The sequence below is a fragment of the Salvelinus namaycush genome, chromosome 3, assembly GCF_016432855.1.
Source record: "Salvelinus namaycush isolate Seneca chromosome 3, SaNama_1.0, whole genome shotgun sequence".
NCBI classification, from domain to species: Eukaryota; Metazoa; Chordata; class Actinopteri; order Salmoniformes; family Salmonidae; genus Salvelinus; species Salvelinus namaycush.
The window spans coordinates 7,300,475-7,588,832 of NC_052309.1; the positions used below are offsets into that span (position 1 = coordinate 7,300,475).

The 288,358-nt window shown below is 44.6% G+C and overlaps 7 protein-coding genes and 1 pseudogene across 15 annotated transcripts in view; 5 read left to right on the forward strand and 3 right to left on the reverse strand.

Annotated features, from left to right (window-relative positions):
- The first annotated feature begins 15,483 nt into the window (after positions 1-15,483).
- Positions 15,484-32,386, forward strand: LOC120044889 (uncharacterized protein KIAA2026-like). The gene is made up of 8 exons (XM_038989611.1): positions 15,484-17,287; positions 18,892-19,092; positions 19,331-20,880; positions 23,927-23,997; positions 24,096-24,185; positions 26,857-26,972; positions 27,100-27,263; positions 27,430-32,386. The coding sequence occupies exons 1-8, from the start codon at positions 16,572-16,574 to the stop codon at positions 30,969-30,971; spliced, it is 6,450 nt and encodes a 2,149-aa protein (XP_038845539.1). The 5' UTR covers positions 15,484-16,571; the 3' UTR covers positions 30,972-32,386.
- Positions 32,387-42,812: 10,426 nt separating this feature from the next.
- LOC120044194 (endoplasmic reticulum metallopeptidase 1-like) lies at positions 42,813-45,678 on the forward strand. The gene is made up of 2 exons (XM_038988788.1): positions 42,813-43,143; positions 44,756-45,678. Exons 1-2 carry the CDS (start codon positions 42,869-42,871, stop codon positions 45,099-45,101), a joined length of 621 nt encoding a protein of 206 aa, XP_038844716.1. The 5' UTR covers positions 42,813-42,868; the 3' UTR covers positions 45,102-45,678.
- A 9,841-nt stretch (positions 45,679-55,519) lies between these two features.
- On the forward strand, positions 55,520-115,023 carry LOC120044891 (endoplasmic reticulum metallopeptidase 1-like). The gene is made up of 16 exons (XM_038989614.1): positions 55,520-55,850; positions 57,463-57,767; positions 70,699-70,826; positions 71,905-72,010; positions 78,742-78,888; positions 79,119-79,211; positions 87,720-87,932; positions 88,510-88,633; positions 88,935-89,031; positions 97,349-97,523; positions 101,131-101,321; positions 101,804-101,956; positions 102,488-102,690; positions 104,495-104,610; positions 109,234-109,397; positions 111,252-115,023. The coding sequence occupies exons 1-16, from the start codon at positions 55,576-55,578 to the stop codon at positions 111,426-111,428; spliced, it is 2,667 nt and encodes an 888-aa protein (XP_038845542.1). The 5' UTR covers positions 55,520-55,575; the 3' UTR covers positions 111,429-115,023.
- A 107-nt stretch (positions 115,024-115,130) lies between these two features.
- LOC120044890 (guanine nucleotide exchange factor subunit RIC1-like) lies at positions 115,131-214,030 on the reverse strand. 9 transcript variants are annotated; one of them, XR_005476585.1, is made up of 28 exons: positions 212,786-214,030; positions 198,491-198,598; positions 171,358-171,437; positions 169,576-169,683; positions 167,094-167,236; positions 165,945-166,081; positions 165,536-165,627; positions 164,869-164,957; positions 156,092-156,236; positions 154,026-154,230; positions 152,130-152,342; positions 151,279-151,317; positions 146,424-146,624; positions 143,497-143,657; positions 142,891-143,029; positions 142,235-142,324; positions 141,243-141,371; positions 140,912-141,076; positions 137,505-137,795; positions 135,808-135,951; positions 134,392-134,550; positions 133,927-134,063; positions 131,841-132,136; positions 131,334-131,552; positions 123,885-124,062; positions 120,578-120,766; positions 117,644-119,961; positions 115,131-117,539 (listed from the first exon to the last, which is right to left on the reverse strand). XR_005476585.1 is itself a non-coding variant. In XM_038989612.1 (27 exons), exons 1-27 carry the CDS (start codon positions 212,924-212,926, stop codon positions 119,670-119,672), a joined length of 4,290 nt encoding a protein of 1,429 aa, XP_038845540.1. In that variant the 5' UTR covers positions 212,927-214,030; the 3' UTR covers positions 115,131-119,669. The 9 variants fall into 9 exon arrangements, 1 of the variants encoding a protein (XP_038845540.1); XR_005476591.1 differs by having other exon boundaries at positions 115,131-117,143; positions 117,385-119,961; XR_005476586.1 differs by having other exon boundaries at positions 115,131-117,247; positions 117,290-119,961.
- A 12,971-nt stretch (positions 214,031-227,001) lies between these two features.
- Positions 227,002-232,031, reverse strand: LOC120044195 (programmed cell death 1 ligand 1-like). The gene is made up of 6 exons (XM_038988789.1): positions 231,961-232,031; positions 230,849-230,908; positions 230,302-230,652; positions 229,784-230,062; positions 229,043-229,156; positions 227,002-227,913 (listed from the first exon to the last, which is right to left on the reverse strand). The coding sequence occupies exons 2-6, from the start codon at positions 230,901-230,903 to the stop codon at positions 227,888-227,890; spliced, it is 825 nt and encodes a 274-aa protein (XP_038844717.1). The 5' UTR covers positions 230,904-230,908; positions 231,961-232,031; the 3' UTR covers positions 227,002-227,887.
- Positions 232,032-252,426: 20,395 nt separating this feature from the next.
- On the forward strand, positions 252,427-256,393 carry LOC120044771 (annotated as a pseudogene).
- A 2,686-nt stretch (positions 256,394-259,079) lies between these two features.
- Positions 259,080-260,440, forward strand: LOC120044196 (relaxin-3-like). Its single transcript, XM_038988790.1, has 2 exons — positions 259,080-259,257; positions 260,071-260,440. Exons 1-2 carry the CDS (start codon positions 259,080-259,082, stop codon positions 260,415-260,417), a joined length of 525 nt encoding a protein of 174 aa, XP_038844718.1. The 3' UTR covers positions 260,418-260,440.
- Positions 260,441-268,695: 8,255 nt separating this feature from the next.
- The window catches only part of LOC120044197 (tyrosine-protein kinase JAK2-like), a 22,276-nt gene continuing 2,613 nt past the window's right edge, over positions 268,696-288,358 (reverse strand). The window contains exons 3-22 of the mRNA XM_038988791.1: positions 287,726-287,871; positions 286,040-286,343; positions 285,649-285,768; positions 285,227-285,384; positions 282,958-283,069; positions 282,552-282,738; positions 280,987-281,108; positions 280,440-280,574; positions 280,124-280,211; positions 276,917-277,038; positions 276,231-276,369; positions 275,789-275,940; positions 275,128-275,278; positions 274,725-274,858; positions 273,152-273,341; positions 271,717-271,841; positions 270,582-270,754; positions 270,277-270,388; positions 269,312-269,425; positions 268,696-269,243 (exon numbers count right to left, since the gene is read on the reverse strand). Of these exons, the coding sequence (XP_038844719.1) occupies positions 269,136-269,243; positions 269,312-269,425; positions 270,277-270,388; positions 270,582-270,754; positions 271,717-271,841; positions 273,152-273,341; positions 274,725-274,858; positions 275,128-275,278; positions 275,789-275,940; positions 276,231-276,369; positions 276,917-277,038; positions 280,124-280,211; positions 280,440-280,574; positions 280,987-281,108; positions 282,552-282,738; positions 282,958-283,069; positions 285,227-285,384; positions 285,649-285,768; positions 286,040-286,343; positions 287,726-287,871 (2,892 nt within the window). The 3' untranslated portion in view covers positions 268,696-269,135. The remainder of the gene's footprint in view (positions 269,244-269,311; positions 269,426-270,276; positions 270,389-270,581; positions 270,755-271,716; positions 271,842-273,151; positions 273,342-274,724; positions 274,859-275,127; positions 275,279-275,788; positions 275,941-276,230; positions 276,370-276,916; positions 277,039-280,123; positions 280,212-280,439; positions 280,575-280,986; positions 281,109-282,551; positions 282,739-282,957; positions 283,070-285,226; positions 285,385-285,648; positions 285,769-286,039; positions 286,344-287,725; positions 287,872-288,358) is intronic.

The following is a 288,358-nucleotide window of genomic DNA, read 5'->3' on the forward strand; positions in this document are numbered from 1 at the left end:
CGGGCGGTGCATTTGCCGTACCAGGCGGTGATACAACCCGACAGGATGCTCTCAATTGTGCATCTGTAAAAGTTTGTGAAGGTTTTAGGTGCCAAGCCAAATTTCTTCAGCCTCCTGAGGTTGAAGAGGCGATGTTGCGCCTTCTTCACCACACTGTCTGTGTGGGTGGACCGTTTCAGTTTCTCCACAGCATCGTTCGGGTTTGGCCGGGGTAGGCTGTCATTGTAAATAAGAATTTGTTCTTAACTGACTTGCCTAGTTAAATAAAGGTTAAATAAAAAAATAATTAAACAAATGATGAGCTTGGATGGTACTATGGTGTTGAATTCTGAGCTGATTCAGGGCGGTTGGGTTAAATGCAGAAGACACATTTCAGTTGAATACATTCAGTTAGACAACTGACCAGGTACCCCCCTTTCCCTATAGTCAATGAACAGCATTCTTACATAGGTATTCCTCTTGTCCTGATGGGATAGGACAGGGTGTAGTGCAATGGCGATTGCATCGTCTGCATCTATTGGGGCGGTAAGCAAATTGAAATGGGTCTAGGGTGTCAGGTAAGGTAGATATGATCCTTGACAAGTCTCTCAAAGCACTTCATGATGACAGAAGTGAGTGCTACATTTAGTTAGTTCAGTTACCTTTGCTTTCTTGGGTACAGGAACAATGGTGGCCATTTTCAAGCATGTGGGGACAGCAGACTGGCATAGGAAGAGATTGAATATGTCTGTAAACACTCCAGCCAGCTGGTCTGCGCATGCTCTGAGGACGCGGCTAGGGATGCCGTATAGGGGCCGGCAGCTCTGCGAGGGTTAACGCTTAAATGTCTTACTCACGTCAGCCACGGAGATAGAGAGCCCACAGTCCTTGGTAGTGGTCCATGTCGGTGGCACTGTGTTATCCTTAAAGCGGGCAAAGAAGGTGTTTAGCTTGTCTGGAAGCAAGACGTCGGTGTCTGTGACTTGGCTGGTTTTCCTTTTGTAGTCCGTGATTGTCTGTAGACCCCGCTACGTACGTCTCATGTCTGAGCCGTTGAATTGCGACTCCACTTTGTCTCTATACTGACTTTTTGCCTGTTTGATTGCCTTACGGAGGGAATAACTACACTGTTTGTATTCGGCCATATTCCCAGTCACCTTGCCATGGTTAAATGCGGTAGTTCGGCCTTTCAGTTTTGTGTGAATGCTGCCATCTATCCACAGTTTCTGGTTAGGGTAGGTTTTAATAGTCACAGTGGGTACAACATCTCCTATACACTTCCTGATAAACTCAGTCACCGTATCAGTGCATTCGTTGATGTTATTCTCAGAGGCTACTCGGAACATATCCCAGTCCGCGTGATCAAAACCTTCACCCCAGTCTGAGGTCCTGAGTGCTCTAGAGCAGGTTTTCATCAAGGATCTCTCTGTACTTTGCTTCATTCATCTTTGCCTTGATCCTGACTAGTCTCCCAGTTCCTACCGCTGAAAAACATCCCCACAGCATGATGCTGCCACCACCATTCTTCACTGTAGGGATGGTGCCAGTTTTCCTCCAGACGTGATGCTTGGCATTCAGGCCAAAGAGTTCAATCTTGGTTTCATGTTTAAGCATCTACCTGATGAGGTCATGCACGTTCTTCTGGGATTCTTTAATAGGATTTGGAGTGAGGGGGTTATACCTTCTGGCTGGAAACGTGCAGTAATATTACCTTTTGTAAATCCTGGTAAGGACCCTTCATGTGCTGATAGTTACATTCCAATGGCACTGACCTCAGACTTATGTAAACTGATGGAAAAGGTGATAGTCAACAGATTGTCATATTTCCTGGAACATAGCTAGATCTGCATTGGATGCATTGGTAAAGGTGAGCAATGAAGTTGAAAAAAAAAATTTGACATTGAAAAGGCCCACGACACTATGTGGAGAGGAGGCTTACTGATTAAGATGGAAACACTTGGTATTGGTGGGAGATTGTATAACTGAGTTTTGGCCTTCTTATTTAATAATAATTTTCGAGTTAAAATATGGTCGATTTTATCTGATTCTTATCGAGTTGACAATGGTATTCCTCAAGGCAGTGCTATCAGTCCTATTTTGTTCAATATTATGATTAACGATGTGTTTTTGAATGTATGTAGGGATATTGGGGCTTTCCTATATGCTGAGGATGGAGCTGTTTGGAAGAGGGGAAGGAATGTCTCTCATGTGACCAAATCTATTCAACAAGCTATATTGGATGTTGAAAGATGGTCGATTGACTGGGGTTTTAAATTGTCAGTGGTGAAGTCTTGCTGTATGTTCTTCTCGAAGAAGAAGGTTGCTGATAATATACATTTTTTTTCTGTATGGACAGCTTATGTGGAGCGTTTCTAAGTACACATATTTGGTTATATGGTTCAATGAGCAATATACATGGAAATATTATGTAATAAACGTTGAAACAAAGTGTAAGAAGGTGGTGAATCTTTTTGCTGACATTCAATCGTTGCTGGATATTTATAGAGCTCTGATCAGGATGACAATTGATTACGGTGTATCGTTTATGGAACAGTGGCAAGACTTGGCTTCAGAAGCAGGACAGAATCTAGTATATAGCTTTAAGGATATGTATTGGTGCATTTAAATCAACATCTGTATGTGCCATACTAGTGGATGCAGGTGAGATGCCTTTGGATATATGGCATAAAAAATTGTCATTAGCTTATTGGTGTCACGCCCTGGCCATAGAGAGGCTTTTATTCTCTATTTTGGTTAGGCCAGGGTGTGACTAGGGTGGGCATTCTAGTTTCTTTATTTCTATGTTTTCTGTTTCTATGTTTTGGCCGGGTATGGTTCTCAATCAGGGACAGCTGTCTATCGTTGTCTCTGATTGGGAATCATACTTAGGCAGCCTGTTTTTCCACCTTAGTTGTGGGTAGTTGTCTGTGTTAGTGGCCTGTATAGCCCTAGTCAGTTTCACGTTCGTTTTTGTTGTTTCTTGTTTTTGTTGGCGACATTTAAAATAAAGTAGAAATGTACGCTAACCACGCTGCACCTTGGTCCGGTCATTTCCCTGACGACGTTCGTGACAGAACTACCCACCACAAACGAACCAAGCAGCGTGGTAAGGTGGACTGGACATGGGAGGACATCCTGAATGGGAAAGGATCCTGGACGTGGGAGGAGATCCTGGCGGGAAAGGATCGCCTGCCGTGGGAGCAGGTGGAAGCAGCGAGGAAGGCGGAGGCAGCCAGTAAAAGGGCCAAGGATTACACAGGGTCATGGCTGGCACGAAAGACCGGGAGGCCACTCCCCAACATTTTTTTTGGGGGGGGGGGGCACACGAGGAGATTGGCTGAGTCAGGTTGGAGACCTGAGCCAACTCCTAGTGCTTACCGTAGGGAGCGTGGTACTGGTCAGGCACCGTGTTATGCGGTGGAGCGCACGGTGTCTCCAGTGCGCATTCACAGCCCGGTGCGCTACATTCCAGCTCCCTGCATCGGCCGGGCTAGAGTGGGCATCCAGCCAGGACGGATGGTGCCGGCTCAGCGCATCTGGCCGCCAGTGCATCTCTACGGCCCAGGATATCCTGCACCGGCTCTGCGCACTGTGTCTCTGGTGCGTCTGCACAGCCCAGTGCGTCCTGTGCCAGCGCCCCGCCTTTGCCGGGCGAAGGTAACCATCCAGGCAGGACGGGTTGTGCAGGCTCTACGCTCGAGACCTCCCCGGCCCAGTGTATCCGGTGCCTGCTCCAAGAACCAGGCCTCCAGTATGTTTCCCCAGCCTGGTGAGTCCTGTGCCTGCTCCCAGAACCAGGCCTCCTATGTCTCCCCAGCCGGGTGAGTCCTGTGCCGGCTCCCAGAACCAGGCCTCCTGTATGTCTCCCCAGCCTGGTGAGTCCTGTGCCTGCTCCCAGAACCAGGCCTCCTGTATGTCTCCCCAGCCTGGTAAGCCCTGTGGCAGCTCCACGCACCAGGCTGTCCATACGTCCCCTCCAGTGATGATCCATGGCACGAAGCCTCCAGTGATGATCCATGGCACGAAGCCTCCAGTGGTGATCCATGGCACGAAGCCTCCAGTGATGATCCATTGCACGAAGCCTCCAGTGGTGATCCATGGCACGAAGCCTCCAGTGGTGATCCATTGCACGAAGCCTCCAGTGGTGATCCATGGCACAAAGCCTCCAGTGATGATCCTTGGCACGAAGCCTCCAGTGATGATCCATGGCACGAAGCCTCCAGTGATGATCCATGGCACGAAGCCTCCAGTGATGATTCATGGCACGAAGCCTCCAGTGATGATTCATGGCACGAAGCCTCCAGTGATGGTCCATGGCCCGGAGCCTGCAATAAGGATCCATGGCACGAAGCCTCCAGTATTGATCCGCGGTCCGGAGCCTCCAGCGACGGCCTCCAGTCCGGAGCCTCCAGCGACGGTCTCCAGTCCGGAGCCTCCAGCGACGGCCTCCAGTCCGGAGCCTCCAGCGACGGTCCCCAGTCCGGAGCCTCCAGCGACGGTCCCCAGTCCGGAGCCTCCAGCGACGGTCCCCAGTCCGGGGCCTGCAGCGAGGGTCCCCAGTCCAGAGGCGCCACCAAAGTGGGGGGAGCCAGAGGTGGAGCGGGGTCTGCGTCCCGCACCGGAGCCGCCACCGAAGTAGATGCCCACCCGGACCCTCCCCTATAGAGTCAGGTTTTGCGGCCGGAGTCCGCACCTTTGGGGGGGTACTGTCACGCCCTGGCCATAGAGGCTTTTATTCTCTATTTTGGTTAGGCCAGGGTGTGACTAGGGTGGGCATTCTAGTTTCTTTATTTCTATGTTTTCTGTTTCTATGTTTTGGCCGGGTATGGTTCTCAATCAGGGACAGCTGTTTTATCGTTGTCTCTGATTGGGAATCATACTTAGGCAGCCTGTTTGTCCACCTTAGTTATGGGTAGTTGTCTGTGTTAGTGGCCTGTATAGCCCTAGTCAGCTTCATGTTCGTTTTGTTGTTTCTTGTTTTTGTTGGCGACATTTAAAATAAAGTAGAAATGTACGCTCACCACGCTGCACCTTGAAACGGTCATTTCCCTGACGACGTTCGTGACAATTGGGTTAGGCTGAAAAGCTGTGAGATTGACCTTCCCATTGCTGCAGTTCTAGATGACTGTTGGGAATATACTAGTAGACATGGCAGTGGTTTTGGTTGGACAGTTGGAAAGCTTGCTGATGAGAGTGGTTTGGGGGAGTTGGAAGTTGGCCCTTCTGTGGTGATAGGGAATGTTCCTCCGTGGTTACTACCAGATCCTGTTGTTGATCTAACCTTGGTAGAGAAAATAAAATATTGGTAGTTGCCCTCCAGTGGGTGGAGGACATACAACCTGTCAGAATTATAGTATGCTCAGATTCTCTGTCTGTATTGAATAGTTTATCATCTGGAAAATCTAATAGGAGTGACCTGCTATTGGAGGTGTTCTGTTCTTATGGAGAATTGAGAGACTGGGTGTAGTAGTGAGATTGTGCTGGGTCCCAGCCTATTCGGGTGTGGAAGGGAATGAAATTGTAGACCAGATAGCCAAAAGAGCTTTAAAACACGATATAATTAATATTATTGTTCCACTGGGTAGAGGTGAGACCAAATGTAAGATCAGAGACATATTGATAGATGTGTGGCAGAAGAGATGGTGTTACGCACGCCTCTGAGAAGAGGGAACGCAACACCCTGCTACAACTCAACTCCCCGTGAAGCGAAAGAGGTATGGACTGTAGGTGCGAGTAAGGATGACAAAAGTCAGAATTTACCATTTACTAGGATTTATTTCCTACACGGTAATATGGGGAAAAGGGGCTGGATGGAACCAAAGCAAAGAAAGTAAATATCAAAGCTCCCCCTCTCCTATCTAACCTGCCTACCCACTACTTAACTAACTTAGCACCACCTGGTGCCCTAACCAAAATACAGGGGGTGGTCCGCCCAGGTCTTACCTAGTGTGCCTAGACATTGAATATACTACGGGTATATGTATGCCCTCGGGCCTCTTGCCTAAGCACTCCCTAAGTGCCTTCCCCTTCCCCCCTGGGAACAAATGAAACAGAATAATTATTAACAATTTCACAAACACTTTACAACAAAACTGAGTAAACTAACTCAGGCCACTAAAGAAGCTTTGACAAAACAACAAACACAGAACATATCAAAGCTGCTACCAACAACAACACATTACATACCACACTTTCTGTTAAACAACCAACACTATATCACAATCTAATTCTCCAGCAAAAAAAATCTCTAATCTTTCTCATGATCTCATTTCTCTCCTGAACAGAACACTGGCTTTATCTTCTTCAGGTGGCAATGGTGATTAGAGTCAGCTGCTTCTTGACGAGGGGGCGGGGTCAGCTCCAATCATCAATTAGCCTGGGGTCGACCAATCAGCTGCTTGGGGAGTTACAGGAATTTCTCCTGAAACACACACACTCAATTACAAACCAGAACACAGAAACTGGGGAACGTAACACGCCCACCACAAAAATTGCAAACATAGTTTGTAATAACAAAACCCAACGCTTCCCCAGTTAGTAAACCCGTGATAGAGCGTCAGCAACCACATTCGCTGAGCCCTTCACATAGGCTATCTGTACATTATATCCTTGTACAATCAGAGCCCACCGCATAAGGCGGCGGTTCTGATTGTACATTTGTTTCAAGAACACTAAAGGATTATGGTCTGTGAAGACCATAACAGGCAAGGCACTGGATCCCACATATACTTCAAAGAACTGTAAGGCTAGCAATAAAGCTAGCGTCTCTTGTTCAATTGTGGAGTACCTTGACTGACACGAGTTGAACTTACGGGAAAAGAAACTGACGGGCCGATCCACTCCATCTTCATCTTCCTGTAAGAGAACCGCACCCACCCCCACTATACTAGCGTCAACCTCCAACTTAAAAGGTTTGTCAAAGTTGGGGGCGGCAAGCACTGGGGCACTACAAAGTAGCGCTTTAGCGGACTCAAAAGCATGGTTACAATCCTTGGACCACCTAAATGGTACCTTGGGACTAAGCAGAGATGAAAGGGGAGCTACTACCGTCGAGAAATTCTTACAGAATGTACGATAGTACCCTACCATCCCTAGGAATCTGCGCAACTGGCGTCGAGTCGTGGGAGCAGGAAAAGCAACAATTGCCTCCACCTTGCCAGATACTGGGCGCACTTGACCTTGTCCCACTTGTTTCCCTAAGTAAGTCACCGTAGCCTTCCCAAATTCACACTTGGCCAAATTGAGGGTTAAAGAAGCATTCTCTAACCGCTGAAACACACTTTTCAAAGTGGAGAGATGATCAGACCAAGTAGACGAATGTATCACCACATCATCAAGGTATGCAGTACAATTTGGCACATCTGCAAACACAATGTTAACTAGACGCTGAAATGTAGCAGGTGCATTACACATGCCAAAGGGCATCACAGTGTATTGTACAAAGTTATCAGGCGTAACAAAAGCCGATATGTCAGAAGCTCGAGAGGTCAGAGGCACCTGCCAATAACCTTTTAACAAATCTAACTTACTAACGTAAGCAGCAGAGCCAATTCTATCAATGCAGTCATCTAATCGAGGTAGAGGAAAAGAATCAGCCTTTGTAACTGCATTTACACGACGATAGTCCGTGCATAAGCGGGACGTACCGTCAGGCTTAGGAACAAGAATACATGGGGAACTCCAGGAGCTGTTACTGGGTTTTGCCATGTCATTCTGTAATAAATAAGCTACCTCACTTTTCATTACCTCCCTTTTCTTTGCATTAACCCGGTACGGATGCTGACGTATAGGAGCAGCGTTGCCCACATCCACGTCATGTTCCAAGATGGACGTGCGACTTGGAACGTCCTGAAACACACTGAGAAAACTGTTTATCAATAGGATAAGGTCCTTAGTTTGAACGTTATCCAAATGTTCCATTTGAGAGGGTAACTTCTTCAGCATCTCTGAATTACATAGGCGTTCACACTGCTGTAACGTATGGCGTAACTCCAACCCATCCTCCTCATCATCCTCTAGGTCCCAGCCAGGCTTCAGCACCACCGCAGCCACACTGGAGACGGCGGGCTGGACCGGCTTACTTGAGGAGCTGTCTGGAGAGTCACGTACATAATATTCTTTTAGCATGTTAACATGACACACACGGGAAGAACGCCTTCGATCTGGAGTCTTTATCACATAATTGGTGTCACTGAGTTTCTTTTCCACCAGATATGGTCCAGAAAAACGTGCTGACAGATGAGCCAGGAATTGGCAACAAAACTAAAACTTGATCCCCTGGTGCAAAAGAACGGCCAACAGCCTTCTTGTCATAATGCAACTTCATACGTTTTTGCGAAGAGGAGAGAGACTTTTGGGCTAACGCACATGCGGCGTGCAGTCTCTCCCGCATCTTACTGACATAATCCAACACATTTTTAGGGGCGCTACTGGGTGTAGGAGATAAGATATGCTCCTTCAACACTTTCAGCGGGCCCCTTGGGGTATGTCCAAACACAAGGTCAGCAGGGCTGAACCCTAAAGACTCTTGTATCGTTTCCCTTATAGCAAATAGGACAAAGGGCACCCCCTCATCCCAATCAGTACTGGTATCCATACAATACTTGCGTAGCATTGCCTTCAGCGTCTGATGCCAGCGTTCGAGAGCCCCTTGACTCTCTGGATGATACGGACTTGAGACCTGATGGGAAATACACAATGTCTTTAACACATTTGAAAACAGCTTTGACATGAAGTTGGATCCCTGGTCAGTTTGGATTACTTTAGGGAGTCCAAACGTAGAGAAGAACTTCACTAGTGCCTTCACCACAGTCTTAGACGTAATAGTACGGAGAGGAATAGCCTCTGGGTATCGAGTAGCACTGCACATTATTGTTAGTAAGAACTGGTTACCTGACCTGGTTTTCGGCAATGGACCTACACAATCAACTATCACTCTTTCAAACGGTTCCCCCACCACAGGAATCGGGCAGAGCGGTGCTCGAGGAACTGTTTGATTCGCTTTCCCAGTGAGTTGACATACGTGACATGTTTTACAAAATTGGACCACATCAGACTTCAAACCTGGCCAGAAAAAATTACGAAGGACCCGGTTATAAGTCTTTGTGATCCCCAAATGTCCAGACCACGCCTGGTCATGGGCGAGTGACAGCACCTGCGGTCGGAACGGTGTAGGAACAACCACTTGACACACTTCACTCCAGTCATTAACGGTGTCATGAGCTGCCCATTTACGCATCAAAACTCCTGCTTCCATAAAGTAGGCAGTCTCTCTAGTTTTAGCTTCTTCAATGGAAATTACCGAAGCAAAACACTTACGAAGACTGGTGTCTCCTTTTTGACATTCAATCACCTTCTCAGGGGTGACAGACAAAAGAATGTCATGTAATTGGGGCGCGATTTCGCAGTCCCCTGCCTTAGTTTTTACTCCTGTAAAAACTGTCGGACTTGCAGAAGGAATACTCGATGCATTGTCTTCTACTTTAACATTCTCAAAAATGGAACTAGCCAAATCCACCACATCTCCAAACTTGCGAGTTTGTGCCCTCGTTAAGCCACAAGCAGGAAAAACATGTGGAAATGCTTGAACCAATTTCTCATCTGCAATTCTGATTTCTGGGATTTCTACTACCTCTAACACAGGAGTAACGTTACCACCAGCAATATCATTCCCTAGTAGCAATGTGACTCCTTTTACTGGCAGTGTAGACACTACACCAACACGGAAACGTCCTGATACCAAGTCTGACACTAAGTGGACCCAGTGTAATGGTACAGGTACTGTTTTTGTCTCTATCCCCTGTAATATAACATGTGAGCCACAATACGTTTCAGGAGACCAGGGTAAAGCATCAGTAATGATTACTGACTGCGCCGCCCCGGTGTCTCGTAAGATTTTAATGGGCTTTTGATCAGCTTGTTCTCCAGTTAAGGAAACACAACCGGCAGAGATAAACGGAGCATAGACAGGATCCGGTTTCTCAAATGCCGAATCAATACCTCGGACCAACGGACGAGCCAAAGACTTGACTAAACCCAAACTTTTCCTTTTTGGGGACGGTGACTGGGACTGTTTCGGTTTATTTTTCAAAACTGGGCAGTCCGCAATCACGTGACCCTTTTGGTGACAGTAAAAACATTCACGGATCTCATGAAAAGACTTGTCAGAGGAAAAGCGACCTGAACGAGGCACTGACGACATAATCAGTCTACCTTCAAAACGAGGTGCACCAAAGACAGTCTTGTGTGTCAAAGCGTACTCATCTGCCAACACTGCTGCCTGGGCCAAAGTCACCACTTTCTGTTCATTTAAATGAACTACAATTCTATCAGGGAGGTTGCTTTTAAAATCCTCCAACAGCATCAACTCCCGAATATCAGCAAAGGTGTTAGCTTTGCTGGCTGAACACCATCGATTAAACAGAGACTCTTTGTCCCTAGCAAACTCAACAAAAGTACGGTGAGAGGGTTTCTTGTGGTTCCTGAAGCGCTGTCTATAAGCTTCAGGCACCAACTCATAAGCCCGCAACACGGTAGTTTTAACTGTATCGTAGTGTAAACTGTCTTTCAGGGAGAGAGCAGCTACTACTTCCTGGGCTTTCCCAGACAATTTACATTGTAACAGGAGCGGCCAAACCTCAAGTGGCCAATGTAGCGCAGCGGCCACACGCTCAAACGCAGAGAAATAGGAATCAACTTCCGACTCTCGGAATGGAGGAACTAAAGCGATATTTTTACTCACATCAAAGTGGGCTTGATGATGAGCAGCTTGTGGAGTCGCACTGGAGCCAGCTTCTAGCTCCAGTTGTCGGATCCTCACCTCCTTGTCGGCTTCTATTTTCCTAATTTCAAGATCAAAATGCATCTGTCTCTCCTTATCTTGTTGCTCCATTTTTAACCGGGCCAGCCTCACCTTCAGCCTAGCGGTCCCGTCTGAACGACCTGAAGCAGAAGATAAAGGATCGAATCGAGGCAATGCAAAGGGGGTACGAGCAACCCCTTCCTTCGCCCTGTCCTCCGACTTGACATCGGAAGGTCTACCCGTCTCCTCTCCTTGCAATGAGAGAACTCGGTCTCTCATTAAACCCTCCCTGACTAGCACCAAAAGCTCAGCCTTTAGGACTTTCTCAGGGATAACAAATCCATAATGGTCAGCTATAGCTAAAAGGTCTACTTTTCGAAACCTCACCAAACAATCAATAGAGGGCGCTTCAATGAACTTGGAGATGGCTGAGGCAGCCATCTTGTACACAACAATCTACTGAACACACAAACTAAATAAGTCATCCAAACTCACAACCTACCATTACACCTCAATCACTAACCACAGAGCTCAGTGCAGCAGGGTCCGGTGGGTTTAATGGAATCCCGGATGAGCCCCCATTATGTTACGCACGCCTCTGAGAAGAGGGAACGCAACACCCTGCTACAACTCAACTCCCCGTGAAGCGAAAGAGGTATGGACTGTAGGTGCGAGTAAGGATGACAAAAGTCAGAATTTACCATTTACTAGGATTTATTTCCTACACGGTAATATGGGGAAAAGGGGCTGGATGGAACCAAAGCAAAGAAAGTAAATATCAAAGCTCCCCCTCTCCTATCTAACCTGCCTACCCACTACTTAACTAACTTAGCACCACCTGGTGCCCTAACCAAAATACAGGGGGTGGTCCGCCCAGGTCTTACCTAGTGTGCCTAGACATTGAATATACTACGGGTATATGTATGCCCTCGGGCCTCTTGCCTAAGCACTCCCTAAGTGCCTTCCCCTTCCCCCCTGGGAACAAATGAAACAGAATAATTATTAACAATTTCACAAACACTTTACAACAAAACTGAGTAAACTAACTCAGGCCACTAAAGAAGCTTTGACAAAACAACAAACACAGAACATATCAAAGCTGCTACCAACAACAACACATTACATACCACACTTTCTGTTAAACAACCAACACTATATCACAATCTAATTCTCCAGCAAAAAAAAATCTCTCTCTAATCTTTCTCATGATCTCATTTCTCTCCTGAACAGAACACTGGCTTTATCTTCTTCAGGTGGCAATGGTGATTAGAGTCAGCTGCTTCTTGACGAGGGGGCGGGGTCAGCTCCAATCATCAATTAGCCTGGGGTCGACCAATCAGCTGCTTGGGGAGTTACAGGAATTTCTCCTGAAACACACACACTCAATTACAAACCAGAACACAGAAACTGGGGAACGTAACACGCCCACCACAAAAATTGCAAACATAGTTTGTAATAACAAAACCCAACGCTTCCCCAGTTAGTAAACCCGTGATAGAGCGTCAGCAACCACATTCGCTGAGCCCTTCACATAGGCTATCTGTACATTATATCCTTGTACAATCAGAGCCCACCGCATAAGGCGGCGGTTCTGATTGTACATTTGTTTCAAGAACACTAAAGGATTATGGTCTGTGAAGACCATAACAGGCAAGGCACTGGATCCCACATATACTTCAAAGAACTGTAAGGCTAGCAATAAAGCTAGCGTCTCTTGTTCAATTGTGGAGTACCTTGACTGACACGAGTTGAACTTACGGGAAAAGAAACTGACGGGCCGATCCACTCCATCTTCATCTTCCTGTAAGAGAACCGCACCCACCCCCACTATACTAGCGTCAACCTCCAACTTAAAAGGTTTGTCAAAGTTGGGGGCGGCAAGCACTGGGGCACTACAAAGTAGCGCTTTAGCGGACTCAAAAGCATGGTTACAATCCTTGGACCACCTAAATGGTACCTTGGGACTAAGCAGAGATGAAAGGGGAGCTACTACCGTCGAGAAATTCTTACAGAATGTACGATAGTACCCTACCATCCCTAGGAATCTGCGCAACTGGCGTCGAGTCGTGGGAGCAGGAAAAGCAACAATTGCCTCCACCTTGCCAGATACTGGGCGCACTTGACCTTGTCCCACTTGTTTCCCTAAGTAAGTCACCGTAGCCTTCCCAAATTCACACTTGGCCAAATTGAGGGTTAAAGAAGCATTCTCTAACCGCTGAAACACACTTTTCAAAGTGGAGAGATGATCAGACCAAGTAGACGAATGTATCACCACATCATCAAGGTATGCAGTACAATTTGGCACATCTGCAAACACAATGTTAACTAGACGCTGAAATGTAGCAGGTGCATTACACATGCCAAAGGGCATCACAGTGTATTGTACAAAGTTATCAGGCGTAACAAAAGCCGATATGTCAGAAGCTCGAGAGGTCAGAGGCACCTGCCAATAACCTTTTAACAAATCTAACTTACTAACGTAAGCAGCAGAGCCAATTCTATCAATGCAGTCATCTAATCGAGGTAGAGGAAAAGAATCAGCCTTTGTAACTGCATTTACACGACGATAGTCCGTGCATAAGCGGGACGTACCGTCAGGCTTAGGAACAAGAATACATGGGGAACTCCAGGAGCTGTTACTGGGTTTTGCCATGTCATTCTGTAATAAATAAGCTACCTCACTTTTCATTACCTCTCTTTTCTTTGCATTAACCCGGTACGGATGCTGACGTATAGGAGCAGCGTTGCCCACATCCACGTCATGTTCCAAGATGGACGTGCGACTTGGAACGTCCTGAAACACACTGAGAAAACTGTTTATCAATAGGATAAGGTCCTTAGTTTGAACGTTATCCAAATGTTCCATTTGAGAGGGTAACTTCTTCAGCATCTCTGAATTACATAGGCGTTCACACTGCTGTAACGTATGGCGTAACTCCAACCCATCCTCCTCATCATCCTCTAGGTCCCAGCCAGGCTTCAGCACCACCGCAGCCACACTGGAGACGGCGGGCTGGACCGGCTTACTTGAGGAGCTGTCTGGAGAGTCACGTACATAATATTCTTTTAGCATGTTAACATGACACACACCGGAAGAACGCCTTCGATCTGGAGTCTTTATCACATAATTGGTGTCACTGAGTTTCTTTTCCACCAGATATGGTCCAGAAAAACGTGCTGACAGATGAGCCAGGAATTGGCAACAAAACTAAAACTTGATCCCCTGGTGCAAAAGAACGGCCAACAGCCTTCTTGTCATAATGCAACTTCATACGTTTTTGCGAAGAGGAGAGAGACTTTTGGGCTAACGCACATGCGGCGTGCAGTCTCTCCCGCATCTTACTGACATAATCCAACACATTTTTAGGGGCGCTACTGGGTGTAGGAGATAAGATATGCTCCTTCAACACTTTCAGCGGGCCCCTTGGGGTATGTCCAAACACAAGGTCAGCAGGGCTGAACCCTAAAGACTCTTGTATCGTTTCCCTTATAGCAAATAGGACAAAGGGCACCCCCTCATCCCAATCAGTACTGGTATCCATACAATACTTGCGTAGCATTGCCTTCAGCGTCTGATGCCAGCGTTCGAGAGCCCCTTGACTCTCTGGATGATACGGACTTGAGACCTGATGGGAAATACACAATGTCTTTAACACATTTGAAAACAGCTTTGACATGAAGTTGGATCCCTGGTCAGTTTGGATTACTTTAGGGAGTCCAAACGTAGAGAAGAACTTCACTAGTGCCTTCACCACAGTCTTAGACGTAATAGTACGGAGAGGAATAGCCTCTGGGTATCGAGTAGCACTGCACATTATTGTTAGTAAGAACTGGTTACCTGACCTGGTTTTCGGCAATGGACCTACACAATCAACTATCACTCTTTCAAACGGTTCCCCCACCACAGGAATCGGGCAGAGGAACAGTGGAACATGTGTTGTTATATTGTTATAAGTATGTTGAAGAGACGGAAAGTTTGAAGTGTAGGGTCATTGAGGTTGGATGGGATTGGGGGGGGGTTTGGGGGATGTGGGAGGGTCTATTAAAAGTTAGTAGGGCTCTTTTTTATTTTCTCAGAATTACTGAGTTAGGGAGGAGGATTTAGAAATGTGGCCTTAATGTTGTAAACCGTGATTGACCACACACTCCAGCACAGTAAGTGGCAGCATGCAACTTTAACGTTTGTTTGCAGACCGCCATTCTAGCATAGAAGAATATATATATGTAGCCAGTGATTAACTTTTTAATTTTTGTTTAATTTATTTTACTTTTATTTAACTAGGCAAGTCAGTTAAGAACACATTCTTATTTTCAATGAAGGCCTAGGAACAGTGGGATAACTGCCTTGTTCAACTTGCCATCCGTCTCACATTAATTGCCAGTGGTAAAATTGACATCTGACATGCTTTTCACCTGTACCTGCTGAAAAAGGCAGGTAATAACTTGAAGAGGACAGGTTAGAATTACAAAGTGTGCTTGCTAAGGCTCATCATCTCTCCTTGTAATCTTAGGGTATACAAATGTGCCCAAAATTCATCAACATTTTATCTGAACAATTCGTTAACATTGGTAAAGTAATTATATTGCCAGAGGGAAATAAGTGAAACCCCAATAAAAAAAATCTGTGCCACGCGACTACGTCAGGGTGTACACTTGCACGCACCCAGGACGATGCAAAGAAACGTCGTTCGGGGAATATTTTGTTAGCTAGCTAGTTAGCATAGCCTCTGGTGTAACGGACTCGATACCTGGCTAACTTTGTAGACTGTTCAGTTGAGTTAGAAAGTTCTCTAGCTAGATTTATGCTAGTTAGTTTAATTTGAGAAAATGTTGAAGTTAGATAACTTACATTAATTGTTAGCTAACCGGCTAACTATGGCTAGCTAGCTTCCCAGCAAGCTTGCTGAATCTTCTCATGTAGCTATCTACCTTTCTAGCTAAACTGGTTTCGTTGGCTCATCATAGCAAGGATTCATCGCTGTGTTGCCTAAAATGTTCCCTGATAACGTTGTATCGGACACTGCAGACGCAGGCCTCTGACTGGAAACAATGAGCTCAATGATAGGCTGTGAAGGAGACACAGCCACACTGCCTGTACAACACCGGCTAACTAGCTGCTAGCTAACAAGTTGGCTAGCTAACTAGCAGTTTGTACCGCTTGTATCGGACGCGACCCTAAAGCGCTGATGTGAGGTATGAGTAATGGCCTTGTCAATTGACCTAGCTATATTTGTCGAATCTAGACTACCAGTCCCATCAGATAATTTATCAAAGAAAAGTTAGACTAGGTAATAGCTATATGGCAAATGTTGTACTTCACTTTGTTTCTTGTCAACTAATGTTTATTCGTTTGTGGTGGATTACCTAAATAAGCCCAACCTAATAATTTTATGAACATAACAATGTTCGCTGTCAAACGAACGTTCATAACATATCTCACAATGCTGTCTAGTTAACTAAATCAAAAGTAGCTAGCTAGTACTAGCTACTGTTTAACTAGGTAGGTGGATAGCTAGATAGCACTGTAACGTCAACTCATTCTTGCACGTGCCGGTGAATGTTTTGAAGATTCAAAACGAGGAAGGACTAGCCAAGTTATGTATGTGACCGTAATTGGCAGGATATAATATATCCACTGCCAATTGTGCATGATAATTGTTAAAAAAAGATGGCAACAAAGCTTACTAATGTTAGGTTGCGGTCAGCTGGTTAGCTAACAAGGTTAGCCAATAAAAGAGTCAGGTTTTTTGTAGTTAGTTACCTCCTATTGAAATACAGGGCAGCCAGCAACATGAAAGTGCAAGCTGAAACCTTTAACCCACCCAAGGTGCCACAAAACGACACAGGGGAGCAGCAAGACTTGTCTGACAAGAAGGACGGCCACAATAGTCATTTATTTTTTATCAACCGAGACTGTCAGAATGAACTGGGTTCAGGATCTCAGAATCAGAATGTTCACATTGTATCTTCATTAGACTCCAAATGGCACAGCACTGAACGCAGCAGCCTAGTCACCAAAGGAGGACTCTGCAACGGAACCTCCCTGGAGAATGTTAATGTTCTTTCCCACAGTAGTTCTACTAGTAATCCTGTGCTAAGACATGATGGGGTGCCTGAAATCTCAAACGAACTGTCATTGTCAGAGGTCTGCATACCTACCACAGTTACAGTTGAAGAAGACCTTAGCTATGAGTTACAGCAGGCTTATAGGATATTTAATGGCTTTCTTCTGGAAAAGCACAAAGGCATTATGACTCCCTTCTTGCACCCCATTGGCCTTGAAAAACACACTGACTGGGTCAGGGGTCACCTCAAGAAGTCCATGTGTTTCAGAAGGATGGAGGAGAAGTTTGTTCGCCGGGAGTATGAAACAATCACAGAGTTTGTAGCAGACTTCAGGCTAATGCTAGAGAACTGCTATAGGGACCATGGGGTCGACCACTGGATTTCTAAACAGGCACAGAAATTGGAAATAATGCTTGAGCAGAAGTTGACACTGCTGTCAAGGTAAGCAAGTGTAAGCCTTACATACCTACAGTGCATTCAGAAACTATTCAGACACCTTAACTTTTTCCACATTTTGTTATGTTAGTCTTATTTTAAAATTAATTAAATTGTTCTCCCCCTTCAATCTACACAGGCTTTTAGAATTTTTTGCAAATATACAGTCTAAAAATAAAACATAAATTGAAATATCACGTTTACATAAATATTCAGACCCTTTACTCAGTACTTTGTTGAAGCACCTTTGGCAGCGATTACAGCCTCGAGTCTTCTTGGGTATGGCGCTACAAGTTTGGCACACCTGTATTTGGTGAGTTTCTCCCATTTCTTCTCTGCAGATCCGCTCAAACTCTGTCTGGTTGCTGCACAGCTATTTTCAGGTCTCTCCAGAGATGTTTGATCGGGTTCAAGTCCGGGCTCTGGCTGGGCCACTCAAGGACATTCAGAGACTTGTCCCGTAACCACTCCTGTGTTGTCTTGGCTGTGTGCTTAGGGTCGTTGTCCTGTTGGAAGGTGATTCTTTGCCCTAGCCTGAAATCCTGAGTGCTCTGGAGCAGGTTTTCATCAAGGATCCTGACTAGTCTCCCTGCTGCTGAAAAACATCCCCATAGCGTGATGCTGCCACCACCATGCTTCACCATAGGGATGGTGCCAAGTTTCCTCCAGGTGTGACGCTTGGCATTCAGTCCAAATAATTGGTTTCATCAGACCAAATAATCTTTTTTCTCATGGTCCGAGAGTCCTTTAGGTGCCTTACTGAGGAGAGGTTTCCATCTGGCCACTACCGTAAAGGCCTGATTGGTTTAGTGCTGCAGAGATGGTTGTCCTTCTGGAAGGTTCTCCCATCTCCACAGAGGAACTCAGGAGCTCTGTCAGAGTGACTATCGGGTTCTTGGTCACCTGCCTGACGAGGCCCTTCTCCCCCGATTGCTCAGTTTGGCCGGGCGGCCAGCTCTAGGAAGAATCTTGGTGGTTCCAAGCTTCATCCAGTTAAGAATGATGGAGGCCACTGTGTTCATCGGGACCTTTAATGCTGCTGAAATGTTTTGGTACCCTTCCCCAGATCTGTGCCTCGATACAATCCTGGCTCGGAGCTCTACGGACAATTCCTTCGACCTCATGGCTTGGTTTTTGCTCTGACGTGCACTGTCAACTGTGGGACCTTATATAGACAGGTGTGTGCCTTTCCAAATCATGTCCAATCAATTGAATTTACCACAGGTGGACTCCAATCAAGTTGTAGAAACATCTTAAGGATGATCTGTAGAAACCGGATGCACTGGAGGTCAATTTCGAGTCTCATAGCAAAGGGTCTGAATACAAAATGTGGGAAATAGTCAAGGGATCTAAATACTTTCTGAATGCACGGTACATATATACGTTCAAGTATTCATGACACAGCCTACATATTGTACATACATTCATCCACATTTAAAATACACACATTCAATGGTATGGATTCTTTCTTCAGTTGCTGCTGTAGTAGTAACTAAAAGTAAAACATTTTCAAACATCAGTAGTGTCTGTTTCATTCAGGACCCTTGATGAAATGACTGGGACCCTAACTAGCCCTATGATGCTGTGTCTGTATCCACCTACCCAACCAGGACGCTGCGAGAGAAGACCACTCTGGCAGTGACCTCCAAGGGTCGTTTGGGGACCGAGGATGAGAGGGGGCCCGTAGGCACCTCTACCAGACGGAGGACAGTGCCTCGCAGCCTGGCTACAATCACAGTGGGGGGAAATGAGTCCATCATGGTCCAGGCACTCAGGCTGGAGGAGCAGCAGAGAGTCAAGGAAGAGAAGAGGTAAGATATGGATGGAATGTTCCAGTGCGTGAGGGTTTTCTATGTTCCCACTCCCTCCATGGTCAGAATAAAACTTGAAATACCATAGACTACTTAATCCTGACAACTGTGACAATATAATTTACATTAAACATTTTAAATAATAATATTTCATTCTGTGTGTATGACTTATGGCTGTGATTGTTTGTGTTTAGTAGGACATCTGGTTCATAAACTCATCCTTCATTTCTGATTGTAGGCAGCGGGAGCTAGATAAGAAGGAGGCGGAGGAGACCTCAGCCAAGGAGGTGGAGGAGTGGGAGCGCAGTCTTCTCTCCCAGGCCCCCTTGAAGACCATGTGGGAACTCCCTGCCATCGGCCACTTCCTCTGCCTGGCCCAGGCAGCTCTCAACCTCCCAGAGATAGTGTTCTTTGAGCTGGAGCGGTGCCTCCTCATGCCTCGCTGCAGCATCTTCCTCTCCAAGATCATGAGTTCACTTCTTTGCCCGCCCCAGAGGAGGGGGACGCTCCACCGTCGCCCAGCCCTCACCTACTGCCGCTGGGAGTCTGAGCTCCGCCAGAGGGTGCAAGGCTGGTACTTAGCTATGGGTACGGCGGAGGACCAGAGGTGGATGGCTGAGCAGCTGGGCCTATCCCATCAGTTCTTCAGGACAGTCGGGGTGGTTAGCCCCCTGGAGGAGAACCCCTTCCATCTCTTACCCTTCATCCAGCGCGTGTGGCTGCTCAAAGGCCTGTGTGACAACGTATACGAGACCCAGAAGGACGTGCAGGACGCTGTGCTGGGCCAGCCCATCCACGAGTGCCGAGAGTCCATCCTGGGCTACGACGGGAACGAGAACGTCTACATACACTTTCCGCATTTCTGCGGGGCCGACCTACGCATCTACTGCCAGAGTGTCAGCATGCCCTCTGACTTCTCCTTACCAGCTGTCTGGGTGAAGAGGGTGGAGCCTGACGAGGGGCTGTCAGAGGACTCTGACAAGCAGAAGTACTCTGAGCACCTGGTTTCAATGGAGGAGGAGTCAGAGGAGAAACCTGGTTCTGACAGACGGAGTGGTGGGAGGGTTAAAGGGGACATGTGCAGGGGTGGAACTGGGCAATTTCACACATGGGGGGTGGAGGATGAGGAGGACTGTAAGCCTACTAATCAGAACAGATTCACTGGCTCAACTGGGCCCTCTTCACCTATCAAGGAGTTTGTGGGCAGAGGGAGTGTGAAGGAAGAGCCACAGGAATTGGAATATAGGCCTAATAGACTTCAGGTGAAGCAGGAAGAGGGATCGGACGTATCATCAGGGTCATGTGAGCCGCGTCTCAGTGTGGGGGAACACTGCTATACAGGGAAGTTCCCTGCTTGCCCTGCTAGGGCAACATATACCAGCAGGCCTGGTGTCACTGTACCCATGAGACTGACTGATGTCCATGTTAAAGTGGACGGGAACAAACTCTCTGAGGGACAAAGATGTTGTCCAAAATGTTTCTCCGAAATGGGGACAAAGTCACAGGACAATCATCGCTGCCATTGTGCCACGGACAAGAAATCAACAACGTCACCTTCTGGTGCTGGCCACCCACGCAAGGTGAACGTGACAGAGAATAGGATGGACAGGATTCGGGCTAAGAAAACGAAAAGGAAAAAAGCGAGGGAATTGGGGGAACGACGTGCAGCAGGTGGGCAGCGCAGATCAGACAGGAGCCCACTCTGTAAGGCCAAGGCAGCTAAATCCACTGTCAGGAGAGCTGCGACCACCGTCAAGAAAAAGGACAAGAGGAAAAAACGAAAAATGGGTAAGAAAAAGGAATACCTGTCTTGTAAATCAATATTTTACATTTTGTTAGGCTAAATTAGGCCTATGTAAAATCACAGCTGAGAGACTTGGCACTTGTTCAATGATGATGTATGGCTGTCCCCAACAACAACAACAAAAAATCTTGGTCGACCAAGTCATCTGTTCTTACGAGCAATCGATTTTTTAAATGTGTATTTTTCCATATAGACACATCCTATGTGTGTTAATCAAATCAACTATATTCACTGAGCTTGTCTGATGCTTTATGCACACTGTTTGATTAAATAATTAAGACGCACAAATGACAAGAGGGAGTCCGACCAGCAATTGATTAGATTGTGCCTGGCCGGGCTCAGACTTGCTGTGGTAAAAAAAATGACAGCGAGTGACTGTGTGACTAGTGACTGTGTGACTAGTGACTGTGTGACTAGCACCTGTTTCTCTCCTCCATGCTGCAGTGACCACCACAGAACATCAACAGTGTTTATTATGCTGTCCGTGTTGCTGAAGCTGTAACATAATTACAGCCATTTCTGTTTAGGAAAAACATTCCATATTCCCTCAACCCTTGCTCTCTTTACGTGACACATGTATGCATCACATGGACATGACCAATAGGGCCTGACCTATAGCATATCATAATCGCATCAATAAATTGGTTATAACAAACTCTGAACACCGTAACAGCAAAATGGATGCAGAGGACGTGACAAACTCGAAATGGGGGAATGTGTACTGGTTTCTCAGGAAGTAAAGGGGAAGTCAGATGTGTGGAATAAATGTGACTAGTTGTTAAATACTGGAGATGAAGGAAAAGAAGTTAAGGAACAAGCTCTGCCTGCATATTATGTTTCCAAACAGATGGTGTTAGATTACAATAAACTTTTTCTGACTGTTTGGAACAGTTTAAACAACACTAAATAAATTATAAGCATACCAGAGTCTGTTGTAATGTTTTTTTTGTCAAGCATTTTTTACAGCAAAGACTAAAAACAGTCGCATTCATTCGTGAATGCAATTTCCCGAAATGGAATGGTGTATTTATTATTTAAGCAAATTATTCAAGGCTCGCTTTATTTTATTTTAAAACTAAAATGCTTGATTACATTTCAAATCATGAATGACTCGTATGCTGTGTGATGACCTGAACAAATGAATGAATGATCGATTGATACAGTAGCCTACAGTATATAAGCACGTTTTAGTGATGCACTGTTCCATCCCCACGGCCTCCACAATGGATTAGGCCACTTAGATAGGCGCAAATCAGACAGCTGTCTTGTACACCATTTTTATAAATCAAATCAAATTTTATGTCAGATGCGCTGAATACAGTGAAATGCTTACTTACAAGCCCTTAACCAACAATGCAGTTAAGAAAATACCTAAAAAAAAGTAACAGCTAAGAATAACAAATATTTAAAGAGCAGCAGTAAATAACAATAGCAGGGCTATATACAGAGGTACCGGTATTGAGGTAATCTGTACAACTAGGTAGAGTTATTAAAGTGACTATGCATAGATAATAACAGAGTAGCAGCAGTGTAGAAGGGGGGGGGGGGGTTAATGCAAATAGTCTGGGTAGCCATTTGATTAGATGTTCAGGAGTCTTATGGCTTGGGGGTAGAAGCTGTTTAGAATCCTCTTGGACCAAGACTTGGCGCTCCTGTACCGCTTGCCGTGCGGTAGCAAAGAGAAAAGTCTGTGACTAGGGTGGCTGGAGTCTGACAATTTTTAGGGCCTTCCTCTGACACCGCCTGGTATAGAGGTCCGGGATGGCAGGAGGCGTGGCCCCAGTGATGTACTGGGCCGTACGCTCAACCCTCTGTAGTGCCTTGCGGTTGGAGGCCGAGCAGTGGTATGGCAGTGATGCAACCCGTCAGGATGCTCTCGATGGTGCAGCTGTAAATCCTTTTGAGGATCTGAGGACCCTTGCCAAATATTTTCAGTTTCCTGAGGGGGAATAGGTTTTGTTGTACCCTCGTCACGACTGTCTTGGTGTGCTTGGACCATGTTAGTTTGTTGGTGATGTGGACGCCAAGGAACTTGAAGCTCTCAACCTGCTCCTCTCCAGCCCCATCGATGAGAATAGGGGTCTGCTCGGTCCTCCTTTTCCTGTTGTCCACAATCATCTCCTTTGTCTTGATCACGTTGAGGGAAAGGTGTCCAAATTTCAGATTTTTGCTTCCAACCGCTATGTCTTTGTGAGACGCGGTGTGGGTGAACAGATGATATCTGCATGTGTATTTCCCACCGTAAAGCATGGAGGAGGTGTTAAGGTGTGGGGGTTCTTTGCTGTTAACACTGTCTGTAATTTATTTAGAATTCAAAGGCACACTTAACCAGCATGGCTACCACAGCATTCTGCAGCAATACACCATCCCATCTGGTTTGGGCTTAGTGGGACTATCATTTGTTTTTCAACGTGACAATGACCCAACACACCTCCAGGCTGTGTAAGGGCTATTTGACCAAGAAGGAGAGTGATGGAGTGCTGCATCAGATGACCTGGCCTCCACAATCACCCGACCTCAACCCAATTGAGATGGTTTGGGATGACTTGGACTGCAGAGTGAAGGAGAAGCAGCCAACAAGTGCTCAGCATATGTGGGAACTCCAAGACTGTTGGGAAAGCATTCCAGGTCAAGCTGGTTGAGAGAATGCCAAGAGTGTGCAAAGCTGTCATCAAGGCAAAGGATGGCTATTTGAAGAATCTCAAATATAAAATATCTTTTGATTTGTTGAACACTTTTTTTTTTTGGTTACTACATGTGTTATTTCATAGTTTTGATGTCTTCGCTATTATTCTACAATGTAGAAAATAGTAAAAAATAAAGGCTCTTGATTGAGTAGGTGTCAACTTTTGACTGGTACTATATGTATGTTATGTATGTGTGCAACTGCTCGACCAAACAATCTCGGTCGACCAAACAATCCACCAGTCGACTAAACTGGGTCAGCCCTAATGAGGTGTAATCTTGGTTATAATGCTTTGCCCCACTTATGTCTGAATTACTCAATAGAATAATCTTCTTCCTTCACAGGAAGGAAGCTTAAGTCCAGGAAGCTGGCTTCAAAAAAGAAACCTCAACTCCCAGTTCAACCTGCATTCAGGGTAAACCCCACAGTTTGTTTGTTTTTGATGCAAAATATGGAATATGAATTGATATGCAATTTGAATCCATGAGTGCTGATTTGTCCCTCGCTCTTCAGTTGGTGTGCACCAGTCTAGAGGAGCTGAAGGAACTCATCAGTAGGACGGAGGATGAGCTGGATGAGCTGGAGAGTACCAAAAAGAGATCTGTTAGTAAAGTAATAAAATACATTTTATTTTGGAATTTTGATTGTGCTGTATCAAAAATACATTATAAACAGAAATAACTATTACGTACAGTATGGAAGGATTACATCGATACAGGTAAAAAAAATGATTGCAGGAGCACGTATGTGGTGTGTGTCTATATATATATAATGTATATACAGTTGAAGTCAGAAGTTCAATACAACTTAGCCAAATACATTTTACATTTACATTTTAGTCATTTAGCAGACGCTCTTATCCAGAGCGACTTACAGTAGAGTGCATACATTTTATTATTACATTTTTACATACTGAGACAAGGATATCCCTACCGGCCAAACCCTCCCTAACCCGGACGACGCTATGCCAATTGTGCGTCGCCCCACGGACCTCCCGGTTGCGGCCGGCTGCGACAGAGCCTGGGCGCGAACCCAGCCCAGCCTGGGCGCGAACCCAGAGACTCTGGTGGCGCAGCTAGCACTGCGATGCAGTGCCCTAGACCACTGCGCCACCCGGGAGGCCGCAAATAGATTTGAACTTGGTTTTTCACAATACCTGACATTTAATCCGAGTAAAAATTCCCTGTCTTAGGTCAGTTAGGATCACCACTTTATTGTAAGAATGTGAAATGTCAGAATAATAGTAGAGTGATTTATTTCAGCTTTTATTTCTTTCATCACATTCCCAGTGGGTCAGACGTTTACATATACTCAATTAGTATTTGGTAGCATTGCCTTTAAATTGTTTAACTTGGGTCAAACATTCCGGGTAGCCTTCCACAAGCTTCCCACAATAAGTTGGGTGAATTTTGGTCCAATTCTCCTGACAGAGCTGGTGTAACTGAGTCAGGTTTGTAGGCCTCCTTGCTCGCACACGCTTTTTCAGTTCTGCCCACAAATCTTCTATAGGATTAAGGTCAGGGCTTTGTGATGGCCACTCCAATACCTTGACTTTGTTGTCCTTAAGCCATTTTGCCACAACTTTGGAAGTATGCTTGGTGTCATTGTCCATTTGGAAGACCCATTTGCGACCAAGCTTTAACTTCCTGACTGATGTCTTAAGATGTTGTTTCAATATATCCACATAATTTTCCTACCTCATGATGCCATCTATTTTGTGAAGTGCACCAGTTCCTCCTGCAGCAAAGCACCCCCACAATATGATGCTGCCACCCCCATGCTTTGCGGTTGGGATGGTGGTCTTCGGCTTGCAAGCTTCCCCCTTTTTCCTCCAAATATAACGATGGTCATTATGGCCAAACAGTTCTATTTTTGTTTCATGAGACCAGAGGACATTTCTCCAAAAAGTACAATCTTTGTCCCCATGTGCAATTGCAAACCTTAGTCTGGCTTTTTTTATGGCGGTTTTGGAGCAGTGGCTTCTTCCTTGTTTATCGGCCTTTTAGGTTATGTCGATTATAGGACTCATTTTACTGTGGATATAGATACTTTTGTACCCGTTTCCTCCAGCATCTTCACGTCCTTTGCTGTTGTTCTGGGATTGATTTGCACTTTTCGCACCAAAGTACGTTCATCTCTAGGAGACAGTACGTGTCTCCTTCCTGAGCGGTATGATGGCTGCGTGGTCCCATGGTGTTTATACTTGCATACTATTGTTTGTACAGATGAACGTGGTACCTTCAGGCGGTTGGAAATTGCTCCTAAGGATGAACCAGACTTGTGGAGATCTACAATTATTTTCTGAGGTCTTGGCTGATTTCTTTTGATTTTCCCATGATGTCAAAGAGAGGCACTGAGTTTGAAGGTAGGCCTTGAAATACATCCACAGGTACACCTCCAATTGACAAAAATTATGTCAATTAGCCTACCAGATGCTTCTAAAGCCATGACATAATTTTCTGGAATTTTCCAAGCTGTTTAAAGGCACAGTCAACTTAGTGTATGTAATCTTCTGACCCACTGGAATTGCGATACAGTGAATTATAAGTGAAATAATCTGTCTGTAAACAGTTGTTGGAAAAATGACTTGTCATGCACAAAGTAGATGTCCTAACCGACTTGCCAAAACTATAGTTTGTTAACAAGAAATTTGTGGAGTGTTTGAAAAAATAGTTTTAATGACTCCAACCTCAGTGTATGTAAACTTCAAAAATTTGGGGTCACTTAGAAATGTCCTTGTTTTTCAATAAAAGCACACTTTTTTTGTCCATTAAAATAACTTCAGAAATGATTAGAAACAGATGCCTCACAAGTCCTCAACTGGCAGCTTCATTAAATAGTACCCGTAAAACACCAGTCTCAACGTCAACAGTGAAGAGGTGACTCTTAGTTTTATTGCCGCACAGTTTTCAGCTGTGCTAACATAATTGCAAAAGAGTTTAATGATCAATTCGCTTTTTAAAATGATAAACTTGGATTAGCTAACACAATGTGCCATTGGAACACAGAAGTGATGTTTGCTGATAATGGGCCTCTTTATTCCATAAAAAATCTGCCGTTTACAGCTACAATAGTCATTTATAACATTATCAAGGTCTACGCTGTATTTCTGATCAATTTTATGTTATTTTAATGGACAAAAACAAACATATATATATATATATATATATGGATTGTCTACTATGAGAGGGAGAATGCAGAATACAGCGGTATGTGCTCTCAACCATTGGGCTTTTTTATTCTTGATGTTGTGAGTTTTTGTTTGTTTTTACAGGGAAGGTGGTGCTTCAGGAAAGAAGCCGTGAAAGATCTGCACATCACTCTCATAAGGCTACTCAACGAGCTCTCCCCATGGGAACCCAAACTGGTCAAGGCTTTCCATAGGAACAGGTATCACCACTCGCCTGAAGGCGGTTATAATATCAGAAAACTATGTTTACAAAGCATGTCTAGCATAACACATCATTGACTCCTCGATGGCTTTTATTTTTCATTTTGATGTAATCTTTCCCCACAGGCTACGTTTGAAAAAGGATTTTGACGACTTCAAAAAGCACCCTGACTATGACAACTTTGTCAGAGAGGATGTGGATAGAAGCACTTCGTTCACTGAAAACACCAGACTGACTGAAGCGGAGGAACAGCAGGATCAGACTGTTCAGAGGATCCTGTGGGCGGAAGGTAACTTGTGATTTATTTGTGGGTGAAGTGCAGTAAGACATTATGGAAAAGCATATAACGTATAGGCTATTTATTATACATTGCATTGAAATCACATATCGATTTGTATCAGTAAAATCATTGGTATTGCAAGTTGAAATACATTGAATGTGTCTCTTTTTTTCAGAGGACTCAGGGCAGTTTGGAACAGAGGCATTGAGAGGCAGCTTCACTGTGGTAACCAGACAAGAGATGTTGACCTTGAACGAGCACAGGCCTTCCACTCGGGGCTTGAAGCGTCTGCAGAGTGATTTAGATGAGAACTCAAGCCTCATTAAGAGAGGCAGGATCAACAGTGACGAACTGACGACTTCCCCTGAAGCTGAAGTGGAAAACAGATCCAGGGAAGCGAATCCAGCAGCACAGCAGGTTGGAGAAACAAGCCCAGTGGTTATAACTACTCCGATGGCTGGTGTCCAAAGGACTCACAAACCCATTCAGCTATATACCCTGCTGGCTAAGAGTGTTGGTAATAAAGTTACTTTAATTCATCATCAGCCAGGTGTTATCAGCCATGATGGTCAGGCTCATAGCTTAGCCTGTGCTTCTTCCCTGCAAGCTACCAAACTTAAACATTCTTTACCACAAAGCTCTCAACAGTTACCGCAACCAACAACACCCACACCTAAACACACACAGATGTCCCATACCACGCCCATACCAAAGACCCCCGTACAGGTTGTCTACAAGATGCCCGAGGGCATGGGTCTGGTCAGGAAAGCTGGAAGCCCTATGAAAATGGCAGTGCAGCCAATCCTGGACCAGAAAACGGGGGATAAGCTAATGCAGCAAGTGGTCATCCTACCTTCGAACTTGCTCATTCAAAAGTCAGAGGGTCAGAGTCACCCCCAGCAACCAAGGACAATCCAGGTCCCAGCCTCCAAAGCGACCACTCCACTGTCACAAAGCTCTGGATTCACCACACCGCAAAGTCATGACAACCGGATCCCCATACAACAAGTGGCACCGCTAAAGGGAGGTACACCCTCTCCTACCAACTCCCCTAGGTTGCAGACAACCTCTCTTACAACAGGCTACAAGGTTGTCCAACTCCCTGGTCCGAAAGTGAGTAGCACTACCCAAAATGTTATACCAAATAGATCACCATCCAACCCCACAGCTTTTACTGATCCCAGTAAACCTCCGGACCCTAAACAAGAGCTGAAGACCGTGTGTATAAGGGACTCGCAGTCCATCCTAGTCACCACTAGGGGGGGCAACACTGGAGTAGTCAAGGTGCAGACGTCCGATCAGAGTACATCTGGTTTGTTACCTGCCAGTCCCGTCATCATCTCTCCACAGTTCAAAGCCTTCCTGGTGTCCAAGACCTCTCCACCTGCTGCCCCCACGGTCCCAGTGGTCACAAGCGCGACTGTAGCCCGGGCGCAATTAGGACCGTCACCATTACGGTCTTCAACTGTCACGAGTTCAACAACTGCACGCCAGTCTTCGATCACTGCTGGCATTCAGGCCACAGGTCAGACAGCGGGCTCTGCTGTTACCGTTGCTGTAAACCAGGGCTGCAACATCTCATCTACAGTTGCTGTGAACTCACAGCTACCTAAAAGCATCATCACTGTACCTGGTAACCCAGCAGGCGCCACCCAGATGTCTCTTGTCCAGGTTGTCACTAAACCTGTTTTGAAAAGGGTATGTCCAGATGAGAGGTCCCCATTCACAAAGTTCATCCTGGTCTCTCCCTCGTCCAACATCACATCTATGGCTGCAACCAAAGTCACTTCCACTACAGCTCCCTCCGCTCTTCCAGGGCAAAGGTTGATGTTCATCAGCCAATCACCAGCCCAGGCATCCCACGCAACAAGTAGCATTCCAAGACAGTTTTCAGTGTCTGGGGCACAATCCCTGACCACGTCAATACCCAATGAAGCAATGAAGATCGGACTCAACTTTGGTCAAGCTATCAGCAGTGCAAACTTCGGAGCCTTGAATAAGGTCCAGCGCATCAATCTGCTTCCAGGATCTCCAATAAGGCTACCACAACAGGCAAGTGCACTTGCACAATCTACTTTAAAAAGCACATCTGTGTCTGGCACACAGGCAGCACTTGTTACAACCACGTCGTCTCACCTTATCACTAGCACTGCACATTTGCCCTCTTCCACACGCCTGTCTGGATCTCAACTACAAGGCATCCCTTCGTCCTCTGTGATCCCCAATCTAAGCAAGGTAACTGGGCAACCACGGTCTTCGATAATCAGAGGTTTAATCACCAGCAACCCACAACTACCAGTGCCGGTCACGACACCGTTAAGCTTTGTCAAAACATCCCCTCTCACACCACCGGCCCAGGTTTCTCAGTCTCACCACTCTCACTGTGTAAGCGGGGTCACCACACCTCCTCAAATAAGTACTCCACAGTCTCCAATTGCCACTAGATCCACTCAGCAGTCCACTCCAGTGCGGCCGGCTGGTAATACCACCACCACAACTGTGCAACAGAAGATTGTCATTAACACCCCTGCACCGCTTGCAGGCGGCACACAGATTCTGCTCAACAACACCCGTTTTGTTGTTCCCCCTCAAGGCCTTGGGCCTGGCCAGCATGTCCTCATAATATCCAGCCCTGCAGTGCCTGTGGCAGCTCCTAGTCCCAGGGGAGCGAGCCCAACGACCAGTGTCCCACGGGGGCCAACGTTACCTGGGCTAGCCACACCTGCACAAGGCCCCAGAATGGAAACACAACCAAGGACGCACCAGCCTCAACAAGCAGCACTTAGATCACTAACCCTGGCAGCGCCGTCCGCTGAGAAAGTTGGACCCTCTCTCCCGGTTTCTTTCACTGTCCCTCGCCAGACAATGGAGATTCGAGCTCCACTATTGGTCACCAGCACCACCACCAACGGTTCTCCTCCAGTTTTACACCGGCTCCCTGCTCCGGCCACCATACTCACTGGCTTAGCTAATATGGTGGCAGCTCCACCTTTAACTCAACTGGAAGGGATGGGCGGCTTGTCACTCTCCTCCGTGCCAGCAAGTCCCAGCGCAGCTCAAACAGCAGAAGCTCTACAGAGCCCAACAAAGCAGCTCCCTTTGAACACGGGACTTGGCATCAACTACGCACCACTCACAACACAGCAGATAACGTCATTCGTGCAACCTATGGGAGCGGTCTCCACACGGACGCAGGTCCTACCGACGGTAGCTGTTCCGCCGATCGGGAGCACCTTCTCCAGGATGCAGTCTCTACCTGTGGTGACTGTACCGCCCCTTGGGGGTGCCTTCGGTAGCAAAACATCTCCTGTGGCAACTGTGCCTCCATCCAACAGCACTGTAATCATGACACCGGCTCAACCTGTCAGGACGGTGATGTCGGCAGAGACTATCCGCATGCCCATTGTTTTATCCAATCCTTGGCAGCAGCAGATACTGGGCCTAGGCAAGCGCCCTTTGCAGGCTTCACAGGTGCCTGCATCAGCAGTGCAAACAACCAGCCCCACCACCAAGCTACTAGTGAATCCTGATGGGGCTGTTTTAAACACAGTTAGAGGCCCTACCGCCAACACAGGCCTGCCAGAGATAGCTAACAAGCCTTTGGCTACGTTGATTGTAACTCCGAAATCCACTGGGAGAGTGTTGCCCCTGCCTCCTGTAAATACTGACAATCCTTGGATGCCTATCCAGGCTGACAGAAGTGGCCCTATCAACTGAAAGCCAGTAGCATTGTCTGTGATGAAGAAGACACATATTCCAGCAAACTTTGTGTTCTGGACTGCATCTAGAATATCTATAACATTCTAGAATATTTTTGGTAGAAGGTGGGAGTCGGTTGAGAAACTGCCTGGTTGAGCTGTATTTTTACTTTGCATATCTAAGTGTGTTTAAAGATGCACTATGCAGAAATGGCTCTGCCATTTCCTGGTTGCTAAATTTCTAATAGTTCCCCTAGTTTGAGTTTGTGGCAAAACAAGCAAGTATAGTGTAGAGAATCATTGTACCATCTAAACTGCTGTGAAATATCTTTTCCATAACTAAAAATATTGTATTTTCAGCTGTTTGACGCAAAAACAAAACTTATGAACGGGAAGCATAGAGAGAGCGCACATGGAACAGATCTACCGCTTCTTAGACTTGCTTTCAATAAGAATGACAGATCTATAATGCATTTCTATGTGAATTTGGTCAGGTCACCCAAAAAGTGACATATTGCAGCTTTAAGCGACGCTAGATAAACCTCTATAGCTGACTCAAACAGTTTGCTCAAGAAATGTAGGTGGCAATGTATTTGTGATGGGTTTTCTATTTCTTAAAGCAAACAGCATTTTAGGGTTTCCTTTTCACAAAGTTTGAAGATCAATTTGGACATTTTTTTTTATAAAAATAAAAAAAACTACCTTTTTCTTGGCCAGTAATAAATGTTGTAAATTGCTTGGTTTGAAGGGTAGACAAATGGATTTGAATGTGATTGTAATACGTTTCATTGACATTAATTATAATTTTGAAATTATATCAATATAATTTGTTAGATTGGAACAACACTTGTTTTTATTCTGTCTACCACACTCTTAGGTCTTTCCCTCTGACCTGTTGTATACGTTCTGCCGATGTGTTGCCTACTCAAGAGGCATGTCGGTGTCTACATTTTATTACATTGGTGTCTACATTGGTTCAGTCTTATTTCCATCAACTATTTGGAAAATAAACTGGTCTTTCACATGATTGAAATGCAACTTCTAAATGATTTATTGAAATGTTAAAGCCCGTATATATATTTATATATATTTTTCCTACCATATAGATTTTTCTAAGTATTTAGTTGGTCCATTTTCATTGCATAACTGTGGACATTTCTGCTTGGAAGTAACTGGTGTAACTGTCCTCCATAGAGGGTTTTGTGGTGTTCATTTGAATTAGACCCTTGGTAAACTTTATATTTTTATTGAAATGTGTCTGCAGAATTTTATAGGGGATAACCATTCCATCATTTTCAAATCCTTTCATAAGTACATGTTGAAATACTTAGCCAACGATCAAGCCGACATTATTGTCTTTAAATTACTATGGATTCTCAATTGCAGATATACTTTTTTTTTAACGTTGGTTATCTTAAATGAACAAGCAATTTCCTAAGTACGACTTTGTTGTAATCGATTAATATACTGTTATTCAAGTATTGATAGAAGGGTCTTGTTTGCTGAACCTTCAGAAATATAACCTTGAGGAACACATAACACACACAACAAGTTTTGGAGAAATACACATAAAAAAAAATACAAGATAGGAAAAAAAACAAAATATGGTAAAATATAGTAAATCGTGTAATTGTAAATATAGAGTGCTAATAGTATTTTCATCAAAAGCTTTTTCTTCATTGATATAGAGTTTAAATAAGACAACACATTAAGTTAATAGTTTTCATCTTTTTGGTTATCCACAGAAGACTGTTGTTATTAGGGGGAGTAGGGAGGAGGTAGGGGTCCTGATGATATCGTCTCATATGCAGGAGGGGCATTGGGAACCTGAAACACATCAAGTCAAACACACATCATTTAGAAAACAAGCAGGATAAGCCACTCTTTGATGATTGAAATACTATTTCCATTTTTACACTATTGGGCCGGGCCAAACCAAACTGAGATCGCTTACGTTATGACATTTAGTTTTACAGGTACAGTGCACAGTAGTCAACATTACTGTAAAAATTACAGTTTTAGCCAGTTGGCTAGTTTTCAACTGCAGTCTCTGAATATGTTCTTAGTTTCTTTTCACATCGTCCTTTCCGGAATGATTTCAGCAACTATGATGGATGCATCGGACAGCCCAGTACAGCTTGGTTCGTCTCAGTCGTGGAAAAAGCCCTGAAGTCAAAATGTTTTCCTCCGAACAAAGAAAGGTTAACCTTTTCCAGTAGAATATCACACACACCACCCCTCCCCCACCACTCTGATCCAAACCTCCCCTTCCTAACACCCCTATGAATTCCAGATCATAATCCCCTCCTGACGGGTCTGCTGACATAATCTCAGACTGAACCTCCACCAGTCATATTGCATCAGGCAGCTCACATGACCTTTGGCTTTATTGCCCTTTCATTCTCAGAAGAGTAATGGAGATTTGAACAAAAGGTCCTTCCTTCATGGTTGTGTTGTTGTCTGTATAGTCAGAGGAAAGCAGTATCCTATGACAAAATAACGATTGTGGCCTGGGGTTGGTCACACCATTGCCTTCCAGCGCATAACTGCCCATGTCTGCATCATGGGATCGGTTCCACCACTACTTTGGTATAAACAAATTCTCTCCTCACTTATCTAAGTTTGTATAGAGATTTAAACCTCACAAAAACACCTTCATTCAATAAAACTTATCAAATACTCTGAAAAAAGAGAGCTCTGGGCCCATATTCATAAAGCGCCTTAGAGGAGTGCTGATCTAGGATCAGGGCCCCTCTGTCCATGTAATCTTATTCAGTATGATCTACTAGGCAAAAACTGATCCTAGAGCAGCAGTCCTACTCTGAGATGCTTTATTAATACGGGCCCTGACCACCGTTGCTTCCCCCCCAGTACATCCAGTGTTTTACCAAAGGTCGGAGGTCACTGAGGCCCATCTTGTTTTCTGCTGTGGCTCCTCCCTCGTTGAACTGTCCTCCAATGAATCCTGGCAGGGACCCTGATCTTGGGCTCTGTGGGGAGAATAACACGAGAGGAAAAGAAAACAGGAGAACAGGAGGTATAAGCCCTGTCGAAAACCTATGAGCACAACACATGAAAATATTGTCTTTTTCGTTGAAAAGACATTAAAAATAAGTATTTTCAACATCTTGTGTTCACTGGGAAAGCAACCCATACATACACTTTTCTTCTGAGTTTTCAGATCTGTTCTAAAGGAACCAGTGTGGTGGGAGCTCCCCTAAACCCATTGCCAAGTTGATGTACATCAATGCAGCTATCCCTCTTTGTATCCTCCTTTATCTTAACTGAGGAGAATCATAGACATAGAATCATCGGAAATAACTCCAGGTGAAAGCCTAAGCCCATTCTCTTCAGATCACCACAGATTAAGGAAAGTAGAGAGGAAGCCATTTATTAAGACTATTGAAATATGCACCCTTGGCCATGCAAGTGCTGGACTAATCTTACCCTAATCATTTTGTACCCGCATCTCCTCCTAAAATACCAGCATCCGAGGATGAGAAGAGCTGCAAGTATGAAGACCAACAGAACTATGCCTGCTGCCCTGTGGCACACAAAGAAAATAAAACACTAAATTAATAATACTTTCTTCACCAAATGATCCATTAAGATTGAGATGCAGCATAACAAAAAACAAAAGCTTTTAAAAAAAATCGAATAAAGTTCTGAATTTCTATCAGGCCTGCCCATAAATAGAGTCAATAGTCTGATATTGTCATCGTAAAAAAAAAAAGAATAATCCACTAACTCTTCGGTCCTGACATGGGGTCCTCCTCTGCTTGCAAAATAAACATTGAAGTTACCGCGAGGCATCTCTTTGAACCATCCAGTGACTATACCGTTGGGCTATAAACTGTAGGATATGGTTATTACATGTTAATAGCAACATCAATTACATACTGTGAACCATTGGTCAAGTATGAGACTGGTAGATTCAGCATTTGTTCCTGAAATGTGCACATGTATTTCACACTCCATTTCAAAGCAATTTTTAACACATCAGATGAGATCATTTATGTGATTTCTGTAGGCCTATGCATATACTGTATGTATATATACACTGTAGTGTTTATTTTTGTAGCAATTTTTGAATTGGGATCAATATCTTAGTCCATCAAGCATAATATATGCCATAGGCTCTGTAAATCCAGAGACAATTGATAATTTAGAAAATGCCATAATTTAAAAAATTAAATTATATAGTTGAATAGAATATCTGAATGGCCTGTGCATCAAGGCTGTCAGTGTTTGGTCTGCGTTTTTTTTTTTTAAAGAAGCATCGTCTTACCTAAAGTGGATAGTTAGATTGTGAAAGGGTCCGGTCCGTCTAAATTGCTTCCCAACACTGTTTCCCAAAGTTCTCAGTCTCACTTTTTTAAACGTAAATCTCTGACTTGAGAAAGGGTTAGAACTATGAGGGGAGGAAAATAATTCTTATGACCGTCACGAGTTCAACCGCTCATGCTTAAGGCCATTGAACTGGACTAATTAGCGTGAAACACAATTCTAACTACTAACCCTCCCAGCTCTAGAGCCAGAACACATCTAACTACTAACCCTCCCAGCTCTAGAGCCAGAACACATCTAACTACTAACCCTCCCAGCCCTAGAGCCAGAACACATCTAACTACTAACCCTCCCAGATCTAGAGCCAGAACACATCTAACTACTAACCCTCCCAGCTCTAGAGCCAGAACACATCTAACTACTAACCCTCCCAGCTCTAGAGTCAGAACACATCTAACTACTAACCCTCCCAGCTCTAGAGCCAGAACACATCTAACTACTAACCCTCCCAGCTCTAGAGCCAGAACACATCTAACTACTAACCCTCCCAGCCCTAGAGTCAGAACACATCTAACTACTAACCCTCCCAGCTCTAGAGCCAGAACACATCTAACTACTAACCCTCCCAGCTCTAGAGCCAGAACACATCTAACTACTAACCCTCCCAGCTCTAGAGTCAGAACACATCTAACTACTAACCCTCCCAGCTCTAGAGCCAGAACACATCTAACTACTAACCCTCCCAGCTCTAGAGCCAGAACACATCTAACTACTAACCCTCCCAGCTCTAGAGCCAGAACACATCTAACTACTAACCCTCCCAGCCCTAGAGCCAGAACACATCTAACTACTAACCCTCCCAGCTCTAGAGCCAGAACACATCTAACTACTAACCCTCCCAGCTCTAGAGCCAGAACACATCTAACTACTAACCCTCCCAGCTCTAGAACACATCTAACTACTAACCCTCCCAGCCCTAGAGCCAGAACACATCTAACTACTAACCCTCCCAGCTCTAGAGCCAGAACACATCTAACTACTAACCCTCCCAGCTTTAGAACACATCTAACTACTAACCCTCCCAGCTCTAGAGCCAGAACACATCTAACTACTAACCCTCCCAGCTCTAGAGCCAGAACACATCTAACTACTAACCCTCCCAGCTCTAGAGCCAGAACACATCTAACTACTAACCCTCCCAGCCCTAGAGCCAGAACACATCTAACTACTAACCCTCCCAGCCCTAGAGCCAGAACACATCTAACTACTAACCCTCCCAGCCCTAGAGCCAGGACACATCTAACTACTAACCCTCCCAGCTCTAGAGCCAGAACACATCTAACTACTAACCCTCCCAGCCCTAGAGTCAGAACACATCTAACTACTAACCCTCCCAGATCTAGAGCCAGAACACATCTAACTACTAACCCTCCCAGCTCTAGAGCCAGAACACATCTAACTACTAACCCTCCCAGCCCTAGAGCCAGAACACATCTAACTACTAACCCTCCCAGCTCTAGATCCAGAACACATCTAACTACTAACCCTCCCAGCCCTAGAGTCAGAACACATCTAACTACTAACCCTCCCAGCTCTAGAACACATCTAACTACTAACCCTCCCAGCTCTAGAGCCAGAACACATCTAACTACTAACCCTCCCAGCTCTAGAGCCAGAACACATCTAACTACTAACCCTCCCAGCTCTAGAACACATCTAACTACTAACCCTCCCAGCTCTAGAGCCAGAACACATCTAACTACTAACCCTCCCAGCCCTAGAGTCAGAACACATCTAACTACTAACCCTCCCAGCCCTAGAGTCAGAACACATCTAACTACTAACCCTCCCAGCTCTAGAGCCAGAACACATCTAACTACTAACCCTCCCAGCCCTAGAGTCAGAACACATCTAACTACTAACCCTCCCAGATCTAGAGCCAGAACACATCTAACTACTAACCCTCCCAGCTCTAGAGCCAGAACACATCTAACTACTAACCCTCCCAGCCCTAGAGTCAGAACACATCTAACTACTAACCCTCCCAGATCTAGAGCCAGAACACATCTAACTACTAACCCTCCCAGCTCTAGAGCCAGAACACATCTAACTACTAACCCTCCCAGCCCTAGAACACATCTAACTACTAACCCTCCCAGCTCTAGAGCCAGAACACATCTAACTACTAACCCTCCCAGCCCTAGAGCCAGAACACATCTAACTACTAACCCTCCCAGCTCTAGAGCCAGAACACATCTAACTACTAACCCTCCCAGCTCTAGAGCCAGAACACATCTAACTAATAACCCTCCCAGCCCTAGAGCCAGAACACATCTAACTACTAACCCTCCCAGCTCTAGAGCCAGAACACATCTTAACTACTAACCCTCCCAGCTCTAGAGCCAGGACACATCTAACTACTAACCCTCCCAGCCCTAGAGCCAGGACACATCTATTATGGACTCGTGGAGCTTTGTCTGCTAATTCTTTCTGTCTGACTGTGACTCAGGTGACCTCAATATTCATATTAATAACGGAAACTTGATAAACACCTATTCAAGTAGGCTAATATAAAGGATGCTAACATTTCATATAATTAGTTTAGAGTACATTCACTTCAGTTCATAATAATAACTTTATGTAATAGGCTAACATTCATTACACACAACTGATATCCTATCTTGAACATTAGCCTGTACACTCAAGCCACGTGTCGGTCAGCCCAATGATAATATTGTATTTCTGGAAATGAATGTTATATTTTAATGGTCAATATCATAATCATTTCATAGTACGAAATTATATTTGGATTATTACCAAAATATGCTTTATAAATAAAAGAGAGAGCACAAAAAGAGATCCATATTTTAACACAAAGTAGGTTTTCTTCTCCATGTGTTGTCTCCTCATTGCTTTGTCATTCTAATCGATGACAATTCCTGTGAATAAGATAACATGTTTTATTATATAGTGGTGGAAATGCAGTATGATGCTCCTGATAGTGTAATAATATAATTGTCATTTGTTGCCTGTTTTGGACAGTACTGTAGATGATCACGCAGTATCAAGAAATGGTCTGTAGGGTGCACAATATCACTACCTTCTGCTTCACAGGCAGTTCACATACTGGAACACTACAGGTAACTGACAAAATAAAGGAAACACTAAATGAGGGATACAAAGTATAGTGAATACAGGTACTTCCACACAGGTGTGGTTCCTGAGTTAATTAAGCAATTAAAATAAGTTTAGGGTCATGTATAGAAATGCCCAGTTGACCATTATGTTGGCTACCGTGGCTAGAAGAGATCTCAATGACTTTGAAAGATGGGTCGCAAAGGAGCATTGTGTGTGTGTGTGTGTGTGTGTGTGTGTGTGTGTGTGTGTGTGTGTGTGTGTGTGTGTGTGTGTGTGTGTGTGTGTGTGTGTGTGTGTGTGTGTGTGTGTGTGTGTGTGTGTGTGTGTGTGTGTGTGTGTGTGTGTGTATCTCAGTCATCAGATCTCAACCCAACTGAAGACGTATGAGAGATTCTGGAGCAGCGCGTGTTTTCCACCACCAACAAAACACTCAATTATGGTATTTCTCGTGGAAGAATAGTGTCAGATGCCTCCTATAGTTTTCCAGACACTTGTAGAATCTATGCCGAGGAGCATTGAAGCTGTTCTGGTGGCTCGTGTTGGCCCAACAGCCTATTAAAACGCGCAATATTGATGTTTCCTTTCTTTTGGTAGTTTCCTGTATTAGTGAAATTAAATAGTAAACCATTGCAATGAGCACAACAAGTTTAATAAAAAAAGAAGAAATTAGGTAGGAAAGTTTAAACATTTCAACCTATCCCACAGATAGCGATATTGAGTCGTTTCATTTTACCGTCCGAAGGGAATGTATGCAGCCGGCTTTACACACATACCCCTGTTGACCGATTCGCACATAAAACATTAATTCTCCACTTAGGCAGCAAAGCTGTCGATTTCCTCCTTAATTCAATATTCCTCCTTAACTCGACTTCTTAATTTATTGGCGAGAATTTTTTATTTTTTTTACTCACTATTAAATCAAGTTAAGGAGGAAATCGACACCTCTGCAGGCTGAATGGACAATGTTTTTTATACGAACCGGTTCACGGTGGATACGAGTGTATAGAGTACCACAGTATGAGTCATAATACCCATAAAACCTAGCGGTCAAAGAAGGAAATGTTTCCAATTGTTTTTCCATCATTCATTTTTCCCATAGTGAATTTTAGAATCTTAAAATAAGTTCTGTTTTTTTTTGTGTTGGTTTACCCTGGAGTGATGTTTTGATAACTGTGTGAATCTCTCTAAGACAAGGTGACTTTTATCAATATATTCGCCTGTATTTAACCCCCCAATATGAAATGCTATTTAGCTGCTAATGTGCCTATCATAAAGAACTACAAATGCCATCCATGGTGATCTGGACTAGACTGCCGAATCGGTAAGAATCTCTGTATTAACTATCTAATGTTAGCTAAATTTTGTAATGAATAAATTGGCAAAAAATAAATACATTTACAATTCTGTGAACTGTCTTGTGCAAGTTCTAAATTGACACAATACCTGTTAGCAAAGGTGTCAGCTAGAGGTGACTTGCAGGAGCTTGCAGGGATCTGTGGTCTTGCATGATGTCTACATTGATACTAATTTACATGTTCGAATCTGAGTAAATACAGATGAATATATTGATAAAAGTCACCTTGTCCAAGAGAGATTTACATGGTTATCAAAACATCACGCCAGGGTAAGCCTACACAAACACAGCCCTTTTTTAAGTGTTTCTTATTCCCTATGGGAAAAATAAATGGTGGAAAAACGATTGGAACCATTTCCCTGTTTGACCGCTAGGGTTTATGGGTATCCACTGTGGTGCTCTATAGCCGGCTGTATACATTCACTTTAGACGGTAAGATGAAACGACTCAATATCGCCATCTTTGGGGCTAATTTCAACCCAATATAACAGCACATTGCCATATTGTATGAATTAAAGAATATGATACGTCAAAATCATTGTGTTTCATACAGTATTCTCCACATAATCAAGATACGTAGTAGATGTTGAATTGATAAGACAAGAAAACTGATTATAGGAATTTATTATTGACTGGGAACTGATGCAACATCGAGGCAACTTGGAATTTCATTTTACTACTGTCCATTTCCTCGTAGCACAGATGCATACAGTGCATTCAGAAACTATTCAAACCCATTGACTTTTTCCACATTTTGTTAAGTTACAGCCTTATTTGAGAATGTATTAAATCGTTTTTTCCCCCTCATCAATCTACACACAATACCCTATAATGACAAAGCAAAAACAGTTTTTTAGAAATGTTTGCAAGTGTATTATTTTTTATTTTTTTAAATATCACATTTACATAATTATTCACACCCTTTACTCAGTGCTTTGTTGAAGCACCTTTGGCAGCGATTACAGCCTTGAGTCTTCTTGGGTATGATGCTTCAAGCTTGGCACCTGTATTTAGGGAGTTTCTCCCATTCTTCTCTGCAGATCTCCGCAAGCTCTGTCAGGTTGGATGGGGAGCGTCGCTGCACAGCTATCTTCAGGTCTCTCCAGAGATGTTCAATCGGGTACATGTCTGGGCTCTGGCATTCAGGCCAAAGACTTCAATCATGGATTCATCAGACCAGAGAATCTTGTTTCTCATGGTCTGAGAGTACTTTAGGTGCCTTTTGGCAAACTCTAAGTGGGCTGTCATGTGCCTTTTACTGAGGGAGTGGCTTACATCTGGCTACTCCACCATAAAGGCCTGATTGGAGTGCTGCAGAGATGGTTGTCCTTCTGGAAGATTCTCCCATCTCCACAGAGGAAGCTCTGGAGCTCTGTCAGAGTGACCATCGGATTCTTGGTCACCTCCCTGAACAAGGACCTTCTCCCCCGATCGCTCAGTTTGGGTGGGCGGACAGCTTTAAGATGAGTCTTGGTGGTTCCAAACTTCTTCCATTTCAGAATGATGGAGGCCACTGTGTTCTTGGGGATCTTCAATGCTTCCGAAATGTTTTGGTACCGTTCCCCAGAGCTGTGCCTCAACATTCTCCTGTCTCGGCGTTCTATGAACAATTCCTTCGACCTCATGGCTTAGTTTTTGATCTGACATGCACTGTCAACTGTGGGCCCTTTTATGAACAGGTGTGTGCCTTTCCAAATCATGTCCAATCAATTATATTTACCAGAGGTGGAATCCAATCAAGTTGTAGAAACATGATCAATGGAAACAGGATTCACCTGACCTCAATTTCAAATCTCATAGCAAAGGGTCTGAATACTTATGTAAATAAGGTATTTCTGTTTTTTATTTTTAATAAATGAGAAAAAAAATGTCTAAAAACCTGTTTTCACTTTGTCATTATGGGGTATTGGGAGTAGATTGATGCGGGAAAAAATGCATTTAATACATTTTAGAAGAAGGCTGTAACGTAACAAAAATGGGTCTGAATGCTTTCCGAATTGTTACCTTTCCTGCCTAGCCTCCAGACCGTAGTCGGAGCGGTTCAGGGGAGCCTTCACTTGATAGCTCCAGAGCCAGAGAAATTTACGGATGCTCTGGACCATAGAGAGGAGGAGGAAGAGGCACGATCTGTTGCGACCATTCTAGCCAATGAGAAGGCAGACACGCGTGTGAATAACAGACACCGACTAGTTAGTTATCTCAGTCACAAAGTCAAAATTGGCTATATGGTAAAAATTCATGAAAACAAACATTTGGTTTTTGGTCTTAATTTAAGTTTAGCGTTAGGTACAAAATTAGCAGTGTGGTTAAGGTTAGGTTTACAATAACATTTGTGTTTGATGTAACTAGTGACGACCAGGCACAACTCCGATAGGCGCATTCTTAAATTCACTCTAGTTATCTACTCCGATTTCAGAGCACTCTTGTCTGAGTGTGGCAGAGCACAGAGTAACTGTTGAATTTACGAACACGCAACACCCATTGAATATGATCGGCATCAGTAAAAATGTAATTGTTGCCAGCAGCACAGTTACAGTCACTAAAACTCTAGATGAAAACAGCCTAATCTGCTCTGCTGGGCCTAGTAAAATGGCCAGAGTGAGGTGTTCTCTCATTTGTGTTGGGAAGTAGCTTGCAAGCTAGTCAATTTTAGCCAATTAGTTTGGGTGCTTGACTGCTATTGTGTGGTCAGAACGCTCGGATCATCCCTACTCCTTTACCAACAGACAATTTTACAACTCTCTGAATTTAGGAACGACCCAGAGCACACTGGAGGCAATTTACGAACGCACCCAGTGGTTTTTCTCAAAGTAGCCGGGGTGTAACGTGTCCTACTTATATCAGTACACTCATAACAACCCAATCATTAGGAACTTATATTCGAACAAATAAGTCATAAAATGTTTTGTTAACCAAATTCGACACTCATTGAGCTCCATACAAAACTCGTTAGGCGAGCGAAAAAACGCCACCTGCTGGAGATGACAGATTTTGGCCCCAGTTATCTCTCTCGCTTCGCCTTTTCCCCTCTGCTTGTAGTGAGAGAAGTTTGTCCCTCTTCGTGATCTGTCCGGTGTTCCAGAAGCGACGGTTGCTGGTGTATTGGACGTTCATATATATGTGTACTAGTGGCAAAGATGGAGAGGGACACCACAATTAGGAGAATAAAATCCTTATACGGGACGCAAAACAATGTATCGGAAAATAAGAATGACTCTCAGGATCAACGTGGAATCAACGGCTGCAGTGAAGTAAAAAAGAAGCCTGAAGTGAGCTTGTACCTGCTACACGAAGGCGTCGGAGTGGCACTGGTGACTGTATTTATTCTGGTGCTGTGGGGAGTTGTTCATTTATCATTACAGCAGCTAGTCATTGGAAAATCTACTGGCGAGTTCAATGCTATCAGGGCAAGGTAAATCTTGATACTGTTGTCAATTGAATTGTAGATAGCTATATTCTCAACAAGTTGCATATATAGAATCTCTGATATTAGCCGAACGTTAACGTTACTTATTCCATTGCGATCACTTCCAGTTTGCAATACGGCGTTAACGACCCCGGTGTGTGAGATAAACAACTAGAGGAAAGGTTATCTCAGAGTTGGTTCCACCTAGCTACGCTACAAGCCACTGGTACTAGTTGTCATTCTAGGTAACCCATGTCAGGTGTCGCTAGGGTGTAGCTAACGGTCGGTTCATAATAGGAGGGAGTGGCGGTGGAAGTATAAAATAATCCTTCTCCATTGTTTCTTGACAGTTTGTGGCGCTGACATAGTCTGTCTGAACATGTCAATAGTGAAGAAATATCAGACACAAATAGACCAATTATGCTCTACATTTGAATAATTGTAGCATAACACCATTTTCTAAAGGAACTACTTATTTTATTTCCTACATTCCTGTAATAAATATATACAAGGCTGCTTTTCAGGTAATCAGAGAGCAGTTGGATGCTTATTTGATAAAATCCTGCTTTATGACACTACTAGGTAGAGAGATGTAGACACATAAGCCTGATGAATGTGTCAGATGGGACACATACAGTAGGTGATATAATCTGAGGGCAACCCTAAAGCTAACATACAGGAAAGGAAACCACCTGGAGTCATTAAGGACACTACAGTCTACCTAGACCTAGCCACACCCACACAGTCCATGTCGAGTTCTCTTTAGTGGAGGAAGGGAATTGAAGGGGTGGGGACAATATATATTAGCCTTATGAAAGTGTCAAATAATGTGACACCTACGTAATCTGAGGGCAAACCTGTCAGACATAGGCTACAGGTAAGGAATTCACCTGGAGTCATTTGGATTTTACAGTCTAGTTGACCTAGCCAAAGCCAAACAGTCCATGGGGAATTCTTCCTGTTTTTAGTGGCATAAGGGAAGTGGTAGTCTGGTTCCAGATCTGTTTGTGCTGTATTGCCAACTCCTGTGGTGACTAAACTGTTTGGCTCCTTGACAATGACCATATGTGTTGGCATGACAGCTGAAACAGATTTGGGACCAGGGAAGGGGTGGGGGTGAGGGTCTACATAGGCTACCTCAATGTAAACTACCACATAGGCCCTGTGGAGTGTCAAATGACCTACAGCCTTATTGGTGTGGATCTTATTGTAGCTGCCAGAATTTTTGCAAACCGAAAAAGCAGAAAGGAAACAGGAAAGGCTTTGTCTCTAAAAAAACGACTAAACAGGCTCTACAGTAGGCTATTTACAGTACTGATATGACTAGGCCAACAGTACGGGATGACAGAAGACATATCCCACTTCAAAACATTGCCATGATGCCTCACAATGTTTTAACTCTTCTAATATTATTATGCACAACAAAACGTAACATACGTCAGGTCAAAAGGGATGATAATATTAGGCCTAGCCTACATTTGGAAGTTATTATTAAAATTACTTTATCAAAATGATTGAAATGAAACTTGATAGAAACTGCAGATGTAGTAGGCCTTTACTGAACATGTGTCACCTGATTTGCTGACTCACACCCTGCATGCCTTTCCCTTTCTACCAGGAAGCACCTGGAGCGTATCACCAGCGTCGGTCCCCGTCCCACGGGCAGCCCGGAGAATGAGGTCTTAACGGTTAACTTCCTGCTAGAGCAGATTGAGCACATCAAGGCCGACAGCGCCTCAGGACCCCACTCTGTCACTGTGGACGTCCAGCGACCCACAGGCTCCTTCAGCATTGACTTCCTGGGAGGGTTCACCTCCTACTACGACCGGGTCAGCAACATCGCTGTCCGCCTGGAGCCCAAGGCTGGGGCTCAGCACCTCATGCTGGCCAACTGCCACTTTGACTCTGTGGCCAACAGTCCAGGTACAATACAACACAACCAATTAGTCTTTATTATATCTTAGGGTTTATTATTCACCACTCCTGGGACACCATACACACCATACACACCATACACACACACACGATAACACAACCATGGTTTTCACACACAACAGGCCGAATACAATCACTATCTCTAGCTATGACCAGGCCTGGGTCTGCTTCCCTTACATTTCATTTAGTGCATACAATCTTGTCTGTGTGACTAGTGTTGTTAGTTACAGTTACATTACTGAAGAGAATAGCTAAAAGACATGTTATGTAAGGCACAAATGGTTGAGTGTATGACTGATTGACAGAGATGTTTGTTATTTAGGTCAAGACAGTCAGCAACAGTAGTAGTGGTGGTGTACTGTAGTTTAACCACAGTTGGGTGGGGAGGTCCTATTAGTTCATACAGTAACGTGAACGCAAAATCATCATATTAAAAAACAGAAACATCTTCTCTACATATGTATAACCCCTAAGGCGTCCCAGCCTAAACAGCTCAGTAGAGTTGGCGCACATATTATGACAACCTTTTGGACTTCGGTGAGATTTTATTTCCGGCTGTTTGGCCACTCAACGTTTTTTCTGGAGGCAAGCTGAATTTCAGAGCTGAAGTCTACGCCCCTTAGACGGTGATTGGTCAACAGTAGGGATTCTTGAATAAAGTATTTTCTGTCATTCAACGAGGTGACGACTCATTTTCATGCACCTTTTTTCATTGAGAAATACTGCACCGAACATCTTAGTTAGATATAAAAATTGTGCGACTAAGATCTCTTCTGGCAAAAATGTCAAAGTTAATGACAAATTGCTTGAGTTATCTTAGATTCATTCTGACTATTTTGAAGAAGTGTATAGAGGCTAGAGGTCGACCGACTAATCGGAATGGCCGATTAATTAGGGCCGATTTCAAGTTTTCATAACAATCGGAAATCGGTATTTTTGGACACCGATTTGGCTGATTTTACACCTTTATTTAACTAGGCAAGTCAGTTATGAACACATTCTTATTTTCAATGACGGCTTAGGAAAGGTGGGTTAACTGCCTTGTTCAGGGGCAGAACGACATATTTTTACCTTGTCGGCTCGGGAATTCGTTTATGCAACCTTCCGGTTACTAGTCCAACGATCTAACCACCTGCCTTACATTGCACTCCACGTGGAGCCTGCGTGGCAGGCTGACTACCTGTTACGCGAGGGCAGCAAGAAGCCAAGGTAAATTGCTAGCTAGCATAAAACCTGCATATTTAGTTAATATTGCCTGCTAACATGAATTTCTTATAACTAGGGAAATTGTGTCACTTCTCTTCCGTTCCGTGAAAGCAGTCAGGGTATATGCAGCAGTTTGGGGCCGCCTGGCTCGTTGCGAACTGTGTGAAGTCCATTTCTTCCTAACAAAGACCGTAATTAATTTGCCAGAATTGTACATAATTATGACATAACATTGAAGGTTGTACAATGTAACAGCAATATTTAGACTTAGGGATGCCACCCGTTAGATAAAATACGGAACGGTTCCGTATTTCACTGAAAGAATAAACGTTTTGTTTTCGAAATGATAGTTTCCGGATTCGACCATATTAATGACCAAAGGCTCGTATTTCTGTGTGTTATTATGTTATAATTAAGTCTATGATTTGGTATTTGATAGAGCAGTCTGACTGAGCGATGGTAGGCAGCAGCAGTCTCGTACACATTCATTCAAACAGCACTTTCCTGCGTTTTGCCAGCATTCTGCTGTTTATGACTTCAAGCCTATCAACTCCCGAGATTAGGCTGGTGTAACCGATGTGAAATGGCTAGCTAGTTAGCGGGGTGCGCGCTAATAGCATTTCAATCGGTGACGTCACTCGCTCTGAGACTTGGAGTAGTTGTTCCCCTTGCGGCGGCTTTTGTGGTGCGAAGGGTAACGATGCTTCGAGGGTGGCTGTTGTCGATGTGTTCCTGGTTCGAGCCCAGGTAGGGGCGAGGAGAGGGCCGGAAGCTATACTGTTACACTGGCAATACTAAAGTGCCTATAAGAACATCCAATAGTCAAAGGTATATGAAATACAAATGGTATAGAGAGAAATAGTCCTATAATTCCTATAATAACTACAACCTAAAACTTCTTACCTGGGAATATTGAAGACTCATGTTAAAAGGAACCACCATCATGTTCTGAGCAAGGAACTTAAACGTTAGCTTTTTTACATGGCACATATTGCACTTTTACTTTCTTCTCCAACACTTTGTTTTTGCATTATTTAAACCAAATTGAACATGCTTCATTATTTATTTGAGGCTAAATTGATTTTATTGATGTATTATATTAAGTTAAAATAAGTGTTCATTCAGTATTGTTGTAATTGTCATTATTACAAATATATTGAAAAATCGTCCGATTAATCGGCATCGGCTTTTTTGGCCCTCTAATAATCGGTATCGGTATCAGCGTTGAAAAATCATAATCGGTCGACCTCTAATAGAGGCTGCGGTGTCTCAAATTGGACAAACGATACCATTGCCGCTTTCTTTTCTCGTTTTTCAAGTGACGGTCTTTTAAGGGATTACGGCTATGCGCCAGCCGAATTGAAGCATGCTGACGCCTTTACTCTCCATTAAATGTAATTACACCATCATTATATCCCTGAAAACCGAGAGGACAAAACAGGCTACAACTTACAGTCCAACATGGTGCAAACCAAGAATAGTTTCAGACTGAATCTCAGATTAAGCCTACATACAGTTCTCCAACTATAATTCATTCCCCATAACCCCTGAAGATAAATTAATGTTCTCTAAAGTCTGAACATGAAGTTCTGTACCTTAAACCAGGAGATTGATACCAGAAGAGGTGGTTAAATACATTGGATGGGGAGCAAGAAAATAAACACAACCCAGGCATTGGCATGTTTCCTTCCTCCCTGGCTTCCACATACTCTCAGAAAGAGGAAGCTGGATTCAGGAATTCAAAACATGCACATTGTGGGGGAAAAAAAACAGAAGAAAGAATTAGCACATGCATTGTCCCATGTGATGCTTGTTCTCTGTGCAAGCAAGGCCCAATGGGGAAGTGTGTGTGAACAGGGAGGAAGCAACGGTCACCTGTTGGCTTTGTTTAACACACAGACACACACACACATGAGCCCGTGCACTCACATAGACATACGCTGTCGATATAACACACTACACATACTACACGCGCACACACACACACACACACATTTCTGAGGGTAACAAGACTACTGTGTTTTGACAACATTAGTTGTGGCACGGCACTCGAGTCAAAGGTCGGAGGTCACTGAGGCCCATCTTGTTTTCTGCTGTGGCTCCTCCCTCGTTGAACTGTCCTCCAATGAATCCTGGCAGGGACCCTGATCTTGGGCTCTGTGGGGAGAATAACACGAGAGGAAAAGAAAACAGGAGAACAGGAGGTATAAGCCCTGTCGAAAACCTATGAGCACAACACATGAAAATATTGTCTTTTTCGTTGAAAAGACATTAAAAATAAGTATTTTCAACATCTTGTGTTCACTGGGAAAGCAACCCATACATACACTTTTCTTCTGAGTTTTCAGATCTGTTCTAAAGGAACCAGTGTGGTGGGAGCTCCCCTAAACCCATTGCCAAGTTGATGTACATCAATGCAGCTATCCCTCTTTGTATCCTCCTTTATCTTAACTGAGGAGAATCATAGACATAGAATCATCGGAAATAACTCCAGGTGAAAGCCTAAGCCCATTCTCTTCAGATCACCACAGATTAAGGAAAGTAGAGAGGAAGCCATTTATTAAGACTATTGAAATATGCACCCTTGGCCATGCAAGTGCTGGACTAATCTTACCCTAATCATTTTGTACCCGCATCTCCTCCTAAAATACCAGCATCCGAGGATGAGAAGAGCTGCAAGTATGAAGACCAACAGAACTATGCCTGCTGCCCTGTGGCACACAAAGAAAATAAAACACTAAATTAATAATACTTTCTTCACCAAATGATCCATTAAGATTGAGATGCAGCATAACAAAAAACAAAAGCTTTTAAAAAAAATCGAATAAAGTTCTGAATTTCTATCAGGCCTGCCCATAAATAGAGTCAATAGTCTGATATTGTCATCGTAAAAAAAAAAAGAATAATCCACTAACTCTTCGGTCCTGACATGGGGTCCTCCTCTGCTTGCAAAATAAACATTGAAGTTACCGCGAGGCATCTCTTTGAACCATCCAGTGACTATACCGTTGGGCTATAAACTGTAGGATATGGTTATTACATGTTAATAGCAACATCAATTACATACTGTGAACCATTGGTCAAGTATGAGACTGGTAGATTCAGCATTTGTTCCTGAAATGTGCACATGTATTTCACACTCCATTTCAAAGCAATTTTTAACACATCAGATGAGATCATTTATGTGATTTCTGTAGGCCTATGCATATACTGTATGTATATATACACTGTAGTGTTTATTTTTGTAGCAATTTTTGAATTGGGATCAATATCTTAGTCCATCAAGCATAATATATGCCATAGGCTCTGTAAATCCAGAGACAATTGATAATTTAGAAAATGCCATAATTTAAAAAATTAAATTATATAGTTGAATAGAATATCTGAATGGCCTGTGCATCAAGGCTGTCAGTGTTTGGTCTGCGTTTTTTTTTTTTAAAGAAGCATCGTCTTACCTAAAGTGGATAGTTAGATTGTGAAAGGGTCCGGTCCGTCTAAATTGCTTCCCAACACTGTTTCCCAAAGTTCTCAGTCTCACTTTTTTAAACGTAAATCTCTGACTTGAGAAAGGGTTAGAACTATGAGGGGAGGAAAATAATTCTTATGACCGTCACGAGTTCAACCGCTCATGCTTAAGGCCATTGAACTGGACTAATTAGCGTGAAACACAATTCTAACTACTAACCCTCCCAGCTCTAGAGCCAGAACACATCTAACTACTAACCCTCCCAGCTCTAGAGCCAGAACACATCTAACTACTAACCCTCCCAGCCCTAGAGCCAGAACACATCTAACTACTAACCCTCCCAGATCTAGAGCCAGAACACATCTAACTACTAACCCTCCCAGCTCTAGAGCCAGAACACATCTAACTACTAACCCTCCCAGCTCTAGAGTCAGAACACATCTAACTACTAACCCTCCCAGCTCTAGAGCCAGAACACATCTAACTACTAACCCTCCCAGCTCTAGAGCCAGAACACATCTAACTACTAACCCTCCCAGCCCTAGAGTCAGAACACATCTAACTACTAACCCTCCCAGCTCTAGAGCCAGAACACATCTAACTACTAACCCTCCCAGCTCTAGAGCCAGAACACATCTAACTACTAACCCTCCCAGCTCTAGAGTCAGAACACATCTAACTACTAACCCTCCCAGCTCTAGAGCCAGAACACATCTAACTACTAACCCTCCCAGCTCTAGAGCCAGAACACATCTAACTACTAACCCTCCCAGCTCTAGAGCCAGAACACATCTAACTACTAACCCTCCCAGCCCTAGAGCCAGAACACATCTAACTACTAACCCTCCCAGCTCTAGAGCCAGAACACATCTAACTACTAACCCTCCCAGCTCTAGAGCCAGAACACATCTAACTACTAACCCTCCCAGCTCTAGAACACATCTAACTACTAACCCTCCCAGCCCTAGAGCCAGAACACATCTAACTACTAACCCTCCCAGCTCTAGAGCCAGAACACATCTAACTACTAACCCTCCCAGCTTTAGAACACATCTAACTACTAACCCTCCCAGCTCTAGAGCCAGAACACATCTAACTACTAACCCTCCCAGCTCTAGAGCCAGAACACATCTAACTACTAACCCTCCCAGCTCTAGAGCCAGAACACATCTAACTACTAACCCTCCCAGCCCTAGAGCCAGAACACATCTAACTACTAACCCTCCCAGCCCTAGAGCCAGAACACATCTAACTACTAACCCTCCCAGCCCTAGAGCCAGGACACATCTAACTACTAACCCTCCCAGCTCTAGAGCCAGAACACATCTAACTACTAACCCTCCCAGCCCTAGAGTCAGAACACATCTAACTACTAACCCTCCCAGATCTAGAGCCAGAACACATCTAACTACTAACCCTCCCAGCTCTAGAGCCAGAACACATCTAACTACTAACCCTCCCAGCCCTAGAGCCAGAACACATCTAACTACTAACCCTCCCAGCTCTAGATCCAGAACACATCTAACTACTAACCCTCCCAGCCCTAGAGTCAGAACACATCTAACTACTAACCCTCCCAGCTCTAGAACACATCTAACTACTAACCCTCCCAGCTCTAGAGCCAGAACACATCTAACTACTAACCCTCCCAGCTCTAGAGCCAGAACACATCTAACTACTAACCCTCCCAGCTCTAGAACACATCTAACTACTAACCCTCCCAGCTCTAGAGCCAGAACACATCTAACTACTAACCCTCCCAGCCCTAGAGTCAGAACACATCTAACTACTAACCCTCCCAGCCCTAGAGTCAGAACACATCTAACTACTAACCCTCCCAGCTCTAGAGCCAGAACACATCTAACTACTAACCCTCCCAGCCCTAGAGTCAGAACACATCTAACTACTAACCCTCCCAGATCTAGAGCCAGAACACATCTAACTACTAACCCTCCCAGCTCTAGAGCCAGAACACATCTAACTACTAACCCTCCCAGCCCTAGAGTCAGAACACATCTAACTACTAACCCTCCCAGATCTAGAGCCAGAACACATCTAACTACTAACCCTCCCAGCTCTAGAGCCAGAACACATCTAACTACTAACCCTCCCAGCCCTAGAACACATCTAACTACTAACCCTCCCAGCTCTAGAGCCAGAACACATCTAACTACTAACCCTCCCAGCCCTAGAGCCTCCTTAACTCGACTTCTTAATTTATTGGCGAGAATTTTTTATTTTTTTTACTCACTATTAAATCAAGTTAAGGAGGAAATCGACACCTCTGCAGGCTGAATGGACAATGTTTTTTATACGAACCGGTTCACGGTGGATACGAGTGTATAGAGTACCACAGTATGAGTCATAATACCCATAAAACCTAGCGGTCAAAGAAGGAAATGTTTCCAATTGTTTTTCCATCATTCATTTTTCCCATAGTGAATTTTAGAATCTTAAAATAAGTTCTGTTTTTTTTTGTGTTGGTTTACCCTGGAGTGATGTTTTGATAACTGTGTGAATCTCTCTAAGACAAGGTGACTTTTATCAATATATTCGCCTGTATTTAACCCCCCAATATGAAATGCTATTTAGCTGCTAATGTGCCTATCATAAAGAACTACAAATGCCATCCATGGTGATCTGGACTAGACTGCCGAATCGGTAAGAATCTCTGTATTAACTATCTAATGTTAGCTAAATTTTGTAATGAATAAATTGGCAAAAAATAAATACATTTACAATTCTGTGAACTGTCTTGTGCAAGTTCTAAATTGACACAATACCTGTTAGCAAAGGTGTCAGCTAGAGGTGACTTGCAGGAGCTTGCAGGGATCTGTGGTCTTGCATGATGTCTACATTGATACTAATTTACATGTTCGAATCTGAGTAAATACAGATGAATATATTGATAAAAGTCACCTTGTCCAAGAGAGATTTACATGGTTATCAAAACATCACGCCAGGGTAAGCCTACACAAACACAGCCCTTTTTTAAGTGTTTCTTATTCCCTATGGGAAAAATAAATGGTGGAAAAACGATTGGAACCATTTCCCTGTTTGACCGCTAGGGTTTATGGGTATCCACTGTGGTGCTCTATAGCCGGCTGTATACATTCACTTTAGACGGTAAGATGAAACGACTCAATATCGCCATCTTTGGGGCTAATTTCAACCCAATATAACAGCACATTGCCATATTGTATGAATTAAAGAATATGATACGTCAAAATCATTGTGTTTCATACAGTATTCTCCACATAATCAAGATACGTAGTAGATGTTGAATTGATAAGACAAGAAAACTGATTATAGGAATTTATTATTGACTGGGAACTGATGCAACATCGAGGCAACTTGGAATTTCATTTTACTACTGTCCATTTCCTCGTAGCACAGATGCATACAGTGCATTCAGAAACTATTCAAACCCATTGACTTTTTCCACATTTTGTTAAGTTACAGCCTTATTTGAGAATGTATTAAATCGTTTTTTCCCCCTCATCAATCTACACACAATACCCTATAATGACAAAGCAAAAACAGTTTTTTAGAAATGTTTGCAAGTGTATTATTTTTTATTTTTTTAAATATCACATTTACATAATTATTCACACCCTTTACTCAGTGCTTTGTTGAAGCACCTTTGGCAGCGATTACAGCCTTGAGTCTTCTTGGGTATGATGCTTCAAGCTTGGCACCTGTATTTAGGGAGTTTCTCCCATTCTTCTCTGCAGATCTCCGCAAGCTCTGTCAGGTTGGATGGGGAGCGTCGCTGCACAGCTATCTTCAGGTCTCTCCAGAGATGTTCAATCGGGTACATGTCTGGGCTCTGGCATTCAGGCCAAAGACTTCAATCATGGATTCATCAGACCAGAGAATCTTGTTTCTCATGGTCTGAGAGTACTTTAGGTGCCTTTTGGCAAACTCTAAGTGGGCTGTCATGTGCCTTTTACTGAGGGAGTGGCTTACATCTGGCTACTCCACCATAAAGGCCTGATTGGAGTGCTGCAGAGATGGTTGTCCTTCTGGAAGATTCTCCCATCTCCACAGAGGAAGCTCTGGAGCTCTGTCAGAGTGACCATCGGATTCTTGGTCACCTCCCTGAACAAGGACCTTCTCCCCCGATCGCTCAGTTTGGGTGGGCGGACAGCTTTAAGATGAGTCTTGGTGGTTCCAAACTTCTTCCATTTCAGAATGATGGAGGCCACTGTGTTCTTGGGGATCTTCAATGCTTCCGAAATGTTTTGGTACCGTTCCCCAGAGCTGTGCCTCAACATTCTCCTGTCTCGGCGTTCTATGAACAATTCCTTCGACCTCATGGCTTAGTTTTTGATCTGACATGCACTGTCAACTGTGGGCCCTTTTATGAACAGGTGTGTGCCTTTCCAAATCATGTCCAATCAATTATATTTACCAGAGGTGGAATCCAATCAAGTTGTAGAAACATGATCAATGGAAACAGGATTCACCTGACCTCAATTTCAAATCTCATAGCAAAGGGTCTGAATACTTATGTAAATAAGGTATTTCTGTTTTTTATTTTTAATAAATGAGAAAAAAAATGTCTAAAAACCTGTTTTCACTTTGTCATTATGGGGTATTGGGAGTAGATTGATGCGGGAAAAAATGCATTTAATACATTTTAGAAGAAGGCTGTAACGTAACAAAAATGGGTCTGAATGCTTTCCGAATTGTTACCTTTCCTGCCTAGCCTCCAGACCGTAGTCGGAGCGGTTCAGGGGAGCCTTCACTTGATAGCTCCAGAGCCAGAGAAATTTACGGATGCTCTGGACCATAGAGAGGAGGAGGAAGAGGCACGATCTGTTGCGACCATTCTAGCCAATGAGAAGGCAGACACGCGTGTGAATAACAGACACCGACTAGTTAGTTATCTCAGTCACAAAGTCAAAATTGGCTATATGGTAAAAATTCATGAAAACAAACATTTGGTTTTTGGTCTTAATTTAAGTTTAGCGTTAGGTACAAAATTAGCAGTGTGGTTAAGGTTAGGTTTACAATAACATTTGTGTTTGATGTAACTAGTGACGACCAGGCACAACTCCGATAGGCGCATTCTTAAATTCACTCTAGTTATCTACTCCGATTTCAGAGCACTCTTGTCTGAGTGTGGCAGAGCACAGAGTAACTGTTGAATTTACGAACACGCAACACCCATTGAATATGATCGGCATCAGTAAAAATGTAATTGTTGCCAGCAGCACAGTTACAGTCACTAAAACTCTAGATGAAAACAGCCTAATCTGCTCTGCTGGGCCTAGTAAAATGGCCAGAGTGAGGTGTTCTCTCATTTGTGTTGGGAAGTAGCTTGCAAGCTAGTCAATTTTAGCCAATTAGTTTGGGTGCTTGACTGCTATTGTGTGGTCAGAACGCTCGGATCATCCCTACTCCTTTACCAACAGACAATTTTACAACTCTCTGAATTTAGGAACGACCCAGAGCACACTGGAGGCAATTTACGAACGCACCCAGTGGTTTTTCTCAAAGTAGCCGGGGTGTAACGTGTCCTACTTATATCAGTACACTCATAACAACCCAATCATTAGGAACTTATATTCGAACAAATAAGTCATAAAATGTTTTGTTAACCAAATTCGACACTCATTGAGCTCCATACAAAACTCGTTAGGCGAGCGAAAAAACGCCACCTGCTGGAGATGACAGATTTTGGCCCCAGTTATCTCTCTCGCTTCGCCTTTTCCCCTCTGCTTGTAGTGAGAGAAGTTTGTCCCTCTTCGTGATCTGTCCGGTGTTCCAGAAGCGACGGTTGCTGGTGTATTGGACGTTCATATATATGTGTACTAGTGGCAAAGATGGAGAGGGACACCACAATTAGGAGAATAAAATCCTTATACGGGACGCAAAACAATGTATCGGAAAATAAGAATGACTCTCAGGATCAACGTGGAATCAACGGCTGCAGTGAAGTAAAAAAGAAGCCTGAAGTGAGCTTGTACCTGCTACACGAAGGCGTCGGAGTGGCACTGGTGACTGTATTTATTCTGGTGCTGTGGGGAGTTGTTCATTTATCATTACAGCAGCTAGTCATTGGAAAATCTACTGGCGAGTTCAATGCTATCAGGGCAAGGTAAATCTTGATACTGTTGTCAATTGAATTGTAGATAGCTATATTCTCAACAAGTTGCATATATAGAATCTCTGATATTAGCCGAACGTTAACGTTACTTATTCCATTGCGATCACTTCCAGTTTGCAATACGGCGTTAACGACCCCGGTGTGTGAGATAAACAACTAGAGGAAAGGTTATCTCAGAGTTGGTTCCACCTAGCTACGCTACAAGCCACTGGTACTAGTTGTCATTCTAGGTAACCCATGTCAGGTGTCGCTAGGGTGTAGCTAACGGTCGGTTCATAATAGGAGGGAGTGGCGGTGGAAGTATAAAATAATCCTTCTCCATTGTTTCTTGACAGTTTGTGGCGCTGACATAGTCTGTCTGAACATGTCAATAGTGAAGAAATATCAGACACAAATAGACCAATTATGCTCTACATTTGAATAATTGTAGCATAACACCATTTTCTAAAGGAACTACTTATTTTATTTCCTACATTCCTGTAATAAATATATACAAGGCTGCTTTTCAGGTAATCAGAGAGCAGTTGGATGCTTATTTGATAAAATCCTGCTTTATGACACTACTAGGTAGAGAGATGTAGACACATAAGCCTGATGAATGTGTCAGATGGGACACATACAGTAGGTGATATAATCTGAGGGCAACCCTAAAGCTAACATACAGGAAAGGAAACCACCTGGAGTCATTAAGGACACTACAGTCTACCTAGACCTAGCCACACCCACACAGTCCATGTCGAGTTCTCTTTAGTGGAGGAAGGGAATTGAAGGGGTGGGGACAATATATATTAGCCTTATGAAAGTGTCAAATAATGTGACACCTACGTAATCTGAGGGCAAACCTGTCAGACATAGGCTACAGGTAAGGAATTCACCTGGAGTCATTTGGATTTTACAGTCTAGTTGACCTAGCCAAAGCCAAACAGTCCATGGGGAATTCTTCCTGTTTTTAGTGGCATAAGGGAAGTGGTAGTCTGGTTCCAGATCTGTTTGTGCTGTATTGCCAACTCCTGTGGTGACTAAACTGTTTGGCTCCTTGACAATGACCATATGTGTTGGCATGACAGCTGAAACAGATTTGGGACCAGGGAAGGGGTGGGGGTGAGGGTCTACATAGGCTACCTCAATGTAAACTACCACATAGGCCCTGTGGAGTGTCAAATGACCTACAGCCTTATTGGTGTGGATCTTATTGTAGCTGCCAGAATTTTTGCAAACCGAAAAAGCAGAAAGGAAACAGGAAAGGCTTTGTCTCTAAAAAAACGACTAAACAGGCTCTACAGTAGGCTATTTACAGTACTGATATGACTAGGCCAACAGTACGGGATGACAGAAGACATATCCCACTTCAAAACATTGCCATGATGCCTCACAATGTTTTAACTCTTCTAATATTATTATGCACAACAAAACGTAACATACGTCAGGTCAAAAGGGATGATAATATTAGGCCTAGCCTACATTTGGAAGTTATTATTAAAATTACTTTATCAAAATGATTGAAATGAAACTTGATAGAAACTGCAGATGTAGTAGGCCTTTACTGAACATGTGTCACCTGATTTGCTGACTCACACCCTGCATGCCTTTCCCTTTCTACCAGGAAGCACCTGGAGCGTATCACCAGCGTCGGTCCCCGTCCCACGGGCAGCCCGGAGAATGAGGTCTTAACGGTTAACTTCCTGCTAGAGCAGATTGAGCACATCAAGGCCGACAGCGCCTCAGGACCCCACTCTGTCACTGTGGACGTCCAGCGACCCACAGGCTCCTTCAGCATTGACTTCCTGGGAGGGTTCACCTCCTACTACGACCGGGTCAGCAACATCGCTGTCCGCCTGGAGCCCAAGGCTGGGGCTCAGCACCTCATGCTGGCCAACTGCCACTTTGACTCTGTGGCCAACAGTCCAGGTACAATACAACACAACCAATTAGTCTTTATTATATCTTAGGGTTTATTATTCACCACTCCTGGGACACCATACACACCATACACACCATACACACACACACGATAACACAACCATGGTTTTCACACACAACAGGCCGAATACAATCACTATCTCTAGCTATGACCAGGCCTGGGTCTGCTTCCCTTACATTTCATTTAGTGCATACAATCTTGTCTGTGTGACTAGTGTTGTTAGTTACAGTTACATTACTGAAGAGAATAGCTAAAAGACATGTTATGTAAGGCACAAATGGTTGAGTGTATGACTGATTGACAGAGATGTTTGTTATTTAGGTCAAGACAGTCAGCAACAGTAGTAGTGGTGGTGTACTGTAGTTTAACCACAGTTGGGTGGGGAGGTCCTATTAGTTCATACAGTAACGTGAACGCAAAATCATCATATTAAAAAACAGAAACATCTTCTCTACATATGTATAACCCCTAAGGCGTCCCAGCCTAAACAGCTCAGTAGAGTTGGCGCACATATTATGACAACCTTTTGGACTTCGGTGAGATTTTATTTCCGGCTGTTTGGCCACTCAACGTTTTTTCTGGAGGCAAGCTGAATTTCAGAGCTGAAGTCTACGCCCCTTAGACGGTGATTGGTCAACAGTAGGGATTCTTGAATAAAGTATTTTCTGTCATTCAACGAGGTGACGACTCATTTTCATGCACCTTTTTTCATTGAGAAATACTGCACCGAACATCTTAGTTAGATATAAAAATTGTGCGACTAAGATCTCTTCTGGCAAAAATGTCAAAGTTAATGACAAATTGCTTGAGTTATCTTAGATTCATTCTGACTATTTTGAAGAAGTGTATAGAGGCTAGAGGTCGACCGACTAATCGGAATGGCCGATTAATTAGGGCCGATTTCAAGTTTTCATAACAATCGGAAATCGGTATTTTTGGACACCGATTTGGCTGATTTTACACCTTTATTTAACTAGGCAAGTCAGTTATGAACACATTCTTATTTTCAATGACGGCTTAGGAAAGGTGGGTTAACTGCCTTGTTCAGGGGCAGAACGACATATTTTTACCTTGTCGGCTCGGGAATTCGTTTATGCAACCTTCCGGTTACTAGTCCAACGATCTAACCACCTGCCTTACATTGCACTCCACGTGGAGCCTGCGTGGCAGGCTGACTACCTGTTACGCGAGGGCAGCAAGAAGCCAAGGTAAATTGCTAGCTAGCATAAAACCTGCATATTTAGTTAATATTGCCTGCTAACATGAATTTCTTATAACTAGGGAAATTGTGTCACTTCTCTTCCGTTCCGTGAAAGCAGTCAGGGTATATGCAGCAGTTTGGGGCCGCCTGGCTCGTTGCGAACTGTGTGAAGTCCATTTCTTCCTAACAAAGACCGTAATTAATTTGCCAGAATTGTACATAATTATGACATAACATTGAAGGTTGTACAATGTAACAGCAATATTTAGACTTAGGGATGCCACCCGTTAGATAAAATACGGAACGGTTCCGTATTTCACTGAAAGAATAAACGTTTTGTTTTCGAAATGATAGTTTCCGGATTCGACCATATTAATGACCAAAGGCTCGTATTTCTGTGTGTTATTATGTTATAATTAAGTCTATGATTTGGTATTTGATAGAGCAGTCTGACTGAGCGATGGTAGGCAGCAGCAGTCTCGTACACATTCATTCAAACAGCACTTTCCTGCGTTTTGCCAGCATTCTGCTGTTTATGACTTCAAGCCTATCAACTCCCGAGATTAGGCTGGTGTAACCGATGTGAAATGGCTAGCTAGTTAGCGGGGTGCGCGCTAATAGCATTTCAATCGGTGACGTCACTCGCTCTGAGACTTGGAGTAGTTGTTCCCCTTGCGGCGGCTTTTGTGGTGCGAAGGGTAACGATGCTTCGAGGGTGGCTGTTGTCGATGTGTTCCTGGTTCGAGCCCAGGTAGGGGCGAGGAGAGGGCCGGAAGCTATACTGTTACACTGGCAATACTAAAGTGCCTATAAGAACATCCAATAGTCAAAGGTATATGAAATACAAATGGTATAGAGAGAAATAGTCCTATAATTCCTATAATAACTACAACCTAAAACTTCTTACCTGGGAATATTGAAGACTCATGTTAAAAGGAACCACCATCATGTTCTGAGCAAGGAACTTAAACGTTAGCTTTTTTACATGGCACATATTGCACTTTTACTTTCTTCTCCAACACTTTGTTTTTGCATTATTTAAACCAAATTGAACATGCTTCATTATTTATTTGAGGCTAAATTGATTTTATTGATGTATTATATTAAGTTAAAATAAGTGTTCATTCAGTATTGTTGTAATTGTCATTATTACAAATATATTGAAAAATCGTCCGATTAATCGGCATCGGCTTTTTTGGCCCTCTAATAATCGGTATCGGTATCAGCGTTGAAAAATCATAATCGGTCGACCTCTAATAGAGGCTGCGGTGTCTCAAATTGGACAAACGATACCATTGCCGCTTTCTTTTCTCGTTTTTCAAGTGACGGTCTTTTAAGGGATTACGGCTATGCGCCAGCCGAATTGAAGCATGCTGACGCCTTTACTCTCCATTAAATGTAATTACACCATCATTATATCCCTGAAAACCGAGAGGACAAAACAGGCTACAACTTACAGTCCAACATGGTGCAAACCAAGAATAGTTTCAGACTGAATCTCAGATTAAGCCTACATACAGTTCTCCAACTATAATTCATTCCCCATAACCCCTGAAGATAAATTAATGTTCTCTAAAGTCTGAACATGAAGTTCTGTACCTTAAACCAGGAGATTGATACCAGAAGAGGTGGTTAAATACATTGGATGGGGAGCAAGAAAATAAACACAACCCAGGCATTGGCATGTTTCCTTCCTCCCTGGCTTCCACATACTCTCAGAAAGAGGAAGCTGGATTCAGGAATTCAAAACATGCACATTGTGGGGGAAAAAAAACAGAAGAAAGAATTAGCACATGCATTGTCCCATGTGATGCTTGTTCTCTGTGCAAGCAAGGCCCAATGGGGAAGTGTGTGTGAACAGGGAGGAAGCAACGGTCACCTGTTGGCTTTGTTTAACACACAGACACACACACACATGAGCCCGTGCACTCACATAGACATACGCTGTCGATATAACACACTACACATACTACACGCGCACACACACACACACACACATTTCTGAGGGTAACAAGACTACTGTGTTTTGACAACATTAGTTGTGGCACGGCACTCGAGTCTATCTGGTTCAGACTGAACAGGCCACCATGTCTCTGGCTCTTCCCCTGACCGGCCTGCCCGCTACGCAGGGCTGGATCATACGATTCTCTTTCTGCCTCTCCCTCTTACTCTCTCTCTTATTCTGTCTTTTTACTCTCCCTTTCGCTCCCTCCCTTCTTACTCAATGTGTCGATGTGAGTCATTTGAAGATATACTGTAGCAGCCTATATATCACATACCATTGAGTATAAATATTCCCATACTAAGTATAGCCTAGGCTCCAAGTCAATAGCGTTCCTAGGCCTACAATAAATATCATCCTCCCCAGTCCCTGATTAGCTGCTGTAGTTGTTGGGTGTTTCAGTAAAAAACATTGGCCTGGTTAGTACTCATTGTTGGCCTTGAGGGCATGTGTTGTTTCTACCTTCATAAGAAAGAGAACCTGCTCGACAGGAAATCTCTAGGCAGGTCTTGACTTCTTGTTTTGGGTTTTCCTCCTTCAATGTTTTTCTTTCCCATATAAACTCAGCAAAAAAGAAACGTCTTCTCACTGTCAACTGCGTTTATTTTCAGCAAACTTAGCGTGTAAATATTTGTATGAACATAACAAGATTCAACAACTGAGACATAAACTGAACAAGTTCCACAGACATGTGACTAACAGAAATGGAATAATGTGTCCCTAGACAAAGGGGGGGTCAAAATCAAAAGTAACAGTCAGTATCTGGTGTGGCCACCAGCTGCATTAAGTACTGCAGCGCATCTCCTCCTCATGGACATGGCAGAACACTGACATTCCTGTCTTGCAGGAAATCACACACAGAACGAGCAGTATAGTTGGTGGCATTGTCATGCTGGAGGGTTATGTCAGGATGAGCCTGCAGGAAGGGTACCACATGAGGGAGGAGGATGTCTTCCCTGTAACGCACAGCGTTGAGATTGCCTGCAATGACAACAAGCTCAGTCCGATGATGCTGTGACACACCGCTCCAGACCATGACGGACCCTCCACCTCCAAATCGATCCCGCTCCAGAGTACAGGTCTCGGTGAAACGCTCTTTCCTTCGACGATAAACGCAAATCCGACCATCACCCCTGGTGAGACAAGACCGCGACTCGTCAGTGAAGAGCACTTTTTGCCAGTCCTGTCTGGTCCAGCGACGGTGGGTTTGTGCCCATAGGCGATGTTGTTGCCGGTGATGTCTGGTGAGGACCTGCCTTACAACAGGCCTACAAGCCCTCAGTCCAGCCTCTCTCAGCCTATTGTGGACAGTCTGAGCACTGATGGAGGGATTGTGCGTTCCTGGTGTAATTCGGGCAGTTGTTGATGCCATCCTGTACCTGTCCCGCAGGTGTGATGTTCAGATGTACCGATGCTGTGCAGGTGTTGTTACACGTGGTCTGCCACTGCGAGGACGATCAGCTGTCCATCCCGTCTCCCTGTAGCGCTGTCTTAGGCGTCTCACAGTACGGACATTGCAATTTATTGCCCTGGCCACATCTGCAGTCCTCATGCCTCCTTGCCACATGCCTGAGGCACGTTCAAGCAGATGAGCAGGGACCCTGGGCATCTTTCTTTTGGTGTTTTTCAGAGTCCGTAGAAATGCCTCTTTAGTGTCCTAAGTTTTCATAACTGTGACCTTAATTGCCTACCATCTGTAAGCTGTTAGTGTCTTAACGACCGTTCCACAGGTGCATGTTCATGAATTCTTTATGGTTCATTGAACAAGCATGGGAAACAGTGTTTAAACTCTTTACAATGCAGATCTGTGAAGTTATTTGGATTTTTATGAATTCTCTTTGAAAGACAGGGTCCTGAAAAAGGGACGTTTCTTTTTTTGCTGAGTTTAGAATACCGGACAGTCAACAACAATAGAATACCGGACAGTCAACAACAATAGAATACCGGACAGTCAACAACAATAGAATACCGGACAGTCAACAACAATAGAATACCGGACAGTCAACAACAATAGAATACCGGACAGTCAACAACAATAGAATACCATTACAGTCAACAACAATATCGCACTGCAGGATGAGACAGTGGCTAACACAACAGCCACAGTTAACCGTGGAGAGATTTCCTACTGATAGTGGTGGAATGGGGTTGGCCAAGTGGGGCAGAAAGTGGAATTCCATCCTCCTTTTGATGTGTCTAGTGAAATTTCACCCTCCTTTTGTGTTTTTTAAAGTTATTAGACGGGGATAGCTTTAGAGTAGAACAGTAGAAGGAGACAGAGAGAGAGTTAGTGGCTAGACCGGCACTGCTGCACCTTGCACCCTGCCGGGTAATATGTGCTCCTGAGTCAACAGCCTGGCATGAGAGGGGCATTTTACCCTCAGTGCAGCAGTATAGGGACACGGGGCTGAAGGAGGCAGTAGATTGTCTGATGAACAGTTTTAAAAGCCTAAGTAGACTTAAAGTGGTTAGGGTACTGTTGATCTCAATGTGTAGCTTGTCTGATGGTTAGGGTACTGTTGATCTCAATGTGTTGCTTGTCTGATGGTTAGGGTACTGTTGCTATCATTGTGTTGCTTGTCTGATGGTTAGGGTACTGTTGATATCAATGTGTAGCTTGTCTGATGGTTAGGGTACTGTTGATCTCAATGTGTTGCTTGTCTGATGGTTAGGGTACTGTTGATCTCAATGTATTGCTTGTCTGATGGTTAGGGTACTGTTGAGCTCAATGTGTAGCTTGTCTGATGGTTAGGGTACTGTTGCTATCATTGTGTTGCTTGTCTGATGGTTAGGGTACTGTTGCTATCATTGTCAATCAATCAATCAAGTTTATTTTATATAGCCCTTCGTACATCAGCTAATATCTCGAAGTGCTGTACAGAAACCCAGCCTAAAACCCCAAACAGCAAGCAATGCAGGTGTAGAAGCACGGTGGCTAGGAAAAACTCCCTAGAAAGGCCAAAACCTAGGAAGAAACCTAGAGAGGAACCAGGCTATGAGGGGTGGCCAGTCCTCTTCTGGCTGTGCCGGGTGGAGATTATAACAGAACATGGCCAAGATGTTCAAAATGTTCATAAATGACAAGCATGGTCAAATAATAATCAGGAATAAATGTCAGTTGGCTTTTCATAGCCGATAATTAAGAGTTGAAAACAGCAGGTCTGGGACAGGTAGGGGTTCCATAACCGCAGGCAGAACAGTTGAAACTGGGACAGCAGCAAGGCCAGGTGGACTGGGGACAGCAAGGAGTCATCATGCCCAGTAGTCCTGACGTATGGTCCTAGGGCTCAGTTCCTCCGAGAGAGAGAGAGAAAGAAAGAGAGAAGGAGAGAATTAGAGAGAGCCAAGATGTTCAAAATGTTCATAAATGACAAGCATGGTCAAATAATAATCAGGAATAAATGTCAGTTGGCTTTTCATAGCCGATCATTAAGAGTTGAAAACAGCAGGTCTGGGATAGGTAGGGGTTCCATAACTGCAGGCAGAACAGTTGAAACTGGAACAGCAGCAAGGCCAGGTGGACTGGGGACAGCAAGGAGTCATCATGCCCAGTAGTCCTGACGTATGGTCCTAGGGCTCAGGTCCTCCGAGAGAGAGAAAGAAAGAGAGAAGGAGAGAATTAGAGAGAGCATACTTAAATTCACACAGGACACTGGATAAGACAGGAGAAGTACTCCAGATATAACCAACTGACCCTAGCCCCCCGACACATAAACTACTGCAGCATAAATACTGGAGGCTGAGACAGGAGGGGTCAGGAGACACTGTGGCCCCATCCGATGATACCCCCGGACAGGGCCAAACAGGCAGAATATAACCCCACCCACTTTGCCAAAGCACAGCCCCCGCACCACTAGAGGGATATCTTCAGCCACCAACTTACAATCCTGAGACAAGGCCGAGTATAGCCCACAAAGATCTCCACCACAGCACAAAACAAGGGGGGGCGCCAACCCAGACAGGAAGATCACGTCAGTAACTCAACCCACTCAAGTGACGCACCCCTCCTAGGGACGGCATGAAAGAGCACCAGTAAGCCAGTGACTCAGCCCCTGTAATAGGGTTAGAGGTAGAGAATCCCAGTGGAGGGGAACCGGCCAGGCAGAGACAGCAAGGGCGGTTCGTTGCTCCAGAGCCTTTCCGTTCACCTTCACACTCCTGGGCCAGACTACACTCAATCATATGACCTACTGAAGAGATAAGTCTTCAGTAAAGACTTAAAGGTTGAGACCGAGTCTGCGTCTCTCACATGGGTAGGCAGACCATTCCATAAAAATGGAGATCTATAGGAGAAAGCCCTGCCTCCAGCTGTTTGCTTAGAAATTCTAGGGACAATTAGGAGGCCTGCGTCTTGTGACCGTAGCGTACGTGTAGGTATGTACGGCAGGACCAACTCGGAAAGATAGGTAGGAGCAAGCCCATGTAACGCTTTATAGGTTAACAGTAAAACCTTGAAATCAGCCCTTGCCTTAACAGGAAGCCAGTGTAGGGAAGCTAGCACTGGAGTAATATGATCAAATTTCTTGGTTCTAGTCAGGATTCTAGCAGCCGTATTTAGCACTAACTGAAGTTTTTTTAGTGCTTTAGCCGGAAAGTAGAGCATTGCAGTAGTCTAGCCTAGAAGTAACGAATGCATGGATTAATTTTTCTGCATCATTTTTGGACAGAAAATTTCTGATTTTTGCAATGTTACGTAGATGGAAAAAAGCTGTCCTTGAAACAGTCTTGATATGTTCGTCAAAAGAGAGATCAGGGTCCAGAGTAACGCCGAGGTCCTTCACAGTTTTATTTGAGACGAATTTACAACCATCAAGATTAATTGTCAGATTTAACAGAAGATCTCTTTGTTTCTTGGGACCTAGAACAAGCATCTCTGTTTTGTCCGAGTTTAAAAGTAGAACGTTTTCAGCCATCCACTTCCTTATGTCTGAAACACAGGCTTCTAGCGAGGGCAATTTTGGGGCTTCACCATGTTTCATTGAAATGTACAGCTGTGTGTCATCCGCATAGCAGTGAAAGTTAACATTATGTTTTCGAATAACATCCCCAAGAGGTAAAATATATAGTGAAAACAATAGTGGTCCTAAAACGGAACCTTGAGGAACACCGAAATGTACAGTTGATTTGTCAGAGGACAAACCATTCACAGAGACAAACTGATATCTTTCCGACAGATAAGATCTAAACCAGGCCAGAACTTGTCCGTGTAGACCAATTTGGGTTTCCAGTCTCTCCAAAAGAATGTGGTGATCGATGGTGTCAAAGGCAGCACTAAGGTCTAGTAGCACGAGGACAGATGCAGAGCCTCGGTCTGACGCCATTAAAAGGTCATTTACCACCTTCACAAGTGCAGTCTCAGTGCTATGATGGGGTCTAAAACCAGACTGAAGCATTTCGTATACATTGTTTGTCTTCGGGAAGGCAGTGAGTTGCTGCGCAACAGCTTTTTCTAAAATTTTTGAGAGGAATGGAAGATTCGATATAGGCCGATAGTTTTTTATATTTTCCGGGTCAAGGTTTGGCTTTTTCAAGAGAGGCTTTATTACTGCCACTTTTAGTGAGTTTGGTACACATCCGGTGGATAGAGAGCCGTTTATTATGTTCAACATAGGAGGGCCAAGCACAGGAAGCAGCTCTTTCAGTAGTTTAGTAGGAATAGGATCCAGTATGCAGCTTGAAGGTTTAGAGGCCATGATTATTTTCATCATTGTGTCAAGAGATATAGTACTAAAACACTTAAGTGTCTCTCCCGATCCCAGGTCCTGGCAGAGCTGTGCAGATCCAGGACAGCTAAGCCCTGGAGGAATACGCAGATTTAAAGAGGAGTCCGTAATTTGCTTTCTAATGATCATGATCTTTTCCTCAAAGAAGTTCATGAATTTATTACTGCTGAAGTGAAAGCCATCCTCTCTTGGGGAATGCTGCTTTTTAGTTAGCTTTGCAACAGTGTCAAAAATAAATTTTGGATTGTTCTTATTTTCCTCAATTAAGTTGGAAAAGTAGGATGATCGAGCAGCAGTGAGGGCTCTTCGATACTGCACGGTACTGTCTTTCCAAGCTAGTCGGAAGACTTCCAGTTTGGTGTAGCGCCATTTCCGTTCCAATTTTCTGGAAGCTTGCTTCAGAGCTCGGGTATTTTCTGTATACCAGGGAGCTAGTTTCTTATGACAAATGTTTTTCGTTTTTAGCGGTGCAACTGCATCTAGGGTATTGCGCAAGGTTAAATTGAGTTCCTCAGTTAGGTGGTTAACTGATTTTTGTCCTCTGACGTCCTTGGGTAGGCAGAAGGAGTCTGGAAGGGCATCAAGGAATTTTTGTGTTGTCTGAGAATTTATAGCACGACTTTTGATGCTCCTTGGTTGGAGTCTGAGCAGATTATTTGTTGCGATTTCAAACGTAATAAAATGGTGGCCCGATAGTCCAGGATTAAGAGGAAAAACATTAAGATCTACAACATTTATTCCATGGGACAAAACTAGGTCCAGAGTATGACTGTGGCAGTGAGTAGGTCCAGAGACATGTTGGACAAAACCCACTGAGTCGATGATGGCTCCGAAAGCCTTTTGGAGTGGGTCTGTGGACTTTTCCATATGAATATTAAAATCACCAAAAATTAGAATATTATCTGCTATGACTACAAGGTCCGATAGGAATTCAGGGAACTCAGAGAGGAACGCTGTATATGGCCCAGGAGGCCTGTAAACAGTAGCTATAAAAAGTGATTGAGTAGGCTGCATAGATTTCATGACTAGAAGCTCAAAAGACGAAAACGTCATTTTCTTTTTTGTAAATTGAAATTTGCTATCGTAAATGTTAGCAACACCTCCGCCTTTGCGGGATGCACGGGGGATATGGTCACTAGTGTAACCAGGAGGTGAGGCCTCATTTAACACAGCAAACTCATCAGGCTTAAGCAATGTTTCAGTCAGGCCAATCACATCAAGATTGTGATCAGTGATTAGTTCATTGACTATAACTGCCTTTGAAGTGAGGGATCTAACATTAAGTAACCCTATTTTGAGATGTGAGGTATCACGATCTCTTTCAATAATGGCAGGAATGGAGGAGGTCTTTATCCTAATGAGATTGCTAAGGCGAACACCGCCATGTTTAGTTTTGCCCAACCTAGGTCGAGGCACAGACACAGTCTCAATGGGGATGGCTGAGCTGACTACACTGACTATGCTAGTGGCAGACTCCACTAAGCTGGCAGGTTGGCTAACAGCCTGCTGCCTGGCCTGCACCCTATTTCATTGTGGAGTTAGAGCCCTGTCTATGTTGGTAGATAAGATGAGAGCACCCCTCCAGCTAGGATGGAGTCCGTCACTCCTCAGCAGGTCAGGCTTGGTCCTGTTTGTGGGTGAGTCCCAGAAAGAGGGCCAATTATCTACAAATTCTATCTTCTGGGAGGGGCAGAAAACAGTTTTCAACCAGCGATTGAGTTGTGAGACTCTGCTGTAGAGCTCGTCACTCCCCCTAACTGGGAGGGGGCCAGAGACAATTACTCGATGCCGACACATCTTTCTAGCTGATTTACACGCTGAAGCTATGTTGCGCTTGGTGACCTCTGACTGTTTCATCCTAACATCGTTGGTGCCGACGTGGATAACAATATCTCTATACTCTCTACACTCGCCAGTTTTAGCTTTAGCCAGCACCATCTTCAGATTAGCCTTAACGTCGGTAGCCCTGCCCCCTGGTAAACAGTGTATGATCGCTGGGTGATTCGTTTTAAGTCTAATACTGCGGGTAATGGAGTCGCCAATGACTAGGGTTTTCAATTTGTCAGAGCTAATGGTGGGAGCCTTCGGCGTCTCAGACCCCGTAACGGGAGGAGTAGAGACAAGAGAAGACTCGGCCTCAGACTCCGACTCGCTACTTAATGGGGAAAACCGGTTGAAAGTTTCTGTCGGCTGAATGAGCGACACCAGTTGAGCATTCCTACAGCATTTTCCTCCAGAAGCCATGAGAAAGTTGTCCGGCTGCGGGGACTGTGCGGGGGGTTTATACTAACGTTACTATCTCTACTTACTGGTGGCACAGACGCTGTTTCATCCTTTCCTACACTGAAATTACCCTTGCCTAATGATTGCGTCTGAAGCTGGGCTTGTAGCACAGCTATCCTCGCCGTAAGGCGATCGTTCTCCTGTATATTATGAGTACAGCGACTGCAATTAAAAGACATCATGTTAATGTTACTACTTAGCTTCGGCTGTTGAAAGTGCTGACGAACCATGTCCAGATAAAGCGTCCGGAGTGAAAAAGTTGAATGAGGGAAAAAAGTTGTGATGGAAAAACTAAAAATATAAACGGTAATTAAAAAGTAAAAAGAAAAAAAAACGTAAAGTTGTCAGCTAGCAAAGTAAGGTTGGCAACAAAACGCACAGCAACAAAACGCACAGCAACACGTCTGCAAATTCAAGAGTGTTGCTTGTCTGATGGTTAGGGGACTGTTGCTATCATTGTGTTGCTTGTCTGATGGTTAGGGAACTGTTGCTATCATTGTGTTGCTTGTCTGATGGTTAGGGAACTGTTGCTATCATTGTGTTGCTTGTCTGATGGTTAGGGAACTGTTGCTATCATTGTGTTGCTTGTCTGATGGTTAGGGAACTGTTGCTATCATTGTGTTGCTTGTCTGATGGTTAGGGAACTGTTGCTATCATTGTGTTGCTTGTCTGATGGTTAGGGGACTGTTGCTATCATTGTGTTGCTTGTCTGATGGTTAGGGAACTGTTGCTATCATTGTGTTGCTTGTCTGATGGTTAGGGAACTGTTGCTATCATTGTGTTGCTTGTCTGATGGTTAGGGAACTGTTGCTATCATTGTGTTGCTTGTCTGATGGTTAGGGAACTGTTGCTATCATTGTGTTGCTTGTCTGATGGTTAGGGAACTGTTGCTATCATTGTGTTGCTTGTCTGATGGTTAGGGTACTGTTGCTATCATTGTGTTGCTTGTCTGATGGTTAGGGAACTGTTGCTATCATTGTGTTGCTTGTCTGATGGTTAGGGAACTGTTGCTATCATTGTGTTGCTTGTCTGATGGTTAGGGAACTGTTGATATCATTGTGTTGCTTGTCTGATGGTTAGGGTACTGTTGATCTCAATGTGTAGCTTGTCTGATGGTTAGGGAACTGTTGCTATCATTGTGTCGCTTGTCTGATGGTTAGGGAACTGTTGCTATCATTGTGTTGCTTGTCTGATGGTTAGGGAACTGTTGATATCATTGTGTTGCTTGTCTGATGGTTAGGGTACTGTTGATCTCAATGTGTAGCTTGTCTGATGGTTAGGGAACTGTTGCTATCATTGAGTTGCTTGTCTGATGGTTAGGGAACTGTTGCTATCATTGTGTTGCTTGTCTGATGGTTAGGGAACTGTTGCTATCACTGTGTTGCTTGTCTGATGGTTAGGGAACTGTTGATATCATTGTGTTGCTTGTCTGATGGTTAGGGAACTGTTGCTATCATTGTGTTGCTTGTCTGATGGTTAGGTAGTAAGTGATTACTGTTGCTCCCACTGTGTGATTATGCAATCAGCCTTCCAGGCAGGAATTTCAGCAGGGCATTAATTGTCACACACACACACACACACACAAACACACTAATCTCGCTCACCAATATTCAGAGACACACACATATAGTTTTATGAGACCACACACACAGTGTTACTGTGCCAGCCTTCCTCAGTCTCTGACCCCATGTAACCTGTGTGTGTGACAGGTGCAAGTGACGATGCAGTGAGCTGTGCGGTGATGTTGGAGGTGCTCCACTCCCTGGCAAACCTCTCCACACCTCTACGACACGGGGTGGTGTTCCTCTTTAATGGAGCTGAGGAGAATGTGCTGCAGGTGAGAGAGACCCTGGAGGACAATAGTGAACACTGGACAGAGAGAGACACTGTGGAACAGTAGTGAACACTGGACAGAGAAAGACACTGGGGGACACTAGTGAACACTGGACAGAGAGGGACACTGGGGGACACTAGTGAACACTGGACAGAGAGGGACACTGGGGGACACTAGTGAACACTGGACAGAGAGGGACACTGGGGGACACTAGTGAACACTGGACAGAGAGGGACACTGGGGGACACTAGTGAACACTGGACAGAGAGGAACACTGGCGGACACTAGTGAACACTGGACAGAGAGGAACAATGGGGGACACTAGTGAACACTGGACAGAGAGGGACACTGGGGGACACTAGTGAACACTGGACAGAGAGGGACACGGGGGGACACTAGTGAACACTGGACAGAGAGAGACACTGGGGGACACTAGTGAACACTGGACAGAGAGAGACACTGGGGGACACTAGTGAACACTGGACAGAGGGACACTGGGGGACACTAGTGAACACTGGACAGAGAGAGACACTGGGGACACCAGTGAACACTGGACAGAGAGGGACACTGGGCGACACTAGTGAACACTGGACAGAGAGGGACACTGGGCGACACTAGTGAACACTGGACAGAGAGAGACACTGGGGGACACTAGTGAACACTGGACAGAGAGGGACACTAGTGAACACTGGACAGAGAGAGACACTGGGGGACACTAGTGAACACTGGACAGAGAGAGACACTGGGGGACACTAGTGAACACGGGACACTGGGGGACACTAGTGAACACTGGACAGAGAGAGACACTGGGGGGCACTAGTGAACACGGGACACTGGGGGACACTAGTGAACACTGGACAGAGAGAGACACTGGGGGACACTAGTGAACACTGGACTGGATGTTAGGAGGTCAACTAAGTTCACACAATCACATTTTGAGTGAACATACATTTTCAGCCAGAATCATAAATGCTATTCCTCTTGTGTAAGGGTTGCTTGTTCTTGTAAAATGATATTAAATTACATAATATGGAATGTGAAGTATATATATATTTTTAAACTCTTCTCCCCACCACCCCAGGCAAGTCATGGCTTCATCACTCAGCATCCCTGGGCCAAGCAGGTCCGAGCCTTCATCAACCTGGAGGCTGCAGGCGTGGGCGGCAAAGAGGTGGTGTTTCAGACAGGTAGGTGGAGACACACACACACACACACAGGTGGTAGGTGGAGGCAGCAGGGGTGGGGGGGACAAAGAATTGGTGTTTCAAAGAATTTGTGTTTTCTAAGTAGAAGGTGCCCCCTACACCACAGATCTAGGATCAGATTAGCCTACTCCCAAACCTAACCTTGAACAGGAGAATAAATAAAGTAGTATCTGATCCTAGATCTGTGGGGTAAGGGTTAGGGGCAACTTCTACCTACTCTGTGTTTTAGACCAGTGATTGGACCTGGATCCAGGCCAATGGGAACATATTTATTTAGGTGTCTGTGTCAGCAGCTGAACAAACCTTCCTGGCCCTCAGGGAACGGAATAGAGCGGTCATACAGGAACACCTGGCAGAATGCAAATGGCCCCCATCAATGTCAGCTTGAGGAGAGAGAGGTGTGTCAGGAAAATCAATTCACTGGCTGCAGAAAGAAACTGGCTGCTGTTGTAAAATATCTTATGCTTGGAATTGACCCCAATTAGTCGACTGGTCGGTTGTTTGGTCGTTAGGCGATTTGTTTTAGTCGAGCAGTAACATATATATATCTCAGTGAACTAATCCATTGCGGAGGCCTAGACTAAAAGACAATTTATACTTGATCTGAAAATGTGGTCGGTGTGGAGTATGGGACGTAATTGCGGAGCCTCCAGAGGGCAAATCCAGCTCTGTACCGCATCGCCACGCTCCTCCCAAATGTTATAACAATGTGGAGGGCTCTGTATAGCTCTGCATTGACCTGATTGGTTGACGGTAGGTGGGGGCGGTACATTCTGTAGAAAACACAAACTCACTTCCTTGACAACAGCTTTGCACTGCTCAGCGAAGCACAAGAAGTGTGAATGCCCTGACTTCTGCAGAGGCAGTATCACCGTAAATGCTGCACCGTCAATGCAGATTGACCATGTAGTACCCAGATGCACAATACACTGCTCTCTCCAGAATGCGCTCTCTCCAGAATGAGCTCTCTCCAGAATGAGCTCTCTCCAGAATGAGCTCTCTCCAGAATGAGCTCTCTCCAGAATGCGCTCTCTCCAGAATGCGCTCTCTCCAGAATGCGCTCTCTCCAGAATGCGCTCTCTCCAGAATGCGCTCTCTCCAGAATGCGCTCTCTCCAGAATGCGCTCTCTCCAGAATGAGCTCTCTCCAGAATGCGCTCTCTCCAGAAGGCGCTCTCTCCAGAATGCGCTCTCTCCAGAATGCGCTCTCTCCAGAATGCGCTCTCTCCAGAATGAGCTCTCTCCAGAATGAGCTCTCTCCAGAATGCGCTCTCTCCAGAATGCGCTCTCTCCAGAATGCGCTCTCTCCAGAATGCGCTCTCTCCAGAATGCGCTCTCTCCAGAATGCGCTCTCTCCAGATGGAGCTCTCTCCAGAATGCGCTCTCTCCAGATGGAGCTCTCTCCAGATGGAGCTCTCTCCAGAATGCGCTCTCTCCAGAATGCGCTCTCTCCAGAATGAGCTCTCTCCAGAATGAGCTCTCTCCAGAATGCGCTCTCTCCAGAATGCGCTCTCTCCAGAATGCGCTCTCTCCAGAATGCGCTCTCTCCAGAATGCGCTCTCTCCAGAATGCGCTCTCTCCAGAATGCGCTCTCTCCAGAATGCGCTCTCTCCAGAATGCGCTCTCTCCAGAATGCGCTCTCTCCAGAATGCGCTCTCTCCAGAATGCGCTCTCTCCAGATGGAGCTCTCTCCAGAATGCGCTCTCTCCAGATGGAGCTCTCTCCAGATGGTGCTCTCTCCAGATGGAGCTCTCTCCAGATGGAGCTCTCTCCAGATGGAGCTCTCTCCAGATGGAGCTCTCTCCAGATGGAGCTCTCTCCAGAATGCGCTCTCTCCAGAATGCGCTCTCTCCAGAATGCGCTCTCTCCAGAATGCGCTCTCTCCAGAATGCGCTCTCTCCAGAATGCGCTCTCTCCAGAATGCGCTCTCTCCAGATGGAGCTCTCTCCAGATGGAGCTCTCTCCAGATGGAGCTCTCTCCAGATGGAGCTCTCTCCAGAATGCGCTCTCTCCAGAATGCGCTCTCTCCAGAATGCGCTCTCTCCAGATGGAGCTCTCTCCAGATGGAGCTCTCTCCAGATGGAGCTCTCTCCAGATGGAGCTCTCTCCAGATGGAGCTCTCTCCAGATGGAGCTCTCTCCTGCCAATTTGTGCACATTCATTGTTTCATGACTTCATTGTGTGAATTTTTTGCGTTTGATTGTTAGTGTCTATCAATTCCCCATTACATATATAACCACTAGTACCTTTACCATTAATTCCTATAATTTCTAATCTACAATGTTTGTTACTTTGTTTATGTTAATTTATTTCAATGCATTGAATATTATTATTCCAGTCTTTTACAGTTCTCATTGTCTGAGTGGGCATGTTGTTTGCTGAGCGCACAACCTATGCTACACTTGTGAGAAACAAGTTTTGGTTTATTTCATTGCATTTACGAGTTTTGTTAGTTTAGTCATAGTCTTTTGTTTGGAGTGCTCCTGCGCAAATGTAGGCATGTAAATGTGCCCATTTGGGGATCTGATAGTATTTCTGATTGGCTTAACGCACCACCACTAATGAGCTGTGGAGCTTCCTAAAGTAATGTTTTCTTCACCTCAAACAGCAAACAAAGTCTGTTTTTACATCCATTGAGAATGACAATAGTTCCTCAATGTACTTGAACAATCTTTCCAGGCCTCTCCCTTTCGATAACAACTCAGCGTGAAAGGGAAAAATGCTATGCTTTAATCCAGTGGAAACATCATAAAATAGGCCTGACTGATTACTTCTCATCAGGGCTTGACTTGGACTGAAATAGGTTCCGGTCCTCATTTTGGGTTCTGGTACTGTTTATATTTAGGTGCAGGAGCTCCTCAACACTTCTGAGCTACTATTCTATAAGAGGAACAGGAGCTCAAGCAGTAGAACATGTGAGGTGTCGGTACTCCGCTCTGGTGAGCTCCTGCCCAAGTCAAACACTGCTTCTTATGCAAATAGCCTACAGCTGTGTCTGTCCTGAGCTCACTGGTGTGGAGAAACTGAGGGCCCAGAGTATTTTATACAATGTTGCAGGTTAGCTAGCTCAAGCTTCAGGCCAGACCCAAGTTAATAGTTGATACAATGTTTCAAGTTGGTTGCAGACAGGACATGTGTAGCCAATGTGATTTATAGGATATTTATATTAAAATCTGGATGTTTTCTACCTGCAGGCTGCAATGTTTTTATTTGTTGCCTTTATGTAGGCTATTTTTATATAATTAGCAAAGGCAATAGAAGTAACTTTTTAGGTTTGTATAATTTTCATTTAGATTTGGATATAATTTTGATTAACCACATGGTTTTGAAATAGGAAGATGTTATTATAAATTAAATATAACTGTTTCACGAGAATATGTATATGAAAACCATAACTGGCAGATCAGTAGAAATTGTAAGATAAATTGGCATTCCACATGAGAAAGGTTGCTGACTCTTCGTGTTGCCTTTTACCGGCTACTTCAGGAGAGTAATGTCAGAATCTATGAAAGCCAGCAGGAGGAAGATGGTCGGGTTAAAGTTGTTTTCTTCCTCTAGATCTCTGACTCCCTCTTGAGTCATTTGTGTGTTATTTCATCCAACAGTGAGTTTAAAGCATCAGACAAGCTCAATGCATATAGTTGATTTTATTAAAACACATATGGTGTGTCTATATATCGAAAAATACACGTTAAAAAAGAACAGACTACTTTCGATCTACCAAGATTTTCTTTAGTCGGGGACTGCCCTAATCCTTTAAAGCAGCCTTTCTTAAAGTATGGGTCGCACCCATAGTGGGTCGCGGACCTGTTAATAGTGCATCGCGAAGTGTCATAGTTAATGTATAATTATTTAATGAATTACTGGAATTGATTTGTTCAAGTGCAACTGTGCTCACTGTTCAATGCGATCTCTGTTTAGCAGCTGTATCTCAGCTCTGTTTAGCAGCTGTATCTCAGCTCTGTTTAGCAGCTGTATCTCAGCTCAGTTTGGCAGCTGTATCTCAGCTCAGTTTGGCAGCTGTATCTCAGCTCAGTTTGGCAGCTGTATCTCAGCTCAGTTTGGCAGCTGTATCTCAGCTCAGTTTGGCAGCTGTATCTCAGATCTGTTTAGCAGCTGTATCTCAGCTCTGTTTAGCAGCTGTATCTCAGCTCTGTTTAGCAGCTGTATCTCAGCTCTGTTTAGCAGCTGTATCTCAGCTCTGTTTAGCAGCTGTATCTCAGCTCTGTTTAGCAGCTGTATCTCAGCTCTGTTTAGCAGCTGTATCTCAGCTCTATTTAGCAGCTGTATCTCAGCTCTGTTTAGCAGCTGTATCTCAGCTCTGTTTAGCAGCTGTATCTCAGCTCTGTTTAGCAGCTGTATCTCAGCTCAGTTTGGCAGCTGTATCTCAGCTCAGTTTGGCAGCTGTATCTCAGCTCAGTTTGGCAGCTGTATCTCAGCTCAGTTTGGCAGCTGTATCTCAGCTCAGTTTGGCAGCTGTATCTCAGCTCTGTTTGGCAGCTGTATCTCAGCTCTGTTTAGCAGCTGTATCTCAGCTCTGTTTAGCAGCTGTATCTCAGCTCTGTTTAGCAGCTGTATCTCAGCTCTGTTTAGCAGCTGTATCTCAGCTCTGTTTAGCAGCTGTATCTCAGCTCTGTTTAGCAGCTGTATCTCAGATCTGTTTGGCAGCTGTATCTCAGATCTGTTTAGCAGCTGTATCTCAGCTCTGTTTAGCACCTGTATCTCAGCTCTGTTTAGCACCTGTATCTCAGCTCTGTTTAGCAGCTGTATCTCAGCTCTGTTTAGCAGCTGTATCTCAGCTCTGTTTAGCAGCTGTATCTCAGATCTGTTTAGCAGCTGTATCTCAGCTCAGTTTGGCAGCTGTATCTCAGCTCAGTTTGGCAGCTGTATCTCAGCTCTGTTTAGCAGCTGTATCTCAGCTCTGTTTAGCAGCTGTATCTCAGCTCTGTTTAGCAGCTGTATCTCAGCTCTGTTTAGCAGCTGTATCTCAGCTCTGTTTAGCAGCTGTATCTCAGCTCTGTTTAGCAGCTGTATCTCAGCTCTGTTTAGCAGCTGTATCTCAGCTCTGTTTGGCAGCTGTATCTCAGCTCTGTTTGGCAGCTGTATCTCAGCTCAGTTTGGCAGCTGTATCTCAGCTCAGTTTGGCAGCTGTATCTCAGCTCAGTTTGGCAGCTGTATCTCAGCTCAGTTTGGCAGCTGTATCTCAGCTCAGTTTGGCAGCTGTATCTCAGCTCAGTTTGGCAGCTGTATCTCAGCTCAGTTTGGCAGCTGTATCTCAGCTCTGTTTGGCAGCTGTATCTCAGCTCTGTTTGGCAGCTGTATCTCAGCTCTGTTTGGCAGCTGTATCTCAGCTCTGTTTGGCAGCTGTATCTCAGCTCTGTTTGGCAGCTGTATCTCAGCTCTGTTTGGCAGCTGTATCTCAGCTCTGTTTGGCAGCTGTATCTCAGCTCTGTTTGGCAGCTGTATCTCAGCTCTGTTTAGCAGCTGTATCTCAGCTCTGTTTAGCAGCTGTATCTCAGCTCTGTTTGGCAGCTGTATCTCAGCTCTGTTTGGCAGCTGTATCTCAGCTCTGTTTGGCAGCTGTATCTCAGCTCTGTTTAGCAGCTGTATCTCAGCTCTGTTTAGCAGCTGTATCTCAGCTCTGTTTAGCAGCTGTATCTCAGCTCTGTTTAGCAGCTGTATCTCAGCTCTGTTTAGCAGCTGTATCTCAGCTCTGTTTAGCAGCTGTATCTCAGCTCTGTTTAGCAGCTGTATCTCAGCTCTGTTTAGCAGCTGCACAAGTGGGAGGAAGATGCGTGTGCTTCGTCGTTCACCAGATCTTTTTCCTGCAGTTTTCTTGAAGATCACTCCGCGACCCACACGCTGCAGCTCTGTCGTTCAGCAGCAGATAATGTGCTGTCAGCCACTGACTTGTCATCCCCACTCTCAATCACTCACCGCTGTCATCAAATGGACTCAAACTAGCCACAAGTTCTGACTGAGCTCAATCGTCATGAAACGCAAATACAGCGATGAGTTTCTCTCTCTTGGTTTTGTACAAACTTTGAGAAATAACGAGTATCACCCGTAATGTGTGTTGTGCAGAATTAGTTGAATGGTATCAAATACATTGTTTCCATGGTTTCCAGGTGTTTGATGCCATTCCGTTCTCTCCGTTCCAGCCATTATTATGAACCTTCCTCCCCTCAGCAGCCTCCTGTGGTTCTGTTATACATCTGTGCGATGTGATCAGGCAGTTTTTTTCCCAGTTCAGAATGAAAATGATTTATGGTATTTCAACAGCTACAGTTCCAACCTTGACAGATAAGAGTGTTTTTAATGGGTAAAATAAACATGAATATATATTTATATGGGTATTTCATTGTTATTTGTTTTTGTCTATATTGCATTTGTTTTAGGCATAACGGCAATGAAATGTACCAATATTTACGTATAGTTGCATATTTTTCTAAGCTTGGGACCCAGGAAAACACAGAATTTCTCATTTGGGTCCCAGGCTGAAAACGTTTAAGAACCCCTGCTTTAAAGGGTGGACTCTATGTACAAGTTTAAAGTGATGGTTTCACATCTTTTACGAGTCCCTCCTGTCTTGGCTCTCCTTCATTGACACACACACACACACACACACACACACACACACACACACACACACACACACACACACACACACACACACACACACACACACACACACACACACACACACACACACAGGTCCTGAGAACCCCTGGTTGGTCCAGGCCTATGTCCATGCTGCCAAACATCCCTTTGCCTCGGTGGTGGGACAGGAAGTCTTCCAGAGCGGTGTGATCCCATCTGACACGGACTTCCGCATCTACAGGGATTTTGGAAACATTCCAGGTAGGGTAAAACTTCTGCCTTCTTCGATCTCCGCTCTGCTGCCATGTCTACTGGCAGACTAGCCGACTGCCTATCCGACTGCCTTCACTTTATTTAATGGTTGTCTGAGTTCATCCTTTAGTGTGTTTCTCATTAGCCTCTAGATGAACAGTTCATTTCCATTCCCCCTAGCTGAGCATTGTTAATCTCACTGACCTGACCCTCTTGTCCCTCTCTCTGTGTCTCTGTAGGAATTGATTTGGCCTTCATTGAGAACGGTTTCCTCTACCACACCAAGTACGACACATCCGACAGAATACTGACTGACTCCATCCAGAGGGCAGGTAAGTTCTATGGGCCCCATAGCGGTGCTTTCTCTGTTATGAACAGAGAATGTTGTCTGTGTGTGGGAAGAGGGCTGTTTCTCCATCTCCAATTTGAGGCTGGAGGTGATGCATGTCTCTCTGGGAGTCTGAGGAGACTTCTACCATGGTGTTTGGCTAGCTCAGCTCAGGTCATTGTTGGTGGGGGTTAAGCAAGAGGAAGTGGGCTATGCCTTCTTCCCAGGGTGAACCAAGCATGTCACTGCAGCACCACACTCTGCTGGCTCACGTGGCGATGTGCCAGACGCTGAGGTGAACAGAGCTGTGTCCTGGACGGTCACTAACGCCCGCCCCCAGATCAGACCAGACAGGCAAGCTATACCTCCCTCCATCAACTTCACTCCGTCTCTCCACGTGCCAATGCTCAGCTCAGGCCAGACGGGCAATCTACACCTCCATAACCTTCTCTTCTTCTCTCCTCTTTGTGCTCCCTGGCTCGGCTCAGCTCAGGCCGCCAGACAGATCTGCTGTAGGCTCGGCTCAGGCTGCCAGACAGACAGATCTGCTGTAGGCTCGGCTCGGCTCAGGCCGCCAGATAGACAGATCTGCTGTAGGCTCGGCTCAGCTCAGGCCGCCAGACAGACAGATCTGCTGTAGGCTCGGCTCGGCTCAGGCCGCCAGACAGACAGATCTGCTGTAGGCTACGCTCAGCTCAGACGGAGACAAAACACTACTTACCTCATTATCACCAATGGAGTTCACTCACTCAAATCATGGTGCCAATACTTTCATACACACCGTCCACTTACTGTTAACACACTGTGATGTGCAACATGATCCTATTTGTTATAATACAGCTTTAATGGCAGCAAGAGTCAATAGTTTTTCAAATGACTCCAAACAACCGGACAATCAGACTTTAGTACAGACAGACAACCTCTTTCTATTCCTCAGAGCCCACCTCAGATGAGCACTCAGACCCATTACAGTGTGTTTTACCCTCCGTTTGCTCCCTCCTTCCCTCTCTCCCTCCCTCCTTCCCTCTCTCTCTCCATATCTCATTTATCAATGACAGCTCTACTGTACCGTAGGCTGTAGCTCACAACCTAGTCCTCAACGCAGCTAGGTAGCCCCTCTCTGCTCCCTACTCTCACTCCACATTCCATCCATTAATGAAAATGACTGCTCAAACAAGCACTTACCTCCCTGGTAGTGTAAACACAATCTGCTGTAGGCTGTAGCACACCTCACATTGCTCAACCTCTACCAACGGTCACTCTCCTCTAACCTTCACGCCAAGGTAGCTTAAACACCCTTCACTGTCTGTAGCACACATACTGCCCAACCAAGCACTCTACTCTAACCTCTAACTACCAGGTAGAATAAACACCACATACTGCTCAACCAAGCACTCTACTCTAACCACCAGGTAGAATAAACACCACATACTGCTCAACCAAGCACTCTACTCTAACCACCAGGTAGAATAAACACCACATACTGCCCAACCAAGCACTCTACTCTAACCACCAGGTAGAATAAACACCACATACTGCTCAACCAAGCGCTCTACTCTAACCACCAGGTAGAATAAACACCACATACTGCTCAACCAAGCACTCTATTCTAACCACCAGGTAGAATAAACACCACATACTGCCCAACCAAGGACTCTACTCTAACCACCAGGTAGAATAAACACCACATACTGCTCAACCAAGCACTCTACTCTAACCACCAGGTAGAATAAACACCACATACTGCTCAACCAAGCACTCTACTCTAACCACCAGGTAGAATAAACACCACATACTGCCCAACCAAGCACTCTACTCTAACCACCAGGTAGAATAAACACCACATACTGCCCAACCAAGCACTCTACTCTAACCACCAGGTAGAATAAACACCACATACTGCCCAACCAAGCACTCTACTCTAACTACCAGGTAGAATAAACACCACATACTGCCCAACCAAGCACTCTACTCTAACCACCAGGTAGAATAAACACCACATACTGCCCAACCAAGCACTCTACTCTAACCACCAGGTAGAATAAACACCACATACTGCCCAACCAAGCACTCTATTCTAACCACCAGGTAGAATAAACACCACATACTACTCAACCAAGCACTCTACTCTAACCACCAGGTAGAACAAACACCACATACTGCTCAACCAAGCACTCTACTCTAACCTCTAACCACCAGGTAGAATAAACACCACATACTGCTCAACCAAGCACTCTACTCTAACCTCTAACCACCAGGTAGAATAAACACCACATACTGCTCAACCAGGCACTCTACTCTAACCACCAGGTAGAATAAACACCACATACTGCTCAACCAGGCACTCTACTCTAACCACCAGGTAGAATAAACACCACATACTGCTCAACCAAGCACTCTACTCTAACCACCAGGTAGAATAAACACCACATACTGCCCAACCAAGCACTCTACTCTAACCTCTAACCACCAGGTAGAATAAACACCACATACTGCTCAACCAGGCACTCTACTCTAACCACCAGGTAGAACAAACACCACATACTGCTCAACCAAGCACTCTACTCTAACCTCTAACCACCAGGTAGAATAAACACCACATACTGCTCAACCAGGCACTCTACTCTAACCACCAGGTAGAATAAACACCACATACTGCTCAACCAGGCACTCTACTCTAACCTCTAACCACCAGGTAGAATAAACACCACATACTGCTCAACCAAGCACTCTACTCTAACCTCTAACCACCAGGTAGAATAAACACCACATACTGCTCAACCAGGCACTCTACTCTAACCACCAGGTAGAATAAACACCACATACTGCTCAACCAGGCACTCTACTCTAACCACCAGGTAGAATAAACACCACATACTGCTCAACCAGGCACTCTACTCTAACCACCAGGTAGAATAAACACCACATACTGCTCAACCAAGCACTCTACTCTAACCACCAGGTAGAATAAACACCACATACTGCTCAACCAGGCACTCTACTCTAACCTCTAACCACCAGGTAGAATAAACACCACATACTGCTCAACCAAGCACTCTACTCTAACCACCAGGTAGAATAAACACCACATACTGCTCAACCAGGCACTCTACTCTAACCACCAGGTAGAATAAACACCACATACTGCTCAACCAAGCACTCTACTCTAACCACCAGGTAGAATAAACACCACATACTGCCCAACCAAGCACTCTACTCTAACCACCAGGTAGAATAAACACCACATACTGCTCAACCAAGCACTCTAACCACCAGGTAGAATAAACACCACATACTGCTCAACCAGGCACTCTACTCTAACCACCAGGTAGAATAAACACCACATACTGCTCAACCAGGCACTCTACTCTAACCACCAGGTAGAATAAACACCACATACTGCTCAACCAAGCACTCTACTCTAACCACCAGGTAGAATAAACACCACATACTGCTCAACCAGGCACTCTACTCTAACCACCAGGTAGAATAAACACCACATACTGCTCAACCAAGCACTCTACTCTAACCACCAGGTAGAATAAACACCACATACTGCCCAACCAAGCACTCTACTCTAACCACCAGGTAGAATAAACACCACATACTGCTCAACCAAGCACTCTAACCACCAGGTAGAATAAACACCACATACTGCTCAACCAGGCACTCTACTCTAACCACCAGGTAGAATAAACACCACATACTGCTCAACCAGGCACTCTACTCTAACCACCAGGTAGAATAAACACCACATACTGCTCAACCAAGCACTCTACTCTAACCACCAGGTAGAATAAACACCACATACTGCTCAACCAAGCACTCTATTCTAACCACCAGGTAGAATAAACACCACATACTGCTCAACCAGGCACTCTACTCTAACCACCAGGTAGAATAAACACCACATACTGCTCAACCAAGCGCTCTACTCTAACCACCAGGTAGAATAAACACCACATACTACTCAACCAAGCACTCTACTCTAACCACCAGGTAGAATAAACACCACATACTGCTCAACCAAGCGCTCTACTCTAACCACCAGGTAGAATAAACACCACATACTACTCAACCAGGCACTCTACTCTAACCACCAGGTAGAATAAACACCACATACTGCTCAACCAAGCACTCTACTCTAACCACCAGGTAGAATAAACACCACATACTGCTCAACCAAGCACTCTATTCTAACCACCAGGTAGAATAAACACCACATACTGCTCAACCAGGCACTCTACTCTAACCACCAGGTAGAATAAACACCACATACTGCTCAACCAGGCACTCTACTCTAACCACCAGGTAGAACAAACACCACATACTGCTCAACCAAGCACTCTACTCTAACCTCTAACCACCAGGTAGAATAAACACCACATACTGCTCAACCAGGCACTCTACTCTAACCTCTAACCACCAGGTAGAATAAACACCACATACTGCTCAACCAGGCACTCTACTCTAACCACCAGGTAGAATAAACACCACATACTGCTCAACCAAGCACTCTACTCTAACCACCAGGTAGAATAAACACCACATACTGCTCAACCAAGCACTCTACTCTAACCACCAGGTAGAATAAACACCACATACTGCTCAACCAAGCACTCTATTCTAACCACCAGGTAGAATAAACACCACATACTACTCAACCAGGCACTCTATTCTAACCACCAGGTAGAATAAACACCACATACTGCTCAACCAGGCACTCTACTCTAACCACCAGGTAGAATAAACACCACATACTGCTCAACCAGGCACTCTACTCTAACCACCAGGTAGAATAAACACCACATACTGCTCAACCAAGCACTCTACTCTAACCTCTAACCACCAGGTAGAATAAACACCACATACTGCTCAACCAGGCACTCTACTCTAACTACCAGGTAGAACAAACACCACATACTGCTCAACCAAGCACTCTACTCTAACCACCAGGTAGAATAAACACCACATACTGCTCAACCAAGCACTCTACTCTAACCACCAGGTAGAATAAACACCACATACTGCTCAACCAAGCACTCTACTCTAACCACCAGGTAGAATAAACACCACATACTGCTCAACCAGGCACTCTACTCTAACCACCAGGTAGAATAAACACCACATACTGCTCAACCAAGCACTCTACTCTAACCACCAGGTAGAATAAACACCACATACTGCTCAACCAAGCACTCTACTCTAACCACCAGGTAGAATAAACACCACATACTGCCCAACCAAGCACTCTACTCTAACCTCTAACTACCAGGTAGAATAAACACCACATACTGCTCAACCAGGCACTCTACTCTAACCACCAGGTAGAACAAACACCACATACTGCTCAACCAAGCACTCTACTCTAACCACCAGGTAGAATAAACACCACATACTGCTCAACCAGGCACTCTACTCTAACCACCAGGTAGAATAAACACCACATACTGCTCAACCAAGCACTCTACTCTAACCACCAGGTAGAATAAACACCACATACTGCTCAACCAAGCACTCTACTCTAACCACCAGGTAGAATAAACACCACATACTGCCCAACCAAGCACTCTACTCTAACCTCTAACTACCAGGTAGAATAAACACCACATACTGCTCAACCAGGCACTCTACTCTAACCACCAGGTAGAATAAACACCACATACTGCTCAACCAAGCACTCTACTCTAACCACCAGGTAGAATAAACACCACATACTGCTCAACCAAGCACTCTACTCTAACCACCAGGTAGAATAAACACCACATACTGCTCAACCAGGCACTCTACTCTAACCTCTAACCACCAGGTAGAATAAACACCACATACTGCTCAACCAGGCACTCTACTCTAACCACCAGGTAGAATAAACACCACAAACTGCTCAACCAGGCACTCTACTCTAACCACCAGGTAGAATAAACACCACATACTGCTCAACCAAGCACTCTACTCTAACCACCAGGTAGAATAAACACCACATACTGCTCAACCAAGCACTCTATTCTAACCACCAGGTAGAATAAACACCACATACTGCTCAACCAAGCACTCTACTCTAACCACCAGGTAGAATAAACACCACATACTGCTCAACCAGGCACTCTACTCTAACCTCTAACTACCAGGTAGAATAAACACCACATACTGCTCAACCAAGCACTCTACTCTAACCACCAGGTAGAATAAACATGTCCACACATAAACAGTAGTGGGGGAAATAAAGTATCTAAAATAGAAGCAGCCCATCAAGACAGTCATGAAATATTACTATCTTGAGGAGCTATTTTGAACAACACAGCAGTCTAACCCAGTATGGTGGAGAAAGAACAGATAAGGAAGGAAGGAAGGAAGGTGTGAGAGTATATCTTAAAGCAGGGTTCCCTAACTGGCGCCCCGCACGATTTATTTGGCTCCCCAAGTTTTCTGAGCAGTTTTTTATTGTTGGACATAAGACTGTAAAAACACCGGCAAATGAACTCCAAGTGATTTTAATTTTGGAAATGTCTCCCAAAGTATTCCCACGCATAAGAGATTCTGTATATGTGATTGTTTACAAATGTAAGCATAATTCTCCTAACCTGCTGCGTTAATTCTCCTAACCTGCTACGTTAAAGCACTTCGGTATTGAAGTGGCGCGAAAAGAGTATTTCCCCATATCTTAGAAGGTATTGGTCTGTCCACTACCACCATGATAAATGGACCAGGATCTGTTTTAGAAGTAATTCATCTTTATCCTCACATCTGGTCCAAAACTATATTCATGCTCTCACTTCTGGTTGTAATCTGGTCCAAAACTATATTCATGCTCTCACTTCTGGTTGTAATCTGGTCTAAAACTAGATACATGCTCTCACTTCTGGATGTAATCTGGTCCAAAACTAGATGCATGCTCTCACTTCTGGTTGTAATCTGGTCTAAAACTAGATACATACTCTCACTTCTGGTTGTAATCTGGTCCAAAACTACTATAGATACATGTTGTTAGTTCTGGTTGTAATCTGGTTCAAAACTACTATAGATAAATGCTGTTAGTTCTGGTTCAAAACTAGATGCAAATCACTTATACCTTCCTCAATTTGTAGTGTAATTCTTAATCTCCGACTGGGTGGAGGGAATTAGTGAAACTCTAAGAACATCAAATAATTTCAGTATGACAAGGCCTAGTTTCCCCCAACCCAGAGGACCAGCCAAGCTAGCCTGCTTAAACCAGACTGAAAGCTGTGGCTCACCACTGTTTCAGTTTAAACACAGCTTAAGTCAGTTTGGATTCCAGGCTACCAGGCAGCCAATGTCCAAATGAAAGCAATGCTTTATGTTTGCGTTCTGGGGGCAGAAGGGACTCCGTGGAGATATCAAACGGAACACTGGAACAATGGAGCTTTGTGCAAGGCTGGCCATTTTACCAGGCTAAGCTGTTGTTTACTTACTTTTGTGTTTTCAAGCGAACAGAGAGGGGGAGATGCACTGGCAGCATACCAATCCTTGGTTCAGTTACTATTGGAAATCTTTCAAATACTTTAAGCATTTGCTCTAGTCTAGTTTACCATGGAGTGCCAGATGTTTGCGATTTGCTGTTTTGGACATTTCTATTGGTCCATTTAAGCCAGGCAAGCTCAATCAAGCACAGACAAAGCTTTTAAATAATTTAGCATATTATTTGAACCCAGCTCTGCAGCATACTGAGATCATTCATAACCCACTGACAGCAGGGGACATCACAGACAGGCAGCACAACTGACCCAGCCCTCAGTCTAATCATAACACACTAACGCTATGCTAGACAAACACAATACGTTTGTGTATTTTTGTGTTGTATTTGTTTAGGGATTGATGTTGTCTTGGCATAGAATGCAGCACATTCATGTATTTCATCCTCCCACTGGTCCCTTTGTCTGTCTGTTGGTTTAATGATTGATATATTGCATTGTTTGTTTAGAAAATGCTTCTATTGAAGACAGTTGCTCTACTCGGTATATCAGTGAATCACTGCAGCTATTCAGGCTAAAGGGCACAACAGCAATATAATCCAGCTGGGATTTGATCAGACAAACCCTCTCATCTAATGGCGTGGTAGGTAGCCTGGTGGTTAGAGCTTTGGACTAGTAACCGACACGTTGCAAGATCGAATCCCCGAGCTGACAAGTTAAAAATCTGTCATTCTGCCCCTAAACAAGACAGTTAACCCACTGTTCCTAGGCCGACATCGAAAATAAGAATTTTTTCTTAACTGACTTGCCTAGTTAAATAAAGATAAAATAAATAATGTCCATGGATATTAATAACTGTTAGGCCAAAGAGCTTTTAGACTGAAGGTCAAATGTAACAGTTTTTTAGAATCATAAACAATCTCATCATAAACAATGTTTTTAGCAGCTAATGGCAATCTCTAATAAATACAAATTCTACCTTAAATCTCATCTGGAAGAGAGGCCTGTTTTGTACCCAATTTACACCAGTGGGTTCAATAAATCAAATTTGACTTCACTTCACCTCCTTCCCGTATCCCTAGGTGACAACATCCTGGCGGTACTGAAGCACCTGGCGATGTCTGAGGAGCTGGCGGACTCGTCCGAGTATCGTCATGGCAACATGGTGTTCTTCGACCTGCTTGGCATTGTGGTGGTGGCGTACCCGGCCCGCGTTGGTACCATCATCAACTACATGACTGCCATGGCAACCTTCCTCTACCTATTTAAGAAGTGCTCCCATCCCAGTAATGTGGGTAAGTGGCATCATGAGCATAGATTGCGACCTGACCCAGATTTGTGTGAAGGCAGGGAGTATTGTCAACTGTTGTTATGAACAAATGCAGCGAAGAGTACAGTAAATGTAAAAGGCACACAAAATCAACTGTGTAATGTTGGGATTCAGTCTTGTCAGGTGTCCTCTACTTTGGTCTAATCATTTTCCCATAATCTCCAAACTGTTCCCTTTTTTAATTGCTACCATGATTATGTGTTTTCATATTTCTTCTGTAAGAAACCTTTCTATTTAGCCCTCTCCATATAGGCCAATCCCCACGAGTGTAAAGGGTTTATGTGTTTGAGCAGAGCAGGTTAGTTTGGTAATGTGGGGGACCTTTATTGGTTGTTTCCCTCTAAAGTGTGTTAAAGGATGAATGACTATCTGTGTACAGCAGAGTTGGGGTAAATTCCATTTCAGTTCAGGAAGTAAACTGAAATTCTAATGTACATTTTCTTCAATGGCTTTCTCCGGGGGAAAATATAATTTCAGTTGACTTCCTGAATTGACCCCATCCCTGACTAGCTGTGTACTGTATCTCCCTCTCTCTTTCCCAGGAGGTCGTTACATAAAGGAGCTGGCCTATGCCACGGCGGTGGTCATCCTCAGCTGGTTGGTCACTCTGCTGACAGTGCTCATCATAGCCTTGGTTGTGTCGCTGACAGGACGATCCATGTTCTGGTATTAACACTTGAAACACACATTTTCTTCAGGAAGTGTACATTTTCTAGTTTATTTAGACAACATTTATTTGACCATTTAGACATAAATAACAAATGTCCAGAGTATAACAAGAGAAGATGTATGGAAGTAGATGTATCCAATCACTCTTTTTTCTGTGTGTTTATATTGGATTGCCCCAACCACACACTTTAGAGGACAACTTTATTATTTTAACAATATAGAATATTGTCATTACTTATAGAAGTATAAGTCATATCATTTTGCATAAATATAGTTTTCTTTCTCCGTTGTCCTCTAGGTACAACGACTTCTATACATGCATCTTTATGTACGGTTCTGCTGCCACTGGGACGATGGTCCTGATCCACACACTGGCCAAGAACCTCTACTACGGGGTGAGCTGTGTGTGTGTGTGTGTGTGTGTGTGTGTGTGTGTGTGTGTGTGTGTGTGTGTGTGTGTGTGTGTTTGTGGTGTATGGGTCAGTTGTTTGTTCACCCGCACTCGCCCACAATTGCTAATAACCCATCCACAACCACCCGACTATATGTAATAATGTGACAATCTGAGGCCCACACCCAACCCTCTAGCTGTAGGCTAGTCCGAGACGGCAGAACCATTTTTCTGAAAGGGGGTGCAGGATTTATTTTGTTGTTGCCTGATTTAGATATGTTTCTGCTTATAATTTCCAACATTTTGGTAGAATATTTGTTAGTCAACTTGTCTATAATTAGATACATGAAGCTTCTCTTCTGTCATACAGTGCATTCGGGAAAGTATTCAGACCGCTTCCCTTTTTCCACATTTTAAGATGCTACAGCCTTATTCCACAGTTGACAGTGCACGTCAGAGCAAAAACCAAGCCATGAGGTTGAAGGAATTGTCAACCTTCCAGAAGAACAACCATCTCTGCAGCACTCTACCATCAGGCCTTTACGGTAGAGTGGCCAGATTGAAGCCACTCCTCAGTAAAAGGCACATGACAGCCCGCTTGGAGTTTGCCAAAAGGCATCTAAAGAAGTCTCAGACCTTCTCTGGTCTGATGAAACCAAGATTGAACTCTTTGGCCTGAATGCCAGCGTCACATCTGGAGGAAACCTGGCACCATCCCTACGGTGAAGCATGGTGGTGACAGCATCATGCTGTGGGGATGTTTTTCATTGGCAGGGACTGGGAAACTAGTCAGGATCGAGGGAAAGATGAACGGAGCAAAGTACAGAGAGATCCTTGATGAAAACCTGCTCCAGAGTGCTCAAGACCTCAGACTGGGCGCGAAGGTTCACCTGCCAACAGGACAACGACCCTAAGCACACAGCCAAGACAATGCAGGAGTGGCTTCGGGACAAGTTTCTGAATGTCCTTGAGTGGCCAAGCCAGAGCCCAGACTTGAACCTGATCAAACATCTCTGGAGACACCTGAAAATAGATATGCAGCGACGCTCCCCATCCAACCTGACAGAGCTTGAGAGGATCTGCAGAGAAAAATAAGAGAAACTCCCCAAATACAGGTGTAGCGTCATACCCAAGAAGACTTGAGGCTGTAATCGCTGCCAAAGGTGCTTCAACAAAGTACTGAGTTAAGGGTCTGAATACTTATGTAAATGTAATATTTCTAAATACCTGTTTTTGCTTTGACGTTATGGGGTATTGTGTGTAGATTGATGAGGGGGGGAAAATGATTTAATCAATTTTAGAATAAGGCTGTAATGTAACAAAATGTGGAAAAAGTCAAGAGGTCTGAATACTTTCCAATTGGACTGAATGTCTATGGATTCAGTATGTTGCCCTAGAACAGCTATTCTCAGACTGGGGTAGGCGCAATGCCGTCGGGGGTACGCCAAATAAAAATGTGATAAACATTTTCAAGCAGTCCATTTAGATTTTCCAACGTGGCTATACATTTGGGTGATGTTTTTTTCTCGCCTGAGTAGCCTCGTTTCACTGCCAAAAATAAAATGAAACCATCTAGTGTTCAGCGAAATAACAACACAATGTCAAATACAGGTAGTCAAATAATTAACATCCAATCACATTAACCGTTACTCTCTCGCGGGAATTCCATTAACGGTCCGTATGTAGCCAAACGTAGCTGCTGCTCGTTCGGTTTCTTCAAAAATTGATGAATGGTTAAAAACAGTTAGGCCCGCGTCCATAGAGACACATACCAGCTCTACTGGTAGTACTGTTACTACCAGCAGTACTATACCTGCACCTGTCGACGACACAAGTTGTTCTGCTTCCACGAGCCCATCCAATGCTAGCATAAGTATTTCTACATTTGTTGCTAGCCCCGGCTAGCATGGACACTGACAGTTGTGAATCTGATGCAGCCGAAGAGCTACTGCCCCCTTACATTGATTTGGGGTTCACTTATATTGAGAATAGTGCCTTTCCTCAGCCACAGTGTGTTATATGTGCAAAAGTATTTTCTCACAACTCAATGAAACCTTCACTCTTGTGCAGACATTTAGAAACAAAACATGCTAATTTGAAAAATAAGCCACTGGAGTTTATTGAGTGAGAATTAAGACAACTTTTGAGTTGTAAGACATGTATAAAAGCAACATATACCATTAATAAGAAGGGGCTAGAAGCGTCTTATATGATGAGCTACCGAGTGGCTAGGACAGGCAAGCCCCATACTATTGTAGAGGACTTAATTCTTCCTGCTGCTGCGGATATGGCTGGGACAATGCTGGGGGAAAAAGCCCCAAAAAACAATATAGACAATGCCTTCATCAAACAACACTGTTTCACGACGCATCAGTGACATGGCAGGAGATGTTTTGAAACAATTACTGCTTTGCATACAAGCCAGTGAATTATATGTGTTACAGCTGGATGAGTCAACAGACGTGGCGGGACTGGCACAGCTCCTGGTATATGTCCGTTATGTTTATGGGGGGTCAATTAAGGAAGACTTCCTCTTCTGGAAACCAGGATAACAGGAGAGGATAAGTACTGGACAGCTTTGTGACATCAAATGGACTTTGGTGGTCAAGATGTGTTGGTATCTGTACTGATGGCGTAAAAGCCATGACAGGGAGACATAGTGGACTGGTAACGCGCGTGCAAGCAGTTGCTCCCGACGCCACTTGGGTACACTGCAGCATCCACCGAGAGGCTCTTGCTGCCAAGGGAATGCCTGACAGCTTGAAATATGTTTTGGACACCGACAGTGAAAATGGTTACCTTTGTTAAAGCTTTAACCTTTGTTAAAGTTTTCTTTACTGACCATAATTTTCACTTGTCTGGCCGCTTGCATGATGACGAGTTTCTCACACGACTGGCCTATCTGGGTGATGTTGAATGATCTGAATCTAGGATTACAGGGACTCTCCGCAACTATATACAATGTACGGGACAAAATTAAGGCTATGATCAAGAAGTTGGAGCTCTTCTCTGTCTGCATTAACAAGGACAATACACAGGTCTTTCCATCATTGTATAATCTTTGGGTGCAAATGAACTCAAGTTTACGGGCAATGTCAAATGTGATATAGCGAAGCACCTGAGTGAGTTGGGTGCACAATTACGCAGGTACTTTCCCGAAGCGGACAACACAAACAACTGGATTCGTTATCCCTTTTCATGCTCTGCCTCCATTCCACTTACCGATATCTGAACAACAGATTCTCATCGAAATTGCAATAAGCGGTTCTGTGAAAAATTGAATTTAATCAGAAGCCACTGCAAGATTTCTGGATTGGGCGGCGCTCAGAGTATCCTGCCGTGGCAAATCGCGCTGTTAAGACACTGATGCCCTTTGCAACCACGTACCTATGTGAGAGTGGATTCTCAGCCCTCACTAGCATGAAAGCTAAATGCAGGTACCGACTGTGTGTGGAAAATTATTTAAGACTGAGACTCTCTCCAATACAACCCAACATTGCAGAGTTATGTGCATCCTTTCAAGCCCACCCTTCTCATTAACCTGTGGTGAGTTATTCACAACTTTTGTTGAACAAATAAGGTTTTGTATGTAAGCTGGTTAAATAAAGAGCACAATGATGTATTATTATTAGTGCCCTGGTCCTATAAGAGCTCTTTGTCACTTCCCACGAGTCGGGTTGTGACAACAACTCACACTCATTCTTATGTTTAATAAATGTATTGTGTGTGTGTGTGTGTGTGTGTGTGTGTGGCAGGTTTACAATGATGGCAAAAAACAACATTTGACAGTGCACTTACCCTGGTGCTATTTGACAGTACGCAGCTGATCGTTGAATGTTTGAAGGGGTAGGGGATTATAAAAAGGTTTGGGAACCACTGCCCTAAAAGACTAAGTAAACCCGTGCTCACCATACATCGATAGAATGAATGCTTCAATCTAGTTGACATTGGTAAAGTTTTCTCTGTCATTTCTGCTTCTTTCTCAGAGCAAATACGTTTAGGGATCGGGGAGGAAATGCAATAGCAAAAAAAAAGGAATGATTTTCTTTACCAAGTTTCTGAAGGACATCAGTTTGACCGGTTGTACGGAAATAGAAAGCTGTGTAAAAGTGCCAACATGTTTCTGATAAGATTTAAGTTCTGCTTGGATGCATATTTAATGTGGTTGAAATACTATCAGCTTTTATGATGCTGATAAATATAGCACCTCTACAGATGGTATCTAACTGCACATTCACATTCTCTCAAGATACTGAAATAAATCATATTTCTCTACTCCTGTTTCTGAGTAAAAATGTAGCCTACATTTGGTGTATCATTTTAGTGCAAGAAATGTTTCATTCTGCAGGAGTTAATGTTAAGGCTCTGTGAGAGGTTATAGACCTACAGTCAGTGTCCAGATTTCAGTTTCCATTTTACTCATCTGAACAGTAGGCTACAGTTCCCTTGACGTGTCATAGGCCTATTTTGAAGTCCGATCTTGTGACTGTTGAATGTGTATAGCGCCTCACAATCACCACACAACACTGTCATCATCCTCTTTTACCACTTCACCTAATCTTTCCCAAACATGACTTTCTGGTCGTCCCTTCTCTTTATTTTCAACTCTACATTTCACAGCTTTTCTCTTATTGAAGTAAACTCCGACATTGTCCTTTTTGCCTTCGTGGATCGACGTTAACCTTTTCTGCCTGTTCCCAGTCGTGTGGCCTATTTGGCGGTAGTACAGTTAGGCCCAAAAGCTTTTGCACTAGTACCAGATAGCCTAAAATAATTAAAGAAAAACCTCAGTGTAGCCCATAGATGCAGTTGACCGGGAAGTTCATGAGCAGATGAGCTCCTGAATCTTTCAGAATTATTCTACAAAAAGATAGATTTAGAGTTGGATAAAGTTTAGATTTTTTTTTTTTTTACAAGGACATATACATGATACTACCCTCCACAACCTAACCTTAATTCCAAATCCAAACTCCAAACACACATCCTAACCTTTAATTCCAAATCCAAACTCCAAACACACATCCTAACCTTTAATTCCAAATCCAAACTCCAAACCCACAGCCTCGTTTTGGACAAAATTCTCACTGCTAATGTTTCTTACTGCTATCCAGCAAACTTTCTGATAACCCAACAACCAGCGATAGAAGCACAACAGAAACCCGAAAAATATAATCCAACCTGGAACTGAGTAAGTAATGTTCCGTCTGTAGCTACTTCTAAAGCCTAGAAGGAAAATAACATTACAATAATCTCTATATATTTTACTTCATAAGGACTGAATGCTAAGTTAAGGCTACCAAGCTTGATAGGAAAGAACAGATCTGTCTGCAACTTCAATTTCCACTGAGGTGTGAAGTGAAAGCCCTTCAGCCCAACTATGGCAGCAGAGTTCCTCCCCCAACCAAATTTTTGCCCCCTGCTCCATGCCTTCCCCCTTTGCAGAGGCCACCACAGTACAGTATCCCTTGGATATAAAAAATGAGAGAGTACAAAGAGAAGCTCCTCATGGACAATCCAGAGACACTTTTTACTGACTGCTACAAAAATAGGAAAGAAAGCAACTTAATCTTCCACACAGACCATCCCTGGGCATTGCACACTGCTATAAGAGCACAGCAGCCTCCAAGAGAGAGGGTATGAAGATGGAAGATCAGAATACTGGAAAACAAGGACCCTGAGACAACCTATTCAATCTGTACAACAATGGAACAGTGGCGGTGGGCAACTTCAAAACACTTTCAGCAGGACTTCCACAGAATCAAAGAGAGAGCACGGCAGGAGAAGCTCTCGCTTGATGACGACTACCCCACTCCAAGCTAGTCTGATCACACCTCTTCAAACTGCCCTGCAGACGAGGAGAGTCACCCCCATAGTCGAGAGGGATACATTCAGAGATGGTGAGCTAGTCCACACACGCCAGACAGCACAGAACCACAAAACAGACCAGCACAACCACACACCCCTCCCCCAGCAGGACCTGAAGGGCTGAAGGTAGAGCTGGCTGCACTCCGGTCTGAGGTGAGAGAACTTGAGGAAAGAGAGGAACACACAGCCCAGCTAACAGCACTGCAGGAAGAGGTGAGAACTGAGATGCGACAATGAACAACTCATGAGAGCTGCTGCCCTCATCAAACAGTGAGCTTAAAGCATCAGACAATCTTAATGCATACCGTGCATCCGGAAAGTATTCAGACCCCTTGACTTTTTCCACATTTTGTTACATTACAGACTTATTCTAAAATGGGCAAAGTAGTTTTTTTTCTTCTCATCAATCTACCCACAATACCCCATAATGACAAAGCAAAAACAGTTTTTTTGAAATTTTAGCACAGAAATACCTTATTTACATAAGTATTCAGAACCTTCGCAATGAGACTCGAAATTGAGCATAGGTGCTTTGATTTCATTAAAACACATAGGGTGTGCCTATGTATGGAAAAATACAAGTACAAAAAATTCTACCAATCAATTAGTCGAAACAACAGATTACTTTGTCAACCAATATTAATTATTTTGTCGGGGACAGCCCTACTCGATACTGCAGCGATTATCACAATGTGAAGCCTTGCCTGTTAGAAAAGTCAAACTCACCTAGTCATATGACTGAAAAAGTTCTACCACCCAGACCAGACGCTTTGAAAAGCTTTTATTCTGAAATTCAGTTCAGCCCTGCAGGTTTAAAACAGCATGCGTATGTTGTGCTTTCAACAGACTTGTGTCAATAGTGCTATAGTCTTATGCCCAGCCTAGCCACGTTTATACAGACTCAGCTTCTGTTATTGACCTCTCTGTTCTGTCTGTAACCACGTTGGGTTATTTTGGTATTGTCCTGGGTGCATTTGTTCCACGGGTGTGGACAATATCTATATTTTAATATGCACACTGGCATACCATACCACTTGGAATGAAGCAATGTATTGGGCATGTATTGTCAGTTCTATATTAGCCTGCATATTGGGATGTAGCCAATGGTTTATGCCAGTGCTCTATGGTAGGTAGTGGTGCTGTAGCAGGCTAGCCTTTGCTTCCTACAGAGACACTGAGTGGCACAGCTCCAGGCCTGGACACTGAGACACTGAGAGGCAGAGCTCCAGGCCTGGACACTGAGACACTGAGTGGCAGAGCTCCAGGCCTGGACACTGAGACACTGAGTGGCAGAGCTCTAGGCCTGGACACAGAGACACTGAGTGGCAGAGCTCCAGGCCTGGACACAGAGACACTGAGTGGCAGAGCTCCAGGCCTGGACACAGAGACACTGAGTGGCAGAGCTCCAGGCCTGGACACAGAGACACTGAGTGGCAGAGCTCCAGGCCTGGACACAGAGACACTGAGTGGCAGAGCTCCAGGCCTGGACACAGAGACACTGAGTGGCAGAGCTCCAGGCCTGGACACAGAGACACTGAGTGGCAGAGCTCCAGGCCTGGACACAGAGACACTGAGTGGCAGAGCTCCAGGCCTGGACACAGAGACACTGAGTGGCAGAGCTCCAGGCCTGGACACAGAGACACTGAGTGGCAGAGCTCCAGGCCTGGACACTGAGACACTGAGTGGCAGAGCTCCAGGCCTGGACACTGAGACACTGAGTGGCAGAGCTCCAGGCCTGGACACTGAGACACTGAGTGGCGCCAGTCTCCACTGTTATGGTTGTAGTTGAAGGCAGTAGTTCATACTTCACTACAGTGCCAGGGTAAACGTACAGATGATATTATTAAGAGGTAGATTAAACAACATTCTCCTCCTGGCAACATGACCAGAGTCAGAATTATGTGTGATTCAGGCACAGTACTGGCGATAATGGAGTGGTTTGAAACTCTGTGAATGAGACCTTTGTTGGAGAGAGAGAGAGAGAGAGAGAGAGACGAGAGCGGGTGGAGTGAGAGCGGGGCGGTGGGACAGAGAGCGACTGAGCGAGATAAACAGAGAAGTAGAGGGAGAGAAACTGAGAGAAGTAGAGGGAGAGCGAAAGGGAGAGTCCTGGCCATTCGCCTGTGGGATGTCAGGGTGGGTCTATCTGGGCTAAAGTTCAGACTCTCCATGGTTCTCACATGGTCTGTGTAAGGCAGCTCAATAAAACATGCATCCAAACAAATCTGACTGATTTTTATGTTGACTATGTAGCCATGAGAGAAAAACATTTTGATAGACCTTGATGTTGATATAACAATTAAATGGATAAGCCTATTTTGGGGTAATGGATGACAGTCTGTGTCTGCCCTTATTGACCCCTGTCTGTCTGAGTGTTCCTCCTGCATACTGTATCAATACACCAGTGACAGGGATTGTTCCTTGCTGACCTGGTCTGTCTGGTCCTCCTCCTGCAGGGTGTGCGCCGTCTGGAGCTGGGGGAGCTCTACTTTGACGTGAGCCTGCTGCTGTGGTGCGGTGCCCTGGTCTACCTCACAGCTAACGGCCTCTGCTCTGCCTACGTCCCCATGCTGATGGTGGCCTTCCCTCTGACCACCAAGCTGCTCCTCGCCAGGGAGTTTAAACTCAGAGGTGAGGAGAGAATAGATGGATGGATTCGGATAGTATTCAGACATCTTGAGTTTTTCCACATTTTGTTACGTTACAGACATTTTTGAAAATGTATTAAATCATTTTTTTGCCTCATCAATCTACACACAATTCCCCATAATGAAAAAGCAAAAACAGGTTTTTAGACATTTTAGCAAATGTATATATTTTTTAAAACTGATACCTTATTTACATAACTATTCAGACCCTTTGCTATGAGACTCAAAATTGAGCTCAGGTGCATCCTGTTTCAATTGATCACCCTTGATGTTTCTACAACTTGATTAGAGCCCACCTGTGGTAAATTCAATTCATTGGACATGATTTGGAAAGGCACACACCTGTCTAAATAAAAGGTGCCACAGTTGACAGTGCATGTCAGAGCAAAAACCAAGCCATGATGTTGAAGGAATTGTCCGTAGAGCTCCGAGACAGGATTGTGTCGAGGCACAGATCTGGGGAAGGGTAACAAAAAATGTCCGCATCATTGAAGGTCCCTAAGAACATAGGTGGCCTCCATCATTCTTAAATGGAAGAAGTTTGGAACCACCAAGACTTCCTAGAGCTGGCTGCCCGGCCAAACTGAGCAATCGGGGGAGAAGGGCCTTGGTCAGGGAGGTGACCAAGAACCTGATGGTCACTGACAGAGCTTCAGAGTTCCTCTGTGGAGATGGATGGACCATCCAGAAGGACAACAATCTCTGCGACACTCCACCAATCAGGCCTTTATGGTAGAGTGGTCAGACGGAAGCCACTCTTCAGTAAAAGGCACATGATTGCAGTTTGCCAAAAGGCGCCTAAAGGACTCTCAGACCATGAGAAAAACTGATGAAAACCAAGATTGAACTCTTTGATCTGAATGCCAAGCTTCACATCTGGAGGAAACCTGGCACCATCCCTATGGTGAAGCATGGTGGTGGCAGCATCATGCTGTGCGGAGGTTTTTCAGTGGCAAGGACTGGGAGACTAGTCAGGATCGAGGCAAAGATGAGCGGAGCAAAATACAGAGAGATCCTTGATGAAAACCTACTTCAGAGCGCTCAGGAGGTTCACCTTCCAACAGGACAACGACCCTAAGCACACAGCCAACACAACGCAGGAGTGGCTTCGGGACAGGTCTCTGAATGTCCTTGAGTGGATCAACCAGAGCCTGAATTTTCAATCCGATCGAACATCTCTGGAGAGACCTGAAAATAGCTGTGCAGCGACGCTCCCCATCCAACCTGACCAAGCTTGAGAGGATCTGCAGAGAAGAATGGGAGAAACTCCCCAAAAACAGGTGTGCCAAGCTTGTAGCGCCATACCCAAGAAGACTCAAGGCTTTAATCCCTGCCAATGGTGCTTCAACAAAGTACTGAGTAAAGGGTCTGAATAAATATGTAAATGTGATATATATATATATTTTTATAAATGTGCAAACATTTCTAAAAATCTGTTTTTGCTTTGTCATTATGGGGTATTATGTGTAGATTGATGAGAGGGAAAAAAATATTTAATCAATTTTAGTATAAGGCTGTAAAATGTGGGAAAAGTCAAGAGGTCTGAACTAGAGGTCGACCGATTATGATTTTTCAACGCCGATACCGATACCGATTATTGGGGGACCAAAAAAAGCCGGTACCGATTAATCGGCAGATTTAAAAAATAAAGAAAAAATAAATGTATTTGTAATAATGACAATTACAACAATACTGAATGAACACTTATTTTAACTTAATATAATACATCAATAAAATCAATTTAGCCTAAAATAAATAATGAAACATGTTCAATTTGGTTTAAATAATGCAAAAACAAAGTGTTGGAGAAGAAAGTAAAAGTGCAATATGTGCCATGTAAGAAACCTAACGTTTAAGTTCCTTGCTCAGAACATGAGAACATATGAAAGCTGGTGGTTCCTTTTAACATGAGTCTTCAATATTCCCAGGTAAGAAGTTTTAGGTTGTAGTTATTATAGGAATTATAGGACTATTTCTCTCTATACCATTTGTATTTCATTAACCTTTGACTATTGGATGTTCTTATAGGCACTTTAGTATTGCCAGTGTAACAGTATAGCTTCCATCCCTCTCCTCGCTCCTACCTGGGCTAAAACCAGGAACACAACGACAACAGCCACCCTCGAAGCAGCGTTACCCATGCAGAGCAAGGGGAATAACTACTCCAAGTCTCAGAGCGAGTGACGTTTGAAACGCTATTAGCCCGCACCCCGCTAACTAGCTAGCCATTTCACATCGGTTACACCAGCCTAATGTCGGAAGTTGATAGGCTTGAAGCACAGCGAAGAGCTTCTGGCAAAACGCAGGAATGTGCTGTTTGAATGAATGCTTACGAGCCTGCTGCTGCCTACCACCGCTCAGTCAGACTGCTCTATCAAATCATAGACTTAGTTATAACATAACACACAGAAATACGAGCATTAGGTCATTAATATGGTCGAATCCGGAAACGATCATCTCGAAAACAAGACGTTTATTCTTTCAGTGAAATACGGAACCGTTCCGTATTTTATCTAACGGGTGGCATCCATAAGTCTAAATATTCCTGTTACATTGCACAACCTTCAATGTTATGTCATAATTACGTAAAATTCTGGAAAATTAGGCAGCCCAAACTGTTGCATATACTCTGACTCTGCGTGCAATTAACGCAAGAGAAGTGACACAATTTCACCTGGTTAATATTGCCTGCTAACATGGATTTCTTTTAGCTAAATATGCAGGTTTAAAAAGATATACTTCTGTGTATTGATTTTAAGAAAGGCATTGATGTTTATGGTTAGGTACACATTGGAGCAACGATACGCACCGCATCGATTATATGCAACGCAGGACACACTAGATAAACTAGTAATATCATCAACCATGTGTAGTTAACTAGTGATTATGATTGATTGATTGTTTTTTATAAGATAAGTTTAATGCTAGCTAGCAACTTACCTTAACTTCTACTGCATTCGTGTAACAGGCAGGCTCCTCGTGGAGTGCAATGTAATCAGGTGGTTAGAGCGTTGGACTAGTTAACTGTAAGGTTGCAAGAATGAATTTCCCGAGCTGACAAGGTAAAAATATGTCGTTCTGCCCCTGAACGAGGCAGTTAACCCACCGTTCCTAGGCCGTCATTGAAAATAAGAATGTGTTCTTAACTGACTTGCCTAGTTAAATAAAGTTTAAATAAAGGTGTAAAAAAATACAGATTTCAGATTTGTTATGAAAACTTGAAATCGGCCCTAATTAATCTGCCATTCCGATTAATCGGTCGACTTCTAGTCTGAACACTTCCCGAATGCACTGTAGATCGATAGATAAGTTGCTTTCCATAAGGAAATTCCTTTTCATGAACAATAAATGGATAGACGTGGATACTGTTCAATGCTCCCATTGTTATTATTAAGTGTGATGTTTCAATCAGAAGGTTGTCAGGTCATTTTCACAGCTCAGCAGCAACAACGATACATTGCTGTATCACATGATTAGTTTTGAATTGAAAGGGTTTTATATTGATCTCTTATTTGTTTGGTGCAGGTGAAGTACTCTGTTATCTACCAGCTGGGTCTGGGTTAGTTAATGTATCTCTCCTGTGTCTCCAGGTGCATCGCTGAAGTACTCTGTTCTCTACCAGCTGGGTCTGGCTCTGCCCTATGTCCACTTCATGTTCCTGATCTGGGTGGTGTTTGAGATCTTCACGCCCATCCTGGGGCGCAGCGGCACAGAGATCCCCCCTGACGTGGTCCTGGCCACCCTCGTCACCCTCACCACACTCTTCCTCTCCTCCTTCTTTGTGAGTAGAGTAGTACCATGGTTAATACTAGCTAGCTTTCCAAAAGAGGGAAGAGGACAGGAACATGTTCCTGACTGTAGTCTTTGTGGAAATAACATTCCCATAGAAACCTTTGGAAGCGACAGCATAGCAATATTTATTACAATACTCTACCAACCAGGTCAGCAGCAACTCCCCTCTCCACCATGCAATGGAGGATATGAGGCAGAAAGATGAAATGTGGATGATGACTAGGAAATATCATATCAGCTGATGACTTTTTATTAAACAGCTTTGAGTGATCTGATGAGTGTTTTTATCCCCCCCCTCTCTCTTTCCATCTTTCCCTCTCCCCTCTCTCCCTCTTCTCTATCTTTCCCTCTCTCCCTCCCTCCCTCCTCCCTCTCTCCATCTTTCCCTCTCCCCCCTCCCACTTCTCTATCTTTCCCTCTCTCTCTCCCTCTCCCCCCCCCCCCCCCTCTCTCTTCTCTCTCTCCCCCCAGCTCCACTTCATCTACTTGGCTAGGTCTACTAAGTGGCTGTTGGCAGGTCTGGGAACAGTGTTCACTGTGTTTCTGGTGCTGGTGTTGTGTGGAATGTTCTTCCCCTATACAGCAGACCCCTCGAGCCCACGCCCCAAACGGGTCTTTCTTCAGGTGAGACCATCTGACACACACACGACCCCTCCGAACCCAAACGGGTCTAGTCCCGAGACCATCTCAGGCACTTTCTGCTTAGATGCACACACACACACACACACACACACACACACACACACACACACACACACACACACACACACACCTGACAACCTTTTAAATTAACCTTTATTTATCCTACCAAGTCAGTTATTGACAGATATAAAAACATTGAATAAACGATCATCTGATGCATTGGGCTTAGTGTGTGTGTAGCTCAATTAATTAAATACAGACCTTATATTACAATGACAACCAGGAGATGTTGACCGTCGGTCTTTCTGCCTGCTCCCCCAAGCACATTTTTATTTATTCAGGACTTAAGTCCAAACACACTCTTATTTCAAATGAACAACTGTGTGTCAATGTTGACTATGTCTTTCTGTCTGCTCCTGCTAAAGATGTTCTTTTGAAACAACTCCCCCCTCAGGTGTTCTACCATGAGTTGCTGAATATCTTTTCACCTTTTCTCTCTTCTCTTCCTGTCAGCACACCACTCGTACCTTCCATGGTCTGGATGGCCAGGTGAAGAGCAAAGACTCAGGTCTGTGGATCAACAGCTTTGACTACACTGGCATGCAGCACATCACGCCTATCATACCAGAGATCAACGACACCATCAGGACCAGCTGTCAGGAGGACAGGCCTTTCTGTGGCTACCCCTGGTTCCTACCTGTCAAGTTCCTTGTCAAGTGAGTCATACACATAGAACTAGGAATTAGAATACGCAGTACACAGTGCATTCAGAAAGTATTCAGACCCCTTGACTTTTTCCACATTTTGTTACGTTACAACCTTATTCTAAAATGGATTAAATAGTTTTTTTCCCCTCATCAATCTACACACAATAGCCCATAATGACAAAATAAACAACTGAAATATCACATTTACATAAGTATTCAGACCCTTTACTCAGTACTTTGTTGAAGCACCTTTGGCAGTGATTACAGCCTTGAGTCTTCTTGGGTATGACGCTACAAGCTTGGCACACCTGTATTTGGGGAGTTTCTCCCATTCTTCTCTGCAGATCCTCTCAACCTCTGTCAGGTTGGATGGGGAGCGTCGCTGTAAAGTTATTTTCAGTTCTCTCCAGAGATGTTCGATCGGGTTCAAGTCCAGGCTCTGGCTGGGCCACTCAAGGACATTCAGAGACCTGTCCCGAAGCCACTCCTGCGTTGTCTTGGCTGTGTGCTTTGGGTTGTTGTCCTGTTGAAAGGTGAACCTGAGCGCTCTGGAGCAGGTTTTCATCAAGGATCTCTCTGTACTTTTTCATCTTTCCCTCGATCCTGACTAGTCTCCCAGTCCCTGCCGCTGAAAAACCTCCCCACAGCATGATGCTGTCACCACCATGCTTCACCGTAGGGATGGTGCCAGGTTTCCTCCAGACGTGAAGCTTGGCATTCAGGCCAAAGAGTTCAATCTTGGTTTCATCAGACCAGAGAATCATGTTTCTCATGGTCTGAGTCCTTTAGGTGACTTTTGGCAAACTCCAAGCATGTGCCTTTTACTGAAGAGTGGCTTCCGTCTGACCACTCTACCGTAAAGGCCTGATTGGTGGAGTGTCGCAGAGATTGTTGTCCTTCTGGATGGTCCACCCATCTCCACAGAGGAACTCTGAAGCTCTGTCAGTGACCATCAGGTTCTTGGTCACCTCCCTGACCAAGGCCCTTCTCCCCTGATTGCTCAGTTTGGCCGGGCAGCCAGCTCTAGGAAGTCTTGGTGGTTCCAAACTTCTTCCATTTAAGAATGATGGAGGCCACCTATGTTCTTAGGGACCTTCAATGATGCGGACATGTTTTGGTAGCCTTCCCCAGATCTGTGCTTCGACACAGTCCTGTCTTGGAGCTCTACAGACAGTTCCTTTGACCTCATGGCTTGGTTTTTGCTTTGACATGCACTGTCAACTGTGGCACCTTTTATATAGACAGGTGTGTGCCTTTTCCAAATCATGACCAATCAATTGAATGTACCACAGGTGGACACCAATCACGTTGTAGAAACATCTTAAGGATGATCAATGGAAATAAGATGCACCTGAGCTCAATTTCGAGTCTCATAGCAAAGTATACTTACGTAAGGTATTTCTGTATTTTATGTTTTATAAATTAGGGAAAAAAGCTATTTAATCCATTTTAGAATAAGGCTGTAACAAAATGTGGAAAAAGTCAAGGGGTCTGAATACTTTCTGAATGCACTGTGTACTAATTTAATAGGATCTCTACGGTCACACATGGCTGAATTAAATAACACTATTATTACTATACTGTAGATATGATCTGTATTATATTGTATCTCAAAGGGGTTAAAAATGTGTTGTCTATGGCAACGAAATGCTGATGTATTTGGTTGTTTTCAAATGTGTTTCATAAAGGAAAAACAATTTTACTGTATCATGCACATACCATATATTTTTTATTACATTTATTAATAAATGGCAGGTATCGACTGGTTTAGCAAAATAACTAAACGGCATTGTGTCAATTTACTTGTTTTTAGGAAGAACTGGTACCTCCCAGCCCCTGAAGTCTTTCCCAAGTCTCCCATCGAGTTTCAGGTTCTTTCTAAAGAACAGACAAAATGGGGCACAGTGAAGATCACATTTGAAGTCACAGGTGAGATTATATGAACATTGAACACATGGTATGTTTTAAATTGAACCTTTATTTAACTAGGCAAGTCGGTTAAGAACAAATTGTTATTTTACAACGCCGACCCTTCATCCTCTACCACTACAGCGCCTTCAGAATGTATTCACACCCTTTGACTTCTTACACATTTTGTTGTTACAGCCTGAATTTAAAATAGATTAAATTGAGATCTTGTGTCACTGGCCCCCATAATGTCAAAGTGGAATTATGTTTACTGAATTATTAAAAATGAAAAGCTAAAATGTCTTGAGTCAATAAGTATTCAACCCCTTTGTTAAGGCAAGCCTAAATAAGCACAGGAGTAAAAAGGTGCTTAACAAGTCATATAATAAGTTGTATGGACTCACTCTGTGTGCAATAATAGTGTTTAAAATGACTACCCCATCTCTGTACCCCCACACATACAATTGTCTGTAAAGTCCCTCAGTCGAGCAGTGTATTTCAACCACAAAGACCAGAGAGGTTTTCCAATGCCTCGCAAAGAAGGGCACCTATTGGTAGAGAGGTAATAAATGTAAAAAGCAGACATTGAATTCCCCTTTGAGCATGGTGAAGTTATTAATTACACTTTGGGTAGTGTATCAATACACCCAGTCATCCTTCTAACTCTGTTCCCGGAGACGAAGGAAACCGCTCAGAGTTTTCACCATGAGGCCAATGGTGACCTTAAAACAGAGTTTAATGTCTGTGATAGGAGAAAACTGAGGATGGATCAACAACACTGTAGTTACTCCACAATACTAACCTAAATGACAGAGTGAAAAGAAGGAAGCCTGTCCAGAATAAAAATATTCCAAAACATACATCCTGTTTGCAACAAGGCACTAAAGTAATACTGCAAGAAATGTGGCAAAGCAATAACTATTTGTCCTGAATACAAAGTGTTATGTTTGGGGCAAATACAACACATTGCTGAGTACCACTCTCCATATTTTCAAGCATAGTGGTGGCTGCATCATGTTATGGGTATGATTGTAATCGTTAAGTACTGGGGAGTTTTTTCAGGATTAAAAAAAAGTACTGAATGGAGCTAAGCACAGGCAAAATCCTAGAGGAAAACCTGGTTCAGTCTGCTTTCCACCAGACACTGAGATTTAATTCACCTTTTAGAAGGACAATAACCTAAAACACAAAGCCAAATCTAGACTTGAGTTGCTTACCAAGAAGACATTGACTGGCCAAGTTACAGTTTTGACTTAAATCTGCTTGAAAATCTATGGTATGACCTGAAAATGATTGTCAAGCAATGATGAACAACCAATTTGACAGAGCCTGAAGAATTTTGAAAAGAATAATGGGCAAATGTTGCACAATCCAGGTGTGTAAAGCTCTTAGAGACTTCCCCAGAAAGACTCAACTGTAATCGCTTCCAAAGGTGATTCTAACATGTATTGACTCACTGGGTTGAGTACATATCTAATCAAGATATATTAGGATTTTAATATATATATGACAGAGCTTGAAGAATTGATATATATATTATTATAATTTTTTTAATTTACAAATGTTAGAATTGTTGTTTTTTCACTTTGACAGTGTTTTGAGTAGATCGTTGACAAAAAATGACAATTAAAATCATTTTAATCCCACTTTGTAAAACAACAAAATGTGGAAAAAGTCAAGGGGTGTGAATACTTTCTGAAGGCTCTGTAGAATCCATTACTCCAATCCTCTATTACTACCTGCTGTAGGATCCATTACTCCAATCCTCTATCACTACCTGCTGTAGGATCCATTACTCCAATCCTCTATCACTACCTGCTGTAGGATCCATTACTCCAATCCTCTATTACTACCTGCTGTAGGATCCATTACTCCAATCCTCTATTACTACCTGCTGTAGGATCCATTACTCCAATCCTCTATTACTACCTGCTGTAGGATCCATTACTCCAATCCTCTATCACTACCTGCTGTAGGATCCATTACTCCAATCCTCTATTACTACCTGCTGTAGGATCCATTACTCCAATCCTCTATCACTACCTGCTGTAGGATCCATTACTCCAATCCTCTATCACTACCTGCTGTAGGATCCATTACTCCAATCCTCTATCACTACCTGCTGTAGGATCCATTACTCCAATCCTCTATCACTACCTGCTGTAGGATCCATTACTCCAATCCTCTATCACTACCTGCTGTAGGATCCATTACTCCAATCCTCTATCACTACCTGCTGTAGGATCCATTACTCCAATCCTCTATTACTACCTGCTGTAGGATCCATTACTCCAATCCTCTATTACTACCTGCTGTAGGATCCATTACTCCAATCCTCTATTACTACATGCTGTAGGATCCATTACTCCAATCCTCTATCACTACCTGCTGTAGGATCCATTACTCCAATCCTCTATCACTACCTGCTGTAGGATCCATTACTCCAATCCTCTATCACTACCTGCTGTAGGATCCATTACTCCAATCCTCTATTACTACCTGCTGTAGGATCCATTACTCCAATCCTCTATCACTACCTGCTGTAGGATCCATTACTCCAATCCTCTATTACTACCTGCTGTAGGATCCATTACTCCAATCCTCTATCACTACCTGCTGTAGGATCCATTACTCCAATCCTCTATTACTACCTGCTGTAGGATCCATTACTCCAATCCTCTATTACTACCTGCTGTAGGATCCATTACTCCAATCCTCGATCACTACCTGCTGTAGGATCCATTACTCCAATCCTCTATTACTACCTGCTGTAGGATCCATTACTCCAATCCTCTATCACTACCTGCTGTAGGATCCATTACTCCAATCCTCGATTACTACCTGCTGTAGGATCCATTACTCCAATCCTCTATCACTACCTGCTGTAGGATCCATTACTCCAATCCTCTATCACTACCTGCTGTAGGATCCATTACTCCAATCCTCTATTACTACCTGCTGTAGGATCCATTACTCCAATCCTCGATCACTACCTGCTGTAGGATCCATTACTCCAATCCTCTATCACTACCTGCTGTAGGATCCATTACTCCAATCCTCTATTACTACCTGCTGTAGGATCCATTACTCCAATCCTCGATCACTACCTGCTGTAGGATCCATTACTCCAATCCTCGATCACTACCTGCTGTAGGATCCATTACTCCAATCCTCGATCACTACCTGCTGTAGGATCCATTACTCCAATCCTCTATCACTACCTGCTGTAGGATCCATTACTCCAATCCTCTATCACTACCTGCTGTAGGATCCATTACTCCAATCCTCTATCACTACCTGCTGTAGGATCCATTACTCCAATCCTCTATTACTACATGCTGTAGGATCCATTACTCCAATCCTCGATCACTACCTGCTGTAGGATCCATTACTCCAATCCTCTATCACTACCTGCTGTAGGATCCATTACTCCAATCCTCTATTACTACCTGCTGTAGGATCCATTACTCCAATCCTCGATCACTACCTGCTGTAGGATCCATTACTCCAATCCTCGATCACTACCTGCTGTAGGAGCCATTACTCCAATCCTCGATCACTACCTGCTGTAGGATCCATTACTCCAATCCTCTATCACTACCTGCTGTAGGATCCATTACTCCAATCCTCTATTACTACCTGCTGTAGGATCCATTACTCCAATCCTCTATCACTACCTGCTGTAGGATCCATTACTCCAATCCTCTATCACTACCTGCTGTAGGATCCATTACTCCAATCCTCGATCACTACCTGCTGTAGGATCCATTACTCCAATCCTCGATCACTACCTGCTGTAGGATCCATTACTCCAATCCTCTATCACTACCTGCTGTAGGATCCATTACTCCAATCCTCTATCACTACCTGCTGTAGGATCCATTACTCCAATCCTCTATCACTACCTGCTGTAGGATCCATTACTCCAATCCTCTATCACTACCTGCTGTAGGATCCATTACTCCAATCCTCTATCACTACCTGCTGTAGGATCCATTACTCCAATCCTCTATCACTACCTGCTGTAGGATCCATTACTCCAATCCTCGATCACTACCTGCTGTAGGATCCATTACTCCAATCCTCTATCACTACCTGCTGTAGGATCCATTACTCCAATCCTCTATTACTACATGCTGTAGGATCCATTACTCCAATCCTCTATTACTACCTGCTGTAGGATCCATTACTCCAATCCTCTATCACTACCTGCTGTAGGATCCATTACTCCAATCCTCTATCACTACCTGCTGTAGGATCCATTACTCCAATCCTCTATCACTACCTGCTGTAGGATCCATTACTCCAATCCTCTATTACTACCTGCTGTAGGATCCATTACTCCAATCCTCTATCACTACCTGCTGTAGGATCCATTACTCCAATCCTCTATTACTACCTGCTGTAGGATCCATTACTCCAATCCTCTATCACTACCTGCTGTAGGATCCATTACTCCAATCCTCTATCACTACCTGCTGTAGGATCCATTACTCCAATCCTCTATTACTACCTGCTGTAGGATCCATTACTCCAATCCTTTTCTCTCTCCAAATGTTGTGTGAGAAAAGGCAGTGTTTAGGAACCATAGTTTGTGACATGCATTGTGTGTGACTATGTATTGACTCTGTGTATGTCCCCCAGGTCCCAGCCACATGTCCCTCTACCTGAGACCCCACCAAGGGGCCTCTCTGTCCAGCTGGTCGTTTGGGGACGGTGTCCCCCAGTACCATCTGGCTGGAGAGTACTTTATATTCTACTCCCACGGCCTGGATGCCCCCGCCTGGAACTTCTGGTTCGAAATACAGGTACAGAATATTAGAGATTTAGGATTCCAAACATGACATCAGTTTTACCTGCTGGGTTAGCGCCTTAATTAACACATTTATTTTTTCATTGCAAGCTTGGATTTAAAGCACAGTGTACTTTCAAAAGCTTCACAAGAATTTGTGCACATGAGCCTTTGGAGGAATGCTTGTCTTTGTGTACAGTGTACTAGGGGTGTGCCGAGTACTCGGACAAAACAAGTATCGTAATAGATATGGAGAATTTTCAGAATACGATTAGTATTTTTTTATAATTATCCATGATTGGAAAAAAGTATTTTTCAGCTGCCAGAATACATCTCTCTTTGACTCAAACAGTGTGAAGCGCTGTGCACTCTGAACAACTATTGGCTAGTTATTTTGTTTGTAAAGAAACAGGCGGGGTATCGGTTGAACCTGCTGCAACGATTGGATTAGATCAAGCCGCTCTCATCTCCCCAGTCACTTGTCTCAGGGCACAAGTCTCCCTTTCTCCAAACATCGTGTATGAATCAGAATCCGTAGTTATTCATTGTTGTTAAATCTAGTCGACTTTGCTGAGGCCATTATGGTTGTTTTAGTCTGTCGACTTGGCGTTGTTTAGTAGGACTACTTGGTCTGTAATGATTCCATTGTTTTACGACGTCTTATGTCGTGATCCAAGCCCACGCTTGCTGTTATTTCTTCTCACCCAGGCATGTTTCCCGAGCGACAGATCATTAGAAAATAAAATGACAAATGTAGATAGTTTATTTTGATTGATTGTACAAATGTTGTGGCATCATTTCCTAGAATTCTACACATATTGCCACGGGGCTGAGAGGAAATGTGCAGTTTAAAATCTAATTTCCTGCAATTTTATTATGCATATGCTTATGCTGTGTTCTTATGCTATCTGAGTGACTCAAACATAACAAAATCAATGGGGGCTCCATACTCCGTCTGTATTCGATAGAATGTTGCAGCCCCGCCCTCTTTGGCTACCCCGAAATTACCTTTTTCAAACAACTTTCTTGTTGGCTGCTTGTTTTAGTCAAATACAAAACTCAATTTAAGAAAAGTACATGTCTAAAGAGGACTTTTCAACATTGCCTGCTCCCGAGCTAATGATATTGTAAGGCAACCCTCATGCCCCATTTCATGACGGTGCTATCCACGTGTGTGCTAGCCTCTAGCTAGCTAGCCAAGACAAACAACACAAACAGATTGTACAGCTACAAGTAGTGCTTACCTGTGATGAAACGTTTTCCACACACATAGCTACGTGTACTTGGACACTGGGTCCCCACAATTCCCTGACTCTCCCACGCCGAATAGCCTGAAGACACAGGGCTCTTCCCACAGGCTCTATTTCCCTATGTGGGAGCATTGCAAACTAGAGTTTTGACCTGGTTTGATGTACATTGTACAACACAGCAGTTTTTCCTGCATGGTTTTTGATTTCTGTATGATTTAAAAATCAACGAAGAAGTTGGCTCTTTTTCAGGGGAATCAATTGGGAATACTGATTGGTGGGCGTGGTCTAGGGGATCTTATGACTTGAATATCGACTGGGAGTATGCATGACATTTTTTATTTCAGATTCTCCCTGACTGTCTAGTTTTTATTTTGGTGGTTGTTAGTTCTCAAAGATGATCTTATTTAAAAAATATTGGTCAATTATATTTTCTACATACTTTATCTGGTTTTAGTCTTAAGTTTACACTGAAAATATTTTACCATCCCGAAAATGATTTAAAAAACATGAAATAAAACATTTGTTGGGAGTGGCGGCAACGATTTGTGAATATAGGGGAAACACTGTCCATATATGATTGTGTTTTAATATGTGTGTGTATATATATTTCTCCTCTCCAGCCTCCCAGAGAAGAGGACCCATCAGGCCCAGAGGGAATGATCTCAGTAGCCATCTCATCTCATTACTTCTTTGGAGAGGACCAGAGGACTGTTCAGCTAGAGGACATGCTGCAGAGGTTCCCTAAATGGGCCTTCCCCTCTTCCTGGGTCTCCACCTATCACATGTACCGATACTGACACCTAGGCCTATCAGATGTAAACATACTGGGAGGCACCTACCACATTTACCCATATTTGAAATACTGGGCCTGTTGTTGGGCCTGCTTCCACACACAGGCCCATTCGAGAGACCCCACCATCACTGTGTCAATAGGTCAGTAGCTAACAGGAGGGACACTAAAGCCAAGCCAGAAGCGACATTATTTATAAACAGTAACAGTTGGACTAGGGCACGGTCAACCAGTGTTCAGTAGAGTTCCTTTATTGTGGGAATGAGGGTAAATAGTTTTTTTTTTTTTTTACACTCTTTCTTCTCGCTCTCTCTGACAAACTGTTTTGCATGCATGGCCTTGCATGTTCCACCTCCCTCCATCTCTGTCAACAAGCACGAGGTCTTCAGCGTCACTCACTATTTCAGTTAAAAGGCTACAGTGTTGTTTCCTTACAAAATTAACCGTTTCATGTTTTTACATTTTAAATAAGAAACAAAAAATAAACGAAGGAAGTCAAAATTCATGAAAACTTCAGTCGTTAAGATGTCAAGGCCAGTACAGTAGTCTGACGGTGAACAGGATTTAATTGTTGCAGTAAAGTGGAAAGCCTTTTGTGTGATTTACTTACGGTGAGCTCGCTAATGTGCAAGGATATTTTGACGACTGATGTCGAAAATAGAAATGCAATTAACTCATCACTGAATTAATAAATCATTTAGCTGAGTGTTGCGATTTCAAACGTATTTTCTTTCCATCAAGAAACACACTGATTTAGTTTGATTATCTTCAACTCAGTCATAAACTAATGGTGCTTTTTACATTATTCTCAAACTCTGAACCACAGTGCTCTAACCTCTAAACAACTGCGGCGCTTTTTACAAAACATTTATTAATGCAACACATAGGGAGGCCATTCCACCAACTCCAACTCATGTTGTCCTACTGATGTCCCTCATCAATGGTACTTCCTGTTAACAGTTGAACAGTAAAATGGGTTTAAAAAAAAATCCTACTTCACATGGTGTGTTTTTGCCCATCATGTGCAAGGTGTATATCAATATTTTACAGTGGGATATTGTTTTATTATAAACTCAGATTATAATACTAGTGGCTGATGTCACAAAACAGACTGACAACACCCTTTCTGGTGTTCTAATAAGTATATTCCGATGGTTGAAGCCTGCGGTGAGAGTGGGTCAGACTGTTGCACATAGTGAATGAGAACGCAAAGCACTGGACTGAACTTGTATTTTATCAGTGGGGAACCCTCCTTTTCTACTCTCCATGTTTTCTGTCTTTCTAGTTTTGTTGCTATAGAACCAGGGTTGGGGGTCAATTTCAGAAAGTAAACCAAATTTAAAAAAAAAAAAAATCTTAATTTAAAGACATTGAAGATAATTGGAATTTCAGTATAGTTCCTGAATTGACCCCCAACCCGGTTTAGAACATCATGGTGTTTGACTGCAGGACAGCAGCTCCTGCTAACACTGAGGTAGCGCAGGGTCTGTGTTCATAAAGAGTCCGAATAAGAGTGCTGCTATAGGATCAGTTTAACCTTTTAGGTCATAACAAATACAATTATATGGATAGAGGGGGACCTGATCCTAGATCAGCACTCCTACTTTATGAATAAAGCCAAGCTGTTTTCTCTGTACCTGCATGGTAAAGTCTTACGTGGGCTGCACAATTAATAGAAGTCGCAATATTTTGAAACAGCACTCAGAACGGTTGTTACACACGGCTAATAGTTTACTGTCGTCTCTCCTCTTGCAGCTGCTTTCCCCACCCTGTTACTCAAGCAGCACTATATTTTATTTGATTACAACAGTTCACCCAAGTGTTTATCGCAATTCCGTTTTTTCCCCCATATTGTGCAGCCCTACTTCATGGTTCTCAGCAATGGCTCGATGTGTTACCTCTGAAGTAGGTATCTGGGGTTTTGTGAAGACTGACCGGTACTTGAGATTTGATAAGGATTGTTGCTAGGCAACCGGGGTGTTGATTTGGGCAGTCTCTTGGACTACACTGCTGTGGCTAGTAGCAGTTTGTTGAATAGTCGCCTTGTTTTGAATCCAGCGATGCGTCCTCTCTCTCTGAGCAGGTGAAAAGGATGGAACCAAGCGTTCTAGGTTCTAGAATGCCACATGGTTGTTGGCGTCATGCTTCTTAAATATATAACGGGTTCTTGCCACATGCACTTACCTGTAAAACAATATGGTCTTAGCAGGATTGTACAGCAACATTTTGTAATGTGGGTTTAAAAAAAACGATTTGTCATATCCATCGCTGTGGTGAAAAACACATCCCAGTATACTCTTAAATATGCAAGATGAACACAAGGTGATGTTTTCTTGAGAGGAAAAGAGAAGGAAACTAACGAGCACACGTCTAAAGACCTTTAGCTAGTGGCATCGTTTAGTGAGGTTGTCCATGCCTGAACTTGCACGCTATTGGCTGCTTTTGACTAGAGCCGTATAAAAGTAGTGCACTATACAGGGAATAGGGTGCCATTTTGGTCACCTTAATCAGAGGTATATCAACAAATATGCAGGTGTAATTTAAACGTTTAATAAAATTAATTAATTCATTTCTATAATCAAGTCTGGTGGGTTCTGTAATTTAAGTAAAGAAATATCCCCTTAGGGCCTGATTCTGTAATTACACAACGATTGGTGACTAATGTTTAGGTTCACTACCCCAAACCTTCCCATTGAATTTAAATAATGACTCAAGCGTACTGTACACTGCCTTCTTAAAAATAACTTAATGTTTTGTATGGATTGCTCATGCTCTGTTGAAATTGTAAAATGTGAAGTGATTTTTGGTTTATGGTAATGACATTTGTCAGTACCGTCACACTTTTCTTATGCAGTCATTTATCATAACATTTGATTTTACAAAAAAAAGTAATGCAGGGAATTAATCCGATCGCACCTTGTCGGCAATGTTCACTCGTTCGTGGTGACCACATTCACGGTAAACGCTGTTGCTTCAATAATACATTTCCATTAAAATGGTGCATTGCTGCCAAAACGCGATCGGATTGAATCATGGCATAAATCCCCACTCAGTTCAAGCAAACTATAATAAACATTGTTCAAAGTCATTTGAAGGGTTACTTATCATATCCCATAAAACATTGTTACTGTAACGATGACATTTCCCAAGCGTTGTCCTTTGTAAATACCAATATTAAGGTGAAACATTTCATTGAAACCGTTTATGGGTCTCAAATTTCAATTTTGTAGAATGATTGTGAGAAAGGATCTACTTTTCTTTAATATGCCTGAATAAAGGAAACAGTACTTCAGTTGGAAAAATGGGAACTGAAATGCATCGTCTTTGGGACATGTTCGATGCAACTCACCTACAGTATCTATGCCTATTTTAACTGCAGTGTACTCTTGGGTCACTGAATAAAGTGCAGTTTTGTATAACATGTTAATTATTTAAAAGCAATCATACTTTTGTAATTTTTTATTTTATTAATTTGTCAACTGGGAGGGTTACGCCTAACCTTTTAAAAATCAGTAATGTAATCCCAGATGGGATTAACATGGTTGATTTGGGGAATTGTGTAACAGGGTATTTTGATTACAAAAATAAACTTGAAATTAACACTTGTGTCCAGTAACTTACCACCATGTACAGCAATAAAGTGCTTAATGCTTTTAGTTGTCGTAAAAAAAAAATTATCAATGGTAATGCAGTTAATACAAATAAAATGTCCTTGGTTTTAAAATATAATTTATTGTTTATGTACAGGAAAAAATAGAAAACCAAAATGAGTAGAAAAGGCAAATTGTACAAGAAACAGTATCTATACTGACCCAGGGAATGTTACTGCGTCAGATATGTCCTTCATACAGATTTTGTATGAAAAGAGTACCACTGTCATCATGTCTGACATTGTCTCTGCTGTTGGGGAAAAGCACAGACACGAAACAATAGACTTCTAGTCCTCAGATGGAAACATGAAACGTGTATAATCATAATATCGATAAACTGTCTTATTAAGTACTAACTGAAAAATTTGTTTGAGCAGCAATGGTTCTTTCATCAGAGGGGTTCATTATACCTCTGCATATACAAGCACTCAAGTCACGTTGACCCAAGGCCTCAGAACATGTCTTTGGTTAGCCAACAACCTTATTACGTTAGGTAAACTTCACAGCTGGGGTTTGAGAGCAGATAGTAAGCTACTGCATATACTGTACTGGCAGCAGAGGACAGATGGTATAGAAGCACATTGATGCTGTGTAGTTAACTTGCGTCCCTGTTCTGTTTGTGCCGTCTTGCCAACTCCATAGCAAACATGACAATGACAGAAATGGAACCGGTCTGGGACTCAGGCTAGTGTACAGTCACGGCCAAAGAGGTTCTCGTAAAAACAATGCTGCAGAACAATAGAATAAGAATACAGGCAAATACAAACTACAAGCAGTGAGCTGCAGCAAAATGTTTAAAAATACAAAACTACAAGCACAGTGAGCTGCAGCAAAATACTGTTTAAAGTACAAACGTTTTGGTTGGTATGAGTGACAGTAAAACGTGGAGCTGAATGTAAATCTAAAGAGAAAAAAACAGCTGAAACAAAGCAACGTTTCAGAATTGCACAGTTTAACAGTGATGTACTGAACCTAGCTAATATAGAAGAAATACACACAGTAAAGAAAACTGCATTGTTCACAGAGCACTAACAATTGTCTGGAGAAACAGCTGATCTAGGACCAGTATTTCCATTTAGAGCTCAATGAATACATGGGGCCCTGTTCCTAGATCAGCGTTCCTACTCAGTTGCGTTGTGGATATGAGCCAGAGTTTTGCAGGCTGTTAAAGATGGCATCTGCAGTAGGGGGGAAACGGCGCCACTGGCCGCCCCACCACCGTTGTTGCTGCTGAACGTCGTGCAGCCTGGTGAAAACAAGGCAGTACATATTAAGCTCTTCTGTCACGCGTGCAATGATGTCAGAGGGGGAAAAGATAGTAACTGTTGTTGTAAAATCACAAATGATGTGGCTGTTTCACCATTGATTCCCGTTTGAAGGTTGAGAGCTCTATGCTGGTCAGGTGGCGGGATATCGACCTGGGCGCTGGGCCTGAGAGCTCTATGCTGGTCAGGTGGCAGGATATCGACCTTGGCGCTGGGCGTGAGAGAGCTCTATGCTGGTCAGGTGGCGGGATATCGACCTTGGCGCTGGGCGTGAGAGAGCTCTATGCTGGTCAGGTGGCGGGATATCGACCTTGGCGCTGGGCGTGAGAGAGCTCTATGCTGGTCAGGTGTCGGGATATTGACCTGGGCCTGAGAGCTCTATGCTGGTCAGGTGGCAGGATATTGACCTGGGCCTGAGAGCTCTATGCTGGTCAGGTGGCGGGATATCGACCTTGGCGCTGGGCGTGAGAGAGCTCTATGCTGGTCAGGTGGCAGGATATCGACCTGGGCGCTGGGCCTGAGAGAGCTCTATGCTGGTCAGGTGGCGGGATATTGACCTGGGCGCTGGGCCTGAGAGCTCTATGCTGGTCAGGTGGCAGGATATCGACCTGGGCGCTGGGCCTGAGAGCTCTATGCTGGTCAGGTGGCGGGATATTGACCTGGGCGCTGGGCCTGACAGCTCTATGCTGGTCAGGTGGCAGGATATCGACCTTGGCGCTGGGCGTGAGAGAGCTCTATGCTGGTCAGGTGGCGGGATATTGACCTGGGCCTGAGAGCTCTATGCTGGTCAGGTGGCAGGATATTGACCTGGGCGCTGGGCCTGAGAGCTCTATGCTGGTCAGGTGGCAGGATATCGACCTTGGCGCTGGGCGTGAGAGAGCTCTATGCTGGTCAGGTGGCGGGATATTGACCTGGGCCTGAGCTCTATGCTGGTCAGGTGGCGGGATATTGACCTGGGCCTGAGAGCTCTATGCTGGTCAGGTGGCAGGATATCGACCTGGGCGCTGGGCCTGAGAGCTCTATGCTGGTCAGGTGGCAGGATATCGACCTGGGCGCTGGGCCTGAGAGCTCTATGCTGGTCAGGTGGCAGGATATCGACCTGGGCGCTAGGCCTGAGAGAGCTCTATGCTGGTCAGGTGGCAGGATATCGACCTGGGCGCTGGGCCTGAGAGCTCTATGCTGGTCAGGTGGCAGGATATCGACCTGGGCGCTAGGCCTGAGAGAGCTCTATGCTGGTCAGGTGGCAGGATATCGACCTGGGCGCTGGGCCTGAGAGCTCTATGCTGGTCAGGTGGCAGGATATCGACCTGGGCGCTGGGCCTAAGAACGACTCAAATGACTACAGTACGAGTTGAGGCAAAAGCAAATAGTTCTTGTTTAGTTGCTTCGATATAGCCGAAATAAAACAATTTGAATGAATAATTAAAGGCTAATATTTTCCCATTAGCAATAACACCACAACCAATAAATAATAATACTGACGATCATAAAAGATTAAGTACAGTATCCTCACATGGAATCAGTCTTTACCGTTCCACATCATGCACACAGGAGCTGCTTCTGAAAGCAGCGTCAGTGTTGGAGATATTCTCAGTCATCGTTTTCAGTTTTACATGATTGAGATTTTGGTATGTTACTGCCATGTTACCACGGTGATAACAACCAAGCCCTTACAGACTTAAATTCTTATGGACACATTGTCAGAATACATTAAATAGTATAGGACCTATTCAACTCCACAGCCATTGCTAAGGAAACACCAAGATCACTGACGGGAGACACACTAACAATCCTACCTTTAGAAAACGATACTGAAATGTGACATTGAATTAACGCCAAAGTGTGGATCAGTTGATGTCTTATCTATTTAAAAAGGGGGCAAATAAAAATGATCTCTGGCATGACATAATATGCCATCAATACAAAGTGAATTATGAATATAGTTTGTCTCAGTTTGGATCCTCCAGCATGACGGAAGCCAACAACAGTAATGCTTTAATTCTAGAGCCAATCCTAAAGCATGTGTGTAAAGACGCAGGTCAGGATCTCCATAATAATTTGGTTTGTCCTCAGAGAACGTTAGATTCTCCCTTCAGGAGTCAGTCATGGTTTGGTTGAGGCCTGGTCAGGCCCTCGTCAACAACATTCACCTCCAATCCAGGTCATCACACACATGTCTTCTCTCTCGACCAACAGAATTCTCACACTAGTCTTTAATATCTTAGTGAGGGGACTGACATCGTCTCATGAAGTAATGTGGTAGAATAATATCACATTATTGACCAAGGCATCTTTAAATCCACGGTACAGTAGGAGGTATACAATATAACACCCACACACACTTCAGTGCATCTCATAAAATGTCCAGCACACATAGTTGATTCCTTGCAAAAAGTTATATCTGAACTCCTTCACAACAAAGTACAAAAGACCGTTGTACAAACTGTGACAAAAATATACAGTTATAGGTGGAACTTTCTGTAATGTGGAATGAGCCAATTAAGCTTAATATGTGACAGGTCTAACAGACAATAACCTGGATGCTTTTTGCCCATCACGGCGATCTGACATTTTTATCTAGACACTATAGCCCAGACGAGCACAATCCAGACAGCATTTCTCTGATCTGAAAAGCATATTTTGGTAAAATACTAACTTGCAACACAAACTGCCTGCTTTAATCCCAGAATAAAGCCTGACAAGCCCAAACTCAGTCTGGTCTGTGAGCAAATTTCTTTAAAAAACATTTTTTTACGCAGAGCAAAATAAATAGATGGTTAGAAGCACGTCATCTGTCATATCTATATTTTAGGTAAGATTTATTTATTTTTTGTTATGAATCGGCTGTGTCCTGACTAACGATGTCTGCAATGACTCAAGTCCATAATCAATTGGACAATACTGACACACTTAAAACACAAGAGCTCACTCACTGACTGACCCTGCTCCAGCACTGGGATGGACGAGTATCCGGACTGGAGAGAAGTCGAGAATGTCCACTTGCGTTTGAGGCTTCCAAATGTTACACACCCAGTGTAGTAATACACACAATACCATGACACACACAGTCTCACACATAATGGAAAATATCAGACTCCTCATCAGTCAACAAACTGGTTCCAGACACACAGAGTTTAGTCTGAGACTTCCAGTGTCTCTCTTCTTCATCCTGTCACACCCGCCCAGCAAGGTCAGAGGTCAGAAAAGGGCTGTATTCATCAGGGCTTACCGTAGCAAAAAAGTTTAAGTCAATATAGTCCAGTCCCTCCCTGTTTCAGTCCATTTCTTCCGTTTGGTGCCTAATGAACATGACTCAGGTCAGGACTGGGCATGTCAGGACAGAGTGCAGTCGTACACCCCCTCGTCCACTGCCTGTTCCTCCTGCTCCTCTGGAACTCTGCCGTCCTCTGTCCCTAACCCCCCAGGGGGCTCCAAAGGAAGGGCCAGACCCAGGAGAGCAGGCCCCCTACTGTCTTCCGCACTGGGGCCTCCGGGCTGGGGCTCAGCCAGCTTCGAGTTGGAAGCCCCTGGCAGGAAGGCTTCAGGCTGGATCTGCTCTACAGAAGTCTCTATGAGCTTCTGTAGCTGGGGCCGGATCATGTTCAGGAAGGGCTTATAGCCCAGGCTACAGGGAATGGAGAGAAGGGGGAGTCAGTATCAAGCTCACAACATTCATGAACTTCACTGTGCCTTTGCTATAGCTGCTATAGAATATGTAACATCCTTTACCCCACAGTTCCACTTGTGGTCTGGATGAATACAAATCAGCTTTAATAATGCAGATATATTGTGGCTTCCATCAATGTAATTGTCTGCATCATTTCCAATCCCCCATATATATATTTTTTGTAAACATATACACTACCGTTCAAAAATTTGGGGTCATTTAGAAAGAAAAGCACATTTTTTGTCCATTAAAATAACATCAAATTGATCAGAAATAGTGTAGACATTGTTAATGTTGTAAATGACTATTGTAGCTGGAAACGGCTGATTTTTATGGAATATTTGATTTGAAATTTGATTTGATTTGAATATCTACATAGGCGTACAGAGGCCCATTATCAGCAACCATCACTCCTGTGTTCCAATGGCATGTTGTGTTAGCTAATCCAAGTTTATCATTTTAAAAAGGCTAATTGATCAATAGAAAACCATTTTGCAATTATGACATTGGGCCTCTGTACGCGAAGACAGAGCGACAGACCGACCGAGCGACAAAGACAAACAGAGACACTGACCAGTCTGTGGAGGCCCATGCGTCGACCCCTAGCAGGCCGGAGCGGACACTCTGGACTGTCTCAGGGGGAACCTCGGGGCTGTCCAGGAAGTTGACCACCTGCTTGATGACTGCGGCCTCTCTCAGGATCAGACCAATCACAACACACCACTCCAGACAGCCAGCCTCCATGAACACATGCAGGAGGTACCTGAGGACAGAGAGAGATAAGCTATAAAAGGCATGATCCATAAGGGACTGGTTTCCCAGACACAGAGGAATTTTAGCCCAACACTAAGAAGCATATGGTGAATGGAGATTCTCCATTTAGTTCATCTGAGTCCAGGGAAACATACCTAAGGATACACAAGCTAAGGCTGACAAATCACACAAGATATACACAAACCTACATATGAAACCAACACACAGACACAAACAAATAGGTCACCGCAGCCATACGTCTAGCTAGGTTGGGAAGTGGGGTGGAGGAGTATTAGTAGCACCTAATACCAGTAGTAGAAAAAAGTACTCGATTGTCATACTTGAGTAAAAGTAAAGATACCTTAATAGAAAAATGACTCAAGTAAAAATCACCCAGTAAAATACTGCTTGAGGAGAAGTTTAAAAGTATTTAGTTTTAAATGTAAGTATCAAAAGTAATTGATAAAATATATTTAAGTATCAAAAGTAAAAAAAATTAATCATTTCAAATTCCTTAAATTAAGCAAACCAGACGGCACCATTTTTTAAAACAAATATTATTTACAGATAGCCAGGGGCACATGTCAACACTCAGACATCATTTACAAATGAAGCATTTGTGTTTAGTAAGTCCACCAGATTCAGAGGCAGTAGGGATGACCAGGGATGTTCTCTTGATAAGTGTGTGAATTTGATCATTCAAGCATTCAAAATGTAATGGGTAGTTTTGGGTGTCAGGGAAAATATATGGAGTAAAAAAGTACATCATTGTCTTTAGGAATGTAGTCAAGTTAAAATTTAAATAAAGTAGAGGTTCTATTTGGTTCTATTTCTTTCAGTATGGATAGAGGTATCACCCTTTCATTCAGTATGGATAGAGGTATCCCCTTTCCCTTTCATTCAGTATGGATAGAGGTATCCCCTTTCATTCAGTATGGATAGAGGTATCCCCTTTCCCTTTCATTCAGTATGGATAGAGGTATCCCCTTTCCCTTTCATTCAGTATGGATAGAGGTATCCCCTTTCCCTTTCATTCAGTATGGATAGAGGTATCCCCTTTCCCTTTCATTCAGTATGGATAGAGGTATCCCCTTTCCCTTTCTTTCAGTATGGATAGAGGTATCACCCTTTCTTTCAGTATGGATAGAGGTATCACCCTTTCTTTCAGTATGGATAGAGGTATCCCCTTTCCCTTTCATTCAGTATGGATAGAGGTATCCTTTCCCTTTCATTCAGTATGGATAGAGGTATCCCCTTTCCCTTTCATTCAGTATGGATAGAGGTATCACCCTTCCCTTTCATTCAGTATGGATAGAGGTATCACCCTTCCCTTTCATTCAGTATGGATAGAGGTATCACCCTTCCCTTTCATTCAGTATGGATAGAGGTATCCCCTTTCCCTTTCATTCAGTATGGATAGAGGTATCCCCTTTCCCTTTCTTTCAGTATGGATAGAGGCATCCCCTTTCCCTTTCATTCAGTATGGATAGAGGTATCCCCTTTCCCTTTCATTCAGTATGGATAGAGGTATCACCTTTCTCTTTCTTTCAGTATGGATAGAGGTATCCCCCTTTCTTTCAGTATGGATAGAGGTATCACCCTACCCTTTCATTCAGTATGGATAGAGGCATCCCCTTTCCCTTTCATTCAGTATGGATAGAGGTATCCCCTTTCTTTCAGTATGGATAGAGGTATCACCTTTCCCTTTCATTCAGTATGGATAGAGGTATCCCCTTTCCCTTTCATTCAGTATGGATAGAGGTATCCCCTTTCCCTTTCATTCAGTATGGATAGAGGTATCCCCTTTCCCTTTCATTCAGTATGGATAGAGGTATCCCCTTTCCCTTTCATTCAGTATGGATAGAGGTATCACCCTTTCTTTCAGTATGGATAGAGGTATCCCCTTTCAGTATGGATAGAGGTATCCCCTTTCCCTTTCTTTCAGTATGGATAGAGGTATCCTCTTTCCCTTTCATTCAGTATGGATAGAGGTATCCCCTTTCCCTTTCATTCAGTATGGATAGAGGTATCCCCTTTCCCTTTCATTCAGTATGGATAGAGGTATCCCCTTTCCCTTTCATTCAGTATGGATAGAGGTATCCCCTTTCCCTTTCATTCAGTATGGATAGAGGTATCACCCTTTCCCTTTCATTCAGTATGGATAGAGGTATCCCCCTTTCATTCAGTATGGATAGAGGTATCCCCCTTTCATTCAGTATGGATAGAGGTATCCCCCTTTCATTCAGTATGGATAGAGGTATCCCCCTTTCATTCAGTATGGAGAGGTATCCCCTTTCCCTTTCTTTCAGTATGGATATAGGTATCCCCCTTTCTTTCAGTATGGATAGAGGTATCCCCCTTTCATTCAGTATGGATAGAGGTATCACCCTTTCTTTCAGTATGGATAGAGGTATCACCCTTTCTTTTAGTATGGATAGAGGTATCACCTTTCCCTTTCTTTCAGTATGGATAGAGGTATCCCCCTTTCATTCAGTATGGATAGAGGTATCCCCTTTCTTTCAGTATGGATAGAGGTATCCCCCTTTCATTCAGTATGGATAGAGGTATCCCCCTTTCATTCAGTATGGATAGAGGTATCACCCTTTCTTTCAGTATGGATATCAATATAAATAATATTTGTGGAGGTGAATGTTGCTTTCCTCTGTCCTGGTTTCAAAGGGGAAACATCCACCAACTAGCTATGTAGCTAATGGAAGGTGCACAATCCATGGCTACAAAGCTACTGTATCTCGTTGGCTAGCTAGCTAGCTACTCTGTCAGTTAGCTGGATGTGCTAGAAAGTAATAGAAACAAGTTGAGAAAACTAAAAGGTGTTTTATCTCCTGAATCAAATTGTTTCTACTGTCTTGAATGTAGAAGTTCTATTATGTGATCTCCCAGAATAAATACTCTCTCTTTGATAAGAGATGTTCATGTCAGTGAATCAGGTTGTCTCCGTGGTAACTTGAGACTCTTTCTGCAGTACATGCCTTCAAGCTACCATAAAAGTCATGAATTATTCCCTTACCAAGGGGAAATTATTCCTTCAGGTAAACCCACTCTGTCGCTCTGATTGGGCTGTCAAATAGAAGTAGAAATCCTGTCTATGAGTGGGAGGACAGGCTTACCGTAGCTGGACCTGGGACTTGTGTGGTCCCTTGTTAGCCAGCTCCATGGAGATGTGTTCCAGCTCAGAGTGGGTCAGACTGAGAGTAGAGAAGTTCTCATCCACCATGGTCCAGTCTCCATCCACCATGCTGCTGGTCTCTGTCAGGTCTGTGGCAGAGCCGATACTGCACTCCTCCGCTAGGGAGAGAAAGATGGAGGGAGAATGAGGAAGGGAGGTAGTTGATGAGGAAGGGTAGAAAGCGAGAGAGATATTAACAACCCATTTTAAAACATTCCACAACACCGTTCAAATTGACACAAACGCAGAACAACGCCAAATTCATGAGAAATTTAATGGATTAGAAAAAGCTATAAAAAGGACAATCAAAATCCACTGGATTCCCCAATTACTGACCAGGAGCTGTATAAGAAACTTCAGGCCCTCAATTGTAAAAAAGCATGCGGACCTGATGGCATCCTAAATGAGATGCTCAAACTCACTAGTGTAACATTTACATTGGCTGTATTAAAACTGTTTCATTTGATCTTGAGTGTAGGTTATTTCCCTGACATCTGGAATCACAACCCCAATCTTTAAGAACAGAGACAACAATTACAGAGGCATTTGTGTGAACAGTAACCTGGGGAAGGCTTTCTGTAGTATTATAAATGTAAGAGTTCTAAACTTCCTTAATAAGCACAGTGTCTTGAGTAAAAGCCAAATTGGATTTATACCAACACATCGCACAACCGATCATATTTACACCCTACACACCCTGATAGATAAACATGTCCACCAAAATAATACCAAAATATACACTTGCTTTATCGACTTCCAAAAAGCATTTGATTCTATTTGGTATACAGGACTGTTCTACAAAGTTATTGAACGTGTTGTAGGGGGTAAAACATGACATAATTAAATCAATGTATACTGGCAATACGTGCAGCATTAAAATTGGCAAAAAAATAACAGAATTCTTAAACCAGGGGCGGGGCCTTCAGAGGCAGGGCCTTCGCCAGGGTTGCAATCTGAGCCCTGCACTCTTCAATATTTACATCAACGAATTGGCCACTATTCTAGAAAAATCCTCAGCCCCTGGTGTTAGTCTCCACAATTTAGAGGTTAAATGCCTGCTCTTCGCAGATGACCTATGCCTGCTGTCACCCACAGCACATGGCCTACAGCAGAGCCTGGACCTGCTGAAGCAGTACTGCCAGACCTGGGCCCTGGTAGTAAGCACCAAAAATACAAAAATAATGATTGATCTCAGGGAATTAGACCAAAGTTGTCAATTGGTACAAAATATAGAGTACTGCACACACTACAATTACATAGGTTTAAAAATAAGCTCAACTGGACACCTTAATGAGGCAGTGAATGAACTGAGAGAGAAAGCACGCAGGGCATTCTACGCCATGAACACATTCAAATTGAAATACCTATTAAAATTTGGCTAAAAACTAATTGAATGAGTCATTGAAACAATTGCACTTCATGGCAGCGAGGTGTGGGGTCCACTTGCAAAACAAGATTTCACCAAATGGGACAAACACCCCATTGAAACCCTGCATGCAGACTTCTGTAAGATTCTCCTACATGTCCAGAGGAAAACTACAAACAACGCATGCAGGGCAGAATTAGGCCAATATCCACTAATAATAACTCAAAAAAGAGCAATTAAGTTTTGGAAACATCTAAAATACACTACCAAGCTCTGCAATGCCAAGAGCTGAGCAAAGAAAAGAGTCCCCTTATCCAGCTGGTCCTGGGGCTGAGTTCACAAACCTGTTCTACTAACACACTGAAGCCTCAGGACCAGAACATCCAATCAATCAGAATATAACAAATTACAACACAGTCCAAACACAACTACATTACTTATTGGGAAACACAAGCACAAAGCAAAATGCAGTGCTATCTGGCCCTAAATCGACAGTATACCGTGGCTAACTATTTCACCATGGTTACTGATTAAAACCTTGATAAAGTACAGGCTGAGTGAGCACAGCCTTGCCATTGAGAAGGGTAGACACAGGAAAACCTGGCTCCCTGTAGAGGAAAGGCTGTGCAACCACTGCACAACAGCAGAACCTGAGACAGAGCTGCATTTCCTTACAAAATGTAAAAAACATAAAACAATTCGAGTAATTTCCCCAAATTTGAAACCCTTATTCAAGGTTCCAGAGCCCTCTCTGATGTGAATAGGCTACCCGTCCTGTTGGGGGAGGACGCAGACAGCTGTGGGTTGGCAGAGCACTACATTACTGCCTGCCATAAGATGAGGGACAGTGTCTGACAGACCAATCAACCTGCACATGTCCTCTACTGTATGCTTATTGTTCAATGTATGGTTATGTTGACCCTTGGCTATTGTTGTCCCGTTGACAATTTTGATTCTTATTATAAATATCCAAAGTAAGCTTTGGCAATACGTACATTGTTATGTCATGCCAATAAAGCTATTTGAATTGAGAGGCACAGCGAGAGCCAGAGCCAGAGAGAGAGAGATTATTATTATTATTGTTATATATAATTTTGACCCTTGGTTATTGTTGTCACTGTTGTCCTGTTGACAATTTTGATTCATTTTATATTGTAAATATCCAAAATAAGCTTTAGCAATATGTACATTGTTACATCATGCCAATAAAGCAAATTGAATTGAGAGAGAGAGAGAGAGAGAGAGAGAGAGAGAGAGAGAGAGACACACAGATAGTAACAGGTCATGATCAGATGAGCTCCTGCATTTTTCAGCATGTTCTTAAAAAAAGATAGATTTATAGTTAGATACACTTGGATTGTTTTGTCAGGAACATATACAGGATGCTACCCTCTACAACATAACCTTCACTCCAAATCAAAACCTACAACCTGATTTTGGTCAGAATTACGGAATCACCTGGAAGGCTTACAACTACCAAGGATTATTATTCCAAAACTACACAGCAAATGCTCTGGAAAACAACAGAAACCTGAAAACACCATCCAACCTGGAACTGAGTGAGTAATGTTTTGTCTGAAGCTATATTTTTTTTCCAAAAGCCAAGAAGAAAAATACATTACATTACTTTATAAGGACTGAATGCTAAATGAAGGCTGCCAAGCTTGATACAACTTCAATTAGCACTGACGTGTCAAGTGAGAGGTGTCAAAGCCCTTTAGCCCAACAATGGCAGGAGAGTCACACAGTCTACTCCAACCAGATGGAGAGGCCTTAGAAGCTGCCTCCCGCTGTTCAGAAGCTGCCTCCCGCTGTTCAGAAGCTGCCTCCCGCTGTTCAGAAGCTGCCTCCCGCTGTTCAGAAGCTGCCTCCCGCTGTTCAGAGGTAATTAAAATACAGTACCCTGTGTATGTAAAGAATGATAAGACACGAAAAGACCACAAAATTAAGCTCCTTATGGAAAATCAAGAGACACTTTTTGCTGACTATTATAAAAATGGGAACATCAGCAACCTTATCTTCCACACAAACCATCCCCTGGCATGGCACAGTGCTATATTAGCACACTACCCCTCTGTTAAGAGAGGGGGGGTTAACGAGGGGTGGAAACTCAGGATACTTGACAACGAGGACTCTGAGTCAGCTAATATAAATCTATATAAGTCTGGAACAATACTGGTACAGGGCAACCCCAAACAGTTTCAGATGGACTGTCACCTAATCAAAGAATTAGCTGAGCAGGAGAAGCTCTACCTTGAGAAAAGATATCCCCACCTCGAGCGGGTCAGACCAGACCTCTTCATTATATAACCCCACAGACGAGCAACCCCAAGTGGAAAGTCAACCTCCCAGCACAGAGTACTACTCCCTCATTGAAATGAAGGATACATTTACCCAGCTGGAGGTAAGGAAAGTGGAGCTGGAACAGCAGGTGATTACACTTCAAGTCAGCACAGACCCAGACAAAAGTCCAGCACAACAACTTAACCAAACCCGGAGAGCTGAAGAGAGATATCTGCAGTCTGGACTGTGGTGAGACAATTTCAACAGGAGAAAAAGCATGAGCAGAAGAAGAACAGAGCACTAGAGGAGAGGACCAGACTGCTGGAGGAGAGGGTGAGGGGGATGGAGGAGAGGATCAGACTGCTGGTGGAGAGGTTGAGGGGGATGGCGTGTGACAGAGAACAACCCACTAGAGAGGTGGCCACCCCCGCAGAGAAGCCAGCAGAACAGCCCACCTCAGCCCCCGACAAAAGTCTCGACACCACAGGAGAACATTCCACACCAGACCCTGACCATAGCCTCGACATCACAGCAGGACAGACAAATGAAGAACCCCAAGCCCAGGGGATTTCATCCCCCCCGTCAGCCACCATGATAGCCCTCCTGACAACCCCCCCACACCCACTGAGGACATACACAAGACAGATTGTAAATTATAAATATATACAAGAAAAAAGACTATTTCCCAAACAGGGAAATAATAATAATAATAATAATGAATAATAATAATACACCCAGCGCCCTAGACCTTCTGTCTGAGGACCAACTAGGTTCACCCAGCCACATAATAATACACCCAGCGCCCCCTAGACCTTCTGTCTGAGGACCAACTAGAATCACCCAGCCACATAATAATACACCCAGCCTGCCCTAGACCTTCTGTCTGAGGACCAACTGGGTTCACCCAGCCACATAATAATACACCCAGCCACATAATACACCCAGCGCCCCCTAGACCTTCTGTCTGAGGACCAACTAGAATCACCCAGCCACATAATAATACACCCAGCGCCCCCTAGACCTTCTGTCTGAGGACCAACTGGGTTCACCCAGCCACATAATAATACACCCAGCCTGCCCTAGACCTTCTGTCTGAGGACCAACTGGGTTCACCCAGCCACATAATAATACACCCAGCGCCCCCTAGACCTTCTGTCTGAGGACCAACTAGGGTCACCCAGACACATAATAATACACACAGGCACAAACGACCTGAGAGCCCAGCAGGAAAGGGTGGCCACAGCACTCAAGGGAGTGATTGAAAAAGCTTCTTCTAACACACAAGTGGTTGTCTCCACCCTGCTACCATACAGCAGGTAAACACAAGTATTTCCCGTGACTGTGCCTCAAAACCAAATGTTTACCTGAACCACCACTCCACCCTGGACTTGAACAGCCTTTATGACCAGGTCCACCTCTACAAGGCACCAGTTCCCACCTTCGCACGAACCCTAAAGGACATTGCTCTCAAACGCAGCTCCAACACTTCACACAGGAGCAACAGATCAATAGACACCCCGCCCAGACCAGATAGACACTCTCCCAAACCTGCGGGTTGCCCTCTAGGTTAAAGAGAGCTGGTAGTCCCATCCACCAAACTACCAAGTGTGAAACAGGGAAGGGACGGGGGTATGCTAATTTGGTATAGATCAGACCTAACTCACTCCATTCAAATAATCAAAACAGGAACATTTTACGTTTGGCTAGAAATTCAAAAGGAAATGGTCTTAACAGAGAAAAATGTCCTCCTGTGTGCTACCTATATCCCCCACTAGAATCCCCATACTTTAATGAAGACAGCTTCTCCATTCTGGAGGAGGAAATCAATTACCAGTCCCAGGGACATGTACCAGTCTGTGGCGACCTAAATGCCAGCACTGGACAAGAACCTGACACCCTCAGCACACAAGGGGACAAACACCTTCCTGGAGGTAACAGCATTCCCTCCCCCATATGCCCCCTAGGCCCTAACTATGACAACATAACCAACAAAAACGGGTCACAACTCCTGCAGCTCTGTCGCACACTGGGTATGTACAGTTGAAGTCGGAAGTTTACATACACCTTAGCCCAATACATTTAAACTCAGTTTTTCACAATTCCTGACATTTAATCCTAGTAAAAATTCCCCGTCTGAGGTCAGTTAAGATCACCACTTTATTTTAAGAATGTAAAATGTCAGAATAATAGTAGAGAGAATGATTTATTTCAGCTTTTATTTCTTTCATCACATTCCCAGTGGGTCAGAAGTTTACACACACTCAATTTGTATTCAGTAGCATTGCCTTTAAATTGTTTAACTTGGGTCAAACATTTCGGGTAGCCTTCCACAAGCTTCCCACAATAAGTTGGGTGAATTTTGGCCCATTCCTCCAGACAGAGCTGGTGTAGGCGAGTCAGGTTTGTAGGGCTCCTGGCTCGCACACGCTTTTTCAGTTCTGAATCTAATACCTTGACTTTGTTGTCCTTAAGCCATTTTGCCACATCTTTGGAAGTATGCTTGGGGTCATTGTTCATTTGGAAGACCCCTTAGCGAACAAGCTTTAACTTTCTGACTGATGTCTTGAGATGCTGCTTCAATACATCCACGTAATTTTCCTACCTCATGATGCCATCTATTTTGTGAAGTGCACCAGTCCCTCCTGCAGCAAAACACCCCCACAATGATGCTGCCACCCCCGTGCTTCACGGTTGAGATGGTGTTCTTCGGCTTGCAAGCATCCCCTTTTTTCCTCCAAACATAAATGGTCATTATGGCCAAACAGTTATACACTGCTCAAAAAAATAAAGGGAACACTTAAACAACACAATGTAACTCCAAGTCAATCACACTTCTGTGAAATCAAACTGTCCACTTAGGAAGCAACACTGATTGACAATAGATTTCACATGCTGTTGTGCAAATGGAATAGACAACAGGTGGAAATTATAGGTAATCGGCTTTTTTTGGTCCTCCAAATCGGTATCGGCGGTGAAAAATCATAATCGGTCGACCTCTAGTACAGACTCAGTGAGCATAGCCTTGCTGTTGAGAAAGGCCACCGTAGGCAGACCTGGTTCTCAAGAGAAGACAGGCTTTGTGCACACTGCCCACAAAATGAGGTGGAAACTGAGCTGCACTCCCTAACCTCCTGCCCAATGTATGACCTTATTAGAGACACATACTTCCCTCATATTACACAGACCCACAAAGAATTTGAAAACAAACCCGATTTTGATAAATGCCCATATCTACTGGGTGAAATAGCACAGTGTGCAATCACAGCAGCAATATGTGTGACCTGTTGCCACAAGAAAAGGTCAACCAGTGAAGAACAACCACCATTGTAAATACAACCCATATTTATGTTTATTTATTTTCCCTTTTGTACTTTAACCATTTGCACATCGTTACAACGCAGTATATATACATAATACGACATTTGTAATGTCTTTATTCTTTTGGAACTTGTTTATTTAACTTTTGTATATTATCTACTTCACTTGCTTTGGCAATGTTAACATATGTTTCCCATGCCAATAAAGCCCCTTGAATTGAGAGAGCGAGAGAGGCGAGAGAGAGGTAGAGCGCGAGCAAGAGAGAGGTAGAGAGCGAGAGGTAGGTAGAGATCGAGAGGTAGGTAGAGCGCGAGAGAGAGGTAGGTAGAGAGCGCGAGAGAGAGGTAGGTAGCGAGAGTTCTTTGAGTTCTCTAAGGGAAAGAGAGTCTCAGCTGTTCCTATCTTCTGATGAAGACTACTTACTTTTGTTGGTTAGTGGAGAGAGGAAGGCCTCCTGTGTCTGTGGCCCCCCGTGGGACAAGGCAGTGTCCATCTCTGTAGGCTCTGTAGGTCCAAGAGCCCCCAGCCCGTCTAGCCAGGTGTGGTTGCTGTTGCGTGCTGCGGCCTGCGGGGGCGCTGTGTCCATGTCACTGTTCAACAGGCTGTCTGCTGACTGGGACTTCAGTAGATGCTGGCTCAGCACTGGAGGAGGGAGGGAGGAACAAACAGGGTCAGAGTTAATTGAATGATAAAATAACACTTAACTAAACAAATGTGACTTGAGAAAAAGATGCACTCAGTCACGAAGTTTGCATCAAACACACCCAATGAGTCAGAGGGTGAGGGGGACACAGTCATTGCTGAGGACAAAAATGCATTGCAAACACAGACGGACAGAGCTCCTGAAGCACCAGCAGTCACACACACACACTTTCAGAAGTATTCCAATTACCTCAATACACACACACACACACAAACTCTGATGCACACCTGTCCTGCGGTGTCCGTTCTTGAAAGGCGAGCTGATGGAGCCGGCTGGGATGACAGGAAACGGCCACAGGAAGTCCTTGTGGAGACACTTCAGCGCCATGACAAAGTCATCAACCCGCGCCACCCGCGTGCGCTCGTGGCACAGCCAGCCAATCAGCTCGAAGCCCAGCTGGGCAGAGAAACAACCCAGCTCTTTTAGTCTGACGTGCTCAAGGAGGTGGCGGGCGTGACGCCTCAACATCATGTCTATGTACATGTTCTCTGCACAGTCACTGTCCTTAGGCCACCTGTCAGACCTAGAGGAGGAGGGAGAGACGTGTTATAGCTATGAGGAGAAAGGCCTGTAGTACATACACTGCTTTACCAGAATTGGGCTCAATTCCATCCGACTTTCAGTCAATCCAGGAACTGATCGAACTCTGAGCCGACAGGAAAAAAATAAATAAATGGAACTGACCAACTCCGTGGGGTCAGTGTACTGAGCCCAGAAATGATTTGGAAGAGGACAATCCCTCTCAGTACACATTAAATCAGTCTTTCTAAAAGTATGGGTCGCGGATCCGTTAATGGTGGGTCGCAACATGTCAGAGTAAATTTATAATTATTTAATTGATTACTGGAATTGATCTGGCCAAGTGCAACAGAGCTCTCTGCTTAGCAGCGGCGTCAGTTTGGAACAGCGGCGTCAGTTTGGAACAGCGGTGCGAGTGGGAGGAAGACGTGTTTCGCTGTTTACAGCATCTATTTTCTGCAGTTGTCTTGAAGATCACTCCGTGACCCACACGCTGCAGCTGTGGCATTCAGCAGCAGATAAGCTGTCATCATTCTCACTCGCCATCACTCACCGCTGTCATCAAATGGACTCAAGCTGGCCACAAGTTCTGATTGAGCTCAATCGTCATGAAACGCAAATACCACGATTAGTTTTTCTCGCTTGGTTTCATACAAACTTTGAGAAATAACGAAGAGCGCCAACAATGTGTTTTGGCGGGGAAGTGCTTAGTAATGAGTCTCAAAACGAACAAATTAAAACAACTAAAAATCCACTGCATGACGGTAAACCCAAGGAGTTCTTTCAGAACAGGGTCAAAAGCTTCAGGAAACAGTGCTTCGACAGTGGAAAAGTCAGTCAGCTAGCAAGACATTGTTGTAATTTAACAGGTGATGAGCATCAATAAGGGAGTACTCTCTCATATAGTAGATGTGAGTCTCATTCAAACAATCCCCTGGCCTTGCACACAGCTAATAGCTAGCTAGCTAACGTTAGCCAAAGCAAGCTAGCTAGTTACTGATAGTTCAACCCTAAGTAACAGTACAGAAAAAGGTATCAAGCCTACTGTACATCTTATTGTAGAAATGATTGTTGAAAACAAGTCTAGGTTGGAACTGTTGCTGTTAAAATACAAGTAATCCGTTTCATTCTGAACTGGAATAAACTGATTGAAGCAAGATGGTTTTTTGAAAGAGTTCTGGCTTGCTCATCTACAGCAGGAAGTGGTCTCCTGCCTGACTGAGAAAGCAGAAGATGTTCTGATCTAGTTTGCAAGTCAGGGTTCCTAAGTCTAGCATACTTAAAAAACAAGTACAGAAACAGACTCCATGCTGGGCATGACTTCACTGTTGCACTGTAAAAAAAAACTCAGCCCAGAATAGACATGCTTGTTGAAAATGTCAACTTGTGTGATTTGGTCAATCAGTTTATTATAAAAAATATTTATTGTATTTTAATAGCTACAGTACCAACCTAGACAGGTATGTAATGGTGTGTTTAATGGGGAAAATAACCATGAATATATATTTATATGGGTATTTCATTATTTGATTTTGTCTATATTGCATTTGTTTTAGGCATAACAGCAATGAAATGTACCAATATTTACGTATAGTTGCATATTTTCATAAGCTTGGGTCCCAGGAAAACACAGAATTTCTCATTTGGGTCCCAGACTGAAAAAGTTTAAGAACCCCTGCATTAGATACTCAACAAACAAAAGCTGCCTTTGAATCATATGATACCTAAAGAGAGGAGATGTCAAAGAAAGTGTGTGTGTGTGTGTGTGTGTGTGTGTGTGTGTGTGTAGCGTACCCCTTAACAGAGGGCCCAGAAGGCATGCTAAAGGTCTTCTGTAGGTTAAACTTCCCAGCAGCGATGCTGTCAGCTGACTGAGACAGACTGATGCTGCGATTCCTGAATAACTCAAAACCTCCTGTCGAACTGGGTTCCTGTTGAGAGGACAGATCATTATCAGGGGGAAACTCATCCAGTAAGCCTCTGACACAGCAGGCTTCTGCACAAATGTAAATGCACCATATAGCCAGTTACGGGTATCTATATCAAGTTATAAAGAGGTGGAGGCAGTAGGCTAATAGCAGTCTCTAATTTATACAGTATTTTTAGACCATCTCAACCATTATCCCCATAGATAACACTAAAGCATTAAGAGGTTTAGCTCTAACATAACATGTCAGAATGTGTGACAAACACAGAAAGAGAGAGAAGAGTAGAGAGGTAGAAGACAGAAAAAGATTATGAATTTGTTCCTTCTTGTACCTGAATGGTTGGTGTTGGGGGTGGGGTCTCCATCTCCCCAGAGCCAATGGCCTTGAGGAATCGGATCATGTGACGACAGAGGTCCCACTTGCCCTGCTCCAGAGCCGTGTTGAAGAGTAGCGTAGCGTGTTGCCTGCTCACCGCTGGAACCTCCATGTTCTGAGGACCACAGTCACATTATCAATACAAGCCTTTTAACTACTTGACCCTTAACCCTAGCTCCATCCCTAACCTTAACCCTGGCTCCATCCCTAACCTTAACCCTGGCTCCATCCCTAACCTTAACCCTGGCTCCAACCCTAACCTTAACCCTGGCTCCATCCCTAACCTTAACCCTGGCTCCATCCCTAACCTTAACCCTGGCTCCATCCCTAACCTTAACCCTGGCTCCATCCCTAACCTTAACCCTGGCTCCATCCCTAACCTTAACCCTGGCTCCATCCCTAACCTTAACCCTGGCTCCAACCCTAACCTTAACCCTGGCTCCAACCCTAACCTTAACCCTGGCTCCAACCCTAACCTTAACCCTGGCTCCATCCCTAACCTTAACCCTGGCTCCATCCCTAACCTTAACCCTGGCTCCATCCCTAACCTTAACCCTGGCTCCATCCCTAACCTTAACCCTGGCTCCATCCCTAACCTTAACCCTGGCTCCAACCCTAACCTTAACCCTGGCTCCAACCCTAACCTTAACCCTGGCTCCAACCCTAACCTTAACCCTGGCTCCAACCCTAACCTTAACCCTGGCTCCAACCCTAACCTTAACCCTGGCTCCATCCCTAACCTTAACCCTGGCTCCATCCCTAACCTTAACCCTGGCTCCATCCCTAACCTTAACCCTGGCTCCATCCCTAACCTTAACCCTGGCTCCAACCCTAACCTTAACCCTGGCCCCATCCCTAACCTTAACCCTGGCCCCATCCCTAACCTTAACCCTGGCTCCATCCCTAACCTTAACCCTGGCTCCATCCCTAACCTTAACCCTGGCTCCATCCCTAACCTTAACCCTGGCTCCAACCCTAACCTTAACCCTGGCTCCAACCCTAACCTTAACCCTGGCTCCAACCCTAACCTTAACCCTGGCTCCAACCCTAACCTTAACCCTGGCTCCAACCCTAACCTTAACCCTGGCTCCATCCCTAACCTTAACCCTGGCTCCATCCCTAACCTTAACCCTGGCTCCAACCCTAACCTTAACCCTGGCTCCATCCCTAACCTTAACCCTGGCTCCATCCCTAACCTTAACCCTGGCTCCATCCCTAACCTTAACCCTGGCTCCATCCCTAACCTTAACCCTGGCTCCATCCCTAACCTTAACCCTGGCTCTATCCCTAACCTTAACCCTGGCTCCACCAGTCACATTTCTAAATAATGTTTGTCTCTGGCTATTAGGATGAGACAGGGGAGTATGTTAACCTGTAGTATAATGAGATAGGATGCAGCGGTGTCCAGGTCCTGAGCCATCAGACATTCCTCAAACAGATCCTTGGGGTTGCCCACGGCAGCAAACAGGTAGTTCCACAGGGCAAACTCTGTCTTCCTGGCGCAGTGCACGATGGTCTGGAGCAGAAACACACAGGCGGAGCTACATTAGACACACAGTCACTATATAGTGCACTACTTTTAACCAGAGCCCTATTGGCCCAGGTCAAAAGTAGTGATAGGAGCAGTAATGTAAAGTACTTAAGTAAAAATACTACTTATGTAGTTTTTTAGGGTATCTGTACTTTACTATTTATATTTTGGCCAACTTTTACTTCACTACATTCCTAAAGAAAATGATGTACTTTTTACTCCATACATTTTCCCTGACACCCAAAAGTACTCTACATTTTGAATGCTTAGCAGGAAAAGAAAATGGTCCAATTTCCGCACTTCTCAAGAGAACATCCCTGGTCATCCCTACTGCCTCTGATCTGGCGGACTCACTAAACACAAACGTATCTTTTATAAATGTCTGAGTGTTGGAGTGTACCCCTGGCTATCTGTAGTAATGTCTGAGTGTTGGAGCGTGCCCCTGGCTATCTGTAGTAATGTCTGAGTGTTGGAGCGTGCCCCTGGCTATCTGTAATGATGTCTGAGTGTTGGAGCGTGCCCCTGGCTATCTGTAATAATGTCTGAGTGTTGGAGCGTGCCCCTGGCTATCTGTAATAATATCTGAGTGTTGGAGCGTGCCCCTGGCTATCTGTAATAATGTCTGAGTGTTGGAGCGTGCCCCTGGCTATCTGTAATAATGTCTGAGTGTTGGAGCGTGCCCCTGGCTATCTGTAATAATGTCTGAGTGTTGGAGCGTGCCCCTGGCTATCTGTAAAAAAAGAAAAGAAAAAAAGAAAATGGTGCCGTCTGCTTTGCTTAATATAAGGAATTCGAAATGATTTATACTTTTACTTTTGATAGTTATATTCACAACCAAATACTTTTACTCAAGTATTATTTTACTGGGTGACTTCCACTTTTACTTGAGTAACTTTCTATTAAAAGGTATCTATACTTTTACTCAAGTATGACAATTGGGTATTTCTTCCACCACTGGATAGGATGCTAATGGGGATCCTGATAAAACACCACGAGCCCAAGTCAAAAGTAGTGACAGGATACGAATTCAGACAAACCAAGACTACTGTACACAAGATCAGTAATTACCATGACCTTGAATGTCCTAGACTAGGCAACAACATTCAGCAGCTCACAGATCATTGCACATAGCCCATCGGTAAATAGCCAATCCAACAACCTCATCCCCATATTGTTAATTATTTATTTATTTTTGCTCCTTTGCACCCCAGTATCACTACTTGCACATTAATCTTCTGCACATCTATCACTCCAGTGTTTATTGCTAAATTGTAATTACTTCGCCACTACGGCATTTTTATTGCCTTACCTCCCTAATCTTACCTCATTTGCACACACTGTATATAGACTTTTCTATTGTGTTATTGACTATGTTTGTTTATTCCATGTGTAACTGTGTCGCACTGCTTTGCTTTATCTTGGCCAGGTTGCAGTTGTAAATGAGAACTTGTTCTCAACTGGCCTACCTGGCTAAATAAAAGGTAAAATATATATTTTATAAATTAACCACTTGATCAAAGTCTCCCTCTCTCTGTTACCTGGAGGAACAGGGGGAACTCGGTGATGAACTTGGCCACGGTGGGCAGCAGCGGGTCAGGGATGGGCTCCCGGGAGGTGGCCTCCTCCTCCAGCACCACGTGAACCATGAGCTCCATGACGTGGGGGAAGTAGGGGAGCTCTGCACAGGACTGGGCCAGGAGAAGGGCCTGCTCCCCCAGGTTACGGACCAGGAGTTGCCTCAGGATGTGGTGGAGGTAGATCTGGGAAGTCCTCTCCACCGTGCAGTAGGGGAACAACCCCTCTAGGGACTCCCGGCCCTCTCTGGGACCCTGCAGAAAAGTCACAAAACATTTGAGTTTTTAATCTTATTTTCTACTCTATCCTTCACAGGCTACTACTATTATTTATCTCTTAACCTCGTCTGCCCACTGACTCACTTTCCCTCAAATAAAGTGAAAATGGCTAGAAAAATTGTTTCAGATCTCTCTGACACAAATGCCTTGATCACTATGCTCCTCCTACACCAAGCTGACAAAATCCACAACAATAGCTAGGAAAGAGCAGATGCTGTGGGGGGGGGGGACTACTGCTGCTGTAGCTGCTACAACAACTACAGTCCTCCCTACCTGCAGGCCGTCATAGAACACAGTCTCATTAGCAGTGTTGTCAACTCATTTTCAGGGGAAGTTGCTAGAGGCAGGTCGATTTGTTGCTAAAAGTCGCTAAATGACGTTGTGATGTCATTGCGTGATGACGTCATTACTTAAAATAAAACTGTCATTACGTAGAATACACAATAACGTTACTCAAATTGACTGGCCATCTCGGCAAAAAATATGATTTGACATTTGTTAGTTTAGATTTGTTTGTTTATTATCACATATTTTTATTTGTAAAAGTAATAAACACATCTTATATGATCAGATATTTTTAAACACATTGAATTATTGAACAATTACACATTGAACAATTACATTTAATTTATTTTCTTTTTAACTAGTAAACCTACACATTCTGAACAATTATAGTTTTAAGCAGTGTATTGGTAGTTAGTTAACATGCTACCTAACTGATCAACAATTATAGGTACAAGCTAATAACAAGGTATATATGCTATCTTATTGAACAAGCAACTTAACTGAAATAATGTCTGCGCTAGGCATCTCTCTCCAGGTTGTTGTGCTGCTTGGCTGGCTAGCTGCTCAATGGTTTCCTCCAGATATTGCCACTGTGTTCTTGCTCACACTGCAGTACACACTGCCACCACCAGCTGTGTGTCTCTGCCAGTTCCAGAAAGTCCACTCCTTGCATACGTATTGTAAATATGATGAATCACAGATTGGCAAGGAAATCCTCTTCATCTTCACTGTCCAACTGCATTGTCACGGAGCTGGAACCAGCAGTAGAGGATGGAGTGTCCTTAAAGCTGTATGCTGCTGTGGTGCCAAACTGCTGCAGAACTTCACTTGGTAGTTTATGCTGGTAACAGGCATCACCAGCGAGCTTCAGTCCATACCGCACCAGGAGTATGGAGTTGAGAGTGTGCAGTGACATTCTATTTCTTAACTTTGACTTGACCACACTCATTTGGCTGAACAGCCGTTCAACCTCCGCATTTGAGTGTGGCAAGGAGAGGGCAGCGAGTGCAGCTTTGCACAGTTCTTCAAATGGATTTGACCCGGAAGAGTCCGTGTAGTTATTCACTTAACTCCAAAACTCGACTGTATTTTCAGTTGAGTCCCACCTAAACAGATGGATGTTTCTCCATTGGGAAACAATTTGATCAATTGTTTGTGGCTGGTATCGCAGTAGCTTTGTGGCTGGTATCTCAGCTACTTTAATAATTTCAGTGGTGCCTTTATTGTGCTTTAGTGTTTCCTTAACACTGAACAAGGCCATGTGTCGCAAGGCTTCTAGGTTGTCTGGGAGCCTTGCTTGCAGCTCCTTGCTTAAAGCAACAATGTAGTTGATGCACCGTCTCCAAATGACCTTTTTGTCCTCTGGCGCAAGACTGAGTTGGGTACACCGTGCTCTCGAAAAGGTACCCAAGGTATGGTGATGGACAGATGCACACTCCTTTGTATGCCTCGTGCCGTTTAGGGGAAATCAAAAACCAGTAGTAGGTTTCCCTGATTAAGTACTCAACACTCCTAGGGATGGTTTCTTTGGATGCTGCACTGACAGCCAATTGTAAAGAATGGCACACACAGCAGATGAGTAGCAAATTGGGCAATGCACATTCTTCCTTTAAAATCTTGTGCACCCCAGTCATCACGGACACATTATCAGTGCCAATACCCTGAAGATGTTCTTTTTTAAGGTTACACTTCTCAAGAAACTCAACTTCTACCTTTGCTATTGATCTGGCATCACCCCCCCCCCCCCCCTCCAATTCAACCAGCCCGAGAAATGTGGACACAACGGTTCTTTTTTAGCACTGAAATACTGAATCACCGCACCCAGGTATTTCGAGACACTGACAGAGGACTCATCCAAAAGGAGACTGAACTTCTCATCCCCCACATCTGATGTTACCCTTTTGAGAAAATAAGGAGCCAGTACTCCCCTAATCATTGCTGTGCACTTGGTGCGGTGCATTTGGAAGTTTGTTGCTGCCACAGAATCTGAAAAGGCAGCTTTGCAAGTCATACCTAAATGGTTGCATGCTAGCAGCGAACAATGCTCTGCAGTGGCCATTGCCATAGTAGCTTCTACGCTTTTGCAGTTATCCACTTTCTTAACCAACTGTGGTAATGTAGACTGTGTTGTGTGGTTGTACGGTTTTGATTTATTTATATGCTTTGCTGTAGCACAATGTTTTTTGATGTCATACATTTTTGCAAGCATATCTGATTTGCAGTACGCACAATATGCCCGTCAATCATCCCCAATTACTGGCTTCAACCACCCTTTAAATTCAGGTACAGACTCCCACTCTTTTCTGTACATCTGGCTGTACAGTTGTGATTGAGACATGTTGATTGATGCTGTACGTTCTGTTCAAGATCAAACATGCGTGACCAACTATATTCATTGGGTTTGTCTCGTCGAACCCATACTACTGCTGCTGCAGTCAGCCAACAATGATTTGCAATTTGCTGAAATTGCTGCTGGCCTGCTGCTGACGTCACTCACAATGCACTGTTGCAGCCAGGCACGTGTGTTGTGACTGAGAAAATCGTTTTTGTGTCATTTAGAGGGAAAAATGCATTTTAGCGTTTGAGTCACTTTTCAAAAGTTGCTAAAACTTCCAAATACATTTTTAAAAGTAGCTACATGTGTTGCTAGGTGCTGTTTGAAAAAAAAGGTTGCCAGGGTACTCTGAAAAGTAGCTAAATCTAGCAACAAAATTGCTAAGTTGGCATCACTGCTCATTAGATGCACCCAGCCCCAGGGAACGCTCCTACTACAATAACTACTATAATAATATGATACTCCTCTCTACCTGCAGGCTGTCATAGAGCACCGTCTCGTTGGAAGCTCCCAGAACCAGAGCATCCTCAAACAGCACAGCCAGGGGGTAGATGTTGATGTGGAAGGGGAGCATGATGCGACGGGACAGGAAGGAGTGGGGCTTACGATGGTCACGAGGGAACAAGGGGAGCCACACCTTCAGATAACAGAACATAAGACAAGGAAACAAGTTTGTCAAATCATTGCAGCCAGCAACAGTCACAAAAGACAACGTTTTAGTTGGGTTAATTTATTTGGCCATTCACAGACAACAGGAGACACTAATCCACAATAGAAGTAGTAAAAACAGATAGCAGGTATACCTTCATCCCAGCCTCTCCACACGACAGCCACAGAGCCTCCAGTAGGTGGCGCTTCTTCCTGTTACTGCGACACGTCGTCCACACATTCTCTACATACTGAGCCAGAACCACTGGAGGACAGAACGGCAGCTGGAGGGAGAGAGAGCGTTAAACACCATAACAACCCCTCTCTCATACACACACACACTATATAATGTACCCTGTATGATACCAATGAATGAATCAATAATGAAGTGACAGGTTGCTGGGTGTAATGATTCCAATGTCAGATAAATTATAACGCATTGTGATATTGTTGTATTGAACAACAATGGATATGTGGATATGTGGTGATGTAGAGATGTTATATGATGTACTGTTTTATCTTTAGCTCATTCAGTACAAACATAGTTCACTGTTTTATCTGCTGTTTTATATGTAATTTGGTGTGTTTGGACCCCAGGAAGAGTAGCAGCTGCCCTGGCAGGAACTAATGGGGATCCATAATAAACCCCAGGAAGAGTAGCAGCTGCCCTGGCAGGAACTAATGGGGATCCATAATAAACCCCAGGAAGAGTAGCTGCTGCCCTGGCAGGAACTAATGGGGATCCATAATAAACCCCAGGAAGAATAGCAGCTGCCCTGGCAGGAACTAATGGGGATCCATAATAAACCCCAGGAAGAGTAGCTGCTGCCCTGGCAGGAACTAATGGGGATCCATAATAAACCCCAGGAAGAATAGCAGCTGCCCTGGCAGGAACTAATGGGGATCCATAATAAACCCCAGGAAGAATAGCAGCTGCCCTGGCAGGAACTAATGGGGATCCATAATAAACCCCAGGAAGAATAGCAGCTGCCCTGGCAGGAACTAATGGGGATCCATAATAAAATACAAATACTAGGGGGAAGGCTTGGGGTCAATTCCATTTCAACTCAGGAAGTACACTTGACTGAATTGAAATGGAATTGACCCCAACCCTGCTAGGAGGTGAATAGGGGATGTGACTGGGAACCTTCTCCTGTATCTGGGGTCCAGAACGGTCTCTCTGTAGCATGATGAGCTGGCCTGCCAGGTTCAGTATGATGCTGTCTGCCATACAGGCCTGTCACGGGCACAGAGGGACACACACACATGAAAACATTTACATTTGAATCCTTTAGCTGTTATCCAGAGCAACTCGGTACATAAACGCAGAAAAACAAAGAAACGTCCCTTTTTCAGGACCCTGAAAAAATTACTTCACAGATCTTCATTGTAAAGGGTTTAAACACTGTTTCCCATGCTTGTTCAATGAACCATAAACAATTAATGGACATGCACCTGTGGAACGGTCGTTAAGACACTAACAGCTTACAGACGGCAGGCAATTAAGGTCACAGTTTTGAAAACTTAGAACACTAGAGGCCTTTCTACTGACTCTGAAAAACAACAAAAGAAAGATGCTCTGAGCGTGATCCCGGTCTCTGGCGGGTACGGAGGTGAGGTTCTGTGTCTGTGTCTGTGTGTGTGTGTGTACCTGCTGTGGGGCTTTGAGCTTGATGCCGGTCTCTGGGGGTACGGAGGTGAGGTTGTGTGTCTGTGTGTGTGTACCTGCTGTGGGGCTTTGAGCTTGATGCCGGTCTCTGGGGGTACGGAGGGGAGGTTGTGTGTCTGTGTGTGTGTGTGTACCTGCTGTGGGGCTTTGAGCGTGATGCCGGTCTCTGTGCGTACGGAGGTGAGGGTGACCGACACCACCAGGGCAGGATGAGGAATGTAGCGAGACATGGACACCTCCTGAAGCAGCTCAACACTGGCTGATGGATTGGGCCTGCAGAGACACACACACACACACAGAGACACACATTCTCTGTATTGGCCAGTTGTAAAAGCTTAACCCCAGTTAAGGCCCCAACCAATGTTATGAAACTTCCTTTTGGACTGTTTAATGTTCTTTAGTAGGTTATGGTGACATCTTGTTAGTTTATCTTACTTCCTTATTTGTGTAAATGGTGTCTGTATTGCTCTTTCCGTATCTACACCGGTCCCATGTTTCATGAACTGAAAGAACAAATCTCATCATGTGATAGGTATTACTGGGTTTTTCCCCACAAAGTTCTCGTGACTTTCTTTTCACAACACTACTGATTACTGTCTGAGACCTTCTGGGTCAGGTGACATTCAGTACCTGTCCTGCCTGCTAGTAATGTTGTGTGTGAGAGTGAGATAAGTTTTCTTGTTGAGTATGAGTTTGTGTGCATGCCTGTGCCTGTCCTAAGCATGTGTGTACCACCCTACCCGTCGTGTCTCCTCTCCATGCTGTAGAGGCAGATGGAGCAGTCTGCTCTGAAGAGGATGATCATGTCTCTGAACACGTTGAGCAGCAGAGTGCCAGAGTGCAGCTTGGTGACGGAGGAGAAGGTGTTATCCAGGTTAGATGACCGCAGGTACAGACGCAGCTAGCCAGGGAGAAACACAATCATTACATCTACTGTATAGATCTGCCAATCATGTAGAGACAGAGCTAGCCAGGAGGACAGGAGAAACATTCAATACTGCTGTTCTTCTCGTCTCTCAATCAATCAGTCGGTCAATCCAATCAAACAATCATTAACTGAATCCATCAGCTGGGGAAAACGCAGCCCCTCCGCGCCCAGCCCCTCTGCGCCCAGCCCCTCCGCGCCTCATCCAAATACAATGAGAATAGTGTGTAGTGAACAAAGAGGGGTATTGTGATCCAGTTATCTATGTCGTGTCGTATTACATCGTGTCATATTGTACTGTCGTATTACGTCGTGTCGTATTGTACTGTCGTATTGCGTCGTGTCGTATTGTACTGTCGTATTACATCGTGTCATATTGTACTGTCGTATTACGTCGTGTCGTATTGTACTGTCGTGTCGCGTCGTATCGCGTCGTATTCTACTGTGCCGTATTGCGTCGTGTCGTATTCTACTGTGCCGTATTGCGTCGTGTCGTATTCTACTGTGCCGTATTGCGTCGTGTCGTATTCTACTGTGCCGTATTGTGTCGTGTCGTATTCTACTGTGCCGTATTGCGTCGTATCGTGTCGTATTCTACTGTGCCGTATTGTGTCGTGTCGTATTCTACTGTGCCGTATTGTGTCGTGTCGTATTCTACTGTGTCGTATTGTGTCGTGTCGTATTCTACTGTGCCGTATTGCGTCGTGTCGTGTCGTATTCTACTGTGCCGTATTGTGTCGTGTCGTATTCTACTGTGTCGTATTGTGTCGTGTCGTATTCTACTGTGCCGTATTGCGTCGTGTCGTATTCTACTGTGCCGTATTGCGTCGTGTCGTATTCTACTGTGCCGTATTGCGTCGTGTCGTATTCTACTGTGCCGTATTGCGTCGTGTCGTATTCTACTGTGCCGTATTGCGTCGTGTCGTATTCTACTGTGCCGTATTGCGTCGTGTCGTATTCTACTGTGCCGTATTGCGTCGTGTCGTATTCTACTGTGCCGTATTGCGTCGTGTCGTATTCTACTGTGCCGTATTGCGTCGTGTCGTATTCTACTGTGCCGTATTGCGTCGTGTCGTATTCTACTGTGCCGTATTGCGTCGTGTCGTATTCTACTGTGCCGTATTGCGTCGTGTCGTATTCTACTGTGCCGTATTGCGTCGTGTCGTATTCTACTGTGCCGTATTGTGTCGTGTCGTATTCTACTGTGCCGTATTGCGTCGTATCGTATTCTACTGTGCCGTATTGCGTCGTATCGTATTCTACTGTGCCGTATTGCGTCGTGTCGTATTCTACTGTGCCGTATTGCGTCGTGTCGTATTCTACTGTGCCGTATTGCGTCGTGTCGTATTCTACTGTGCCGTATTGCGTCGTGTCGTATTCTACTGTGCCGTATTGCGTCGTGTCGTATTCTACTGTGCCGTATTGCGTCGTGTCGTATTCTACTGTGCCGTATTGCGTCGTGTCGTATTCTACTGTGCCGTATTGTGTCGTGTCGTATTCTACTGTGCCGTATTGCGTCGTGTCGTATTCTACTGTGCCGTATTGTGTCGTGTCGTATTCTACTGTGCCGTATTGCGTCGTGTCGTATTCTACTGTGCCGTATTGCGTCGTGTCGTATTCTACTGTGCCGTATTGCGTCGTGTCGTATTCTACTGTGCCGTATTGCGTCGTGTCGTATTCTACTGTGTCGTATTGTGTCGTGTCGTATTCTACTGTGCCGTATTGCGTCGTGTCGTATTCTACTGTGCCGTATTGCGTCGTGTCGTATTCTACTGTGCCGTATTGCGTCGTATCGTGTCGTATTGTACTGTGCCGTATTGCGTCGTGTCGTATTCTACTGTGCCGTATTGTGTCGTGTCGTGTCGTATTCTACTGTGCCGTATTGTGTCGTGTCGTGTCGTATTCTACTGTGCCGTATTGCGTCGTGTCGTATTCTACTGTGCCGTATTGCGTCGTGTCGTGTCGTATTCTACTGTGCCGTATTGCGTCGTATCGTATTCTACTGTGCCGTATTGCGTCGTGTCGTATTCTACTGTGCCGTATTGCGTCGTGTCGTATTCTACTGTGCCGTATTGCGTCGTGTCGTATTCTACTGTGCCGTATTGCGTCGTGTCGTATTCTACTGTGCCGTATTGCGTCGTGTCGTATTCTACTGTGCCGTATTGCGTCGTGTCGTATTCTACTGTGCCGTATTGCGTCGTGTCGTATTCTACTGTGCCGTATTGCGTCGTGTCGTATTGTACTGTCGTATTGCGTCGTGTCGTATTGTACTGTCGTATTGCGTCGTGTCGTATTGTACTGTCGTGTCGCGTCGCATCGCGTCGTATTGTGTTGTGCCGTATTGTATTGTGTCGTATCGCATTGTACTGTGTCGTATTGCGTCGTATCGTGTCGTACTGTGCCGTATTGCGTCGTGTCGTATTCTACTGTGCCGTATTGCGTCGTGTCGTATTGTACTGTGTCGTATCGCATCGTATTGTGTCGTGTCGTGGCGAGGCGTATTGTATTGTGTCGTATCACTTTGTATGTACTGTGTCGTATCGTGGCGAGGCGTATTGTACTGTGTCGTATCACTTTGTATGTACTGTGTCGTATCGCGTCGTATTGCGTCATGTCATATCGTGCCGTATCGCGTCGTATTTTGCCGGGTCGTATTGCGTCGCGTCGTTTGCGTCGGGTCGTATCGTGTTGCGTCGTATCATATTGTGACGTGTTGTATCATATCCTGTCATGTTGTCTCACCTCTTCTTGCCGGTCGATGAAATTGTAACAGGCAACAACAACAAAGCCGTTCCACCAGACCAGCCCCCCTGTCACGGTCATGTTCTGCTCCTGAGTGATGTTCCCAAACAGCTTCCATTTCCTGGTGGACATGGAGTAATGTGCAAATCCACGTCTCCCTGCTACAGCTATACACTGGCCTGCTGTGTCTATGGCTGCAAACTAGACACGCACAAGGACATCAAAAGACCACTTTACCAGGAGCACACCCATCGACACACCCACCCACCGACACCCACAGACCGACAGACACCCACACAGACACCCACAGAGCCTGACAAGACAGACAGACACCCACAGAGCCTGACAAGACAGACAGGACACACCGCCTGACAAGACAGCCTGACAAGACAGCCTGACAAGACAGACAAGACAAGACAGCCTGACAGACAAGACAAGACAGCATGACAGACAGACAAGACAAGACAAGACAGCCTGACAGATAGACAGACAGACAAGACAGCCTGACAGATAGACAGACAGACAAGACAGCCTGACAGACAGACAGACAAGACAGCCTGACAGACAGACAGACAGACAAGACAAGACAGCCTGACAGACAGACAAGACAAGACAGCCTGACAGACAGACAGACAAGACAAGACAGCCTGACAGACAGACAGACAGACAAGACAAGACAGCCTGACAGACAGACAAGACAGCCTGACAGACACAGACAGACAAGACAGCCTGACAGACAAGACAGCCTGACAGACAGACAGACAAGACAGCCTGACAGACAGACAGACAAGACAAGACAGCCTGACAGACACAGACAAGACAGCCTGACAGACAGACAAGACAAGACAGCCTGACAGACAGACAGACAAGACAAGACAGCCTGACAGACAGACAGACAAGACAAGACAGCCTGACAGACAGACAGAGACAAGACAGCCTGACAGACAGACAAGACAGACAGACAGACAAGACAGCCTGACAGACAGACAAGACAGCCTGACAGACAGACAAGACAGCCTGACAGACAGACAAGACAGCCTGACAGACAGACAAGACAGCCTGACAGACAGACAAGACAGCCTGACAGACAGACAAGACAGCCTGACAGACAGACAAGACAGCCTGACAGACAAGACAGACAAGACAAGACAGACAGACAAGACAAGACAGACAGACAAGACAGACAAGACAGACAAGACAAGACAGACAGACAAGACAGACAGACAAGACAAGACAGCCTGACAGACAAGACAAGACAGCCTGACAGACAAGACAAGACAGCCTGACAGACAGACAGACAAGACAAGACAGCCTGACAGACAGACAGACAAGACAAGACAGCCTGACAGACAGACAGACAGACAAGACAGCCTGACAGACAGACAAGACAGCCTGACAGACAGACAAGACAGCCTGACAGACAGACAAGACAGCCTGACAGACAGACAAGACAGCCTGACAGACAGACAAGACAGCCTGACAGACAGACAAGACAGCCTGACAGACAGACAAGACAGCCTGACAGACAGACAAGACAGCCTGACAGACAGACAAGACAGCCTGACAGACAGACAAGACAGCCTGACAGACAGACAAGACAGCCTGACAGACAGACAAGACAGCCTGACAGACAGACAAGACAGCCTGACAGACAGACAAGACAGCCTGACAGACAGACAAGACAGCCTGACAGACAGACAAGACAAGACAGCCTGACAGACAGACAAGACAAGACAGCCTGACAGACAGACAAGACAAGACAAGACAGACAGACAAGACAGACAGACAAGAAAGACAAGACAGACAGACAAGACAAGAAAGACAAACAAGAAAGACAGACAAGACAAGACAGCCTGACAGACAGACAGACAAGACAAGACAGCCTGACAGACAGACAGACAAGACAGCCTGACAGACAGACAGACAAGACAAGACAGCCTGACAGACAAGACAAGACAGCCTGACAGACAGACAAGACAAGACAGCCTGACAGACAGACAAGACAAGACAGCCTGACAGACAGACAAGACAAGACAGCCTGACAGACAGACAAGACAGCCTGACAGACAGACAAGACAGCCTGACAGACAGACAAGACAGCCTGACAGACAGACAAGACAGCCTGACAGACAAGACAAGACAGCCTGACAGACAGACAGACAAGACAAGACAGCCTGACAGACAGACAGACAAGACAAGACAGCCTGACAGACAGACAAGACAAGACAGCCTGACAGACAGACAAGACAAGACAGCCTGACAGACAGACAAGACAAGACAGCCTGACAGACAGACAAGACAAGACAGCCTGACAGACAGACAGACAGACAAGACAAGACAGCCTGACAGACAGACAAGACAAGACAGCCTGACAGACAGACAAGACAAGACAGCCTGACAGACAGACAAGACAAGACAGCCTGACAGACAAGACAAGACAGCCTGACAGACAAGACAGCCTGACAGACAAGACAGACAGACAGACAGACAAGACAGACAAGACAGACAGACAGACAAGACAGCCTGACAGACAGACAGACAAGACAGCCTGACAGACAGACAGACAAGACAGCCTGACAGACAGACAGACAAGACAGCCTGACAGACAAGACAAGACAGCCTGACAGACAGACAAGACAAGACAGCCTGACAGACAGACAAGACAAGACAGCCTGACAGACAAGACAAGACAGCCTGACAGACAAGACAAGACAGCCTGACAGACAAGACAAGACAGCCTGACAGACAGACAGACAAGACAAGACAGCCTGACAGACAGACAGACAAGACAAGACAGCCTGACAGACAGACAGACAAGACAAGACAGCCTGACAGACAGACAAGACAAGACAGCCTGACAGACAGACAAGACAAGACAGCCTGACAGACAGACAAGACAAGACAGCCTGACAGACAGACAGACAGACAAGACAAGACAGCCTGACAGACAGACAAGACAAGACAGCCTGACAGACAGACAAGACAAGACAGCCTGACAGACAGACAAGACAGCCTGACAGACAGACAGACAAGACAAGACAGCCTGACAGACAAGACAGCCTGACAGACAAGACAGACAGACAGACAGACAAGACAGACAGACAGACAAGACAGACAGACAGACAAGACAGCCTGACAGACAGACAGACAAGACAGCCTGACAAGACAGACAGACAAGACAGCCTGACAGACAGACAGACAAGACAAGACAGCCTGACAGACAGACAAGACAAGACAGCCTGACAGACAGACAAGACAAGACAGCCTGACAGACAGACAAGACAAGACAGCCTGACAGACAGACAAGACAAGACAGCCTGACAGACAGACAAGACAAGACAGCCTGACAGACAGACAAGACAAGACAGCCTGACAGACAGACAAGACAAGACAGCCTGACAGACAGACAGACAAGACAGCCTGACAGACAAGACAAGACAGCCTGACAGACAGACAGACAAGACAAGACAGCCTGACAGACAGACAAGACAGCCTGACAGACAGACAAGACAAGACAGCCTGACAGACAGACAAGACAGCCTGACAGACAGACAGACAGACAGACAAGACAGACAGACAAGACAGCCTGACAGACAAGACAGCCAGACAGACAGACAGACAAGACAGCCAGACAGACAGCCTGACAGACAGACAGACAAGACAAGACAGCCTGACAGACAGACAGACAAGACAGCCTGACAGACAGACAGACAGACAAGACAGCCTGACAGACAGACAAGACAGCCTGACAGACAGACAAGACAAGACAGCCTGACAGACAAGACAAGACAGCCTGACAGACAGACAAGACAGCCTGACAGACAGACAAGACAGCCTGACAGACAAGACAAGACAGCCTGACAGACAGACAGACAAGACAGCCTGACAGACAGACAGACAAGACAGCCAGACAGACAAGACAAGACAGCCTGACAGACAGACAGACAAGACAAGACAGCCTGACAGACAGACAAGACAAGACAGCCTGACAGACAGACAAGACAGCCTGACAGACAGACAAGACAGCCTGACAGACAAGACAAGACAGCCTGACAGACAAGACAGCCTGACAGACAGACAAGACAGCCTGACAGACAGACAGACAGACAAGACAAGACAAGACAGCCTGACAGACAAGACAAGACAGCCTGACAGACAAGACAAGACAGCCTGACAGACAGACAGACAGACAGCCAGACAGACAGACAGACAAGACAGCCAGACAGACAGACAAGACAGCCAGACAAGACAAGACAGCCTGACAGACAGACAAGACAGCCTGACAGACAGACAGACAGACAAGACAGCCTGACAGACAGACAGACAAGACAAGACAGCCTGACAGACAGACAGACAAGACAGCCTGACAGACAGACAGACAAGACAGCCTGACAGACAGACAGACAGACAAGACAGCCTGACAGACAGACAGACAAGACAGCCTGACAGACAGACAGACAAGACAGCCTGACAGACAGACAGACAGACAAGACAGCCTGACAGACAGACAGACAAGACAGCCTGACAGACAGACAGACAAGACAGCCTGACAGACAGACAGACAAGACAGCCTGACAGACAGACAAGACAGACAGACAGACAAGACAGCCTGACAGACAGACAAGACAGCCTGACAGACAGACAAGACAGCCTGACAGACAGACAAGACAGCCTGACAGACAGACAAGACAGCCTGACAGACAAGACAGCCTGACAGACAAGACAGCCTGACAGACAAGACAGCCTGACACACACACACACACACACAGAGAGACAGACCCATCGACACAACCACCCACCCACCCTCACCCCGACCGACACACCCCCCTCACACCGACCCCCCCCTCACACTCACCCGTATAGGCCAGTTGCTCTCTAGGTATGTACTGTGAATCTACAAGAGAGACGGTATTACTGACAGGACAATACAACTCTTCTGCAGCTCATATCAGGGCTAAATCTGAAGGGGATTCTCATAACAGACTGTAAATTATACACTGACATAATGTTCAAAAAGGATTAAGCAAGAGATAGATGGCCAACTGAGAAGAGATAGATGGCCAACTGAGAAGAGATAGATGGCCAACTGAGAAGAGATAGATGGCCAACTGAGAAGAGATAGATGGCCAACTGAGAAGAGATAGATAGCCAACTGAGAAGAGATAGATAGCCAACTGAGAAGAGATAGATAGCCAACTGAGAAGAGATAGATAGCCAACTGAGAAGAGATAGATAGCCAACTGAGAAGAGATAGATGGCCAACTAAGAAGAGATAGATGGCCAACTAAGAAGAGATAGATGGCCAACTAAGAAGAGATAGATGGCCAACTAAGAAGAGATAGATGGCCAACTAAGAAGAGATAGATGGCCAACTAAGAAGAGATAGATGGCCAACTAAGAAGAGATAGATGGCCAACTAAGAAGAGATAGATGGCCAACTAAGAAGAGATAGATGGCCAACTAAGAAGAGATAGATAGCCAACTAAGAAGAGATAGATAGCCAACTAAGAAGAGATAGATAGCCAACTAAGAAGAGATAGATAGCCAACTAAGAAGAGATAGATAGCCAACTAAGAAGAGATAGATAGCCAACTAAGAAGAGATAGATAGCCAACTAAGAAGAGATAGATAGCCAACTAAGAAGAGATAGATAGCCAACTAAGAAGAGATAGATAGCCAACTAAGAAGAGTATATGGAGGTTCTACCTGGACCACGTGCCAGTGCTTGTATCCCAGTAAAGTGCTGAGTCCCTGAGAGGTAGAGTTGGGCGATGGGTGGTGGGGGGGGCTGCCCTCTCCGCCGTGGGGGAGGTTATGGGGGTGGGGGCTCTCTGAGCTGCTAGAGGGGAGCTGGGTGGGGTCACCACAGCTTAGGTAGAGACGGTCCTCCCCGTGAAGTAACACCTGCTCCTGGTTACTCTGGAGACAACAGGTACTCATTATTCCTCATATAAAAGACTATGCAGAATACATCACTTTTTCATACACAATCAAACTTATTTTTAAAGCCCTTTTTACATCAGCCGATGTCACAAAGTGCTATACAGGTGCTATACAGGAAGCACCCAGCCTAAAACCCCAAATACACCATCTGTGTATTCATGTGGACGTGCCTTCAGAAAGTATTCACACCCCTGGACTTTTTCCATATTTTGTTGTGATGCAGGCTAAATTTAAAAAAAATGTAAATTTAGATTTTTTTGTCACTGGCCTACACGCACACAATACCCCATAATGTTAAAGTGGAATTATGTTTTTAGAAATGTTTACATACCAATTAAAAATGAATAAGCATTCTAAATAAGTTCAGGAGTAAAAATGTGCTTAACAAGTCACATAATAAGTTGCAGACTCACTCTGTGCAATAAGTGTTTAACATGATTTTTAAACGACTACCCCATCTCTGTACCCCACACATACAGATAATTGTAAGGTCCCTGAGTCGAGCAGTGAAATCACCTCTATCACTTTGAGCATGGTGAAGTAATTATTTACACTTTGGATGGTGTATCAATACACCCAGTTACTACAAAGATACAGGAGCCCTTCCTAACTTAGTTGCCAGAGAGGAAAGAAACAGCTCAGGGAATTCACGATGAGGCCAATGGTATCTTTCAAACAGTTACAGAGTTTAATGGCTGTGATAAGAGAAAACGGAGGATGGATCAACAACATTGTAGTTACTCCACAATACTAACCTAAATGACAGAGTGAAAAGGAAGCTTGTACATAATACAAATATTCCAAAACATGCATCCTGTTTGCAACAAGGCACTAAAGAAATACTGCAAAAAATGTGGCAAATAAATGAACTTTTTGTCCTGAATAGAAAAGTGTTAAATCCAACACATCACTAAGTAACACTTCATATGTTCCAAGCATGGTAGTGGCTGCATCACATTATGGATGAGCTCATCATCAGCAAGGACTGGGGAGTTTTTTAGGATATAAATAAACAGAATGGAGCACAGGCAAAAATCCTAGAGGAAAACCTGGCTCACTCTGCTTTCCACCAGACACTGAGATTAATTCACCTTTCAGAAGGACACAACCTAAAATACAAGGCCAACTCTACACTAGAGTTGCTTACCAGGACAACATTGAATGTTCCTGAGTGGCCTAGTTACAGTTTTGACTTAAAAATCAGCTTGAAAATCTATGGCAAGACTTGAAAATGGCGGCTGTCTAGCAATGATCAATATCCAACTTGACAGAGCTTGAAATATTTTTGAAAGAATAATGGGCAAATATTGTACAATCTAGGTGTGCAAAGCTCTTTGAGAATTATCCATGAAGACTCACAGCTGTAATCACTGCCAAAGGTGATTCTAACATGTATTAACTCAAGGGGTTGAATACTTATATTATTTGTAAAAAAAAAAATATATATATATATATATATATATATATACACACATATTTTTCTTCCACTTTGACATTAAAGTGTTTTGTGTAGATAGTTAACAATTACAAATAAATCCCTTTTAATCCTTGTTTGTAACAACGCCATTTGGTAAAAGTCAAGGGGTGTGCCTACTTTCCGAGGCACTGTAAGTGGGTGACAGGGTGTGTGTGTATATAATGCCACGTCCATATCATTACCGTGCAAGGGTTGACCGTGAGGGCGCTCTTGATGAAGTGGAACTGCAGTATGCCAGCCTGCTGGGTCTGGGGAGGAGCCTCCTCCATGTTCTCTACTAGCTCCGTCTCCTCTCTGCTGGTGATGACCCACAGCTGGTAGCCCTCCGCTCCCCAGCACATTGAGCTGATATTTATAGGTTTCTTTTTAGTGCCGTCTGACCGATACCTGGCGAGAGATGGGAGGGCAGAATAATATACCAAAATGCACCTTAATATGAAGTCAGTAAAAGAGCGCCATCTTCGGTCTGTACCGAGGTGTACAGGTCTTGTTTTTGTTGTATGGAATGTTTACATCTACAGTACATTAGGAAAGTATTCAGACCCCTTCAGTTTTTCCACATTTTGTTACGTTACAGCCTTATTCTAAAATTGATTAAATTGCCCCCCCTCCCCCCCAATCATTCTATATACACAACCCCAAAGTAAAAACAAGTTTACAATTTCTTTGCAAATGTATACAAAATAAAAAAAAACGGAAATATCACATTTATATAAGTATTCAGACCCTTTACTCAGAACTTTGTTGAAGCACCTTTGGCAGCGATTACAGCCTTGAGTCTTCTTGGGTATGACGCTACAAGCTTGGTACACCTGTATTTGGAGAGTTTCTCCCATTCTTCTCTGCAGATCCTCTCAAGCTCTGTCAGGTTGGACGGGGAGTGTCGCTGCACAGCTATTTTCAGGTCTCTCCAGAGATGTTCGATCGTGTTTAAGTCTGGGCTTTGGCTGGGCTACTCAAGGACATTCAGAGACTTCTCCCGAAGCCACTCCTGCATTGTCTTGGCTGTGTGCTTAGGGTCGTTGTCCTGTTGGAAGGTGAACCTTGGCCCCAGTCTGATGTCCTGAGCACTCTGGAGCAGGTTTCATCAAGGATCTCTGTACTTTGCTCCGTTCATCTTTCTCTCAATCCTGACTAGGCTCCCAGTTCCTGCCGCTGAAAAACATCCCCACAACATGATGCTGCCACCACCATGCTTCATCGTAGGGATGGTGCCAGGTTTCCTCCAGACGTGATACTTGGCATTCAGGCCATAGAGTTCAATCTTGGTTTCACCAATTTGTAAGTCGCTCTGGATAAGAGCGTCTGCTAAATGACTTAAATGTAAATGTAAATCAGATCAGAGAATCTTGGTTCTCATGGTCTGAGAATCTTTAGGTGCCTTTTGGCAAACTCCAAGTGGGCTGTTGTGCCTTTTACTGAGGAGTGGCTTCCATCTGGCCACTACCATACAGGCCTGGTTGGTGGAGTGCTGCAGAGATGGTTGTCCTTCTGGAAGGTTCTCCCATCTCCACAGAGGAACTCTTTAGCTCTGTCAGAGTGAGCATCTGGTTCTTGGTCACCTCCCTGACCATGGCCCTTCTCCCCCGATTGCTCAGTTTGGCCGGGCAGCCAGAAGAGTCTTGGTGGTTCTAAACTTCTTCCATTTAACAATGATGGAGGCCACTGTTCTTGGGGACTTTCAATGCTGCAGACATTTTTTGGTAACCTTCCTCAGATGTGTGCCTTGACACAATGGTTTTTGCTTTGACATGCAGTGTCAACTGTGGACCTTACATAGACAGGTGTGTGCCTTTCCAAATCATGTCCAATCAATTGAATTTACCACAGGTGGACTCCAATCAAGTTGTAGAAACATCTCAAGGATGATCAAAGGAAACAGGATGCACCTGAGCTCAATTTCAAGTCTCATCGCAAAGAGTCTGAATACTTATGTAAATGTGATCGTTTTTTATTTTTAATACATTTGCAAAAAAAACTTTGCGCTTTGTCATTATGGGGTATTGTGTGGAGATTGATTATATATAAAAAAATGTTTAATCAATTTTAGAATAAGGCTGTAATTTAACAAAATGTGGAAAAGGTGAAGGGGTCTGAATACTTTCTGAATGCACTATATGTACATCTGTTTTCTACATTACCAAAGCTTTTATATGTGGAAGAAAAATAAAGTTGCAACTGTGCAGCTGACTAAACTGCAGAGGTAATTGTGCTAGAGGCTAGGGTTCTACTTGAAGGCATCACACACGCAAAGTCCTCCCCCAGGGTACAGATGAGGTGGGCTCCGAACACACTCCACAGAGACAGTCCCCCGCACTCCCAGGTCACCATGGCAACACTGTAGTCAGGGGACCAGCGGATCAGCTTCACCGCACCCGTCTTGTTCCACACGTCTGAGGAGGAGGAAGAGGAAAAGGAGGAGGAAGAGGAAGGAGTGGAAGGAGTGGAAGAGGAGGAAGATGAGGAAGAGGAAGAGGAGGAGGAAGAGCAGGAACGGACGACAGGTCAGACAGGAATATTTTCTGTAATAAGGAGGGTTTGTTAAATATCCTTTTAACACAATCCTTCTGAACCAAAACATAACTGTCCTTGGATTTATTATTCTCATGTTTTCCGGCCTAACTTTCCAGCAACAGTCCTAGACCAGCACAGTACAGCGAGGCAGCATGAAAGAGGTATGAGACTACACGGCTTGTTTCACCACTTGTTGACAGAGATAGGTTGCAGGATCTCCCATGATGAAAACAGAGCTCAGGTTTAGGATAGGTCAATAGGATTTCACGCTGTACTCTCATTTTATACCATTCACTTCCACGAGGGGGCAGACACATACCATAACATGTAATCAACTGATTCTGTCTCATACATAGCCTGTGTTGAGGGGAACTAAACACCACCTGCACTTGCCAGTCGAAACCAAAACATGCCACTATTTACAATAAAAACAATATGTGATACTAGAGAGTAGTAGTTTGTATAAAAGGTACATGTGTCAGGTGGTACCAGGGTAGTGCATTTAGGGGGCTGTACGTACCGGGGTAGTGCGTTTAGGGGGTTGTACGTACCGGGGTAGTGCGTTTAGGGGGTTGTACGTACCGGGGTAGTGCGTTTAGGGGGCTGTACGTACCGGGGTAGTGCGTTTAGGGGGTTGTACGTACCGGGGTAGTGCGTTTAGGGGGCTGTAGTACCGGGGTAGTGCGTTTAGGGGGCTGTACGTACCGGGGTAGTGCGTTTAGGGGGTTGTACGTACCGGGGTAGTGCGTTTAGGGGGCTGTACGTACCGGGGTAGCGCGTTTAGGGGGCTGTACGTACCGGGGTAGTGCGTTTAGGGGGCTGTACGTACCAGGGTAGTGCGTTTAGGGGGTTGCGTGTACCGGGGTAGTACGTTTAGGGGGCTGTACGTACCGGGGTAGTGCGTTTAGGGGGCTGTGCGTACCGGGGTAGTGCGTTTAGGGGGTTGTACGTACCGGGGTAGTGCGTTTAGGGGGCTGTACGTACCGGGGTAGCGCGTTTAGGGGGCTGTACGTACCGGGGTAGCGCGTTTAGGGGGCTGTACGTACCGGGGTAGTGCGTTTAGGGGGCTGTACGTACCGGGGTAGCGCGTTTAGGGGGTTGTACGTACCGGGGTAGCGCGTTTAGGGGGCTGTACGTACCGGGGTAGTGCGTTTAGGGGGCTGTACGTACCGGGGTAGTGCGTTTAGGGGGCTGTACGTACCGGGGTAGTGCGTTTAGGGGGCTGTACGTACCGGGGTAGTGCGTTTAGGGGGCTGTACGTACCGGGGTAGTGCGTTTAGGGGGCTGTACGTACCGGGGTAGTGCGTTTAGGGGGCTGTACGTACCGGGGTAGTGCGTTTAGGGGGCTGTACGTACCGGGGTAGCGCGTTTAGGGGGTTGTGCGTACCGGGGTAGCGCGTTTAGGGGGCTGTGCGTACCGGGGTAGCGCGTTTAGGGGGCTGTGCGTACCGGGGTAGCGCGTTTAGGGGGCTGTACGTACCGGGGTAGTGCGTTTAGGGGGTTGCGTGTACCGGGGTAGTACGTTTTGGGGGGCTGTACGTACCGGGGTAGTGCGTTTAGGGGGCTGTACGTACCGGGGTAGTGCGTTTAGGGGGTTGTACGTACCGGGGTAGTGCGTTTAGGGGGCTGTACGTACCGGGGTAGCGCGTTTAGGGGGCTGTACGTACCGGGGTAGCGCGTTTAGGGGGTTGTACGTACCGGGGTAGCGCGTTTAGGGGGCTGTACGTACCGGGGTAGCGCGTTTAGGGGGCTGTACGTACCGGGGTAGCGCGTTTAGGGGGTTGTACGTACCGGGGTAGCGCGTTTAGGGGGCTGTACGTACCGGGGTAGTGCGTTTAGGGGGCTGTACGTACCGGGGTAGTGCGTTTAGGGGGCTGTACGTACCGGGGTAGTGCGTTTAGGGGGTTGTACGTACCGGGGTAGTGCGTTTAGGGGGCTGTACGTACCGGGGTAGTGCGTTTAGGGGGCTGTACGTACCGGGGTAGTGCGTTTAGGGGGCTGTACGTACCGGGGTAGTGCGTTTAGGGGGCTGTACGTACCGGGGTAGTGCGTTTAGGGGGCTGTACGTACCGGGGTAGTGCGTTTAGGGGGCTGTACGTACCGGGGTAGTGCGTTTAGGGGGCTGTACGTACCGGGGTAGTGCGTTTAGGGGGCTGTACGTACCGGGGTAGTGCGTTTAGGGGGCTGTACGTACCGGGGTAGTGCGTTTAGGGGGCTGTACGTACCGGGGTAGTGCGTTTAGGGGGCTGTACGTACCGGGGTAGTGCGTTTAGGGGGCTGTACGTACCGGGGTAGTGCGTTTAGGGGGCTGTACGTACCGGGGTAGTGCGTTTAGGGGGCTGTACGTACCGGGGTAGTGCGTTTAGGGGGTTGTACGTACCGGGGTAGTGCGTTTAGGGGGTTGTACGTACCGGGGAAGTGCGTTTAGGGGGTTGTACGTACCGGGGTAGTGCGTTTAGGGGGCTGTACTTACCGGGGTAGTGCGTTTAGGGGGCTGTACGTACCGGGGTAGTGCGTTTAGGGGGCTGTACGTACCGGGGTAGTGCGTTTAGGGGGCTGTACGTACCGGGGTAGTGCGTTTAGGGGGCTGTACGTACCAGGGTAGTGCGTTTAGGGGGTTGCGTGTACCGGGGTAGTGCGTTTAGGGGGCTGTACGTACCGGGGTAGTGCGTTTAGGGGGCTGTACGTACCGGGGTAGTGCGTTTAGGGGGTTGTACGTACCGGGGTAGTGCGTTTAGGGGGCTGTACGTACCGGGGTAGCGCGTTTAGGGGGCTGTACGTACCAGGGTAGTGCGTTTAGGGGGTTGTACGTACCAGGGTAGTGCGTTTAGGGGGTTGTACGTACCGGGGTAGTGCGTTTAGGGGGCTGTACCTACCGGGGTAGTGCGTTTAGGGGGCTGTACCTACCGGGGTAGTGCGTTTAGGGGGCTGTACCTACCGGGGTAGTGCGTTTAGGGGGCTGTACCTACCGGGGTAGTGCGTTTAGGGGGCTGTACGTACCGGGGTAGCGCGTTTAGGGGGCTGTACGTACCGGGGTAGCGCGTTTAGGGGGCTGTGCGTACCGGGGTAGCGCGTTTAGGGGGCTGTGCGTACCGGGGTAGCGCGTTTAGGGGGCTGTGCGTACCGGGGTAGCGCGTTTAGGGGGCTGTACCTACCGGGGTAGTGCGTTTAGGGGGCTGTACCTACCGGGGTAGTGCGTTTAGGGGGCTGTACCTACCGGGGTAGTGCGTTTAGGGGGCTGTACCTACCGGGGTAGTGCGTTTAGGGGGCTGTACCTACCGGGGTAGTGCGTTTAGGGGGCTGTACCTACCGGGGTAGTGCGTTTAGGGGGCTGTACGTACCGGGGTAGTGCGTTTAGGGGGCTGTACGTACCGGGGTAGTGCGTTTAGGGGGTTGTACGTACCGGGGTAGTGCGTTTAGGGGGTTGTACGTACCGGGGTAGTGCGTTTAGGGGGCTGTACGTACCGGGGTAGTGCGTTTAGGGGGCTGTACCTACCGGGGTAGTGCGTTTAGGGGGTTGTACGTACCGGGGTAGCACGTTTAGGGGGCTGTACGTACCGGGGTAGTGCTTTTAGGGGGTTGTACGTACCGGGGTAGCGCGTTTAGGGGGCTGTACGTACCGGGGTAGTGCGTTTAGGGGGCTGTACGTACCGGGGTAGTGCGTTTAGGGGGCTGACGTACCAGGGTAGTGCGTTTAGGGGGTTGCGTGTACCGGGGTAGTACATTTAGGGGGCTGTACGTACCGGGGTAGTGCGTTTAGGGGGCTGTACGTACCGGGGTAGTGCGTTTAGGGGGTTGCGTGTACCGGGGTAGTACGTTTAGGGGGCTGTACGTACCGGGGTAGTGCGTTTAGGGGGCTGTACGTACCGGGGTAGTGCGTTTAGGGGGTTGTACGTACCGGGGTAGCGCGTTTAGGGGGCTGTACGTACCGGGGTAGCGCGTTTAGGGGGCTGTACGTACCGGGGTAGTGCGTTTAGGGGGTTGTACGTACCGGGGTAGCGCGTTTAGGGGGCTGTACGTACCGGGGTAGTGCGTTTAGGGGGCTGTACGTACCGGGGTAGCGCGTTTAGGGGGTTGTACGTACCGGGGTAGCGCGTTTAGGGGGCTGTACGTACCGGGGTAGTGCGTTTAGGGGGCTGTACGTACCGGGGTAGTGCGTTTAGGGGGCTGTACGTACCGGGGTAGTGCGTTTAGGGGGTTGTACGTACCGGGGTAGTGCGTTTAGGGGGCTGTACGTACCGGGGTAGTGCGTTTAGGGGGTTGTACGTACCGGGGTAGTGCGTTTAGGGGGCTGTACGTACCGGGGTAGTGCGTTTAGGGGGCTGTACGTACCGGGGTAGTGCGTTTAGGGGGCTGTACGTACCGGGGTAGTGCGTTTAGGGGGCTGTACGTACCGGGGTAGTGCGTTTAGGGGGCTGTACGTACCGGGGTAGTGCGTTTAGGGGGCTGTACGTACCGGGGTAGTGCGTTTAGGGGGCTGTACGTACCGGGGTAGTGCGTTTAGGGGGCTGTACGTACCGGGGTAGTGCGTTTAGGGGGCTGTACGTACCGGGGTAGTGCGTTTAGGGGGTTGTACGTACCGGGGTAGTGCGTTTAGGGGGTTGTACGTACCGGGGAAGTGCGTTTAGGGGGTTGTACGTACCGGGGTAGTGCGTTTAGGGGGCTGTACGTACCGGGGTAGTGCGTTTAGGGGGCTGTACGTACCGGGGTAGTGCGTTTAGGGGGCTGTACGTACCGGGGTAGTGCGTTTAGGGGGCTGTACGTACCAGGGTAGTGCGTTTAGGGGGCTTGACGTACCAGGGTAGTGCGTTTAGGGGGCTGTACGTACCGGGGTAGTGCGTTTAGGGGGCTGTACGTACCGGGGTAGTGCGTTTAGGGGGCTGTACGTACCGGGGTAGTGCGTTTAGGGGGCTGTACGTACCGGGGTAGCGCGTTTAGGGGGCTGTACGTACCGGGGTAGTGCGTTTAGGGGGTTGTACGTACCGGGGTAGTGCGTTTAGGGGGTTGTACGTACCGGGGTAGTGCGTTTAGGGGGCTGTACGTACCGGGGTAGTGCGTTTAGGGGGCTGTACGTACCGGGGTAGTGCATTTAGGGGGCTGTACGTACCGGGGTAGTGCATTTAGGGGGTTGTACGTACCGGGGTAGTGCGTTTAGGGGGTTGTACGTACCGGGGTAGTGCGTTTAGGGGGTTGTACCTACCGGGGTAGTGCGTTTAGGGGGCTGTACCTACCGGGGTAGTGCGTTTAGGGGGCTGTACCTACCGGGGTAGCGCGTTTAGGGGGTTGTACGTACCGGGGTAGCGCGTTTAGGGGGCTGTACGTACCGGGGTAGCGCGTTTAGGGGGCTGTACGTACCGGGGTAGCGCGTTTAGGGGGCTGTGTGTACCGGGGTAGTGCGTTTAGGGGGCTGTACGTACCGGGGTAGTGCGTTTAGGGGGTTGTACGTACCGGGGTAGTGCGTTTAGGGGGCTGTACGTACCGGGGTAGTGCGTTTAGGGGGCTGTACGTACCGGGGTAGTGCGTTTAGGGGGCTGTACGTACCGGGGTAGTGCGTTTAGGGGGCTGTACGTACCGGGGTAGTGCGTTTAGGGGGCTGTACGTACCGGGGTAGTGCGTTTAGGGGGCTGTACGTACCGGGGTAGTGCGTTTAGGGGGTTGTACGTACCGGGGTAGTGCGTTTAGGGGGCTGTACCTACCGGGGTAGTGCGTTTAGGGGGCTGTACGTACCGGGGTAGCGCGTTTAGGGGGCTGTACGTACCGGGGAGCGCGTTTAGGGGGCTGTACGTACCGGGGTAGCGCGTTTAGGGGGCTGTACGTACCGGGGTAGCGCGTTTAGGGGGCTGTACGTACCGGGGTAGCGCGTTTAGGGGGCTGTACGTACCGGGGTAGCGCGTTTAGGGGGCTGTACGTACCGGGGTAGCGCGTTTAGGGGGCTGTAGTACGTACCGGGGTAGCGCGTTTAGGGGCTGTACGTACCGGGGTAGCGCGTTTAGGGGGTTGTACGTACCGGGGTAGCTGCGTTTAGGGGGCTGTACGTACCGGGGTAGTGCGTTTAGGGGGCTGTACGTACCGGGGTAGTGCGTTTAGGGGGCTGTACGTACCGGGGTAGTGCGTTTAGGGGGCTGTACGTACCGGGGTAGTGCGTTTAGGGGGCTGTACGTACCGGGGTAGCTGCGTTTAGGGGGCTGTACGTACCGGGTAGCGCGTTTAGGGGGCTGTACGTACCGGGGTAGCGCGTTTAGGGGGCTGTACGTACCGGGGTAGCGCGTTTAGGGGGCTGTACGTACCGGGGTAGCGCGTTAGGGGGCTGTACGTACCGGGGTAGCGCGTTTAGGGGGCTGTACGTACCGGGTAGCGCGTTTAGGGGGGCTGTAGGGGTAGCGCGTTTAGGGGGTTGTACGTACCGGGGTAGTGCGTTTAGGGGGCTGTACGTACCGGGGTAGTGCGTTTAGGGGGCTGTACGTACCGGGGTAGTGCGTTTAGGGGGTTGTACGTACCGGGGTAGTGCGTTTAGGGGGCTGTACGTACCGGGGTAGTGCATTTAGGGGGCTGTACTTACCGGGGTAGTGCGTTTAGGGGGCTGTACGTACCGGGGTAGTGCGTTTAGGGGGCTGTACGTACCGGGGTAGTGCGTTTAGGGGGCTGTACGTACCGGGGTAGTGCGTTTAGGGGGCTGTACGTACCGGGGTAGTGCGTTTAGGGGGTTGCGTGTACCGGGGTAGTACGTTTAGGGGGCTGTACGTACCGGGGTAGTGCGTTTAGGGGGCTGTACGTACCGGGGTAGTGCGTTTAGGGGGCTGTACGTACCGGGGTAGTGCGTTTAGGGGGCTGTACGTACCGGGGTAGTGCGTTTAGGGGGTTGTACGTACCGGGGTAGTGCGTTTAGGGGGTTGTACGTACCGGGGTAGTGCGTTTAGGGGGTTGTACGTACCGGGGTAGTGCGTTTAGGGGGTTGTACGTACCGGGGTAGTGCGTTTAGGGGGCTGTACTTACCGGGGTAGTGCGTTTAGGGGGCTGTACGTACCAGGGTAGTGCGTTTAGGGGGCTGTACCTACCGGGGTAGTGCGTTTAGGGGGTTGTACGTACCGGGTAGTGCGTTTAGGGGGCTGTACGTACCGGGGTAGTGCGTTTAGGGGGTTGTACGTACCGGGGTAGTGCGTTTAGGGGGTTGTACGTACCGGGGTAGTGCGTTTAGGGGGTTGTACGTACCGGGGTAGTGCGTTTAGGGGGTTGTACGTACCGGGGTAGTGCGTTTAGGGGGCTGTACCTACCGGGGTAGCGCGTTTAGGGGGCTGTACCTACCGGGGTAGCGCGTTTAGGGGGTTGTACCTACCGGGGTAGCGCGTTTAGGGGGCTGTACGTACCGGGGTAGCGCGTTTAGGGGGCTGTACGTACCGGGGTAGTGCGTTTAGGGGGCTGTGTGTACCGGGGTAGTGCGTTTAGGGGGCTGTACGTACCGGGGTAGTGCGTTTAGGGGGCTGTACGTACCGGGGTAGTGCGTTTAGGGGGCTGTACGTACCGGGGTAGTGCGTTTAGGGGGCTGTACGTACCGGGGTAGTGCGTTTAGGGGGCTGTACGTACCGGGGTAGTGCGTTTAGGGGGTTGTACGTACCGGGGTAGTGCGTTTAGGGGGCTGTACCTACCGGGGTAGTGCGTTTAGGGGGCTGTACGTACCGGGGTAGCGCGTTTAGGGGGCTGTACGTACCGGGGTAGCGCGTTTAGGGGGCTGTACGTACCGGGGTAGCGCGTTTAGGGGGCTGTACGTACCGGGGTAGCGCGTTTAGGGGGTTGTACGTACCGGGGTAGTGCGTTTAGGGGGCTGTACGTACCGGGGTAGTGCGTTTAGGGGGCTGTACGTACCGGGGTAGTGCGTTTAGGGGGCTGTACGTACCGGGGTAGTGCGTTTAGGGGGCTGTACGTACCGGGGTAGTGCGTTTAGGGGGCTGTACGTACCGGGGTAGTGCGTTTAGGGGGCTGTACGTACCGGGGTAGTGCGTTTAGGGGGCTGTACGTACCGGGGTAGTGCGTTTAGGGGGCTGTACGTACCGGGGTAGTGCGTTTAGGGGGCTGTACGTACCGGGGTAGCGCGTTTAGGGGGCTGTACGTACCGGGGTAGCGCGTTTAGGGGGCTGTACGTACCGGGGTAGCGCGTTTAGGGGGCTGTACGTACCGGGGTAGTGCGTTTAGGGGGTTGTACGTACCGGGGTAGTGCGTTTAGGGGGCTGTACGTACCGGGGTAGTGCGTTTAGGGGGCTGTACGTACCGGGGTAGTGCGTTTAGGGGGCTGTACGTACCGGGGTAGTGCGTTTAGGGGGCTGTACGTACCGGGGTAGTGCGTTTAGGGGGCTGTACGTACCGGGGTAGCGCGTTTAGGGGGCTGTACGTACCGGGGTAGCGCGTTTAGGGGGCTGTACGTACCGGGGTAGTGCGTTTAGGGGGCTGTACGTACCGGGGTAGTGCGTTTAGGGGGCTGTACGTACCGGGGTAGTGCGTTTAGGGGGTTGTACGTACCAGGGTAGTGTTTAGGAGTGAGCTCCAGCTTGTGGGAGAGCTGCATGGACCCTGTAGTGGTGTCGATACTGTACACCAACACTGAGCCACTGAAACACAGACAGAAACACGGTCAGTAGATTCAATACATCATTCAATACAATTAGCCTACATTTCCTGACTGACAAACAACTGCTGAAATAAGGCAACGTGATGATTCAATAAATATTTAGATGAAAGGTTGGAGATTCAAATCACTCTGGCCATCTACCGTCTGTCACTCTGGCCATCTACCGTCTGTCACTCTGGCCATCTACCGTCTGTCACTCTGGTTCTCTCGGTCTCCTGCTGACCTCAGCAATACTCTGTAGCCACACGCACATCCTGCTGACAGTATCACCACAGGCCTCTATAACCCCTTCCTATCTGCATCAGTGGAATGCTAATTACACAATCAAGAGATCCAGTCACACTGCTCAGCCAGCCAGTCAACAAGCCAGCCAGACAGTCAGCCAGACAGTCAGCCAGACAGTCAGCCAGACAGTCAGTCAGGTGTCAATGTGTGAGAGATTAAAAATAGTCCCGACAGTCCTGCCAAGCTGGCAGATTGTACAATCCTTGAGGACCTCTGGTCAAGCACACACCAATCACACAAAAGATAGAGCGACCAGATCCCAGACACACGTACCTGGCACAGCCAAAGGTCACCAGTCTGTACTTATTGTTGACAGCCACACACGTGCCGTCTGTTACATCTGCTGCCCAGACGCCCTGCAGCTGCTGTAGAAAGACAAGGACAGTCAGATCACCGCTTTTCCACTGACACACCTCTGCCTTTCACTTTCTCCCCCTCACACAGCACCTCACACAGCACCTCACACAGCACCTCACACAGCACCTCACACAGCACCTCACACAGCACCTCACACAGCACCTCACACAGCACCTCACACAGCACCTCACACAGCACCTCACACAGCACCTCACACAGCACCTCACACAGTCGTTATGCTTCATTGTTTAACATGATTCACAAAACTCTGCTGCATTGTGTGTGCACTACATCAAAGCACACACACACCTCCCACAGTTCTTACGTCTGCAGTGATCCTGTTGGCTAGAGGAGTGATGAACCCCAGCCTGCCATCATCCAGCACCACAGCAAAGCCATCCAGAGTCACACAGTAAGTCATGTCTCTGATGTACACCCCCTTCAGGTCCAGACACAGACCACCTGCAGAGACACATAAACAAACCCATCAGACTTATATCAGAACACACAAACCACAGCGAGGGGGGCTGGCAGTGTGTCTAAACCACAGCGAGGGGGGCTGGCAGTGTGTCTAAACCACAGCGAGGGGGGCTGGCAGTGTGTCTAAACCACAGCGAGGGGGGCTGGCAGTGTGTCTAAACCACAGCGAGGGGGGCTGGCAGTGTGTCTAAACCACAGCGAGGGGGGCTGGCAGTGTGTCTAAACCATAGCGAGGGGGGCTGGCAGTGTGTCTAAACCACAGCGAGGGGGGCTGGCAGTGTGTCTAAACCACAGCGAGGGGGGCTGGCAGTGTGTCTAAACCACAACGAGGGGGGCTGGCAGTGTGTCTAAACCACAGCGAGGGGGGCTGGCAGTGTGTCTAAACCACAGCGAGGGGGGCTGGCAGTGTGTCTAAACCACAGCGAGGGGGGCTGGCAGTGTGTCTAAACCACAGCGAGGGGGGCTGGCAGTGTGTCTAAACCACAGCGAGGGGGGCTGGCAGTGTGTCTAAACCACAGCGAGGGGGGCTGGCAGTGTGTCTAAACCACAGCGAGGGGGGCTGGCAGTGTGTCTAAACCACAGCGAGGGGGGCTGGCAGTGTGTCTAAACCACAACGAGGGGGGCTGGCAGTGTGTCTAAACCACAGCGAGGGGGGCTGGCAGTGTGTCTAAACCACAGCGAGGGGGGCTGGCAGTGTGTCTAAACCACAGCGAGGGGGGCTGGCAGTGTGTCTAAACCACAGCGAGGGGGGCTGGCAGTGTGTCTAAACCACAGCGAGGGGGGCTGGCAGTGTGTCTAAACCACAGCGAGGGGGGCTGGCAGTGTGTCTAAACCACAACGTGGGGGGCTGTATCTAAAACACATGGATAGATGGATGTAGGTCCAGATCATTACGTAAACATGGCTGGATATGGTGGGGCTTACAGGGACTGGTAGGGCTAAGGGCAGACTGTAGGTGAGGTGGGGAAAGGATGGTATAGTGATTGGGACTGACCTCTGGCAGACTGTAGGTCCAGGGAGAAAGGGACGCTACAGAGACTGATGGCCTTCCTGCCGTTGCTGACTCCATCCCAGTGGAGGATGTGGAGGTAGCCATCAGCAGTAGACACCAACAGATCCTCCTGAAGAGACTGCATGCTGAGGGGACAGAGAAAAGAGGACAAGGAGAGAGAGAGAGGGAGAGAGAGCGCGAAAGAAACAAAGCGACCAATAAATTAGGACGGAGAGGGTGACAATAAATGAGTAGAAAATAGAGTTTTGTGACAAAGTTTAAGAAGTTGAATGAAAGAAGAACGGATAAAAGGAGGATTTTTTATTTTTTAAGAGTGAGAATGAAGAGAGAGAGAGGAGTGTTCCTCCTGGGGAGCTGCAGAGGGACCAGGCTGGAATGTGCAGTGTACTCAGATGGTGTGTGAGTACTGAGGAGTACCCTGTAGCCCAGTCTCAGTAATCTGAATGTGGTCTGGCCAGAACACAACACTTCATCTCTCCAGAGGAGAATAGGCCAGAAATACTGGAGAATAAGGCTTTTGAATCCAACAGGACAATACTGGGGCTTAGCTTCTCTCCTCAATTCACCCCAGACATGCAGCCTGGAAGTCAGGCTACTGGAAGGACAGACACACACACAGACGCCGACACACACACACACACGCACACACACACGCCGACACACACACACGCCGACACACACACACACGCCGACACACACACGCGCCGACACACACACACACGCGCCGACACACACACACACGCGCCGACACACACACACACGCGCCGACACACGCCGACACACGCCGACACACACACACACACGCCGACACACACACACACGCCGACACACACACACACGCCGACACACACACACACGCCGACACACACACACACACGCCGACACACACACACACGCCGACACACACACGCCGACACACACACGCCGACACACACACACACACGCCGACACACGCCGACACACACGCCGACACACACGCCGACACACGCCGACACACGCCGACACACGCCGACACACGCCGACACACGCCGACACACGCCGACACACACACACACACGCCGACACACACACACACACGCCGACACACACACACACACACGCCGACACACACGCCGACACACACACACACACGCCGACACACACACACACGCCGACACACACACACACACGCCGACACACACACACACGCCGACACACACACACACGCCGACACACACACGCCGACACACACACGCCGACACACACACACACACACACACACACGCCGACACACGCCGACACACACGCCGACACACACGCCGACACACACGCCGACACACGCCGACACACGCCGACACACGCCGACACACGCCGACACACACACACACACGCCGACACACACACACACACGCCGACACACACGCCGACACACACGCCGACACACACACACACACGCCGACACACACACACACACGCCGACACACACACACACACGCCGACACACACACACACACGCCGACACACACACACACACACGCCGACACACACACACACACGCCGACACACACACACACACGCCGACACACACACACACACACACACACACACACACACACACACGCCGACACACACACACACACGCCGACACACACACACACACACACACGCCGACACACACACACGCCGACACACACACACGCCGACACACACACACGCCGACACACACACACGCCGACACACACACACGCCGACACACACACACGCCGACACACACACACGCCGACACACACACACGCCGACACACACGCCGACACACACACACGCCGACACACACACACGCCGACACACACACGCCGACACACACACACACACACGCCGACACACACACACACACGCCGACACACACACACACACGCCGACACACACACACACACACGCCGACACACACACACGCCGACACACACACACACACGCCGACACACACACACACACACGCCGACACACACACACACACACGCCGACACACACACACACACACGCCGACACACACACACACACACGCCGACACACACACACAGGCAAAGCGAGGAGGAATAGAATCTTAATGTCCTACTGTAGTCTACAGGGACTAGACGAGGAATGTGCAAAGCCGAACCCACGTTATATAATTTGCAGAAGACACAAATTGGTTTGGGAAGAAGAGTAGGAAATCTATTTAGCACAGAAATGTACAGTGGCTGAAGTAAGTACCAAGCACCAGTCCACAATGGGAAAACTAACTCGATTTATAATGGCCAACAACTACACCAGTGTTAACTTGCAAACTACACACACTTCAGTGTCCAGTTGGTGTTTGAGTGTGAGTTGTGTGTAGATGTGTATGTCTGTGTGTGCACGCATGTCTGTGTGTGCACGCATGTCTGTGTGTGCGTGTGTGTGTGTGTGTGTGTGTGTGTGTGTGTGTGTGAGAAAGAGAGACTAGTACCTGGTGATGGGAGCCTCCAGATCTATGGGTCTCTTCATCTCCAGGCTGAGAGCGGGGGCACACTGCTCCTCTTTATAACCTGGGGTGACCTTAACACCACTACTCCCTCTGTAAACACACACACAATGAGGACGTGTATGTGGCAGAGGTAAGGAGGGTACATAGGGTTCATGGATCTGATTTATCCAATTCACTCTACCTTATCAAGTCTAAAATCAACAGGGGGAAAAGGCTGGGTTAGTCAAACAATAGCACTCCAGGATCTAGGCACGAACGAGGCCAAACGCCAGCGGGCACAGTGAGGCCAAACGCCAGCGGGCACAGTGAGGCCAAACGCCAGCGGGCACAGTGAGGCCAAACGCCAGCGGGCACAGTGAGGTCTGTGTTTAGTACATCTGGCTCCTCCCTCATCAAGTCCAGGCTTGGTCAGATTTCCTGACAAAGCTTTGATGTGGTGAGTGGTAGCACAGAATGGAACAGAGGTTTTGTGAGGGGGAGTAGGTAGGTCTGTGTGTGTACAGGCATGTCCTCATTGGAACTCTCTCTCAGAATCTTCCATAAAGGCTGTTCTGCTGGTATCACCCTGATCAGCCCTCAGATAGCTACAGTTAAACCTCCCGCCACAGTTAAACCTCCCGCCACAGTTAAACCTCCCGCCACAGTTAAACCTCCCGCCACAGTTAAACCTCCCTCCACAGTTAAACCTCCCTCCACAGTTAAACCTCCCTCCACAGTTAAACCTCCCTCCACAGTTAAACCTCCCTCCACAGTTAAACCTCCTCTGTATGGCTTGTTTGGCTGAAATCTCAGCTACTTCATAAATACTCTACTGTACTTCATGGCTTCATAAATACTCTACTGTACTTCATGGCTGTATTGGTTTATGTGCATGTGAGATAGTGGTCTAGGTCTGATATGAACCACATATACAGGCTAACTGAAGGCCTATGACCAAAAGAAGACCAGAGACTCAGAGGCTGAGAGAAGCCCTTTGGTTCTGTGACTGAAAATGACTGCAGTTAAGGTAACACACCTCGCATGCAGCTGTTGATGCGAAATGGGCTTCATAAATAAATGTGATTCATTGACTGGGCTCGCTGTGGAGATGTGAGTTCTGTCAGAGAGCAGAGAGAGCTGGCCGGCTGAAAAGCCTCTCTTCCACTGTGTGTAGACGCACGCGCCTAAACATCCACTCACCCACGCAGCCTTGCTATAACAGTGGGAGGGCCCAGTCCAAGATTGGCGAGGAACACACTGTGCTGTACAGTCAGCCATCCACAGCATTCACTGTTCATGTAATTAGTCCAGACATTTGCCAAGGACTTCAACATGCAATGATGTCCTAAACTACAGTACAACCTATCCCTCAGGCCTCCTGACTGGTACACTAATTATACTAGCATGTAGACAGGAGCTACAGTGGGGTTTGTCCTATGCTGTGAGTGAATGAATACGTGCTTCTACACCTGCATTGCTTGCTGTTTGGGGTTTTAGGCTGGGTTTCTGTACAGCACTTTGAGATATCAGCTGATGTAAGAAGGGCTATATAAATACATTTGATTTGAATGAATACAACGACCATTGCAGTACAACAACTGACATCTATGCGTGAGCATTGTAGAACTTCATCCTTTAACATTTAGTCCCCTGCCTTCCACAGCAGGTTCCTGGCCTGATGACCTTATTTTTTCTATTATTATGATTCTATTTTGAACTTCAACCTTTGACCCTGAAGAAAGCGAGTGTGTGGAGAGGACAATAAATACATATTTATGTACTCACTTGGAATAGACGGGTTCATAAAGATACTTGTCCTCTCCTCCTCCCACCACGTCAAACAGGAGGATGTAACCATTGGCAGCCTGCAGAGAAAGAGAGAGAGACAGAGAGAGAGAGACACAGAGACACAGAGAGAGAGCGGGAGAGATAAACAGAGAGTGAAAGAGTGAGAAACAGAGCGAGAGCAACAGAGAGAGCGAGCGAGAAACATTCATGAGTATGTTGTGGCCTTGGTCATGCTTGAGGTACTCTGATCTATCAAAGAGAGACTGTGGTTGGTGTTCCTACATCCAGCATGCTCTACACAGAGAACCCCCATCTCCTTCCTCAGCCACTAACGTTCAGACATGTCATTGTCATCAGTTAGGAGAGGGTCCTTCTGCACTATGGAACAATCCTTGGATAGCTTTTCAGAATTCACAGACAAATTGGTCCACATAGAAAACTAAAGGCAGAGAGACCATAAATGACTTGGTAATAGGTAATACATGTATTTCCATAACAGAATTAAAACGCAATTTTGGACTGAACCAAAAATATAAAACAGAAAATGTAACAATTTAAAAGATTTTACTGAGAGTTACAGTTCATAAGGAAAAACATTCATTAGGCCCTAATCTATGGATTTCAGATGACTGGGAAAACAGATATGTATATGTTGGTCACAGATACCTTTACAAACAAAGTAGAGGCATGGATCAGAAAACCAGTCAGTGTCTGGTGTGACCATTTGCCTCATGCAGCACAACACATCTCCTTCACATAGAGTTGATCAGGCTGTTGATTGTGGCCTGTTGGAATGTTGTCCCACTCCTCTTCAATGGCTGTGTGAAGTTGCTGGATATTGGTGGGAACTGGAACACGCTGTCGTACACGTCGATCCAGAGCCTCCCAAATATGCTCAATGGGTGACATGTCTGGAGTATGCAGACCTGGGACTTTTTCAGCTTCCAGGAATTGTGTCCAGATCCTTGCGACATGGGGCCGTGCATTATCATGCTGAAACATGAGGTGATTGGGGCGAATTAATGGCACGACAACGGGACTCAGGATCTCGTCACGGTATCCCTTAGCATTCAAGTTGCCATTGATAAAATGCAATCGTGTTCATTGTCAGCTTATGCCTGACCATACCTCCACCGCCACCATGGGGCACTCTGTTCACAACGTTGACATCAGCAAACCTCTCATCCACCCACCCACACACACAATACCCCATAATGTCAAAGTGGAATTAAGTTAAAACATTTTTACAAATTACAAATTAAAATCTGAAATGTCTTGAGTCAATAAGTACTCAACCCCTTTGTTGTAACAAGCTCAGCTGTAAAAATGTGCTTAACAAGTCACATAATAAGTTACATGGACTTGGGATTCTCTGCCTCTAACCCTATTACAGGGGCTGAGTCACATGCCGTCCCTAGGAGGGGTGCGTCACTTGAGTGGGTTGAGTCACTGACGTGATCTTCCTGTCCGGGTTGGCGCCCCCCTTGGGTTGTGTCATGGCGGAGATCTTTGTGGGCTATACTCGGCCTTGTCTCAGGATGGTAAGTTGGAGGTTGAAGATATACCTCTAGTGGTGTGGGGGCTGTGCTTTGGCAAAGTGGGTGGGGTTATATCCTGCCTGTTTGGCCCTGTCCGGGGGTATCGTCGGACGGGGCCACAGTGTCTACCAACCTTCCTGTCTCAGCCTCCAGTATTTATGCTGCAGTAGTTTATGTGTCGGGGGCTAGGGTCAGTCTGTTATATCTGGAGTATTTCTCCTGTCTTATCCGGTGTCCTGTGTGAATTTAAGTATGCTCTCAATGATTCGCTCTTTCTCTCTCGGAGGACCTGAGCCCTAGGTTCATGCCTCAGGACTACCTGGCCTGATGACTCCTTGCTGTCCCCAGTCCCTGACCTGTTGCACCCTCAACAACCACTGTGCTTATTATTATTTGACCCTGCTGGTCATCTATGAACATTTGAACATCTTGGCCATGTACTGTTATAACCTCCACCCGGCACAGCCAGAAGAGGACTGGCCACCCCTCATAGCCTGGTTCCTCTCTAGGTTTCTTCCTAGGTTCTGGCCTTTCTAGGGAGTTTTTCCTAGCCACTGTGCTTCTACACCTCCATTGCTTGCTGTTTCGGGTTTTAGGCTGGGTTTCTGTACAACACTTTGAGATATCAGCTGATGTAAGTAGGGCTTTATAAATAATTTTCATTGACTGACTATGTGTGCAATAATAGTGTTTAGAATGATATTCGAATGACTACCTCATGGGTGTACCGCACAGATAATTGTATGTGTAAGGTCCCCCAGTCGAGCAGTGAATTTCAAACACTGATTCAAACAAGACCAGGGAGGTTTTCCAATGCCTCACAAAGGACCCCTATTGGTAGATAGGTAAATAGAAGAAAATAATACATTGAATAATCAATTTTACAGAGCTTTAAGAACTTTTTAAAGAATAAATTGCCAAATGTTGCACAATCCAGAAGTGGAAAGCTCTTAAGACTTCCCCAGAAAGACTCTCAGCTGTAAATCGCTGCCAAAGGTGATTCTAACATGTATTAACTCAGGGGACGGGTTGAATGCTTGGAACAAAATAAAATCTAGATAAATTCAAATGAAACACTTTCTTCCACTTTTACATTAGAATTGTGTAGATCACTGACCAAAACAATGAACAAAAAGTGGAAAAGGTCAAGGGGTGTGAATTATTTCTGAAGGCACTGGGCTTTGGTCAAAAGTAGTGTACTGGGTAGAGAATAGGATGCTATTTGAGATGCAGCCACAGAGATGAGATGCAGCCACAGAGATGCAGCCACAGAGATGAGATGCAGCCACAGAGATGCAGCCACAGAGATGCAGCCACAGAGATGAGATGCAGCCACAGAGATGCAGCCACAGAGATGCAGCCACAGAGATGCAGCCACAGAGATGCAGCCACAGAGATGCAGCCACAGAGATGCAGCCACAGAGAGCAGCCACAGAGTGCAGCCACAGAGTGCAGCCACAGAGTGCAGCCACAGAGTGCAGCCACAGAGTGCAGCCACAGAGATGCAGCCACAGAGATGCAGCCACAGAGATGCAGCCACAGAGATGCAGCCACAGAGATGCAGCCACAGAGATGCAGCCACAGAGATGCAGCCACAGAGATGCAGCCACAGAGATGCAGCCACAGAGATGAGATGCAGCCACAGAGATGAGATGCAGCCACAGAGATGAGATGCAGCCACAGAGTGCAGCCACAGAGATGCAGCCACAGATGCAGCCACAGAGTGCAGCCACAGAGTGCAGCCAGTCCACAAACTGACCAAAGTAACCTCAAGTAACCCCTGACATTTCTACAGTGTGGTAACCAAGGCAGCACCATGGGACTGATAAAATACAATGGAGAGAGAAATTGGACTAATTCAACAGGCCGGAATTCAGGATAGAGCCACAAGTAATGAAGACCATAAAATCCCACTGCCAGGGAAAAGGTCTGCAAAGCCAAACTAAGTGTGTCTCCCCCAAATGGCACCCTATTCCCTATAAAGTACATTGAGCTTGTCAAAAGTAGTGCACTACGTAGGGGGCATAAGGTGCCATTTGGGACAGCCTGGGTTCTGCTAAAGTCATTTAGGTTGGAGTAGCAGACTACTCTTAAAAACATAAACAACATTTCTATTCAGCTCTCATATCAGAGACAGTAAGGTGGTCCTTCAATATGTCAACTTCTGGAACTGCTGTTATTGACTGAAAAAAGTCCCAGCTATTCATGATCTGAATCAATGAGCCGATGTCCTGCATGCAGGGTACACACAGTGCATTCAGAAAGTATTCAACCCCTTCCCTTTTTCCACATTTTGTTACGTTACAGCCTTATTCTAAAAATGATTAAATAACCCCCCCCCAATCTACACACAATACCCCATAATGACAGAGCAAAAACAGGTTTAGGGGATACAAAACAGACTCGAAATTGAGCTCAGGTGCATCCTGTATCCATTGATCATCCTTGAGCTGTTTCTACAACTGGACTGGAGTCCTCCTGTGGTAAATTCAATTGATTGGACATGATTTGGAAAGGCACACACCTGTCTATATAAGGTCCCACAGTTAACAGTGCACGTCAGAGCAAATATCAAGCCATGAGGTGGAAGGAATTGTCCTTAGAGCTCCGAGACATGATTGTGTCGAGGAACAGATCTGAGGAAGGACACCAAAACATTTCTGCAGCATTGAAGCTCCCCAAGAACACAGTAGCCTCCATCAATCTTAAATGGGAGTTTGGAACCACCAAGACGCTTCCTAGAGCTGCCCGCTTGGCAAAACCGAGCAATCAGGGGAGAAGGGCCTTGTTCAGGGAGGTGACCAAGAATCCAATGGTCACTCTCTCTGACAGAGCTCCAGAGTTCCTATGTGGAGAACCTTCCAGAAGGACAACCATCTCTGCAGCACTCCACCAATCAGGCCTTTATGGTAGAGTGGCCAGACGAAAACCACTCCTCAGTAAAATGCACATGACAGCCTGCTTGGAGTTTGCCAAAAGGCACCTAAAGGACTCTGACCATGAAAAACAAGATTATCTGGTCTGATGAAACCAAGATTTTTAACTCTTTGGCCTGAATGCCAAGCGTCACATCTGAAAGAAACCTGGCACCATCCCTACGGTGAAGCATGGTGGTGGCAGCATCATGCTGTGGGGATGTTTTTCAGCGTCAGGGAGACTAGTCAGGATCGAGGGAAAGATCAACCAAGCAAAGTACAGAGAAATACTTTGCTTTGTCATTATGAGGTACTGTGTGTAAATTGATATGGGGGGGAAAATTGGCGGAGCGTCGTCCGGGTTTGGCCGGGGTAGGCCGTCATTGTAAATAAGAATTTGTTCTTAACTGACTTGCCTAGTTAAATAAAGGATAAATAAAAATCTAGCTTGGTCCCAGATGCATGTGCTGTTTTGCCAACTTCTATGCCAAATGGTGCTTGGAGAGACAGTTGGCAAGACAGCACAGACCTGGGACCAGGCTAGGGGATATCCAAGAAAGTATAACCCAAAGAGTGACAGGAGTCTAACTCAAAACCTTTACAATTACATAGCTATCTCCATGGAGACATTGGGAGAGTAAAACTCAGGAAGTTTGCTAAACATGACATTTCAGTCAAAACCTGGTTGGATTTAGTGATTTGGTGACAAAAACAAGAGGCAAAGCCTGGATGAAAGAAAACCAAGACAAATATTTGAAGAATAAGTGTCAAAGGAAAAAGAACAGTCAACAGAAAACCCAGAGGCCATGCAGCTTTGAACAATAGTCAGTATGTGGCGGAAACCAAGCCAAGCCAAGCAATGAGAGAGATTGAAAATAGAGTCTGCTGTGACCATTGCTGGCAGGGCAGAGTTGTGTCAAAAGGCAAGCGAGAACTAGAGAGAGGGGACATATTTTTGGAAGTGCATAGTGTCTGAAGTTCCTCAGAGTTCACCCTCTGACTCGGTCCCGATGAGGGAAGAACACATGCTGCCTCAGTAAGTGACATCTGGCAGAGAGAGGTCTGGATGGGAGAAGTCAGTCCTCCTATTGGGAGACGATTTTCACACTGTCGTGCCAACCTGACCCATACTGAGCCGTCTCTGCTCTGTAGTGTTAAATGGTGTTATGCTAGTGGCAGAATGTCACTCTATAGGTACCTGCTGCATGATGACAAGCAGTCCAAATACACACACTAAAACATGGCTGGGACATTACGATTATGGAGGAATGGCTTTGCAGATTAAAATGATGGGATTGAGGGTGTGAAAAGTCAAGAAGTGCAAAACCAAACATCTCCGTGCTAAGTTGATGTGTCTGACTCCACTTGTTGTTCACCCCACAGACAGATCACCGTTGGCACTTGTAGCTACATGAACAAATCAGATGAGACCAGAGCAGAGCAGGGAGGACAGAGGGACAGTGTTGGATATAGCTGCTCTATAGCAGTGGTTAAATTAAATCTAGACAGCTAGGATTCCAGAAAGATTACCGGGCCACACCCATGAGACATTTATGATAAGAGCTAGGATGGATGCGGTTGCCTGGGTGACGGGACAGCAGACAAAGTGCCCGACAGTCTGACTCTCTCTTCGGTTAACTGTAGGCTATTCTACAGGCCCCTTCCTTATCTGGGCTATTCTACAGGCCCCTTCCTTATCTAGGCTATTCTACAGGCTCATTCTTTATCTAGGCTATTCTACAGGCTCATTCCTTATCTAGGCTATTCTACAGGCCCCTTCCTTATCTAGGCTATTCTACAGGCCCCTTCCTTATCTAGGCTATTCTACAGGCCCCTTCCTTATCTAGGCTATTCTACAGGCCCCTTCCTTATCTAGGCTATTCTACAGGCCCCTTCCTTATCTAGGCTATTCTACAGGCTCATTCCTTATCTAGGCTATTCTACAGGCTCATTCCTTATCTAGGCTATTCTACAGGCCCCTTCCTTATCTAGGCTATTCTACAGGTCCCTTCCTTATCTAGGCTATTCTACAGGCCCCTTCCTTATCTAGGCTATTCTACAGGCCCCTTCCTTATCTAGGCTATTCTACAGGCCCCTTCCTTATCTAGGCTATTCTACAGGCCCATTCTTTATCTAGGCTATTCTACAGGCCCCTTCCTTATCTAGGCTATTCTACAGGCCCCTTCCTTATCTAGGCTATTCTACAGGCTCATTCCTTATCTAGGCTATTCTACAGGCTCATTCTTTATCTAGGCTATTCTACAGGCCCCTTCCTTATCTAGGCTATTCTACAGGCCCCTTCCTTATCTAGGCTATTCTACAGGCTCATTCCTTATCTAGGCTATTCTACAGGCCCCTTCCTTATCTAGGCTATTCTACAGGCTCATTCTTTATCTAGGCTATTCTACAGGCCCCTTCCTTATCTAGGCTATTCTACAGGCTCATTCTTTATCTAGGCTATTCTATAGGCCCCTTCCTTATCTAGGCTATTCTACAGGCTCATTCCTTATCTAGGCTATTCTACAGGCTCATTCCTTATCTAGGCTATTCTACAGGCTCATTCCTTATCTAGGCTATTCTACAGGCTCATTCCTTATCTAGGCTATTCTACAGGCTCATTCCTTATCTAGGCTATTCTACAGGCTCATTCCTTATCTAGGCTATTCTACAGGCTCATTCCTTATCTAGGCTATTCTACAGGCTCATTCCTTATCTAGGCTATTCTACAGGCTCATTCCTTATCTAGGCTATTCTACAGGCTCATTCCTTATCTAGGCTATTCTACAGGCTCATTCCTTATCTAGGCTATTCTACAGGCTCATTCCTTATCTAGGCTATTCTACAGGCTCATTCCTTATCTAGGCTATTCTACAGGCTCATTCTTTATCTAGGCTATTCTACAGGCTCATTCTTTATCTAGGCTATTCTACAGGCTCATTCTTTATCACAGCCTTTTCATAATGTTGACACCTCTAGAACAGAGTTCTGAATGTTTGTTTTTTTACTCTGAGTGACTATGTATTAGTCCTATGTCTACAGGCGAGGAGATGGAAGGGGAACAATTATTAAACTCTGTTGAAAAGAGTAGTCGTCACTATCCAGTTACATACCGTACTCAAGGACATTATTTTTTATTACAGCCTTTCGATTATGTGGACACATTTCCATTTCAGTCCTTCAGCAGACACTCGTATCCACAGCGACTTACAGTTAGTACATTCTGGCTGTCTCACAACCGGCAGTGATTGGAAGTCCCGTAGGCCGTGCACAATTGGCCCAGCGTCGTCCGGGTTTGGCCGGTGTAAGCAGTCGTTGTAAATAAGAATTTGTTCTTAACTGACTTGCCTAGTTAAATAAAGGTTAAATTGTATAAAAAAAATCCTAAGCTAGCTAGGTGTGATGACTACATATCTCAGTCAGCGCTAGTAGGGGGGAGTGCATTAGCCCCGAATGGTTCATTTTTAGAACTCAAAATGTATCAAACAGGAAGAGGAAACGTAGCCTATTATGCATCTAAGAGATGGGGTGGAAGGGGGAAATTCTATTAAAACTATTGAAAAGAGAATAGTAGCAGCAGCAGTACACTTCAACTTGCACTATAGGCCTACACACAAACTAACTGTGCCTCTTGTCAGCTAATTACTCCACAAACAGAGTAGGCTCAACTAGCTATTACAAAGAAAAACATTTCATCACATTCAGAGGGGACCTATACATAGTTTGGATTGTCACAGCAGGCTCCTCGGTCTCAGCCTAGTTATTATAATATAACCATTTCCTTAGAGTGAAAATACTGTGAATTCCGGGCATATCTGAGTCAAACAGCACTACTGCAGCAGAGCTGAGATATGGAAGAGAAACTGAACTGACTGCCCAAATTGAAACTAACTAGACACAAAGAAACTTGGCGTAGAAAATATATATATTTTTTTACATACATGTTTGCCTGTTGCATTTACTCACTTCATTCAGAATACAGTAATAATTCCTGGTTTTAAACTTTTGCTCTGTTCACTTCATTCAGAATACAGTAATAATTCCTGGTTTTAAACTTTTGCTCTGTTCATTTCATTCAGAATACAGTAATAATTCCTGGTTTTAAACTTTTGCTCTGTTCACTTCATTCAGAATACAGTAATAATTCCTGGTTTTAAACTTTTGCTCTGTTCATTTCATTCAGAATACAGTAATGATTCCTGGTTTTAAACTTTTGCTCTGTTCATTTCATTCAGAATACAGTAATAATTCCTGGTTTTAAACTTTTGCTCTGTTCATTTCATTCAGAATACAGTAATGATTCCTGGTTTTAAACTTTTGCTCTGTTCACTTCATTCAGAATACAGTAATAATTCCTGGTTTTAAACTTTTGCTCTGTTCATTTCATTCAGAAGTCAGTCTTAAATGGTTTGGGAGCCAAAAAGGAGCTCTCGTAATAAACTCACACCAAAGAGCTGGAGAAAAGTTAAAACAGGGATACTAGCTAGTGACGTTTCAAATACACAGATACAAAAAGATGGACAGCCGAACCCATGGTGGACCTAATGTTTGACCTCTAAGGTCTCCCTTCACATCTTTAATAATAGTAGCTAGCCTCTAAACAACAACCAAGGAAATGCATGCTAGACATAGATAATAATCAAACAAGGACAATGGTATTTTGGCAGGAAGTGTTTTTAATTTTTATTAACTAGCCTACCTCAAAGATTAGATCTGGTTATGGCATAAGGCCTTACTGTTTTGATCTTTTATCAAGATGACAACATGCATAGAACAGGCCTACATTGTTCAGACCGCAAAACTCAGAGGCCATGTAACATCTTCCCTTCCTGTTGTTGTGACTTAGCTGAGGCCTAGATGCTGTGGTTTAAAAAAAGGTGCAGTCTAAAATTCCTAGCATACATACATTTTTTGACTTTTAAATTAAATGTTATATAAGCGTTCAAATTGCAGACTAGTTTTAAACTGCGCTCGTATGACCTTATGCATGTCTGGTTTATTTTGTAATTGCTGATTGTTTTTTGTATGTATGCATGCACAGTTGAAGTCAGAAGTGTACATACACCTTAGCCAAATACATTTAAACTCAGTTTTTTCACAATTCCTGACAATTAATCATAGTAAAAATTCCCTGTCTTAGGTCAGTTAGGATTACCACTTTATTGAAAGACTGAAATGTCTTAGAATAATAGTAGAGAGAATTCTTTATTTAAGCTTTTATTGCTTTCAGCAATAAGTGTACATACACTCAATTAGTATTTGGTAGCATTGCCTTTAAATTGTTTAACTTGGGTCAAACGTTTTGGGAAACCTTCCACAAGCTTCCCACAATAAGTTGGGTGAATTATGGCCCATCCCTCCTGACAGAGCTGGTGTAACTGATTCAGGTTTGTAGGCCTCCTTGCTCACACACGCTTTTTCAGTTCTGCCCACAAATGTTCTATAAGATTGAGGTCAAGGCTTTGTGATGGCCACTCCAATACCTTGACTTTGTTGTCCTTAAGCTATTTTGCCACAACTTTGGAAGCATGCTTGGGGTCATTGTCCATTTGGAAGACCCATTTGCGACCAAGCTTTAACTTCCTGACTGATGTCTTGAGATGTTGCTTCAATATATCCACATCATTTCCCCTCCTCATTATGCCATCTATTTTGTGAAGTGCACCAGTCCCTCCTGCAGCAAAGCACCCCCACAACATAATGCTGCCATCCCCGTGCTTCACGGTTGGGATGGTGTTCTTCAGCTTGCAAGCCTCCTCCTTTTTCCTCCAAACATAACGATGGTCATTATGGCCAAACAGTTCTATTTTTGTTTCCTCAGACCAGAGGACATTTCTCCAAAAAGTATGATTTTTGTCCCCATGTGCAGTGGCAAACCGTAGTCTGGCTTTTGTATGGCGGTTTTGGAGCAGTGGCATCTTCCTTGCTGAGCGGCCTTGGAGGTTATGTCGATATAAGACTCGTTTTACTGTGGATATAGATACTTCTGTACCCGTTTCCTCCAGCATCTTCACAAGGTCCTTTGCTGCTGTTCTGGGATTGATTTGCACTTTTCGCACCAATGTACGTTCATCTCTAGGAGACAGAACGCATCTCCTTCCTGAGCGGTATGACGGCTGCGTGGTCCCATGGTGTATATACTTGCATACTATTGTTTGTACAGATGAACGTGGTACCTTCAGGCGTTTGGAAATTTGTCCCAAGGATGAACCAGCCTTCTGGAGGTCTACAATTTTTTTCCCCCTGAGGTCTTGGCTGATTTCTTTTGATTTTCCCAAGATGTCAAGCAAAGAGGCACTGAGTTTGAAAGTAGTCCTTGAAATACATCCACAGATACAACTCCAATTGACTCAAATGATGGCAATTAGCCTATCTAAAGCCATGACGTAATTTTCTGGAATTTTCCAAGCTGTTTAAAGGCACAGTCAACTTAATGTATGTAAACTTCTGACCCACTGGAATTGTGAAACAGTGAATTATAAGTGAAATAATCTGTCTGTAAACAATTGTTGGAAAAATTACTTGTGTCATGCACAAAGTAGATGTGCTAACCGACTTGCCAAAACTCTAGTTTGTTAACAAGAACTGTGTGGAGTGGTTGAAAAACAAGTTAATGACTCCAACCTAAGTTTATGTAAACTTCCGACTTCAACTGTACATTTCTTCTGTGCCATTTTCACATGTTTGTGTTTTTACAATGAGCGCTCAGGTTGAGTAAGATTTCCAATGTATTTACATGTCACATGGCAAATAACCTGTCTCACATCACATCGAGCGATGAAGCCAAGAGCATACTGTAGACATATCTCACACACCAAATCCACCCCCATCACCTTCTTTTGCCAGCTATATGCCAATAGTCAACACATAACATGTTTTGGTCTTTGGCTTTGTTAAAAGATAGAACTTTTATGACTATTTCTGCACGCCAACGCACCTCAACTCATTCAGACCTAACTGTAACGATCCATTTCCGCTTCACAATGGAAATGATCTAGGGGGGTAAAGTTAGCAAAGGAATCCGTTTGAAATGTGACTGTAGCTAAACGGCTGTATTTCCTCTGAGGTGGGTAGAGGAGCATCAAGTTGTTGTTCTCTCCTCCGCCTGGGTAGATAAGGGTGTGTGTGCGCCAGTGTTTAAACAGAGGGATGGCCACCTTCTCGTCTCTAGTACTTCTCTCTCTCACAGCAGCCAGATACCTACAGAAACCAGCCTTTCTTTTCTTTGAATATTAAATACAGACACCTTCAGGAAAATGACATATGCGTTCGGACAAAAAAAAATGAGGGAAGGAACATCAAAAGGAACACTAGGTGTTGCTATTGGAAACAAGAAGTGAAAACCAAATAAATGGTTAGGCTACCGCACTCCTCTCATGCTGAGGCAAGTCTGGAAGACAGAGTCATTTACTTTGGTGAAAACACAGGCTAGGCGTGCTCTAGAAAAATGTACGCACATTGACAATGGTATGGGCATATAGGACTACAACAGCCTAGGCCTACATCTTAACTGCACCCAAGCACTGGAACAAACAGACCTACTTTGCTGTTGGAGAGATGTGAAGAGATCAGAGTGTGCTACTGCTTCTGTCCACACACCAGAGTGGGGCTCAACTCCATTTAAATCCAGAAAGTAAACCACATTCCAAAATTAGAGGTTGACACGGGAACAGGAACCCTGCGGGTCTTGCGGATCCCGTGGGATTCCAGCAGGAATGGGAGTCAAGTTCTAGAATCAAGTTCTGGACAGGATTGACAGTCTATAGATACGGACAGTATAGGAATAGTTAGAAATATGCAATGTGTGGAGCATTTCATTCCAAAAACCTACCGTTTTAGAAAATGTAATTTCTCCCCTTTTGTCGGATCACTCTCAAGCGCCTCGTCCATATCACGAGTTAATCCAACTGGGTAAGTAGAAGGGCTTACGGCATTGCCAAAATCTCGTAATGTGACTGTTACCATATGTGTGCACTGTGCAGGCAACTGTCTCCTGAGTGCTGAGCATCAGCCAAACGGAGCAGATTCTTAGCATTAGGGATACTCACTGCTCTCAGGGCAGATCTGCCAGTTTTGACTAGCAGAAGTGACTTTTCGTAGCAGGTTAGGAGAATTAGGTTAAGGTAAGGAAAAGGGTTAGGCAAACATTTTTAAATTGTCCCTGACGTGACTCGAACATATTTAGCTTCAACCAGGCCTGCCCTGAGAAGTCTTGGTTTCCACTAATGTGATTCTGAACGCAGAGCGGGGGACAGATAACGTATGAAGTAATTTCGGGGCATAAAAATTAGCAAGGGACAGGAGAGGAATGATTTTTATCGGGACAGAAAAGTTCCGAGGTTATAGAATTGTTGCGGGGATGAGGACAGTATGGGATAGGAATACATTTTCACTCCAGTGTCAACCTCTATTGAAGTTGGCAGAACTGTGCTGTCTTGCCAACTGTCTCTCCAATGACCATTTGGCATAGGAGTTGGCAAAACAGCACAAATGCATCTGGGACCAAGCTAGATTTTTAATTATCCTTTATTTAACTAGGCAAGTCAGTTAAGAACAAATTCTTATTTACAATGACGGCCTAACCCCGCCAAACCCTCCCAAAACACGGACGACGCTGGGCCAATTGTGTGTCGCCCTATGGGACTCCTGATCACGGCCGGTTGTGATACAGCCCGGGATCGAACCAGGGTAACACCTCTACTGTATATATTACCATAAGTATTTATATATTCCTGATACTGGTCACTATTACTCCTGGTTACATGTACTGTATATATTACCATAAGTACTTATATATTCCTGATACTGGTCACTATTACTCCTGGTTACATGTACTGTATATATTACCATGACTATTTATATATTCCTGATACTGGTCACTATTACTCCTGGTTAAATGTACTGTATATATTACCATTAGTATTTATATATTCCTGATACCGGTCACTATTACTCCTGGTTACATGTACTGTATATATATTGCCATAAGTATTTATATATTCCTGATACTGGTCACTATTACTCCTGGTTACATGTACTGTATATATTACCATAAGTACTTATATATTCCTGATACTGGTCACTATTACTCCTGGTTACATGTACTGTATATATTACCATGACTATTTATATATTCCTGATACTGGTCACTATTACTCCTGGTTAAATGTACTGTATATATTACCATAAGTACTTATATATTCCTGTCTTTAACTCATAGTTCTTGTGTGGTTTTTATTTTGACATGTATTATATTTTCTATTATCTATATTATTATTATCTATATTATTATCATCTATATTATTATTTATATTATTATCTATATTATTATTATCATCATTATCTCTATTATCATTATAATCTATATTATTATCATTATCTATATTATTACCATCATTATCTATATTATCATAAATATCTATATTATCATTAATATCTATATTCTCATTAATATTACTTATATTATCTATATCATTACTATTATCATAATTATTACTATCATTATCCATATTGTCATTTATATCATTATTATCTATATTAATATCATATTGATACTATTATTATATCATCGTCATCATATTATTATTATATTTATTATTACTATTATCATTATCCTTTATATCATCATCATTATTATTGTTAATATCATCATATTACTATTGATATTATATAATCATTATTATTATTATCATTGCCTTGTTGGAACAAGCTTTCAAGGTAAGAATTTCACTGTACTGTTTTACACCTGTTGTATCCTGTGCACGTGGCGAAAATACTTTGAAACTCGAAACTTACCCCCCTCTGTCTCTCCCAGCTCTCTGCACACACAGCTTTCCTGTTCCTTTCTCCCCCTCTGCTAAAGATATAGTTTGCCTAGGTCTGGTCTGGGGTGATAATGTTTACCCCGGCAGGCATCACCAGCCAAACATCTGGAAAACAGCTGTGCCTCCTGGGAGCTGTGGTCTGCTTCCCTACCAATTTGGTTATTCCAGCAGGGCTGTGTGTCCCTGTGTCTCAACGGTTTAAAATTCTCCTCAGGATAGAAAGACACTGTATGGTACACCCTGTATGGTTGTATGGTACACCCTGCATGGTACACCCTGCATGGTACACCCTGTATGGTTGTATGGTACACCCTGGATGTATGGTTGTATGGTACACCCTGGATGTATGGTTGTATGGTACACCCTGGATGTATGGTTGTATGGTACACCCTGGATGTATGGTTGTATGGTACACCCTGGATGTATGGTTGTATGGTACACCCTGGATGTATGGTTGTATGGTACACCCTGGATGTATGGTTGTATGGTACACCCTGGATGTATGGTTGTATGGTACACCCTGGATGTATGGTTGTATGGTACACCCTGGATGTATGGTTGTATGGTACACCCTGGATGTATGGTTGTATGGTACACCCTGGATGTATGGTTGTATGGTACACCCTGGATGTATGGTACGGTCCAGATGTTGTGTGGTCCAGATGTTCATACCGTTCCTGTACCATACCGGGGAAGATGGTATTACCGGCAGAGCACACAAGGTGCAATATTTTTATTTTGGGAGGGGACGCTCTAGAGCGCGATGGGACAAGGACATCCTGCCCGGCCAAACCCTCCCCTAACCTGGACGACACTGGGCCAATTGCGCCTCATGGGGCTCCCGGTCGCGGCCGGCTGCGACACAGCCCGCGATCGAACCTTGCATCTGTAGTAACGCCTCTAGCACTGCGATGCGTTGCCTTGGGCCTCCCAAGTGGCGCAGCGGTCTAACACCAAGAAATTTGATCTGGCAAGCTAGTCACTTAGCTAGCAAGTTAGCAAACCAAATGCATAGCTGTAGTCCTGAGCTGGAGAGAATTTATTTGGCAATCTTAGATAGTTAACTTCTAGTTGTAAGCAGGGAAGCAGCACGCATCCCCCGGGACTTCAAAATACCCCGGTATTCATATATACAGTATACTGCCCAAGCTTACTGTACACGCTGGGTCTACCTTATAGAACACACATTTATTGTCCATCAAAACATACATTTTATGTGTTGTTGTATGTTTTTAAACAGGGTAAACTATTGCAGAAGAAGAGCCAGACAAGCAAGGATTTAAGTATCGGCCTACCTCTGAGACTGACTAGGGATGGTGGGTCTAGGTGAGGGTGGGAAAGGGTGGGAGAAAAGGGGCTTACGGCTAGCTGTAAGGCCCCAGCCCGTTCGTCTCATGCTCTGTGCGTCTGGAATGTAAACAGCACAGGGTTTTCAGACAAAACATCTCAAGTCTGTCGCTTTTATCCTTCACGTTACAGTTGGAGGAGAAACACAAATAGACCTTGACAGCACAGCCAGATAGCTAGCTCAGCACTAGTCTCGAACAATAGCAGACGTTTGCAGAAAGTTAGGATATAGCGACTGCATAGGAGGTATGAATTTGAGTCAACTGCAAGCTCTGCTCTGCTCTCTCAACTCAGCTTGCATAAAATAGATGGTAGGAGTTTGCAGACCGTGGGGTTAGGCTATAAAGACCGTGGGGTTAGGCTATAGACTGCATACTAGGTCTCGGTTTTAGTAAGCTTCCTTTGTCTGCCGTGCTAATACAAGAGACAGCTGAAAAACAAATGACTACATCTTCGTTATCTTAGTGTTTTTTTGTTTTGTGGATTTCCTGTTTTGATTGGCTTATTTACCTAAATAAGACAGACAAGAGAGCAGATTAGATTTTTTGGGGGATGTATTCTTTCTGAAAGATTATTTTCTCAGTTGTAAAAACAAACCTCTGGATGTTTTCACTATGAAAAAGACAAAAGGAAACCTAATGGTTGAATAAATAAGCTGTCAAAAGGCATAAAATAACCGAGGCAAATCAAGGGTCATCAAATCTCTTCACTGTATCAGAGTGAGTAGGCTAATCGACAGAGACTAAAGAGATTGTGAACATGAAGACTTACTTTAACTGAAACTGAATGTTCCTTCAGAGATTATAATAATATAAAATAAATATAGGACGGCAGAGGCTTAGATCCTCTAACTAACAAGTCCTCCTGGCCAGGGGTTGCCTAACCCCCCCGGTCCATTTCAACTTCCACAAAAACCAAAGCACACATCGATGAATGCTAATGATGTGCGTCAGGCCCATACATACTCACAGGTAATGTATATTGGAAGAGATTTCTGAATGTTCTTCGCCCAGCATGCACCCCTCCAATCAGACATGCTTTATCAACTCATTTGCTGGATGCAGAGTTCAACAGAGTTCAAGTGAAGGTCAAGCAAATCAGAGAATGCAGACTGTATTGCAATCATCTCTGATGGGTGGTCGAATGCTCGTGGGCAAGGAATAATTAACTACATCATCTCCACCCCTCAACCAGTATTCTACAAGAGCACAGAAGGGACGACAGACACACTGGACTCTACATTGCAGATGAGCTGAAGGCAGTCATCAATGACCTTGGACCACAGAAGGTATTTGCACTGGTGACAGACAATTCTGCGTACATGAAGGCTGCTTGGTCTAAAGTGGGAGAGTCCGACCCTCACATCACACCCATTGGCTATGCTGCTCATGCATTGAATCTGCTCCTGAAGGACATCATGGCACTGAAAACAATGGATACACTCTACAAGAGAGCCAAAGAAATGGTTAGGTAGGTGAAGGGTCATCAAGTTATAGCAGCAATCTACCTCACCAAGCAAAGTGAGAAGAATAAGAGCACCACATTGAAGCTGCCCAGCAACACCCGTTGGGGTGGTGTTGTCATCATGTTTTGACGGTCTCCTGGAGGGGAAGGAGTCTCTCCAAGAAATGGCCATATCACAGTCTGCCGATATGGACAGCCCCATCAATTGGATCCTCCTAAATGATGTATTTTGGGAGAGTGGTAAGCAGCCTGAAACCTATAGCAGTAGCCATTGCACGGATTGAGGGAGACAATGCCTTCCTGTCTGATGTTCAGAATCTGCTTGCAGATGTAAGATAAGAAATCTGTACAGCCCTGCCCACGTCACTGTTGCTCCAAGCAGAGGAAACTGCAGATCTGAAATACATCAAAAAGCGTGAAGACTTCTGCCTGAAGCCCATACACACCGCAGCGTACATGTTGGACCCCAAGTATGCTGGCAAGAGCATCCTGTCTGGTGCAGAGATCAACAAGGCCTACGGTGTCATCACTACCGTGTCGCGCCACCTAGGCCTGAATGAGGGCAAGGTTCTTGGCAGTCTGACGAAGTACACTTACAAGCAAGGGCTTTGGGATGGAGATCCAATATGGCAGTCGTGCCAACATATCTCATCAGCCACCTGGTGGAAGGGACTTGGTGGATCTGAGGCTCTTTCCCCTGTTGCCTCCATCATCCTCCAAATCCCTCCAACATCAGCAGCCTCAGAGCGCAACTGGTCCTTGTTTGGGAACACACACACACAAAAGCACGCAACAGGCTGACCAATACAAAGGTTGAAAAATTGGTGGCCATCCGAGCAAATTTGAGGCTTTTTGAACCTGACAACGAGCCATCCTCAACAAGGTTGGAAAGTGTCAGTGAAGATGAGGCCTCAGAGTCTGATGTTCAAGAGGTGGACATTGAGGTGGTCCAGGGAGAAGACATGGAAACCTGACAGGAAAACAACCAAAGCTTTAGTTTCCATACTATCATTTTACAGATTTATGTTGAAAACGTTTTTGGGAGATGCAATGGATCATTGGGGATCATTCAATATTCCCTTTCTTTTGTTGTTCAGTGAAATCATCCCATGTTTAGAGTCAGATCATTTAATTAAAGTTAAATTCGTAACTAAATTCATTGTTTTATTTCTATTGGAAGGATTTAATCATTTACAATTATGTCTACGTATGATAAGGTAAAAGGCTTATGTTTCTGTCTCCATATGATATGGTAAATATATCCAATGCAAAAACGATTTACATTTATTTCCGTTAATCCCCATGACAATTTTTCACCTCTGAATATTCCACTAAAATGTGCAACCCTAGTGACTATGCAAGTTCACTTTCACTTACGCAATGTAAGGCCTAAAATCAAACCAAATGTCAAATGAACTCAACCACATCAGCTACTTCCATCTTTGATTCCTGTCTGAAGTGAAGCCATCTGTCTGAAGCAACTGTGTCAAAGTGTAAGTTAGTTCTGCCCGGCCGCCTTGGCAAAACTTAGCTCCCAGTCAGTAACACACCATGACTTCAGCAGTCACACCAGGGACTTAGTGGGATAAGCTGCAATTAGGATGCTGAATAGCTAATATAACTAATATTCCATCACGCCGGCTGTCTGCATAGTCATTTTAATAACTCTACCTACATGTACATATTACCACAATTACCTCAACTAACTGGTGCCTCTGCACATTGACTCTGTACCAGTACCCCCTTGTATATAGTCTCGCTATTGTTACTGCTGCTCTTTAATTACTTGTTACTTTTATCTCTTATTCGTATGTTTTTAAACTGCATTGTTGGTTAGGGGCTCGTAAGAAAGCATTTCACTGTAAGGTCTACACCTGTTGTATTCGGCAATGTGACTAATAACATTTGATTTGATGCTGCAAATAAAAATATGTCTCAATAATGGACCATGTGGTAGTTATCATACCACATATCTCAGAGCAGGAGTTAGTAACAAGATGGGGGGGTTTGGCAGACGGACAGGCTAGTAGTGGTAATATAACATCACCGTGGGGGGAGTCATTTTGACCAAGTATCAAGAGTTCTTTTGATGCCATTTTATTTTATTTTTTTCATACATCTTAATATGGTTTTAAAACCATGTTTGGCTGTTAATTTAACATACTCGCTGAAATCAAATAAATATTTCAAGATGCCTCAGGGACAAAAAAAGGAACCAAAACAAAGTAGCTTTTGATTTACCCCCAATAAGCTTTGTCTCTCATCCTGGTAGCATTATGGGAGACAAGATTAGACATCTGACGCATCAAAATAAATTTATGAGTAATGAGGCCTTTTGACCAATGACTGCAGTGCCTTCCTCTGTGTATCTGCCCCTGTCTGATCTGGGAACATAATGAAACAGGCCCCAGAAGGAAGCCCAGAGGCAATAGGAAGACCAGAATGACCTGATCTGGGCTCCCATTGGCCAGACACTATGTTCCACATTCTGATCTGTCAAATCCAGAGCTTCACACAGAGTCATCATAATGATGACACGAAAGAAACAAAAAGGGACAGCGTCAGAGAAGGCATATACAAACAGCTGGACTCCTATCCTTCAAATTCTGTGTGTGTGTCTGTGTGTGTCTCTCTCTGCACAGCCTCTCAGAATGGCAGAGGTTGCTGTATCCTTTTAGACTCATAATCCCCATATGCTATAGGCATAGCTACTATACCACAGAATGTTAGTCCTGCTATCGGCATAGTTACTATACCAGACTGTTAGTCCTGCTATCGGCATAGCTACTATACCACAGACTGTTAGTCCTGCTATCGGCATAGTTACTATACCAGACTGTTAGTCCTGCTATCGGCATAGTTACTATACCAGACTGTTAGTCCTGCTATCGGCATAGTTACTATACCAGACTGTTAGTCCTGCTAGAGGCATAGTTACTATACCAGACTGCTAGTCCTACTATTTATTATTTGACCATGCTTGTCATTTATGAACATTTTGAACATCTTGGCTCTCTCTAATTCTCTCCTTCTCTCTTTCTTTCTCTCTCTCGGAGGAACTGAGCCCTAGGACCATACGTCAGGACTACCGGGCATGATGACTCCTTGCTGTCCCCAGTCCACCTGGCCTTGCTGCTGTCCCAGTTTCAACTGTTCTGCATGCGGTTATGGAACCCCTACCTGTCCCAGACCTGCTGTTTTCAAATCTTAATTATCGGCTATGAAAAGCCAACTGACATTTATTCCTGATTATTATTTGACCATGCTTGTCATTTATGAACATTTTGAACATCTTGGCCATGTTCTGTTATAATCTCCACCCGGCACAGCCAGAAGAGGACTGGCCACCCCTCATAGCCTGGTTCCTCTCTAGGTTTCTTCCTAGGTTTTGGCCTTTCTAGGGAGTTTTTCCTAGCCACCGTGCTTCTACACCTGCATTGCTTGCTGTTTGGGGTTTTAGGCTGGGTTTCTGTACAGCACTTTGAGATATTAGCTGATGTACGAAGGGCTATATAAAATAAACTTGAAACTTGATTGATAGAGGCATAGCTACTATACCACAGACTGTTAGTCCTGCCTGCAGGCATAGCTACTATACCAGACTGTTAGTCCTGCCTGCAAGCATAGCTACTATACCAGACTGTTAGTCCTGCTATCGGCATAGCTACTATACCAGACTGTTAGTCCTGCTATCGGCATAGCTACTATACCAGACTGTTAGTCCTGCCTGCAGGCATAGCTACTATACCAGACTGTTAGTCCTGCTATAGGCATAGTTACTATACCAGGCTGTTAGTCCTGCTATAGGCATAGTTACTATACCAGGCTGTTAGTCCTGCCTGCAGGCATAGCTACTATACCAGACTGTTAGTCCTGCCTGCAGGCATAGCTACTATACCAGACTGTTAGTCCTGCCTGCAGGCATAGCTACTATACCAGACTGTTAGTCCTGCCTGCAGGCATAGCTACTATACCAGACTGTTAGTCCTGCCTGCAGGCATAGCTACTATACCAGACTGTTAGTCCTGCCTGCAGGCATAGTTACTATACCACAGACTGTTAGTCCTGCTATAGGCATAGTTACTATACCAGGCTGTTAGTCCTGCCTGCAGGCATAGTTACTATACCAGACTGTTAGTCCTGCCTGCAGGCATAGCTACTATACCAGACTGTTAGTCCTGCCTGCAGGCATAGCTACTATACCAGACTGTTAGTCCTGCCTGCAGGCATAGCTACTATACCAGACTGTTAGTCCTGCTATAGGCATAGCTACTATACCACAGAATGTTAGTCCTGCTATCGGCATAGCTACTATACCAGACTGTTAGTCCTGCTATAGGCATAGCTACTATACCAGACTGTTAGTCCTGCTATCGGCATAGTTACTATACCAGACTGTTAGTCCTGCCTGCAGGCATAGCTACTATACCAGACTGTTAGTCCTGCCTGCAGGCATAGCTACTATACCAGACTTAGTCCTGCCTGCAGGCATAGCTACTATACCAGACTGTTAGTCCTGCCTGCAGGCATAGCTACTATACCAGACTGTTAGTCCTGCCTGCAGGCATAGCTACTATACTACAGACTGTTAGTCCTGCTATAGCCATAGCTACTATACCACAGACTGTTAGTCCTGCTATAGGCATAGCTACTATACCAGACTGTTAGTCCTGCCTGCAGGCAGAGGGTCAGAGCCTAGCTAGGTCCACTTTCTTATAAGCGGTTGTTATCCCCACTGGACTTGAGGCTCAAGTTAATAGGCCTGTAGACAGCTCAGCTCAGAGACAGGCAGCTGAAAGAAGGCTACTTATTGTAAAACACTTGTTTTTCACACCGCAGACAGACACAGACGTCCTTCACATGGCATGCTGTTGTTGCCTGGCAACCACATTAACAAGAGGCCAGAGGAACACTGTTGCATTCTACTTCCAACAGAAGTGCTGATTATCCTTGGATTGGAAGAGATGGAACACGTTATCAGTCCCCTCGTGAATGATGTAACAAACAGAGCACATATCAGTGGGAGGAACAGTGACCTCTCAATCATTACTGGAGCTCACACAGGAGAGCAGCCATTGTCATTGGGGATGTGGTTTGGGTGCAGACAGTGCAAGAGCCAGGGAGATGTTGGCCTGGAACCACAACAGACATGCTCTGTGGTTTCAATCATTGTTCTTCACATGAAGCAATGGTGGAACGGAGTACCAGTATCTCTCCATGGACTCACTGAAATGTTGAACATCACTCTCTGTTTGACTCGAGCCACACTATCGTGCCCAAACCAAACTCAACCGTACTGGCTTGGATATTCTCTTTTGACATTGTTGTTTTCAGCACGGTTCTGTAGTGAACACGTAACCAGACCGAACCAGTACAGTGATCGGACCACACACTAATGACCTAACAACCCATCACTGGGGGCCCTGCCAAACCACACACATATATGCGCAATGGGCCCCCACACGCGATGGGGCTCACAGAGAAGTACTACAGAGGACCAGATTTAAAAAGTGCATGACCACAGTGATGAGTGAGACTTCCTCAACTACGATAAGAGGGAAAGAGACTGATTTGTCTTCCTTTAATGAGACATCCTCATTACACTAAAACCACTGCAAACACCACCTCCATAAAAACATCACAATCTCCACACAATCACCCCCCCCAGCAGCAACAGTAAAGGCATTAACCTGGCACACACTGAAAAAACATGATCAACAGTCTCTCATTCCACAAAATGGACACCACTCCCAGGCATACAACATTAACACAGGCCACAAAATTCTCCCCACAACCAAAACACATTGAACAGATTGTCATGGTCCAACCATCAAAGGAAGCCAGTGCAAAGTTCACATTTGAAAGCGTTGACAGATCCAGCATGTCCCCGATTATGAAAAGCTTGTCTGTGATACACAGTACTTTTTCTCCTTGCGTACAACTGAGTCTGTTAGCAGAGCAATGCCACAGGCCTACAGTCTCCTTTTATGTGCAGGAGAGTTAAACCTGCCCGTCTACAGCTTAGCAGCAGATCCCCCACCCCGACACACTCACGCAAAACAAGTCCTGTTCAATGATTTATAAAAATCCACAGGGATACGGCAGCCGAGAGTTTGTGAAAGCCCAGGGAAATGTCCACTCCATTTCTCTGCGACAGAGAGAGTTTGGGAAGGTCTGTGAGCAGAACCTGAGAACACCCAGGATGGCAGAGTTCTGCCATATAGAAATCAGAGTAGAACTCCACAGCCCGGCTCTCTCATCTCCACAACAGAAGTTACAGGCCCATCAGACAAACGTCTTTGGGTTTTTTCTAACCCAAAGAAGAAAGAGCTGGGAGCATCCATCTCTCTCAACATGGAAAATCTAGCTCTTACAAGTGCTCCTTTTGATCTGAAAAAAATCCCACAGGTTCCTACGTAGTTCAACCAGATCAGCTTGCAGCCCCTCCCTACCTTGCGCCACCAGCTCAGCCTCCACCTCACTTATGCTAACCTCAAGCTCCCCCAGTCCTCTCCTGGACTCTGAAGAGGAAGCTGTATACTGCTGACAAAAAAAACAGAATGTGGGCTTTACCTTCATCCCACCACTGACTGAGAGACTGAAACTCCCCCTTCTGCTGTTTCTACCTCTCCCAAAAGCCTTAGAAGCTTGAGCAAAAAGTGGCAGCTTGTAAGAGCTTTACATGTAATTTCCATTAGGATGCCTGCCGGGGACCTGATGAAACAAAGAACTGAGCCATAGCAATATGATGGTCCAAAAACCCAACTGGGAGAATGGAGACCCCCAAAGACATATTGCTCTGAGTCTTGTATAGATACGATCCAAACAAGCTGTACTCACCCTACCCCCAACCACCTTCACCCACGTATACTGCTTTGAGGTGGGATACTCCACTAGATCAAACTGACTCGGGGTATTAAGTTAGTGCTCGGTTGATATTCTGTTGGTGGTGTGGGGGCTATGCTTTGGCAAAGTGGGTGGGGTTATATCTTGCCTGGTTGGTCCTGTCCAGGGGTATTGTTGGATGGGGCCACAGTGTCCCCTGACACCCCCCGTCTCAGTCTCCAGTATCTATGCTGCAATAGACTATGTCTCGGGGGGCTAGGGTCAGTCTGTTATATCTGGTGTATTTCTGATGTCTTATCTGGTGTCCTGTGTCAACTTAAGTATGATCCCTCTAATTCTCTAATCTCTTTCTCCCCTACCGGAGGACCTGAGCCCTAGGACCATGCCTCAGGACTACCTGGCCTGACGACTCCGGGCAGTCCCCGTCTCCCTGGATGTACTGCTGATCCAGTTTCCGTTGTTCTGCCTGCTGCTATGGAACCCTGATCTGTTCACCCGGTCGTGCTACCTTGTCTCTCCCCCCCAAACACACACCTGCTGTATCAACCTCTCAATGCTATGAAAAGCAAAGTGACATTTACTCCTGAGGTGCTGACCTGTTGCACCCTCTATAAGCACCGAGATTATTCCTCGACCCTGCTGGTCTTCTATGAACGTTTGAACATGTTGAAGAACAATCTGGCCTTAATGGCATGTACTCCTATAAACGCCACCCAGCACAGCCAGAAGAGGACTGGCCACCCCTCAGAGCCTGGTTTCTCTCTAGGTTTCTGTCTTTCTAGGGAGTTTTTCCTGGCCACGTGCCTCTACATCCGCATTCCCGCTCTACGGGCTTTAAGGCTCGGTTTCTGCTCATAAAAAAAAAAAAAGGGCTTTATAAATAACATTTGATTGATTTATTCAGAGTATCATACAACACCTTTGCTGAGCCCAAAGGTGGTTCCTCACTATTCCGGTCTTTAGTAAAGTCAGTGATGTAGTTCCAATCCAACACAAGCACCTCGTCCAATGCTAAATGTGCAAACTACTGCCTTAGACTGCAAAACAAGTCTCCCCTCTCCCGCCTTGTACTAGGTGCATACACATTTATGAAAGCAAAGACAAGATTATTGATTTTGGCTCTAACCATTGACAACCTACCCTTACACACCTCCTTTTGACGAGAGAATTTTGACATCCATGCCAGGTGGGGGGGGGGGGGGGGGGGGGCACTGCTACCCCTGCACTAAGATTTGTGCCATGGCTCAGCACCTGGGGCCCCTTCCACTAGACACCCCCCCCCCCCATCCACATCACTGTGTCTCTTTTAAAACACATTTAAATGTTTTTGTTTGACATACTCCCACAGCAACCCGCTCTTCCCGCCGTACATGTTAAGGGAGCCGTAAGATCTCCATAAGAGGTGGAAGGGAAAACACCACAATCAGAAACCAACAGAGAAACACATAAAGCCACCGTGAAAGAAAAGGCCTATCAATTTAAGCAGTCTGAAGACAAGCCTATACAGGTTCCTGGGCGAGACGGCACCAAACCCCTCATTCTTCCTCACGTGTTGTGAGGACCTTACAAACCTTCCAGAATCAGGAAAGTAAGACTCCAGCGGAAAGTTTTCCGTTAAGTCTCCCTCAGGAACCTAGAAGGTTCTCTCACCGTATATACTGGGCCCTCTGCCTGACAGCCTTGGATCCAGGCCTCCTCATCCCCCCCAACCCCCCTCTTCCTCCTACTCCACTGGCACAGTACCGTCCTCCTCCCCTGTCTGCACATCGATCAGGGCCTCCTCCCCAATGCCAGCCAGTATTTCCTGGGATGAGCCCACCATGCCTTTTCCCAGTCACACTCTCCCCCCCCCCCCCCCCCCCCCCCCCACGTTTCTTCTCCTTTTTCTGTGTGGCACCCTCCTCGGGCCTCCTCAGCCCTTTTAGCGTTCTCCAGAGGCGCTCTCCACTTCCACCACCAGAGGAGTATCCGTTACTACAGCAACCTGCCTCTGCTCATTTTGCCCAGCTGTAACCACACTCACCTCTACAAGCCCAGTAGCCCCCCTCCCCAACCGCGGGAGATGTGCAGTTTCGCGGACTCATTTGAAATGAGCTAAACGAAAGGCAAGAAACAAGTGACTCTGTAGATAGGTGACGCTAACAGTGAATCAACGGAGCTTGCTTTGCCCAGTCAGCTAGAGATAGCTGTGCAGCATCTTTTAGTTGCCAACTAGCACAAATGTCATGTAGCTAACTATATCAATAGTCCTTTCGTAAAAACACTTAGATAACCACACTAAAACGCTAACGCTAGACGACGAACACTACTAGACAGTTTCAGCCCAATTTGAGTTGTAAGCTAGCGATTACACAGCTTACCTACCTCCAAAAACAATGCAACTATCCAACTGGTCAGCCAGGCTGGCTGCAATCCCTCACTAGAAAGCTACATAGTTTAATGTAACTTCAAATGCAAAATCAGGAAAATGCAAGGTATTGAAGACTTTTGTTTTGGCGTTCTTCCGTCTCAGTGCAACTTTGAATGTTGCTAGGTTTCTTGTGGGCGTGGTTTTGCCTGGATAAAATGTACCTGTCCCAGCCCCCGCTGCCGGCTGGTCGTGCTTGTCTGCACTAGCTCCCGGTCTCTGGGCCTTACCTGGGCATGCAAACTTATTGTGCCCTAAGTCCCCACACTCAAAACACTGCAAACTATCTATGCTAGCAAACCCTGGGTACCACCCCTCCCATGATTAACCTTGAAGTGGATATTTACCTGCTGTTCTGCCTTGTTAAGAAACACACACTGGCCTACGAAAGGAAACATGTTTAACGGATTGTGCCTGGCACACGAAAAAGACTTGCAAACTCACTAAAAAAGGAAAACCACCACCTTATTCATTCTGGCTGCAGAATATATATGTTCCGCTCCCACCTGTTAGCCGACCGTGAGCAAAACTTTCTCCCACTTCCTCCTGACACCATTCTCCAGATCGCACTTGAAGCAGTTCAAAAGCAACAGCATTTCTTCCCCGCTCGGCGTCTCCCAAACCCCAAGCAAACTCCCCGGCCCCCCTCCCGCAACTCAAAATGATAAACAGTGGAAATCAAACAAACGATGCGTTAACCCTCCACCATGGAAAATGAACGTAGGAAAAACCTAAGAAAATACGCAAAAGTAAAGGAGAGAGAGAGAGAAGTGACTGCATCGCATTACTCACCGCTACTGCTATCATGGAATCGTCCTGCTTCCATTCGGCCTGCTGATAGCAGCCAAACTGGGATGATGCTTTCGCCGACTCTATGTAGCTCACTATCAGAACACTGGGCTGGAAGAGAGACAGAAAGAGAACAAGTGAGAGTGTGTCAGAACAGTGTCAGCAGTCACTCATCAGCCACTCAGCCTTGTTAAAATACTCCAAACCATAAGGTGGCAGTAGCGTTGTTTGGCAACGCATGTCTGTGTGTGTTGCTTTATGGTCTAGCCAAGGGGTATTCAACTCTAACCCTACGAGGTCCGGAGCCTGCTGGTTCTGTTCTACCTGATAACTAATTGCACACACCAAGTGTCCCAGGTCTAAATCATTAAAAGGGGAACAATGAAAAAAAATGCAGTGGAACTGGCTGCGAGGCCAAAAGTTGTGTTTGACGGGTCTGGTCAATGTTCGCTAGATTGCTTGCTGCTCTAATGTTGCTATTGTTGTAGGAAGCCCTTGTGTATACCTGCCAGATGGCCACATCTATACAGCTTGCAAGACAACAAAGAAACAATTGAATTCAATCTCCATAAATCGCATACAGCCCATAGATCGTTTTTAGCTAGCTGGCTAACGTTAGCTAAATGTTTAGCATGATTCGCTAGCTAGCTATCTGTTGTGATAGCTAGGTAAAGACACTGCATTTGTATCCAAGCTTTATAAGCTATGCATGGGTGTTTGAGATGTGTGCTAGTAGTTTAAACAGACAGCTCGTGCATTCAGCTTGTCAACACTTCTAACAAAAACAAGTAGTGATGAAGTCAATCTCTTCTCCACTTTGAAACATGAGAGATTGACATGCATATCATTAATGTTAGCTCCCCGCGTATATTTAACGCTGATGTGCAAAACCGATGTCAAAGCTGACGTGCATACCTATATAACGTAGGTACATGACGTAATGACGCCACGTAAAATGTATCGCTACACGTGCAACACAGCATTCCTAACCTTGCCCACAATGTCTGCTGTGTGGATCCAGCAGTCGACAAGTCGAGCAGTCATTTGAAAGAGTAAGAAAATTCATTGCCCTTGACAATCAACCGTTCTCTGTCGTGGGTGATGTTGGCTTTCGCCGACTGGTCGGTGCACCGGTAGGTACACACTAACGTTACCAAGTGAGCCATTTCTCAGATGTTGCCCTACCGAAGTTACACAGTGATAGCGTCACTGCTATTAGCTTCACGACTGACATTTGGACCAGCGATATCAGCCCCATGAGCATGCTGAGTCTGACAGCACAGTGGGTCGACGAGGATTTCGTACTGAGGAAAGTCGTATTGCATGCGATGTGATGGTTGTCACTTCTGCCATTTCAATGGCATTTGAGAACATGTTCTAATGGAGCTAGCTAGTGTGTTCAACTGAGAAATAAGCCCATCAACTGCATCTGCAGCAGACGTGATACCCTCGGTCACGGCATTGAAACGCCTGCTCAAAAAAACTGGCAACACAGGCTGTGAACAAGCGATTCGGTGGCATTCTCTCTTTACTGTGTCGCCACCATGCTCAATGCTATGTACAAGGACCGCTACATCAGTGCAGACAAAAAAACAGGGTTTACGTGAAATGTTCCAGACACAGCTGGACAAGATGGAAACGGACACAGTGACAGTGCGCACTGAGGAAGAGAAGCCACGGACAGACAGAGTTGAAACTTCACCGCTTGACATGTATGATGAAATCCTAGTTGAGAATGAAATGACTGAACAACGAAACAGCACAGCAAGTAAGTGAAAGAAATAGGTCTATGATTATGTTTTACTGGTAATGGGGACATACGTAAAATGCCAACAAAATAACTTTTTGGTCAGTGTAGTGTGTGTAACCTTTATTTAACTAGGCAAGTCAGTTATGAGCAAATTCTTATTTACAATGACGGCCTACCCCGGCCAAACCCGGACGACGCTGGGCCAATTGTGCGCCGCCCTATGGTACTCCCAATCACGGCCCGATGTGATACAGCCTGGATTCGAACCAGGGACTGTAGTGACGCCTCTTGCACTGAGATGCAGTGCCTTAGACCGCTGTGTCCATGTGTGTGTGTTAACCATTTAACTGTACTAGAATGCTTAAAAAGGCCACTAAAAATGTTTAGATCAGTTATCGGTATCGTATTTCTTGGCAAGTAAAATATTGGAATCGGACAAAAATGTAATATCGGTGCATCACTAGTAAGCACCAATCGGCATGTAGCCTACCTATATAGCCAGATGAGAGTTGTGTCTCCGGTAGTAGCATAACAGTAGACTACTTTAATTCCAGTAAACACCATTTTCTATAGCCATTTGATAAAAATAAAAACGAGCAAATTACACTGGTTGTCACTGAACTAATAAAGCCTTTTATAGGCCATGTTACAAACATTTGAATGCTGAAGGTGGCGAGCCAAAGTGCCAGATCAGGAACCGTCTCTCGACACTGTTTGACTAGACTACTGATATTGCCTGGGGTTGTTAGGCATTCAAAATAACTTGTAGATCAATGACTGTCAACATAATTACATGCTAAGTTTGACACAATGAGAGGACGTAGCTGTCACAAAAGATTAGGTATTTTGAAAAGGGTCCAAAAAGTTATTTGAACAACAAATGTGTGAACCAGTGATTCGTAACGTTTGAATCTATTTCCTGACCAATGCATGCTACATTGAATAAGTTTGGGGTCCCGCGGACCGATGCACTCATATCTTAAACATTTGAATCGGGTACCAATGCGTATCAGTGAATCATTACATCTCTCCTTTATAGTGCACTACATTTCACCAGGGAGCATTGGGTTCCAAATAGTTCACTATATAAGGAATAGGGTGCCAATTAGGACACACCCTGTTTCTCAAGGAAGATCTTGAATCAGATTTGACACTACCTCTGGATGCAGTTTCTCTTTGAGAAGAGACCAATGGCAGCGTGGTGGATTACTCTCATTTCACACACACGTGCGCTCTCACACACACAATGTCGCCAGTATTCCATGGTCCAACAGGAGACTATTCATCAGCACCACACTACACCATGTAATCCCATTCTCACACCATCAATACACGCCAACACACACCAGCGACTACATCAAGACAGCACGTGTGCAAGAGAGCGCGAGAGAGACAGAGAGACAGAGAGCAAGAGACAGAGAGCAAGAGACAGAGAGCAAGAGACAGAGAGCAAGAGACAGAGAGCAAGAGACAGAGAGCAAGAGACAGAGAGCAAGAGAGTGTATCTTCACATTACAATATAAGAAAAGCAGGGAAGGTAATTGGGTAGAGGACAATGACCCCTCACGGAAAAGGTATAATTATTTCAGGACTGTCAGAGAGTCTCTGTGTGCGTGTCATGGTCTCCATTAGGAAAATGTGGCCCTGGACATTTGGCCGTAAACATTTTAATTTAACGGACATTTAAGAACTTTACCGGATTGGGTGCGTAACCCACGGTGCACAGAATGACAGAAATCACATTATGGCAATTCATATTTACAGAACATGCAAGAACACAATGCAACGATCTGCAGTCCTTCTTACTGAATTCTGATTTGCACTTTTACTTTTCCTCAGCTAACAAGACGAGTAACAAACAGCAAATCACTAGCCTATGTCAATCTAATATCCCCCATTGTAGAAAAGTTTACCGATTCTATTGTTCTGCTTGTCGTGAAATCAAATAGCCTATTCCAAACAGACTTTGGGACAGTTGTAGGACAATAGACCCCCAAATTCATACAACCAGTTGGCCTAGGCTACATGAAAAAACATTTTTTTTTTAAATGCAATGAGTCTGATGCAAAAGATCAGAACATTTAGCTTAAAAATGTTCAACTATTATTTCTTCACATTATAAGTGCAGCAATGCCCACAAGGCAGTAGTCTACCTGGCACCCCACAAGGCAGTAGTCTACCTGGCACCCCACAAGGCAGTAGTCTACTCGCGACTGTATTGCTGCCCACAAGGCAGTAGTCTACTCGCGACTGTTCGTTCCATAATACAATTAACAGGATAACACCATTGACAAAGGCGAGCGGTTTAATGTGACTGATGAAAATATCCTTTAGAAATGTTTTAAAAAGGGGGAAATCTAATATGCTAAAATGACTAGCATGGGTTGCTAATATGACTAGCATGGGTTGCTAATATGACTAGCATGGGTTGCCTGGGTTGCATGGGTAGTCTGCCTTAAATCGACATCATCGGTGCACGGGGAACAGTGGGTTAACTGCCTTGATCAGGGGCAGAACAAAATATTTGTACCTTGTCATGTCTGAACTAGCGGCCTGCGAGCAGCTGCCACATGCTGAATTCTCCACCGGAGGCAATCAGGGGAGTTAGCTAAGAGACAGCCAGTCACTAAGAAGAAAAGAGGCTACGCAGAAACCACACACACCTTGGACAGAGCCGTTCCTGCCAGTTCCTGCAAAGCCACATAATCAATCCCAATTGAATCCCTTCTAAGTTCAACAAAGAAGATAACATTACATAAGATGTGATATCCCTCAGTCACAGGCCTTCAGGAAACTTGTTTCTACTAAGAAATAGGAGCAATAATCTGAGGCTATCTGCTTTTCACTGAGCAAAAGGCCAAATTCATTTGTGTTGTGTTGTGTAGACATCCGAGGTCCTGTAGTAGCCAACATCACAGACACACTGATCCTGTTAAACAGCAGAACAATGCCACCGTATACATAAATCGTAGCACAGTTACACACACAGATCCTGCAATGACACCGTAATCATAAAATAAGTTATGAGCAAAGCACAGGGCTTATCAGCCATTAACTCTAGTATAGAAGGGGGACTAGATCAGCTTTCCATCTGACAGAGCCACACACACACACGTATAACTTAAGTAATCATAATTTCCATTTGATTCTCTACATGACATTTAGCCTAAATCCCTGTCTGCTTCCATAGAGCTTTCACACAAACAGAAAAATGACGTTCCACTGAACTGAGATTGGCTATGCAGCAAAATGACATAAAAAAAAATAATTAAACTTCCACAATGAATATTGTAAACCTCTATACTGTGTTTTGAGTCAAACATGACTAGGTCAATTGTTTGTATTAATAATGATTCTCTGGCGACCAGAACCCTGGCATAGTGATCATATCTTGGTTTTAAACTCTTGATAGATAAACATTATTTCTGATATTGAATCTTGGTAGATTTTCTGTGAAACATGCATCCCTAGAATACAGTGACAACAGTGCCCTGTTTCTATTTCGTACAATGACCCATTTTTTTGTTGTTTTGGCTTTGTACTCCAGCACTTTGGATTTGAAATGATTCACTGACTATAAGGTTAAAGTGCAGAAGCGTTCTATACTTATTTCACACAATAGATTATTTACCCTTCATTTCTACTTGGCACAAAATAAATCTGAAACAACCAAAACAAACAGCAAATGCATCCAACATGTTATAGAGTCACAAGATTGATGTAGTCATCGCATTCTAGGAATATGGGACCAAATACTAAACTTTTGACTACTTTAATACACAAGTGAATTTATCCCAATATCTTTGGTACCCTAAAATGGGGGGTGGGGGTTGGGGGGACTATGTACAAAAGGGCTGTAATTTCTAATTGTGTCACCTGATATGGATGAAAGACTCAAATTAAAGCTGATAGTCTGCACTTTAACCACATAGTCATTGTATCATTTCAAATCCAAAGTGCTGAAGTACAAAGCCAAAACAACAAAAAAATGGGTCATTGTACGAAATAGAAACAGGGCACTGTTGTCACTGTATTCTAGGGATGCATGTTTCACAGAAAATCTACCAAGATTCAATATCAGAAATAATGTTTATCTATCAAGAGTTTAAAACCAAGATATGATCACTATGCCAGGGTTCTCCCCAAATAAGACGGACGCTGCATCACCATGTAAAGATCTCCAGGGCAAATTAAACTGATATTTAGTAACTATCTTTGATCGCCAATGACATTGTTGTGCATTGCGAAACAGGCCGTTCATAAAATTCAGAGCGTTTCCTTGTTCTTCAATTAATCCAGTGCATTTCAGCAATAGGGGCAGCCTCAGTAAAGCATTGTCTAATCATACAAACCTTGTAATGGCAGTCAAACAAAAGTAAAATGAGCAAAGTTGCTAAGCTTGCTAGATAACCTTCCAACGAATGCCAGAATATCTCCTATATTGTGCAACAATCGAGTTGATTATACAGATAGCAGATCAGCTCATGAATAAATGGGGAGATGAAGAGTGGAACTAGTTAAGATACCTTGATATTTCAACGGGGATGAACTGTTTTGAAAATATTCATATCTACTCTCATGCCATTTGTTGATTACACATTCTCTACCAAAGCGCTCATATAAGCAGCAAGTACGATACAGCACTCAGTCAGGCACAAACCTAGCTAGCCTAGTGCTAATTATCTAGAATAACCCAGAGGGACGAACTTCAAACAGACACTTTTCATACAGTATATGATAAGGGTCTCAGAGGACCTTGCCGTAAGGATTCCTCCTGATGAACAGCATTGTCATGGAGATGACAGTGATGTCATGACTTGAGCATAATACGGTGGAGGTGGATATGCCTTCTTGCATGAGAGAGAAGCACTCAATCAATGCCATCAAGCCTCCCTGAACTGCACAAATAAGTAACCCTCACTCAGCCACGGCCCTTAAGAACCTTATCTTAAGATGTCTTTTCACTTTAGGTAAAGTGATACTGAGAGCTGTTCTCAAAATCAAAACTGTGATGAGGTTGGACACCAAACAGCCACTCAGACGATACCCCACATTTAATACAAGCTTCATAACAACCCATTCTACTGAGTCAGTGTAATTGAAGAGGTCCCAGAGGGGCATTCAGCATTCAGAATAGGGTTGGGCCGAGGTATCCAGGGGATAAAATGGTGCCAGAGGGGATGGTTGCCATTTTATGGGCTCCTAACCAATTGTGCTATTTTGTGCATTTTCATATCGTTTGTAACTTATTTTGTACATAATGTTAATGCTACCACCTCTTATGACCGAAAAGAGCTTCTGGATATCAGAACAGCGATTACTCACCTCGAACTGGACAAAGATTGTTTCTTTAATGAGTCTGACGCGAAGGGTATAATGTTGCTCCCGGACAAGGCACTAAACCCTGTCATACACATGAAGAAAATAAAGAAATACAGATCAGGGTGCCTTGTGAGAATTCATTGGCGAGTGGGTAACATGCCTCAAGCACCCTTTCTATTGGCCAACGTGCTATCACTGGAGAATAAACTGGATGAGCTCCGTTCGAGACTATCCTACCGACGGGACACTAACTGTAATATCTTATGTTTCACCGAGTCGTGGCTGAACAACGACACAGATATACAGTTGGCTGGGTTTTCCATGCATCGGCGGGACAGAACAGCTGCGTCCGGCAAGACGAGGGGTGGGGGGGTCAATTTGTCAATAACAGCTGGTGTGCGATGTCTGATATTAAAGAAGTCTCAAGGTTTTGCTCGTCTGAGGTAGAGTACCTTATGATAAGCTGTAGACCACACTATCTACCAAGAGAGTTCTCATCTATATTTTTAGTAGCCGTCCATTTAGCACCACAAACCGATGCTGGCACTAAGACCGCACTCAATGAGCTGTATAAGGCCCATAAGCATACAAGAAAATGCTCATCCAGAAGCGGCTCTCCTAGTGGCCGGGGAATTTAATGCAGGCAAACTTAAATCTGTTACACCTCATTTTACCAGCATGTGCAACCAGAGGGAGAAAAAAAACGAACTCTCGACCACCTTTACTCCAAACACAGAGACAAAGCTCTCCCTCACCCTCCATTTGGCAAATCTGACCATAATTATATTCTCCTGATTCCTGCTTACAAGCAAAAACTAAAGCAGGAAGTACCAGTGACTCGTTCAATACGGAAGTGGTCAGATGACGCGGATGCTACGCTACAGGACTGTTTTGCTAGCACATACTGGAATATGTTCCGGGATTTACCCAACGGCTTTGATGCGTGTACCACCTCAGTCACCGATTTCATCAATAAGTGCATCGATGATGTCGTACCCACAGTGACCGTATGTACATATCCCAAACAGAATCCATGGATTACAGGCAACATCTGCACCGATCTAAAGGCTAGAGCTGCTGCTTTCAAGGAGTGGGACACTAATCCGGACGCTTATAAGAAATCCTGTTATGCCTTCAGACAAACCATCAAACAGGCAAAGCGTCAATACAGGACTAAGATTGAATCCTACTACACCGGCTCTGACGCTCGTCGGATGTGGCAGGGCTTGCATACTATTACTGACTACAAAGGGAAACCCTGCCGCGACCAGGAGGAATACGCTTAGAGGGCCTATCATTTGTTTTTCAACAGGACAATGACCCAACACACCTCCAGGCTGTGTAAGGGCTATTTGACCAAGAAGGAGAGTGATGGAGTGCTGCATTAGATGACCTGGCCTCCACAAGCACCAGACCTAAACTCAATTGAGATGGTTTGGGATGAGTTGGATCGCAGAGTGAAGGAAAAGCAGCCAACAAGTGCTCAGCATATGTGGGAACTCCTTCAAGACTGTTGGAAAAGCATTCCAGGTGAAGCTGGTTGAAAGAATGCCACGAGTGTGCAGAGCTGTCATCAAGGCAAATGCTGGCTACTTTGAAGAATCTAAAATATATTTTGATTTAACACTTTTTTGGTTACTACATGATTCCATGTGTGTTATTGCAGTGTTTTTTTTGGGGGGGGGGGGGGTTACCTTTATTTAACTAGGCAAGTCAGGAGGGGCAGAACGACAGATTTTTGTTACTTGTCAGCTCGGGGATTCGACCTTTCAACCTTTCGGCTACTAGTCCAACACTCTAACCACTAGGCTACCTGCCGCCCCTTTTGATGTCTTCACTATTATTCCACAATGTAGAAAATAGGAAAAATAAAGAAAAAACATGGAATGAGTAGGTGTGTCCAAACTTTTGACTGGTACTGTATGTGAGAAAAAATTGATCACATTGACTACAGCTCAGAGTTCAACACCATAGCGCCCACAAAGCTCATCACTAAGCTAAAGACCCTGAGACTAAACACCTCCCTCTGCAACTGGATCCTGGGCCGCCCCCAGGTGGTAAGGTTAGCCAACAACACATCTGCCACGCTGATCCTCAACCCTCAGGGGTGCGTGCGTAGTCCCCTCCTGTACTCCTTGTTCACCCACGACTGTGTGGCCAAGCACGACTCCAACACCATCACTAAGTTTACTGACGACACAAGACTGGTAGGAATGATCACCGACAACATTGAAACAGCCAGGCCTCCCGGGTGGCGCAGTGGTCTTGGGCACTGCATCGCAGCGCTAGCTGTGCCACCAGAGACTCTGGGTTCGCGCCCAGGCTCTGTCGCAGCCGGCCGCGACCGGGAGGTCCGTGGGGCGACGCACAATTGGCCTAGCGTCGTCCGGGTTAGGGAGGGTTTGGCCGGTAGGGGTATCCTTGTCTCATCGCGACTCCTGTGGTGGGCCGGGCGCAGTGCGCGCTAACCAAGGTAGCCAGGTGCATGGTGTTTCCTCCGACACATGGGTGCGGCTGGCTTCCGGGTTGGAGGCGCGCTGTGTTAAGAAGCAGTGCGGCTTGGTTGGGTTGTGTTTCGGAGGACGCATGGCTTTCGACCTTCGTCTCTCCCGAGCCCGTACGGGAGTTGTAGCGATGAGACAAAATAGTAATTACTAACAATTGGATACCACGAAATTGGGGAGAAAAGGGGGTAAAATTTAAAGATAAAAAATTAAATTAAAAGATCAAAAAAACATTGAACCAGCCTATAGGGAGGTCAGATACCTGACCGTGTGGTGCCAGGATAACAACCTCTCCCTCAATGTGAAAAAGACGAAGGAGATGATCGTGGACTACAGGAAAAGGAGGGCCGAACACGCCCCCATTCACGTTGACGGGGCTGTAGTGGAGCGGATAGAGAATCAAGTTCCTTGGTGTCCACATCACCAACAAACTAACATGGTCCAAATACACCAAGACAGTTGTGAAGAGGGCACGACAACGCCTTTTCCCCCTCAGGAGAGAGAAAATATTCGGCATGGGTCCCCAGATCCTCAAAAAGTTCTACAGCTGCACCATCGAGAGCATCCTGACCCGTTGCATCACCGCCTGCTACATAGGGTAGTGCTTACGGCCCAGTATATCACAGGGGCCAAGCTTCCTGCCATCCAGGACCTCTATACTAGACGGTGTCAGAGGAAGGCCCACTATTTACATTGATCCCCCTTGTTTTTAACACTGCTGCTACTCGCCGTTTATCTATGCAGTCACTTTACCCCTACCTACATGTACAAATTATCTCGACTAACCTGTATATTGACTCGGTACTGGTACCCCCTGAATATAGCCTCATTATTAATTTTATTGTTTTACTTTCGTTTATTTGGTAAATATTTTCTTAACTGCATTGTTGGTTAAGGGCTTGTAAGTAAGCATGTCACTGTAAGGTCTACACCTGTTGTATTCGGCTCATGTGACAAATAAAATAGTATTTAATATGATTAAATTGAAAATCGTGATTTGACATTGACCATATATGATGTGCAAGACTATACTCTATTTGAACTTTACAAATGAGAACTGTGCAGTTTTATCAGTTAGGTTGTATCAATATGTTGAATATCAAGTCTAAATGAACTACCTAAACCTTATTTTCTCACCATTCTAGGATTATTTCAAAGAGAGTGTGACTAGAATATGGTAAATAGACACAAATTGCAGTCTGGATTGATCTAGTCACTAACGAGCATATTGGATTGGGGGCCGGGGGGGGGGTGATAGGAGTAGGAGACAGCTGATAAACAGGGAGATTGGAGAGGGAAGGAACAGGCGAGAGGCGGCAGCTTCCCGTGGAGGAGGAAGGAAGGAAACTGGTTACTCCTGAGGTGTTTCATTTAACCACCTCGGCATGAAAGCACTAGTATGAACCATGCACTGCTTTGTTATCACTGCAGATGAAGGAGAGTAGTCGAGGAGAGGGGTCCACTAAAGGCTATTGGAGACACGGCCAAAGAGTAGTAATAGGAGGTCGGAGCAGGAGGAGACGCTGCTACAGCGAGAAGTGGAGCAGTACAGGCAGAAACCAAGGAGTCCACGTTGTGGGAATAACTCAGGGATGGTGGGGTGCTTCATTTTCCTGCCCCGTCTCAGTCCGGTATTGACTGGACCCCCGTCTCAGTCCGGTATTGACTGGACCCCCGTCTCAGTCCGGTATTGACTGGACCCCCGTCTCAGTCCGGTATTGCCATTAGATCTTGAGAAGGTTAAAACACAGCAGATGGTAACCCACTCAGAAAGGGAAATACTCTTGATCTGCATGAACAGACGCATATAGACGACATGCACAACCACATACACAATCATGATTACGATTATCCAATTAGATGATGTACAGGTTGATGTTGACCATCTGTTAGGTTGTTGATGTTATGACTATTTGACAAGTTATTTCAGCCTATATACTTTCAGAAAGCTGTTGCAAATTTTACAGTTACATGCATTACATTTTACATAGGCCTAGCATGTGAATATTCTACACAACCCATTCATGTTGTAGGCCATATCTTATGCAGTCAGAACTGGAGGAAAACATTCCTAAACAGCTCAAGTGACATTCCATCGGAGAAGCAAAAAACAGGGGGTATTTTTTTTTTACAGGCTTCTTCCTGACCTCCCTAACTTCCCAATAACCCCTGTACTATTCAACAATGAAGTACTAGTGCTATGAAGTACTAGTGACTAGAAACTTACATGCAACTGATTGCAGCAAAAATTGAGGCGGCAAGTGGAACTTGTTTGCCTGCAATATATTAAAGATACAAATTGGCTGAAAGGAACTGGCATAAATAGAAAAATATACCAGTTTCATCTGAGTACAAAAATGTTAACAACGGCACAATACAGGTTGCAAAATAAATGGGAAGATATTTTCGATGTACTGATTCCATGGCATATGGTTTATGAAATGGTACAAAAAAAACACACTTTTTTTTTTTTTACAGAGTTTTTCAATTTAAAATTATATTAAATTCTTCCCACCAACAGAATACTAAATATATGGGACATACAACAATCTCAGCTCTGTAGATTATGCTGCGAAGAGACAGAATCAATAGATCCTTTATTCTGTTATTGTCCCTATGTTCAGGAATGGTTCAAAAAAATTATAACACACGCTTAAAATTAACCTTACAAATATCAATGTCGGGCCATCTGGAAAGCCATAGTCAGTCAGTAAATAATATAATATTACTCATAGGAAAGATTTTCACCTTTACCTCACAATCTGTGGTTAACATACAATTAGAAAGATTAAAAAATGTTGTAAAACATCACAGCACAATTGAAAAATATATGGCACATGGAAACCAAACGAGAGTGGTCTATGATGATAGGTGGGATGGGCTGAGAGTGGCTGAGGGGTGGGATTAAAGAGCTGATGTTTGGTAATGTATTATTGTTATGTGACTGCTTTATATAAAAGTACCATGTATGTAAAATGTATATGTAAAATGTAGCAAAAAAAGCTGTAAAAAAACTAAACGATATCTGTCCTCCAAAGAGGGGAGGTGGAGGGGTTAATATAAAACGTAAAACACTTCAAATAAAAAATAATACTCCAGGCCACAAGGCAGAAGTAGCTTGACTTGTGCCTGCTGTAGCTAATGTAAACAAACTGGCAAGCTGCTTTAATATTGTTGCTCACTAGATAGAATTTGTAGTAAGCCCTTGTTGATACTAACCAGCTGGCCAAACTAGATAACAAGCAACATAATTAAATCACAAAAATTGATTCAATTTTTATAGAAAGCAGCTGCCTGTTAGCTGTCGAGAGTCGGTGGAGTAGTTAGCTAGCTATGTTGTACTACGCAGTGGTCTAAGGCATTGCATTTCAGTGCTAGAGGCATCACTACAGACCTGGTTCGATTCCAGGCTGTATCACAACCGGTGATTGGGAGTCCCATAGGGCGGCGCACAATTGGTCCAGCATCGTCCAGGTTAGGGTTTGGCTGGGGATAGGCCGTCATTGTAAATAAGAATTTGTTCTTAACTGACTTAGTTAAATAAAAATTTAGAAATCATGGAAGTACAACAGGATACTTACCTCCTGTGAGACAGTGTAAATCTAGGCCAGTATTTATTTCCCTGTCTAATTCTACTCCACATACAGCTATTATATTTTCAGCAGCACTCGTGTTTATACTCTTATGCAGTCATTGACTACTACTATGCAGAGATAATTCCACAGCTGACAACTGTAATTTCAGATGTTATGTGGACACCAGATTAAAAATTAAAGTTGCATTGCTGTTAAACAGAAAAAACAACCAATCTATCACAGAAAAAAACAATATATAGCCTAGTTTAATAAAAGTTCACCCATGTAGTGAATATATGGACATTTTCTTTGCCATCTTTTGCCTTGATGAAAGTCTGCCCCTGGGGTCACAAAGCCCCAGTGATCGTATATCAACAGAAGCCCTGGGGAAAGGAAAATATGGACCTATGAAGTGGCAGTACGGTGTTAACTGCCCTAGCACCAAGTGACTCCTTTCACTCAAAGCAGAGGATTCAACACGCGTGTGAGAGGCTCTATGTGTTATAAATATATGGGAGAGGATATGTGCAGAAGAATGACGAACATGGAGGTTGAAGTCCATGGGAACTCAACTTGCGTAATTTACACGTTGTCAAAATAAATAACACTCTCCTTCAACTTAAATCACCCAGTGATAGTGAAGGAATTTGTGCCAAAGCTCTATATTATGGCACTGATTTGCACCTCTTACAATAGCAACCCTACCTAAATACTTCACAGTATATGATTGAAGATTACAGTATTCTTACATGTTTACATATTCCTCATATAGCTAAAGTTAGCTACATTATAGTAAATTGTTAGTCCCCAATGCTGTGCTTTTTCCATGTCTTTATCTGGCTAGCTAATGTAGTTTGGCACATACATTTAACGTATACTGAACAGAATACATTGATGTGTGTAACTAGCTAAAACTTCTGCTGTTAACAAACAGGTGGTACTGTTTTGTATTTTATTTTTCCAAATTCATGTATGCATGACAGCTAACGTTAGTTAGCTAAATGCCGTGCCATTACCTAAAAAAAGTCAGTGACGCGGCAACCAAAGTGCACAGACCAAACTTAACTATCCAACTTGATCACTGGCTAACAACTGCTAGTTAACGTTAGCGGCTAGCCAGTTCGTCAGTAATTCCTTCGGTGCTTACCCGACTAAACCAGACGCTTAGTTGAGTCTCGGACAATACAGCGAAGTAAAACCTCTGGGAGCTGGGTTGAACATGAAACGGTTCTTCTTCACTTTTCAGTGGACAAAGTAGCCTCCGAGGCCAGCCAGTTAAAAAATACATGACGGTCAGTCACTTCGACTCAACACTCGCCGTGTCGCGGGTCCTGTTGAAAGGCTGGCTAGCTGTATTCCAAAGTAAGAGACGATGTTGTCCAATAGCTTCATGGACAGTTTGTAGCAAATTGAATCGCTCATAAAATCTATCTGCATTCCAACGACATTCGTCCCGATTGAGAATCCAACCAGGCTAGCTAGCCAACACTGCTAACTTGACATGGAACTTGGGCGCTCCAGTGAAAAACAAATCATGTGTGCACACGGAACTTCAACTTAAAAGCTCTCGGTATTTTGCGTGTCCACCTATCTAAAAAAAACATTTAGCGATGATAATACATGCAGTATTCTCTTTGGTGTCTCTCTCCGTCGCCATCTTTAGCGATTATGTTTGCTATCCTCACTCCGATTCGCTATCCCCGAAGAGGCCTCTGCCCCGTGTGAATGGTGCTTTCAAGACAACTGGGAACTCAGAAATAACCGAGGTCAACTCATGACGTCGGTGATCTTCATTTCAGATCGGAAAGTCGGAGCTCTAGAAAAATGTCCGAGTTTCCGACTTGGAGTTCCCAGTTGGATGACAGTTCAATACGATTTTCCCCAGTCGAGGCTCGTTTTTTACGGGTTCTCGGATGTCTTGAACCCTCGGAAGTCAGAGATTTCCGAGTTCCCAGTTGTTTTGAACGTGGCAGAAGTTTGCGCAAAACGAGACATCTAACGTAATTTTCTTGTGAACTTCAAATTTGGGGTGCATTCGTATTCACAGTGGTAATCGGCTCCAATTTCAGAACACTCTGGTTTGCGAGCGAATAGTAAATTGAGGAATTTACGAACGCCCTAAAATTGGTTATGACAGGTGCAAGTAAACATCGGCTAAAAACGGAATTACATTGTTGCCATAACACAGTTACAGTCACTAACCCTCTAGATAACAAGAAAACACTCTAACCAGCTCTGCTAGGTCGAGTAAAATGTCCAGAGTGAGGTGTTCTCTCATTTGTGTGGCAGTAGATAGCAAACTAGACAACTTTAGCCAGTTAGCTTGGGTGCTTGACTGCCATCGTGAGGTCATGACGCTCGGATCATCCTTACTCCTCGGCCAGAGCGTTCAGTGTGCGCTCTGAACGCCCCGAATATACGAACGGACAACCTAAAAAAAAAAGCTCTGAATTTGCACTTTGGCACTCCAGAGGGAATTTACGAACTCACCCGAATGGCTCGTTGCTCCACTCTGGTGGTGATAAGGGAGGCTTGCACAAGAGAGACCTGTAAATCAAATTGTTTTGGTCACATACACGTGATTAGCAGATGTTATTGCGAGTGTAGCGAAATGCTTGTGCTTCTAGCTCCGACAGTGCAGTGGAGAAACTAATGTACTGTAATTCAATGTAATCTTTGGTTGCACTTAGAATGAGTGTTTCTGGTTATATTTTATCTCACATTTATATACTTTGTATCAAATGAAGTACCACAGAGGAAGGCCCTAAAAATTGTCTGTTCACACTGCTGCTACTCTCTGTTATTATCTATGCATAGTCACTTTAATAACTCTACCTACATGTACATATTTCCTCAATTACCTCGACTAACCGATGCCCCCGCACATTGACTCTGTACCGGTACCCAGCTGTATATAGCCTCGCTATTGGTATTTTAATGCTGCTCTTTAATTATTTCTTACTTTTTTTGCTATTTTTCTTAAAATTACATTGTTGGTTAAGGGCTTGTAAGTAAGCATTTCACTGTAAGGTCTACACCTGTTGTATTCGGCGCATGTGACAAATAAAATTTGATTTGATTTGACCTGACAAGCTCTCTACACCATCTAACATGTATTTTTCTTCAAATCGAACAACTGCGAAATAAATTCTAACTCTGAAGTGTGTCATTATACTTCACTTTTCAACAGAAATAACAACAATTATTTGAGATAGACCTAATAAGGGTTGTGCATTAAAATTTGTCTCAATGTAAGTTTCTGAGATTTGGCTGCACACAGTAACTTCCTTCACCACTCAACCTAGACACACAATAATTAAACAGAAATGTAGGAATTCACCCCCTGGGACAAAGCATCAAAAATATCAAACAGATGTCTTAGATCTGATGATTCACGTAACCATGGGTTACATAAACTACAGTACATGGGCATATGTAGGGAGATCGATTACTGCCCATATGTTGTAGTTCAATGCTCCCACTTGAGTTTAGCATTGTACAAATGACAACTAGTATGTGCTCTCTACTTCCCAAAAAAATATGTTTTAAGGTTAGTGGTTTGGCGCACTGGAAACCCCCAGACTTTTCCATGGGAGAACCAAAATAGGGATTCTTTTGTTGTCAGTTATTGGTGCTTTCAAGACAACTGGGAACTCGAAAGAATACGAGCCAAATTATGACGTCAGTGATCTTCAGGTCGGAAAGTTTGAAATCTACAAAGTTGTGATGGGCATTCCGTCTCTTTATAGTGAGCCGGCTCGTTCGGCTCAGCTCACCAAAAAGAGACAGCTCTTTTGGCTCACAAACGGCTCTTTAAAAAAAATATGTTTTGTATTTTTTCAAGTCAAACAGTTTGCGATAGTTTGACTATGATTGGTGTTAAAACAATTCTAATTAAGTTATTAAAATAAATCATACTCTACCTTAACCACAATGTATTTAAAAATGCATTGGTTTGTTATGAAAAAGAATGCTATTAAACATGTGCATTTAAAGTATAACTTTTTAATGTATATAAACAAAGTGCATATAAAACTAACCATTCAAAACGAATACAATCTGAACAGCATAATAATAAAATATTGCACCATATCAAAGAAAAATAAATAACAATGTGCAAAACTGCAGCATCCCACTTAAAACATTAAACTGGTCCCTCTTTTCTCTCTCTTCTTTATTGCCATGTTATAACCAGCAGCACACAGCAATGCTGCCCATATTTTGCTTTTATGAGATATTTGCATTCAGAAATGCAAGCTGCCTCACTTTCGAGGGGCTGATGCGGTTTCTTTTCTCAGTAATTATTTGTCCCGTTTTCGAGAAGACCCTCTCAGAGGAAACGGATGTGGCCACTATGCAGTCTTCCTGTCATGACTTTAGTAAGCCGTGGGTATAGGATTGGACCTCCATTAATCCTTCGTGCTGCATCCCCAGTTCCTCTCTCGTCAAACAGCATCCAAACAGCAGACGTTTGTAGCACTACTGCTGGTGCTTCTGCTCCATCTGATCCCTCTTCTTCCTGGTGCCCTGGTGCCTGAGGCAGCTGACTGCTGGGGCTGTCCCTCCCTCTTCTTCCTGGTGCCCTGGTGCCTGAGCCAGCTGACTGCTGGGGCTGTCCCTCCCTGCTGCTGAGGTTATTCTTTGAAGAGCCTCATCGATCGCTCTGGCATTTTTGTTTTATTTTATTTTATTTCACCTTTATTTAACCAGGTAGGCCAGTTGAGAACAAGTTCTCAATTACAACTGCGACCTGGCCAAGATAAAGCAAAGCAGTGCGACACAAACAACACATATGGGATAAACAAACGTACAGTCAATAACACAATAGAAAAATCTATATACAGTGTGTGCAAATGTAGTAAGATTAGGGAGGTAAGGCAATAAATAGGCCATAGTGGTGAAATAATTACAATTTAGCAATTAAACACTGGAGTGATAGATGTGCAGAAGATGAATGTGCAAATAGAGATACTGGGGTACAAAGGAGAAGAAAAAAATAATAACAATATGGGAATGAGGAAGTTGGATGGGCTATTTACAGATGGGCTGTGTACAGGTGCAATGATCGGTAAGCTGCTCTGAGAGCTGATGCTTAAAGTTAGTGAGGGAGATATAAGACTCCAGCTTCAGTGATTTTTGCAATTCGTTCCAGTCATTGGCAGCAGAGAACTGGAAAGAAAGGCAGCCAAAGGAGAAGTTGGCTTTGGGGATGACCAGTGAAATAAGGCTAATGGAGCGCGTGCTACGGGTGGGTGCTGCTATGGTGACCAGTGAGCTGAGATAAGGCGGGGCTTTACCGAGCAAAGACTTATAGATGACCTGGAGCCAGTGGGTTTGGCAACAAATATGAAGCGAGGGCCAGCCAACGAGAGCATACAGGTCGTAGTGGTGGGTAGAATATGGGGCTTTGGTGACAAAACGGACGGCACTGTGATAGACTACATCCAGTTTGCTGAGTAGAGTGTTGGAGGCTATTTTGTAAATGATGTCGCTGAAGTCAAGGATTGGTAGGATAGTCAGTTTTACAAGGGTATGTTTGGCAGCATGAGTGAAGGATGCTTTGTTGTTAAATAGGAAACCAATTCTAGATGTAATTTTGGATTGGAGATGCTTAATGTGAGTCTGGAAGGAGAGTTTACAGTCTAGCCAGACACCTAGGTATTTGTAGTTGTCCACATATTCTAAGTCAGAACCGTCCAGAGTAGTGATGCTAGTCGGGCAGGCGGGTGCGGGCAGCGATCAGTTGAAGAGCATGCATTTAATTTCACTTGCATTTAAGAGCAGTTGGAGGCCACTGAAGGAGTGTTGTATGGCATTGAAGCTAGTCTGGAGGTTTGTTAACACAGTGTCCAATGAAGGGCCAGAAGTATACAAAATGGTGTCGTCTGCGTAGAGGTGGATCAGAGAATCACCAGCAGCAAGAGCGACATCATTGATGTATACAGAGAAGAGAGTCAGCCCGAGAATTGAACCCTGTGGCACCCCCATAGAGACTGCCAGAGGTCCGGACATCAGGCCCTCCGATTTGACACACTGAACTCTGTCTGAGAAGTAGTTGGTGAACCAGGCGAGGCAGTCATTTGAGAAACCAAGGCTGTTGAGTCTGCCAATAAGAATGTGGTGATTGACAGAGTCGAAAGCCTTGGCCAGGTCAATGAAGATGGCTGCACAGTAATGTCTTTTATTGATGGCGGTTATGATATGGTTTAGGACCTTGAGCGTGGCTGAGGTGCACCCATGACCCGCTCGGAAAACCAGATTGCATTGCGGAGAAGGTAGAGTGGGATTCAAATGGTAGGTGATCTGTTAGTTAACTTGGCTTTCGAAGACTTTAGAAAGGCAGGGTAGGATAGATATAGGTCTGTAACAGTTTGGGTCTAGAGTGCTTCCCCCTTTGAAGAGGGGGATGACCTTTCCAATCTTTAGGGATCTCAGACGATACGAAAGAGAGGTTGAACAGGCTAGTAATAGGGGTTGCAACAATAGTGGCGGATAATTTTAGAAAGAGAGGGTCCAGATTGTCTAGCCCAGCTGATTTGTAGGGGTCCAGATTTTTCAGCTCTTTCAGAACATCAGTTATCTGGATTTGGGTGAAGGAGAAATGGGTGAGGATTGGGCAAGTTGCTGTGGGGGGTGCAGAGCATTTGACCGGGGTAGGGGTAGCCAGGTGGAAAGCATAGCCAGCCGTAGAAAAATACTTATTGAAATTCTCGATTATAGTAGATTTATCGGTGGTGACTGTGTTTCCTTGCCTCAGTGCAGTGGGCAGCTGGGAGGAGGTGCTCTTATTCTCCATGTGTCCCAGAACTTTTTGGAGTTTCTGCTACAGGATGCAAATTTGTTTGAAAAAGCTAGCCTTTGCTTTCCTAACTGCCTGTGTATATTGGTTCCTAACTTCCCTGAAAAGTTGCATATCGCGGGGGCTATTCGATGCTAATGCAGCACGCCACAGGATGTTTTTGTGCTGGTTAAGGGCAGTCAAGTCAAAAAAAATTGAATGGGGTATGCTTATTTAAGATGGTGAGGAAAGCACGTTTAAAGAATAACCAGGCATCCTCTACTGACGGAATGAGGTCAATATCGTTCCAGGATACCCAGGCCAGGTCGATTAGAAAGGCCTGCTCGCTAAAGTGTTTAAGGGAGCGTTTGACAGTGATGAGGGGTGGTTGTTTGACCGCGGACCCATTACGGACGCAGGCATGAGGCGGTGATCGCTGAGATCCTGGTTGAAGACAGCAGAGATATATTTAGAGGGCAGGTTGGTCAGGATGATATCTATGAGGGTGCCCGTGTTTACGGATTTAGGGTTGTACTTGGTAGGTTCCTTGATCATTTGAGATTGATGGCATCTATCTTAGATTGTAGGACGGCCGGGGTGTTAAGCATATCCCAGTTTAGGTCACCTAACAGCAGTGGCGTGCCGTGGGCCTGGGGCCTGGGCCTTCAGTGAGGTCCTACACAGTCCCACCCGAATTAATCCACCTCTTATTACCATCATTATGATGCCATGGCTCTAGACACTATACATTTAGACGTCGGCGTCGGGCGACCTCTCCTTACAATGTCTAACTTTTCTTGAAAAGTTCGTCTTGAGAATGGCGTTATAATTATATCCTCGACCAAATCGATATCTTCTCCTCCTTCCGCCATTGTGGATTGAAAAAACAGCTTAGTAGTACGCGAATTAATTCGTTTATCAAATTCAGTTTCCTAGTTCTGCATAGACCTGCCCATAGGACCTGCCTCTCAATATTGGTAATCCAATCAAAAGACGTGCACGCACTACGCCTGCTAGTTGGCTCCTGTGTAACACTGGAGCCAGCCAGCAGGCGTACAATAGCCAACTCTAAAGCTGATTGGTTGACACTAAATTTTCATTTCCATTCATTTTAAGCTACATGTAACGGTTGTCCTCCTCCTCTTCGTCCGAAGAGGAGGAGTAGGGATTGGACCAAAGCGCAGCGTTGTTATACGACATGATATTTATTAAACAAGACGAAAACTAAACACACTTGAGAATTTACAAAATAATAAACGAAGTCAACAGACCTGAACAAACGAACTTACATATACACGAAGAACGCATGAACAGGTACAGACTACACAAACGAACGAACAAACGAAACAGTCCCGTGTGGTGCACAGACACAGACACGGAAGACAACCACCCACAAACAAACAGTGTGAACAACCTACCTAAATATGGTTCTCAATCAGAGGAAACGTAAAACACCTGTCCCTGATTGAGAACCATATCAGGCTAAATGACAATGAACCTAAACATAGAAACACATAACATAGAATGCCCACCCCAACTCACGCCCTGACCAACTAAACACCTACAAAAACAAGAGAAAACAGGTCAGGAACGTGACACTACAAGCGCCCGCACTGTTGATTCTGAAGGCCTGAGGGCAGATTTTAGACCCCTGGCAACACATGATGGCTGAATATGATTGGATAAAAGATTTAACATAAAGACCAGTCCTCCAAATCTCAACCTGGGGCTGGAAGCAGTGCAACCAAGAGGAAAGCTATGAAATGAAGAGTATAACTCTTACTCTGGGGAATAATTTAATACATATTTGTGGGAAAATATATTTAAAAAAAAAAATTATATTCTGATGATGTTTAGGCCAGCAGAGAAGGCCTTGCTGGCCCTGCGGCCCACCACTGCCTAACAGTACAAACTCTGAAGATAAATGGGGGACAATAAATTCACATATGGTGTCCAGGACACAGTTGGGGGCTGAGGGGGGTCTATAACAAGCGGCAACAGTGAGAGACTTGTTTCTGGAAAGGTGGATTTTTAAAAGTAGAAACTCAAACTGTTTGGGCACATACCTGGATAGCATGACAGAACTCTGCAGGCTATCTCTGTAGATTGCAACTCCACCCCCTTTGGCAGTCCTATCTTGGCAGAAATTGTTGTAGTTGGGGATGGAAATTTCAGAATTCTTGGTGGCCTTCCTAAGCCAGGATTCAGACACAGCTAAGACATCAGGGTTGGCGGAGTGTGCTAGAGCAGTGAATAAAACAAACTTAGGGAGGAGGCTTCTGATGTTAACATGCATGAAACCAAGGCTTTTACGGTTACAGAAGTCAACAAATGATAGCGCCTGGGGAATAGGAGTGGAATTGGGGGCTACAGGGCCTGGGTTGACCTCTACATCACCAGAGGAACAGAGGAGGAGTAGGATAAGGGTACAGCTAAAGGCTATAAGAACTGGTCCTCTAGTGCGTTGGGGACAGAGAATATAAGGAGCACATTTATGGGCGTGGTAGAATAGATTCAGGGCATAATGTACAGACAATGGTATGGTAGGATGTGAGTACAGTGGAGGTAAACCTAGGCGTTGAGTGACGATGAGAGAGGTTTCGTCTCTGGAGACACCAGTTAAGCCAGGTGAGGTCTCTACATGTGTGTGGGGTGGGACATAAGAGCTATCTAAGGCATTTTGAGCGGGACTGAAGGCTCTACAGTGAAATAAAACAATAATAATTAGCCAAGACAGCAGTAGACAAGGCATATTGACATTAGAGAAAGGCATAAAGCAAACACAGGTGTTGATCAGGAGAGCTAAGACATCAACGGGTAAATGGCAATGAATGGGCAGAGCAGGTCAGTTAGGTACATACAGGACCTGAGTTTGAGACTGGGGCCGACAGGTAAACAAAATGAGGTTCCATGTTATTGAAACAGTCCATGTGGCATCAGCTGTGTAGCCGAGTGATCTTAGGGTCAAAGGAGCAACGATAGGTGAGTCAGGGTGCTGTTTGGTAGTCACTACTACACTTGGCGAGCAGGGGACACAGCGTTCAGAAAAGCTAGCGGGCCGGGGCTAGTAGATAGTTCTTCGGCGACATCGTAACAGAATAGTCTGTAGAGACCACATCGGGCGATCACGTCGGCAGTCCAGTTGTGATGGATCGGCGGGGCTCCGTGTCGACAATAAAGGGTCCAGGCTAATTGGCAAAGGTGGTGTTGTAGCCCTAGAATTAGCTGGTATATGGGCCTAGCTCGAGGCTATCACAAGGCTAGTATGTGCTTGCTTCAGGACAGAGGTGTTAGCTAACAGTAGCCACTCGTTTGCAGCTAGCTAGCTGGGATGATCCGGTGTAATGATCGAGAGCGGCAGGAATCCGGTGATTGGTAGAGAGATGCAGTCCAATATGCTCTGGGTTGATATTGCGCTGAGCAGACAGGCAGGTGTTTTCCGAGCTAAGGCTGGCTGGCTGGTGACCGAGAAAAAGGTGAAGATCGCTAGCCGTGGCTAACAAAGACTAGTAGCTAGTTAGCTGGCTAGCTCCTGATGGAAGTTCCAGTTATAAGGAATAAAAATAGCAGATCCGTACCACATTGGGTGAGGTGGGTTGCAGGAAAGTATATTTAGTTCGTAGATAGAAAGTGAGATTAAGATATATACGAAGAAGACCAGCTATTTACCCGGGATAAGACCAGGACAAACACACACGTCCTACTGCTACGCCATCTTGGATTAGATGATCAATCTTGGATTAGATCACTGAAGGCTAACTTCTTAAACCTGGGGTCAAGTGCAGCGGTTTCTGATAGCACGTGACTATATTCCATTCTGTGGAACTTTCTGTCCATTGATGAACATTGGGTGTCCATCAACTCTGTCACATGTCCTGTGGTTACATTTGCTTCTCTCTGGCGGCTGGCTGTGATTCGCTGCAGACCCTTACACAGAAGCATAAGTTTTGATGCTGTCACATAGCTGAAAAGAGAGAACAGTAACTTATTTGTTCAGGTTCATGTTTTGTCTACTGGTACTACATTCTCATCTACTGCTCATATACACATACAGTTGAAGTCGGAAGTTTACATACACTTAGGTTGGAGTCATTAAAACTAGTTTTTCAACCACTCCACAAATGTCTTGTTAACAAACTATAGTTTTGGCAAGTCGGTTAGGATATCTACTTTGTGCATGACTCAAGTCATTTTTCCAACAATTGTTTACAGACAGATTATTTCACTTATAATTCACTGTAACACAATTCCAGTTGGTCAGAACTTTACATACACAAAGTTGACTGTGCCTTTAAACAGCTTGGAAAGATACAGAAAATTATGTCATGGCTTTAGAAGCTTTTGACAGGCTAATTTACATAATTTGAGTCAATTGGAGGTGTACCTGTGGATGTATTTCAAGGCCTACCTTCAAACTCAGTGCCTCTTTGCTTGACATCATCGGAAAATCAAAAGAAATCCGCCAAGACCTCAGAAGTTTTTTTTGTAGACCTCCACAAGTCTGGTTCATCCTTCGGAGCAATTTCCAAACGCCTGAAGGTACCACTTTCATCTGTACAAACAATAGTATGCAAGTATTAACACCATGGGACCATGCAGCCTCATACTGCTCAGGAAGGAGAATCGTTCTGTCTCCTTGAGATGAACATATTTTGGCGCGAAAAGTGCAAATCTATCCCAGAACAACAGCAAAGGACCTTGTGAAGATGCTGGAGGAAACAGGTACAAAAGTATCTATATCCACAGTAAAACGAGTCCTATATCGACATAACCTGAAAGGCCGCTCAGCAAGAAAGAAGCCACTGCTCCAAAACCGCCATAAAAAAGCCCGACTACGGTTTGCAACTGCACATGGGGACAAACATCGTACTTTTTGGAGAAATGTCCTCTGGTCTGATGAAACAAAAATAGAACTGTTTGGCTATAATGACCATCGTTATGTTTGGAGGAAAAAGGGGGAGACTTGCAAGCCGAAGAACACCATCCCAACCGTGAAGCACGGGGGAGGCAGCATCATGTTGTGGGGGTGCTTTGCTGCAGGAGGGACTGGTGCACTTCACAAAATAGATGGCATCATGAGCACTATGCTTCATTTTCCAGCTGTTGTTTTCACAGCTGTCCTTCCTCTCTCTCCTCGGCTGCTAAGTGTGTGACTGTGAGTGAATTGGCTCGGCCCTCCCTCACGGGAACAACAGGTGAGGCTGTTAGTCTAAGCAGACAGTCAGAACGAATGTGTGTGCGCTTGAGCATTTAGGCATATGTTATTTTATTTATTTTTTCGTTCTTTGAATTAGTTAATTATATTCATTTAAATCTTTTGATTATTCATATCTTAATTTTTTTTATATATATAAATAGATTAAGCTCTTCTGATATGCGAGCCGGCTCCCAATGTTCACCAACAAGAGTCATATCATTCATTTATAATTCCAAAAATGGACGCAACTCCTGATTGCCCCTTTAAACTTCTTAAATGTAACTACATCATGTAATCTAAAATGTCATCTACGTAATCCCCGAAAGTATTAAATAATGATAATAATATTTATCATGAGAGGACCATAAACAATAACTAGTAAAGCTGCATACTCCAAGAAAGGTTAAAAGGCGTTAAATTACTTTTATACTTTCTATGTATAGTATAATCAAATTATAAAACCACTATCTATAAGATTTCACCTTCCTTTTTAATGTAAAATACATAATTGTATGTTTAGTGTTAGAGATGTTAAATCGGGTTCAAATCCGGGCTCTGGCTGGGCCACTCAACGACATTCAGAGACTTGTCCCGAAGTCACTCCTGCATTGTCTTGGCTGTGTGCTTAAGGTTGTTGTCCTGTTGGAAGGTGAACCTTCGCCCCAGTCTGTGGTCCTGAGTGCTCTGGAGCAGGTTTTCATCAAGGATCTCTCTGTACTTTGCTCCGTTCATCTTTCCCTCGATCCTGACTAGTCTCCCAGTCCCTGCCACTGAAAAACATCCCCACAGCATGATGCTGCCACCACCATGCTTCACCGTAGGGATGGTGCCAGGTTTCCTCCAGACGTGATGCTTGGCATTCAGGTCAAAGGGTTCAATCTTGGTTTCATCAGACCAGATAATCTTGTTTCTCATGGTCTGAGAGTCTTTAGGTGCCTTTTGGAAAACTCCAAGCAGGCTGTCATGTGACTTAGACTGAGGAGTGGCTTCCGTCTTGCCACTCTACCTGAAAGGCCTGATTGGTGGAGTGCTGCAGAGATGGTTGTCCTTCTGGAAGATTCTCCCATCTCCACAGAGGAACTTTGGAGCTCCTTCAGAGTGACCATCGGGTTCCTGGTCACCTCCCTAACCAAGGTCCTTCTCCCCCGATTACTCAGTTTGGCCGGCGGCCAGCTCTAAAAAGAGTCTTGGTGTTTTGTAACTTCCATTTAAGAATGATGGAGGCCACTGTGTTCTTGGGGACCTTCAATGCTGCAGAATTGTTTTGGTGTCCTTCCCCAGATCTGTGCCTCGACACAATCCTGGCTCGGAGCTCTACGGACAATTCCTTTAACCTCATGGCTTGGTTTTTGCTCTGACATGCACTATCAACTGTGTGACCTTATATAGACAGGTGTGTGCCTTTCCAAATTATGTCCAATTAATTGAATGTTCCACAGGTGGACTCCAATCAAGTTGTAGAAACATCTCAAGGATGATCAATGGAAACAGGATGTGCCTGAGCTCCAAGGGGTCTGAATACTTTCCAAAGGTACTGTATATATACTGTATATATTTTTTTAAAGCACTAATCACTCAGCACTACCCAGCACAGACCCAATCTTTGCACTTGAGGTGAGAGAACATTTGAATTTTGATCAACAGAGCCTCCTTCCAAACTAATGTCAGGTGTTATTTAATACCATGGTAGAACAGATACGTTTGGGACAACAGAAGGAAGAAACTGGTATCTGAGGTAAGACACACCAAGATCCTCAGGGTGGAGCCACTGGGAAATCCTTGTCTGTTTCCTTGTGTAACAAAGTATAGACCAGCGGTATTCAAATCCTACTGTGGAGGTCCGGAGTACTGTTGTTCTACCTGATAATGAATTGCACCCACCTGGTGTCGCAGGCCTAAATCAGAGAGACATAGGAAGAGGGAGCCCCAACTCGGCAGTTTCGTTGTTTCGCCCAACAACCAAGGAGTTTTTTTATGGAGGTCAATGAGAGAGTGTTGCATTTGGTACCCCGAAAATGTATTATTGTTACTAGTGTACTGATATAGTAGGACACGTGACATCCCGGCAACTTGTAAGTAAAAAAAAACAACTCCATATCGGTGTTGTCCCGAGATGGCTATGCATATTTATGGCATAAGGCTAGTAGCATAGCATCTCTTTCCGTTGATTACAGGCGGTTGACGTCAACAACCTTCATTGAATATTTACAAAAAAAGATCACAATAATGAGATGTATCCACCAATCCAAAGAAAGGATAGGCGAAAGCTAGACAGCGCGCCTTGCCGCTTTGTGGACAACGACTCCCATTGTTAGGACGGAGAGACATGTAGCTGGTCAGTATATCCATCATCTTTGACTAAATCAATCCCTGATTAGCGGGGAAGAAGGGAAAAAAGCTGTGCAATTGGTTTTAAGGGTTCAGATTTGATTTTGCGAGGTATAGACTGTCACGAATAGCATACAATCATTATCATGGCACATGTTTTACAATGTACTAGTGAGCATATCTTATTATGTGAATTAGAAAAAAGACCAGAGTTGATGACTGAGTTTCAATTTGATGACCGAGATATTTCTTTAAGCAGGAAACATCATCAGCATTTCCCATCAGCACCACCACTTTCATGTCTATAGACAAAGTTCTTTTCTAGGAAATTGTGCAATGGACTGACTCAATCCAGTCCCACTGTAGAGTTGCCATATGACTCAGACAGAAAGTGAAACTGTGTGGTCACAAGGTCTAAGTCATCAAATGGTTAGACTCATAATGCGTATCAAACAGTATCAAATACCTGGAGTACAGTAAACAACTGTGTTAGTATGAGCGATACTTAAACTGTGGCTGGAATCACTAATTTTCCTTCTGGGGTTTCATGGAAAGCATGGAAGGGAACTGTTTTTTCAATAAAATCCCCCAAAGTTGGACATCTCTGTATAAACATGTTATTATCTCTGTATTACACTTAGTAACGGTACAAGATATACAGTAAGTAAATGCAATGACGAACCATGACCATAGGACCTAGGCCTTCAGAGGGACCAAAAATCTTCCAATAAGTTGTATGAAACGAAAAAATCTAGTAAATAACACAAAACAGAGCATCACTTAAAGCTGCAATATGTACATTTTTGGGAGACCTGACCAAATTCACATAGAAATATGCATTATAGATCTGTCTTTCGCATTGAAAGCAAGTCTAAGAAGCTGTAGATCTGTTCTATATGAGCTATTTCTATGCTTCCCCATTCTGAAGTTTTGTTTTTGAGTCTTTTACTTTTGGTTTTGTACACCAGCTTCTCACAGCTGAAAATACAATATTTTTGGTTATGGAAAATATATTTCACAGCTGTTTAGATTGTACAATGATTATCTACACAATGAGCACTTGTTTTGTCACATAAACTGAAATTAGGCGAACTATTAGTATTTTTGCAACCAGGAAATGGTGGAGCGATTTCGGCATAGTGCATATTTAATGCACCTGACATAATAATTTCTGTAGATGGACCATTCTAGTTCTGTGAAGGAGAAGCAATGCTTTTTGATGACATTATGAGAAGGCCTAGACAAAGACGTTTATAACTAACCCAAGATAGACCACAGCCTGTCTTTCCAATGGGAGCAAATTAATCATAATGGGCAGAACAAGCAAGGAGGTGGGCAGTGCCAAGAGCGAGCTAGTGAGATCCTATTGGCACATTATAGCATATATTTACATATTTCCATTAGGGAACGCCTACTCTGTGAAGTACTCAATTCACCCTTGCACTCCTAAACAACGCCATTTAAAAAAAAATCGTTGGCAAATGTTAGTCTAAAAAATGCAATCCACTCTATTTTTTACAGATTATAGTTTTGGAAACAGAAAACTGTATGGAGATCAACTTTTTAATCGATGAGAAAATTAGCAATGTCGGCGAAAATCCATCTCGCTCCATCTTCTCCCACTGCCGGCAACTGGGCTTCCTCTCATTAACATATTTGGTAGTGAGTGGAAATGCCAACCGGATGCATCACATTTAGTTAACAGAAAATGTAGCACAATTAAACTTTTCGTTGACAGAGTCAATGTGTATGTCTGTCCATGAGTCTTTTGTGTTCTCAGTCCTTTCCTGGCAGAGTTTACAGTTTCAGTGAGGAGTCTCTTTCTCTGTTGCCTCCTGGTACAGGTCACTGACAGTCACAAACAGTCTATCACCAGGACCAGTTGGAGCTGCCGAAAGGGGTCCAGGCAGGTCAGAGGTCACACCTCTGTTGAGCCCAGGAGGGTGTTAGAGCTTGATGGTCCTGGGCCTCCCTGTGAACAGAACGTAAAGGCGGGTTATAGTTTACATAATGTTGCATGAGATGTCCTATTCATGTTATTGCTTAGAAAGTAGTAATTTTGTAACACTTTTAGTGTCTAAGGTTGGGACTTTCCTTTCCTCTTTCTCGCTCTTTGGTTTTTAACACGCTGACTTCTCAAAATGCTATTGCAGTAATACTGTAAGTATAAACCAATAGGAGGCTGCTGAGGGGAAGAATGGCTCATAATAATGGTAATCATGTATTTGATACCATACTATTCCATTCCAGCCATTACCACAAGTGTTAGTGTTACCCTGCCATAAATAACCCTTACCGTAACCCTTTTTTTTTTTTTTGAACTTAAACGTGGTGTCGTCAGAGTTGGGACGTCCCAAGGATCCCCTTTTGACTGTTCCTTACCACAATCCCGTCCTCCCCAATTAAGGTGCCACCAACTTCCTGTGTTGTAAACTTGATAGAGATCTAGACTGATAGGGGACTTTTCTAAAAATAAGGAATGACTAGCTCTATATCAGGCTGCCGGGACTTTTAAAGCTGGCCTTAATACTCATCTCTATCGGCTGGACTACCCTTCCTACTAGAATTTGATTGTTGCTTTCATGATATGGTTAGATATATTTGTTTCATTTAAAAAAAAAAAAATTGTTCTATTTTATTTCATGTACTTTGAGATTTTTCTTGTTTAAATGAAAAGTGCTTTACCAATGTATTAAATTATTGTTGTTATTATTAGTAGTAGTAGTAGTAAACCATCCACATGATTTACAACATGTGAAACCCCCCCCCAACACAAAAACAAACTGTGGGGGTGTTTCCACACGTGGCAGTTCAGACAGGTTTAGAAAGCACACACTCATGTTCTCACATGCTAAGTCATTAGGGACTCTAAGTCATTGTCACAAGATTCAGATTCTTTTTTTTCCCAGTCTCACACTAACTCTGTACGCGATCATTCTGGCTTCAACATTAGTTACAACTTTAGATGTTAAAGTACATACTTCCTCTCTAGGCTGTCTATCTCAGGCAACATGAAACAGTGGAAACTCCTTGTAACAAACTTGAGATAAAAAATGTGTGCAAATCAATTAAGAACTGTAGAAAAGTTAAGTGTATGGTACCTTTCTTTCTGCGATACCCGAAGATGGTAGCTGCAATGATCATAGCCACCGTCAATGTCGTGCCCAATACAATAGAAAGGGTGTTAGGTTTACTCTCAATCACAGGTATTTCATCTGTGAGTAAAAAAGATAGGGAGAGTGAAACCATTTTATTTTTCATCATAAACTGTATATAATACTGCCTATGTTCTTAGTAAAAATTTCTAAACATAAAAAAACATTTAGGAAAGAGAACAATATTACACCAGATAAAAAGGGTTTAAGAGAATTTCCAGAAATTGGTCAAACTAAAAACAGCGCCACTACCAAGCAATAAAACAATGATTGGTAGAAGTTCTGACAAAAATTGGGTCTTCATGAAAAGATTTATACACTATCTGCTAGCCATCTTCAAAGCCCATGTTTTTTTCCCCACATTGACATATGACGCCTACAATGTGATTAATTGAATGGAAGGGAAAACATCACCCCGACACCTACGCTTTACAGCACTATGCTCGTTGAGGAAAGCACCCGTTTTAAAGCATCTTATCAACAACACATCTATGCACTCCAACCCCCACTTTCCATTCAGAGGTTAAATAGACCTTGTTGTGCTTTCACTATAGTGCTTTCACACTATAATGTCACATGGTATTGCTTATAAATGTGTTATGTATGAGTTATGAATGTGTTATGAAGTCCTTATGTAGATGCCCTTCAAATAGTGTAACCAAACAGGGAAATTCACCCACTTCATACCTGGGATGTCAAACCTGGCTGATGGACCCTTTGGAGCTTCACCTTTCTCCACAAAGGCACATGTATAGTTGTTTTTCTCTGAGTATTTGACCGTTATCTTGCTGGTGACATGGAAAAGCTGGTCTGGAGTTTTCACAACGGTGTCGTTGGATTTGATGTTCCTGAGACTCTTGTCTCTCCAGTTGATTGTGGCAAGAGGATAGCCCTCAGACTCACAGGCCAGCTCCACCTCATCTCCCCCACGTCTCTGCATGCTTTTAATGATAGTCTTATAGGTAGCTAAAGGACACATGAAAGTTGAATGATAAAACATTCAACTCTATTACAATGCAGTACTTATAATGTGGTTAAACTACATATGTAACAACATGTGAATACAGTGTAATTACAGTGTCGTATAAGAAAAACAAAGTAAAATGTTACCACATTTTTTTCAGACAAGTTCATTACCTAATATTGATTGACTGCTTATAAAAACTACAGTACTGTGCTATTGCAATGAAAGAGCTTTAACTCACCTTTGACAGTCAAAGTGGTCTGTTTATAATCAGCTCCCCCCATTTCCACAAGACATCGGTACACCCCAGAGTCGTTGATCCTCAGCCTGGACACATGTAGCTTGGCCCAGCCATTGGTCAGCTCCTCCGACACCAACCGTGCCCTGCCGCGGTACTGGAGATTCTGAGAAGTGAGGTCCTCCTGTCCGTTATCCAGCTTGTACACCTCTACATCTGGAAGAGGCTGGACCCGTTGCCATATCACTGACAGGTTCGGGTCCCAGCCCCCAGGTTGGAACCTGCAGCCCATGGTGACATCACCGTTGAATTCCGCCACATGTGAGAGACTGTCCACCTCCACTGTGAACAAGGCTGTGGGGGGGTGGGGTCAGAGATAGATTAGCAACATTGACAATATCATCCATATTGAGATCAGATATCCAACAGTCAGTCAGAAGTCACAATAACCAGGCTAAAGTGTGCTCTAAACAATGGACAAAAAAATATGAAGGTGGCTTTTGAGTCTATTGTATTATCGTGAATGTACTTTTAAAAGTCAATGACATACCTGCAAGAGTTGGCCATAAGACTACATGTAAAACCAAGACAAAAGCCTTCTCCATTTGACCTAGAGAAGGAATGACATGTTTGAAATTTTGCAACCAATAGCTTTTGTAAGTGGAGTCCTGAGTTAAATAAAAAATGAGTCAGTCCTTTGAAATAGAACATAAATTGGCACACTAGAACTACTGTATAAGTCTGGTCTGAACTGGTTCTCGGGTGCTTCAGCAACTGATGCAATGGAGAAAAGGCATGAAAGAATATGTATTAATTTGTTGCTGTGTAGTCTAACTTTATCTCCTGATTAGACCAGACTGGTATGAGTCAGCAGCATTGGCAGAAATAGAGCATTTTACTTTCCTATAGGGCAGCAGGTAGTCTAACGGTTAAGAGCGTTGGGCCAGTAACTGAAAGGTCGCTAGTTCGAATCCCTGAGGCCGACTAGATGAAAAATGTGTTAATGTGCCCTTGAACAAAGCAGTTGCTCTGGATAAGAGTGTCTGGTTAATGACAAAAATATATATTTAAATAATACCACTACTGATCATGGGTACCATTCTGCATCATGTATGTACAGGCTCTCTCTGGTTAAGAACAGGGGGTGTAAATATATGGAGTCAATAACACCAGGTTCAGTGCAGCTCTGATTTCATAGATTCCACTTTCAATCAATAAGAATAATACATCCAAATCATGGAAATCAATCCCCCATCTGAGGGTTTTATCGCCGCAGCATAGTAAACCATGGTACATGCATTTGTGTATAACAGAGTGTATACTGAAACATAACAAGAGCTTTTCTGCTACAGTGAATAGGTTATTCATTTAGTTATTTAACCCAAGTAGTGGATTGGGGAAAGCCTTGCTCAGCAAAAGTCAACTCAAAATGTCCTGGCAGAGACAAATATATTATAGGATAAAAAATAAAAATAAAATCCTTAAAGTAAATTCAACATAACAATATTAGTCTCCACAATATATCATCAAGTTTAAGTTTCTGATAAGCAAATAAAAGCTTTAAAATCATAGAAATGGATTAAAACAAAGCAATAAAACATTGGCACATAAACTAATTGAAGTTAAAGCACGCACTAAATGTAGTGTGTATTGTTCTACTACCTTTGCTGAAGTCTTGCTTGTTCTTTCAGAGTTCCTCTCACATCACATCAGTCATATATTCTGTTTTTTAGTATGCAACTTCCTCTCGATCCTCTCCCTCTACTGTAATTATCGACATCCTCCGGTCAAAGCCGAGTAGTTTCCTGATAGTGACTATGCGATATTTGCTCATTTACTTATCTGGGAACAAAGAGGTGAATAACCTAGTATAACAACATTTGCCATGGCAAAATTATCACTAAAAACATAAACACTATTATCATTTAGGGCCAGGAGAATTCCTGATTAAAAAAAAGGAGATTGGGATTGAGTACGGTTGTGGAACCTGGATAAATGATCTCTCTCTATACAGAGCTCTTCATTTTTTGTTGTTAATTTTTGTCGTAAATAGTCCTGGCCATAATGATAACTTTAATCAGAGTCATTTATGGTTAAAATCCTCCTTTCATTTTGCAATATAGTTGTAGGGTTTTTGTAATATCGAATGTTGGCTAATGGAGGAAATCATCGAAACCCTCCCAAGATTACACACTTTTTACTGTCAGGGTAGGAAAAATTGTTTAACCCCTTATTTACTCAACAAGGAAGGACTCGGAAGTTACGGTAAAGAGGAGGAGTCTATGAGTCTATTATGATAGTCTCAGGCAATGAGCCAAAATACCCACTACAGCAAAGGAACACCCCAGCTCAGACTACTTCCTTTTTTATTTCCATACTTTATTTATTAAAGGCCCAGTGCAGTCAAAAACGTTATTTGCTATGTTTTATATATCGGTTGGAATAATACAGTGAAATTGTGAAAATGATGATAATGCCCTTTTAATGTAAGAGCCGTTTGAAACGATTCTTGAAATGTCAGCCTGTTTTGGCTTGCCTGGACAAATTAGTGAACAGATCAGTAAGAAAGAAAGTTCTAAACATCTGAAAACATGAGTTTTCCCCTCCCAGCTCAGACCACTTCGAGAAAGTCCTAGCAAAAATCTTGCTTGAGAGATTGTTTATTATTTTACTAAGCAAGACAGTTATGAACAAATTCTTATTTTCAATGACGGCCGAGGAACAGTGCCTGTGACAGATTTGTACCTTGTCAGCTCAGGGATTTGAACTTGCAACCTTTCGGGTAATAGGCCAATGCTCTAACCACTAGGCTACCCTGCCGCCCACTTGCTAATGAGCTATTTTTTTAAATATTTTTACCATTTTAATTGAAAACAATCACAGTATGGTACTTACTTAACTGTTACCCAAAAATGATTTGACATTGAGATAAAAATGTTTGCATTGGACCCGACCAAATTCACATAGAAATAACTGTTATAGATCTGTCATTCTCATTGAAAGCAAGTCTAAGAAGCGGTAGATCTGTTCTATGTGTGCTATTTCTATGTTTACTGTTCCTAAATTTCGGTTTTGCATAGGAGTTTGTGTTCACACATGCACAAGTGATTTATTTGGATAAAAATGCTTTATCTGCCTACTCAATAAAAACATTTTTTTTTAATGGGAAAAAATGTATGTTTCTGAACTATACATCATGCTGCCTTGTTGACAACATGACCGAGTGGCGCAAATTACTGTTCGATTGGAGAAGAGCGTTCCTCACTCACCGCTTTAGCCTGTTCATGTCACGGGCCATAACCTATGCACCGCGGTCCAGTTTAATCGAATTTCCTCCGTGGCCAAAATCCGTCCAATGAGACAGTCTCCCGCGAGCTGTGGATGTGGCACGCATGTTTCGGGGACATTCAGTGTTGAAGTGTTCTCGATTTTCCAGCCAAATTTCCAGTCAAATTGCTACTTTTGATAAATTCCCTCAGAGGTGATTTAAAGTAAACTGCATTATGTCGACGTTTCTTATGGATAACCGTATAAAGCGAAGGGTTTTACTCATGCTCAGTTTTAGGGTCTGGAGCGCAGCGCTAGTGGAAATTTGAAATGGTCTTTATGGAACTCCGACTCAAGTAAAAGTGAAAGTCACCCAGTAAAATATTACTTGAGTAAAAGTCTAACAGTATTTGGTTTTAAATCTGGTTACGTATCAAAAGTAAATGTAATTGCTCAAATATACTTAAGTATCAAAAGTAAAAGCCAGGGGCACGCTCCAACACTCCAACATAATTTACAAACGAAGCATATGTTTAGTGAGTCTGCCAGATCAGAGGCAGTAGGGATGACCAGGGATGTTTTCTTGATAAGTGTGTCAATTATACAATTTCCCTGTCCTGCTAAGCATTCAAAATGTAACGAGTTCTTTTGGGTATCGGGGAAAATGTAGGGAGTAAAAAGTACATAATTATTTAATGAATATCGTGAAGAAAAAGTTAAAGTTGTCAAAAATCTAAGTAGTAGAGTAAAGATACACCAAAAAACGACTTTTCAAGTATTCTACATAAGTACTTTACACAATTGGAAATGTCTCTATTCCGTTGGAACGTGTGTGAATGTAATGTTTACTGTAAATTTGTATTGTTTATTTCAATTTTGTTTATTATGTATTTCGCTTGCTTCAGCAAAGTTGACATGTTTCCCATGCCAATAAAGCCCTTTGAATTGATTTGAATTGAGAAGCCCGAGATTGAACTTCACTCAACTTTGTGGAGCAGTAGACACCAACCAAGAAGGAGTGCAAAGGCGAATTGAGTTATTGCACACGCGCACTTCACAGAATAGGCACTTCACGGAATAGGCGTTCCCTAACGGAAATATGCAAATAAATACTAGAACGCGCCAGTAGGATCTCGCTAGCTCGTGCTTGGCTCTGCCCACCTCCTTGCTTGTTCGGCAGACTATGACTAATTTGCTCCAATTTGAAACGACGAGCTCAAATCAAATCAAATTTTATTTGTCACATACACTGGTTAGCAGATGTTAATGCGAGTGTAGCGAAATGCTTGTGCTTCTAGTTCCGACAATGCAGTAATAACCAACGAGTAATCTAACCTAACAATTCCACAACTACTACCTTATACACACAAGTGAAAGAATATGTACATAAAGATACATGAATGAGTGATGGTACAGAACGGCATAGGCAAGATGCAGTAGATGGTATAGAGTACAGTATATACATATGAGATGAGTAATGTAGGGTATATAAACATAAAGTGGCATAGTTTAAAGTGGCTAGTGATACATATATTACATAAAGATGGCAAGATGCAGTAGATGATAGAGTACAGTATATACATATGAGATGAGTAATGTAGGATATGTAAACATTATATTAAGTGGCATTGTTTAAAGTGGCTAGTGATACATTTTTACATAAATTTCCATAAATTCCCATTATTAAAGTGGCTGGAGTTGAATCAGTATGTTGGCAGCGGCCACTAAATGTTAGTGGTGGCTGTTTAACAGTCTGATGGCCTTGAGATAGAAGCTGTTTTTCAGTCTCTCGGTCCCTGCTTTGATGCACCTGTACTGACCTCGCCTTCTGGATGATAGCGGGGTGAACAGGCAGTGGCTCGGGTGGTTGTTGTCCTTGATGATCTTTATGGCCTTCCTGTGACATCGGGTGGTGTAGGTGTCCTGGAGGGCAGGTAGTTTGCCCCCGGTGATGCGTTGTGCAGACCTCACTACCCTCTGGAGAGCCTTACGGTTGTGGGCGGAGCAGTTGCCGTACCAGGCGGTGATACAGCCCGACAGGATGCTCTCGATTGTGCATCTGTAGAAGTTTGAGTGCTTTTGATGACAAGCCGAATTTCTTCAGCCTCCTGAGGTTGAAGAGGCGCTGCTGCGCCTTCTTCACAACGCTGTCTGTGTGGGTGGACCAATTCAGTTTGTCCGTGATGTGTACACCGAGGAACTTAAAACTTACTACCCTCTGTAAGTTTTAACCTGTGGTTTATCTTGGTTTAGTTCTAAACCTCTTTGGCCTTGTTTTCCAGATTTTTTTATTCATTAAAGGGCTGTTGGCGGTAAGTGCACCCGATTCAGCTGCCCTGCGCGCCTGGTAGGCAAACTGTTGCCATTTGGAACCATTCATGTGTCTGAAGGTACAAACTTTTCTTCCCGGCTGGCCCAGACAGCAAATCTAGTGCACTGTAGTCTGGTATACCACTGGCCAATCGGATGGCTCAGATTATCGTAGCAGGCATAAGAAATCAACAGGAAAATTGATACTGTGAGATTTCAAAACGTTTAACACCATGACTAGAGAGAGACTGTCAACGAATACAGCAAAGAGCTGCTGTTTTTATGAGTGAGTTCATGTTTAAGTTCTCACTCAGCACTGTCAACACTTTGTATTCAACACTTTTATCACCCGTAAAATGTGTGTTCTTCCTATTTCCACTCAGCGCTACAACAAGCACTGCAGCAGTAATGAATGACTACAACAAGCACTGCAGCAGTAATGAATGACGACAACAAGCACTACAGCAGTAATGAATGACTACAACAAGCAGTGCAGCAGTAATGAATGACTACAACAAGCACTGCAGCAGTAATGAATGAGTACAACAAGCACTGCAGCAGTAATGAATGACTACAACAAGCACTGCAGCAGTAATGAATGACTACAACAAACACTGCAGCAGTAATGAATGACTACAACAAGCACTGCAGCAGTAATGAATGACTACAACAAGCACTGCAGCAGTAATGAATGACTACAACAAGCACTGCAGCAGTAATGAATGACTACAACAAGCACTGCAGCAGTAATGAATGACTACAACAAGCACTACAGCAGTAATGAATGACGACAACAAGCACTACAGCAGTAATGAATGACGACAACAAGCACTGCAGCAGTAATGAATGACTACAACAAGCACTGCAGCAGTAATGAATGACTACAACAAGCACTGCAGCAGTAATGAATGACTACAACAAGCACTGCAGCAGTAATGAATGACTACAACAAGCACTGCAGCAGTAATGAATGACTACAACAAGCACTGCAGCAGTAATGAATGACTACAACAAGCACTGCAGCAGTAATGAATGACTACAACAAGAACTACAGCAGTAATGAATGACTACAACAAGCACTGCAGCAGTAATGAACGAGGAGGAAAGTGTATCTATAGGTTTGCGTTGTTGTTATTATTAGCGGCTTGGGTCTTTTTTAATATCGAGGAATATTTCACTTTCTCTGTTCATAGGAGTAACAACATGAATTTGTGCACGAGGCAGAAATAATGTGGTGCGACTCGAGTTTCGCCATCAGCTGGAAGACGGTGTCCCTTTTTGGTCAGTGTCAGTGGACGAAAGGTTGAGCAGAGGGATGTTGAGAGGCAGACACTCAGCCTGCTGCTCTCTCCCTCCGCTGAGACTGACCAGCAGATGGAGGCACCATCAGCCCAGTACATTAAACATTTAATGGAAATTATTTAAATGTATGCTCACTCAGCTGTTCCTCACAAGTAATACAACAACAGATCTATTACCAGCGTGATCATATAGCCTATTTCAAATGTTTAAATATATATATTTTTAAATGGCCTGAACAACAATGCATTGGCAGGGCAATTCAAGCAAAGCCAATATGCAATGATAATGCACTGCATAAACCTCATTACTACAGAACTGTTTTTAATTGGTTAATGTTGCAAAGGCTTACGTTTTTTAAGTCATGTTAAAAAAAAATCTGAACTGTAGATCTCGGCTTGCATTTTGACTCAGAAAGTGATCATGACTCAGAAAGTGATCATGACTCAGAAAAGATTGGTGACAGCTGTTCTAGAGTTTTCCCTGTTAACACTATCAACGTTTCCCTTTACTGTGGCAATTGTGATCGAATCAATGCAATATTAGCCACTTTCAATGCAACATACTGAAACAAAACGAACTATGCAAGAGATTTTGTTGTAGGCAGAACGTATTGGAGTAGGATTCTATTAGCCCGTACTCCACACAGACTGGTGCGGCATAAACAATCAAAGCTGCAGTAGACCTAGATGCAAATAGGCCATTTCCATATATGGATCTGTCATGACGCTGGCCTGGGGGTAGGTTTATGACAGTCATAAATACCTCTCCCCCCTTTTTTCCTCTCTCTCTACCCTACTGATGTGACTATTGAAAATCCCTTGGTTAACATAGAGATTCTGGGAACATCAGAAGGTGGGGGGAAATTAACGATATTTTGGTAATCCAACCAGTTGAACATATGCGTTGGTACTTAATGAATATGATGTCAGTTCGGTTGTCATCTGAGACATTCTCATCAATGATAGCATGACATAAACTGTACAGTGGAAAGTCTATACATTATAGTTATCAGATTCACATGGAATTGTTGTGCAATTTAAATGTTTGAATATGAAATTATTTGTGAGGGGATGAAATGTGATTTTAACTTCTAAAATGTGAGAGTTGGGTTTTCATGAGTGAATTAGGCCCGACTCAGTGGCCCGCCCACGTGAAGAGACATTGGTTGTAAACTATGAAACACGCCCTCCTCTCCCTTCCTATATAAAGCCTTGACGACAATATAACTTCCTGTTCCGGGTACATTAGGATGACGATCCGATGTCAGAAGGGTTCAGATAATAACTACAGAACGAAGCCAACCTCAGCGTGAGCTTTGGTTGCGAATGGTATGAACTTTGAACTCTTATTCACTACAGAAGTGATACCTCCTAGCCGTTGAGTTAGCAACAGCAGCTGCAAACGTGGGCTAGGAAAGAACAGACAGAGTACCCAATCTACCACACAACGACGTTACTACAACGTATCCAATTTACCACCAGAGACATTCTTCCGAGGACAGCAAGATCTCTGTTGGCCAACACAACCAGCATCTACGACCAACCTACCGAAGCGCAGCTCAGAGTAAATATTTATTTCATTTTCCTTTTCCAAATGGGCGGTAATTTAGAATGCATACGATTCTGTATTTACGATAGAGTAGCTGCCTACGGCCCGATAGAGACATCGCTTCTCCCTTTGTTCTTCAGTCTTCCCGCTCTTTCACTCAAACCCAACCCACTTTCCTTTGTGTAACCAGCTGTCATATCTGTTCCGTCCTCTAGGGACGTTTTCCTTTATGACATAATTTGTAATCAAGGTATGATTCATTCTGTGTATATGTAACTCTGTGTGATTAGTTAGGTATTTTGTAAATAAATAATTAAACCCAATTTAGTATTGCTGATTCAACTTGTTAGCCAGGGTTCGTGAAGATAACCAAGAATTTACAACTTTCAGATGAGACTGAAATAAGGTGACGATTAATATTGACTGCTATTGATGTAAAAAATTACTAGGTCTTTAAGAGTTTATTCGGAAGATAACAGCTCTATAAATATTATTTTGTGATGCCCCGACTTTCTAGTTAATTACATTTACATGATTAGCTCAATCAGGTAATATTAATTACAGAGAAAGGATTTTATAGAATATCATGTCATATCACTTAATCCGGCATAGCCAAAGACACAACAGATCTATGCCATTTACTTTGAACTAGACTGTGTTTACAGCATGAGCAGTTCTGGGTAGATGCGCTTGTTTTGAGATCAAAGCGAGAGCTGCATGTAGCCACCTGTGCACATTTTGTTCATATTCTTTGCTAGTTAGTGAGTGATTAGCCCAGTTATAGATCATTTCTAGTCAGAAATAGGGGAGTGATTGCTTCCTACTAGAGCACAAAACATGTACAATTCTAGTCATCTTTGAAAAGCAAGTCAGGTAAAGAGCTTTTTTTTGTCTAAAAGGGGCAGTGTTGTATTTTGAGAAAGGCTTGAATAAGCTAAGTAGCCAACAGGCAGAGGGTAGCATAATATGTCTGATTCTCTGTAATAATGGTATGGAAATAATTATGCATTTTATTTTGTAAAGTGGTTTATTGCATTAAACAAAAACATTTTCAGTCACTTCCTTGTCTGAAGGACAAGTGGATAAACAGGTTAATGTCAAGCCCTGCATGTTTTTTTCAAAAGTCACATGGAATGTAGGCCTACATTGAACACCACACATTAAGTGATACTATAGGCTGAATGATAGAACAGCTATTTCCATGTTAAAATGTTATGGGATGCATTTACTGTGAACACAGCCTCAGTGTTTGCGCTTAGCAGACCTGAAATTTGCTCAGTGCTGGAAAGAAATTAGAGGGAACATTCATGATAGGGTACATTTGCATCTGTTGTCCGTAAAGTAGACTATTATTTTCTATTCCATTGTAGGCTACTGTAGCCTACCATTTGATACAATAAATAGGTTGAAATGACGATATCACTGGAGTCATTGCAAATCAATTTGTGCCACTTGTGTAGCCTACTTGGAGCTGGCAAACATATTTCATAAATAGCATACAACTCAGTTTGTTGTTGTAGAATTGTTTTATTATGCAATTATTAATGGCCATGTTTAGTTAATTAAATTGAAAGTTATCAATTGTGATAACAGCTCTATCGCAAATGTATCATTCTCCACATTTAATGTCAGTTTCATTGTGGACTTGTCCCTTCTTGGATATGATACCAAAAGCTTGGCACACCTATATTTGGGGAATTTCTCCCATTCTTCTCTGCAGATCCTCTCAATCTCTGTTAGGTTGGATGGGGAGTGTCGCTGCACAGCTATTTTCAGGTCTCTCCAGAGATTTTAGATTGGGTTCAAGTCCGGGCTTTGGCTGGGCTACTCAAGGACATTCAGAGACTTGTCCTGAAGCCACTCCTGCGTTGTCTTGGCTGTGTGCTTAGGGTTGTTGTCCTGTTGGAAGAGAACCTTAGCCTCAGTCTGAGGTCCTGGGCGCTCTGGAGCAGGTTTTCATTAAGGATCTGTCTGCACTTTGCTTCTTTCATCTTTCCCTTGATCCTGACTAGTCTCCCAGTCCTTGTCGCTGAAAAACATCCCCACAGCATGATGCTGCCACCACCATGCTTCACCATAGGGATGGTGCCAGGTTTCCTCCAGACAAGACGCTTGGCATTCAGGCCAAAGATTTCAATCTTGGCTTCACCAGACCAGAGAATTTTGTTTCTCATGGTCTGAGAGTCCTTTAGGTGCCTTTTGGCAAACTCCAAGTGGGCTGTTGTGCATTTTACTGAGGAGTGGCTTCCATCTGGCCACTCTACCATAAAGGCCTGATTGGTGTAGTGCTGCAGAGATGTTTGACCTTCTGGAAGGTTCTCCCATCTCCACAGAGGCACTCTGGAGCTCTGTTAGAGTAACCATTGGGTTCTTGATCACCTTCCTGACCAAGGCCCTTCTCCCCCGATTGCTCAGTTTGGCTGGGCGGCTAACTTTAGGAAGAGCCTTGGTGGTTACAAACTTCTTCCATTTAAGAATGATGGAGCCCACTGTGTTCTTGGGGACCTTCAAAGCTGCAGCAATGTTTTGGTATCCTTCCCCAGATCTGTGCCTTGACACAATCCTGTCTCGGAGCTCTACGGACATTTCCTTCGACCTCAATGGCTTGGTTTTTGCTCTGACATGCACTGTCAACTGTTGGACCTTATATAGACAGGTGTTTGCCTTTCCAAATCATGTCCCATCATTTGAATTTACCACAGGTGGACTCCAATCAATCTGTAGAAACATCTCAAGGTTGATCAATGGAAACAAGATGCACCGGAGCTCAATTTCAAGTCTCATAGCAACGGGTCTGAATACTTATGTAAATAAGGTATTTCTGTTTTTTATACATTTCAAACATTTCTAAAAACCTGTTTCGCTTTGTCATTGTGGGGTATTGATGAGAAAAAAAATATTTAGTAATTTTTAGAATAAGGCTGTAATCAAATCAAATCAAAATCTATTTTATTTATAAAGCCCTTCTTACATCAGCTGATATCTCAAAGTGCTGTACAGAAACCCAGCCTAAAACCCCAAACAGCAAGCAATGCAGGTGTAGAAGCACGGTGGCTAGGAAAAACTCCCTAGAAAGGCCAGAACCTAGGAAGAAACCTAGAGAGGAACCAGGCTATGAGGGGTGGCCAGTCCTCTTCTGGCTGTGCTGGGTGGAGATTGTAACAGAACATGACCAAGATGTTCAAATGTTCATAGATGACCAGCAGGGTCAAATAATAATAATCACAGTGGTTGTCGAGGGTGCAACAGGTCAGCACCTCTGTAACGTAACAAAATGTGGAAAAGGGAAGGGGTCTGAATAAATTCCGAATGCACTATATGTGCAAACAGGATTTATTTACAATTATAAACTGGGTGGTTTAAGCCCTGAATGCTGATTGGTTGAAAGCCATGATATATCAAACCAAGTACCACGGGAATGCCATACATTTTATTTTGACTGTTCTAATTCCGTTGGTAACCAGTTTATAATAGTAACAAGCCACTTCAGGGGTTTGTGGTATATGGCCAATAATGGCTATGTGCTAAGAACATATACCACACCCCCTCGGGGCTGATGCTTAATCAAAGCAGTCAAAACAAGTTAAATTGACATATATTGTTGATCTGGAGACTTTAATAAGGGCAAATTATATTTTCTCGTTCGACATATTCTTAAACTCGCAAGAATTATAATTTTGATGGAAAACTGAATTTTGCTTCTTAGCCTACATTGTTAAAAATTACATCGATATTCCTTCTTAATTCGCTCGATAACATTATGGAAAAAGGGTCTATTGGATAAATGTGGCAACTTCTCTTTTGGGGGGGCTAGTTTTCAGGCTTTGTGAGTGGGTTTTCAGAGGTAATTGGGCTAGAGGTCATTGAGCTAGAGGTCACTGGGCTTTTTGCTAACCTGGCAACCCTGGGGACATGCCCTTTCCTTGGAACTTCAGATTTTGACATTGAATAGCGACATAAAACCAAAGGTATGTTTTTCACTGTCACAGTGAATCTAATTGGCTTTTAGATTCCGCATATCAAACCATTTGCCTTAGCTCTAGCTAATGAATCCACAAGGTACAGTACTATAGCCACTTACCTAGCTAATGAATCCACAAGGTACAGTATTATAGCCACTTAGCTAGCTTCAAGTGTTACACGTAGCTACAACTTTAAGAACAGTTTTATCACTATTTATTCATTTTATTTTTGTATTGTATATGATGTTGGTATTCTCCCCCCCTTCCCGAAATTGATGTTTTTAGTTTTAGTTTTGTTCACTATCCGTACCTTAGGTGGCAGCAATAAAGCAATAGGGGTAGTCTGCCATAAAACCTTAAAGAAGAAGAAGAAGAGACGTGTTTTGTGTAAGACCGGGCACACACATGTGCCCATCTGTAAATAGCCCATCCAAACTACCTACCTCATCCCCATATTTGTTTTGGTTTTTCTGCTCTTTTGCACACCAGTATTTCTACTTGCTCATCCTCATCTATCACTCCAGTGTAAATTGCTAAATTGTAATTACTTCGGCACTATTGGCCTATTTATTGCCTTACCTTCTTACTTCATTTGCTCACACTGTATACAGGTTTTTCTATTGTGTTATTGACTGTACGTTTGTTTATCCCATGTGTAACTCTATGTTGTTTTTGTCGCACTGCATTGCTTAATCTTGGCCAGGTCGCAGATGTAAATGAGAACTTGTTCTCAACTGGCCTACCTGGTTAAATAAAGGTGAAATTAAAAATAAATTAAAAATACACTTACCCCACCAGACATGCCACCAGGGGTCTTTTCACAGTCCCCAAATCCAGAACAAATTCAAGAAAGAGTACAGTATTTTATAGAGCCATTATTGCATGTAACTCTGTTCCATCTCATATTGCTCAAATGAACAGTGATCCTGGTTAAAAAAAACAGATAAAGCAAACACCTCACGGCACAACACCTCTCCCCTAATTGACCTAGAAAGTTTTTGTGTATGTATTATGGCACACCAGGGGGTTGGGTCAAGACATTTACACGGACAGAGTATGATGAGCTCGGGTTTCAAAGGTGTTTATTAAATAATAAATCAAAAGAAAAAGATAGGTCTCCCCATGAGACCCTCTCCGTCTTCTGGGCTCCGGGTCTTGCTGTATCCTGTCAGGCACACAAACGTCTTAGCTCGGGCACCGTCTCCAACTACACAGAAGTCCCCTTACTTCCCCCAGTCTTCCTCTGTGTGCTGCTTTATGCTTTATGGGGCTTGTACAGCTGGTGAGCAATCAGCCCTTGATTACTCTACAACTCCCCAATCAGCCCCAATTAGTCCTGGGCGGAGAGCCCGTCGAGACCTGGCACATCCAGCAGATGGAGTCATCGCCTTGTGATGTATACTCCGTCTGTCACCAGGCCTCGACGAGTCTCCCCCTGGTGGCTGACCTGCTGTACGTCACCCCCCCCCCCCTTAGCTCTGTCGGGGCGGGCCCTGATTAGATCGGTGAGGGGGGAAACTATAGCCACAAAGTTGGGGATAAATCGGCTATAGTATCCTGCTAGTCCCAGGAAGGACTAGACCCGTGTCTTGGTGCGTGGAACGGCCAGTCACGCACCGCGTGAACCTTCTTCTCCTGGGGCTTGACGTTCCCCCGTCCGATCAAATACCCCAGGTACTCCACCTCCTCGAAACCTAGTTTGCACTTCTTGGGGTTCGCGGGCAACTCGGCTTGTCTGAGCGTGTCCAGCACCGCCTGAAGGCGCGTCAAGTGCTCTTCCCAACCTTGGCTGTGGATGATGATGTCATTCAAATAGGCCGCTGCGTACTGCTGGTGGGGTCGAAGTACTTTGTTCATCAGCCGTTGGAATGTGGGCGGGGCTCCGTGGAGACTGAACGGGAGTACCCAGTACTGATAACACCCGTCTGGTGTCGAAAACGCTGTCTTCTCCCGGGAGGAGGCTGCCAACGATACCTGCCAATATCCTTTGGTCAGGTCAAGGGTGCTGATGTACCGGGCCTTTCCCAATCGGTCGATGAGCTCGTCCACCCTCGGCATGGGATATGCGTCGAACAAGCTGATGTCGTTCACCCCCCGGAATCGTTACAGAAGCGGAGGCTACCGTCCGGTTTGGGCACCAACACGATGGGGCTGCACCATGCACTGTGGGACTCTTCAACGACCCCCATCCTCAGCATAGCCTCCACTTACTGTTTCACGGCCTCCCTCCGGGCCTCCGGAATCCGATATGGCCTCTTTCTTACCGTTTCGCCAGGCCGGGTACGGATGTGGTGTTCAATGAGGGTCTTGCGGCCCGGCTTCTCGGAGAACACCACCGTGTTCCGATCGACCAGCTCCCTGAGCTCTTGCTTCTGGGCCGGGTCGAGGTCCTCATTGCTCGGGACCACCACTGGTCCCGTTGGCGTCCTGGGTCCCGACCAATACACAGCCAAGGCTGTTCTCTCGTGCCACTTCTTCAACAGGTTCACGTGGTAAATCTGTTGAGGTTTCTGTCTCCCCGGTTGCCGAACGCGGTAATTGACAGGTCCCATCTTCTCGACCACCTCGTATGGTCCGTGCCAGGAACTTACTTTCGGCCGTGGGGATTAAGACCAGCACCCTGTCTCCCACCTGGAAATCTCGGGGCTGGGCTCCCCGATTGTAGACCTGGGCTTGGGCACGTTGGGCCTTCTCCATATGTTCCCTCACGACGGGCCATATGGCTGTCATCCGCTCCCTCATCGTCTTCATGTGCTCTACCACGCTGCGTAATGGGGTCGGTTGGGCTTCCCACACCTCCTTTGCGAGGTCCAGTAGGCCGCGTGGCTTCCTCCCGTAGAGGAGTTCGAACGGGGAAAATCCAGTGGAGGATTGGGGTACTTCTCGGATTGAGAACATTAGGTGGGGTATTAGCTGGTCCCAGTTCTTCCCGTCCTGCTCGATGACCTTCCGCAGCATCTGTTTGAGCGTTTTATTAAAGCATTAATTAGTCTTCTAGGGCAACATATAATGACAGAAGAGACGCTGCATCTACAGTATCTAATTAAACACAAGTTGACTAACAAATATTCTACCAAAATGTCGGACATTATAAGCAGAAACATATCTAAATCAGGCAACAAAAATCCTGCACCCCCCCATCAAAACATCGTTCTGTCGTCTGACTGTAGCCGACTGTAGTCCACTCTCTTCCATCTGCTTTTCGTAAACAAGCATTCTAACATGGAAATATGGCCGCGTGGGAACCCTAACCCTATAAAAGGTATATCAATTTAACCTTTCGTTATTATTATTTTTCGCCGATATGAAAGATAAGGTCCTTTTCTTCCAAAATCGTACCGCAAGCAATGCATGTCAATATTCAAAATTATAACAAAACTCCCCCCTACAAATGACGCCTTTGTCCATTGACTCTTATGTGTGATGTGATGGAACTGAGAGTTATGATCAAGGGCTAGCTATAGCCTAACCAGCGTCAGAACAAGGCAGTTCTATAAAAACAACTGATTAGACTGAGCCAATGGGCTCAACATGAGTTTTCCCTAAAATAGGAATTATAGCTATTTTATTATCAGTTTTTTTATGGTGTTATTTAGTTAGAGGATTTGACATACTCAACCAGTATTACTAATGATTTCCCCATTTTTTACATTAGAAAAGTGTATAAGGCCTAAAGTGATGACATCCCTGGTCTGTTATGCCTGTCTGCACATTTGCAAAAGCCATAACAAAGATTCCTGTATAAACCTATACAATGTGTGGCCATTATCTGTTTCTTGGAGGAGGAAAAGGATAGAAGTTTCAGCTGTAAAACTGGGCAGAACTTGTTGAAATTACAGCATTATGACATTACAACAGCTGAAATGACCAATGACGTCTTCAAAACCAGTTTTGCCTGGTTTCCGGTTGTAATGACGTCATTTAAACGATTTTTGCCCACTGGGTAACACACATTTTATTGATGCTCAGTATTTTCCCCTAGATTCTAAAATATCTCAGTAACACAGTAACACCGTCTTGAAGATGGAGTGAGGTGCTTCCGTTTGCTCGGGGCGAGCTGAAGCAGGGTGTAAAACAGATTTTATTGGAATCGTTAAAAAGGGGTGGCTTTTTTGCAACAAGCTTTGACCAAAAGCTTTTTTTCTCCATATTGTGGCCCAATACGTTTTGATTTATTTTTTGCCTGCGAGGCAATCGGCACCTGTGATCTGTGGTTGTGGCAGACCAATGTCATTATCAGACAATAGCCCATAGGGGGTGACAGACTTATTACTGTAAAATATTGTTTTGTTTTCCCCCACTTTCTCCCCACTTTTACCTCTGCAAATGTAATAAATAATGACTAATGATGATTGGTTGATTGATCCCAAGCTTTCCTGATTGACATTGGGGCTACAGCATCATGCTCTGGTTAAGGTCATTTGGATTACTCAGACTGAGACAAATATATGTATATATATATATATTTCCAGCAGGTTTTTTGAGGGAATTCAGGTATTCTATGATGTTTACCACAAGTATGGCATCTTTAACCATATAATTACATATAGTAATTCTGTATGTCATTGTGACTTCATGACAGCTGAGACTACATGTTCTGTATAAGTGTGTAATGTACAATTTGTGTAAATGCATGTACTTTATAATTATTTTTGTATCTCAGATTTTTTTTTAAACAAACAGGTTTTCGTGAGGATTAAGATATTCAATGGCATTTGTTGACCACAAGTATGGCACCTCCTAACTGTCCTTGTGAGATGTGACAGCAGGGTACATCAGCAGAGCACATGTTTTTCAGAAGTTTTTCATGTGTAATGCACAATTTACCATATACCACATCACCATCATCATCATTGTAAAATGTGGTGGGTACATCTCTAACCGACACCATTGTGTTATCATGTGTCTAATACTGTGGTAACCTTAATACGACTGTAGATTAAGAAAAAAAAAAAAAAAAAGGCATTTTGTGGACAAAATCGATCGCCTAGAAACAGAACATTACTGCACTGTTACCGTCTTCTTCTCTATGTAAGTTACTATCTGACACTTGGAATGGTAATAGATGGACTCGACCTGGCAATTTAAAAGGATATGTGGTGTATGAAGTCTATGAATTCTCCCTCTCTCCTTCGTTAGGATTTCAAACCGATTGCATGTCAGGCGGAGGATGAGTGTCTTTTCAAGTCATATCAAAGTAAATGACTGTTTGCTCGCCGCTCGCCTGAATTGGACTGCATGCTCAACAACGTCATTGCTCATTGTAGTGGAATCTTACAACGTTTGAAGTTATTGTCTATGACTTGATGATTAAATGGAGATGGTCAGTTTGTATGGGTACATCGTACGTGATTGAAACTTATGACATTTTTAATTCATCCACTTTCAAAATATGAATTAAATATAGCCTACAAATTATAGGGATGTGGATCCTGATGTTCTGAGGAATGTGAAATAGAATAGATGAGTATTACACTTACATCATGATTAGTCTGTCATTTAAGATAGGCCTAGTCATTGATGCCCCCCCACTGTCTTTTTCACAAAACTCATATTGTTTACCTGTGTATGACGAAATGTGAGATGATAAAACCATATAGCAATCAAAAGTTAGAGCTCTTAAGACTCAACACACTAAAATAAAAGTTGTCTCATTGGTTGAGGCCGGTTTTGATTATTTGAGAGGGTCCTGTCTTGAGTTTTCCATTTGATTTACTGCTCAGTAAAGGACATCATTCCACACGGCCTTTAGGAAATGTCAGTGAACTTCCTCCACACAGTTCAGCGCCCATTCCCCTTCGTCACCTTTGTCACCTCCATATTACTCCTCTGTTGTCCCTCGACTCTCCTCAGCCCACCTCTCTCCCGCCGAGTCACCCCTTCCTGAGGAGTCAGAGCAGACTTTAAGAACTGTGTCTCTTGGTGACATCCAACTCCATTTGAGCATGATTTTGCAGTTAAGGCCTGAGTTGGCGAAGGTAAAGGGTCTTGATATGTCTTAGTTGCAGAGATTCAGACGTTGGCCTAATGCCTTAGTCAGAGACCCCAATGTTATCCAATGTGGTACACATTGGAAGGAATCTTTCCTATCTGCCAGAATGCTCTTGTGACCTCCTATGCACTCTACGAGGTAGATAAACAGTTAAGTGGGGGCACTACCTTACGAGGACCTAATAGAAATACATTACACACTCCGCTGAAGGTCTAAGCCTTTAAAATACACTATACTTTATATCCTAACTGCACATATTTTCTCCAACAGATCTGTGATGTTTGCTTTTTTTTTTTCTATGAACAAAATGATGCGTCCTTAAAAGCCAAGTTTGATGACACGGTGCCATTGGTGGCACAGGCTGAAATCGATGTCTGGTGGCCATACGGTCTAACGTGTCAGACCCATTGAAATTACTGCAGATGAGAATTCCCTAGCTGTCTGATGGTAGGAGGGAGTCCTGCCGTCCTCTATGCCACTCCCCGACCAAAGACACCATGCGTTCCAAATGGCACACGATTGCCTAACGAGTGCACTTCTTTTGATCAGAGCCCTATGGGCCCTGGTCAAAAGTAGTACACTATATACGGAATAGGATGTCATTTTTGGACACTACCACTGGATTACTCTTCACTTCCCCCTCTGTGACCCGGCCCAGGGAGAGGCCTCCTGACTGGACGTGGGAGGTGATATATTCGGGACAGATCCACCAATGAGCTCTCTCCCACTCACGTCACTACACCATCACCTCCATATGCTCCATTCATGTTGCCATCTCGAAAAAAATATGTGGAGCAGCAGCAACTCTCTGAGTTAACAGCACTCAGTTAATGGAGTTAACAGCACTCAGGGAAGACATGATGCTTATCCCAGCTCCCTGAGGACACAATGGCTTTCACGGTTGATTGGTCATGTGCCCTCATCACCCTTGAAAATGTGGATAACATAGAACCCCCATGGCCCCACCAACCCCCTCTTGAAGACCAGTATATCAGACCTGGTCTCAAATACTAATTGAAATCATTTCAAATACTTTATCTGTGCTTAATTGAACCATGGAACCAGTAGAATAATCGCAAAAGTGCAAACCCCGCCCATCTGGCACTACAGGCAGGCTATAGCAAACGCTCACAAGTATTTGAATGATTACAAATAGTAGTCCTTTTTAAACCCATTCTGCAGGATATACACTTCAGGGTTCTCCCCAGAGGAAGGTAAGAGGGCGCTACGCCACCTTGTGGACTGGCTGAGCAACTATAAAAAAAAATAAGTTTAAAAAATATATATTATTATTTGTTATCATTTAAGGACAGTTTTGCTCTAGATTGCAGGAAATGGCAGTTACATGTGTTTAAAAATGGTAAAATCTCTGAGTCAAACATCCAGCCATACTCAGCTCCAGCAGAGTATTTGAGGAGAACTCTGCAGTCACTAATACAGAACAATAGCTCCTGATTTTTATGTTTTCCCAATGATTTCTTTAAGCTAATGTTAAGGTGTCACTGAATGGCCACATGCCTGATGCTTTAATACCAAAGAAGTTGTAGTACTCCCAAGAAAAGCCAAGTGGTCTTCTCTAATCACCACATCTTAGCACTTCTCCTTAAGGTGAAAGGTTTTTATTGGTTTAAAGTTTTTGTGACATGCTGGCTTGTGTAATCAATTGCCTAATGATGACTAACAAGTCACAGAACGAGCCAATCAGTCTGGCTCCACCCCTTGTCTTTCAGAAACACCAGACACTTCCTTCAGAGTGTTTATTTTTGTTGTTTGAAGAGTTGCACAAATTATAGTTGTAGGTACATTGACATTTTGTAACGCTCTGGGTGTCGGGGGGTGTGAAGTCAAGCGCAGGAACAACAGACAGTTCAAATATGGTGCCTTTTAATGCACAACTGGCAAACAATGTCCACACGAATTAACACTGGGTGCAACAAACAAATGCCCCCTACACGGAGGACAAAAACCCCAGTCCAAAATACAATTGATGAACGAAACAAACCAACGTTCATCTACTCCCGAATCCAACATACAGCTGAACAATCCCGCACAAAAAACCGTACGGGCTGGCTGACTAATAAAGCCCCACTAATTATAAATCACCTCAACACAGGTGTACCAAATAAACACATAAGGAGGGGGAGGAAAAAGAGTCAGTGGCAGCTAGTAGGCTGGTGACGACGACCGCCGAGCCCCGCCCGAACGTGACACATTTGCATTTTTTTGATTGAATACCATTTACATTCAATTGTCTGGAGTCAATACATTACATTGTACTTTGTACTCAGATGATGAGTTGGTAGAGCATGTCGCTAACAACAGCAAGATAGTGCGTTCGATTCCCGGGACCACTGTACCTAAAATGTATGCACGTATGACTTTTTGGATAAAAGTGTCTGGTAAATGGCATACATTATTTATATATATTCATTTTATATTTTTGATGTTGTCTCCCACTCCTTCTGTTTTCAGCCACTTACTGTTAGAATATTTAATGTATTGCCACAAATGACCAATGATAATTGTCACGAAAATCATCCTCACATGACACACTATAATTTACGTCCCTTTTACACTGCCATATTTAAATGTCATTTGAATCATATTTTTCCCAACCTAATCAACCACGAGCCGTACGATCTATCTACATATTTCATAAAGAAAATGGCATCTTTTGACATGACTTTTAGGGAATAAAGAACTGTCATACAAAATGCCATGCATTCTCTCTTCTCTTCTCCTAATGATAATGGCGGCCGTAGTGGACGGTGAACGTCTTTGCAGTAAACGGGAAACAACGTAGAAAAAAAGCCTACTTGACACGACAAAGAGTTCACCTAGGAATAAGAGTGTGATGGCGCTAGGGGTCGAGTGATCCCGAGACCCTGGTCAGTCATCAGTGCGTGTGTCTCAGCACTGAATCAAAGGGTCTGACTGCCTTCAAAGGATGTGAGGGAAATGCATTTAAAGGCCGGATCTGTAATATTTACAGCCGTTTTTAGAGAATGCGTTTAATCTGTTTTAATATTCACTGAGGTGACAGAAGGTGAAATAGCAACCTTTCTCATCCACCCTGAAGGTCTGAGGCTTTGTCATATCTTGAAGGACAGATGCACTTAGTCTTAGTGTCCCGTCCCACAGTCTCATAATTTAATTGTCATGATAATGATGGCCATGATAACTAGATTGAGTGACTCACAGTTCAATCCAAGCCAGGATGTGATGGCCGCAGGTTCCGCTCCACTCTCCCAGTCCTGCGTCACTAGAGTATCAATATGTCTCCTCCCTCTCTCTGACCCCTACCTATCACCCTCTTCTTACGTCTATTGTCAGGGAGGCACGATGCCCCACGGAGGAAGTCGCACCAGTAGAGCCTGGTGTTCAAGGGTGTTCATACGTGTTTCTCCACCTCTCTTTGTTCCTTTCATTCATTTCACACACATCTCTTGAAACAACAAATACATTCTGCTATTTTGTGTCGAAGAAATGTATATTAGCTATAGTCTATTCATTTATAGGGTATGTGCCTTGAGATCAGAGTTTAGCAGCAGATAATGAGATTACAACCAAAAATGCGTATTTTTCTGGTTGCTAAAAAGACGTCAACAAAACGTCCTTTTACATCCTTTTACTTGGTATAACGTCATAAAAGACGTCATAATAGCATCATTGCAACCAGTTTTGCACGTTGGGATGTGTTCTCTGAGCTCTGACTGAGTACGTTTCTGTCCTTCCTGCCCTGCCCGGATGGAGAGACAGACCCTGATGCAGAACCAGATGAGAAAGAGGCAAATGGCTATGCAGATAGCCTGGTCCAGGGAGTTCCTCAAATACTTCTTCAGCCTAGCCACACTAGGCCTCACCATCAGGTGGGTTCTCCATAGAGTTAACTAGGCCTCACCATCAGGTGGGTTCTCCATAGAGTTAACTAGGCCTCACCATCAGGTGGGTTCTCCATAGAGTTAACTAGGCCTCACCATCAGGTGGGTTCTCTATAGAGTTAACTAGGCCTCACCATCAGGTGGGTTCTCTATAGAGTTAACTAGGCCTCACTATCGGGTGGGTCCTCCACAGAGTTAACTAGGCCTCACCATCGGGTGTGTTCTCCATAGAGTTAACTAGGCCTCACCATCGGGTGGGTCCTCCACAGAGTTAACTAGGCCTCCCCATCGGGTGGGTTCTCCACAGAGTTAACTAGGCCTCACCATCGGGTGGGTTCTAGGCCTACATCATTTTAGTTCAAATTAAGCCAGGTTTCTTCAATAGTTAGAGATAGATGATTGATAATGTTTTAATACAATTATAACATTGCAAAATGTATGTTTAGTTAATAAAGAGACTAATGAAGATGAGATGGACAAAAAAGATGAGGTAACACTTTGTTTGAACTGTATGTCATAAGTGTCACAATGCTGTCATAAACATGACATAACATGCCATATATCATGACAGGGATATTGTTGATGACAATATGATGACACTGTTGTGCTGCTGTTATACACTTCAAATTAAATCAAATCAAATTTTATTAGTCACATTCGTTGAAGACAACAGGTACAGTGATTACTTAAAAAGAAAATATGAATAAGAAATAAAAAGTAACACGTAATTAAAGAGCAGCAGTAAAATAACAATAGCGAGACTATATACAGGGGGTACCGGTACAGAGGCAATGTGCGGGGGCACCGGTTAGTTGAGGTAATTGAGGTAATATGTACATGTTGTCACACCCTGATCTGTTCACCTGTCTTTGTGATTGTCTCCTCCCCCCTCCAGGTGTCACCCATCTTCCCCATTATCCCCTGTGTATTTATACCTGTGTTCTCTGTTTGTCCATTGCCAGTTCGTCTTGTTTGTCAAGTCAACCAGCGTTTTTATGTCTCAGCTCCTGTTTTTCCCAGTCTCTCTTTTTCTCGCCCTCCTGGTTTTGACCCTTGCTTGTCCTGACTCTGAGCCCGCCTGCCTGACCACTGCCTACCCTGACCCTGAGCCTGCCTGCCAACCTGTACCTTTGCCCCACATCTGGATTATTGACCTCTGCCTACCCTGACCCTGAGCCTGCCTGCAGTTCGGTACGGTTGCCCCACCTCTGGTTTACTGACCCCTGCCTGCCTTGACCTGTCTATTGCCTGCCCCTGTTGGATTATTAAACCATTGTTCATTCAACGTTGTCTGCATCTGGGTCTTACCTTCATACCTGATACATGTAGGTAGAGTTATTAAAGTGACTATGTATAGATGTTAGCAACAGAGAGTACCAGCGGTGTAAAAGGGGGGGGGGCAATGCGAATAGTCTGGGTAGCCATTTGATTTGATGTTCAGGAGTCTTATGGCTTGGGGGTAGAAGCTGTTTAGAAGCCTCTTGGACCTAGACTTGGCGAGAGAACAGTCTATGACTAGGGTGGCTGGAGTCTTTGACAATTTTTAGGGCCTTCCTCTGACACCGCCTGCTATAGAGGTCCTGGATGGCAGGAAGCTTCAGTGTTAACAGATGGTTGGATGTTCTGAAACGTACCTAGGACCACTGCTGTTGCCATTGCTTGACGAGCTGAGTGACTATATTTCCTACCTGTTAGGTGTGAGATGCTCACTGATCTAAAGGGTTAGAGGGTAACTGATTCATGTGAAGTGCAGTGGACCTTTAAAGCCAAACCACTGTTTTATTTACAGCAGTGTGATGTGTGTACGCAGTTCATTACCTGCTATTCACATACAGGTTGTGGTTCATTAGCTTCAGATTCAAAGTGTTTAATAGTCACATGTACATCTTCGTCATAACAAACATATAAATACGTTGCCCTCGCCCATAATGTTATGAGTGATGCTAGGTAGTGTGATTTTAAAATAAATAATATAAATTGTTTTTAAGTGTTTTGTTATCTACTGTATTTTTGACTGTATGTTTGTTTATTCCATGTGTAACTCTGTGTTGTTGTATGTGTCGAACTGCTTTGCTTTATCTTGGCCAGGTCGTAGTTGTAACTCAGACTTGTTCTCAACTAACCTACCTGGTTAAATAAAGGTGAAATAAAAAATAAATAAAAAAATCTCTGTCTTTGGATGCCAACACAAGCCTTGGCCATGTTGATAATATAGGCTAAATGTGTGCCCCAGCCATGCACAAATGTATATATTGGTTTGGTTTCACGCGTTTGAATGATTGTTTTAGGTGTTAGTTGATCTCTGTGACTGTCTAATGTACCTCTATCCCCACGTGAGCAGTGCTATTAAGAAGAGGAAGCTGGCTTTCTGTCCCCGTCATACCTCTCAGCTTCGTTCTGGCCTATCAGATGGACATGGCGTATGGAACGCTTATCTACCACATGGGGAGTACATACTTCTCTCTTTACCACGTGTACTGACAGCTGACCTGAAACGTACTGTGTACACTCCGATATTATATTTTCACATTGTCCTTTCCAGCAAGGTTCCAGAAATTATGCTGGATGCGTAACCAGACCAACGCAGTACAGCTAGGCTCAGCTCAGTGTTGGGGAAATGGTATTAGTCCCCTCTATTTTAGCTCACAATCACTTCTATAATGGTGATGTCACCAAAAGATTTGAACAAATGGGAATTAAAATCTCCCAATTTCAAGACTAAAACCACCTCAAGCAGAAAGAGTTTGATTTTCATTATGACAACCAGAAACCTTGCTAGGCATACCAGTCCTCAAACGTCATTGAATGGATACATTTAACATTTAACGTTTCTCAATTCCCTGGAAGTCGGTTCCCGATAGCAAAAAATTCTAAACTTCTTCGCATTTTCGCGATTCTATAGTTTACGCACAGGTTCTGCTCAATTCGCTCGGCTGCCCAGAGAACAGGGTACTGAATGGCGCTTGTTTAATAAAGTTAGATCAAAGCTGAATCAATGTCTGCAAGATCACAATACTAACGATAGTATTCTACATAACTGAACCGAACATAATAGCATAGTACAACGTAACTATAAAACGAAAAACACCACCTAATTTCTTATGACATTTTTTTGGGATGATTGTGCGAATGGTCGCATGTTTCTCTCATGCGACCAGAACACAACAGCGCGCGACTCTAGGCAAAATATGTGCTTTGAATGAAACAAAACACAGGTATGATACAGTTTGTCAACACCATCTGCTCTAAAATTCACTCAGTGTACATAATGCAAAACAACGCTGTACTTAACTCAAGATCTAAATGCATATTCCCATGTAACTGATTGAGATGAAATGGTTGGCAACTTGAAGAATTGTCATTCACGATTGACAGTGAGAAATGTGAAGGGAGGGTGAGCACAAAAATGTGTGCGTAAAGTAGAGGTAAAGAAACATCATGCAGAACGTGATACAGATGTTTTGCTCTGGGGAAATGGCTTCCAGGGGGGCGGTTACCGTCGGAAATGCAGCCTCAGCCTAAATTGAACGTGAGAAAACAATATTATTGTCGTCAGTTGCTACAGTATGGCAGCTGTAATTTCAACATTACTCGGGCCAGACCACCACATATTCATTTTAATATCAGTATCCTTGTTGAAAGCAAAATACACATTTTCCTTATCTTTTTCTTTGCTTGCTTGTTTTCTTTGCTCTCTGATTGATGTCACTTTCTGTCTGTGTGTGTCCCCAGATGAGGCAGAGAGCATCATGGTCTCAGAGCACGATTGATTGGACCTTCCAAGTGGTGTGCCCGTCTTCGTGAGCATTGAGAAGGCAAGAAGAGCTCCCTGAGCTCCCTCTTTGAGAAATGACACAGACACTGTCCTGCCTGGGATAGAGGTACATTAGACAGTCACAGAGATCAACTAACACCTCCTGCCATGGGTGGGTGTTGTTCAGGGTTGTTCAGGGTTATTCACACCTCTGATCTCCACCCCTGGAAGTCAGTGAGTGACGCTCCTCTGTCCCCAAGATCAATGTTCATCAAGTCTTCGCCTCAGTTATGTTGCGTTTAGAATCAGTGTCAGTCGTGCCGTTTATGATGAGGGAGGAGAATATTTTTTTCTTCATGAGCATGGCCTTATTTCGATTACAGCATATTGTATGACTGTCATTTATATTCCATTCACCTAGTTCTATGTACAGTAACATTGATAGGTTTAGGCTACAACATGATACTCTAATTTTCTCTATACCCATCATAAGGTTGCTACAACCTAGCCTATGAATGGAAGTTTACAACTTATGTGCACACGGGTCGAGAGAAAAATTTGACGTGACAGACAGTACACATGGATAGACAGTGACACATTCAATACCGCCATGCTCACTCTTGCCTGCATCTAGCTGATCTAGGGTGTAATCATTATTCCAACAGTTGCAAACGAGAGTTTCTATTGGACAAATTCAGGTATGTTTATCCCTGTTTCGCTACGTTTGCTCCCGTTCAAGAAAAGTTTTTCATATACAGCCCTAATCACGCGTAAACTCAGTTCACTTTCATAGCAGCCACGTTGTTTTCCTCATCACATCTATGCGCTCTCCCCCTCTCACCTTTTCCCTTCATTTGTGGACTTCAATGCACAACACATCAGCTGTATGTAGCCAGGCGTATGTGACCTTTCCAAGCCAAACCATATCATAACTGCTACACAGCCTACATCTTTGTCACCATATTAGTTGAAGTAACGGCATAGTCAACACAGATACTAGAACTAATGCGTTAGTAAGCCCGCTACAATCATGCAGTAACATTAAAGTGTATAGTCAGTAAGCAGTTTAGCAGTTACATCAGCAGGCCCCGGTGGCAATACATTTGTAAAACCGAAAGCTTACCTTGACTTGGAAGAGTTACAGTGTTGTGTTGGATAGTCATAGCCAGATAGCTAACATAGCATCCCTCTGTTTGAGCAGGGTGTTTGAGTATGCTTAACTAGCTAGCTGCATTTGTTAGCTAACTAAGTCAAACTGAAAGTGAAATAAAATGACAAATTATCTCGCTCTCTTACTTCTCCTTCATTTTTGAAGAAATCAATTTGTTAAAAACTGTTCAACTATTGTCTTTCTCACTATTTCAGTCAAATACACAACACATTTTATGCACAGCAGTGCTAGATAGCTGTAGATTATGCTTTCAGAACTAGATTCATTCTCTGATCCTTTGATTGGGTGGACAACATGTCAGTTCATGCTGCAAGAGCTCTGATAGGTTGGAGGACGTCCTCCGGAAGTTGTCATAATTACTGTGTAAGTCTATGGAAGGGGGTGAGCCTCCTAGGTTTTGTACTGAAGTCAATGTTCCCAGAGGAGAACGAAAGCTAGCTGTCCTCTGGCTACACCATGGTGCTACCCTACAGAGTGCTGTTGAGGCTACTGTAGACTTTCATGGCAAAACAGTTTTAATCAATTATTTGGTGACGTGAATTTATATTTAAACAATTTCATTTAACCTTTATTTAACTAGGCAAGTCAGTTAAGAACAAATTCTTATTTACAATGACGGCCTACCAAAAGGCAAAAGGCCTCCTGCGGGGATGGGGGCTGGGATTAAAATAAAATAATATAGGACAAAACACACATCACAACAAGAGAGACACCACAACACTACATAAACAGAGACCTAAGACAACCTATTCATGGAACATTTGTTTTTCAATACTGATGTCACATTGTGTGACGATATGTACATCATATTACTGCTGATGATACTTTTCCTAACTTGAATAAAAGACGATGGTCTGATATTTCTCTTGACAAAGTTTACTTTCTCAAATAGAGAAAAAAATTGGATCCATCCATTTCCACAGAAATTATAAATTTTCTGCTGTCATAGTACCATCTCCACACACACACACACACACACACACACACACACACACACACGGTCAGTTATTAGCCTGTCATCATTTACAACACAGGTTGTTTATTGTAGATTAAGATTTGATTGGAGCCAGTCTCAGGTGTTTAGCTCTGAGCTGTTTCTCTAGAACCACACCAAACCCAAACCCAGATATTTCACTGTAATTCTGCCATATGAAAAATTATACTGGGAATACTGAAAAACTAAAAATATGAGGTAATTAATTATTACGCATCTAAGTGTGTGCGTGCGTGTGTGAGAGAGAATGCACACGTGCGTGGGTGTGTGCAATGTACACGCTTGCATGGTATGTGTGCGCGTGTGTGAGCGAGCATGTTGGGGAGGAAGGGGAGTTGGCATCAGGTTGATGTGTATGGAGAGTAGGGTATCATGACTCGCACACAAGATAGTGAGGGGTAGAGACTATAAGAAGCAGCAAATGGTAGCGAGAGAGAGAGTCACTTCATGATATCCTACTGACGTCTACATTGACAGAAAACGTTGACTGATAGAGTAGCAACTGCATCTAAAGAAACTCTTCACACTTGCACTAGAACCGCACGCTAGGGCGACTTCAGTTTCTCTACAACGAAACCAGCTCTACTTCTTTAACTGAAAATGCCTCTAAAGCTTACTACTGTTATCCTTGTGTGTGTTGGTAGTTTGTTCTTGTGTGCGAGCGCTCAAAGCCTATCACGAGACTACGGGGTGAAACTGTGCGGCAGAGAGTTTATAAGAGCCGTTATCTTCACGTGCGGCGGGTCCCGTTGGAAACGATCCTTAGATGAAGACTTGGGTATGTCTGCTAAAACATAATTTACAGTCTTCTAAATGCAAACACTCGTCGGTCATGTTGAACTGGTAAAACTGACTTTTATTCGCAGCTGCTGTATAATCTTGTTACTTTCATGCGAACGTTTTTGAAAGCAGACTTTAAAAAAACTTTAACATGAGCTACATTATTAATTTCCATTGTGTTAAAGTTAAAACAGTAGTTATATTCTTAAATCAAAGTTGTTTCCTAACGTTTCGAAAGTCACATTTTTGGAAGTAGTATTTTGCCCGAGAACGCCGAAGAAACGTAATCTGCTTGATAATGCCACTTCAGCACCACAGACAGCTCCTTGATTGGAAAATGAGCGTACCCTACTTTCGCCTCAAAGAATATGTTACCCTGATTACTGAGAAGTAGCCTAATTGAAATGCAATCACAGGTTAATTGTTGTGTCACTTAGGCTAATTTGTAATTTCCTATTCAACGGCTGTTCAGAGCTCTTTCAATTTATTTAGCCAGGTGGGTCTGCAAGGCACTCAGCATGGTTTCTGAGAGATTGCTAGCCATGTAGAAACATTCTAGGACCTCTGATTTTCACTTAAATTAATTGTTAGGGTGTCTTGACACATGGTGGGAAAAGTTTAAAAAAAGAACCCAACTCATTTAGTATTTTGGAGGGATTTTCCGGCATTTTATTTATTCACTTTAGAGTTTGTGTACCGGTATTCACATTACAGTCTATGCAGTGGAGATCTTAATCCCCCCCAAAATGTATCAAAATAAAACAGGTGTCAACACTAACTGTACCACTCCCTCTGCTCTGACTCCTTCCAGATCCCTTCCAGCCTGGTTCCTACAGTGATGTCACGGAGGGCAGCAGAATCAACTGGCCTCACGGACATGGTCAAGACCAGGCAGCAGACCACCCTCTCCAGCTATCTTCATCCTCCCTGGCAGACCTCCTCTCACTCTTGGGCGGAGTGGGAGACCATAGGGGGTCAATGGTTGTCAACCCCAGCGAGGGGCTTCAGAACCAGGCTTCTGTGCTGGGAGGAGTGGCCAAGAACCCGAGCGTCAACTGGCCACGCCGCGACAGACAAAAGAGGAACTTTTCCCTGGGCTTAGCTGGCATGTGTTGTAACCAGGGCTGCACTAAGAATGACATTGGGCGTCTGTGCTGAGTGAGACTGGGGCAGAACAGAGGTGGTGGACACTGGCTGAGGGAGCTCCCCCTGTGCAGAACGGAGAACGTTGATCAAATTCTCCTTTCTCGTACAGGGTGAGGAGAGCTCCACCTTCTCTCTGTGTTGCTGGACTGGGTGTGAGACAGCAGTTTTCATTTCAGTGTTCCAAGACAATCACAAGGTTTGGGTTGTTGATGGGGGAACTTTAAAATGGCTTTGTATACTTTTCTGTATAATGTGAAAGGAAAATAGTTAACATTTAATTTTAATTATTGCTCAAATTTTGTCTCATCATTAAATTAATGACTTTGCTACTGAAGCAAGTCATTGTACTTCCCTGAGAAATAAAATAGTTTGAATGACATGTATCTCCCCTAACAACCCACCACAAATACCCCATTACAATACTGAGAAAATATGTTGTGTATGTTAAACTAATCAAATATCAATATAAAGTATCTTTTGGAAATCACATCTTGTCCATGTCAAAATGTCTCATCCACTCAATGGAAAAGCTCCAAAAAAATGTGCTAGTTATATAATGCTATTGCACGGAAAGATATGTATTATTCTAATAAAAATGAATGATTTCATATGTGCATTCTACCAGAGTTAAAACCACTAATCCATCAGTCATAATCATGGTTACTGCAATGACTACAACGCTTCTACAGAACATCGGTTACACTTACCACCACTACCAAGGTATACCTGTGACAGACCTCAAAGCTGGTCAACTCATGATTCAACCCCATTAGTCTCAAAGCGATCATGATTAGACCATTGCCTGTATTTTACCTGTAATTGACAAGCTCAGTCAAGGCATTGAGGAGACATGTCTCTCTCAGGAGGAGCTGCGAGCATCTTCACTGTGTTTCTCTCAGGAGGAGCTGCGAGCATCTTCACTGTGTTTCTCTCAGGAGGAGCTGGGAGCATCTTTACCATATGTAAATGATATTTGAGAGCCGACTACAGTGTGGACGGAGACGTTATAACAGAGACGAGCCACTGATCAATCTAATATGTTTAATGTGAGGCAAGACAGGATGACTACAACCAAATAACATTGCAGATCAACTTTAATAGTGGCTCTCTTATAAATAAAAAACATGAAGGTTACCCAAAGCAACAAAAGCCATTTCTGACCAGTTCTGCAATAACATTGACTGCTTTCATATAAAATAGCTGACAGTTTACAATCAATTTAGCCTACGGATTATTATTCATATTCAACAACAGCAGATTTACATTCAACACGCAAACACAGGGAAATACTTTTTTTTTTAAAGACACTTCCCACTTCTTCGTGATCATGTTATGATTTTTTTATGAAAAAACCAACATGTTCACACAAAACACTGACCTTGACATGACAGCATCATGTATGACTGTCAGCACAGCTACCGTAACATTCAATAAAAAGTAGCCAGAAACAAACAAGCAGACAGATTAAACCAGGGTTCCCCAACCGGTGGCCCGTGGGCCAAATTTGGACCATGGGTGGTTTTATTTGGCTCCCCAAGTTCTGAGCAAAAATGTAAAAAAAAATTGGGGTGTGTGGAGTTTTCATTGTTGGACATGAAAGACAGTACAAAAATATCAGGAAATCAGCTACAAGTGAGTTTTATGTAAGAAATCTGTTCCCAAGTATTCCCATACATAATAGAGACACAATGTGATCGTATACAAATATAAGAAATGTTTGAAATGATTATGTTGTAGACAAACATCTGTTTGTGCTTCTTGTGGTCAATTTGCTGTTCACAAATTATTTGTAATTATGTTCCAACCCTCTGACCATCCGCTCAAGAAAAAAAACATATCGTCCCGCTTCTGGATCTAGTTGATGATCGCTGGATTAAACTCCATTATTACAATAGAGTAGTGGGACAAACAAAGCCTGTCAGCCCACGTTGCTGCTTTACAGTTACAGATCATAGAGTCACTCTGACAGAATTAAAGACAGCATTACATTGCATCTCTATGGACAGGTCACAGGGGGGCACTGTGTTTTGTCACACACCAGATAGGTGTAGTGAAATGTGCTGTTTTACAGGGTCAACCACAGTAGTACAACACCCCTGGAGTAAATTAAGTACTTGGCTCATGTGCACATGGACAGATTTTTCACCTTGTCGGCTTGGATATTCGAACCAGAGACCGTTTACTCTAACCGCTAGGCTACCTGCATAGTTACTTAAATGTCCATGAACTGATATTCCACCTCGTCTCTGCACTTCTCATCTGTTGATGCTTTCACCTACACCATTTAGTCTGTTGATGCTTTCACCTACACCATTTAGTCAGTCTCATTTCAAATATTGCTATGTAGCAACACTATAATGAAGATATTATTTTCCAACTGGCAGTGCACAGCATCCTAGACTCGTCAAGTTAGAGAATATTATAAAAAGGGGAAGCACATAAGTCAACAATTCCTTCTGCATGTTACTTTGCAATAGCCCAAGATTTCAGGGTACGACGATAAGTAGGTGGGAGCTTAGAGAAAAATTAAATAAAGGTTGCACCCTTTGTCAGACATCTCCTTTCATTGTTTTTTCATCACCCTTTTCTCCCACATCTTTGTGTCTCTAAAAGCAGTATTGCTTTATTAGTTCTTCCCTTAGGTGAAAAAGAGAAATGTGGTTTGACATAATCCACTTGAGTTAAGGAAGAAGGCAGTTGAACATCCTTTACTAACTGTACAGTACATCTTCTGTGTTGCTTTCCCTCACGTGCCTTCTGTGTTGCCGTTAACACATCAACAGCTGGGTGTTCTGTGTCGCTGTTAACACATCATCAACAGCTGGGTGTTCTGTGTTGCCGTTAACACATCATCAACAGCTGGGTGTTCTGTGTTGCCGTTAACACATCATCAACAGCTGGGTGTTCTGTGTTGCCGTTAACACATCATCAACAGCTGGGTGTTCTGTGTTGCCGTTAACACCTCATCAACAGCTGGGTGTTCTGTGTCGCCGTTAACACCTCATCAACAGCTGGGTGTTCTGTGTCGCCGTTAACACATCATCAACAGCTGGGTGTTCTGTGTCGCCGTTAACACATCATCAACAGCTGGGTGTTCTGTGTTGCCGTTAACACATCATCAACAGCTGGGTGTTCTGTGTTGCCGTTAACACATCATCAACAGCTGGGTGTTCTGTGTTGCCGTTAACACATCATCAACAGCTGGGTGTTCTGTGTTGCCGTTAACACATCATCAACAGCTGGGTGTTCTGTGTTGCCGTTAACACATCATCAACAGCTGGGTGTTCTGTGTCGCCGTTAACACATCATCAACAGCTGGGTGTTCTGTGTCGCCGTTAACACATCATCAACAGCTGGGTGTTCTGTGTCGCCGTCAACACATCATCAACAGCTGGGTGTTCTGTGTTGCCGTTAACACATCATCAACAGCTGGGTGTTCTGTGCTGCCGTTAACACATCATCAACAGCTGGGTGTTCTGTGTTGCCGTTAACACATCATCAACAGCTGGGTGTTCTGTGTTGCCGTTAACACATCATCAACAGCTGGGTGTTCTGTGTCGCTGTTAACACATCATCAACAGCTGGGTGTTCTGTGTTGCCGTTAACACATCATCAACAGCTGGGTGTTCTGTGCTGCCGTTAACACATCATCAACAGCTGGGTGTTCTGTGTTGCCGTTAACACATCATCAACAGCTGAGTATTCTGTGTTGCCGTTAACACATCATCAACAGCTGGGTGTTCTGTGTTGCTGTTAACACATCATCAACAGCTGGGTGTTCTGTGTTGCTGTTAACACATCATCAACAGCTGGGTGTTCTGTGCTGCCGTTAACACATCATCAACAGCTGGGTGTTCTGTGTTGCCGTTAACACATCATCAACAGCTGGGTGTTCTGTGTCGCCGTTAACACATCATCAACAGCTGGGTGTTCTGTGTTGCCTTCAACACATCATCAACAACTGGGTGTTCTGTGTTGCCGTTAACACATCATCAACAGCTGGGTGTTCTGTGTTGCTGTTAACACATCCTCAACAGCTGGGTGTTCTGTGCTGGAGACACATCATCAACAGCTGGGTGTTCTGTGTTGCCGTTAACACATCATCAACAGCTGGGTGTTCTGTGTTGCCGTTAACACATCATCAACAGCTGGGTGTTCTGTGTTGCCGTTAACACATCATCAACAGCTGGGTGTTCTGTGTTGCCGTTAACACATCATCAACAGCTGGGTGTTCTGTGTTGCCGTTAACACATCATCAACAGCTGGGTGTTCTGTGTTGCCGTTAACACATCATCAACAGCTGGGTGTTCTGTGCTGGAGACACATCATCAACAGCTGGGTGTTCTGTGTTGCCGTTAACACATCATCAACAGCTGGGTGTTCTGTGTTGCTGTTAACACATCATCAACAGCTGGGTGTTCTGTGCTGGAGACACATCATCAACAGCTGGGTGTTCTGTGTTGCTGTTAACACATCATCAACAGCTGGGTGTTCTGTGTTGCCGTTAACACATCATCAACAGCTGGGTGTTCTGTGTTGCTGTTAACACATCATCAACAGCTGGGTGTTCTGTGTTGCCGTTAACACATCATCAACAGCTGGGTGTTCTGTGCTGGAGACACATCATCAACAGCTGGGTGTTCTGTGTTGCTGTTAACACATCATCAACAGCTGGGTGTTCTGTGTTGCCGTTAACACATCATCAACAGCTGGGTGTTCTGTGTTGCCGTTAACACATCATCAACAGCTGGGTGTTCTGTGTTGCTGTTAACACATCATCAACAGCTGGGTGTTCTGTGTTGGAGACACATCATCAACAGCTGGGTGTTCTGTGCTGGAGACACATCATCAACAGCTGGGTGTTCTGTGCTGGAGACACATCATCAACAGCTGGGTGTTCTGTGCTGGAGACACATCATCAACAGCTGGGTGTTCTGTGCTGGAGACACATCATCAACAGCTGGGTGTTCTGTGCTGGAGACACATCATCAACAGCTGGGTGTTCTGTGCTGCCGTTAACACATCATCAACAGCTGGGTGTTCTGTGTTGCCGTTAACACATCATCAACAGCTGAGTATTCTGTGTTGCCGTTAACACATCATCAACAGCTGGGTGTTCTGTGTTGCTGTTAACACATCATCAACAGCTGGGTGTTCTGTGTTGCTGTTAACACATCATCAACAGCTGGGTGTTCTGTGCTGCCGTTAACACATCATCAACAGCTGGGTGTTCTGTGTTGCCGTTAACACATCATCAACAGCTGGGTGTTCTGTGTTGCCGTTAACACATCATCAACAGCTGGGTGTTCTGTGTCGCTGTTAACACATCATCAACAGCTGGGTGTTCTGTGTTGCCGTTAACACATCATCAACAGCTGGGTGTTCTGTGCTGCCGTTAACACATCATCAACAGCTGGGTGTTCTGTGTTGCCGTTAACACATCATCAACAGCTGAGTATTCTGTGTTGCCGTTAACACATCATCAACAGCTGGGTGTTCTGTGTTGCTGTTAACACATCATCAACAGCTGGGTGTTCTGTGTTGCTGTTAACACATCATCAACAGCTGGGTGTTCTGTGCTGCCGTTAACACATCATCAACAGCTGGGTGTTCTGTGTTGCCGTTAACACATCATCAACAGCTGGGTGTTCTGTGTCGCCGTTAACACATCATCAACAGCTGGGTGTTCTGTGTTGCCTTCAACACATCATCAACAACTGGGTGTTCTGTGTTGCCGTTAACACATCATCAACAGCTGGGTGTTCTGTGTTGCTGTTAACACATCCTCAACAGCTGGGTGTTCTGTGCTGGAGACACATCATCAACAGCTGGGTGTTCTGTGTTGCCGTTAACACATCATCAACAGCTGGGTGTTCTGTGTTGCCGTTAACACATCATCAACAGCTGGGTGTTCTGTGTTGCCGTTAACACATCATCAACAGCTGGGTGTTCTGTGTTGCCGTTAACACATCATCAACAGCTGGGTGTTCTGTGTTGCCGTTAACACATCATCAACAGCTGGGTGTTCTGTGTTGCCGTTAACACATCATCAACAGCTGGGTGTTCTGTGCTGGAGACACATCAACAGCTGGGTGTTCTGTGTTGCCGTTAACACATCATCAACAGCTGGGTGTTCTGTGTTGCCGTTAACACATCATCAACAGCTGGGTGTTCTGTGTTGCCGTTAACACATCATCAACAGCTGGGTGTTCTGTGCTGGAGACACATCATCAACAGCTGGGTGTTCTGTGTTGCCGTTAACACATCATCAACAGCTGGGTGTTCTGTGTTGCTGTTAACACATCATCAACAGCTGGGTGTTCTGTGCTGGAGACACATCATCAACAGCTGGGTGTTCTGTGTTGCTGTTAACACATCATCAACAGCTGGGTGTTCTGTGTTGCCGTTAACACATCATCAACAGCTGGGTGTTCTGTGTTGCTGTTAACACATCATCAACAGCTGGGTGTTCTGTGTTGCCGTTAACACATCATCAACAGCTGGGTGTTCTGTGCTGGAGACACATCATCAACAGCTGGGTGTTCTGTGTTGCTGTTAACACATCATCAACAGCTGGGTGTTCTGTGTTGCCGTTAACACTTCATCAACAGCTGGGTGTTCTGTGTTGCCGTTAACACATCATCAACAGCTGGGTGTTCTGTGTTGCTGTTAACACATCATCAACAGCTGGGTGTTCTGTGTTGGAGACACATCATCAACAGCTGGGTGTTCTGTGCTGGAGACACATCATCAACAGCTGGGTGTTCTGTGCTGGAGACACATCATCAACAGCTGGGTGTTCTGTGCTGGAGACACATCATCAACAGCTGGGTGTTCTGTGCTGGAGACACATCATCAACAGCTGGGTGTTCTGTGCTGGAGACACATCATCAACAGCTGGGTGTTCTGTGCTGGAGACACATCATCAACAGCTGGGTGTTCTGTGTTGCTGTTAACACATCATCAACAGCTGGGTGTTCTGTGTTGCCGTTAACACATCATCAACAGCTGGGTGTTCTGTGTTGCCGTTAACACATCATCAACAGCTGGGTGTTCTGTGCTGGAGACACATCATCAACAGCTGGGTGTTCTGTGTTGCCGTTAACACATCATCAACAGCTGGGTGTTCTGTGTTGCTGTTAACACATCATCAACAGCTGGGTGTTCTGTGTTGCTGTTAACACATCATCAACAGCTGGGTGTTCTGTGTTGCCGTTAACACATCATCAACAGCTGGGTGTTCTGTGCTGGAGACACATCATCAACAGCTGGGTGTTCTGTGCTGGAGACACATCATCAACAGCTGGGTGTTCTGTGCTGTTAACACATCATCAACAGCTGGGTGTTCTGTGTTGCCGTTAACACATCATCAACAGCTGGGTGTTCTGTGCTGGAGACACATCATCAACAGCTGGGTGTTCTGTGCTGGAGACACATCATCAACAGCTGGGTGTTCTGTGCTGGAGACACATCATCAACAGCTGGGTGTTCTGTGCTGGAGACACATCATCAACAGCTGGGTGTTCTGTGTTGCCGTTAACACATCATCAACAGCTGGGTGTTCTGTGCTGGAGACACATCATCAACAGCTGGGTGTTCTGTGCTGGAGACACATCATCAACAGCTGGGTGTTCTGTGTTGCCGTTAACACATCATCAACAGCTGGGTGTTCTGTGCTGGAGACACATCATCAACAGCTGGGTGTTCTGTGCTGGAGACACATCATCAACAGCTGGGTGTTCTGTGTTGCTGTTAACACATCATCAACAGCTGGGTGTTCTGTGTTGCCGTTAACACATCATCAACAGCTGGGTGTTCTGTGCTGGAGACACATCATCAACAGCTGGGTGTTCTGTGCTGGAGACACATCATCAACAGCTGGGTGTTCTGTGCTGTTAACACATCATCAACAGCTGGGTGTTCTGTGTTGCCGTTAACACATCATCAACAGCTGGGTGTTCTGTGCTGGAGACACATCATCAACAGCTGGGTGTTCTGTGCTGGAGACACATCATCAACAGCTGGGTGTTCTGTGCTGGAGACACATCATCAACAGCTGGGTGTTCTGTGCTGGAGACACATCATCAACAGCTGGGTGTTCTGTGTTGCCGTTAACACATCATCAACAGCTGGGTGTTCTGTGCTGGAGACACATCATCAACAGCTGGGTGTTCTGTGCTGGAGACACATCATCAACAGCTGGGTGTTCTGTGTTGCCGTTAACACATCATCAACAGCTGGGTGTTCTGTGCTGGAGACACATCATCAACAGCTGGGTGTTCTGTGCTGGAGACACATCATCAACAGCTGGGTGTTCTGTGCTGGAGAGAGTCTGAGACCCTGACAGAAGGCAAACAGTGAAAACAACAAAGTAACAGCATATGGTAATTTCAGAGATCCGCAGAATCCCTGAAAAAGTGGGTAGGTTTGAACACAAAGTAGACAGTTTTTGAGACTTTGTCCCAAAATGCCATTGGTAATGCTCCAGAAGACGGTTGGGTCAGGCGACTTCATTGTCGTCGTCTTTTAGAGTTGAGGCGTCGTCAGGGATGTTTTCATTAGGGCACACCGTAGCAAAACGCTTTGCAACAGAAAAGGAAACCGAGCGTTTCTTATTGGACAAGTCCAGGTAATCCCTTTCAGTCCGTTTGGTGCCTAATGAACACAACCCAGGTGATTGGTGTGGGCTGGGCCAGGTCCCCTCCAGCAGAGACCTCCAGGAAGGGTTCCTCAGCCCTCCTTACTGTCCCGGAACATGTCCACGGTCTGGGCTAACTTCTTGAAGGTGGGCCGCAGGGCTGGGTCATTGTTCCAGCACTCGGTCATCATGTGCTGGATCTGAGGGGTACAGAGGGAGGCTCAAGGTTATGTTGCAATCAGAGGGACACTAAATTAGAGACACTCACCTCCTCAGGACATTCCTGGGGAGCAGGCAGTCTGTATCCTCTCTTCAGGAGATCTATGAGGTGATATACTATCATCTGACCCTGCTTGTCACGGCCCATCTTATCCATGAACGCCTGGAGAGGAGGAGGAGGGGGGAGGAGAAAGGAGCAGGATGAGAAATAGGGGGAGGATGATGAGGGGGGAGGATGAGGGGCAAGGGGAAGAGGGGAGGAGAGTGAGGGGGAAGGAGAAGGAGGGGGGAGGAGTAGGGGGAGAGTTGGAAGTGGCGGTAAGAGCTTTGTTAATTACAGCACACAGTTTAAGGATGGCAGGTAAACTAATCAAATTTGCAAAGAGAAATGCATTAGTGGAATTATCTATTAACCTTGTACAGAGACCATAATGGGATAAGAAAGCCTCAACAGACATAATTATGACTAACAAGTGTTATTCAAGCTCTTTCCACAGTAAGCAGCATCAAAGAGAGAAAGGTTGACAGAGACAGAGGAGGCATCAAAGAGAGAAAGGTTGACAGAGACAGAGGAGGCATCAAAGAGAGAAAGGTTGACAGAGACAGAGGAGGCATCAAAGAGAGAAAGGTTGACAGAGACAGAGGAGGCATCAAAGAGAGAAAGGTTGACAGAGACAGAGGAGGCATCAAAGAGAGAAAGGTTGACAGAGACAGAGGAGGCATCAAAGAGAGAAAGGTTGACAGAGACAGAGGAGGCATCAAAGAGAGAAAGGTTGACAGAGAGAGGAGGCATCAAAGAGAAAGGTTGACAGAGACAGAGTCATCATCAAAGAGAGAAAGGTTGACTGAGACAGAGGAGGCATCAAAGAGAGAAAGGTTGACAGAGACAGAGGAGGCATCAAATAGAGAAAGGTTGACTGACACAGAGGAGTCAAAGAGAGAAAGGTTGACTGACACAGAGGAGTCATCAAAGCATTACAGATGAAAAGTGGAAGAGGAGGAGAAGATACGTACTGCCGGAGGACTGCAGTTCTTGTCACTGAACAGCTCATAGAGGACCACTCCAAAGCTCCACACGTCAGAGCCCACTGAAAACTTACTCTCTGTCAGAGACTCCGGGGCATACCTTCAACACAACAAAGTTAAATAAACACAAACTAAATAAATACATAGAGGATTGTGTCAGAAAAATCCAGATTACTTTAAAAATCAGGGAAAAAATATGCCGACTCATTCAAAAGACTAAGAGATGTTGGAGGGAAACAAACGTATGATTCTCCCCTCTGCCTGCTGAGAGATGTTGTGGTATCTTTTCTCACCAGAAGATGGGGCTCTCGCCCGGCTCTCTGACAGTGTAGTAGTCCTTGTCCTGAGGCAGGACCTTGGTAAGGCCAAAGTCTCCTATCTTCACCCTCAGCTCACTCTCTACCAGGATGTTACGCGTGGCCAAGTCGCGGTGGATGTAGCGTTTGGTCGCCAGGTAGTCCATGCCCTACAGAACACACAGGTGGAGGTAAGGCTGTTGTTTTACCATGGAAACCTCAAGGATGCTCCACATACCTCAACAATATATCTATATACATACCTCTCAAATAGATATTGATAAAATAGATATTAACTGATGGTTCAATTCATTGTAAGAGATTTCTTTCCGCCGGTTTCTTTTGACCTCAGTAATGATGAGCAGCAGTGATGACATAACATCAATTATCATCATCATTTGATTGATGGTATAACATACCATCTCCGTACAGCTGTTTTTACAGTATTACAGTGGTACAGTATTACAGGGGTACAGTAGAGGAGTACAGCATTACAAGAGTACAGGAGTAGAGCATTACAGGAGTAGAGCATTACAGGAGTAGAGCATTACAGGAGTAGAGCATTACAGGAGTAGAGCATTACAGGAGTAGAGCATTACAGGAGTAGAGCATTACAGAAGTAGAGGATTACAGTATTACAGGAGTAGAGGATTACAGTATTACAGGAGTAGAGGATTACAGGAGTACAGTATTACAGGAGTAGAGCATTACAGGAGTAGAGCATTACAGGAGTAGAGCATTACAGGAGTAGAGCATTACAGGAGTAGAGCATTACAGGAGTAGAGCATTACAGGAGTAGAGGAGTACAGGAGTAGAGTATTACAGGAGTACAGTATTACAGGAGTAGAGGAGTACAGGAGTACAGTATTACAGGAGTAGAGGAGTACAGGAGTACAGTATTACAGGAGTAGAGTATTAAAGGAGTAGAGTATTACAGGAGTAGAGTATTACAGGAGTAGAGTGTTACAGGAGTAGAGTGTTACAGGAGTAGAGTATTACAGGAGTATAGGAGTACAGGAGTACAGGAGTAGAGGAGTACAGTATTAGAGGAGTACAGTATTACAGGAGTATAGTATTACAGGAGTATAGTATTACAGGAGTATAGTATTACAGGAGTAGAGAAGTAGTGTACCTTGCAGATCTGTGAGGCGTAGTGCAGGAGCTTCTTGTAGTCAAAGCGGTCCTTGTTCTTGATGAGGTAGTCCCTCAGACTGCCGTAGGGGAGGTACTCCATGATGAGACGCAGATTCCTCCGGCCTAGGAATCAGACAGGCACCCAACAGAGGGAGGGACAGACAGGCACAGAACAGAGGGTCAGAGAGGAACCCAACAGAGGGAGGGAGAGAGAGGGTCAGACAGACACAGAACAGAGGGCCAGAGAGGAACCCAACAGAGGGAGGGAGAGAGAGGGTCAGACAGACACAGAACAGAGGGCCAGAGAGGAACCCAACAGAGGGAGGGAGAGAGAGGGTCAGACAGACACAGAACAGAGGGCCAGAGAGGAACCCAACAGAGGGAGAGAGAGGGTCAGACAGACACAGAACAGAGGGCCAGAGAGGAACCCAACAGAGGGAGGGAGAGAGAGGGTCAGACAGACACAGAACAGAGGGTCAGAGAGGAACCCAACAGAGGGAGGGAGAGGGTCAGACAGACACAGAACAGAGGGCCAGAGAGGAACCCAACAGAGGGAGGGAGAGAGAGGGTCAGACAGACACAGAACAGAGGGCCAGAGAGGAACCCAACAGAGGGAGGGAGAGAGAGGGTCAGACAGACACAGAACAGAGGGCCAGAGAGGAACCCAACAGAGGGAGAGAGAGGGTCAGACAGACACAGAACAGAGGGCCAGAGAGGAACCCAACAGAGGGAGGGAGAGAGAGGGTCAGACAGACACAGAACAGAGGGTCAGAGAGGAACCCAACAGAGGGAGGGAGAGGGTCAGACAGACACAGAACAGAGGGTCAGAGAGGAACCCAACAGAGGGAGGGAGAGACAGGCACAGAACAGAGGGTCAGAGAAGAACCCAACAGAGGAAGAGGAGATCAGGGTCTTACTCCGTTTTTTTTATTTTTTATGGAGAGCTACAGTCTGAATTTGTTCAATAAGAACAGATGTTTGTTTTACCCTGCAAAATGTCTTGTTTCAGTGTACGCTGAGGGTCCCTCTCTTCAGGGACCCTCAGCCGTTCCTTATTGAACTGGTCAGCTAATTATCAAGCCCCTGATTAGGTAAATCAGTCCAGGGCTACAATAACATTGTGAAACATCTGGAGGTCCCAGAGGAAAAGGTTTGAAAACACAACCCTGGCCTGTCTTTCACAAAATGGACACGCTGCACTGATCTCCTGCCTTGGTGATTCAACCTCTATGGGATCGGGTGTTTCAAAGTGTTTCCTTTCAAATGATATTGAGAAAATGCATATCCTTGGTTCAAGTCCTGAGCTACAGGCAGTTAGATTTGGGTTTGTAATTTTAGGTGAAAATAGAAAAAAAGGGGCGGATCCTTAAGATGCACTGATCTCCTGCCTTGGTGATTTAAGTTACTGTAGTTATGATGATGGTAAATCTCACCAGCGCTGTAACACACTCCCTTGTACTTGACGATGTTTTCATGCTGAAGAGACTTGAGGATCTCTATCTCCCGTTCAAAGTCTCGGAGGTGTTCTGCTGTGCTGTGCTGCAGCTTCTTGACTGCCACAACCTCCCCCGTGTTATCCTGCAGAGGGTCATACCTACACATCTCCACACTGCCAAAGTTACCCTGAGAGAGAGAGAGAGAGACTTCCATATCTACTGGGCAAAATACCACAGTGTGACATCACAGCAGCAAGATGTGTGACCTGTTGCCACAAGAAAAGGTCAACCAGTGAAGAACAACCACCATTGCAAATATAACCCATATTTATGTTTATTTATTTTCCCTTTTGTACTTTAACCATTTGTACATCGTTACAACACTGTATATAGACATAATATGACATTTGTAATGTCTTTATTCTTCAGGAACTTCTGTGAGTGTAATGTTTACTGTTAATTTGTATTGTTTATTTCACTTTTGTTTATTATCTACTCCACTTGCTTTGGCAATGTAGACATATGTTTCCCATGCTAATAAAGCCCCTTGAATTGAGACAGAGTGAGTGACAGACAGAGTGACAGAGAGTGACAGAGAGTGACAGAGAGAGAGTGACAGAGAGAGAGTGACAGAGAGAGAGTGACAGAGAGAGAGTGACAGAGAGAGAGTGACAGAGAGAGAGTGACAGAGAGTGACAGAGAGAGAGTGAGAGAGAGAGAGACAGAGAGACAGAGAGTGAGTGAGAGAGAGACAGAGAGTGAGTGAGAGAGAGAAAGAGAGACAGAGAGTGAGTGAGAGAGAGACAGAGAGAGAGAGACAGAGAGAGAGTGACAGAGAGAGAGTGACAGAGAGACAGAGAGTGAGACAGAGAGTGACAGAGAGACAGAGAGTGAGACAGAGAGTGAGAGAGAGACAGAGAGTGAGAGAGAGACAGAGTGAGAGAGTGAGAGAGAGACAGAGAGTGAGAGAGTGAGTGAGTGAGTGAGAGACAGAGAGTGAGTGAGTGAGAGACAGAGAGTGAGTGAGTGAGTGAGAGACAGAGAGTGAGTGAGTGAGTGAGTGAGAGACAGAGAGTGAGTGAGTGAGTGAGAGACAGAGAGTGAGTGAGTGAGTGAGAGACAGAGAGTGAGTGAGTGAGTGAGAGAGAGACAGAGAGTGAGAGAGAGACAGAGAGTGAGAGAGACAGAGAGTGAGAGAGACAGAGAGTGAGAGAGACAGAGAGTGAGAGAGAGACAGAGAGTGAGTGAGAGACAGAGAGTGAGTGAGAGACAGAGAGTGAGTGAGAGACAGAGAGTGAGTGAGAGACAGAGAGTGACAGAGAGACAGAGAGTGAGAGAGTGAGACAGAGAGTGAGAGAGTGAGACAGAGAGAGTGAGAGACAGAGAGTGAGTGAGAGACAGAGAGTGAGTGAGAGACAGAGAGTGAGTGAGAGACAGAGAGTGAGTGAGAGACAGAGAGTGAGTGAGAGACAGAGAGTGAGTGAGAGACAGAGAGTGAGTGAGAGACAGAGAGTGAGTGAGAGACAGAGAGTGAGTGAGAGACAGAGTGGTGGCGTGTGTGTTGTCTAACCTTGCCCAGCTGCTTGAGGAAGATGAGATGTCTCTCTTCAAACTGAGCAGGGTTTTGGTTCTCAAAGGCCCCTGGGAACCCAAACCCTCTGGCCCTGTTGGGCACCATGTCACTCTCCACCAGCAACTCATAGTCTGCAGCAGGAGACAGGACACAATCAACACCTTCTGGAAATAAACCAAAACATTCATACATTTTTACCCAAAAGTGTCATAGAACTGTCAACACTGACAGTGACCTATAGCCTACATTCAGTATACGTTGCAATCCATGCGAGAACGGAACTGACGTTGGCAGTGCCATGGTTAAACACACTGAGCCACTGAAACAGTATCAGTGAAATGACTAGAAGGACATGTTTGTCAGTCTGCAGAGAGCACTAGAAAGAGAGGAGACAACCGACCAGGAGTGAAGAGGCTGTTGAGGTCTCTGATGACAGCTCTGAAGGAGGGTCTGTTGGAGGGCTCATAGTCCATACAGCTGTTGATCAGGTTGGCCAGCTCTGTCCACTTCGGCGCAGGCAGCTGGTGGTGGTCCTCATAGAACAGTCGTTTCTACAGAGGACAATAAGACTACATCAACTATAAACACAGGAACTCTAATAGATTATTATGCTGTGCATGACAGTTGGATAGTGTTTGTTAACAAGACAAAGACAAATAACCTGATGAAGACCATGTCAGAAGACCGTTTTAGTCCCAGTGTCCAGACAAGAGAACAGTACATCAACTATGTCTCTCTAAACATAACATACTGTAACATACCAGTAAACTGAGGCACAAAACCCTCAGGTTGGACATCTTCCACTTTGATTTAAATTGATTTGATTTCCTGCTTGTAAAAACCACCTTGATACTTGGCTGTAATTTACAGTGGAGCTATACCAACAATGATACAGAAACAGGAGATGGATTCCTGCCCTATAGACCGTTCTGGCTCGCACAAGGCTTACCATTACTCACTAAATTAAATGGTATTAGAATTATATATCAATATAATTATTTATATATATATATAATTTTTCCATGAATAAAACTGTTAATTGCACCTCCAGCAATCCTTACCTTGGAGGAGTCCAGTGTGCCGAGTGGTCTGTCTCCTCCACTACAGATCTCCCACAGAGTGGTGCCGAAGGCCCACTTATCTGTAGCCAGAGTCAGATGTCTGTCCTCCTCTAAACACTCTGGAGGTATCCAGGGGATGCGCTCCACAAGGACTGGAGGGGCAGTGGAGGGCAGGACAATGGGATGGGAATACGTAGAGCACACAGACATTACATATACTCCCTTCCTGACTTCCTGAGCTACTGTTCTTGTTTGTTTGTGCGTTGTATGCTTTAAGCTGTACAAAACATTAGGAACAAACCCTCCAAAACACCATGTGTTGCTGCGTAACCAAGCCAAAGTCTACACATAGTATTGTAAAACAACGTGCAAAAGTTCAGTAAAGTACAATTTCTTAGTACAGTATCTCTTTGTACTAACTAATACAAGGGCTGGTACTCACCATCTTTGGGCAGCACAGTGATGCTGATTCCAGGGTCACTCAGTTTGATGAAGGGGGGGTTCCCAGTCTTCCTGTCCTCCTCTCGGATTAACAGGACATTCTTGGCACATACATTCCCATGCACCAGGTTCTTATCCTCCTGTTATTCAATTGAACATGGCGGACTGATTAGTGGCAGATTGAACACAAAAGTTACACCATTACAGCGAGATATCTGCCACTTAGCAGATGCAGTGGTATTGAATATGTTTTACTGGACAGAGAGGAGAGAGAAAGTGGGAAAGATAGGGGGGGGGGGGGAGTGCATCACATAGGCTGCTTTAACACAGGCAGCCCATTCTGATCGATTGCCGGTTTATTGGCGAAAGAGCTGATCTGATTGGCCAAAAGATCAATTGGTGGAAAAAGATCAGAATTGGGCTGCCTGTGTAAACGCAGCCAAAGACAGCGGGTCAGATTTGAACCCATCAAAACGCTGGTATACGAGACATAGGCCGCAACGCTGACCACCAGACCACCCAGGACACATAGCAGACGGCTTCTTTTCAAAACCATTTACTGCTCAGGGAGTGCATCCAGTCAGTGAACCGTGTGGGGCCTTATGAATGGAGTTTCTTCCAGATTATTATGATTAGGGTGTCTTACTAGGTAATTGGTTAATTGATGGATTGATGGATTGGTCTTACCAGGTAATGCATAGCCCAGGCCAGCTGCTTGGCCACCTCTAGCTTCCAGGTGATGTTCACAGAGCTCTTCTTTAGGTATGTATCCAGAGAGCCAAGCTTCCCATACTCCTGCACCATCATGTCTGAAAGGGTTAGAATTCCACAAATCACAGCTGGACCAGTGTAGCACATCAAATAAAGGGATTATAACTGCCATACTGTTTTGATGAGCCACTTCTCAGGTCAATAAGGATTGGTGGGTAAAAGCATCCAATCTCAATCCACATGGATATTCTTATTCATACTGTATCAAATCAATCTTCATTGATCCACTTGAGTGCTGGATCACTCACACACACCTTTAAAACCAGGCATGACCATGCATAGCGATATATAGAGCGAAGCCTACTTCATATGCTGAGCCAGGACTTTATACAACAGCTGGCTGCTCCAGTCCTTACATAACATAGGATTAACCTAGAGCCTCGGCCAGTTCAGCAGGCACAGGTCACAGCAGGCACAGCTACCGTTACAAATATGATTTTATTCCAGACCGATGCTGGCCCTGATGTTACCCAGAAAGCACAAGTCATGTGGTCAGAGTCGTGTTCATTAGGTTACAAACTGAAGAAAACTGCCTGAAACAGGGGAGGGCCTACCTGGACTTGTCCAATAAGAAACGTTAATTTCCGTGTTCTGTTGAATGCCCTAATGAACTGCTGTGTTTAATCCACATCCCCCACAGTTGGACTTAACTAGGAATAGGCCCCTATCCCATTGCTAAAAACAGAGACAGACAGAGAGACAGACAGACAAACAGACAGAGACAGAGACAGACAAACAGACAGAGACAGACAGAGACAGAGACAGACAAAACAGACAGACAGAGACAGACAGAGACAGAGACAGAGACAGAAACAGAGACAGAGACAGAGACAGAGACAGAGACAGAAACAGAGACAGAAACAGACAGAGACAGAAACAGACAGACAGAGACAGAAACAGACAGAGACAGAAACAGACAGACAGAGACAGAAACAGACAGAGAGACAGACACAGAGACAGACAGACAGAGACAGACACAGAGACAGACAGACAGAGACAGACACAGAGACAGACAGACAGACAGACAGACAGACAGAGACAGACACAGACAGACACAGAGACAGAGACAGAGACAGAGACAGAGACAGACATAGACAGACAGACAGAAACAGACACAGACAGAGACAGACACAGAGACAGACAGACAGACAGACACAGACAGACACAGAAACAGACAAAGACAGACACAGAAACAGACAAAGACAGACACAGAAACAGACAAAGACAGACAGACAGACAGAAACAGACACAGAAACAGACAGAAACAGACACAGAAACAGACAGACAGAAACAGACACAGAAACAGACAGACAGAAACAGACACAGAAACAGAGACAGACAGACACAGACAGAGACAGACAGAGACAGACAGAGACAGACAGAGACAGACAGAGACAGACAGAGACAGACAGAGACAGGACACAGACAGGACACAGACAGACAGAGACAGGACACAGACAGACAACAGTTTTGTAGTGAGGGCAGGGAGGTAGAGTTCGGGGGGAGAGAAGGTCAGAACCCTGAGGGATAGGGTGGTAAGAAGAGTCGGCTTGGGTTAGCTTAGGCCATCGTTTCCAAAACTCGGTCCTGGAGAACACAAGCGGTGCACGTTTTGGTTGTTGCCCTAAAACTACACAGCTGATTCAAACAATCAACTCATCATCAAGCTTTGATTATTTGAATCACTAGAGTAGGACCCAGGACCGAGTTTGGGAAACGCTGGCTTAGGCCCATTGACCCATGGAGCATAGGCCAAGGTTGGGATGGAGACAGAGGTAGGCTAACAGAGGTAAAGGTTGGGATGGAGACAGAGGGATGCTAACAGAGGAAAAGGTTGGGATGGAGACAGAGGTAGGCTAACAGAGGCCAAGGTTGGGATGGAGACAGAGGGAGGCTAACAGAGGAAAAGGTTGGGATGGAGACAGAGGGAGGCTAACAGAGGAAAAGGTTGGGATGGAGACAGAGGGAGGCTAACAGAGGAAAAGGTTGGGATGGAGACAGAGGTAGGCTAACAGAGGAAAAGGTTGGGATGGAGACAGAGGTAGGCTAACAGAGGCCAAGGTTGGGATGGAGACAGAGGTAGGCTAACAGAGGAAAAGGTTGGGATGGAGACAGAGGTAGGCTAACAGAGGCCAAGGTTGGGATGGAGACAGAGGTAGGCTAACAGAGGCCAAGGTTGGGATGGAGACAGAGGTAGGCTAACAGAGGAAAAGGTTGGGATGGAGACAGAGGTAGGCTAACAGAGGCCAAGGTTGGGATGGAGACAGAGGTAGGCTAACAGAGGCCAAGGTTGGGATGGAGACAGAGGTAGGCTAACAGAGGAAAAGGTTGGGATGGAGACAGAGGGAGGCTAACAGAGGAAAATGTTGGGATGGAGACAGAGGTAGGCTAACAGAGGCCAAGGTTGGGATGGAGACAGAGGGAGGCTAACAGAGGCCAAGGTTGGGATGGAGACAGAGGTAGGCTAACAGAGGAAAAGGTTGGGATGGAGACAGAGGGAGGCTAACAGAGGAAAAGGTTGGGATGGAGACAGAGGTAGGCTAACAGAGGCCAAGGTTGGGATGGAGACAGAGGTAGGCTAACAGAGGCCAAGGTTGGGATGGAGACAGAGGTAGGCTAACAGAGGCCAAGGTTGGGATGGAGACAGAGGGAGGCTAACAGAGGAAAAGGTTGGGATGGAGACAGAGGTAGGCTAACAGAGGCCAAGGTTGGGATGGAGACAGAGGTAGGCTAACAGAGGCCAAGGTTGGGATGGAGACAGAGGGAGGATAACAGAGGCCAAGGTTGGGATGGAGACAGAGGTAGGCTAACAGAGGCCAAGGTTGGGATGGAGACAGAGGGAGGCTAACAGAGGCCAAGGTTGGGATGGAGACAGAGGGAGGCTAACAGAGGCCAAGGTTGGGATGGAGACAGAGGTAGGCTAACAGAGGCCAAGGTTGGGATGGAGACAGAGGGAGGCTAACAGAGGAAAAGGTTGGGATGGAGACAGAGGTAGGCTAACAGAGGCCAAGGTTGGGATGGAGACAGAGGTAGGCTAACAGAGGCCAAGGTTGGGATGGAGACAGAGGGAGGATAACAGAGGTAAAACAGTGAGGTATAATTTAGTTTGGTAATGTCACTTACTCTCCTCTCCGCAGACACACACGCCATAGGTGAGGAGCAGGTGCTTATGGGATAGCTGGCTCATCATACTGGCGGCTTCAAAGAACGACTGGAGAGAAGAGAGAGAAGAGCAGTCAGACAGAGTTAAATATTGTATCGTAGGAAATGTAAGCAAACATAGAAAATGAACACATTAATTGGCAAAACATTGTGCTAAATAAAATTACTGCAATGGAAGAGTCATGTCCCTTTCAAGAACTAATGCAAAAAGACTCCAAGTCCATCTCCTTAACACTACATGTTGTTGGCTGGAGTTGAGGAGAGGTTCTCGACCAACCTCGGAGTAGTTTCGGTGAGCCTTATCCAGGATCTTAACAATGACATCCATCTGGTGAATCTCTCCGTAGTCTCCCAGCTCCTTCCTCACGCCACAGAAGATCTTCGTAAACGTCCCCTGACCCAGACTGTCTTTCTGTAACACACAGGGAACACCGGGTCTGAGATCCTCTCCCCTGGTCATCCAAAACATGTTGTGATGATGCCAACACATCCGCCCCTTATTTCAATTGTATTTGTGAGTGTTTATTTCTATGTATATTTTATATTTTATTAATCTACATTATTCATATCATGTCATGGTTGAGATCTCATGCCACCATTTCACCTGAACCAGTTAAGGAGTGACCATTCAGTCTCTGATTGAAGTCCTCTATCATGTGTGTGAGTGGCAACGTCTGCAGGTACATGCAGGTGTATGTGACCGTGTCACAGGTAAAAGAGGTCACAGGTGAAAGAGGTCATTACACCCATAATAGGAATTGATGTTAACTGACCTTTCAGTCATGGGTGAAGAAGGAGAGTGAGTGACAGAGAGGTAATCTTACGATGACAAGATCCTCCTTGCGTATCTTGTGAAAGACCATCTGGCTGTTGTGTCTGTGCAGAGATGGGGACAGGGGGACCTCAGCACCCTGGTTACTGCGGCACACCAACAGGTTAGACTTGTCTGCAGATACAGGGAACACAGAGACGAGGACGCTAAGCGAGTTAGGAGTACATCATCTAGTACTCTTTATAGGTCGTATTCATTAGGGCATACCGCAGCAAAAAAGGTTTTAAACGCTAAACAAAAACAAGTTGGAAAAGTTCAGGTACACCCTGAACAGAGTGTGCAAAGCTGTCATCAAGGCAAAGGGTGGCTACTTTGCAAAATCTCAAATATATTTTGATTTGTTTAACACTGTTTTGGTTACTACATGATTCCATGCGTGTTATTTCATAGTGTTGATGTCTTCACTATTATTATACAATGTAGAAAATAGTAAAAAATAAAACAAACTTTTGACTGGTCCTGTATGTGACAACATAATGTTATGTACAGTACGTGTGACGTGGGGTCGACGCAGCTCACAGGCCTTGTCCAAGTGTTTCTGTTGTGTTTGACTATAGACAAAGGAATTGAACATCATGGTGAACATACGTGACCAAAATAAACCCTTTTGAACGTTATGACCTAGATGATGATCGTTTCACAAGAGCAAGAACTACAATACTTGTGCCACGTCTCCTTTTAAACGATAGTGCATTATTTTTATATAGTTGACCTTTATTTAACTAGGCAAGTCAGTTGAGAACAAATTCTTATTTACAATGACGGCCTACCAAAAGGCCTCCTGATGGGGACGGGGGCTGGGATTAAAAATACATGAAATAAAAATATAGGACAACACACACATCACGACAAGAGAGACAACACTACATAAAGAGAGACCTAAGACCACACAGCATGGCAGCAACACATGACAACACAGCATGGCAGCAACACAACATAACATAACACAGCATGGCAGCAACACAACATGACAACACAGCATGGTAGCAACACAACATAACATAACACAGCATGGCAGCAACACATGACAACACAGCATGGCAGCAACACAACATGACAACACAGCATGGCAGCAACACAACATAACATAACACAGCATGGTAGCAACACAACATGGCAACACAGCATGGCAGCATGGTAGGAACACAACATGGCAACACAGCATGGTAGCAACACAACATGGCAACACAGCATGGTAGCAACACAACATGGCAACACAGCATGGCAGCATGGTAGCAACACAACATGACAACACAGCATGGTAGCAACACAACATGACAACACAGCATGGTAGCAACACCACATAACACAGCATGGTAGCAACACAACATGACAACACAGCATGGCAGCAACACAACATGGCAACACAGCATGGTAGCAACACCACATGACAACACAGCATGGTAGCAACACAACATGGCAACATTGTTAATCAAACTACTGTGAGAATATAGACTTAGTGTTGAGTGTGGCTGGAGAGCTGACGTCAGCCCACAGTTTATGATATTGTTTTAGTCACAAAACACAGCTATGACCCGTATTCCCTGACTTCCTCACCTTTAGCTTTAGGCGGGCAGCACTTGGTGAACTGGAAGATGTGTCCGTCAGAGCGCAGAGCTTCTTTCTGGTAGCGGTGGAGCAGCTCCCTCAGAGAACCAAACATCTTCTTGGCCCCAGAGAGGACGTAGTCTCCCTGGTCTGTCTTCACTATCTGGCAGTGCTTGTACTCAACTAGGCTGTCACACTGCAGGGGGACACAGATCAGATATGCACCCTACCACTTCCCCATTGGTCCTTACCCTTCAAAGTTTGTAGATTTGTAAGGTGTTAGCAATACGGTGAAAGCTGTACCAGTACACCTGCATACCAATCCAGACCCTTTCAGATCTGGAAACATTGAAGGGTCTGGACTAAACACACTTAGCACCATGTCTTTCAACAACCTGTACGGTATTATACTCACGCCCACTACAAAAGACAGGAAGTATTTGTTGTAGTCCTTAGGGCTGCTACGGAGGATGTACAGACCCTTGTGATTCCCAGACCGCCGCAGCTTACTGATAGCAAAGTCCATCCTGAGGATAGAGAGACAGGACAGATGAGATATGGTCAGTCATGGTCGTACTGTGCGTGCGTATATATGTGCAAGTTAGTGATGAGCGGGTTGACAGGGTTATATCCGCGGGACAAACGGGTTTAGGGTCATGACATTTTGTGTGGATGAAGGCCGGGTTGAATAAAAACAGAAAACAATGCCTTTAAAAATGCATAACTGTGCAATTTATATCTATAGGCTACATGAAATTATTTTAAAATGATCTGTCATTAGTGCGTAAGCCAAAACTTTAGAGCCTAACTGTACGTTCGCCAATCAGCCTATACACCAATCCCCAAATAGCCTACACGCCAATCCCAAATAGCCTACACGCCAATCCCAAATAGCCTACACGCCAATCCCCAAATAGCCTACACGCCAATCCCCAAATAGCCCACACACCAATCCCCAAATAGCCCACACACCAATCCCCAAATAGCCCACACACCAATCCCCAAATAGCCCACACACCAATCCCCAAATAGCCTACACACCAATCCCCAAATATCCTACACACCCATCCCCAAATATCCTACACACCAATCCCCAAATATCCTACACACCAAATAGCCTACACACCAATCCCCAAATATCCTACACACCCATCCCCAAATATCCTACACGCCAATCCCCAAATAGCCTACACACTAATCACCAAATACTTTTGGGAACGGACAGAAAAAGTTAACGTAGATCCATGGAAGCAAAAAGGACCATGTCGGAGTTTACTTCAATAAGAGAAAAGCTGTGAAATGTAGAGTTGAAAATAAAGAGAAGGGAGGACCAGAAAGTCATGTTTGGGAAAGATTAGGTGAAGTGGTAAAAGAGGATGATGACAGTGTTGTGTGGTGATTGTGAGGCGCTATACACATTCAACAGTCACAAGATCGGAATTCAAATAGGGCTATGGCACGTCAAGGGAACTGTAGCCTACTGTTCAGATGAGTAAAATGGACACTGACTGTAGGTCTATAACCTCTCACAGAGCCTTAATATTAACTCTCGTTGAATGAAGCTTTTCTTGCACTGCCTGAGTGGAAACGCGTTGCAGTTGTGCGTCCTGATGTTCTATGCGGTCTGCTCCGTGTTATTTTGTAAATATATTCCGTTAATAGTTCACTACAGTTTATTGCAACGTACCAGCTGCCTTAATTGTCCTCTTTCTTTGCATTTCTTGCACTAAAACGATACACCAAATGTAGGCTACATTATTACTAGGGAACAGGAGTGGAGAAATATGATTGATTTATTTCAGTATCTTGAGAGAACGTGAATACAGATGGTATCTAACTGATCAGAGGTGCTATATTTATCAGCATCATAAAAACTGATAGTATTTCAACCACATTAAATATGCATCCGAACTGAAATCTAATCAGAAACAATTTGGTGTCGTTTACGAAGTCGGCTAACCGAACAAGTGTGCTCGCATACTCCCTTAAAAGACCTTCCCTTGAAAAACTTTTAAAAAGCGGCAATAGTACTGTTTGTCTATTTTGAAACACCGTAGCCAGTATACACTTCCTCAAAATAGTCAGAATTAATCTACGATAATTCAAGCAATCTGTCATTAACTTCAAAGTTTTTGCCGAAGAGATCTTAATTGCGCACTTTTTACATGTAACTCCGACGTTTGGTGCAGTATTTCTCAAATGAAAAGATGTGCATGAAAACGAGTCGTCTCTCGTTGAATGACAACAAATAACTTATTGCAGAATCCCTACTGTTGACCAATCACCGACGAAGGGACGTAGACTTCAGCTCTGAAATTCGGCATGCCTCCAGAGAAATGTGTGCCCGAACAACCGAAAAAAACACTACCCGAAGTCAAAACAAACAAAAACTTCATAAAATGTTATAATATATACACAAACTCTACCGAACTGTTTCGCATGGGAAGCATGCGGACGCCTAAAGAGTTTATTTAGTGTTCTAGGGCAACATAATGACAGAAGAGAAGCTGCATTTATCTAATTATAGACAAGTTATCACATATAGGTCGGGTGGTTGCGGATGGGTTATTAGCAATTGCGGGAGGGTGAACAAACCTGCTGAGCCGCACACCCCTAGTTCACGTGTCTGTGTGGGTGTGGATGTTCTTGTGTTTGTACAGTATATGTGCCTAGTCTAGACTTACGAGACTGGACCATGGCAGTAACTCTGAATGGCCTCCAGCAGCCTAGGGGGCGCCACCTCTTTACACAGGAAGTGGTGAGCGTCTGCTATGAGCCGGTAGTAGCCATCCACCAAAGACACAAAGGACAGAGCCTCCGACAGGGAACGAAACTCCAGCTCCTGTGTAACAGAGAGAGATGGAGGAGGATAAGAGGAGGGATGGATCAGTCCTCTGTTACACATAATACATGAGAAATGTTCCTGTTCTGATCTAACATAACAGCTGGTCTGAGTCTAAAATGTCACACTGTTCCCCTACAAAGTGCACTTGGCCCTATGGCCCTGCTCAAAAGTAGTACACTATATTGGAAATAGCTTGTCATTTCAGACACAAATGATGTCCTTGTCCCTGTCTGAGTTATGAGGTTAGCAGAGTCATCGTACCAGAGTCTGACTGTCCTGTCTGTTGATGGTGACGATGCGACTCTCGATAGAGCCATCCTTGTTGGCTTGTTTGATGCTGATGTCAATAACTTCAGGGAAATCACAGTATGTCTGGATACCCTATAGAGAGAGAGAGTAAGAGTAGTAGCAGTCATCCTGAATGCACAACCGTTTCAAACATCCTTTCTCTGACTGACATTATTACAGGAGACTATTTGAACACATGACTAACTCTAGCCCCTTTGTGGTTGTCTCAACAGGTCATATGTGCTTTCAGAAAATAGAAAGATAAAAGGAGAAGACGAGAAGGAAAAATAGGAAAGAAACAGACGAGGAGAACAAGGAACAAGAATAAAAAGGAAGAGAGAGTGAAAGAAGAAGAGAGCGCCACTTCTCCCCCTACCTTGTCTGCCTCCTTATCCTCCTCCCGGGACCACTGGATGCCGTTGTTTCCTGTGACGACGATGGTGACCTCTCCTTCCAAGGACTCAGTGACACGGAAGCACTCCGAGTAGAAGGCTGGGTGCAGCGTCTCCAGGTTCACCAGGTATTTGAGCTTGAGGTCACGAGCCGTGGCTTTACACTGGCTGAACTGATGAATGAACTTCCTGAAGCGATGGCGGATCCTCTTCCGGGTCACAAAGTGGTACTCCTGGATATGGGCACGCATATTCTTGGGCAGGAACGACTTATAGCTAGGGAGGGAAGGTGAAAGAATTGGTTTAGTTACAATTGGGTCCATTACATACTAGTATCAATAGCAGCAAAGAGCTGAATTATGTGATACAACAAACACAATACAGGTTTTAAGAACATGGGCGGGGTGGATTAGAGTGAGGTGTGGTGATGTAGGGCGGATTAGAGTGAGGTGTGGTGATGTGGGGCGGATTAGAGTGAGGCGGGGGTGAATTGGAGTGAGGCGGACTGGAGTGAGGCGGACTGGAGTGAGGCGGACTGGAGTGAGACGGACTGGAGTGAGACGGACTGGAGTGAGACGGACTGGAGTGAGACGGACTGGAGTGAGACGGACTGGAGTGAGACGGACTGGAGTGAGACGGATTAGGCGGGGGTGGATTGGAGTGATGCGGGGGTGGATTGGAGTGATGCGGGGGTGGATTGGAGTGAGGTGTGGTGATGTGGGGTGTGGTGATGTGGGGTGGAGTGAGGTGTGGTGTGGTGGAGTGAGGTGTGGTGTGGTGGAGTGAGGTGATGTGGATTGGAGTGAGGCGGGGATGGATTGGAGTGAGGCGGGGGTGGATTGGAGTGAGGCGGGGATGGATTGGAGTGAGGCGGGGATGGATTGGAGTGAGGCGGGGGTGGACTGGAGTGAGGCGGGGTGGACTGGAGTGAGGCGGGGGTGGACTGGAGTGAGGCGGGGGTGGACTGGAGTGAGGCGGGGGTGGACTGGAGTGAGGCGGGGGTGGACTGGAGTGAGGCGGGGGTGGACTGGAGTGAGGCGGGGGTGGATTGGAGTGAGGCGGGGGTAGATTGGAGTGAGGCGTGGGGGTAGATTGGAGTGAGGTGTGGTGATGTGGATTGGAGTGAGGCTGGGGTGGATTGGAGTGAGGCGGGGGTGGAGTGGAGTGAGGCGGAGTGAGGTGATTTGTTTAACACTTTTTTTGTTACTACATGATTCCATACGTGTTATTTCATAGTTTTGATGTCTTCACTGTTATTCTAGAATGTAGAAAATAGTAAAAATAAAGAAAAACCCTTGAATGAGCAGGTGTTCTAAAACTTTTGACCGGTAGTGTACACATATCAGATATTATTGCCCACTACAATATCATATGCCAAAACATGATTTGTATTGAACTCTGATTGTGAAGTGTATGAACAGTACAACTCAGGGGTTGAAGGGGATCTAGGGATGATTAGGTGGCCAGGAAAGTAAAACAACTGGTAGGTTTGGATGTTAGACAGGACACCGCCCAGGGTTAACATCCCTTCTTTAGTGACCGCAGGGAAGGCTCTGCACCTGGTTTGACCGGTGTACACATTGTGACCAAACGGTTTCAGCTCTGACAGTTTCTTCTAGGTTCAACGTGCTCCATCTTCCTCCTACCAGCCTACTCACCTGGTGTCGTTATAGATGTCCACAGGGGACTGGCTACTCTCCTGAGCCATCCTCATCATGTCCAACACAGCCATGCCAAGACACTCCTCCTGGGCCTCATGGTTCACTGGGATAATCACCCAGCTATGCACAAAGTCACTACGCCACTGAGAGGAGGGAGGGAGGGAGATGTAGTGGATAGAAGTGCCATAAGGTGAAAACAAACAAGGCAAACGAGGGAGGGAGAGAGAGTAGGGAGAGAGAGAGAGTAGGAGGGTTGGTAACATTAACTTATGACAGACAGCCACAGCAGACTGGCAGACATGTGATATGTTAGGGGTAAGGCATGAGGCAGTTGTTATACACCACTATCTGTGGCATGCCTCGGTCTCTGTGGCATGCCTCGGTCTCTGTGGCATGCCTCGGTCTCTGTGGCATGCCTCGGTCTCTGTGGCATGCCTCGGTCTCTGTGGCATGCCCCAAGTGGCACCCTAAATAGGGTCGTCTAAACAAATCGGACCTTCGGCAACACAGTGACTACGGTCTCAGTTCAATGATGCACTCGTGGAATAGAGGAACCATGTCCCTACATCAATGCCTACGTACAGTATAACTGAATCACTGCAATAGCAAGATGGAGATCACTGAGGTTAT

What these genes read in the sequence shown, in the direction of transcription:
- LOC120044194 (XM_038988788.1), top strand. Translation starts at nt 42,869, where the DNA reads ATGGAGAGGGACACCACAATTAGGAGAATAAAATCCTTATACGGGACG. An exon ending in TTCAATGCTATCAGGGCAAG is followed by an intron (nt 43,144 to 44,755) that starts GTAAATCTTGAT and finishes CCTTTCTACCAG; the next exon opens with GAAGCACCTGGAGCGTATCA.
- LOC120044889 (XM_038989611.1), top strand. Translation starts at nt 16,572, where the DNA reads ATGAAAGTGCAAGCTGAAACCTTTAACCCACCCAAGGTGCCACAAAAC. An exon ending in GAGGAAAAAACGAAAAATGG is followed by an intron (nt 20,881 to 23,926) that starts GTAAGAAAAAGG and finishes CTTCCTTCACAG; the next exon opens with GAAGGAAGCTTAAGTCCAGG. An exon ending in AAGGCTTTCCATAGGAACAG is followed by an intron (nt 26,973 to 27,099) that starts GTATCACCACTC and finishes CTTTCCCCACAG; the next exon opens with GCTACGTTTGAAAAAGGATT.
- LOC120044196 (XM_038988790.1), top strand. Translation starts at nt 259,080, where the DNA reads ATGCCTCTAAAGCTTACTACTGTTATCCTTGTGTGTGTTGGTAGTTTG. An exon ending in ATCCTTAGATGAAGACTTGG is followed by an intron (nt 259,258 to 260,070) that starts GTATGTCTGCTA and finishes GACTCCTTCCAG; the next exon opens with ATCCCTTCCAGCCTGGTTCC.
- LOC120044890 (XM_038989612.1), bottom strand. Translation starts at nt 212,926, where the DNA reads ATGTATTTTTTAACTGGCTGGCCTCGGAGGCTACTTTGTCCACTGAAA. An exon ending in TATGAACCCGTCTATTCCAA is followed by an intron (nt 169,684 to 171,357) that starts GTGAGTACATAA and finishes GTGTGTTTACAG; the next exon opens with AGGGAGTAGTGGTGTTAAGG. An exon ending in CACTCCTAAACACTACCCTG is followed by an intron (nt 156,237 to 164,868) that starts GTACGTACAACC and finishes CCTCCTCCTCAG; the next exon opens with ACGTGTGGAACAAGACGGGT.
- LOC120044195 (XM_038988789.1), bottom strand. Translation starts at nt 230,903, where the DNA reads ATGGAGAAGGCTTTTGTCTTGGTTTTACATGTAGTCTTATGGCCAACT. An exon ending in GACCACTTTGACTGTCAAAG is followed by an intron (nt 230,063 to 230,301) that starts GTGAGTTAAAGC and finishes TGTGTCCTTTAG; the next exon opens with CTACCTATAAGACTATCATT. An exon ending in CGGGTATCGCAGAAAGAAAG is followed by an intron (nt 227,914 to 229,042) that starts GTACCATACACT and finishes TTCTGTTCACAG; the next exon opens with GGAGGCCCAGGACCATCAAG.
- LOC120044891 (XM_038989614.1), top strand. Translation starts at nt 55,576, where the DNA reads ATGGAGAGGGACACCACAATTAGGAGAATAAAATCCTTATACGGGACG. An exon ending in CTGAGGAGAATGTGCTGCAG is followed by an intron (nt 70,827 to 71,904) that starts GTGAGAGAGACC and finishes CCACCACCCCAG; the next exon opens with GCAAGTCATGGCTTCATCAC. An exon ending in ACAGGACGATCCATGTTCTG is followed by an intron (nt 88,634 to 88,934) that starts GTATTAACACTT and finishes GTTGTCCTCTAG; the next exon opens with GTACAACGACTTCTATACAT.